Below are 288,358 nucleotides of genomic sequence, written 5' to 3'. Positions count from 1 at the left end.
TGAATATAGATAGCAACTGATCATAAACAGGAAATGAAACTATAGGTAAACAAGTAGAGTTCTCACTGTATGACCTTGCACGTAAAGCTGACAGAATCTACTTCACTTTTTTGTTCTCAAATTAATTTTTTTTCACTAGGACATACTTACATATTTGTTAAAACCTAATATTTCATTAAGGTGCATCCAAAGTTCAAAGCTTTTGAACAGCACGGTCTTTAAAGGTTGACTAGCAACAAAATTTCCATTACAGTTATTTGGTATCAAAAGATTCACTATGTCTTACTCTGCTGTGTTATAGATGCAAAATATGTGGAAATGTGATTACAAGCTCTTGAGAGCTCAAAAACAAACGGTTAATTGCGGCCATTACAAAAACGCTGTGGATTAAAATCCCTTTGCAAAACGGCTCAAATGAGACGTAGTTGAACGAGATGGCTCCCGGTTACACTTTCATGCAACCTTATTCGTCAAAAAATTTTCACAAATATACTTCAAGCATTCAATAGAACCATGCATATTGTCATTACGCGTCAATTACATAATCATTGTAATGCTGTCATTTTGAGCATCGATATTTCAAAACCTAACGTAAAAATTTGCTTAATCTTTTAACCTTAGCTCCTAGGAGTGCATATCATCCTCTGATAAACATGACGAGCCTGTTGATTATCTGTGATAGTCGAAAAATGCTGCATAAAATTATTTGCGCTGCTTGGCAGGAAGTATGGGTCACATGATCAGATTACGACTAGACGATTAGACCAATCCGAAACAGAACTGCAAAGTAGCGAGCATCTAGATTTGACACGGGCTTTTCGGTAGAACCCCCGAAGTGTTTGTCATAAACTAGTGTTACAAAACGTTTTATATTGAACTTTTTATTAGCCGTTCAATTAACGTGATAACATCACATGTCAAAACAATAATCAAATTGTTTGAATACGTCAGAGAAATAAACTAATTCCAACTTACAGCGTTTTGTGATGACGGCGATTAACTGTTCGTTTTTGAGCTTATAAGAGCTTGTAATCAGATTTCCCCATATTTTGCACCTACAACACAGCAGAGTAAGACATGGTGAATCTTTTGATACCAAATAACTGTAATGTGAACTTTGTTGCGAGTCAACCTTTAAAGTTTATTTAAAGGTGTAAACCTTTTAATGTATTCCGATATACTGTACAGTTAATCAGCATAAATTGGTTTTACCAACCACAAAAATGTCCGAAATGTTTTGCAGGAATTGCTTGGACATTTTCAAAGCCAGTTTAGCTTCTACCGCAAGCACGTTCATCTCAGACGAGCAATTAATATTATTACAGCGTGCAACATTATTATTACTAAAAAAGTAAAATAATAACTCTCAGTAGAATGATTGTACAACTTATATTAATCTGTGAATGATTTGGTCAATCGATACAAATATATACAATTATGCCTATTCATAAGGCTTATGGTCTGAGATGATTATATTTCTTTTAATGTATGTTCATTCATTTTTGGAAATTGAAATATATTTACTGACTATCTCAATAAAAACAATTTAATATGGTAACCTGCCAGGCTGTTCTAGAAGGAATTGAACTTACCACAATAATGTGGTACAGATCATTCAATACCAGAGGACGTGTGAAGCCACAAAAGTAAGTTGTTCCATGAGCAAATACTCTGTACTATAATTTATCAAGGTAAGTATATTAATACTATAAACTAGGACTAAAGAACTGAAGCTTTGTAGACAGTTGTAGATAGGTACTGACACTTAGTGTTCAGTACTAGCTTATGATTGGCTTAGCAAAATGACTAAAATCTCGTTCTTTAGACTTATTTTGTCTTAACTTGTCCAAGTTTTGGACAAACACAAATCTGGTATTCACATGTTACAGATGAGGTTGGACCAACTATTTTGTTGGAAATACATATCATAATCATTATGAATAATATTGATTGTGTATAAAGCAATAGAAGACAATTTTAACAACCAAACTCAACCTTGGTTAGGAATATATATAAATTAAAAAGCAACTAACTTACATCTATTATTAACAGTAATTCTCAAGACAGTTTGTGAATTTTCAGTAGAAGTAAATCATAGGGTTTAAAAACATACTTGGCAAATTATTAAAATTTGTCGTTTAATTATTCGATTAATAATCCATAATTAATTAAACATATGACTATATGAGTACCTAATGTGAAAATAATTGAATGCTAAAAAAAGTGCATTTCCTCTAGTATCAGTTCTGTCACAAAAAATCCCAAAGAGATACTATTTGTACATCACCTGGCTTTTTAAAAAAAAATTTTTTATCATACCTTTTTTTAAATAACTACACACTGACATATAGACAACGATTTTAATGGATATTATTTTACAAATTTGATTCGATGTGGGAAAGGAAATTGTTATCTTATCTCAAACATTCATTACCTTTATTGACACTAAAGTTATAATTATCTGATTTTAGCTTGATATTCTTTATTCTGTTTGATACTTATAGAAAACGTCTGTGCAAATAGGAAAGACAGGCATTGCCATATAACTCATTGGCTTATGGTGGTAAAAGGTTTAGAAGATGTGTTCTTTAAACTGAAACCAGATGTTTCATGTGATAATGGACTCAGCTTTGCTGTAACAATGAACTAGCCAGATGGAGAGCATCAAAAATACAGCTAACTCGTTGTTTTATTGCTTTAAACTTCCTTTTCGATTGGTTAATTCTACACAGCAAAAGTGCTTCGTGATTATGAAACGACCTTCAACAAAACCTTGAATGTTAAATGACAGCATTTTAAAATGATTTTAATTTCTTCAATTATAATAATGATATATCCTTGTTCACCAAAGATTTTGAACTTGAAAAATCAAAACAGTTTGGAAAACACAAAATAATTATGATGGAAGCTCTATGCTGTGACACAAGGTCACTTGTTTGGTAAAACACAGACATATTATATGTGATGTCAATACCGAGGATGAGCAATGTATGATTGCAATATATTTTTACACATTTTCTATCATCTAGACGTCAAACTGAAGGCTTTGATTGCCAAAAATGGCAGATAATCATAATGTGAGGTGAAAACATATTCCACAAAGTTCGAAAAAGGTTGCTTCGTAGTTATACGCCCAGCATTAACTTTTAAGTGGAGGTTATAGAATTATACTAACCAGCTTGTGAGCTAGCAAAATGTTCTTTTACACAAACGGGTCCATTAGAAAACTCGAATTCATCAAAGTCGTAGGGTTCGTAGAATTAGCTATTCTCAAATTGTTTGTTCAAAACACAAGTTTTAAACAATAAGCTTAGAAGATGTGTCAGTTTTAATGCTTGAGAATTGCTTCCATCTTATAAACACTTGCTCTGCCTTCATGCTCAAAGATAGTCAAGTTTAAAAATAAACGTTTTAATATGATTATATAATATTGCAACTATTTCTAGTCAAAATTTCCCAAAGCTCTGTCTACTTTTACAATTTAAAAAAGTTGATAAAAACCAGTACATGTTTAAAGTTACACAACAATATTACTCAACCACTAATCTGTAATGTTATCTCTGATTATTAATGCAGTAACAGTTTGTGTCATCACTGTACTTTTAAACAGGCCATGATAAGTGAGTGTTGTGTCTTGTTACCATATTAGCTGTTGTGAGTGTGTTTTATCAGAGCAGCTAATCCGCACTTGAATATGATAGATTATTCATTGTATAAAATAAACATGTACATGGTAATATTTTTATAGCAGCCTCCTTAATGGGCTTAAAATAGGCAATAAACCTATAGAGTTGCATTTCACCAGATATTATCTACTAAGAAGTTCTTGTTTTACCACCACACTTCAATTTTACACAACATCTGAATTCTCAGTAGTGATTAGCCCATTTCTCACAGCACAAACTACTGCTTCCAATTAAAAGGCGCCCAAACTTTTTCATAGCTTAGCAATGCTGGTTCTTTTGTAATTAGTATTAAATGCTTGTCTTTATTACTATTACTACTATTTTCTTCTGGCAGTTAATGTTTTCATGTTAAAATATAGAAGGTTGTGATCAGACACTCAAATATTAAGTTTGTAGTTACAGTGTTTTCATGTACTAGGTCATACTTTAAAATTATTAACAAAGACAAATCCTTACAACTAAACAGTCTGCACCCTAAAATATTTTACATGTTACTATCAAATTGTATACTTCTTTATACCCCTAATTGTCTGTTTGTTTGTTTCATCTGACATCCAATAGCAACCCAGAGCGGATGTTTAAACAGTGACAGCAATTATTTCACCAACATCTATGGGAAATGGTTAAACAATGATTATAGTTTAACCTGAATCTCCCCGTTATAAAGGCACAAACAAGCATACTTTTATCTATGACAGGAAATCATAGCATAAACTAATAATAAAATATGATTCTGTAAAAAATTCAGAACAAATTCTTAACAATTAACTTGTTACATACACTTAAATCATTTCAATTTGTCTCAAGGCAGAATTCATATTAGTGCAATCAAGCTAAGAAGTTTCATCTTTCTGAAAAGCTCTTATCACAGCTTTTCTTATCGACTTAAACCATAACTGCCACGAACAACTTTTATCGTATTTACTAGGTAAATCAGACATGCTGATTCCGATTTTGTAATCAAAATAAAGATTAGGCCACTAACTTTCAGAGTAATAAAGGATTTTTTATAGCGTTTTAATATCGGTCTCGAAAACAACACGATCGGCATAACAAGCTCCGCCCATGAATACTTGACGTAACCTAGCTTTTTAGGAACAGAAGTTACGTAAAGATGTTTAGACCGATTTAGAATAATAGAGATGGGTGTTTTAAAATCTATTAATATCTAAATCCAGCTTTAAAAATAATATCAGTTTTTTCTGAAAGATAGATAAGCTATTCAGCATTGCGTATTTAAAAAGCGCGATAACAACGCTAGCTCGTGATAAAACCGCGCTTTTTGAGCTCCTTTTTCTCGGCGTCCAGCCCATTTAAACGTCAAGTAACAAGCTGCGAGCAATTTTAAATAGTTTATATCCCTTTCATAAAAAACTGAAATTATTTTACAGGCTGGATTTAGACAATAATGGGTTTTAAGACACCCATCTCTATTATTTTAAATCGGACTAAACTTTCCTAACTTCCGTTTCTGAAAAAGCTAGGTTTCGTCACATATTTATGGGCGGAGCTTGTAATGCCGATTGTGTTGTTTTCGAAACGGATATTGAAACGCTTTAAAAAAGCCTAAATGACTTTGAAGGTTAGTGGACTAATCTTTATTTTGAGTACAAAATCGGAATCAGCGTGTCTGATTTACCTAGTAAATACAATAAAAGTTGTTCGTGACAGTTATGGTTTAATAGATGATACAGTTTTATCAGCTTATGTATTTACATTAACTGATATCACAATCTACGGTATCTTTTACAGGAACTAAAATTTCCGTTACAAACATTTGCGCACATAATTTTATTCTGTAAGCAAACTGAGCAAAGCAATGAATTTAAACAAACTACAAGACTTAAAACTATCCCAATGACTAGAAATGTTTCAATTAATAATACAAAAATCAGCTTGCATAAAAAATCAAATGACAGAAAACAAGACTTTCTATAAAAAAACAATGGCAACCCAAAATGCTGGTAGAGATAAAAGAGAGAATGAAAAACCTGTGAACAATGAAGCAAAGAGTAGCGAAATTGACAACTACAAAGAAAGGTACTTTTTAAGTCACCTAAAAGACCACACTGTGGTAACAATGATAGACCTCTGCACAGCGGGGTTCGAATATACACCATGTACATGTTTGCATTTGCTTGTGTAACTATTTGGGTACTTACTAATGTACACCCATTTCAGTATTATGTTTGATATTATCCAGATGTATTTGATTGCTATCTACCTTTTCATCCTTACTGTGAAATATGAAGAATGCGGAGCCATACTGAGCAACCGGTGGTGTTGCTTGCAGCGATTGAGGTTGTGCATGAAAGCTCTTACTTATCCCTTGTAAGACAACTCGGACGCCGAACAAACTCACAAGTGGCTGGTCGACACCGACTTTCTCAACACTTTTTATACAAACTAACCATCTGATCTCTTGAAATCTTCTGGTTTTTCGAAATGATATAATGCATAAAAAGCTATTGAAAATTCACTATTTACTATTTTTGATTATAGCCGTGTGATCAAATTTTAAACGAACAAAATGATCCATGAAATTACTATTGAACTTATTGTTTGTTAGTCGTTAGTATGACTAAATTTTCAAGTAAAAGATCAATGAGAATAACGAAAGCAAATTTAATGTTCCTTATCTGTAGAAAAAGTCAGATCAATATTGTAAATCAAGTCTTTTAGGTTAATTCATGTAGCCGTTGTCGCCAGTAAGGCTTACCAAACAACTGAAAAAATAGCACACCTGAAGCAAATGTCATCTGTGACATACAAACAATCCCTCGCATTACACAGCCTCCCGTTATTACGATGACCGACTGGATTCAAATTCGTTACTAAGCTCCGCCTACTTAATTAGTTAATGACATAGAGCGTGTATGTGATTGCACTTGCGAGCTTATGTGTCAAAAAATAATTAGCGTAACGTAAATGTCAAGGAACTCTGCCGTCATAACGTATCCATTGTTGTACGTTTATACAAAAACAAATCGCTTATAATAACCGTGGCCAGGCTATCAGCAAACCATTCACAGCTAGTATTATGAACGGTTTCCACTGTGCAATAAACTTTTCCATAGTGTAAGTAAAACAAAGGTCAAGTAGCCCTACAACTTTGTATTAAGTCATTATATCTTGTTTTGTTGCTCGCGTGTCAATGGCGTACGTGTCATTTAAACCTCGCCTTGTTACATATGAGCAATCTTTATTGTGGTAATCAATAGTCATATTTTACAATATGTTTTCCACAAGGTACCACGGCAAGTAAACTAACTAAAAAGCGGTGTACGACAAAAAAAAATAAAAACACTTTACTGAAAATTTTAAATCAAGACCTTATGGTCGATTTTAAAAAGTTTACACTGTGCAACTCCGCCTATTTTACTCGTGGGTCTAATATTAGGCACACTATTAATACAGATGCCATGAAGTTCTCATTTTTTAACCGAGTCATGAAGTTTTGATATATATATATGGAACAAGCTCAATGGCAGATTTTATTTAACTCTCGATTTTATAAGAATATCTGATCTCTTTTATCGTTATAGTCGCATCTTATCTCTAAAGGCTTATCGGGCCACAAGAGATATTTTATCGAGATAGATAGATAGGACTGCAAAGAAACTATAGTCTAACTAAAAAACTAGTGAATAGTCTAACTAATATAATAATATTAGAACTGAATGCATAAAATATGTAGAACACAAGCTTGAAGATTGATATGAGTATTGTTTAAACAAAAAGTGGACAAATAATAGCTCAGTGAAAATAGTATACAAATATATGACAAGTTTTCTAGTCATGAAAACAAAGTGTAATATGAAATGGTTAAAATAGGTAAGGCTATATGGTGAATGGTATTATTGGTCAGAGGAAAGTAGATGTAGTTTGAGTTTTGTTTTAAAAGATTGCAGAGGAAGAGTTCTTAAATGAGTGCAGAGATTATTAAATGAATTTAGCAGGTTGCTGTTGAGTTTGTTGTGGCTTATGGCACTAGGTAATTTGAATCTGTTTCTGGTTTTGTGACTATGGTTTACGGTTTGAAAGCTATAGCTGAGATATTTAGGGCAGTTATCGTGGAGTATTGAATGAGCAGCGAGGCAGGTGAAGTAATGTGATAGCTTACGTAAGGGAAGAACACCGGTAGTGCTTGTTATTAAGTTGGTAGATGGTAAGTGCTGGTTTTTATGGGGTATGTTTAGGTCTTTGCATATAAGTCGTAAAGCTTTTTTTGTAAAATAAATAGTGTGTTGGTATATTTTACAGGTGTTGTAGGGTAAAACACATGCAGGCCATATATAAGATAGGAATGGATAAAATTATAGTGATATAGTCTGGCAGTATCAAAGATCATAAGATGACGAATGTTATAAAATAAACGTAGGTTAGATGATATTTTATTTGAAATGAATGAGATGTGGTCTAGCCATGATAAAACGTCGTTGATGATGAAGCCAAGTAGTTTAGAAGTAGATTGTCTTGTTAGGGTACTGTCAAATATAGAAATTGTCAGAGGGAAATTCAATGGTGGATTTACTAAGATATTGTGAGATTTTGAAATTGTTGCTGTACCTTTTCATCACATTTGCTTGCAGTGCTGGACCATCGTTGTCATTGTTTGCTTATCGTTCATGCGGTGTTATTTTTGGTATATTTTTGTAAGGTATATTGTTATATTGCTCGGGGGAGCGATTAAGCACTCACCGTTGACTCAAGATCACAAGAGGCCTTTGTCAGCTTTGTCTCCAGTCACTATATATCCATGGGGGTCACGTGTCTCCTAGGCGTTTAAGCCGCAGCCTAATAGCCGACTAAGCCGTAGATTCTAGTAGCTATAACTTCTAGTAGTCTATTTAGCCCAGGGGTTCCCAACCTTTTTTACTATGTTCCCCCTCAGACATGTTCAGAAGTTTGAATTCCTCCACACATACTTCATGGCTAAAAACAAAGACTAATACAAATTATAATGAGACTTTATTGTACATTTGCAAACACATAACAAAATATTTTTATACAACATGTAACTATGTAATTATTGAGAATTCTGTTGCCGCTCATTCGCGCACAGTACTTCAATGTGAGGCTTTGTTTTGGACAGAGCACAGCGCTGATCATTTTGTACGATCAATTGATCACAAGTTTTAGACTGAATGGGAAGTACGTGTAATGTTGAGAAGCCTGACTCGCACAGTTATGTAGTCACAAATGGCAGCAGTTTGTGGAGTTCAATTTTCACTACCTTGGGATAACATGCGGTCATTGTTGGCTAAAAGTCAGCAATGGACGTTATTCCAAATGAAAGTTTTGCAGCCGACTCAAGTTTTAACTCTAGAAACTTTTTCTGACAGTCATCTGGTACCATGTTGACTTCACACTGAAATGGATGGTCAGATCCAAGTCTTCGCTAGGTATTTTAGGGAAATATCTTTTGGACTCTGTGTGAAGGTGTTCTAGATGTTCTGCAATCTCGTCCTGCATTTCAGGAGGAAGATCCAAGTTGCCACTGTCCAGCAAGTTGTCTAAGCTTTAAACATTGCAAAGTTTCCACAGCAGACTTTCCTCTTCTAGCTCATCAGCTTTGCTTGAAAAGCATTCAGCTGGTTGATAAATATGATCATGTCAGTATTAGGACCCTGCATCTTCAGATTTAGTTAATTAAACTGCTCAAAAATATCTACTAGATATGCAATCTGAATAATCCAGTTGTTGTCTGTGAGATGCTTATGGAAACTCTCTTTTCCCTGTTGCTCGGTAAACAATATCAGTTCATTTCGGAGGCTGTAAACTCGAGCTGTGACATTACCTCGTGATAACCAACGAACATGTGTGTGATACAAAAGTGTTTGGTGCTCAACATCCATGTCTTTGCAAAGTACCTTAAATAGCCTTGTGTGCAGTGCATTGCTCTTCATGTAGTTAATTAATTCGATTACCTCCTGTAAGACAATGGAAAGAGATGAAGGAAAGGTTCTAACTGCCAATGCATGCCGGTGCAGCATACAGTGAGTGCTCTCTACATTAAGTGAAACTTTTTTACAAGAGCTTGAAAGCCTGATTTTGTGCCTAGCATAGCTGGTGCCCCATCTGTACAACAGCTAATAACATTTTCCCATTTTAGATCTACTTCATCAAAAAAGTTGGAGACAACATTAAAAATGTCTTTAGCTTTGGTTGTGGTTTCCAGAGGTACACGAAACAGAAATTCCTTTTTTATTTCTTCGTTGTGTACATAGCGGGCATACACCATTAACTGTGAGCATGAAGCTACATCAGTTGACTCATCCAACTGAATAGCAAAGAGCCCAAATGGAGATAACATTATCTGCTGGACAACCTGATCTTTAATGTCATCGACCATGCTGCAATTTCTTCTCTGCACTGTGTTATTAGACAATGACACTGCAGCCAGCTTCTTCTCAGCCTCCTTTCCCAATATAGGTTTCGCCATCATCAGTGTACATGGCTTTAATAAATCTTCTCCAATGGTATGGGGTTTTTTCTGATTAGCGATTTCATATGCTACCTTGTACGGAGGCTTCCAGTAGTTTGGAGTTTCATTCATGAAAAGCCCCAATTGTGTCTAGCCTCATCTGCTTGAGCGGTTTTCCATGTCGCTCAAAGAAGTTTTGTTCCTTTGCTGAGGAGAGATGATGCTTCAATTTGTTAGGTCGTATTGAATCATTGCCCAATACTTTTATGCATCACATACATTTGGCTTTTCTTCACCCTTGCTAACTAGACATTGAAATAAATATTGCATGTAGCTTGCATCATATTTTTGTTTCTTGCTAGTACTCATTCTGTAATGAAAGATATTATTAGTTCAATATTTAAGCCGCATTTTAACATGAAATCTGTAGTAAGAACAATATTACACACTGTATTACATCTCAAATACACAAATGCAAATTATATAATATATACCGTAAGTTCTCGTGCTCAAGTCGCGTGGCTAAGGCCATTCTTTTAAAACCTATGTGGAGCTCAGGGCGGCTTCTCGATAAATGCGGTCTCTTCTCAGTTGCCGCACTATAACCATAGAAGCGCATTCATAATAAACTTTTATGTATGGGGTCTTGGCAACCTACTTGTTTATTTTCAAGAACATGTTTAAGGAATACTTTACACTAAAGAAGAATTTATCGCCCAAGTCGAGATGAATTATTAGTGAATTATCAATGAAGATTTTGTTTAGTTTGAATTCATGACACTCAAATTCTTGGGTGTTTTTTCGGTATTTTTTAAAAGTAAATTTAAATTCCAAACGAAATTTTTATCTATGAAGATGATGAGGTATGTTTAGCTCACCACAGTCATAGATTATTAACACCTTTTCATTCTTGACCGGCATCTTTTCATAAAGATGAAGCCCTCTAACAGTGCAATAATGATCTAGCTGAGACATGGCAAGTGAGTTCTTGATGCAAGGGTTCAGGAATTTTAATTTGAACATGGAAGTGAACGAAAATTCTTTTCACATGCACTGATGTAGCCTGTTTTCTTATTCAAAAGGACACGAGTATAGCGAAACCCGTCTCAACACTCGCTCCCGAAGGAGTCATGATGACAAAACTTCAGTCGTTAGCCGCGTGTTCTGTGAGCATATGGGGCTTGTTGGTAAGGGCGGCTAGATACCACTGACAGCTTATTTGAGAGTTATTTTTCCGTCATGAGTCATCTGTTTGTGAGCATAAGCCCACGGCTTGAGCATGAGGACTTATGGTACTGACCTGATGAAAATCAGAATGTACTGTACTGCAGCTTCCCTGTTGACTGTAGAGTAATTACTGTTATTAACATCCACTATTACTTGGTACAAGCAGCCAATAAAAATGCAGCACTACTAAACATCATACTACAGGAGTTCCCAACCATAGGGGAATTCCCCTGGTTGCCTTATCGTACTACAGTGCACCCTCGAGATACGATGTTAATCCGTTCCAAGATTGGCATCTTATGGTGAAAAAATTGTATGTCCGGGTATAGAAACCATTGTAATTATACAAAGAAAAAAAAGAAGGTAAAAATCGTCAAAATTTTTATAAAAATGCGGTACATATTGAAATTTAGTAAGAAAATGGTATGTTAACTTTAGTAACTATAGTTACATACAGTAGTTACATTATATATAGCTCCAAGCTACATCAGATCTATTGTAAGGTTCTATGGTATTCTGGTATGGTATGGTGGTTCTAGTTTCACGTTAGTTAGCTAATTTTCCTGTGTTTCGCTCTCACGACCAGCTGGCTGTTTAACCGAAACCTATCTAAGGACATTTGCCTTTGTCGCCCTTTCAATATGTTGCGATTAGGACAAACACAGGTGTCATCACAAAGGGTTAATGCACGACCACTAACCAGCTTGTCCGAATGTCTATTTTTTATAGTTGTGATAGATATCACCGGCTTTTTCACATAGCATCGTTTCAGTTACGCTGTCGCCGGCCAATTGTTTGTCTTTAATTCAATACCTGAGCAGTCTCTTCATCAGCGGTCGTGAAGATCGCTGTGTTGTGTAGAAACTATGGTTGGCCTTTAGCAAACTAAATGCCCTGAACATAAACTTTCTGTTTGATAATTGTGGATGTATTTCTGTCATTTTACTGAGCTAGCTCAATCACGCATACAAATTTCGCCTATTTTTCAATACTTGTCCATTTAATATCAATTGCTATCATTCAGTTTTTTTTTGCATTATTATTTATTTTACTTGCAAAAACTCGGTCGACGCACAGTACTTTTAATTCACATGATTCTGCACTGAAAATTGCGCACAACAAAAACACAGTACAAAAGTGTAACCAGAGCAGTTAAAAAATATAGCGCGATGCTGTTCTCATAAAACACCTTCGACGTACTGGGCAACTGATTCAGGTGCTCGTATATCAAACATGGCTCGTATGGTAGTGCTAAAACTTGCTTGAAAGCTGACTCGTATCTCAAGTTTCTCGTAAGTTGGGGCACTCGTAAGTTGAAGTATATTGTAAGGTTTTCAAGCTAGTTCTAACCGAGTACTATGTGAGAAACTTTGGAATACACTGAGAAAATATTATTGATCAGAAGGTTAGAAATATATTAGTGTAGATATTGGAAAATCTCTCTCAAGTAGAGAAGACTGATTGTGCCTAACAGGAAGTTTCAAAGAACAGACTAGTGCATTGTGGGTGTTAGTGTGTCTTGAGTGTAGTTCTGTTAGTTCTAGTCACTTTATTAAAGCTCCTCTCCTCTGGTCACAGCTTAGTAGACAGTAAGCTGTGACCAGAGCTCTATCACTGGTGGTTAGTAATACAAAAATTTGTTATATTTTCTTCAGGTAGTCAACTGATGAGCTTTTTTTCTCTGTAATTTGTTGAACCAAAGAACTGTCATGTTGTACCTTACCCTGTCTCCTTTAGTGTTAGCTGAGGAGGATTGTCAAGAGTACCTCAACTTCCAGACCAAGTTCTATACCTTCACCATCTACAGTCGTATTCAACCTATAGATTGTGACAGATTTGAATGCCTTTCACATCAGGAAGCGTATAAATTCATGAATTGCAAAATAGTGAGACAGCTGGAGGTACGTTCCAAGATTTGTTCCATTTTTTCTGACTGCAGTTAATTCTCATTTGGCGTGTAAACATAACATATTGATCAGTATTTATGGAAAACCATTAAAATAGTTCATTAACAGTTTGGACTCTAGTGAACTGGTCCCATTCACCAGAGCAGGGTACCAGCTATAGTGAGTGGAATCCCAACAGAGAATCCCACTCACTGCGAGATCTTCTGTTGGGATCCCTCAGCTTACTGTAGGATCCCAAAAGCTTTTTGACAGTTCCCACTCATAGTTATTTTTTAACATTTGAAAGTAGGTATATCACAAACATTTATTGATGGTAACGTCTGCATAAAACCTAAGATGAACCAAACATATCTATGCGTCTGTATATTTTTGTTTTACCGCTATCTCCTTCACCCCATGGTTTACAAACTGACTATATTGGTGGTTATTAATATGTGTGCAAGGTCAAGGACAATTGTAACATTGCGCGCCCAAGTCATTAGAATATAACGGCTGTAATTATTGTACAGTGATATGGTTGTAACATAAATGACACCTCCTAAATACATTAGTATGCACACGTGCTAAATAGATATCCCCCATATGAAGAGAATTTCAAAGAATGTTTAAGATAGACTTGCAACAAAATTCATTTTACAGTTATTTGGTATCAAAATATTCACCATGTCTTACTCTGCTGTGTTGTAGGTGCAAAATATGGGGAAATGTGGTTACAAGATCTTAAAAGCTCAAGATCTTTTTTAAAGAAATTTTAATCTGCAGCGGTTTTGTGATGGCGGCGATTATTTGTTCGTTTTTGAGCTTTTTAGAGCTTGTAATCACATTTCCACATATTTGGCACCTGCAACACAGCAGAGTAAGACATAGCTAATTTTCCGATACCAAATTACTGTAATGTGAATTTTGTTGCAAGTCAACCTTTAACATTAAAGCTCATAAATTACATAATTTTTTTTATGGTATATTTCAATACATTAGAGTCTTGGCTTTCAAATTAGCTATTGTTTGCCATAGTGAGACAGACATTGGTTGGTGTTTATAGGATTTCCCTAAAGCTCTACCGCGAAAGAGTTTACTGGCATAGTCTCGAAAATTGTGATGTCGCAATTCTCATATTCGTTGTTGTGTGCTCTTATTGTTTATTTATCAACTACGATAATGGCGATAATGACGCTAGTGGCAGGCCAAGGTAGGATAACTCCAGAGAACGAATGAAGATGACAAATCAGTCAGTGTCATTAGTTCTCCACGTACATATTATTTCTATGATAAGTACCTCAGACTCAAAGCACCATACTATAATTTCCCGATGATATTATGCGCTAGCTCTTTATTTTTAATGTAATGTTGAGGGTGACGACTGAGACTAATTAATTTCAAGCATTGCGTGATTTCGCGAAAATGCGGTTGACATTTAGTCTAAGGGCCACGCAGGTCATAATTTAATCGATGTGATTTCATTACCTCTATCAACAACAGTACATTTATTGAAGCATAATTAATTAACCCAGAACATGTGTTTGTATTGGTTGGGCGTTAGCACGATCGCGGGCATTGTTGATTATCTAGAATCTTAGTTTATTATTAGCGCTCTCCGGATTTAACAGCATCGATTGTCACAGAAAAACGCAGCCTCAATGGCGGCAAAAGGGATTGACGACCTAAGGCTAAATGAGAATTAGGGCGTCACATTTTGAGTACCTGAACCAAGTGTTTTTTTTTGCAGGACGTACTTTTGACACCCCGTTTTTTATAGTTCTATCATTCTTTGTGTATTGAATATAGGCTCATTCGAAAGCCAAGACTCTGATGCATTAAAATACATAATAAAAATATTATGTAATTTACGTGCTTTAAAATAGATACAAAGAATGTAACTAATAACAAGCCCTTTGTCTTTAAAAATAGAATCTTTACTACCAGAGTAGTTGTTTGTTCTGTTATCTACACACCATCTATACAATGTAGATGTTGGTGGCCAGAATGGTAATAATTAAAGAGTGAGTCATTTTGGTGACTTTCACAACTTGTTTTGTTTATATTAGGTTAAGATAACACGAGAAGGTAAACACAACTCATGATGATAGCGATATCAATGTAGCAAGAACAAAGTCAATATGGTGGTCATTTTCGAAGCTGGTTAAACCAGCCATATCAAGATTCACCTAAACTCTACTTACGAAAATTCAGCAGTCCTTACACAGGGCTAACAAAGGTTGCATGACGTCATGCCTCAATGTTATATAACGTGTGTACATCTTACTCTGGTTATTGTCACTGCTCTTATTTTAAAAATACTTTTATAATAGTTTATAGCAATAAAGTGCTCCAGGCTGACATAGACTCACATCATCTCTTGTAAGTTTAACTTTATTAATAACAATATTTAGATCTATAGTTAGTTGTAACTAGTTCAGGCCTTTGTATCATTATAAGCACTGGACATACATACTATCACTCTATTTGTATTTACTTTGTAGATCAGAAGAGGTGAGGTTTCTATAACCATCATGGTGTACTTTATAGCTAGCTGTTTAGGAGGCATGTACTGTATATCACTTTTTTAAAACTTGAGTAGATTATAGCTTTTAATCAGGTCGTATCTTCTGACAGCCAACTTTGATAGCAGTTATAGTCATAGACCTTCTGTTTCTGCTTTTAAAATAACTACAGACTAAAAAGGATATTTGATCTCCTCGCTGTATGGACTCACTTTCAATCTAACTCTTTGATGTCCTGACTGTCGAGCACATTGCAGTCATAGCGGGTCACTTGGTATAACAGTCACAGCTGGTCACATCGTATCACATTCATAGCTGCTCACAGGATATAATTTTTATAGCTGGTAACATGGTATAACTCCCCTACCTAGTCACACGGTATCATGATCACAGCTGGTCACAAGCTATCATGGTTATAGCTAGTCGAATGCTCTGGTAGTCATTGCTGGTCACATGGTATAACGGGCATATCTGGCCATATGGTATCACGGCTTAGCTGGTCACGTGGTATCAAAATCATAACGGGTCACATGGTATCATGATCATAGCTGGGTATCATCATCAATCCCTCCCCTTAGCATTCAACTAGATGTGAATATCCAACCGTGCCATAGTTACTATGGTAAAACTAACTGACTTGTTGTGAACAACTGTGACACTGTGAACAACTTTGGTGGTCCCAAGTAATTCAGTAAAGCCTGGTTACTATATACGTCGCAAAGCACCCCATCAGTACCGCAAGCTATTAGCGAAGAAATGGGAATTTACGCGCCGGGTACGGCCGGTAGTTGCCGGCGGCATCGCAATAGTTTTGCACTGCTCAAATTTCGCCAAAGACCGCAGACAAAACTTTCCCGAAATGCACTGTACGGGTACAGGTCACCATTATAGAAACGGCATTGGAGTATTTTATTTGATAACGCAATTATGTTTACGATATTATTAACGATGTGGCTTTATGTGAACAGATGCGAGCGAGCGGCGCAAGCGATTTGCTGGGTGTGTTACTGCCGGAGTCTTGCAATCGATATGGGAACCAGGCTTATGGAAGAACTTGTTAAATCTGGCAAATTGCCATCTTATTGGCATACTGCAGACTAGTGACCTTTTGTAAAACAAAATCTTTTCTAGATATGTCCACATGGTAGTCTTACAACAGCTTCTGTGATTGGATGGATTAATCTTGTAGTCAGACCTATATACCCTAGGACATTTATGTATTCACCACATCTAACCTTCGTGTTTTCGCGGAGTCATCCTCCCGCGAAAATTTAATGTGCGAAACTAAACTATCATAACGAATGAGCGAAAACGCGAAATTAAATAGCTTTGTTCATTGATAGTCGAAGAAACAAATGGCAGCAAGCGATCAAATTGCATTATCGACCTCGCCCACGCCATTCTACCTGCAGTTCACAATTACCCGCAATTATTCACAGTTCCCAAATTGAAATGTTTTTCTTATCGATGAACCAGGCCCGTATTCCCTGGGGCGGCTGGCCGGCTGAGCCATTCCAACTTTTTAGGAACTTTCTGCGGCTAAGTACAGTCAAACTCGGATAACTCGCCCTCAAATAAAATGTAACATTTCATCTCAAACACAAGGTTAACTCGAACGGATTTGTTTGGTCCATTCCCACGCAATGATAAATTGCTTCAGATAACTCGACCTCAACCCCGTTTATTCGAAAAGTTATTTGCCCAACGGCTATGGAAACTGTTTTTATCGCTGTAGAATATCACTTCATTCGAAGCCATACAGACAAACATCACCTTTCAGTAGTTCTTAGGCATCATTATTATCCTCATCAGTGGCAAAATATTCTTGTTCGCGATCTTTATAAAGGTTTGCAAAATATCAATTTTATCAAACATCCGTTTGGCCATGTTCCATCGAAAGCGTGGAAATCTCCGTATAAACTTAAAATAAAATCGGCAAAATCGATCTTTGTTAAAACGCTCAAAAGAAAAAGATGTCTTTTTTCCGAGCGTTTCAACTGCGGTCAAGTTTTGCCTATTTCAATTTAAAGACGTCTCGTCAATTACATCACCTAAAGCAAAACAAATCTCAAAAAGATAGAAAAATGTTGATATTTTCCGATAATTTTTTTTTAAAACCTAACACAAGAGGCCCGGCTGAGGCCCTACTTAAGAAAAACCTGTTGGTGGCTTACACCGCCCCCTCCACACCCCCAGGTGTTCATAACCAGTCGCCTAACATTAACCACCCCAACTTGCAACTAGTGAATACAGGCCTGCAGTGAACTGAACTTGTGGAATCTAATTGTTTGTTCCACTGCTTTTATTTTCACATCACAATATTTTCGCACTCTCCAGCGCTGCGAAGTTAAGTTGCAGTAATACTTTACTCTGTATGCTACTCACGAAACTAAATATTAACGAATTATAGGGTAACTATGTCCTAGGGTAACTAATATTTAACCCATAATCTTTGTGGGATGTTGTAGCATGGCTACCCACCCTCTCGGCAGACAGGTTCTTTCATACATAGATCTACTTTTGATCAACTTGTATTTTGCTATCGTATTCTTCAAATGATACAGAGTATTTATCTTCCCTTGTAGGTAGAACAAATACCGATTTTTTGAAACTAATGCATCTCTTCAACTTGCCCTTTAGCTGTGGACAGATGATATTCGAGAAAGATGGCTGCCGTGGTTTAAACTAAGGGATACTGCCAACTCTACTGTGTTGCTCTCCTGGCTTGGCATCTCACTCATAAGTACCTGCATTGATGGAACAGGTCACACCACCAGGTAGGTGGAGCTTAGTTTCATAGACTTATTTACATAGACATTGTTTACACATGCATTCTGTTTGATATGTGATTCAGAACTAAAAGACTAACATAATCATCCTATTATTTAGTTGAAATAATTTAACTAATGAGTACCTTCATCAACTAAACAGGTCACACCACCAGGTAGGTGGAGCTTTGTTTCATAGACTTCCTCACATAGACAATGTTTACACATTCACTCTGGTTGATATGAGATTCTGAACTAGAAGAATAACATAATCAATTTTTAATTGAGTTTAATTACTTCATACTACTAAACAAGTTCTCATATTTAATATGATACTTTAATATACTACCAAAGCAGTGAATAGGAATCTAATGTGTAAAAGAGGAACAAATATAACGGCACCATATTGCCGAGTGAGGATGAGATGGACCTATTTAACGATGAATTCCTTTATCAATGGGTTTTCTATAATGAATTACCTTTGTTAAAAGAGATCTAATATACAATTAACATTTGGTATAAATTTGTTTGAAACAAATATTAAATCCTTGTTTGTTTGTTTAGTTTCCTTAGAACATTAATCTACTTTCTGTATTCTCCCAACATACTGAAAATCAGCCTGTCTGACTCATTTACAGCTAAGGACTTGTTATTCTCATAGAGAGTGACCAATCTGGTATCTCTTTATGGCAGGTGGAATCACTAGATGTACTTTATGGGCAGTCTTCTATCCAACCAATGTAATGTAATGGCAATTTTGTACAAAATCTTTGACTTTTTGTCAAATTTTCTAAAATTGCAGATTTATGAAGTACTGTAAGCAGTAGAATGTGCTCTTTCAACAGGTATGCATTTTATTGACAGAAACTAATGCAAACTATACAAATAAGCCTTTTATTGCGACCCTGTAATAAACCAAACCGCAAGAAAACCGCAAAAAATGCAACCCTTACGACCTGTTTATTGGCATAATAAATGGCTCCTTATCGGCCGTTATCAAATGAAATCTATACACCAAGCGAAAGCTCAACACGTGATCTTTTCAATCGTACTGATAATATTCACTTTCAATCAACCAATGAAGAGTGAGAGCCTTTTTATTCCCGCCAAAAGAATAACCTTGAAGCAAGTGAAACCTGCTAGTTTGATTTGCGTCGGAGCTGCTATTTTCTTATCAAATGAAATCAACGCATCATTAAAATTGACCAATGGAATGCCGCGGTGCGGATGTAGGTAGCGATTGTAAACATTGCGAAGCCATTGATAAGCTCATTCCTTTTGTCTTTGACCGAAGACCCAAACGTACGCGTTTCTAAAACTCTCACACATTATTACAAGTTGCTATTTCGAATTACAAGATGGTGAAGACATATACACCCAGTTCATACGGCAAGAAGAAAAAGAAAAGAGTCTTTCATCTAAAAAAACTGATGATGATGTTAGTATTCTCGTCTTGCTATTTTTTATTTATTTCGATTCAATTTTTTGTCGCTATGACTAGTTTTAATTAGTTACTAGATATCTTTTCAGCGTCTATCTATTTCATTAGGCTAAACCAAAGAATTCAACAGTATCAAATATAAAATGTTGGTTATGTATCGATAATACCTAGTTGGTGTTATGCTATTCGCTACAAAACATTCGTGTTGGAGATTTCCTATTAGCGCTTCTATCAGTGGTGAAGTTAGCTATGGTGCTTCAGTATGCTGTTTATGTTGTCTACGTGGCCGAATATGAACTCAAGATAAATGTGATGGCTCAGCAAAAAAATTAATTATCCGTAACCGATAATTCCTAAGCATCATTATTTTTTTTATTTCTAGAAAATTGATGCCGCCACAACACCGCCGAGCACATCTCTTCTGTCACCAGCACCATCAACATTTTATGCTCCAGTTTGTGCTGATTCAGATTCTGCTGCTGCTTCAGATTCTGCTGCTGCTACAGATTCTGCTGCTGTTCCAGTTTCTGCTGCTACTCCAGTTGCTGCGTCCAAACGCAAGCTGGAGACCTTCAGGGAATATACTGCTGGCCACCCTATTTATGCTAGTGCCGACATTTTTTCTGGTGATGCTGCCGCAAGCAGTGTCTGTGCAGGCAGCTATAGGGTAGTTAGTTTGGAATTTCTAAATAGCGTAGTATCTTATATAGTTTGTTACACCTGTTCTAGTACGAATGTAAGGTTAGTTGAGAATGCTAATGTCTACGGTATGTCTAGTTTATTTGAAGTAGTTTGTCAAGATTGTGAGGCCACAATTATGTCGCAGCACACATCCCCGAGTGTGGTAATTGGTAGGGCTTATGATATCAATGATGTTTATTCTTGTAAGAGTAACGGGGTAGGATATGCACAGGCGTGTAGCTTTATTTCAGATCTAAATTTACCTCAGCCTACTACTTCTTGTGCATACTACACTAAGTTAGATAAGTTAACTACTGCATGCACTAAAGCTTTAGAGGAGCATTTTAGAATCATTAGGATTATTGTAAAGGAAGAGCATCTAAAGCTTGAGGAACGTAGGACTGATGTTGATGTAGATACTGTAGATATAGCTGTAAGTTATGACGGTACATGGCAGAAGCGTGGAAATAGTTCACACAATGGTGTATTTGTTGTTATAGATGTTCTTACTGGATCTGTTGTAGACCTTGAAGTGATGTCAAACTACTGCCAGGTATGTGAGAAAGGACCGAAGAAGGATGACAGTGATTACAATGAGTTCTGGAAGAAACACCAAGATGCTTGCGAGAAGAACCATGGGGGCTCGAGCGGTGCTATGGAGAGACGCAGCAAAGATCATCTGGCAGAGATCTACAACAGGGCCTTTACGATATACTGCTTTTCTTGGTGATGGTGACAGTTTAGCGTATGATGCGGTGTGTAGTCTAAACGTATACGGTGATGTCAGTGTCAAGAAGGAAGAGTGTATAAATCATGTTGCTAAACGTTTGAGGACTCACTTGAAAAATTTCAACGTTTTATATAAAAAGACGTCGACGCCTATTTCCGGTAAAGGCAAGCTTGCAGACACATTGATGCGAGATTTGCAGTCTTATTATCGCAACGCCATCACTCAGAATTCAGGCGACATTGACGGAATGAAAAAAGCAATTTCTGCCGCGCTGTATCACATCACGTATGATTACTCGCACCCGCAGCATGATTATTGCCCTCGTGATAGCTAGTGCTGGTATAAGAATCTCAGCATGTTGCCTTCGAAACCTGACTTGCCGATTGCGATGTTGAGTATGATCTTGTATACAAATGATTGTCAGACGAGAGATTGTTGGAGCGGTGTGCGAATGTGAGTACTCAGAATGCGAACGAATGCTTGAATGGGAAAATCTGGTGACCCTGCCCAAAGACCCAGTGGTATGGTAAGCGTGCAGTGACAGTGGGTTTGACGATGGCTGTGATGGTCTTCAATGGTGTTAGAACTGAAGTATTCAGGGTACAAAAGTGTTTCGGTCTGCTTGTAGGTGAGAAGTCATTACTGCATGCAGATGCCAAAGATGAGGACAGATTGAAGAGAAAGATCGTCAGTGGCAGCCAGAGGAAGTCGAAAGTACGTCGCAGAACTACAAAACAACAAAGACAGCGGCATAAAGAAGGAGTAACCTATGCGGCCGGAAGATTTGGTGTCTAATTCAGAGGTATAGCAAAATGCTAGTTAGAGTATTATACATAGTAGTATTCAATAGCAGTAAGATTAAAGTATATAAAGTGCAAACTTATTTTGGTTGGGTTGTAGGTAAGAAGAAATAGTTGCATGCGAGATGAGCAGAGATTGAAGATAAGGAGAATCAGTCAAGACCGAATAAGTCAATAGCATGGTATGGTTTACTTCCTGCTGTAGGTCATTGGCCTTTTTGTTTTGAAATATTTGAAAAAAAGGCTAATTGTCTGTAGCAGTAAGTCAACAGCACCTCGCAGAACTACTGAGCAACAGAGACAGCGGCATAAAGAGCAGAAGTTGAAGATAGTATTGGTAAGGTTGACTTTCTTTTGCAGTTGGTTAGGAACAATCTCTTGAAAGAGTTGAGATTATTTTCATCCATCTGCCAAAGTAGATCAACAGCAAGTTGCAAAACAACTGAGCAACAGAGACAGTGGCATAAAGAGCTGAAGTTGAAAAGGGAATCGGTAAGGTTTACTTTCTTTCGCAGTTGCTCAGTTTCATACTCTTGAAAAGGTTGAGTAGCGAATTGACCAACTGCTGAAGAAAGTCAACAGCAACTACAAACAAGCAGTTGAAGATAGGATTGGTAAGGTTGACTTTCTCTCGCAGTTGGTTGGGAACATTCTCTTGAAAGATTCGAGAAACTTTGCTTGCATACCTGAAATCGATACCTTTTTTGTTATTCTGTAAATCATCGGTTACAGTTTTGTCATATCGATCGGTATCAATTCTTATGCTCAAAAATTAGTTTTGTAGTCGATATCAAAATTCTGTTTCTATGACGTTTGGAAGCACATTCTGAGCTTCACTTTGACATTAAGAACAAGCATTTTGATGTAGCAGCTGATTCACAAAATCTGAATGGGTAGACCTTTCGCTGCAGCGTATCATTTCACGATCTAGCAAACATTTACCTATCTAAACCTTGGCTTAGCCATGTACTGTACAAAATCTAGTCGTTTTCTGTTAGTATCTAGTGAAATATTTAATCTGTTTTGTTTCTTGCCATCGGTTATGTTTGTATATAATAAATTCTAGTTGCTAACGCGTAGCCTGAATACGTCTTGTAGCATAAAAATGTAAAACTATTGTTTTTGTTACTTTACAAAAGTTGACTCCATTCTAGAGTAACGGCTGGAATAATGCTATCTGATGGCATGTAGCATAGCAAGGTGCTGTTGTTGCTGTTGTTGCTGTTGTTGCTGTTGTTGCTGTTGTTGCGCTTGCTTGCAAGATGAAACCTGGTGCGTTGGGTCTTCATGTAACACATATTTGTAAATATTTCATAGAAAACTCATTATGCAATCGATGAGTTGTCAAATCTTCCTTCATAATGCTAGCTTTATGCGTGCAACAGGAAGTACATATATGTACATTCTTTCTTATGTCGAGTAACAGCGGAGTGTAAGTCGAACATGCAGTGTACCGTATAAACACAGTACAACTCTTTATTCATACATAATAAACAGTGTTTGTGGTATTACCTAGTGCAGAGTGTGCAGTGTTGATACAGTAGTAGTGTTGCTAGTACATACATGTATATTACAGTGCCAGCTTATAAAAAGTGACAGGTCATGTAGTCAGTACTGGCTAAGTTGACTAATTAGCCAATGTCAAAATAAGCAAGATGACTATTTTGAGTAACACAAACTTGTCTAAATATTTACTATTCTAAGAGCCATGCAGCCAGTTTGTAATCGTTACGTGTCATGAATAAGTAATGAATAATTAAGTAATGAATATGACCACGATTATTACTATGTTTAGCTATTTAGCCGCTTAGCCTAGTAAAGAGAATTTCTGCTTGTAATCTTGGAGGATCGGAGTTCAAATTCATTGCGATGTAGATTTTTCGCTCCTACAACTGTATCGCTATAACTTGACACAAAACTCAGTGACCAACAATCAGACAAACACCGATATTAATTTAGATTCATTATTATATGCTAGATGGTTTATTACTGAAATTTATTTTGTGTGACATTTCCAACATTTTTTGCGCATGACACTCATCAGTCTCTGACTATTCTGTGATTGTATGTTTTGAATTAGCTTCAAAGCTGCTAGAAGCAAACACTTTAGTAGTTACCAAATATATTTGTTACACAGTAAGTGGTAAGTTATCATAGTTTACAAACAAGACTCAGGTTACAGCAGGAATGATACATTATTACTAGTGCTCATGTCTAAGGTATAGAAACTCCACTCAGTTATCATACACCACTTTGTACTCTCATCATTGTAACAACCATTTAGATTCGTTTGTAAGTGGGATGAGCATGTGATTGTCATTTAGATCACAATGATTACTATATCATGTAATCATCAAAATTGCGACAACAAAAACTATATCTCGAATGGTAAAGTCATCATTGCTCATTCTTGCATATTATCAAAACTATTCATGATGCCTGTGCCTATTCAATACTCATTGTCAGGATTATCCTGGTGCAGATATAGCTGAGCGCATCACAACCCATTGATTAAAATCCTATATTTTCGTGTAAGAGGATTGAGATAAAGAATTTGTGACAAAATGACTAGTATAAACATGAGTAAGTTTCTACAGGGTCAAGGCCATAGATTATATGATGGTGAAGCATATTCTCATCCAGCCCAGATTTTTGCTACACCTTATCACTTTTTGGAAGTTCAGACACTATTTCCGAGATTTGTACATAGTGAAGTTGTTAATAGCTTCTAATCTACAGGGTGTTATGTGACTGGGGGTTTAATATAAACCCTACTTCTTAATACTAGGTAGTAAAAAATGACGTACTAGCTAGCTAGTTTGGGTGGCTGCTTAGAGAAGTCAGTTTATCCTGAAGTTATTTTTTATTCAGCTCTGTTTAACTACATGTATGTCTTGGTCTCTTACCAAACACTTTAGAACTTGAATAAGATTAGGTCGAGGCAGTTTTTTCCTCTTATGGGGTGTGACTGAAACCAGCTATCTCTGGCTTCTAATACTGTTAGGGACCTCATACTTACATAGGTCAAGTCTGTGTAGTGATATTTTTGTACACATCACTTTAACAAGTCAAGGTTTGGATGCATGATCATTTCTAAACTCATTTCTTTCATACTGCAAAGGAAAGAATACCTTAGTGATGTCACGGAACACTAGTTTTAGCATTAGATACGAATGTGCTGTCACCATATTGTTTTGATAATGCACATCATAACCGAGTCTTAGTAAATTTTCTCTGTTGAAACAGCTCTTCTAATATTCTTAAGCCAAGTAAAAGTTCTAATGTAAACAAGAGGCCATAGAATTAGTACATCATGAATCCATGTTTATATATAGCTAATAACATAAAATCCTTCTGTTACTCAAATCAACAATCTTAAACATTTTCACTTTCAGTAAGAAAGTGTTAGGCATGATTTATTAGTTTGATGAAGCTGATATAGCAATATAAGGTATTTTGTTGCATACATGGCACAGAATAAGGTATATACCACCTGTGATACCATAAAATAGTGATAAGGCTACAAATAGCTGACATAGAGCTCTGGGGTTGATCAGTATTTGCATTATGTGAGCTTTTGCATTACAGTCGACCCTCCACTTTTACTTTACAGTCGACCTTCCGCTTTTACCTTTCAGTTGGCCCTATGCTTTTACAATACGGTCAACCCTCCCCTCTTTCAGATTTCTTTTTCTTCAACTTTAAATTGTTCAGGCAATATCTCGAATTTAGACTCTGGTTCACTGCAACTTTTTCTATCCGAAGGATGACTTGACCAATAGAAAACTTGTTATGTTGCTAGCATTGCATGTTCCAGAGTATAGGCGAACTTTTCAAATGTTTTGTCAGTGTTTGTGAATAAATCTGAAAGAATTTGCGTTATTATTTACTGTGCTATTACTGGGTTATAACCGTGTAGTAGTCAATTTTTAATGTCCAAACTTTTTAAATGTTTAGATATGACTTACTGCTTCTTAGTTTGAACACACCTTATGCTTATTCTGCCTCGTTTCTAATGAACATTATCTCACCACCAAGTCCACCACCCAGTTCACTACTGGCTCTGCACTTAGTCGGCTTCCTGTTGCTGACCCTTAAAGGAGATGACCTTGACTAAATAGAAATTAAGTAGGTGGCATCTACACATCATCGTCACTGATTACGAATTGTAATCACCAAATATGGAATACTAATCAATTCCTTATCTATTACTGATAAGAATATAGAGTTAAGTGTCAAGCACACAGTTCATAACGACAGCCAATCAGCAGTTAGAACAAGTAAATATCATTCCCTCTCAAAATGGCATCAGCCACAACATTTGACAAAGAAGAAGAGTGTTCTCACTGTTGGGGAAAGCTACGAAAGCTGACAGAACCTCGTGTCTTACCATGTGGTCGTATCAGCTGCACCCCGTGTTTAGAGGCAAAGTACAAGATACATAAAGGTGTTAGATGTGAAACCTGCCAGTAAGTAAAACCTTGTAATATGTAGTCAATGTAATTTTTAGATATTTACACTCACTTGAATAGCAATAGTACTGAAGTATTGTTTGAAAGTGAGCCAATAGAATATTCAACAAGGTCGCAAACCTAATAGAATATTCAATAGAATATATTACCACATAGCTTTACTTCATCCCTTTTACCATGTACCATGGTAATACCTAACAGCAAAGCTGTATGAAATAGGATGGAAACTTTTATCTACTATCTGAGGCTTTCTGTGATTGAATTTGCAAATGTCCATCATTAAGTACTGTAGGTAATAGTAAAAACATGCTCTCACCTTATTGGTCTGTTATAGGAAAAGAACTACTTTCACTCTGGTAATCTGACAATTTCTATCTATGTTCAAGAAGTAAATATGATTCAATAGAGTCCATTACAGCGCATAATAACTTCATATCTCATAACTATAGTTATGAGATGCTATAGTTAATATATATTCCGAATTTACACCAACTTACATGCTATAGCTGGCACTAGTCGGTGTGATACATCTTGAAATTTGACTGCATATATATTTAGCAAAGGTGTACAAGAAGCTTGACATTCAGAGTCTGCTGATTGCGATGTTTCATGAGTCAGAGCATCCAACAACAGTGGCCTGTGATAGACCGACATGTAATAATACAGCATACAACTTCTGTGTAGACTGTGGAGAGAAAGTTTGCAATGATGACCTTGAGGTATATTGTCATTTATTTAAAATGTCCTGATACTGTTTAATAGCTTCAAGCAATTATAATTACACATTATGTTAATATATTCAATTTTACACTAAACAATGAATCAAACTCCTGTTAGTGTGGACAGAGTTGAGGTTTGGTAACTAAACTTGAAAATTACATTTACCTGTGTTCAAATAGAAGGCGAGCGAATGGAATATTATAGGCAGTAACCACTATCATGGGTCATAACTATTTGTTATCATAAAGTTACTGTTTGAGAAACATTTTCGTAACTGCTACACATATGGGCAGTAGATCACACTTTAAGTTACGTGCTGTACCACACACTGACACTCAGTGAGTGAATAGTTTATGGTAGACCTGCAATAATTATGGTAATTGAAAATTGGGAATGTTTAGTTCTGTAGAATAGCTCTTGTACTGAATACTAACAGGTTTTTTATTTCATAATGATAATCAAATGAGTCTGTTGATAATACTTGCAGTTTATGAGGAAACTAGACACAAAGATACATTACAGTGCAATCATGTGTGATACTAACTAATTCAAAACTCTTTTTGCTTAATTAAAGGTTGACTTGTAACAAAATTCACATTACAGTTATTTAATATGAAAAGATTCACCATGGCTTACTCTGTTGCGCTGGAGGTGCAAAATATGTGGAAATGTGATTACAAGCTCTCGAAAGCCAAAAAAGGAACAGTTAATTGCAGCCACACGAGATCACTGAAGTTTGGATTCTTTTGCCAAAACGGCTCAATATGACATAGCTGTGGTAGATGGTTTTTGTTTACACTGTCATGCAACCTTATATGTCAAAATATTTTCACAAATATACTTCACGCATTCAATAAAACCATGTCTATTGTTATTACACTTATGTTTCATCCTCATTGTAATGTTGTCAGATTTAGCACTGATCTCTTGTAACGAATCATAAAAATTTGTTAACCTTTTTAACTTTAGCTCAAAGGCGTACATATCATTGTCTGATGAGCATGACGAGCCTGTTGGTCAACTGTGATAATTGAAAAGTGCTGCAAAAATTATTTTCAAAGTATTGGGTCACATGATCAGATTACGACTCGACAATTAGTTCAAGCCGAAACAAAACTGTAAAGTAGCGAGCATCTATAGTTGATACGGGGTCTTTGGTAAAACCCGAAGTGTTTGTCATATACTAGTGCTACGATAAGTTTTTATTGAGCTTGTTATTAGTCTTTCAATTCACGTGAGAACATCGCGCCACAAGACAATAACCAAACTATCATGACTACGTCAGAGAAATAAAAAGATTCCAATTTACACTGGCTTTTCGTTTTTGAGATTTTTAGAGCTTGTAATCACATTTCTACACTTTTGGGCCCTACAACTGTGGTGGAACACTAAGTTTCTATCCTTCTTGTACAGTTTCTAACTGGAGTTATGTTCCCTTTTTATCCTTTTGTAGCCACGCCCCTAAGGGAGGCTGGTCTTAGCATCTCATTTGCATAATTTGATGTACTTAAGGCAGGGCCTCGGCTCTTTATGTTCGTTCAATACATGCAGTGCATTTGGAACCATACTCTTTCTGCTACCTTGCGTGATACCAGAACCACCCCGGCATATAGCTATCTCCAAGGACCTAGTCTATGGACTGTGCTGTGGGGATAGACTCATAAAAACACTGTCGACCTCGTCGACCTCCGGTCGACCTTGTCGCTTTGTCGACCTTGTCGAGGCTTGGTTTGGCTGCACCGGAGAAAGGAACCCTCTAGCCAGGTGGCCCGGTGGCTGGTAAGCCTAGCCGAGCACAAGTATCGAATCATCCATCGAAAAGGCGTTAAGCACGGTAACGCCGATGGGTTGAGTCGACAACAGTGCATCGAGTGCCGGCAGTGTGCTGCCATTGAGAAGCGGGATCGGGGGCCAACTAGGTTACAAGTGTGTGACTCGCTAGTACCCCCAGGGACTAATTGGGAAACTACTGTACTAGTGGACCAAGTTCCAGTACAACCACCAAGAGGTACGGGAGAACCCAGTCCTAGCGCCCACCAGTTGGACAAAGACGAATGGCCTCGACTACCCAGCAGCAGACATACATCAGGGCCCAGCCTCCCGACTCCCACACCAGCCAGCCAAGTTCCAGTACGGCTGCCATGCGGTGCGGGGTCACCCAGAGTGTTGGACAACCCCCTCAGAAAGTCTCAAAACGCTCGGTTACGGGCCATCAAGGTGGCAGGTGAGCCAGGACTCGGCGTGGAGAATGACCAAGTTGCAGTACAATCAGACGCTAGAGCCACGAGTTTAGATCTCTCACCGCCAGCTGCTCCAAAGGTTCCGGAATTGTTGACAGTAGTGCAAACCTCACCAGATGAAGTACGAGCATTGCAACAGAAACCCGCTGCCGACCTAGGGATAATTTACCAGGCCGTCAGGAACCGGAAAAGAGTCGAAGAGGCAGTATTACAAGTAGGCAGCTCCGAGTTGCAGCGGTTGGCCCGGATGTTCCATCAGCTCTAGATTGACGAATCAGGTGTATTGACCCTTCATCTCATTCAGAATGGGCGAGAAAGGGTGGTGCTGGTATGCCCCCAAACTCTGCGACAGGAGATCCTGTGGAAGGCCCACGAACAAACTCACTGCGGTGTGGAAAGGACCCTGAAGCGCGTCCAGCTGGATTGGTACTGGCCGGGCATGACTGGAGATATCAGGAAGGCAGTTCTCTCCTGTGAAGTTTGCCGGCGGGCTAAGACGGGAAAGGCCCGGACCTCCGGGAATCGACAACGGTTGTACGCTGGGAGGCCATGGCAACGTCTAGCAGTCGATTTAGTGGGACCCCTAACTCAGACACCTCGAGGAAATAGCTGGGGGTTGGTACTCACTGACCATTTCACTCGGTGGTCGGATGCCTTAGCTATCCTTGAGGCTACAGCTCCAACGGTGGCCCAAGTCTTGGATGAAAGAGTATTCAGTTACTTCGGTCTGCCCGAAATTATCTACACCGACCAGGGGAGCCAATTCGAGTCCTCTTTGTTTCAAGAGCTATGTGACTTGTGGGGAGTCGACAAATCTAGGACCACTCCGTACCACCCCGAAGGAAATGGTGTGGTTGAAAGAAACAATCGAATATTGGGTGACTCCCTACGAGCACTTTTACTGGGCAGAGGACAAGAGGACTGGGATCAATTATTGCCACAGATCATGCAGACGCTGCGAGGGCTACCGCACTCCGCCACTAAGGAAACACCCAATTATTTGATGTTGGGTCGAGAGCTTCGTCTTCCTGACCAATTGCTGCATGGAAATAGGTTGGAGTCATTTACGAGCACACACGAGTATGTCCAGACTGTTCACGACCGGTTGATACAAGCTCATACTCTCCTCCGAGATAGACAGAAGGAAATTGTATCAACCGATGTGAGAGAGCCTCCGCTGTTCAATGAGGGCGACCTCGTATGGTTGCTAAGCAAGCGGCGAAGAAAAGGGGAAAATCCGAAATTAGCGGCCAAGTATGTGGGGCCCAATCGCGTACTAAGGAGTCACGAAAATCATATGTACGAAGTAGAAAGATATGGACAGCGATCCACTCAAGCCGAAGGAAGATTAAGGCTCTGTCGCCCTAGCCCGGTGCAACAAGGTCGAGCCCCAGCTGAAGTCAAACCTGCCCGACGTCCCAACATGAGAGGTTATCCCCGGAGACGAGTATCACGGGAAAACGGTAATCCAGATGCCGTTATTTCCGAATCACTTCTGCCTAGTCGATTAATAGATTTACCAATACCACAATCGCCAGGAAGATTGGAACCACCTCGGCTCCCCAGCGAAGATTTTTTGGTCTCACCAAGTGAACACAACTCTGACTCGAGGGCTGGCCTCGACACTGGCTGCGAATTGGCGACCAAAGAAGCAAGAGCTACGGGGAATGAAGGAGTCCAGGCTAGTACCACTGGGACCGGAAACACCACGCGGCCTCAACGAATAAGAAAGCCCCCTGCGTATCTAGCGGATTATGACACCAATACTGTCCAATCAGGAGAGGCCAGAAGGAGTCAAGGCCAAAGGACGGCCATTTTGGAAACCGAAGAAAGCTCTCTCACTGTTTGTTATCAGCTCGACACGCACACACACGCATATTTACACCCTCCAGCCATGGAAGTGATTAAAGAGACCATTAAGGAAGCTTCTCCAATTACCGGAGCTCTACTCTTGCTATCGGAGCTAGTGACTCCATTAGAACTACACTCGGCTCCCAATGAAACGTTGGATGGTATGGATTCCGACTCGACGAAGGAAGATTCCTCCCCGAGCTCTCGCCTACCGACCAAGTGGGTCTCAGAGGAGACGACCAGGAAAATAATGAAGTTATGTCAGGAAGACGGTGTCTACTGTCCGTTGTGCCAGCAGTCATTATCCACCCCCCGACAGCGCCGGATCCACATTGCACAACATTTTTCGAGGTTCTTCTGCAAATGTGGGAGAAATTCTACCTCGAGAGATACAATCGCCAAGCACCAATCGAGGGTGAAGGGCGTGGAGAACCGGAAAAACCACGGTGGAACGCTATCCCACATGGATCAGGAGGGTCCAATTAATCAACCCACCGGCCTTCGAGAAACCTATGCCTTATGGTCCGGTTAAGATGAAGCCACCTGTGAGGAGAGGACCGCAGGCACCCTTTCCCTTTCCCCCGAAGGAAAAGCGGATAGATCGGAAATGTAGTCCGCTCAAGAAGGGGAAACCCATACCTGCTACCAGGAAGACACTAACGACGGTCGGGAGCATCCAATGTCGACTGGGAGATGTCCGACCCCGAGCCACGGTGGACGCCCTTCGAGAAGAGGCCTCTAGCCTCAGACGAACGGCCCGTCGCCTGGAAGAGTTGGCTAACCAGATGTCGACCAAGTGAAAGATTGCGACACGAATCCCGTTAAAAACATTGACTATCCCTATCTTGTAGTATATTCTAGTTGTTTGTGTTTTCTTTTATTATTTTATTTTTTTGTTTTTTTTATTATAGCCGATTGCTGTCTATAGGGGCGGCGTGTGTGGTGAAACACCAAGTTTCTATCCTTCTTGTACAGTTTCTAACTGGAGTTATGTTCCCTTTTTATCCTTTTGTAGCCACGCCCCTAAGGGAGGCTGGTCTTAGCATCTCATTTGCATAATTTGATGTACTTAAGACAGGACCTCGGCTCTTTATGTTCGTTCAATACATGCAGTGCATTTGGAACCATACTGTTTCTGCTACCTTGTGTGATACCAGAACCACCCCGGCATATAGCTATCTCCAAAGACCTAGTCTATGGACTGTGCTGTGGGGATAGACTCATAAAAACACTGTCGACCTCGTCGACCTCCGGTCGACCTTGTCGACCTAGTATAAAACCTCTCTGGGCGCAATCCCTTGTGTGGGGCGGTTAATATTGACCGGTGGAGTAAGCCGACCTAGTCGTCTCTGCGTGTTGGTCACGGGAAACCACTACACAGCCCCTGAGAGGGGTGAATGCAGACCGGTAGAGTAAGCCGACCCAGTCGCCTCTACGTGTTGGTCGCAGGAACCAACACACAACGCAACAGAGTAAGACATGGTGAACCTTTTGATATCAAATAACTGTAATGTGAATTTTGTCGCAAGTCAACCTTTAACTAGATTTTCACTTTGTAGATGATGCACACTTTAAGTTACTCCGTGATGAGTGTTACAATAAATATTCACATGTCGTATATTAACTCGGACACTTTAAAAAAAGGAATTCTTCATTGCTTTAGCACTTTTTATTCGTTTTAAAGCTGCTCGTAGCTTGTTCTCCTGATGAGCAGCTCTGCTAAACTTCTAACAATCTCTTGGTTCGTCTGAAACTTTCTGTCAATGAGCTTTTGTAAATCAGGTTTGTTTATCAGAGACAGTAATGTAAATGCCTCTTTGTCCCTGAATGGAGTGTTGGGGTATACAGTTTAAAAGCATAAGTATTATGTCTGAAAGTTATATTCTGAGTTGGAGCACATGAAACTGCCCGAGTCCAAATTGAAACAACTCAATTGCGAAAATGATGAAAATGGATAAGCTTGCCTGGCATATTCTTACGCGGAATTTGCTAGTGTAATATCTTTCTTCAGAAAGCACGAAACATTTGATAAAAAATTTCAGCTACTAAAACTCGCTTGACTTTTTGCTATTTGTCACTCAAAAATGACGCAGACTCACAAATTACCAGCATCATGGAAGCTCACATATTGGCTAGCTGCTAGATGTAAGAAGTGGGTATAGATCAACACTGACCAGTTTGTGTGTACATCTTGGAAGTTCACTCTAAAGAATTTTCTTTAAAACTTAATTTTCTTTAAAACTAGCTATTGTCAAAAGTCATGTGTTTAAAACGTGTAAGCGTTTGCTCTGCTTCCAAGATTAAGGATTTTGAACGTAATATCAAGTTCCACAACCGAACAACTTTAATAAATATATATAGTGTCACAGCTGTTTCCATTCCATATTTTGCACATAGCAAATATTTCTGTTTAGTTTCATAGCTTGAAAGTATTGATAGAACTTATTACTTTGTGTAATAAAAATTCTGATGTAAGTTAATTTGTAATACTGTTTCTCAGAAGACTTGTTATTGCTTCTTAATTGGCAGTGTACCAATGAGAGCAGTCACATGCAGTAGTTGTCAAATTAACATACATAGTCCTTGGTACAGTAATTGACTACCACTTGTGTCTGATTGATGAGTCACTAATTCAGCGCTCTCTAATGATAGGCTGGTTCATTCATCTATTATTACTGTCATAGAGTGATGCGAGTACTTGTCAATTTTTCAGCTGCATGATAGATATTTCCGAGGAGGTCACAAGTTCATATCTATGAAAGAATTTGAACAGACAGCAGGCAAATACCGAAAAGCTTTCTGTAAAAATAACAAAAACGAGCAGCTGATAAAAGCCTGTGAGAAATGTAAAAAGTTCATCTGCAACCTGTGTGACAGAACAGAAGGAGAATGTTCAGGTGAGATGCCAGAATACAAAAGTAGCAGAGATCACTCAATACAGTAGTTTCTTGATGACATACGAACATTTCATTCAAAGTTTTTAAATTTTTGGTAATGTGCTAAACACGCTAACATTAATAGATAAAAGAGTAAATTTAATTCAAGGGAAGATTATCTTGAATGGAAAAATATATGGCAGATATTAAGTAGGTGAATAACCAATTAACAGCCTCTATTTATAAAATCAGCTGCTATTAATAGCGGTAAACAGAAGACTTGATTAGTGATTAGGTCCTTGACCTCAATGTCTCGAGTCATACTGATATATCAAATTACTTATCTCCCCCCCCCCCCCCCCCCCCCGACCAAATGAGCGGAAGCGAAGAAGTTAGAAGAGTAGAAGTTCACCGCACATGTCATGACACAAATTTAATTTTTCAGAGACATTAAGACCAGGACAACCTCAAGCAGAACCCAGAAAGTAACCTTAGAAGAATGCACTGACATGGTAATACATAAGAAGTGCTAAGCTGGATTTTTACATAGAGGAGATGGAATGTATATTACGAATGAACCAACCAACGCCATGTATGTATGGTGCTGCCAACAGAAAACCTTCAGCGCTAAGCAATGCAGTTATGTGGCAACTTACCTATACAAGAGACACGAATCTGACAAATTTTAAAGTACAACCGGAGACGTCAGTTACTGCAATTACAACAACGGCTCTTGTGAATTAAACGACAGATCAATGCTTATGTGGGACCTGGACATAGTCGAAACATGTGAATACCCGCCATGGTTCAACGAAAAAGAATAATTTTTCGACGCACATTTTGTCTCCAATAAACAAGATTTAGCTCTGACATTTTATAACTCGAGACTGAATTCACATAAAGGCTGTAACAACTCTAATGTTTCGCTTTCGGACCAAGGCCTTATAGTGAAATTTCTCACACCATTGACGAATGTCACAATTAACGATACGATAAAGGCAAGAGTATCAGCAGTGGGTCAAAACGCTGCCTTCTTCAATACAATGCTACAGTCACTTGCCTACCAGCAAACTAAGATGACTCAAAAACTATTTTGGTCAGCTTACTTCTACGCCTGCTACAATCTAGCTGAGATTTTACAGATAGTTACCATGTTAATAGGAGAACACTCGACACTCAGCGCAAGATATTTACTGGAAAACCCAAACGTTATCGCTACAGCAGGTCCGGGTTTCCTCCAAGTTTACCCTTCTACTATACTTAACTACAGTCAATACGAAATACTGCCGATGGAAGAGAATAATTGCACAGAATTTATTCCGACGATGATCAAAATAGCCGGTACAAAAAAAATTGGATATTTTAATCCAAAAGACAATGTGATACACCCAGACACCTATACAGTCAATTGCAAGACAAAAGAGGCACATTGATGATGCTGGAAGGTAACATCTCTGAATACTTTCCGAACGGGACGAATTCGCCAATTAAGGAAGCCACCGACTTGAGCATTCCGTACATCAACCTCTGCAGCCAGCCCCTACAAATACAAGAAACAATATTTAGCAGAGCACATATGTTAAGATGGTCAAACACAGACAATTACGGAGAACTGAATGAAATCCTATCTACCTTAGACAGACAGAAAAGAGTACTAAAGGCTATGGGAATCGTCACGAACCGCCATAACACCCTACATTACAACACCGTAGAGAGCAGAGAGAAACTATTTGGCCCTTCACTATTCAGCTTTCTATTTGGAGGACACGTAACCTCAGGTTATGAGCTCTGGACGTTCGCTTGCAACATCATTCTTACATTAATGGTTTTATCAACAGTCATCGGAGGAATCACAAAAGAATGCTTTGTGTACAGAGCAAGGAAGAGTGCAACGGTAAACGCTTTACATGTGGAGACGGCACTGGAACTAACCGACATGCCCGAACGAGAAGATAAATCTGAAAAATAGTTCGATGATGACCCATCCGCACCACCGGAAGACTTAGAAATCGAATTATCATTAGAAGACTTAAGCAGTGCACCACCATCATATAAACCCTACGTACCCAAATACTCACGACCAGGAGCAACTGACGAAAAACGTGAATGATGGAGGGCATGGAATGACTACTTTTCGCAGGCATACAATATACAAACTTCGCGAAGATAACCCGAACAGGTTAATGGTGTTACCAAAGCCTCAAATAAAGATTGTAGAAGAGCCACAATAGATGTGAAGATCAATGGATTTATCTGCACATCACTCGTCGACGCAGAAGCTACGATAAGCCTTATCAATACAAGACTTGCTTGCGATGTTAATGTTAATGTGCACAGGAAGACGACTTTTCATAGGCAGTGGAAGGTAGCAGAAAACTTTGCCTGCATAGCCATCCAATTCGGTTTCTTTCATAACTCAAGGCTGGAGTACATCTTGTCTCCTATCTATGAAAATACAACAATAAAGGATCAATAGGTATAAAAAAATCTCGTTCTACATAACATTCTTGACCAGCTTCCTCAGCTAAAAAGGAGAAAGTAAGACCATTAAAACACGAGTGAATATAAAAACCCACACTTCTGGTCAAGAGGGACAGCCATACCTCCTACTGGCGCTAAGCCTTCATATCTGAGAGCATTCTCTAAGGCGTCCCAATCGCCCATTGAGGAAGTGACCAGCCAGTGAACAGATCAGTCAAGCACTCCCTCGAACAGTCCGAGAAAATGACATACCACTCTGCTCTGCTTGTACCTCATCTGCAACACACGATTCATTCAGTACATTCTACATATTCACATATCTATATATTTTCTGGTAGCATTCTATAAATATTATTTAAGAGTATGTTATACATTGTTTGATGGTAACTTGAATGCACTATGGTAGTACCAAAAATATGCTATGTTAGTATCCTGGATACACAATAATAGCTAATATTAATAACAATAACAGTAACAGCTAACAACAATAGGATACACTCCGTCTTCACCTGCCAACTCCACCTGCCAATAGCGCTATCTTGGAAACCTAAAGCCCGTTTAAACTGTCAAATACGTTTAAACGCCTTCACTTCTATATCTAATTGTTTTTACACAAAATCTTCATTGACAAAATAAATATGCAATGAGCCAGGTAATGGAGCTGCTCCTACGGCAAGCAGACGAGGTCTAATAAATATGCAATGAGCCAGGCAATTGTCTGCTCCTGCAACAATAGGATGAGGTCTAATAAAAACTAGGAGCAAATAATAACCATTATGTAAAAACAGAGAAAGGTATTTTCAAGTAAACAGTGATATCTCTGCCAACCTGAACATACATGTAGTTGCGCCATCTAAAAAGAAGTGATCGGGCAAATAGCAGTTGAAGACATAGGTGAAGACATTCTTCATGCTGTTGAGATCATTGAACATCCTACCTGGCTAATCGGGTGTAGCCCCTGGGACAAACCTGCAGTGTGGTAATGATTATGCTAAATGATGTTTTGAAAATGTATTAAAATTCATTTTTATGAATTCCATGTGCAAAGTGAATTAATTTAGCAGAAATTATAATGACTAAGTAGCATTTGCTATTATGAAATTCGCAAAAATCTTTTTTCAATTTTTTTGTCATTTGCATTCATTTGTGCTTATTTATTTGAGGCTATCAAAGTAGAATTCACATTCACACTTTATTCTGCACTTTATGATATTTGTATGCAATGCACTTGTAGATGATTGGAATGGGAAATATATTCAGAACACCTCTTTGCAGATAATTCAACTGAAGATTCCATAGTATCTTTTTAATTTGCTTTCCCTAACTCTTTCGACAGTTTAAATTCAGTAATATATATCAAGCATATGGTTCAAAACATCTAACATTAGTATACACCTGCATGTTGTCTTTTTATATTGATATTCAACTTTTTCATAATGAAGCCATGCCATGTTTTGAACATTTCTTTTATTTTTAGCACCTAAGATTGTCATCTACAACAATGCTTGTGCATTACCCAGGTGTGCTCTCAATCGAAATCCGGGCTTCTTCAGAGAGACAAAGTTTCTGGTAGATAGATTTCACTGGCACAACCATACTGGTAAGTGGCGTATAAATATAGTCATCATAAATAGTATAACAGTATTTAGTAATATTGTTATATTACATTTTTTGCTATATTACAATATTTGCGTCATTGAGAGACGCATCTGTATTGCTGATCATGCTTGACTAATTCTGATTTCAGGATGCTGTGGTGGATATAATATAAATGCATACGACCATCTAAAAACTATCAACACTCAAGTTGAAGAGCAACGGAACGCAACACTTGTGAAGCTAAAATCTTTTATAAGCTGTCAGCATCAAGACAAATTCTTTCTTAGCTTACAAACATTCTTATCCTTCCGTAACATAATCCATTCACTTCAACTACGAGAGGCACTTACTAACTCTGAGTTTATTATAAAGCAGCTGGTACGTGTATCTTTCCTAAAATGAACTTTGAATAAGGTGATTTGCAGTTAGAATTTATTAGTATTTTAAATGGCAATCTAAAAAGCTATTACTCTACTAGATTTTATTTTTCATCTTGCATTTCATCTCAGGGTTTGGTGTTAGCCAAATGTATAAAAAATTTTTACTTAAACCATTAGTTAATGTTTTTATTTATATTTCTTTATTTCGCTAGAAATAAAGCTGGTACCCACTTGGCATTTAATTCCTTGTTTAAAATCTGATTTTTTTATGGATATGTCCGAATGCCACTGTAGGAAAACTCCATAAAACTGATTGGTAACCAAGGGGATAATACATATTAGACAAGTTCAAATCACGAACGGAATCTTGTGAACCTTGTTGTTTGAGTTGCTTGTCCGCGGGCAGACAACTCCAGCAAGGTTGTTCACACGACTTGAACTAATGTTAGACATTCATGCAGTAATTTTCTTGTGCGGAAATACAGTCTTTTGACCCATCAATTGATAATGTGTTTGCACATATGGAACAAGTTGTAGATGAGATGCTTGTGACAAAGCAGAGAATGCCGTCAGACATACAAATATGTCTGACTGCATGTTTGTATTTGGAGTTGCCTTTTCAATAGAATTGTAAATTCTGATATTGCATAGATATATGTTAAACTAACCATTACAAAACTCCGCCAGATTATTAATAAGAATATTATATCAAAATATTTTTATAACGTTAAAGTAAAAACCTGTATGTATAGGTTGTTTAGTAAAATAAAGGGAGGACAACTTCTGTAAAGAAACTATCCAGTTGCTAAGATAGCCTAATTGCAAAGTTTGTCATCAATTTTCTTTCCGACAATAGCAATACTGCTTGTTAATAAATAATATCACTTGCGTGATGATTATTATAATATATTTTTTAAAGCATTGAATTTGGTGATAAAAAAGTAAAAGTAGCAAGACGTATGTATAATGCATACATGTTCGAAAGTTAGAATTGTCCTAGTTATGTAATTATTATAGCAGTCAACTGATATTGCTTAATTAACGATTAATAAGAATTCGTGATGCACCATTTTTTCACAAAATGTTTTCAACTAACAGATTACCATAAAATTTGACAACAAAGAAATTTTTTTTCAATACAGCCAATTTGAAGATTTTCAGTTCGCTTAACATCTTCAATTTTTTATTGTTAGTTCTCTGTATAACAACCGGACATCTGCGATTGGAGTGGTTTGAGTCTGATACAAAAGGGACTAGCTGTAAAACACACCGCAGATTTCCATTATTTTCACCCTATCATTGACATGCAGGAATGCTTACGACACGTATAAAAACTGTGTGTTCAGGGCAAACATTTTCAGTAGACCATATATATGGAGTTGTTTTACGGTATGAAAGACCACTGTCAATAGAACTTTAGCTATGTGTGTGTCTGTTCTGGTGGACAGGTGAAAACGTTTTATGAAAAGGTATTCTAACCTGAAATACTTTAATAAGAAATCATGACCACCCCTAACTTCACGGATACTGTTAACATGACGGATTACCATAAAACTTGACATTGCAGCCTATAATCGTGAAATATCATGATCCGAACGATTTTAATAAGAAATTGTACCTCAAACATAATACAAACCATAAAGACAATAAACCTACAGATATATAAACCACTAGCTAGGAAAACCAATGAAGTCTTAATATCATTCGACAAAACAGTTTTCAAGTGAACCAGAGCTCATCTATTCACCATGTGAACATAGTTTACTCTAGTTTTCCAACAGATCAAATTTGCAAGAATGTTGAGCTAATAAATTTCATATAAGTCAGTATGTCGTATGCTTATACAACTGTGTAAGTGAACATGTATAAAGTGAAGTATATATATAAAGCAGTCCAACGAATGCTATCGAAGCAGATGGTTCTGAGGCACTTCAACTAAATAATTCAAAAAACTTTAACAAGGTAAAATAAAATGATTTGAAGTTAGCTTGTAGCCTTAATATGCATCAGAATCTTATAGAGTCAATACTGTATTCAATAGTAAAAATTGTGATTCCACATGAACACAAGGCCCTGGGTGTATTGAGCAAAAGAATTATCTCCCCTTGATTTATTTTCACTGTGAGTTGAATAAGAGGTCCCATTTATAGTTTAAGCATTAGGACCGTTTTATCTTATAGCCCGATTCTCTATCAACCTCAGATGAACATTGAGTTCCCAGAAAGTGAATCAAATGCATGTGCTAAGTAATAGAGTTGTCTCTTCTTAGACTATACTCTGGTTGCATTCAATAATAGAGTTGCCTCTCTTTATTCAATATATTGACAGCTAATGATTTCTCAGCAAAATATGAATATTCACCGAGTTTTCATTGCAGTGATTCCACTATGAACAGGTTATCTACACATGTCTTTTGTGGGTCGATCTTTCATCGATAGTTCTTCCATGAGCATTCCTCGAGTTTCATCAATCAAAATCAGTCCACATAATCTACTGAGGTCAACCCATGGCTATATTTTATTGATCATATAATATATTGACTTTTTATCAATCAACTCATGAATCTATACAGTATGAAGATAATATTTGTTGATAGGGTTGATCTTTCTAACTGGCAATCTAATTGCATTTTCATGATCTAGCGAGGTCATCTATATTTTGGTCAATCACCCACTGTATCGACCTTTTGCTTGTCAATTTATGAATGCATACCGTACAAGATAATTTTTTGTTGAAAGCATCGAGCTTTCAAATTGCAGTAATATAATTGCATTTATATAATTTAGTGATGTTATCTATTTTGTCAACATATGGATATATAACATACAAAGATAATACTTGGACAAAACTAGCTCCCTCTCGATCTATAATGATTTGAGCATTAATAATAGCCATTCATCTCATAATAAATGTTATCATTCTCGATGGCATCTCTCGAGTATCAGTAGCCTTAGAACTGGTTAATGAACAGGTGGCATGCCATCACGCCGTCACACCTTTTCCTAGCCATTCTTAAACTGCTGGAAGTCAAACAGTGACTCATTGTTAATATATCAATAGTTGATGCACTGGTTAGTGCCTCGCTCCAGTCTCTACTAGGAATATAAAACTATATTTTACCCTACAGGATGAAATTATTCGTGGAATTGAATTTCGCGAAAATGGTCTTTTCAAGCATATTCGCGGACTAAATTATTCGCGGATGAACACATTCGCAAATAAATTAATCCGTGAAAGCAGTTAGCAATAGAGTAAGACCTTCACATGCGTATACCACTTGTTTAGGTTTATATTTAGCTGAGAAATTTATGTTTGTATGAAATTTATTTTTTGCCGCATTCAGAGATTTTCATGAATGTTCATCGATGTGAAAGCCTTTAGTGAACCAACAATTTGTGGTGGTAAGTTATGAGTTTTTTCAGCGTATAGAACTGCAAGAGATTTTTTCAATGATGATGCCATGTCAAATTCCGAATAACTTGCGACAAGGTTGAAAAATTTGGCAAAGACGTGTGATGCATTAGCAATGGGCTTACATGTATTTCAAAGCCCCAGCGGCGATTTGAAAAAATTTGGAACTTGGCTATGTTTACTAACTCTGTCTAGCAGCTAGTTTTCAATTTGAGGTGCAGTCATACTTCGACATACGCGCTTAATGCGTTCCGAGACTGAGCTCGTATGTCAATTTACTCGCATGTTGGTGCAATCTATTTACATATAGAACAATTAAATATGTAATAATTGGTTTCTATACTTTAAAAATGCAAATAAAACACTCAAAACAAGATATTGTAACAGAAAAAACATGTTGGTTATTGTCCTAACTTACCACACGCTTTCAAAAAGTAACAAATAAAAAAACAAGGCAAGAGGAAATGTGATTAATTAAAATGTAAAATTAAATACATACAGTAGCAGCTAACGCTAGCATTTGCCAGAGAGGGCGATATACGTGTTATTCTTTGTTACAACAGTTGACTTTGATAAATTTGGGTTTTATCAAAGCCTTCAAAGACAAACTTAAAAGCAAACCTAAAAGCAAACTTTCATTTTTCGTAATTGAAATTTCTTCGGCGTTTATAGTTTGAGGTTTCTCGCTAGTTAGCTAGTTTTTCCTTTGTTTCACTTTCACGACTAGCCGGCCGTTTTAAGATAAACCTATCTAAAGACATTTGCCTTTGTTGCCCTTTTAACGTGCTGCGATTAGAACGAACACTGGTGTCGTCACAAAGGGTTAATGCACGACCACTAGCCAATTTGTCCGAAAGTCTATTTTTATAGATAGCACCGACCTTTTTACATAGGCCTTTTTGCTTTTATCGAAACATCGTTTCAGTTACGCTGTCTCCGACCAATTGTTTATCCAATGCCTGAGCGGTCTTTCCGTCAGCGTTCGTGAAGATCGCTGCGTCGTTTAGAAACTATGATTAGTCCTTTTGCAAACTAAATGCCCTGAATATAACCCTTCGGTTTGATAATTGTATATCTTACTCCCGGCCAATGCATCAAGACTTTCATCTATTCGCGGCAATGGATGACAGTCTTGTTCTGTGACGGAATTCGATTGGTGGAATTCAATAAAAAACCGCCAGTTTCCATCTTTAGGAAACTCTTTGTGGGCAGGCAACTCCAGCAAGGTTCACATGATTTGAACTAATGTTAGACATCCATGCAGTAATTTTCTAGTGCGGAAATACAGTCTTTTGACCCATCAATTGATAATGTGTTTGCACATATGGAACAAGTTGTAGATGCGATGCTTGTGACAAGACAGAGAATGCCGTCAGACATACAAATATGTCTGACTGCATGTTTGTATTTAGAGTTGCCTTTTCAATAGAATTGTAATTTCTGATACTGCATAGATATATGTTAAACTAACCATTACAAAACTCAGCCAGATTATTAATAAGATTATGATATCAAAATATTTTTCTAAGGTTAAAGCAAAAACCTGTATGTATAGGTTGTTTATTAAAATAAAGGGAGGAAAACTTCTGTAAAGAAACTATCCAAAAGCTGAGATAGCCTAATTGCAAAGTTTTTCATCAATTTTTTGTCCGACAATAGCAATACTGCTTGTTAATAAATAATATCACTTGCGTGATGATTATTATGATATACTTTTTTAAAGCATTGAATTTGGTGATGAAATAAAGTAAAAGTAGCAAGATGTATATATAATGCATACATGTTCGAAAGTTAGAATTGTCCTAGTTATGTAATTATTATAGCAGTCAACTGATATTGCTTAATTAACGATCAATTAGAATTTGTGATGTACCATTTTTTCACAAAATGTTTTCAACTAGCAGATTACCATAAAATTTGACAACAAAGAAATTTTTTTTTTCAATACAGCCAATTTGAAGATTTTCAGTTTGCCTAACATTTTCAATTTTATTGTTAGTTCTCTGTATAACAACAGGACATCTCCGATTGGAGTGGTTTGAGTCTGATACAATAGGGACTAGCTGCAAAACACACTGCAGATTTCCATTGTTTTCACCCTATCATTGACATGCAGGAATGCTTTCGACACGTATAAAAATAGTACAATCAGGGCAAACAGTTTTAGTAGACCGTATACATGGAGTTGTTTTACGGTATAAAAAACCACTGTCAGTAGAACTTTAGCTGTGTGTGTGTGTGTGTCTGTTCTGGTGGACAGGTAAAAACGTTTTATGAAAAGGTATTCTAACCTAAAACACTTTAATAAAACATCATGACTACCCGTAACTTCATGGATACTTTTAACATGACGGATTACCATAAAACTTGACATTGCAGCCTATAATCGTGGAATATCATGATCCGACCGATTTTAATAAGGAATTGTACCTCAAACATAATACAAACCGTATAGACAATAAACCTACAGATGTATAAACCACTAGCTAGGAAAACCAATGAAGTTTTAATATCATTCGACAAAACAGTTTTCAAGTGAACCAGAGCTCATCTATTCATCATGTGAACATACATGTAGTTTACCCTAGTTTTCCAACAGATCAAATTTGCCAGAATGTTGAGCTAATAAATTTTATATAAGTCAGTATGTCGTATGCTGATACAACTGTGTAAGTGAACATATATAAAAATAAATATATAAAATATATAAATATATATATAGCCTTAATATGCATCAGAATCTTATAGAGTCAATACTGTATTCAATAGTAAAAATTGTGATTTCACATGAACACAAGGACCTGGGTGTATTGAGCAAAAGAATTATCTCCCCTTGATTTATTTTCACTGTGAGTTGAATAAGAGGTCCCATTTATAGTTTAAGCCGTTTCTTAGTTTAGGACCGTTTCATCTTAAAACCCGATTCTCTATCGACCTCAGATGAACATTGAGTTCACAGAAAGTGAATCAAATGCATGCGCTAAGTAATAGAGTTGTCTCTTCTTAGACTATACTCTGGTTGCATTCAATAATAGAGTTGCCTCCCTTTTTCAATATATTGACAGCTAATGATTTCTCAGCAAAATATAAATATTCACCGAGTTTTCATTGCAGTGATTCCACTATGAACGGTTTATCTACACATGTCTTTTGTGAAGGTCAAAGTTGTGGTTGCAAACATAAATGCCACATTAGATCTAAATAGTAGACCGACGACCTAAACGCATAAGATTCACCGGAGGACGGCTCGGCCTATTCAACCTTGCCAGCTACTTCCAATTTAGCCTTCTATGCTTAGCCTTACGCATTACCGGGGCGACAGCATCAAAAGGACAACCAAACAACCCCATGATTTGCGGCACAGGAGAAAATGATTCTCCACAAACATTTTGAGTAGAACAAGAATACGAATGCTCAACGGACACCAGCAAACAATCAGACATGGCACCCCAGAAATTTAATGTTACTACCTACAAGAAGAATATGATCAAGCAAAAGACTATCGCCTACCGGTGCACGAAGTTCACCGCACATGTCACGACACAAATTTAATTTTTCAGAGACATTAAGACCAGGACAACCTCAAGCAGAACCCAGAAAGTAACCTTAGAAGAATGCACTGACATGGTAATACATAAGAAGTGCTAAGCTGGATTTTTACATAGAGGAGATGGAATGTATATTACGAATGAACCAACCAACGCCATGTATGTATGGTGCTGCCAACAGAAAACCTTCAGCGCTAAGCAATGCAGTTATGTGGCAACTTACCTATACAAGAGACACGGATCTGACAAATTTTAAAGTACAACCGGAGACGTCATTTACTGCAATTACAACAACGGCTCTTGTGAATTAAACGACAGATCAATGCTTATGTGGGACCTGGACATAGTTGAAACATGTGAATACCCGCCATGGTTCAACAAAAAAGAATAATTTTTCGACGCACATTTTGTCTCCAATAAACAAGATTTAGCTCTGACATTTTATAACTCGAGACTGAATTCACATAAAGGCTGTAACAACTCTAATGTTTCGCTTTCGGACCAAGGCCTCATAGTGAAATTTCTCACACCATTGACGAATGTCACAATTAACGATACGATAAAGGCAAGAGTATCAGCAGTGGGTCAAAACGCTGCCTTCTTCAATACAATGCTACAGTCAGTTGCCTACCAGCAAACTAAGATGACTCAAAAACTATTTTGGTCAGCTTACTTCTACGCCTCCTACAATCTAGCTGAGATTTTACAGATAGTTACCATGCTAATAGGAGAACACGCGACACTCAGCGCAAGATATTTACTGGGAAACCCAAATGTTATTGCTACAACAGGTCCGGGTTTCCTCCAAGTTTACCCTTGTACTATACTTAACTACAGTCAATACGAAATACTGCCAATGGAAGAGAATAACTGCACAGAATTTATTCCGATGATGATCAAAACAGCCGGTACAGAAAAAATTGGATATTTCAATCCAAAAGACAATGTGATACACCCAGACACCTATACAGTCAATTGCAAGACAAAAGAGGCACATTGATGATGCTGGAAGGTAACATCTCTGAATACTTTCCGAACGGGACGATTTCGCCAATTAAGGAAGCCACCGACTTGAGCATTCCGTACATCAACCTCTGCAGCCAGCCCCTACAAATACAAGAAACAATATTTAGCAGAGCACATATGTTAAGATGGTCAAACACAGACGATTACGGAGAACTGAATGAAATCCTATCTACCTTAGACAGACAGAAAAGAGTACTAAAGGCTATGGGAATCGTCACGAACCGCCATAACACCCTACATTACAACACCGTAGAGAGCAGAGAGAAACTATTTGGCCCTTCACTATTCAGCTTTCTATTTGGAGGACACGTAACCTCAGGTTATGAGCTCTGGACGTTCGCTTGCAACATCATTCTTACATTAATGGTTTTATCAACAGTCATCGGAGGAATCACAAAAGGATGCTTTGTGTACAGAGCAAGGAAGAGTGCAACGGTAAACGCTTTACATGTGGAGACGGCACTGGAACTAACCGACATGCCCGAACGAGAAGACGAATCTGAAAAATAGTTCGATGATGACCCATCCGCACCACCGGAAGACTTAGAAATCGAATTATCATTAGAAGACTTAAGAAGTGCACCACCATCATATAAACCCTACGTACCCAAATACTCACGACCAGGAGCAACTGACGAAAAGCGTGAATGATTGAGGGCATGGAATGACTACTTTTCGCAGGCATACAATATACAAACTTCGCGAAGATAACCCGAACAGGTTAATGGTGTTACCAAAGCCTCAAATAAAGATTGTAGAAGAGCCACAATAGATGTGAAGATCAATGGATTTATCTGCACATCACTCGTCGACGCAGAAGCTACGATAAGCCTTATCAATACAAGACTTGCTCGCGATGTTAATGTTAATGTGCACAGGAAGACCACTTTTCATAGGCAGTGGAAGGTAGCAGAAAACTTTGCCTGCATAGCCATCCGACTTGGTTTCTTTCATAACTCGAGGCTGGAGTACATCTTGTCTCATATCTATGAAAATACAACAATAAAGGATCAATAGATATAAAAAGATCTCGTTCTACATAACATTCTTGACCAGCTTCCTCAGCTAAAAAGAAGAAAGTAAGACCATTAAAACACGAGTGAATATAAAAACCCACACTTCTGGTCAAGAGGGACAGCCATACCTCCTACTGGCGCTAAACCTTCATATCTGAGAGCAATCTCTAAGGCGTCCCAATCGCCCATTGAAGAAGTGACCAGCCAGTGAACAGATCGGTCAAGCACTCTGTCGGACAGTCCGAGAAAATGACATACCTCTATGCTCTGCTTGTACCTCATCTGCAACACACGATTCATTCAGTACATTCTACATATTCACATATCTATATATTTTCTGGTAGCATTCTATAAATATTATTTAAGAGTATGTTATACATTGTTTGATGGTAACTTGAATGCACTATGGTAGTACCAAAAATATGCTATGTTAGTATCCTGGATACACAATAATAGCTAATATTAATAACAATAACAGTAACAGCTAACAACAATAGGATACACTCTGTCTTCACCTGCCAACTCCACCTGCCAATAGCGCTATCTTAGAAACCTAAAGCCCATTTAAACTGTTAAATACGCTTAAACGCCTTCACTTCTATATCTAACTGTTTTTACACAAAATATTTATTGACAAAATAAATAGCCAGGTAATGGAGCTGCTCCTACGGCAAGCAGACGAGGTCTAATAAATATGCAATGAGCCAGGCAATTGTCTGCAATGCACTTGTAGATAATTGGAATGGAGAAATATATTCAGAACACCTCTTTGCAGATAATTCAACTGAAGATTCCATAGTATCATTTTAATTTGCTTTCCCTAACTCTTTCGACAGTTTAAATTCAGTAATATATATCAAGAATATGGTTCAAAACATCTAACATTAGTATACACCTGCATGTTGTCTTTTTATATTGATATTCAACTTTTTCATAATGAAGCAATGCCATGTTTTGAACATTTCTTTTATTTTTAGCACCTAAGATTGTCATCTACAACAATGCTTGTGCATTACCCAGGTATGCTCTCAATCGAAATCCGGCCTTTTTCAGAGAGACAAAGTTTCTGGTATATAGATTTCACTGGCACAACCATACTGGTAAGCGGCGTATAAATATAGTCATCATAAATAGTATAACAGTATTTGGTAATAATGTTATATTACATTTTTTGCTATATTACAATATTTGCGTCATTGAGAGACGCATCTGTATTGCTGATCATGCTTGACTAATTCTGATTTCAGGATGCTGTGGTGGATATAATATAAATGCATACGACCATCTAAAAACTATCAACACTCAAGTTGAAGAGCAACGGAACGCAACACTTGTGAAGCTAAAATCTTCTATAAGCTATCAGCATCAAGACAAATTCTTTCTTAGCTTACAAACATTCTTATCCTTCCGTAACATAATCCATTCACTTCAACTACGAGAGGCACTTACTAACTCTGAGTTTATTATTAAGCAGCTGGTACATGTATCTTTCCAAAAATAAACTTTGAATAAGGTGATTTGCAGTTAGAATTTATTAGTATTTTGAATGGCAATCTAAAAAGCTATTAATCTACCAGAATTTATTTTTCATCTTGCATTTTATCTCAGGGTTTGGTGTTAGCCAAATGTATAAAATTTTTTTACTTAAACAATTAGGTAATGTTTTTATTTATATTTCTTTATTTTGCTAGAAATAAAGCTGGTACCCACTTGGCATTTAATTCCTTGTTTAAAATCTGATTTTTTAAACATTTTTTATGGATATGTCCGAATGCCACTGTAGCAAAACTCCATAAGACTGATTGGTAACCAAGGGGATAATACATATTAGACAAGTTCAAATCATGAAAGGAATCTTGTGAAGCTTGTTGTTTGAGTTGCTTGTCCGCGGGCAGGCAACTCTAGCAAAGTTGTTAACATGATATGAACTAATGTTAGACATTCATGCAGTAACTTTCTTGTGCGGAAATACAGTCTTTTGACCCATCAAATACCATAGAACTTTACAATAGATCAGATACTATTGAACCTTATAATATATCAGATATCATAGAACTTTACAACTGATCAAATAACATAGAACAATAGAGAAAATTCATAGCTTTCTATCAATGCTAGTCATTTTTTAATGTTTACACACAAAATTAAAATTACCTTTAGTCAGGAAAAATGGAACAACTCTAGGAACGTACCTCAAGCTGAATCATTATTTCGCAATTCATGAATTTATACTCTTGCTGATCAGAACTGCCTTCAAAACTGTCACCATCTATCGGGTGGCGATAACTGTAGATGGTGAAGGTATAGAACTTGGCATGAAAGTTTACGTATAACTGACATTCCTCCTCGGCGAGCACTAAAGAAAACAGGGAAATGTGACAGTTCCATAGTGCAACAGTGTACAGCAGCTCATCAGTTTACCACCTGAAAAAAATAGAACAGAACTCTTGTGTTACTAACTACTAGTAATAGAGGTTTTGTCACAGCAGTAAGTAATATCAACTTGAACTGTATTTTTGTGCTACGCTAGGTAACTCTATGTGTAAACATAGAGTTACCTAGTGTAGCACAAAAAATGTATTAAAGTATAAATACAGCCGTCACTGTCTTTACCAATAAGATTTCACCATCATAGTTATATTACTCTACTTCAACCTTCCAAATCTAATGGTTAGTTATCGATACAACCTTTGCTGTACTCTAATTGTATGAAGGGCGAACCTGACAATAGCTCAGTTACCAGAGAACTTTGCAATTGATCAGGTACCATAGAGCCTTACAATTGATCAAGTACCAAAAACCTTACGATACATCAGGTGCTACAGAGCCTTACAATACATCATGTACCATAAAGCTTTATAATATATAGGATACCATAGAACCTTACAATATGTCAGGTACAATAGATGATTGTTCAACTTATAAAATAAAGAAGTAACTTGTACTGGTAAATATCAGCATTACTTACAAGAGCTTAACGCTTTCATTATATCTGAACCAATAATATTTGAATTAGCACCTACAAGTTAAGTGAAAGTGCACAAACTAAACATAGTCAAAATAGAATAATATGACAAGCAAATTCAACACTCATGTTTATTTGAAAACAACTGTTTTAAAACTATTTTGTGATGTCAATTCTGGATTGTCAGGTTGGCTGGTACCTTTGCAGTAGAGAACAGTGAGCTGACTAGTTGGATTTATCAGATCTTTTGGGAAGTTGAGCTTTTTACCATGCAGTAGGTGTTACTGGTATGCAAGCGTGTGACCTCATTAAGGTTGATAACAGCTTGTCTTCGCTGTCAAAGGCATGCAGGATCATAAGGTTCCAGATGCCCTCTGCTATTTTGAATTAAAGAAAAAATAACCATGTCATAAAAACCAATCATATGTCAACTAGTTTCAAAAGTATTCTCAACTTTAACCAGATGTGAAACAATTAAACAGTTTCTTTTTCAGTGAATAATTAAGTGAGCATACTCAATGAATAATATGCAACATGTGCATTCTATGCTATCATAAGTGTAGTGTCCTTTTTTTTGTCTGAAGCCACAATTAAAAGTTGGGAAAAATATTACAATGCGTAGGATTCGAATTTGCAACCTTCAACCCACTACACCCAAATAGAATAGATACCATAGAACCTTACAATATATCAGATACCATTAAACCTTATAATATATCAGATATCATAAAACTTTACAATCGGTCAGGTACCATAAAACTTTAAAATAGAGAAAATACATAGCTTTCTATCAATGCTAGCCACTTTTTAAAATTTACACGCAAAATAAAAATTACCTTTAGTCAGGAAAAATGGAACAACTCTAGGAACGTACCTCAAGCTGAATCATTATTTCGCAATTCATGAATTTATACTCTTGCTGATTGGAACTGCCTGCAAAATTGTCACAACCTATCGGTTGGCAACAACTGCAGATGGTGCAGGTATAGAACTTGGCATGAAAGTTTAGGTATAACTGACATTCCTCCTCGGCGAGCACTAAAGAAAACAGGGAAATGTGACAGTTCTATAGTGCAACGGTGTATAGCGGCTCATCAGTTTACCACCTGAAAAAAAATATAACAGATCTCTTGTGTTACTAACTACTAGTAATAGATGTTTTGTCGCAGCAGTAAGTAATATGCACTTGAACTGTATTTTTGTGCTACGCTAGGTAACTCTATGCGTAAACATAGAGTTACCTAGCGTAGCACAAAAAATGTATTAAAGTATAAATACAGCCGTCACTGTCTTTACCAACAAGACTTTACCATCATAGTTTTATTACTCTACTTCAACCTTCTAAATCTAATGGTTAGTTATCGATACAACCTTTGCTGTACTCTAACTGTATGAAGGGTGAACCTGACAATAGCTCAGTTACCATAGAAATTCGCAAATGATCAGGTACCATAGAGCCTTACAATTGATCAAGTACCAAAAACCTTACGATACATCAGGTACTACAGAGCCTTACAATATATCAGGTACCATAAAGCTTCATAATAGATAAGATACCATAGAACCTAACAATGTATCAGGTACAATAGATGATTGTTCAACATATAGAATAAAGAAGTAACTTGTACTGGTAAATATCAGCATTACTTACAAGAGCTTAACGCTTTCATTATATCTGAACCAATAATATTTGAATTAGCACCTACAAGTTAAGTGAAAGTGCACAAACTAAACATAGTCAAAATAGAATAATATGAAAAGCAAATTCAACAGTCTTGTGTATTTGAAAACAACTGTTTTAAAACTGTCTTGTGGTGTCAATTCTGCATTTTCAGGTTGGCTGGTACCTTTGCAGTAGAGAACAGCGAGCTGACTTGTTGGATTTATCAGATCTTGCGGAAAGTTGAGCTTTTTACCAGTAGGTGTTACTGGTATGCAAGCGTCTGACCTCATTAAAGTTGATAACAGCTAGTCCTCGCTGTCAAAGGCATGCAGAAGCATAAGGTTTTGGATGTCCTCTGCTACTGTGAATTAAAGAAAAAATAACCATTTCATAAAACCCAATCATATGTCAACTAGTTTCAAAAGTATTCCCAACTTCAACCAGATGTGAAGCAATTAAACAGTTTCTTTTTCAGTGAATAATTAAGTGAGCATACTCAATGAATAATATGCAACATGTGCAATCTATGCTATCATAAGTGTAGTGTCCTTTTTTCTGTCTGAAGCCACAATTAAAAGTTGGGAAAAATATTACAATACGTAGGATTCGAATTTGCAACCTTCAACGCACTACACCCAAATAGAATAGATACCATAGAACCTTACAATATATCAGATACCATTGAACCTTATAATATATCAGATATCATAAAACTTTACAATCGGTCAGGTACCATAAAACTTTAAAATAGAGAAAATACATAGCTTTCTATCAATGCTAGTGACTTTTTAAAATTTACACGCAAAATAAAAATTACCTCTAGTCAGGAAAAATGGAACAACTCTAGGAACGTACCTCAAGCTGAATCATTATTTCGCAACTCATGAATTTATACTCTGGCTGATCGGAACTGCCTGCAAAATTGCCACAATTTATCGGTTGGCGACAACTGCAAATGGTGCAGGTATAGAACTTGGCATGAAAGTTTAGGTATAACTGACATTCCTCCTCGGCGAGCACTAAAGAAAACAGGGAAATAGGACAATTCTATAGTGCAACAGTGTATAGCAGCTCAACAGTTTACCACTTGAAAAAAATATAACAGATTTCTTGTGTTACTAACTACTAGTAATAGGTGTTTTGTCACGGCAGTAAGTAATATCAACTTGAACTGTATTTTGGTGCTACACTAGGTAACTCTATGCGCAAACATAGAGTTACCTAGCTTAGCACAAAAAATGTATTAAAGTATAAATACAGCCGTCACTGTCTTTACCAATAAGATTTTACCATCATAGTTTTATTACTCTACTTCAACCTTCTAAATATGATGGTTAGTTATCGATACACCATTTGCTGTACTCTAACTGAGTGAAGGGCGAACCTGACAATAGCTCAGTTACTATAGGACTTTGCAAATGATCAGGTACCATAGAGCCTTACAATTGATCAAGTACCAAAAACCTTACAATACATCAGGTACTACAGAGCCTTACAATATATCAGGTACCATAAAGCTTCATAATAGATAAGATACCATAGAACCTAACAATATATCAGGTACAATAGATGATTGTTCAACTTATAGAATAAAGAAGTAACTTGTACTGGTAAATATCGGCATTACATACAATAGCTTAACACTTTCACTATATCTGAACCATTAATATTTAATTTAGCACTTACAAGTTAAGTAAAGTGCACAAACTAAACATAGTCAAAATAGAATAATATGACAAGTAAATTCGACACTGATGTTTATTTAAAAACAACTGTTTAAAACTATCTTGTGATGTCAATTCTGCATTGTCAGGTTGGCTGGTACCTTTGCAGTAGAGAACAGCGAGCTGACTTGTTGGATTTATCAGATCTTTTGGGAAGTTGAGATTTACCAGTAGGTGTTACTGGTATGCAAGCGTGTGACCTCATTAAGGTTGATAACAGCTTGTCCTCGCTGTCAAAGGCATGCATAAGCATGAGGTTCCAAATGTCCTCTGCTACTCTGAATTAAAGAAAAAATAACCATGTCATTAAAACCAATCATATGTTAACTAGTTTCAAAAGAATTCTCAACTTTAACCAGATGTGAAGCAATTGAACAGTTTCTTTTTCAGTGAATAATTTAGTGAGCATACTCAATGAATAATATGCAACATGTGCGATCTATGCTATCATAAGAGTCGGGTCCTTTTGTCTGTCTGAAACCACAATTACAGGTTTAGAAAAACATTACATTGCGTATGATTCGAATTTGCAACCTTAAATCCGCTGCACCAAAACAGATTAGCTACCATAGAACCTTACAATATATCAGATACCATTGAACCTTATAATATATCAGATATCATAAAACTTTACAATTGATCAGGTACCATAGAACCTTAAAATCGAGAAAATAGTACCACAGAGCCTTACAATATATCAGATACCATAAAGCTTCATAATAGATAAGATACCATAGAACCTAACAATATATCAGGTACAATAGATGATTGTTCAACTTATAGAATAAAGAAGTAACTTGTACTGGTAAATATCAGCATTACTTACTATAGCTTAACACTTTCACTATATCTGAACCAATAATATTTGAATTAGCACCTACAAGTTAAGTAAAAGTGCACAAACTAAACATAGTCAAAATAGAATAATATGGAAAGCAAATTCAACAGTCTTGTGTATTTGAAAACAACTGTTTTAAAACTGTCTTGTGGTGTCAATTCTGCATTGTCAGGTTGGCTGGTACCTTTGCAGTAGAGAACAGTGAGCTGACTTGTTGGATTTATCAGATCTTATGGGAAGTTGAGCTTTTTACCAGTAGGTGTTACTGGTATGACAGTAAGCGGGTGTATGGTAACTGGTATGGTAAGCGTGTGACCTCATTAAGGTTGATAACAGCTTGTCCTCGCTGTCAAAGGCATGCAGAAGCATAAGGTTCCGGATGTCCTCTGCTACGCTGAATTAAAGAAAAAATAACCATGTCATAAAAACCAATCACATGTCAACTAGTTTAAAAAGTATTCTCAACTTCAACCAGATGTGAAGCAATTAAACAGTTTCTTTTTCAGTGAATAATAAAGTGAGCATACTCAATGAATAATATGCAACATGCGCATTCTATGCTATCATAAGTGTAGTGTCATTTTTTCTGTCTGAAGCCACAATTAAAAGTTGGGAAAAATATTACAATGCGTAGGATTCGAATTTGCAACCTTCAATCCACTACACCCAAATAGAATAGATACCATAGAACCTTACAATATATCAGATACCATTGAACCTGATAATATATCAGATATCATAAAACTTTACAATCGGTCAGGTACCATAAAACTTTAAAATAGAGAAAATAACTATCTTTCTATCAATGCTAGCCACTTATTAAAATTTACACGCAAAATAAAAATTACTTTTAGTCAGGAAAAATGGAACAACTCTAGGAACGTACCTCAAGCTGAATCATTATTTCGCAATTCATGAATTTATACTCTTGCTGATTGAAACTGCCTGCAAAATTGTCACAATCTATCGGGTGGCGATAACTGTAGATGGTGCAGGTATAGAACTTGGCATGAAAGTTTAGGTATAACTGACATTCCTCCTCGGCGAGCACTAAAGAAAACAGGGAAATGTGACAGTTCCATAGTGCAACAGTGTATAGCAGCTCATGGAGCATTTCTAGCATGTTTGGTTGAAATTGGAAATTTACATTTTTCAGTGTTGTCAGACGTTTGTAATATTCTCACAATAAGCTAATTAGCTCAATTGGAGCATTTCTAGCATGTTTGGTTGAAATTGGAAATTTACATTTTTCACTTTTGTCAGACGTTTGTAATATTCTCCAATAAGCTAATTAGCTCAATTGGAGCATTTCTAGCATGTTTGGTTGAAATTGGAAATTTACATTTTTCACTTTTGTCAGACGTTTGTAATATTCTCACAATAAGCTAATTAGCTCAATTGGAGCATTTCTAGCATGTTTGGTTGAAATTGGAAATTTACATTTTTCACTTTTGTCAGACAATTGCAATATTCTCACAATAAGCTAATTAGCTCAATTGGAGCATTTCTAGCATGTTTGGTTGAAATTGGAAATTTACATTTTTCAGTTTTGTCAGACGTTTGTAATATTCTCACAATAAGCTAATTAGCTCAATTGGAGCATTTCTGGCATGTTTGGTTGAAATTGGAAAATTACATTTTTCAGTTTTGTCAGACGTTTGTTATATTTTCACAATAAGCTAATTAGCTCAATTGGAGCATTTCTAGCATGTTTGGTTGAAATTGGAAAATTACATTTTTCAGTTTTGTCAGACGTTTGTAATATTCTCACAATAAGCTAATTAGCTCAATTGGAGCATTTCTAGCATGTTTGGTTGAAATTGGAAATTTACATTTTTCAGTTTTGTCAGACGTTTGTAAAATTCCTACAGTAGGCTTATTTGCGCAATTTGAGCATTTCTAGCATGTTTGGTTGAAATTGGAAATTTACATTTTTAAGTTTTGTCAGACGTTTGTAACATTTTCACAATAAGCTAATTAGCTCAATTAGAGCATTTCTAGCATGTTTGGTTGAAATTGGAAATTTATATTTATCATGTTTGTCAGACGTTTGTAATATTCTCACAATAAGCTAATTAGCTCAATTGGAGCATTTCTAGCATGTTTGGTTGAAATTGGAATTTTACATTTTTCAGTGTTGTCAGACAATTGCAATATTCTCACAATAAGCTAATTAGCTCAATTGGAGCATTTCTAGCATGTTTGGTTGAAATTGGAAAATTACATTTTTCAGTTTTGTCAGACGTTTGTAATATTCTCACAATAAGCTAATTAGCTCAATTGGAGCATTTCTAGCATGTTTGGTTGAAATTGGAAATTTACATTTTTCAGTTTTGTCAGACGTTTGTAAAATTCCTACAGTAGGCTTATTTGCGCAATTTGAGCATTTCTAGCATGTTTGGTTGAAATTGGAAATTTACATTTTTAAGTTTTGTCAGACGTTTGTAACATTTTCACAATAAGCTAATTAGCTCAATTAGAGCATTTCTAGCATGTTTGGTTGAAATTGGAAATTTATATTTATCATGTTTGTCAGACGTTTGTAATATTCTCACAATAAGCTAATTAGCTCAATTGGAGCATTTCTAGCATGTTTGGTTGAAATTGGAATTTTACATTTTTCAGTGTTGTCAGACAATTGCAATATTCTCACAATAAGCTAATTAGCTCAATTGGAGCATTTCTAGCATGTTTGGTTGAAATTGGAAAATTACATTTTTCAGTTTTGTCAGACGTTTGTAATATTCTCACAATAAGCTAATTAGCTCAATTGGAGCATTTCTAGCATGTTTGGTTGAAATTGGAATTTTACATTTTTCACTTTTGTCAGACAATTGCAATATTCTCACAATAAGCTAATTAGCTGAATTGGAGCATTTCTAGCATGTTTGGTTGAAATTGGAAATTTACATTTTCAGTGTTGTCAGACGTTTGTAATATTCTCACAATAAGCTAATTAGCTCAATTGGAGCATTTCTAGCATGTTTGGTTGAAATTGGAAATTTACATTTTTCAGTTTTGTCAGACGTTAGTAATATTCTCACAATAAGCTAATTAGCTCAATTAGAGCATTTCTAGCATGTTTGGTTGAAATTGGAAATTTACGTTTATCATGTTTGTCAGACGTTTGTAATATTTTCACAATAAGCTAATTAGCTCAATTGGAGCATTTCTAGCATGTTTGGTTGAAATTGGAAGTTTACATTTTTCAGTTTTGTCAGACGTTTGTAATATTCTCACAATAAGCTAATTAGCTCAATTGGAGCATTTCTAGCATGTTTGGTTGAAATTGGAATTTTACATTTTTCACTTTTGTCAGACAATTGCAATATTCTCACAATAAGCTAATTAGCTCAATTGGAGCATTTCTAGCATTTTTGGTTGAAATTGGAAATTTACATTTTTCAGTGTTGTCAGACGTTTGTAATATTCTCACAATAAGCTAATTAGCTCAATTGGAGCATTTCTAGCATGTTTGGTTGAAATTGGAAATTTACATTTTTCAGTTTTGTCAGACGTTTGTAATATTCTCACAATAAGCTAATTAGCTCAATTAGAGCATTTCTAGCATGTTTGGTTGAAATTGGAAATTTACATTTATCATGTTTGTCAGACGTGTGTAATATTCTCACAATAAGCTAATTAGCTCAATTGGAGCATTTCTAGCATGTTTGGTTGAAATTGGAAAATTACATTTTTCAGTTTTGTCAGACGTTTGTAATATTCTCACAATAAGCTAATTAGCTCAATTGGAGCATTTCTAGCATGTTTGGTTGAAATTGGAAATTTACATTTTTCAGTTTTGTCAGACGTTTGTAATATTCTCACAATAAGCTAATTAGCTCAATTGGAGCATTTCTGGCATGTTTGGTTGAAATTGGAAAATTACATTTTTCAGTTTTGTTAGACGTTTGTAATATTCTCACAATAAGCTAATTAGCTCAATTGGAGCATTTCTAGCATGTTTGGTTGAAATTGGAAATTTACATTTTTCAGTTTTGTCAGACGTTTGTAATATTCTCACAATAAGCTAATTAGCTCAATTGGAGCATTTCTAGCATGTTTGGTTGAAATTGGAAATTTACATTTTTCACTTTTGTCAGACGTTTGTAATATTCTCCAATAAGCTAATTAGCTCAATTGGAGCATTTCTAGCATGTTTGGTTGAAATTGGAAATTCACATTTTTCACTTTTGTCAGACGTTTGTAATATTCTCACAATAAGCTAATTAGCTCAATTGGAGCATTTCTAGCATGTTTGGTTGAAATTGGAAATTTACATTTTTCACTTTTGTCAGACAATTGCAATATTCTCACAATAAGCTAATTAGCTCAATTGGAGCATTTCTAGCATGTTTGGTTGAAATTGGAAATTTACATTTTTCACTTTTGTCAGACAATTGCAATATTCTCACAATAAACTAATTAGCTCAATTGGAGCATTTCTAGCATGTTTGGTTGAAATTGGAAATTTACATTTTTCAGTTTTGTCAGACGTTTGTAATATTCTCACAATAAGCTAATTAGCTCAATTGGAGCATTTCTAGCATGTTTGGTTGAAATTGGAAAATTACATTTTTCAGTTTTGTCAGACGTTTGTAATATTCTCACAATAAGCTATTTAGCTCAATTGGAGCATTTCTAGCATGTTTGGTTGAAATTGGAAATTTACATTTTTCAGTTTTGTCAGACAATTGCAATATTCTCACAATAAGCTAATTAGCTCAATTGGAGCATTTCTAGCATGTTTGGTTGAAATTGGAAATTTAAATTTTTCAGTTTTGTCAGACGTTTGTAAAATTCCTACAGTATGCTTATTTGCGCAGTTTGAGCATTTCTAGCATGTTTGGTTGAAATTGGATATTTACATTTTTAAGTTTTGTCAGACGTTTGTAATATTTTCACAATAAGCTAATTAGCTCAATTAGAGCATTTCTAGCATGTTTGGTTGAAATTGAAAATTTATATTTATCATGTTTGTCAGACGTTTGTAATATTCTCACAATAAGCTAATTAGCTCAATTGGAGCATTTCTAGCATGTTTGGTTGAAATTGGAAATTTACATTTTTCACTTTTGTCAGACGTTTGTAATATTCTCACAATAAGCTAATTAGCTCAATTGGAGCATTTCTAGCATGTTTGGTTGAAATTGGAATTTTACATTTTTCAGTGTTGTCAGACAATTGCAATATTCTCACAATAAGCTAATTAGCTCAATTGGAGCATTTCTAGCATGTTTGGTTGAAATTGGAAATTTAAATTTTTCAGTGTTGTCAGAAAATTGCAATATTCTCACAATAAGCTAATTAGCTCAATTGGAGCATTTCTAGCATGTTTGGTTGAAATTGGAAATGTACATTTTTCACTTTTGTCAGACGTTTGTAATATTCTCACAATAAGCTAATTAGCTCAATTGGAGCATTTCTAGCATGTTTGGTTGAAATTGGAAATTTACATTTTTCAGTTTTGTCAGACGTTTGTAATATTCTCACAATAAGCTAATTAGCTCAATTGGAGCATTTCTGGCATGTTTGGTTGAAATTGGAAAATTACATTTTTCAGTTTTGTTAGACGTTTGTAATATTCTCACAATAAGCTAATTAGCTCAATTGGAGCATTTCTAGCATGTTTGGTTGAAATTGGAAAATTACATTTTTCAGTTTTGTCAGACGTTTGTAATATTCTCACAATAAGCTAATTAGCTCAATTGGAGCATTTCTAGCATGTTTGGTTGAAATTGGAAATTTACATTTTTCACTTTTGTCAGACGTTTGTAAAATTCCTACAGTAGGCTTATTTGCGCAATTTGAGCATTTCTGGCATGTTTGGTTGAAATTGGAAAATTACATTTTTCAGTTTTGTCAGACGTTTGTAATATTCTCACAATAAGCTAATTAGCTCAATTGGAGCATTTCTAGCATGTTTGGTTGAAATTGGAAATTTACATTTTTCACTTTTGTTAGACGTTTGTAATATTCTCACAATAAGCTAATTAGCTCAATTGGAGCATTTCTAGCATGTTTGGTTGAAATTGGAAATTTACATTTTTCAGTTTTGTCAGACGTTTGTAATATTCTCACAATAAGCTAATTAGCTCAATTGGAGCATTTCTAGCATGTTTGGTTGAAATTGGAAATTTACATTTTTCACTTTTGTCAGACGTTTGTAATATTCTCCAATAAGCTAATTAGCTCAATTGGAGCATTTCTAGCATGTTTGGTTGAAATTGGAAATTCACATTTTTCACTTTTGTCAGACGTTTGTAATATTCTCACAATAAGCTAATTAGCTCAATTGGAGCATTTCTAGCATGTTTGGTTGAAATTGGAAATTTACATTTTTCACTTTTGTCAGACAATTGCAATATTCTCACAATAAGCTAATTAGCTCAATTGGAGCATTTCTAGCATGTTTGGTTGAAATTGGAAATTTACATTTTTCACTTTTGTCAGACAATTGCAATATTCTCACAATAAACTAATTAGCTCAATTGGAGCATTTCTAGCATGTTTGGTTGAAATTGGAAATTTACATTTTTCAGTTTTGTCAGACGTTTGTAATATTCTCACAATAAGCTAATTAGCTCAATTGGAGCATTTCTAGCATGTTTGGTTGAAATTGGAAAATTACATTTTTCAGTTTTGTCAGACGTTTGTAATATTCTCACAATAAGCTATTTAGCTCAATTGGAGCATTTCTAGCATGTTTGGTTGAAATTGGAAATTTACATTTTTCAGTTTTGTCAGACAATTGCAATATTCTCACAATAAGCTAATTAGCTCAATTGGAGCATTTCTAGCATGTTTGGTTGAAATTGGAAATTTAAATTTTTCAGTTTTGTCAGACGTTTGTAAAATTCCTACAGTATGCTTATTTGCGCAGTTTGAGCATTTCTAGCATGTTTGGTTGAAATTGGATATTTACATTTTTAAGTTTTGTCAGACGTTTGTAATATTTTCACAATAAGCTAATTAGCTCAATTAGAGCATTTCTAGCATGTTTGGTTGAAATTGAAAATTTATATTTATCATGTTTGTCAGACGTTTGTAATATTCTCACAATAAGCTAATTAGCTCAATTGGAGCATTTCTAGCATGTTTGGTTGAAATTGGAAATTTACATTTTTCACTTTTGTCAGATGTTTGTAATATTCTCACAATAAGCTAATTAGCTCAATTGGAGCATTTCTAGCATGTTTGGTTGAAATTGGAATTTTACATTTTTCAGTGTTGTCAGACAATTGCAATATTCTCACAATAAGCTAATTAGCTCAATTGGAGCATTTCTAGCATGTTTGGTTGAAATTGGAAATTTAAATTTTTCAGTGTTGTCAGAAAATTGCAATATTCTCACAATAAGCTAATTAGCTCAATTGGAGCATTTCTAGCATGTTTGGTTGAAATTGGAAATGTACATTTTTCACTTTTGTCAGACGTTTGTAATATTCTCACAATAAGCTAATTAGCTCAATTGGAGCATTTCTAGCATGTTTGGTTGAAATTGGAAATTTACATTTTTCAGTTTTGTCAGACGTTTGTAATATTCTCACAATAAGCTAATTAGCTCAATTGGAGCATTTCTGGCATGTTTGGTTGAAATTGGAAAATTACATTTTTCAGTTTTGTTAGACGTTTGTAATATTCTCACAATAAGCTAATTAGCTCAATTGGAGCATTTCTAGCATGTTTGGTTGAAATTGGAAAATTACATTTTTCAGTTTTGTCAGACGTTTGTAATATTCTCACAATAAGCTAATTAGCTCAATTGGAGCATTTCTAGCATGTTTGGTTGAAATTGGAAATTTACATTTTTCACTTTTGTCAGACGTTTGTAAAATTCCTACAGTAGGCTTATTTGCGCAATTTGAGCATTTCTAGCATGTTTGGTTGAAATTGGAAATTTAAATTTTTCAGTGTTGTCAGACGTTTGTAATATTCTCACAATAAGCTAATTAGCTCAATTGGAGCATTTGTAGCATGTTTGGTTGAAATTGGAAATTTACATTTTTCACTTTTGTCAGACGTTTGTAATATTCTCCAATAAGCTAATTAGCTCAATTGGAGCATTTCTAGCATGTTTGGTTGAAATTGGAAATTTACATTTTTCAGTTTTGTCAGACGTTTGTAATATTCTCACAATAAGCTAATTAGCTCAATTGGAGCATTTCTAGCATGTTTGGTTGAAATTGGAAATTTACATTTTTCACTTTTGTCAGACAATTGCAATATTCTCACAATAAGCTAATTAGCTCAATTGGAGCATTTCTAGCATGTTTGGTTGAAATTGGAAATTTACATTTTTCACTTTTGTCAGACAATTGCAATATTCTCACAATAAACTAATTAGCTCAATTGGAGCATTTCTAGCATGTTTGGTTGAAATTGGAAATTTACATTTTTCACTTTTGTCAGACGTTTGTAATATTTTCACAATAAGCTAATTAGCTCAATTAGAGCATTTCTAGCATGTTTGGTTGAAATTGAAAATTTATATTTATCATGTTTGTCAGATGTTTGTAATATTCTCACAATAAGCTAATTAGCTCAATTGGAGCATTTCTAGCATGTTTGGTTGAAATTGGAAATTTACATTTTTCACTTTTGTCAGACGTTTGTAATATTCTCACAATAAGCTAATTAGCTCAATTGGAGCATTTCTAGCATGTTTGGTTGAAATTGGAAAATTACATTTTTCAGTTTTGTCAGACGTTTGTAATATTCTCACAATAAGCTAATTAGCTCAATTGGAGCATTTCTAGCATGTTTGGTTGAAATTGGAAATTTACATTTTTCACTTTTGTCAGACGTTTGTAAAATTTCTACAGTAGGCTTATTTGCGCAATTTGAGCATTTCTAGCATGTTTGGTTGAAATTGGAAATTTAAATTTTTCAGTGTTGTCAGACGTTTGTAATATTCTCACAATAAGCTAATTAGCTCAATTGGAGCATTTCTAGCATGTTTGGTTGAAATTGGAAATTTACATTTTTCACTTTTGTCAGACGTTTGTAATATTCTCCAATAAGCTAATTAGCTCAATTGGAGCATTTCTAGCATGTTTGGTTGAAATTGGAAATTTACATTTTTCACTTTTGTCAGACGTTTGTAATATTCTCACAATAAGCTAATTAGCTCAATTGGAGCATTTCTAGCATGTTTGGTTGAAATTGGAAATTTACATTTTTCACTTTTGTCAGACAATTGCAATATTCTCACAATAAGCTAATTAGGTCAATTGGAGCATTTCTAGCATGTTTGGTTGAAATTGGAAATTTACATTTTCCACTTTTGTCAGACAATTGCAATATTCTCACAATAAACTAATTAGCTCAATTGGAGCATTTCTAGCATGTTTGGTTGAAATTGGAAATTTACATTTTTCACTTTTGTCAGACGTTTGTAATATTTTCACAATAAGCTAATTAGCTCAATTAGAGCATTTCTAGCATGTTTGGTTGAAATTGACAATTTATATTTATCATGTTTGTCAGACGTTTGTAATATTCTCACAATAAGCTAATTAGCTGAATTGGAGCATTTCTAGCATGTTTGGTTGAAATTGGAAATTTACATTTTTCAGTGTTGTCAGACGTTTGTAATATTCTCACAATAAGCTAATTAGCTCAATTGGAGCATTTCTAGCATGTTTGGTTGAAATTGGAAATTTACATTTTTCAGTTTTGTCAGACGTTAGTAATATTCTCACAATAAGCTAATTAGCTCAATTAGAGCATTTCTAGCGTGTTTGGTTGAAATTGGAAATTTACGTTTATCATGTTTGTCAGACGTTTGTAATATTTTCACAATAAGCTAATTAGCTCAATTGGAGCATTTCTAGCATGTTTGGTTGAAATTGGAAGTTTACATTTTTCAGTTTTGTCAGACGTTTGTAATATTCTCACAATAAGCTAATTAGCTCAATTGGAGCATTTCTAGCATGTTTGGTTGAAATTGGAATTTTACATTTTTCACTTTTGTCAGACAATTGCAATATTCTCACAATAAGCTAATTAGCTCAATTGGAGCATTTCTAGCATGTTTGGTTGAAATTGGAAATTTACATTTTTCACTTTTGTCAGACGTTTGTAAAATTCCTACAGTAGGCTTATTTGCGCAATTTGAGCATTTCTAGCATGTTTGGTTGAAATTGGAAATTTAAATTTTTCAGTGTTGTCAGACGTTTGTAATATTCTCACAATAAGCTAATTAGCTCAATTGGAGCATTTGTAGCATGTTTGGTTGAAATTGGAAATTTACATTTTTCACTTTTGTCAGACGTTTGTAATATTCTCCAATAAGCTAATTAGCTCAATTGGAGCATTTCTAGCATGTTTGGTTGAAATTGGAAATTTACATTTTTCAGTTTTGTCAGACGTTTGTAATATTCTCACAATAAGCTAATTAGCTCAATTGGAGCATTTCTAGCATGTTTGGTTGAAATTGGAAATTTACATTTTTCACTTTTGTCAGACAATTGCAATATTCTCACAATAAGCTAATTAGCTCAATTGGAGCATTTCTAGCATGTTTGGTTGAAATTGGAAATTTACATTTTTCACTTTTGTCAGACAATTGCAATATTCTCACAATAAACTAATTAGCTCAATTGGAGCATTTCTAGCATGTTTGGTTGAAATTGGAAATTTACATTTTTCACTTTTGTCAGACGTTTGTAATATTTTCACAATAAGCTAATTAGCTCAATTAGAGCATTTCTAGCATGTTTGGTTGAAATTGAAAATTTATATTTATCATGTTTGTCAGATGTTTGTAATATTCTCACAATAAGCTAATTAGCTCAATTGGAGCATTTCTAGCATGTTTGGTTGAAATTGGAAATTTACATTTTTCACTTTTGTCAGACGTTTGTAATATTCTCACAATAAGCTAATTAGCTCAATTGGAGCATTTCTAGCATGTTTGGTTGAAATTGGAAAATTACATTTTTCAGTTTTGTCAGACGTTTGTAATATTCTCACAATAAGCTAATTAGCTCAATTGGAGCATTTCTAGCATGTTTGGTTGAAATTGGAAATTTACATTTTTCACTTTTGTCAGACGTTTGTAAAATTTCTACAGTAGGCTTATTTGCGCAATTTGAGCATTTCTAGCATGTTTGGTTGAAATTGGAAATTTAAATTTTTCAGTGTTGTCAGACGTTTGTAATATTCTCACAATAAGCTAATTAGCTCAATTGGAGCATTTCTAGCATGTTTGGTTGAAATTGGAAATTTACATTTTTCACTTTTGTCAGACGTTTGTAATATTCTCCAATAAGCTAATTAGCTCAATTGGAGCATTTCTAGCATGTTTGGTTGAAATTGGAAATTTACATTTTTCACTTTTGTCAGACGTTTGTAATATTCTCACAATAAGCTAATTAGCTCAATTGGAGCATTTCTAGCATGTTTGGTTGAAATTGGAAATTTACATTTTTCACTTTTGTCAGACAATTGCAATATTCTCACAATAAGCTAATTAGGTCAATTGGAGCATTTCTAGCATGTTTGGTTGAAATTGGAAATTTACATTTTCCACTTTTGTCAGACAATTGCAATATTCTCACAATAAACTAATTAGCTCAATTGGAGCATTTCTAGCATGTTTGGTTGAAATTGGAAATTTACATTTTTCACTTTTGTCAGACGTTTGTAATATTTTCACAATAAGCTAATTAGCTCAATTAGAGCATTTCTAGCATGTTTGGTTGAAATTGACAATTTATATTTATCATGTTTGTCAGACGTTTGTAATATTCTCACAATAAGCTAATTAGCTGAATTGGAGCATTTCTAGCATGTTTGGTTGAAATTGGAAATTTACATTTTTCAGTGTTGTCAGACGTTTGTAATATTCTCACAATAAGCTAATTAGCTCAATTGGAGCATTTCTAGCATGTTTGGTTGAAATTGGAAATTTACATTTTTCAGTTTTGTCAGACGTTAGTAATATTCTCACAATAAGCTAATTAGCTCAATTAGAGCATTTCTAGCGTGTTTGGTTGAAATTGGAAATTTACGTTTATCATGTTTGTCAGACGTTTGTAATATTTTCACAATAAGCTAATTAGCTCAATTGGAGCATTTCTAGCATGTTTGGTTGAAATTGGAAGTTTACATTTTTCAGTTTTGTCAGACGTTTGTAATATTCTCACAATAAGCTAATTAGCTCAATTGGAGCATTTCTAGCATGTTTGGTTGAAATTGGAATTTTACATTTTTCACTTTTGTCAGACAATTGCAATATTCTCACAATAAGCTAATTAGCTCAATTGGAGCATTTCTAGCATTTTTGGTTGAAATTGGAAATTTACATTTTTCAGTGTTGTCAGACGTTTGTAATATTCTCACAATAAGCTAATTAGCTCAATTGGAGCATTTCTAGCATGTTTGGTTGAAATTGGAAATTTACATTTTTCAGTTTTGTCAGACGTTTGTAATATTCTCACAATAAGCTAATTAGCTCAATTAGAGCATTTCTAGCATGTTTGGTTGAAATTGGAAATTTACATTTATCATGTTTGTCAGACGTGTGTAATATTCTCACAATAAGCTAATTAGCTCAATTGGAGCATTTCTAGCATGTTTGGTTGAAATTGGAAAATTACATTTTTCAGTTTTGTCAGACGTTTGTAATATTCTCACAATAAGCTAATTAGCTCAATTGGAGCATTTCTAGCATGTTTGGTTGAAATTGGAAATTTACATTTTTCAGTTTTGTCAGACGTTTGTAATATTCTCACAATAAGCTAATTAGCTCAATTGGAGCATTTCTGGCATGTTTGGTTGAAATTGGAAAATTACATTTTTCAGTTTTGTTAGACGTTTGTAATATTCTCACAATAAGCTAATTAGCTCAATTGGAGCATTTCTAGCATGTTTGGTTGAAATTGGAAATTTACATTTTTCAGTTTTGTCAGACGTTTGTAATATTCTCACAATAAGCTAATTAGCTCAATTGGAGCATTTCTAGCATGTTTGGTTGAAATTGGAAATTTACATTTTTCACTTTTGTCAGACGTTTGTAATATTCTCCAATAAGCTAATTAGCTCAATTGGAGCATTTCTAGCATGTTTGGTTGAAATTGGAAATTCACATTTTTCACTTTTGTCAGACGTTTGTAATATTCTCACAATAAGCTAATTAGCTCAATTGGAGCATTTCTAGCATGTTTGGTTGAAATTGGAAATTTACATTTTTCACTTTTGTCAGACAATTGCAATATTCTCACAATAAGCTAATTAGCTCAATTGGAGCATTTCTAGCATGTTTGGTTGAAATTGGAAATTTACATTTTTCACTTTTGTCAGACAATTGCAATATTCTCACAATAAACTAATTAGCTCAATTGGAGCATTTCTAGCATGTTTGGTTGAAATTGGAAATTTACATTTTTCAGTTTTGTCAGACGTTTGTAATATTCTCACAATAAGCTAATTAGCTCAATTGGAGCATTTCTAGCATGTTTGGTTGAAATTGGAAAATTACATTTTTCAGTTTTGTCAGACGTTTGTAATATTCTCACAATAAGCTAATTAGCTCAATTGGAGCATTTCTAGCATGTTTGGTTGAAATTGGAAATTTACATTTTTCAGTTTTGTCAGACAATTGCAATATTCTCACAATAAGCTAATTAGCTCAATTGGAGCATTTCTAGCATGTTTGGTTGAAATTGGAAATTTAAATTTTTCAGTTTTGTCAGACGTTTGTAAAATTCCTACAGTATGCTTATTTGCGCAGTTTGAGCATTTCTAGCATGTTTGGTTGAAATTGGATATTTACATTTTTAAGTTTTGTCAGACGTTTGTAATATTTTCACAATAAGCTAATTAGCTCAATTAGAGCATTTCTAGCATGTTTGGTTGAAATTGAAAATTTATATTTATCATGTTTGTCAGACGTTTGTAATATTCTCACAATAAGCTAATTAGCTCAATTGGAGCATTTCTAGCATGTTTGGTTGAAATTGGAAATTTACATTTTTCACTTTTGTCAGACGTTTGTAATATTCTCACAATAAGCTAATTAGCTCAATTGGAGCATTTCTAGCATGTTTGGTTGAAATTGGAATTTTACATTTTTCAGTGTTGTCAGACAATTGCAATATTCTCACAATAAGCTAATTAGCTCAATTGGAGCATTTCTAGCATGTTTGGTTGAAATTGGAAATTTAAATTTTTCAGTGTTGTCAGAAAATTGCAATATTCTCACAATAAGCTAATTAGCTCAATTGGAGCATTTCTAGCATGTTTGGTTGAAATTGGAAATGTACATTTTTCACTTTTGTCAGACGTTTGTAATATTCTCACAATAAGCTAATTAGCTCAATTGGAGCATTTCTAGCATGTTTGGTTGAAATTGGAAATTTACATTTTTCAGTTTTGTCAGACGTTTGTAATATTCTCACAATAAGCTAATTAGCTCAATTGGAGTATTTCTGGCATGTTTGGTTGAAATTGGAAAATTACATTTTTCAGTTTTGTTAGACGTTTGTAATATTCTCACAATAAGCTAATTAGCTCAATTGGAGCATTTCTAGCATGTTTGGTTGAAATTGGAAAATTACATTTTTCAGTTTTGTCAGACGTTTGTAATATTCTCACAATAAGCTAATTAGCTCAATTGGAGCATTTCTAGCATGTTTGGTTGAAATTGGAAATTTACATTTTTCACTTTTGTCAGACGTTTGTAAAATTCCTACAGTAGGCTTATTTGCGCAATTTGAGCATTTCTAGCATGTTTGGTTGAAATTGGAAATTTAAATTTTTCAGTGTTGTCAGACGTTTGTAATATTCTCACAATAAGCTAATTAGCTCAATTGGAGCATTTCTAGCATGTTTGGTTGAAATTGGAAATTTACATTTTTCACTTTTGTCAGACGTTTGTAATATTCTCCAATAAGCTAATTAGCTCAATTGGAGCATTTCTAGCATGTTTGGTTGAAATTGGAAATTTACATTTTTCAGTTTTGTCAGACGTTTGTAATATTCTCACAATAAGCTAATTAGCTCAATTGGAGCATTTCTAGCATGTTTGGTTGAAATTGGAAATTTACATTTTTCACTTTTGTCAGACAATTGCAATATTCTCACAATAAGCTAATTAGCTCAATTGGAGCATTTCTAGCATGTTTGGTTGAAATTGGAAATTTACATTTTTCACTTTTGTCAGACAATTGCAATATTCTCACAATAAACTAATTAGCTCAATTGGAGCATTTCTAGCATGTTTGGTTGAAATTGGAAATTTACATTTTTCACTTTTGTCAGACGTTTGTAATATTTTCACAATAAGCTAATTAGCTCAATTAGAGCATTTCTAGCATGTTTGGTTGAAATTGAAAATTTATATTTATCATGTTTGTCAGATGTTTGTAATATTCTCACAATAAGCTAATTAGCTCAATTGGAGCATTTCTAGCATGTTTGGTTGAAATTGGAAATTTACATTTTTCACTTTTGTCAGACGTTTGTAATATTCTCACAATAAGCTAATTAGCTCAATTGGAGCATTTCTAGCATGTTTGGTTGAAATTGGAAAATTACATTTTTCAGTTTTGTCAGACGTTTGTAATATTCTCACAATAAGCTAATTAGCTCAATTGGAGCATTTCTAGCATGTTTGGTTGAAATTGGAAATTTACATTTTTCACTTTTGTCAGACGTTTGTAAAATTTCTACAGTAGGCTTGTTTGCGCAATTTGAGCATTTCTAGCATGTTTGGTTGAAATTGGAAATTTAAATTTTTCAGTGTTGTCAGACGTTTGTAATATTCTCACAATAAGCTAATTAGCTCAATTGGAGCATTTCTAGCATGTTTGGTTGAAATTGGAAATTTACATTTTTCACTTTTGTCAGACGTTTGTAATACTCTCCAATAAGCTAATTAGCTCAATTGGAGCATTTCTAGCATGTTTGGTTGAAATTGGAAATTTACATTTTTCACTTTTGTCAGACGTTTGTAATATTCTCACAATAAGCTAATTAGCTCAATTGGAGCATTTCTAGCATGTTTGGTTGAAATTGGAAATTTACATTTTTCACTTTTGTCAGACAATTGCAATATTCTCACAATAAGCTAATTAGCTCAATTGGAGCATTTCTAGCATGTTTGGTTGAAATTGGAAATTTACATTTTCCACTTTTGTCAGACAATTGCAATATTCTCACAATAAACTAATTAGCTCAATTGGAGCATTTCTAGCATGTTTGGTTGAAATTGGAAATTTACATTTTTCACTTTTGTCAGACGTTTGTAATATTTTCACAATAAGCTAATTAGCTCAATTAGAGCATTTCTAGCATGTTTGGTTGAAATTGACAATTTATATTTATCATGTTTGTCAGACGTTTGTAATATTCTCACAATAAGCTAATTAGCTCAATTGGAGCATTTCTAGCATGTTTGGTTGAAATTGGAAATTTACATTTTTCACTTTTGTCAGACGTTTGTAATATTCTCACAATAAGCTAATTAGCTCAATTGGAGCACTTCTAGCATGTTTGGTTGAAATTGGAATTTTACATTTTTCAGTGTTGTCAGACAATTGCAATATTCTCACAATAAGCTAATTAGCTCAATTGGAGCATTTCTAGCATGTTTGGTTGAAATTGGAAATTTACATTTTTCACTTTTGTCAGACAATTGCAATATTCTCACAATAAGCTAATTAGCTCAATTGGAGCATTTCTAGCATGTTTGGTTGAAATTGGAAATTTACATTTTTCACTTTTGTCAGACAATTGCAATATTCTCCAATAAGCTAGTTAGCTCAATTGGAGCATTTCTAGCATGTTTGGTTGAAATTGGAAATTTACATTTTTCACTTTTGTCAGACGTTTGTAATATTCTCACAATAAGCTAATTAGCTCAATTGGAGCATTTCTAGCATGTTTGGTTGAAATTGGAAATTTACATTTTTCACTTTTGTCAGACAATTGCAATATTCTCACAATAAGCTAATTAGCTCAATTGGAGCATTTCTAGCATGTTTGGTTGAAATTGGAAATTTACATTTTCCACTTTTGTCAGACAATTGCAATATTCTCACAATAAACTAATTAGCTCAATTGGAGCATTTCTAGCATGTTTGGTTGAAATTGGAAATTTACATTTTTCACTTTTGTCAGACGTTTGTAATATTTTCACAATAAGCTAATTAGCTCAATTAGAGCATTTCTAGCATGTTTGGTTGAAATTGACAATTTATATTTATCATGTTTGTCAGACGTTTGTAATATTCTCACAATAAGCTAATTAGCTCAATTGGACCATTTCTAGCATGTTTGGTTGAAATTGGAAATTTACATTTTTCACTTTTGTCAGACGTTTGTAATATTCTCACAATAAGCTAATTAGCTCAATTGGAGCACTTCTAGCATGTTTGGTTGAAATTGGAATTTTACATTTTTCAGTGTTGTCAGACAATTGCAATATTCTCACAATAAGCTAATTAGCTCAATTGGAGCATTTCTAGCATGTTTGGTTGAAATTGGAAATTTAAATTTTTCAGTGTTGTCAGACAATTGCAATATTCTCACAATAAGCTAATTAGCTCAATTGGAGCATTTCTAGCATGTTTGGTTGAAATTGGAAATGTACATTTTTCACTTTTGTCAGACGTTTGTAATATTCTCACAGTAAGCTAATTAGCTCAATTGGAGCATTTCTAGCATGTTTGGTTGAAATTGGAAATTTACATTTTTCAGTTTTGTCAGACGTTTGTAATATTCTCACAATAAGCTAATTAGCTCAATTGGAGCATTTCTAGCATGTTTGGTTGAAATTGGAAATTTACATTTTTCACTTTTGTCAGACGTTTGTAATATTCTCCAATAAGCTAATTAGCTCAATTGGAGCATTTCTAGCATGTTTGGTTGAAATTGGAAAATTACAATTTTCAGTTTTGTCAGACATTTTTAATATTCTCACAATAAGCTAATTAGCTCAATTGGAGCATTTCTAGCATGTTTGGTTGAAATTGGAAATTTACATTTTTCACTTTTGTCAGACAATTGCAATATTCTCACAATAAGCTAATTAGCTCAATTGGAGCATTTCTAGCATGTTTGGTTGAAATTGGAAATTTACATTTTTCACTTTTGTCAGACGTTTGTAATATTCTTCAATGAGCTAATTAGCTCAATTGGAGCATTTCTAGCATGTTTGGTTGAAATTGGAAATTTACATTTTTCACTTTTGTCAGACGTTTGTAATATTCTCCAATAAGCTAATTAGCTCAATTGGAGCATTTCTAGCATGTTTGGTTGAAATTGGAAAATTACAATTTTCAGTTTTGTCAGACATTTTTAATATTCTCACAATAAGCTAATTAGCTCAATTGGAGCATTTCTAGCATGTTTGGTTGAAATTGGAAATTTACATTTTTCACTTTTGTCAGACAATTGCAATATTCTCACAATAAGCTAATTAGCTCAATTGGAGCATTTCTAGCATGTTTGGTTGAAATTGGAAATTTACATTTTTCACTTTTGTCAGACGTTTGTAATATTCTTCAATGAGCTAATTAGCTCAATTGGAGCATTTCTAGCATGTTTGGTTGAAATTGGAAATTTAAATTTTTCAGTGTTGTCAGACGTTTGTAATATTCTCACAATAAGCTAATTAGCTCAATTGGAGCATTTCTAGCATGTTTGGTTGAAATTGGAAATTTACCTTTTTCACTTTTGTGAGACAATTGCAATATTCTCACAATAAGCTAATTAGCTCAATTGGAGCATTTCTAGCATGTTTGGTTGAAATTGGAATTTTACATTTTTCAGTTTTGTCAGACGTTTGTAATATTCTCACAATAAGCTAATTAGCTCAATTGGAGCATTTCTAGCATGTTTGGTTGAAATTGGAAAATTACATTTTTCAGTTTTGTCAGACATTTTTAATATTCTCACAATAAGCTAATTAGCTCAATTGGAGCATTTCTAGCATGTTTGGTTGAAATTGGAAATTTACATTTTTCACTTTTGTCAGACAATTGCAATATTCTCACAATAAGCTAATTAGCTCAATTGGAGCATTTCTAGCATGTTTGGTTGAAATTGGAAATTTACATTTTTCACTTTTGTCAGACGTTTGTAATATTCTCCAATGAGCTAATTAGCTCAATTGGAGCATTTCTAGCATGTTTGGTTGAAATTAGAAATTTAAATTTTTCAGTGTTGTCAGACGTTTGTAATATTCTCACAATAAGCTAATTAGCTCAATTGGAGCATTTCTAGCATGTTTGGTTGAAATTGGAAATTTACATTTTTCACTTTTGTCAGACGTTTGTAATATTTTCACAATAAGCTAATTAGCTCAATTGGAGCATTTCTAGCATGTTTGGTTGAAATTGGAAATTTACATTTTTCACTTTTGTCAGATGTTTGTAATATTCTCACAATAAGCTAATTAGCTCAATTGGAGCATTTCTAACATGTTTGGTTGAAATTGAAAATTTACATTTTTCAGTTTTGTCAGACGTTTGTAATATTCTCACAATAAGCTAATTAGCTCAATTGGAGCATTTCTAGTATGTTTGGTTGAAATTGGAAATTTACATTATTCACTTTTGTCAGACGTTTGTAATATTCTCACAATAAGCTAATTAGCTCAATTGGAGCATTTCTAGCATGTTTGGTTGAAATTGGAAATTTACATTTTTCACTTTTGTCAGACAATTGCAATATTCTCACAATAAGCTAATTAGCTCAATTGGAGCATTTCTAGCATGTTTGGTTGAAATTGGAAATTTAAATTTTTCAGTGTTGTCAGACAATTGCAATATTCTCACAATAAGCTAATTAGCTCAATTGGAGCATTTCTAGCATGTTTGGTTGAAATTGGAAATGTACATTTTTCACTTTTGTCAGACGTTTGTAATATTCTCACAGTAAGCTAATTAGCTCAATTGGAGCATTTCTAGCATGTTTGGTTGAAATTGGAAATTTACATTTTTCAGTTTTGTCAGACGTTTGTAATATTCTCACAATAAGCTAATTAGCTCAATTGGAGCATTTCTAGCATGTTTGGTTGAAATTGGAAATTTACATTTTTCACTTTTGTCAGACGTTTGTAATATTCTCCAATAAGCTAATTAGCTCAATTGGAGCATTTCTAGCATGTTTGGTTGAAATTGGAAAATTACAATTTTCAGTTTTGTCAGACATTTTTAATATTCTCACAATAAGCTAATTAGCTCAATTGGAGCATTTCTAGCATGTTTGGTTGAAATTGGAAATTTACATTTTTCACTTTTGTCAGACAATTGCAATATTCTCACAATAAGCTAATTAGCTCAATTGGAGCATTTCTAGCATGTTTGGTTGAAATTGGAAATTTACATTTTTCACTTTTGTCAGACGTTTGTAATATTCTTCAATGAGCTAATTAGCTCAATTGGAGCATTTCTAGCATGTTTGGTTGAAATTGGAAATTTACATTTTTCACTTTTGTCAGACGTTTGTAATATTCTCCAATAAGCTAATTAGCTCAATTGGAGCATTTCTAGCATGTTTGGTTGAAATTGGAAAATTACAATTTTCAGTTTTGTCAGACATTTTTAATATTCTCACAATAAGCTAATTAGCTCAATTGGAGCATTTCTAGCATGTTTGGTTGAAATTGGAAATTTACATTTTTCACTTTTGTCAGACAATTGCAATATTCTCACAATAAGCTAATTAGCTCAATTGGAGCATTTCTAGCATGTTTGGTTGAAATTGGAAATTTACATTTTTCACTTTTGTCAGACGTTTGTAATATTCTTCAATGAGCTAATTAGCTCAATTGGAGCATTTCTAGCATGTTTGGTTGAAATTGGAAATTTAAATTTTTCAGTGTTGTCAGACGTTTGTAATATTCTCACAATAAGCTAATTAGCTCAATTGGAGCATTTCTAGCATGTTTGGTTGAAATTGGAAATTTACCTTTTTCACTTTTGTGAGACAATTGCAATATTCTCACAATAAGCTAATTAGCTCAATTGGAGCATTTCTAGCATGTTTGGTTGAAATTGGAATTTTACATTTTTCAGTTTTGTCAGACGTTTGTAATATTCTCACAATAAGCTAATTAGCTCAATTGGAGCATTTCTAGCATGTTTGGTTGAAATTGGAAAATTACATTTTTCAGTTTTGTCAGACATTTTTAATATTCTCACAATAAGCTAATTAGCTCAATTGGAGCATTTCTAGCATGTTTGGTTGAAATTGGAAATTTACATTTTTCACTTTTGTCAGACAATTGCAATATTCTCACAATAAGCTAATTAGCTCAATTGGAGCATTTCTAGCATGTTTGGTTGAAATTGGAAATTTACATTTTTCACTTTTGTCAGACGTTTGTAATATTCTCCAATGAGCTAATTAGCTCAATTGGAGCATTTCTAGCATGTTTGGTTGAAATTAGAAATTTAAATTTTTCAGTGTTGTCAGACGTTTGTAATATTCTCACAATAAGCTAATTAGCTCAATTGGAGCATTTCTAGCATGTTTGGTTGAAATTGGAAATTTACATTTTTCACTTTTGTCAGACGTTTGTAATATTTTCACAATAAGCTAATTAGCTCAATTGGAGCATTTCTAGCATGTTTGGTTGAAATTGGAAATTTACATTTTTCACTTTTGTCAGATGTTTGTAATATTCTCACAATAAGCTAATTAGCTCAATTGGAGCATTTCTAACATGTTTGGTTGAAATTGAAAATTTACATTTTTCAGTTTTGTCAGACGTTTGTAATATTCTCACAATAAGCTAATTAGCTCAATTGGAGCATTTCTAGTATGTTTGGTTGAAATTGGAAATTTACATTATTCACTTTTGTCAGACGTTTGTAATATTCTCACAATAAGCTAATTAGCTCAATTGGAGCATTTCTAGCATGTTTGGTTGAAATTGGAAATTTACATTTTTCACTTTTGTCAGACAATTGCAATATTCTCACAATAAGCTAATTAGCTCAATTGGAGCATTTCTAGCATGTTTGGTTGAAATTGGAAATTTACATTTTTCACTTTTGTCAGACAATTGCAATATTCTCACAATAAACTAATTAGCTCAATTGGAGCATTTCTAGCATGTTTGGTTGAAATTGGAAATTTACATTTTTCAGTTTTGTCAGACGTTTGTAATATTCTCACAATAAGCTAATTAGCTCAATTGGAGCATTTCTGGCATGTTTGGTTGAAATTGAAAAATTACATTTTTCAGTTTTGTCAGACGTTTGTAATATTCTCACAATAAGCTAATTAGCTCAATTGGAGCATTTCTAGCATGTTTGGTTGAAATTGGAAAATTACATTTTTCAGTTTTGTCAGACGTTTGTAATATTCTCACAATAAGCTAATTAGCGCAATTGGAGCATTTCTAGCATGTTTGGTTGAAATTGGAAATTTACATTTTTCACTTTTGTCAGACAATTGCAATATTCTCACAATAAGCTAATTAGCTCAATTGGAGCATTTCTAGCATGTTTGGTTGAAATTGGAAATTTACATTTTTCAGTTTTGTCAGACGTTTGTAAAATTCCTACAGTAGGCTTATTTGCGCAATTTGAGCATTTCTAGCATGTTTGGTTGAAATTGGAAATTTACATTTTTAAGTTTTGTCAGACGTTTGTAATATTTTCACAATAAGTTAATTAGCTCAATTAGAGCATTTCTAGCATGTTTGGTTGAAATTGGAAATTTACATTTTTCAGTTTTGTCAGACGTTTGTAATATTCTCACAATAAGCTAATTAGCTCAATTGGAGCATTTCTAGCATGTTTGGTTGAAATTGGAAATTTAAACTTTTCAGTGTTGTCAGAAAATTGCAATATTCTCACAATAAGCTAATTAGCTCAATTGGAGCATTTCTAGCATGTTTGGTTGAAATTGGAAATGTACATTTTTCAGTGTTGTCAGACGTTTGTAATATTCTCACAATAAGCTAATTAGCTCAATTGGAGCATTTCTAGCATGTTTGGTTGAAATTGGAAATTTACATTTTTCAGTTTTGTCAGACGTTTGTAATATTCTCACAATAAGCTAATTAGCTCAATTGGAGCATTTCTGGCATGTTTGGTTGAAATTGGAAAATTACATTTTTCAGTTTTGTTAGACGTTTGTAATATTCTCACAATAAGCTAATTAGCTCAATTGGAGCATTTCTAGCATGTTTGGTTGAAATTGGAAAATTACATTTTTCAGTTTTGTCAGACGTTTGTAATATTCTCACAATAAGCTAATTAGCTCAATTGGAGCATTTCTAGCATGTTTGGTTGAAATTGGAAATTTACATTTTTCACTTTTGTCAGACGTTTGTAAAATTCCTACAGTAGGCTTATTTGCGCAATTTGAGCGTTTCTAGCATGTTTGGTTGAAATTGGAAATTTAAATTTTTCAGTGTTGTCAGACGTTTGTAATATTCTCACAATAAGCTAATTAGCTCAATTGGAGCATTTCTAGCATGTTTGGTTGAAATTGGAAATTTACATTTTTCACTTTTGTCAGACGTTTGTAATATTCTCCAATAAGCTAATTAGCTCAATTGGAGCATTTCTAGCATGTTTGGTTGAAATTGGAAATTTACATTTTTCAGTTTTGTCAGACGTTTGTAATATTCTCACAATAAGCTAATTAGCTCAATTGGAGCATTTCTAGCATGTTTGGTTGAAATTGGAAATTTACATTTTTCACTTTTGTCAGACAATTGCAATATTCTCACAATAAGCTAATTAGCTCAATTGGAGCATTTCTAGCATGTTTGGTTGAAATTGGAAATTTACATTTTTCACTTTTGTCAGACAATTGCAATATTCTCACAATAAACTAATTAGCTCAATTGGAGCATTTCTAGCATGTTTGGTTGAAATTGGAAATTTACATTTTTCACTTTTGTCAGACGTTTGTAATATTTTCACAATAAGCTAATTAGCTCAATTAGAGCATTTCTAGCATGTTTGGTTGAAATTGAAAATTTATATTTATCATGTTTGTCAGATGTTTGTAATATTCTCACAATAAGCTAATTAGCTCAATTGGAGCATTTCTAGCATGTTTGGTTGAAATTGGAAATTTACATTTTTCACTTTTGTCAGACGTTTGTAATATTCTCACAATAAGCTAATTAGCTCAATTGGAGCATTTCTAGCATGTTTGGTTGAAATTGGAAAATTACATTTTTCAGTTTTGTCAGACGTTTGTAATATTCTCACAATAAGCTAATTAGCTCAATTGGAGCATTTCTAGCATGTTTGGTTGAAATTGGAAATTTACATTTTTCACTTTTGTCAGACGTTTGTAAAATTTCTACAGTAGGCTTATTTGCGCAATTTGAGCATTTCTAGCATGTTTGGTTGAAATTGGAAATTTAAATTTTTCAGTGTTGTCAGACGTTTGTAATATTCTCACAATAAGCTAATTAGCTCAATTGGAGCATTTCTAGCATGTTTGGTTGAAATTGGAAATTTACATTTTTCACTTTTGTCAGACGTTTGTAATATTCTCCAATAAGCTAATTAGCTCAATTGGAGCATTTCTAGCATGTTTGGTTGAAATTGGAAATTTACATTTTTCACTTTTGTCAGACGTTTGTAATATTCTCACAATAAGCTAATTAGCTCAATTGGAGCATTTCTAGCATGTTTGGTTGAAATTGGAAATTTACATTTTTCACTTTTGTCAGACAATTGCAATATTCTCACAATAAGCTAATTAGCTCAATTGGAGCATTTCTAGCATGTTTGGTTGAAATTGGAAATTTACATTTTCCACTTTTGTCAGACAATTGCAATATTCTCACAATAAACTAATTAGCTCAATTGGAGCATTTCTAGCATGTTTGGTTGAAATTGGAAATTTACATTTTTCACTTTTGTCAGACGTTTGTAATATTTTCACAATAAGCTAATTAGCTCAATTAGAGCATTTCTAGCATGTTTGGTTGAAATTGACAATTTATATTTATCATGTTTGTCAGACGTTTGTAATATTCTCACAATAAGCTAATTAGCTCAATTGGAGCATTTCTAGCATGTTTGGTTGAAATTGGAAATTTACATTTTTCACTTTTGTCAGACGTTTGTAATATTCTCACAATAAGCTAATTAGCTCAATTGGAGCACTTCTAGCATGTTTGGTTGAAATTGGAATTTTACATTTTTCAGTGTTGTCAGACAATTGCAATATTCTCACAATAAGCTAATTAGCTCAATTGGAGCATTTCTAGCATGTTTGGTTGAAATTGGAAATTTACATTTTTCACTTTTGTCAGACAATTGCAATATTCTCACAATAAGCTAATTAGCTCAATTGGAGCATTTCTAGCATGTTTGGTTGAAATTGGAAATTTACATTTTTCACTTTTGTCAGACAATTGCAATATTCTCACAATAAACTAATTAGCTCAATTGGAGCATTTCTAGCATGTTTGGTTGAAATTGGAAATTTACATTTTTCACTTTTGTCAGACGTTTGTAATATTTTCACAATAAGCTAATTAGCTCAATTAGAGCATTTCTAGCATGTTTGGTTGAAATTGGAAATTTACATTTTTCACTTTTGTCAGACGTTTGTAATATTCTCCAATAAGCTAATTAGCTCAATTGGAGCATTTCTAGCATGTTTGGTTGAAATTGGAAATTTACATTTTTCACTTTTGTCAGACGTTTGTAATATTCTCACAATAAGCTAATTAGCTCAATTGGAGCATTTCTAGCATGTTTGGTTGAAATTGGAAATTTACATTTTTCACTTTTGTCAGACAATTGCAATATTCTCACAATAAGCTAATTAGCTCAATTGGAGCATTTCTAGCATGTTTGGTTGAAATTGGAAATTTACATTTTCCACTTTTGTCAGACAATTGCAATATTCTCACAATAAACTAATTAGCTCAATTGGAGCATTTCTAGCATGTTTGGTTGAAATTGGAAATTTACATTTTTCACTTTTGTCAGACGTTTGTAATATTTTCACAATAAGCTAATTAGCTCAATTAGAGCATTTCTAGCATGTTTGGTTGAAATTGACAATTTATATTTATCATGTTTGTCAGACGTTTGTAATATTCTCACAATAAGCTAATTAGCTCAATTGGAGCATTTCTAGCATGTTTGGTTGAAATTGGAAATTTACATTTTTCACTTTTGTCAGACGTTTGTAATATTCTCACAATAAGCTAATTAGCTCAATTGGAGCACTTCTAGCATGTTTGGTTGAAATTGGAATTTTACATTTTTCAGTGTTGTCAGACAATTGCAATATTCTCACAATAAGCTAATTAGCTCAATTGGAGCATTTCTAGCATGTTTGGTTGAAATTGGAAATTTAAATTTTTCAGTGTTGTCAGACAATTGCAATATTCTCACAATAAGCTAATTAGCTCAATTGGAGCATTTCTAGCATGTTTGGTTGAAATTGGAAATGTACATTTTTCACTTTTGTCAGACGTTTGTAATATTCTCACAGTAAGCTAATTAGCTCAATTGGAGCATTTCTAGCATGTTTGGTTGAAATTGGAAATTTACATTTTTCAGTTTTGTCAGACGTTTGTAATATTCTCACAATAAGCTAATTAGCTCAATTGGAGCATTTCTAGCATGTTTGGTTGAAATTGGAAAATTACATTTTTCAGTTTTGTCAGACATTTTTAATATTTTCACAATAAGCTAATTAGCTCAATTGGAGCATTTCTAGCATGTTTGGTTGAAATTGGAAATTTACATTTTTCACTTTTGTCAGACGTTTGTAATATTCTCCAATAAGCTAATTAGCTCAATTGGAGCATTTCTAGCATGTTTGGTTGAAATTGGAAAATTACAATTTTCAGTTTTGTCAGACATTTTTAATATTCTCACAATAAGCTAATTAGCTCAATTGGAGCATTTCTAGCATGTTTGGTTGAAATTGGAAATTTACATTTTTCACTTTTGTCAGACAATTGCAATATTCTCACAATAAGCTAATTAGCTCAATTGGAGCATTTCTAGCATGTTTGGTTGAAATTGGAAATTTACATTTTTCACTTTTGTCAGACGTTTGTAATATTCTTCAATGAGCTAATTAGCTCAATTGGAGCATTTCTAGCATGTTTGGTTGAAATTGGAAATTTAAATTTTTCAGTGTTGTCAGACGTTTGTAATATTCTCACAATAAGCTAATTAGCTCAATTGGAGCATTTCTAGCATGTTTGGTTGAAATTGGAAATTTACCTTTTTCACTTTTGTGAGACAATTGCAATATTCTCACAATAAGCTAATTAGCTCAATTGGAGCATTTCTAGCATGTTTGGTTGAAATTGGAATTTTACATTTTTCAGTTTTGTCAGACGTTTGTAATATTCTCACAATAAGCTAATTAGCTCAATTGGAGCATTTCTAGCATGTTTGGTTGAAATTGGAAAATTACATTTTTCAGTTTTGTCAGACATTTTTAATATTCTCACAATAAGCTAATTAGCTCAATTGGAGCATTTCTAGCATGTTTGGTTGAAATTGGAAATTTACATTTTTCACTTTTGTCAGACAATTGCAATATTCTCACAATAAGCTAATTCGCTCAATTGGAGCATTTCTAGCATGTTTGGTTGAAATTGGAAATTTACATTTTTCACTTTTGTCAGACGTTTGTAATATTCTCCAATGAGCTAATTAGCTCAATTGGAGCATTTCTAGCATGTTTGGTTGAAATTGTAAATTTAAATTTTTCAGTGTTGTCAGACGTTTGTAATATTCTCACAATAAGCTAATTAGCTCAATTGGAGCATTTCTAGCATGTTTGGTTGAAATTGGAAATTTACATTTTTCACTTTTGTCAGACGTTTGTAATATTTTCACAATAAGCTAATTAGCTCAATTGGAGCATTTCTAGCATGTTTGGTTGAAATTGGAAATTTACATTTTTCACTTTTGTCAGACGTTTGTAATATTCTCACAATAAGCTAATTAGCTCAATTGGAGCATTTCTAACATGTTTGGTTGAAATTGAAAATTTACATTTTTCAGTTTTGTCAGACGTTTGTAATATTCTCACAATAAGCTAATTAGCTCAATTGGAGCATTTCTAGTATGTTTGGTTGAAATTGGAAATTTACATTATTCACTTTTGTCAGACGTTTGTAATATTCTCACAATAAGCTAATTAGCTCAATTGGAGCATTTCTAGCATGTTTGGTTGAAATTGGAAATTTACATTTTTCACTTTTGTCAGACAATTGCAATATTCTCACAATAAGCTAATTAGCTCAATTGGAGCATTTCTAGCATGTTTGGTTGAAATTGGAAATTTACATTTTTCACTTTTGTCAGACAATTGCAATATTCTCACAATAAACTAATTAGCTCAATTGGAGCATTTCTAGCATGTTTGGTTGAAATTGGAAATTTACATTTTTCAGTTTTGTCAGACGTTTGTAATATTCTCACAATAAGCTAATTAGCTCAATTGGAGCATTTCTGGCATGTTTGGTTGAAATTGAAAAATTACATTTTTCAGTTTTGTCAGACGTTTGTAATATTCTCACAATAAGCTAATTAGCTCAATTGGAGCATTTCTAGCATGTTTGGTTGAAATTGGAAAATTACATTTTTCAGTTTTGTCAGACGTTTGTAATATTCTCACAATAAGCTAATTAGCGCAATTGGAGCATTTCTAGCATGTTTGGTTGAAATTGGAAATTTACATTTTTCACTTTTGTCAGACAATTGCAATATTCTCACAATAAGCTAATTAGCTCAATTGGAGCATTTCTAGCATGTTTGGTTGAAATTGGAAATTTACATTTTTCAGTTTTGTCAGACGTTTGTAATATTCTCACAATAAGCTAATTAGCTCAATTGGAGCATTTCTAGCATGTTTGGTTGAAATTGGAAATTTACATTTTTCAGTTTTGTCAGACGTTTGTAAAATTCCTACAGTAGGCTTATTTGCGCAATTTGAGCATTTCTAGCATGTTTGGTTGAAATTGGAAATTTACATTTTTAAGTTTTGTCAGACGTTTGTAATATTTTCACAATAAGCTAATTAGCTCAATTAGAGCATTTCTAGCATGTTTGGTTGAAATTGGAATTTTACATTTTTCAGTTTTGTCAGACGTTTGTAATATTCTCACAATAAGCTAATTAGCTCAATTGGAGCATTTCTAGCATGTTTGGTTGAAATTGGAAATTTAAACTTTTCAGTGTTGTCAGAAAATTGCAATATTCTCACAATAAGCTAATTAGCTCAATTGGAGCATTTCTAGCATGTTTGGTTGAAATTGGAAATGTACATTTTTCAGTGTTGTCAGACGTTTGTAATATTCTCACAATAAGCTAATTAGCTCAATTGGAGCATTTCTAGCATGTTTGGCTGAAATTGGAAATTTACATTTTTCAGTTTTGTCAGACGTTTGTAATATTCTCACAATAAGCTAATTAGCTCAATTGGAGCATTTCTGGCATGTTTGGTTGAAATTGGAAAACTACATTTTTCAGTTTTGTTAGACGTTTGTAATATTCTCACAATAAGCTATTTAGCTCAATTGGAGCATTTCTAGCATGTTTGGTTGAAATTGGAAAATTACATTTTTCAGTTTTGTCAGACGTTTGTAATATTCTCACAATAAGCTAATTAGCTCAATTGGAGCATTTCTAGCATGTTTGGTTGAAATTGGAAATTTACATATTTCACTTTTGTCAGACGTTTGTAAAATTCCTACAGTAGGCTTATTTGCGCAATTTGAGCATTTCTAGCATGTTTGGTTGAAATTGGAAATTTAAATTTTTCAGTGTTGTCAGACGTTTGTAATATTCTCACAATAAGCTAATTAGCTCAATTGGAGCATTTCTAGCATGTTTGGTTGAAATTGGAAATTTACATTTTTCACTTTTGTCAGACGTTTGTAATATTCTCCAATAAGCTAATTAGCTCAATTGGAGCATTTCTAGCATGTTTGGTTGAAATTGGAAATTTACATTTTTCACTTTTGTCAGACGTTTGTAATATTCTCACAATAAGCTAATTAGCTCAATTGGAGCATTTCTAGCATGTTTGGTTGAAATTAGAAATTTACATTTTTCACTTTTGTCAGACAATTGCAATATTCTCACAATAAGCTAATTAGCTCAATTGGAGCATTTCTAGCATGTTTGGTTGAAATTGGAAATTTACATTTTTCACTTTTGTCAGACAATTGCAATATTCTCACAATAAACTAATTAGCTCAATTGGAGCATTTCTAGCATGTTTGGTTGAAATTGGAAATTTACATTTTTCACTTTTGTCAGACGTTTGTAATATTTTCACAATAAGCTAATTAGCTCAATTAGAGCATTTCTAGCATGTTTGGTTGAAATTGAAAATTTATATTTATCATGTTTGTCAGACGTTTGTAATATTCTCACAATAAGCTAATTAGCTCAATTGGAGCATTTCTAGCATGTTTGGTTGAAATTGGAAATTTACATTTTTCACTTTTGTCAGACGTTTGTAATATTCTCACAATAAGCTAATTAGCTCAATTGGAGCATTTCTAGCATGTTTGGTTGAAATTGGAAAATTACATTTTTCAGTTTTGTCAGACGTTTGTAATATTCTCACAATAAGCTAATTAGCTCAATTGGAGCATTTCTAGCATGTTTGGTTGAAATTGGAAATTTACATTTTTCACTTTTGTCAGACGTTTGTAAAATTCCTACAGTAGGCTTATTTGCGCAATTTGAGCATTTCTAGCATGTTTGGTTGAAATTGGAAATTTAAATTTTTCAGTGTTGTCAGACGTTTGTAATATTCTCACAATAAGCTAATTAGCTCAATTGGAGCATTTCTAGCATGTTTGGTTGAAATTGGAAATTTACATTTTTCACTTTTGTCAGACGTTTGTAATATTCTCCAATAAGCTAATTAGCTCAATTGGAGCATTTCTAGCATGTTTGGTTGAAATTGGAAATTTACATTTTTCACTTTTGTCAGACGTTTGTAATATTCTCACAATAAGCTAATTAGCTCAATTGGAGCATTTCTAGCATGTTTGGTTGAAATTGGAAATTTACATTTTTCACTTTTGTCAGACAATTGCAATATTCTCACAATAAGCTAATTAGCTCAATTGGAGCATTTCTAGCATGTTTGGTTGAAATTGGAAATTTACATTTTTCACTTTTGTCAGACAATTGCAATATTCTCACAATAAACTAATTAGCTCAATTGGAGCATTTCTAGCATGTTTGGTTGAAATTGGAAATTTACATTTTTCACTTTTGTCAGACGTTTGTAATATTTTCACAATAAGCTAATTAGCTCAATTAGAGCATTTCTAGCATGTTTGGTTGAAATTGAAAATTTATATTTATCATGTTTGTCAGACGTTTGTAATATTCTCACAATAAGCTAATTAGCTCAATTGGAGCATTTCTAGCATGTTTGGTTGAAATTGGAAATTTACATTTTTCACTTTTGTCAGACGTTTGTAATATTCTCACAATAAGCTAATTAGCTCAATTGGAGCACTTCTAGCATGTTTGGTTGAAATTGGAATTTTACATTTTTCAGTGTTGTCAGACAATTGCAATATTCTCACAATAAGCTAATTAGCTCAATTGGAGCATTTCTAGCATGTTTGGTTGAAATTGGAAATTTAAATTTTTCAGTGTTGTCAGACAATTGCAATATTCTCACAATAAGCTAATTAGCTCAATTGGAGCATTTCTAGCATGTTTGGTTGAAATTGGAAATGTACATTTTTCACTTTTGTCAGACGTTTGTAATATTCTCACAATAAGCTAATTAGCTCAATTGGAGCATTTCTAGCATGTTTGGTTGAAATTGGAAATTTACATTTTTCACTTTTGTCAGACAATTGCAATATTCTCACAATAAGCTAATTAGCTCAATTGGAGCATTTCTAGCATGTTTGGTTAAAATTGGAAATTTACATTTTTCAGCTTTGTCAGACGTTTGTTATATTCTCCAATAAGCTAATTAGCTCAATTGGAGCATTTCTAGCATGTTTGGTTGAAATTGGAAATTTACATTTTTCACTTTTGTCAGACGTTTGTAATATTCTCACAATAAGCTAATTAGCTCAATTGGAGCATTTCTAGCATGTTTGGTTGAAATTGGAAAATTACATTTTTCACTTTTGTCAGACAATTGCAATATTCTCACAATAAGCTAATTAGCTCAATTGGAGCATTTCTAGCATGTTTGGTTGAAATTGGAAATTTACATTTTCCACTTTTGTCAGACAATTGCAATATTCTCACAATAAACTAATTAGCACAATTGGAGCATTTCTAGCATGTTTGGTTGAAATTGGAAATTTACATTTTTCACTTTTGTCAGACGTTTGTAATATTTTCACAATAAGCTAATTAGCTTAATTAGAGCATTTCTAGCATGTTTGGTTGAAATTGAAAATTTATATTTATCATGTTTGTCAGACGTTTGTAATATTCTCACAATAAGCTAATTAGCTCAATTGGAGCATTTCTAGCATGTTTGGTTGAAATTGGAAATTTACATTTTTCACTTTTGTCAGACGTTTGTAATATTCTCACAATAAGCTAATTAGCTCAATTGGAGCACTTCTAGCATGTTTGGTTGAAATTGGAATTTTACATTTTTCAGTGTTGTCAGACAATTGCAATATTCTCACAATAAGCTAATTAGCTCAATTGGAGCATTTCTAGCATGTTTGGTTGAAATTGGAAATTTAAATTTTTCAGTGTTGTCAGACAATTGCAATATTCTCACAATAAGCTAATTAGCTCAATTGGAGCATTTCTAGCATGTTTGGTTGAAATTGGAAATGTACATTTTTCACTTTTGTCAGACGTTTGTAATATTCTCACAATAAGCTAATTAGCTCAATTGGAGCATTTCTAGCATGTTTGGTTGAAATTGGAAATTTACATTTTTCACTTTTGTCAGACAATTGCAATATTCTCACAATAAGCTAATTAGCTCAATTGGAGCATTTCTAGCATGTTTGGTTGAAATTGGAAATTTAAATTTTTCAGTTTTGTCAGACGTTTGTAATATTCTCACAATAAGCTAATTAGCTCAATTGGAGCATTTCTAGCATGTTTGGTTGAAATTGGAAAATTACACTTTTCAGTTTTGTCAGACATTTTTAATATTCTCACAATAAGCTAATTAGCTCAATTGGAGCATTTCTAGCATGTTTGGTTGAAATTGGAAATTTACACTTTTCACTTTTGTCAGACGTTTGTAATATTCTCCAATAAGCTAATTAGCTCAATTGGAGCATTTCTAGCATGTTTGGTTGAAATTGGAAAATTACATTTTTCAGTTTTGTCAGACATTTTTAATATTCTCACAATAAGCTAATTAGCTCAATTGGAGCATTTCTAGCATGTTTAGTTGAAATTGGAAATTTAAATTTTTCAGTGTTGTCAGACGTTTGTAATATTCTCACAATAAGCTAATTAGCTCAATTGGAGCATTTCTAGCATGTTTGGTTGAAATTGGAAATTTACCTTTTTCACTTTTGTGAGACAATTGCAATATTCTCACAATAAGCTAATTAGCTCAATTGCAGCATTTCTAGCATGTTTGGTTGAAATTGGAAATTTACATTTTTCAGTTTTGTCAGACGTTTGTAATATTCTCACAATAAGCTAATTAGCTCAATTGGAGCATTTCTAGCATGTTTGGTTGAAATTGGAAAATTACATTTTTCAGTTTTGTCAGACATTTTTAATATTCTCACAATAAGCTAATTAGCTCAATTGGAGCATTTCTAGCATGTTTGGTTGAAATTGGAAATTTACATTTTTCACTTTTGTCAGACAATTGCAATATTCTCACAATAAGCTAATTAGCTCAATTGGAGCATTTCTAGCATGTTTGGTTGAAATTGGAAATTTACATTTTTCACTTTTGTCAGACGTTTGTAATATTCTCCAATGAGCTAATTAGCTCAATTGGAGCATTTCTAGCATGTTTGGTTGAAATTGGAAATTTAAATTTTTCAGTGTTGTCAGACGTTTGTAATATTCTCACAATAAGCTAATTAGCTCAATTGGAGCATTTCTAGCATGTTTGGTTGAAATTGGAAATTTACATTTTTCACTTTTGTCAGACGTTTGTAATATTTTCACAATAAGCTAATTAGCTCAATTGGAGCATTTCTAGCATGTTTGGTTGAAATTGGAAATTTACATTTTTCACTTTTGTCAGACGTTTGTAATATTCTCACAATAAGCTAATTAGCTCAATTGGAGCATTTCTAACATGTTTGGTTGAAATTGAAAATTTACATTTTTCAGTTTTGTCAGACGTTTGTAATATTCTCACAATAAGCTAATTAGCTCAATTGGAGCATTTCTAGTATGTTTGGTTGAAATTGGAAATTTACATTTTTCACTTTTGTCAGACGTTTGTAATATTCTCACAATAAGCTAATTAGCTCAATTGGAGCATTTCTAGCATGTTTGGTTGAAATTGGAAATTTACATTTTTCACTTTTGTCAGACACTTGCAATATTCTCACAATAAGCTAATTAGCTCAATTGGAGCATTTCTAGCATGTTTGGTTGAAATTGGAAATTTACATTTTTCACTTTTGTCAGACAATTGCAATATTCTCACAATAAACTAATTAGCTCAATTGGAGCATTTCTAGCATGTTTGGTTGAAATTGGAAATTTACATTTTTCAGTTTTGTCAGACGTTTGTAATATTCTCACAATAAGCTAATTAGCTCAATTGGAGCATTTCTGGCATGTTTGGTTGAAATTGAAAAATTACATTTTTCAGTTTTGTCAGACGTTTGTAATATTCTCACAATAAGCTAATTAGCTCAATTGGAGCATTTCTAGCATGTTTGGTTGAAATTGGAAAATTACATTTTTCAGTTTTGTCAGACGTTTGTAATATTCTCACAATAAGCTAATTAGCGCAATTGGAGCATTTCTAGCATGTTTGGTTGAAATTGGAAATTTACATTTTTCACTTTTGTCAGACAATTGCAATATTCTCACAATAAGCTAATTAGCTCAATTGGAGCATTTCTAACATGTTTGGTTGAAGTTGCAAATTTACATTTTTCAGTTTTGTCAGATGTTTGTAATATTCTCACAATAAGCTAATTAGCTCAATTGGAGCATTTCTAGCATGTTTGGTTGAAATTGGAAATTTACATTTTTCAGTTTTGTCAGACGTTTGTAAAATTCCTACAGTAGGCTTATTTGCGCAATTTGAGCATTTCTAGCATGTTTGGTTGAAATTGGAAATTTACATTTTTAAGTTTTGTCAGACGTTTGTAATATTTTCACAATAAGTTAATTAGCTCAATTAGAGCATTTCTAGCATGTTTGGTTGAAATTGGAAATTTACATTTTTCAGTTTTGTCAGACGTTTGTAATATTCTCACAATAAGCTAATTAGCTCAATTGGAGCATTTCTAGCATGTTTGGTTGAAATTGGAAATTTAAATTTTTCAGTGTTGTCAGAAAATTGCAATATTCTCACAATAAGCTAATTAGCTCAATTGGAGCATTTCTAGCATGTTTGGTTGAAATTGGAAATGTACATTTTTCACTTTTGTCAGACGTTTGTAATATTCTCACAATAAGCTAATTAGCTCAATTGGAGCATTTCTAGCATGTTTGGTTGAAATTGGAAATTTACATTTTTCAGTTTTGTCAGACGTTTGTAATATTCTCACAATAAGCTAATTAGCTCAATTGGAGCATTTCTGGCATGTTTGGTTGAAATTGGAAAATTACATTTTTCAGTTTTGTTAGACGTTTGTAATATTCTCACAATAAGCTAATTAGCTCAATTGGGGCATTTCTAGCATGTTTGGTTGAAATTGGAAAATTACATTTTTCAGTTTTGTCAGACGTTTGTAATATTCTCACAATAAGCTAATTAGCTCAATTGGAGCATTTCTAGCATGTTTGGTTGAAATTGGAAATTTACATTTTTCACTTTTGTCAGACGTTTGTAAAATTCCTACAGTAGGCTTATTTGCGCAATTTGAGCATTTCTAGCATGTTTGGTTGAAATTGGAAATTTACATTTTTAAGTTTTGTCAGACGTTTGTAATATTTTCACAATAAGCTAATTAGCTCAATTAGAGCATTTCTAGCATGTTTGGTTGAAATTGGAATTTTACATTTTTCAGTTTTGTCAGACGTTTGTAATATTCTCACAATAAGCTAATTAGCTCAATTGGAGCATTTCTAGCATGTTTGGTTGAAATTGGAAATTTAAACTTTTCAGTGTTGTCAGAAAATTGCAATATTCTCACAATAAGCTAATTAGCTCAATTGGAGCATTTCTAGCATGTTTGGTTGAAATTGGAAATGTACATTTTTCAGTGTTGTCAGACGTTTGTAATATTCTCACAATAAGCTAATTAGCTCAATTGGAGCATTTCTAGCATGTTTGGCTGAAATTGGAAATTTACATTTTTCAGTTTTGTCAGACGTTTGTAATATTCTCACAATAAGCTAATTAGCTCAATTGGAGCATTTCTGGCATGTTTGGTTGAAATTGGAAAACTACATTTTTCAGTTTTGTTAGACGTTTGTAATATTCTCACAATAAGCTATTTAGCTCAATTGGAGCATTTCTAGCATGTTTGGTTGAAATTGGAAAATTACATTTTTCAGTTTTGTCAGACGTTTGTAATATTCTCACAATAAGCTAATTAGCTCAATTGGAGCATTTCTAGCATGTTTGGTTGAAATTGGAAATTTACATATTTCACTTTTGTCAGACGTTTGTAAAATTCCTACAGTAGGCTTATTTGCGCAATTTGAGCATTTCTAGCATGTTTGGTTGAAATTGGAAATTTAAATTTTTCAGTGTTGTCAGACGTTTGTAATATTCTCACAATAAGCTAATTAGCTCAATTGGAGCATTTCTAGCATGTTTGGTTGAAATTGGAAATTTACATTTTTCACTTTTGTCAGACGTTTGTAATATTCTCCAATAAGCTAATTAGCTCAATTGGAGCATTTCTAGCATGTTTGGTTGAAATTGGAAATTTACATTTTTCACTTTTGTCAGACGTTTGTAATATTCTCACAATAAGCTAATTAGCTCAATTGGAGCATTTCTAGCATGTTTGGTTGAAATTAGAAATTTACATTTTTCACTTTTGTCAGACAATTGCAATATTCTCACAATAAGCTAATTAGCTCAATTGGAGCATTTCTAGCATGTTTGGTTGAAATTGGAAATTTACATTTTTCACTTTTGTCAGACAATTGCAATATTCTCACAATAAACTAATTAGCTCAATTGGAGCATTTCTAGCATGTTTGGTTGAAATTGGAAATTTACATTTTTCACTTTTGTCAGACGTTTGTAATATTTTCACAATAAGCTAATTAGCTCAATTAGAGCATTTCTAGCATGTTTGGTTGAAATTGAAAATTTATATTTATCATGTTTGTCAGACGTTTGTAATATTCTCACAATAAGCTAATTAGCTCAATTGGAGCATTTCTAGCATGTTTGGTTGAAATTGGAAATTTACATTTTTCACTTTTGTCAGACGTTTGTAATATTCTCACAATAAGCTAATTAGCTCAATTGGAGCATTTCTAGCATGTTTGGTTGAAATTGGAAAATTACATTTTTCAGTTTTGTCAGACGTTTGTAATATTCTCACAATAAGCTAATTAGCTCAATTGGAGCATTTCTAGCATGTTTGGTTGAAATTGGAAATTTACATTTTTCACTTTTGTCAGACGTTTGTAAAATTCCTACAGTAGGCTTATTTGCGCAATTTGAGCATTTCTAGCATGTTTGGTTGAAATTGGAAATTTAAATTTTTCAGTGTTGTCAGACGTTTGTAATATTCTCACAATAAGCTAATTAGCTCAATTGGAGCATTTCTAGCATGTTTGGTTGAAATTGGAAATTTACATTTTTCACTTTTGTCAGACGTTTGTAATATTCTCCAATAAGCTAATTAGCTCAATTGGAGCATTTCTAGCATGTTTGGTTGAAATTGGAAATTTACATTTTTCACTTTTGTCAGACGTTTGTAATATTCTCACAATAAGCTAATTAGCTCAATTGGAGCATTTCTAGCATGTTTGGTTGAAATTGGAAATTTACATTTTTCACTTTTGTCAGACAATTGCAATATTCTCACAATAAGCTAATTAGCTCAATTGGAGCATTTCTAGCATGTTTGGTTGAAATTAGAAATTTACATTTTTCACTTTTGTCAGACAATTGCAATATTCTCACAATAAACTAATTAGCTCAATTGGAGCATTTCTAGCATGTTTGGTTGAAATTGGAAATTTACATTTTTCACTTTTGTCAGACGTTTGTAATATTTTCACAATAAGCTAATTAGCTCAATTAGAGCATTTCTAGCATGTTTGGTTGAAATTGAAAATTTATATTTATCATGTTTGTCAGACGTTTGTAATATTCTCACAATAAGCTAATTAGCTCAATTGGAGCATTTCTAGCATGTTTGGTTGAAATTGGAAATTTACATTTTTCACTTTTGTCAGACGTTTGTAATATTCTCACAATAAGCTAATTAGCTCAATTCGAGCACTTCTAGCATGTTTGGTTGAAATTGGAATTTTACATTTTTCAGTGTTGTCAGACAATTGCAATATTCTCACAATAAGCTAATTAGCTCAATTGGAGCATTTCTAGCATGTTTGGTTGAAATTGGAAATTTAAATTTTTCAGTGTTGTCAGACAATTGCAATATTCTCACAATAAGCTAATTAGCTCAATTGGAGCATTTCTAGCATGTTTGGTTGAAATTGGAAATGTACATTTTTCACTTTTGTCAGACGTTTGTAATATTCTCACAATAAGCTAATTAGCTCAATTGGAGCATTTCTAGCATGTTTGGTTGAAATTGGAAATTTACATTTTTCACTTTTGTCAGACAATTGCAATATTCTCACAATAAGCTAATTAGCTCAATTGGAGCATTTCTAGCATGTTTGGTTAAAATTGGAAATTTACATTTTTCAGCTTTGTCAGACGTTTGTTATATTCTCCAATAAGCTAATTAGCTCAATTGGAGCATTTCTAGCATGTTTGGTTGAAATTGGAAATTTACATTTTTCACTTTTGTCAGACGTTTGTAATATTCTCACAATAAGCTAATTAGCTCAATTGGAGCATTTCTAGCATGTTTGGTTGAAATTGGAAAATTACATTTTTCACTTTTGTCAGACAATTGCAATATTCTCACAATAAGCTAATTAGCTCAATTGGAGCATTTCTAGCATGTTTGGTTGAAATTGGAAATTTACATTTTCCACTTTTGTCAGACAATTGCAATATTCTCACAATAAACTAATTAGCACAATTGGAGCATTTCTAGCATGTTTGGTTGAAATTGGAAATTTACATTTTTCACTTTTGTCAGACGTTTGTAATATTTTCACAATAAGCTAATTAGCTTAATTAGAGCATTTCTAGCATGTTTGGTTGAAATTGAAAATTTATATTTATCATGTTTGTCAGACGTTTGTAATATTCTCACAATAAGCTAATTAGCTCAATTGGAGCATTTCTAGCATGTTTGGTTGAAATTGGAAATTTACATTTTTCACTTTTGTCAGACGTTTGTAATATTCTCACAATAAGCTAATTAGCTCAATTGGAGCACTTCTAGCATGTTTGGTTGAAATTGGAATTTTACATTTTTCAGTGTTGTCAGACAATTGCAATATTCTCACAATAAGCTAATTAGCTCAATTGGAGCATTTCTAGCATGTTTGGTTGAAATTGGAAATTTAAATTTTTCAGTGTTGTCAGACAATTGCAATATTCTCACAATAAGCTAATTAGCTCAATTGGAGCATTTCTAGCATGTTTGGTTGAAATTGGAAATGTACATTTTTCACTTTTGTCAGACGTTTGTAATATTCTCACAATAAGCTAATTAGCTCAATTGGAGCATTTCTAGCATGTTTGGTTGAAATTGGAAATTTACATTTTTCACTTTTGTCAGACAATTGCAATATTCTCACAATAAGCTAATTAGCTCAATTGGAGCATTTCTAGCATGTTTGGTTGAAATTGGAAATTTAAATTTTTCAGTTTTGTCAGACGTTTGTAATATTCTCACAATAAGCTAATTAGCTCAATTGGAGCATTTCTAGCATGTTTGGTTGAAATTGGAAAATTACACTTTTCAGTTTTGTCAGACATTTTTAATATTCTCACAATAAGCTAATTAGCTCAATTGGAGCATTTCTAGCATGTTTGGTTGAAATTGGAAATTTACACTTTTCACTTTTGTCAGACGTTTGTAATATTCTCCAATAAGCTAATTAGCTCAATTGGAGCATTTCTAGCATGTTTGGTTGAAATTGGAAAATTACATTTTTCAGTTTTGTCAGACATTTTTAATATTCTCACAATAAGCTAATTAGCTCAATTGGAGCATTTCTAGCATGTTTGGTTGAAATTGGAAATTTACATTTTTCACTTTTGTCAGACAATTGCAATATTCTCACAATAAGCTAATTAGCTCAATTGGAGCATTTCTAGCATGTTTGGTTGAAATTGGAAATTTACATTTTTCACTTTTGTCAGACGTTTGTAATATTCTTCAAAGAGCTAATTAGCTCAATTGGAGCATTTCTAGCATGTTTAGTTGAAATTGGAAATTTAAATTTTTCAGTGTTGTCAGACGTTTGTAATATTCTCACAATAAGCTAATTAGCTCAATTGGAGCATTTCTAGCATGTTTGGTTGAAATTGGAAATTTACCTTTTTCACTTTTGTGAGACAATTGCAATATTCTCACAATAAGCTAATTAGCTCAATTGCAGCATTTCTAGCATGTTTGGTTGAAATTGGAAATTTACATTTTTCAGTTTTGTCAGACGTTTGTAATATTCTCACAATAAGCTAATTAGCTCAATTGGAGCATTTCTAGCATGTTTGGTTGAAATTGGAAAATTACATTTTTCAGTTTTGTCAGACATTTTTAATATTCTCACAATAAGCTAATTAGCTCAATTGGAGCATTTCTAGCATGTTTGGTTGAAATTGGAAATTTACATTTTTCACTTTTGTCAGACAATTGCAATATTCTCACAATAAGCTAATTAGCTCAATTGGAGCATTTCTAGCATGTTTGGTTGAAATTGGAAATTTACATTTTTCACTTTTGTCAGACGTTTGTAATATTCTCCAATGAGCTAATTAGCTCAATTGGAGCATTTCTAGCATTTTTGGTTGAAATTGGAAATTTAAATTTTTCAGTGTTGTCAGACGTTTGTAATATTCTCACAATAAGCTAATTAGCTCAATTGGAGCATTTCTAGCATGTTTGGTTGAAATTGGAACTTTACATTTTTCACTTTTGTCAGACGTTTGTAATATTTTCACAATAAGCTAATTAGCTCAATTGGAGCATTTCTAGCATGTTTGGTTGAAATTGGAAATTTACATTTTTCACTTTTGTCAGACGTTTGTAATATTCTCACAATAGGCTAATTAGCTCAATTGGAGCATTTCTAACATGTTTGGTTGAAATTGAAAATTTACATTTTTCAGTTTTGTCAGACGTTTGTAATATTCTCACAATAAGCTAATTAGCTCAATTGGAGCATTTCTAGTATGTTTGGTTGAAATTGGAAATTTACATTTTTCACTTTTGTCAGACGTTTGTAATATTCTCACAATAAGCTAATTAGCTCAATTGGAGCATTTCTAGCATGTTTGGTTGAAATTGGAAATTTACATTTTTCACTTTTGTCAGACACTTGCAATATTCTCACAATAAGCTAATTAGCTCAATTGGAGCATTTCTAGCATGTTTGGTTGAAATTGGAAATTTACATTTTTCACTTTTGTCAGACAATTGCAATATTCTCACAATAAACTAATTAGCTCAATTGGAGCATTTCTAGCATGTTTGGTTGAAATTGGAAATTTACATTTTTCAGTTTTGTCAGACGTTTGTAATATTCTCACAATAAGCTAATTAGCTCAATTGGAGCATTTCTGGCATGTTTGGTTGAAATTGAAAAATTACATTTTTCAGTTTTGTCAGACGTTTGTAATATTCTCCAATGAGCTAATTAGCTCAATTGGAGCATTTCTAGCATTTTTGGTTGAAATTGGAAATTTAAATTTTTCAGTGTTGTCAGACGTTTGTAATATTCTCACAATAAGCTAATTAGCTCAATTGGAGCATTTCTAGCATGTTTGGTTGAAATTGGAAATTTACATTTTTCACTTTTGTCAGACGTTTGTAATATTTTCACAATAAGCTAATTAGCTCAATTGGAGCATTTCTAGCATGTTTGGTTGAAATTGGAAATTTACATTTTTCACTTTTGTCAGACGTTTGTAATATTCTCACAATAGGCTAATTAGCTCAATTGGAGCATTTCTAACATGTTTGGTTGAAATTGAAAATTTACATTTTTCAGTTTTGTCAGACGTTTGTAATATTCTCACAATAAGCTAATTAGCTCAATTGGAGCATTTCTAGTATGTTTGGTTGAAATTGGAAATTTACATTTTTCACTTTTGTCAGACGTTTGTAATATTCTCACAATAAGCTAATTAGCTCAATTGGAGCATTTCTAGCATGTTTGGTTGAAATTGGAAATTTACATTTTTCACTTTTGTCAGACACTTGCAATATTCTCACAATAAGCTAATTAGCTCAATTGGAGCATTTCTAGCATGTTTGGTTGAAATTGGAAATTTACATTTTTCACTTTTGTCAGACAATTGCAATATTCTCACAATAAACTAATTAGCTCAATTGGAGCATTTCTAGCATGTTTGGTTGAAATTGGAAATTTACATTTTTCAGTTTTGTCAGACGTTTGTAATATTCTCACAATAAGCTAATTAGCTCAATTGGAGCATTTCTGGCATGTTTGGTTGAAATTGAAAAATTACATTTTTCAGTTTTGTCAGACGTTTGTAATATTCTCACAATAAGCTAATTAGCTCAATTGGAGCATTTCTAGCATGTTTGGTTGAAATTGGAAAATTACATTTTTCAGTTTTGTCAGACGTTTGTAATATTCTCACAATAAGCTAATTAGCGCAATTGGAGCATTTCTAGCATGTTTGGTTGAAATTGGAAATTTACATTTTTCACTTTTGTCAGACAATTGCAATATTCTCACAATAAGCTAATTAGCTCAATTGGAGCATTTCTAACATGTTTGGTTGAAGTTGCAAATTTACATTTTTCAGTTTTGTCAGACGTTTGTAATATTCTCACAATAAGCTAATTAGCTCAATTGGAGCATTTCTAGCATGTTTGGTTGAAATTGGAAATTTACATTTTTCAGTTTTGTCAGACGTTTGTAAAATTCCTACAGTAGGCTTATTTGCGCAATTTGAGCATTTCTAGCATGTTTGGTTGAAATTGGAAATTTACATTTTTAAGTTTTGTCAGACGTTTGTAATATTTTCACAATAAGTTAATTAGCTCAATTAGAGCATTTCTAGCATGTTTGGTTGAAATTGGAAATTTACATTTTTCAGTTTTGTCAGACGTTTGTAATATTCTCACAATAAGCTAATTAGCTCAATTGGAGCATTTCTAGCATGTTTGGTTGAAATTGGAAATTTAAATTTTTCAGTGTTGTCAGAAAATTGCAATATTCTCACAATAAGCTAATTAGCTCAATTGGAGCATTTCTAGCATGTTTGGTTGAAATTGGAAATGTACATTTTTCACTTTTGTCAGACGTTTGTAATATTCTCACAATAAGCTAATTAGCTCAATTGGAGCATTTCTAGCATGTTTGGTTGAAATTGGAAATTTACATTTTTCAGTTTTGTCAGACGTTTGTAATATTCTCACAATAAGCTAATTAGCTCAATTGGAGCATTTCTGGCATGTTTGGTTGAAATTGGAAAACTACATTTTTCAGTTTTGTTAGACGTTTGTAATATTCTCACAATAAGCTAATTAGCTCAATTGGGGCATTTCTAGCATGTTTGGTTGAAATTGGAAATTTACATTTTTCAGTTTTGTCAGACGTTTGTAATATTCTCACAATAAGCTAATTAGCTCAATTGGAGCATTTCTAGCATGTTTGGTTGAAATTGGAAATTTACATTTTTCACTTTTGTCAGACGTTTGTAAAATTCCTACAGTAGGCTTATTTGCGCAATTTGAGCATTTCTAGCATGTTTGGTTGAAATTGGAAATTTAAATTTTTCAGTGTTGTCAGACGTTTGTAATATTCTCACAATAAGCTAATTAGCTCAATTGGAGCATTTCTAGCATGTTTGGTTGAAATTGGAAATTTACATTTTTCACTTTTGTCAGACGTTTGTAATATTCTCCAATAAGCTAATTAGCTCAATTGGAGCATTTCTAGCATGTTTGGTTGAAATTGGAAATTTACATTTTTCACTTTTGTCAGACGTTTGTAATATTCTCACAATAAGCTAATTAGCTCAATTGGAGCATTTCTAGCATGTTTGGTTGAAATTGGAAATTTACATTTTTCACTTTTGTCAGACAATTGCAATATTCTCACAATAAGCTAATTAGCTCAATTGGAGCATTTCTAGCATGTTTGGTTGAAATTGGAAATTTACATTTTTCACTTTTGTCAGACAATTGCAATATTCTCACAATAAACTAATTAGCTCAATTGGAGCATTTCTAGCATGTTTGGTTGAAATTGGAAATTTACATTTTTCACTTTTGTCAGACGTTTGTAATATTTTCACAATAAGCTAATTAGCTCAATTAGAGCATTTCTCGCATGTTTGGTTGAAATTGAAAATTTATATTTATCATGTTTGTCAGACGTTTGTAATATTCTCACAATAAGCTAATTAGCTCAATTGGAGCATTTCTAGCATGTTTGGTTGAAATTGGAAATTTACATTTTTCACTTTTGTCAGACGTTTGTAATATTCTCACAATAAGCTAATTAGCTCAATTGGAGCATTTCTAGCATGTTTGGTTGAAATTGGAAAATTACATTTTTCAGTTTTGTCAGACGTTTGTAATATTCTCACAATAAGCTAATTAGCTCAATTGGAGCATTTCTAGCATGTTTGGTTGAAATTGGAAATTTACATTTTTCACTTTTGTCAGACGTTTGTAAAATTCCTACAGTAGGCTTATTTGCGCAGTTTGAGCATTTCTAGCATGTTTGGTTGAAATTGGAAATTTACATTTTTCACTTTTGTCAGACAATTGCAATATTCTCACAATAAACTAATTAGCTCAATTGGAGCATTTCTAGCATGTTTGGTTGAAATTGGAAATTTACATTTTTCACTTTTGTCAGACGTTTGTAATATTTTCACAATAAGCTAATTAGCTCAATTAGAGCATTTCTAGCATGTTTGGTTGAAATTAAAAATTTATATTTATCATGTTTGTCAGACGTTTGTAATATTCTCACAATAAGCTAATTAGCTCAATTGGAGCATTTCTAGCATGTTTGGTTGAAATTGGAAATTTACATTTTTCACTTTTGTCAGACGTTTGTAATATTCTCACAATAAGCTAATTAGCTCAATTGGAGCACTTCTAGCATGTTTGGTTGAAATTGGAATTTTACATTTTTCAGTGTTGTCAGACAATTGCAATATTCTCACAATAAGCTAATTAGCTCAATTGGAGCATTTCTAGCATGTTTGGTTGAAATTGGAAATTTAAATTTTTCAGTGTTGTCAGACGTTTGTAATACTCTCACAATAAGCTAATTAGCTCATTTGGAGCATTTCTAGCATGTTTGGTTGAAATTGGAATTTTACATTTTTCACTTTTGTCAGACAATTGCAATATTCTCACAATAAGCTAATTAGCTCAATTGGAGCATTTCTAGCATGTTTGGTTGAAATTGGAAATTTACATTTTTCACTTTTGTCAGACGTTTGTAATATTCTCACAATAAGCTAATTAGCTCAATTGGAGCATTTCTAGCATGTTTGGTTGAAATTGGAAATTTACATTTTTCACTTTTGTCAGACAATTGCAATATTCTCACAATAAGCTAATTAGCTCAATTGGAGCATTTCTAGCATGTTTGGTTGAAATTGGAAATTTACATTTTTCAGTTTTGTCAGACGTTTGTAATATTCTCACAATAAGCTAATTAGCTCAATTGGAGCATTTCTAGCATGTTTGGTTGAAATTGGAAAATTACATTTTTCAGTTTTGTCAGACATTTTTAATATTCTCACAATAAGCTAATTAGCTCAATTGGAGCATTTCTAGCATGTTTGGTTGAAATTGGAAATTTACATTTTTCACTTTTGTCAGACGTTTGTAATATTCTCCAATAAGCTAATTAGCTCAATTGGAGCATTTCTAGCATGTTTGGTTGAAATTGGAAAATTACATTTTTCAGTTTTGTCAGACATTTTTAATATTCTCACAATAAGCTAATTAGCTCAATTGGAGCATTTCTAGCATGTTTGGTTGAAATTGGAAATTTACATTTTTCACTTTTGTCAGACAATTGCAATATTCTCACAATAAGCTAATTAGCTCAATTGGAGCATTTCTAGCATGTTTGGTTGAAATTGGAAATTTACATTTTTCACTTTTGTCAGACGTTTGTAATATTCTTCAATGAGCTAATTAGCTCAATTGGAGCATTTCTAGCATGTTTGGTTGAAATTGGAAATTTAAATTTTTCAGTGTTGTCAGACGTTTGTAATATTCTCACAATAAGCTAATTAGCTCAATTGGAGCATTTCTAGCATGTTTGGTTGAAATTGGAAATTTACCTTTTTCACTTTTGTGAGACAATTGCAATATTCTCACAATAAGCTAATTAGCTCAATTGGAGCATTTCTAGCATGTTTGGTTGAAATTGGAAATTTACATTTTTCAGTTTTGTCAGACGTTTGTAATATTCTCACAATAAGCTAATTAGCTCAATTGGAGCATTTCTAGCATGTTTGGTTGAAATTAATAATTTACATTTTTCACTTTTGTCAGACGTTTGTAATATTTTCACAATAAGCTAATTAGCTCAATTGGAGCATTTCTAGCATGTTTGGTTGAACTTGGAAATTTACATTTTTCACTTTTGTCAGACGTTTGTAATATTCTCACAATAAGCTAATTAGCTCAATTGGAGCATTTCTAGCATGTTTGGTTGAAATTGGAAATTTACATTTTTCACTTTTGTCAGAAAATTGCAATATTCTCACAATAAGCTAATTAGCTCAATTGGAGCATTTCTAGCATGTTTGGTTGAAATTGGAAATTTACATTTTTCACTTTTGTCAGACAATTGCAATATTCTCACAATAAACTAATTAGCTCAATTGGAGCATTTCTAGCATGTTTGGTTGAAATTGGAAATTTACATTTTTCAGTTTTGTCAGACGTTTGTAATATTCTCACAATAAGCTAATTAGCTAAATTGGAGCATTTCTGGCATGTTTGGTTGAAATTGAAAAATTACATTTTTCAGTTTTGTCAGACGTTTGTAATATTCTCACAATAAGCTAATTAGCTCAATTGGAGCATTTCTAGCATGTTTGGTTGAAATTGGAAAATTACATTTTTCAGTTTTGTCAGACGTTTGTAATATTCTCACAATAAGCTAATTAGCGCAATTGGAGCATTTCTAGCATGTTTGGTTGAAATTGGAAATTTACATTTTTCACTTTTGTCAGACAATTGCAATATTCTCACAATAAGCTAATTAGCTCAATTGGAGCATTTCTAGCATGTTTGGTTGAAATTGCAAATTTACATTTTTCAGTTTTGTCAGACGTTTGTAATATTCTCACAATAAGCTAATTAGCTCAATTGGAGCATTTCTAGCATGTTTGGTTGAAATTGGAAATTTACATTTTTCAGTTTTGTCAGACGTTTGTAAAATTCCTACAGTAGGCTTATTTGCGCAATTTGAGCATTTCTAGCATGTTTGGTTGAAATTGGAAATTTACATTTTTAAGTTTTGTCAGACGTTTGTAATATTTTCACAATAAGTTAATTAGCTCAATTAGAGCATTTCTAGCATGTTTGGTTGAAATTGGAAATTTATATTTATCATGTTTGTCAGACGTTTGTAATATTCTCACAATAAGCTAATTAGCTCAATTGGAGCATTTCTAGCATGTTTGGTTGAAATTGGAATTTTACATTTTTCACTTTTGTCAGACGTTTGTAATATTCTCACAATAAGCTAATTAGCTCAATTGGAGCATTTCTAGCATGTTTGGTTGAAATTGGAATTTTACATTTTTCACTTTTGTCAGACAATTGCAATATTCTCACAATAAGCTAATTAGCTCAATTGGAGCATTTCTAGCATGTTTGGTTGAAATTGGAAATTTAAAATTTTCAGTGTTGTCAGACAATTGCAATATTCTCACAACAAGCTAATTAGCTCAATTGGAGCATTTCTAGCATGTTTGGTTGAAATTGGAAATTTACATTTTTCAGTGTTCTCAAACGTTTGTAATACTCTCACAATAAGCTAATTAGCTCAATTGGAGCATTTCTAGCATGTTTGGTTGAAATTGGAATTTTACATTTTTCACTTTTGTCAGACAATTGCAATATTCTCACAATAAGCTAATTAGCTCAATTGGAGCATTTCTAGCATGTTTGGTTGAAATTGGAAGTTTGAATTTTTCAGTGTTGTCAGACAGTTGTAATATTCTCACAATAAGCTAATTAGCTCAATTGGAGCATTTCTAGCATGTTTGGTTGAAATTGGAAATTTACATTTTTCACTTTTGTCAGACAATTGCAATATTCTCACAATGAGCTAATTAGCTCAATTGGAGCATTTCTAGCATGTTTGGTTGAAATTGGAAATTTACATTTTTCACTTTTGTCAGACAATTGCAATATTCTCACAATAAACTAATTAGCTCAATTGGAGCATTTCTAGCATGTTTGGTTGAAATTGGAAATTTACATTTTTCAGTTTTGTCAGACGTTTGTAATATTCTCACAATAAGCTAATTAGCTAAATTGGAGCATTTCTGGCATGTTTGGTTGAAATTGAAAAATTACATTTTTCAGTTTTGTCAGACGTTTGTAATATTCTCACAATAAGCTAATTAGCTCAATTGGAGCATTTCTAGCATGTTTGGTTGAAATTGGAAAATTACATTTTTCAGTTTTGTCAGACGTTTGTAATATTCTCACAATAAGCTAATTAGCGCAATTGGAGCATTTCTAGCATGTTTGGTTGAAATTGGAAATTTACATTTTTCACTTTTGTCAGACAATTGCAATATTCTCACAATAAGCTAATTAGCTCAATTGGAGCATTTCTAGCATGTTTGGTTGAAATTGCAAATTTACATTTTTCAGTTTTGTCAGACGTTTGTAATATTCTCACAATAAGCTAATTAGCTCAATTGGAGCATTTCTAGCATGTTTGGTTGAAATTGGAAATTTACATTTTTCAGTTTTGTCAGACGTTTGTAAAATTCCTACAGTAGGCTTATTTGCGCAATTTGAGCATTTCTAGCATGTTTGGTTGAAATTGGAAATTTACATTTTTAAGTTTTGTCAGACGTTTGTAATATTTTCACAATAAGTTAATTAGCTCAATTAGAGCATTTCTAGCATGTTTGGTTGAAATTGGAAATTTATATTTATCATGTTTGTCAGACGTTTGTAATATTCTCACAATAAGCTAATTAGCTCAATTGGAGCATTTCTAGCATGTTTGGTTGAAATTGGAATTTTACATTTTTCACTTTTGTCAGACGTTTGTAATATTCTCACAATAAGCTAATTAGCTCAATTGGAGCATTTCTAGCATGTTTGGTTGAAATTGGAATTTTACATTTTTCACTTTTGTCAGACAATTGCAATATTCTCACAATAAGCTAATTAGCTCAATTGGAGCATTTCTAGCATGTTTGGTTGAAATTGCAAATTTACATTTTTCAGTTTTGTCAGACAATTACAATATTCTCACAATAAGCTAATTAGCTCAATTGGAGCATTTCTAGCATGTTTGGTTGAAAATGGAAATTTACATTTTTCACTTTTGTCAGACAATTGCAATATTCTCACAATAAGCTAATTAGCTCAATTGGAGCATTTCTAGCATGTTTGGTTGAATTTGGAAATTTACATTTTTCACTTTTGTCAGACAATTGCAATATTCTCACAATAAACTAATTAGCTCAATTGGAGCATTTCTAGCATGTTTGGTTGAAATTGGAAATTTACATTTTTCACTTTTGTCAGACAATTGCAATATTCTCACAATAAGCTAATTAGCTCAGTTGGAGCATTTCTAGCATGTTTGGTTGAAATTGGAAATTTACATTTTTCAGTTTTGTCAGACGTTTGTAATATTCTCACAATAAGCTAATTAGCTCAATTGGAGCATTTCTAGCATGTTTGGTTGAAATTGGAAATTTACATTTTTCAGTTTTGTCAGACGTTTGTAAAATTCCTACAGTAGGCTTATTTGCGCAATTTGAGCATTTCTAGCATGTTTGGTTGAAATTGGAAATTTACATTTTTCACTTTTGTCAGACAATTGCAACATTCTCACAATAAGCTAACTAGCTCAATTGGAGCATTTCTAGCATGTTTGGTTGAAATTGGAAATTTACATTTTTCAGTTTTGTCAGACGTTTGTAATATTCTCACAATAAGCTAATTAGCTCAATTGGAGCATTTCTAGCATGTTTGGTTGAAATTGGAAAATTACATTTTTCAGTTTTGTCAGACGTTTTTAATATTCTCACAATAAGCTAATTAGCTCAATTGGAGCATTTCTAGCATGTTTGGTTGAAATTGGAAATTTACATTTTTCAGCTTTGTCAGACGTTTGTAATATTCTCACAATAAGCTAATTAGCTCAATTGGAGCATTTCTAGCATGTTTGGTTGAAATTGGAACTTTAAATTTTTCAGTGTTGTCAGACGTTTGTAATATTCTCACAATAAGCTAATTAGCTCAATTGGAGCATTTCTAGCATGTTTGGTTGAAATTGGAAATTTACATTTTTCACTTTTGTCAGACGTTTGTAATATTCTCCAATAAGCTAATTAGCTCAATTGGAGCATTTCTAGCATGTTTGGTTGAAATTGGAAATTTACATTTTTCACTTTTGTCAGACGTTTGTAATATTCTCCAATAAGCTAATTAGCTCAATTGGAGCATTTCTAGCATGTTTGGTTGAAATTGGAAATTTAAATTTTTCACTTTTGTCAAACGTTTGTAATATTCTCCAATAAGCTAATTAGCTCAATTGGAGCATTTCTAGCATGTTTGGTTGAAATTGGAAATTTAAATTTTTCACTTTTGTCAAACGTTTGTAATATTCACACAATAAGCTAATTAGCTCAATTGGAGCATTTCTAGCATGTTTGGTTGAAATTGGAAATTTACATTTTTCACTTTTGTCAGACGTTTGTAATGTTCTCCAATAAGCTAATTAGCTCAATTGGAGCATTTCTAGCATGTTTGGTTGAAATTGGAAATTTACATTTTTCACTTTTGTCAGACAATTGCAATATTCTCACAATAAAATAATTAGCTCAATTGGAGCATTTCTAGCATGTTTGGTTGAAATTGGAAATTTACATTTTTCAGTTTGGTCAGACGTTTGTAATATTCTCACAATAAGCTAATTAGCTCAATTGGAGCATTTCTAGCATGTTTGGTTGAAATTGGAAATTTACATTTTTCACTTTTGTCAGACGTTTGTAATATTCTCCAATAAGCTAATTAGCTCAATTGGAGCATTTCTAGCATGTTTGGTTGAAATTGGAAAATTACATTTTTCAGTTTTGTCAGACATTTTTAATATTCTCACAATAAGCTAATTAGCTCAATTGGAGCATTTCTAGCATGTTTGGTTGAAATTGGAAATTTACATTTTTCACTTTTGTCAGACAATTGCAATATTCTCACAGTAAGCTAATTAGCTCAATTGGAGCATTTCTAGCATGTTTGGTTGAAATTGGAAATTTACATTTTTCACTTTTGTCAGACGTTTGTAATATTCTCCAATGAGCTAATTAGCTCAATTGGAGCATTTCTAGCATGTTTGGTTGAAATTGGAAATTTAAATTTTTCAGTGTTGTCAGACGTTTTTAATATTCTCACAATAAGCTAATTAGCTCAATTGGAGCATTTCTAGCATGTTTGGTTGAAATTGGAAATTTACATTTTTCACTTTTGTCAGACGTTTGTAATATTCTCCAATAAGCTAATTAGCTCAATTGGAGCATTTCTAGCATGTTTGGTTGAAATTGGAAATTTACATTTTTCACTTTTGTCAGACGTTTGTAATATTCTCACAATAAGCTAATTAGCTCAATTGGAGCATTTCTAGCATGTTTGGTTGAAATTGAAAATTTACATTTTTCAGTTTTGTCAGACGTTTGTAATATTCTCACAATAAGCTAATTAGCTCAATTGGAGCATTTCTAGTATGTTTGGTTGAAATTGGAAATTTACATTTTTCACTTTTGTCAGACGTTTGTAATATTCTCACAATAAGCTAATTAGCTCAATTGGAGCATTTCTAGCATGTTTGGTTGAAATTGGAAATTTACATTTTTCACTTTTGTCAGACAATTGCAATATTCTCACAATAAGCTAATTAGCTCAATTGGAGCATTTCTAGCATGTTTGGTTGAAATTGGAAATTTACATTTTTCACTTTTGTCAGACAATTGCAATATTCTCACAATAAACTAATTAGCTCAATTGGAGCATTTCTAGCATGTTTGGTTGAAATTGGAAATTTACATTTTTCACTTTTGTCAGACGTTTGTAATATTCTCACAATAAGCTAATTAGCTCAATTGGAGCATTTCTGGCATGTTTGGTTGAAATTGAAAAATTACATTTTTCAGTTTTGTCAGACGTTTGTAATATTCTCACAATAAACTAATTAGCTCAATTGGAGAATTTCTAGCATGTTTGGTTGAAATTGGAAAATTACATTTTTCAGTTTTGTCAGACGTTTGTAATATTCTCACAATAAGCTAATTAGCGCAATTGGAGCATTACTAGCATGTTTGGTTGAAATTGGAAATTTACATTTTTCACTTTTGTCAGACAATTGCAATATTCTCACAATAAGCTAATTAGCTCAATTGGAGCATTTCTAGCATGTTTGGTTGAAATTGCAAATTTACATTTTTCAGTTTTGTCAGACGTTTGTAATATTCTCACAATAAGCTAATTAGCTCAATTGGAGCATTTCTAGCATGTTTATTGAAATTGGAAATTTACATTTTTCAGTTTTGTCAGACGTTTGTAATATTTTCACAATAAGCTAATTAGCTCAATTAGAGCATTTCTAGCATGTTTGGTTGAAATTGGAAATTTACATTTTTCAGTTTTGTCAGACGTTTGTAATACTCTCACAATAAGCTAATTAGCTCAATTGGAGCATTTCTAGCATGTTTGGTTGAAATTGCAAATTTACATTTTTCAGTTTTGTCAGACGTTTGTAATATTCTCACAATAAGCTAATTAGCTCAATTGGAGCATTTCTAGCATGTTTGGTTGAAATTGGAATTTTACATTTTTCACTTTTGTCAGACAATTGCAATATTCTCACAATAAGCTAATTAGCTCAATTGGAGCATTTCTAGCATGTTTGGTTGAAATTGGAAATTTACATTTTTCAGTTTTGTCAGACGTTTGTAATACTCTCACAATAAGCTAATTAGCTCAATTGGAGCATTACTAGCATGTTTGGTTGAAATTGGAAATTTATATTTATCATGTTTGTCAGACGTTTGTAATATTCTCCAATAAGCTAATTAGCTCAATTGGAGCATTTCTAGCATGTTTGGTTGAAATTGGAAATTTACATTTTTCACTTTTGTCAGACGTTTGTAATATTCTCACAATAAGCTAATTAGCTCAATTGGAGCATTTCTAGCATGTTTGGTTGAAATTGAAAATTTACATTTTTCAGTTTTGTCAGACGTTTGTAATATTCTCACAATAAGCTAATTAGCTCAATTGGAGCATTTCTAGTATGTTTGGTTGAAATTGGAAATTTACATTTTTCACTTTTGTCAGACGTTTGTAATATTCTCACAATAAGCTAATTAGCTCAATTGGAGCATTTCTAGCATGTTTGGTTGAAATTGGAACTTTAAATTTTTCAGTGTTGTCAGACGTTTGTAATATTCTCACAATAAGCTAATTAGCTCAATTGGAGCATTTCTAGCATGTTTGGTTGAAATTGGAAATTTACATTTTTCACTTTTGTCAGACGTTTGTAATATTCTCCAATAAGCTAATTAGCTCAATTGGAGCATTTCTAGCATGTTTGGTTGAAATTGGAAATTTACATTTTTCACTTTTGTCAGACGTTTGTAATATTCTCCAATAAGCTAATTAGCTCAATTGGAGCATTTCTAGCATGTTTGGTTGAAATTGGAAATTTAAATTTTTCACTTTTGTCAAACGTTTGTAATATTCTCCAATAAGCTAATTAGCTCAATTGGAGCATTTCTAGCATGTTTGGTTGAAATTGGAAATTTAAATTTTTCACTTTTGTCAAACGTTTGTAATATTCACACAATAAGCTAATTAGCTCAATTGGAGCATTTCTAGCATGTTTGGTTGAAATTGGAAATTTACATTTTTCACTTTTGTCAGACGTTTGTAATATTCTCCAATAAGCTAATTAGCTCAATTGGAGCATTTCTAGCATGTTTGGTTGAAATTGGAAATTTACATTTTTCACTTTTGTCAGACAATTGCAATATTCTCACAATAAAATAATTAGCTCAATTGGAGCATTTCTAGCATGTTTGGTTGAAATTGGAAATTTACATTTTTCAGTTTGGTCAGACGTTTGTAATATTCTCACAATAAGCTAATTAGCTCAATTGGAGCATTTCTAGCATGTTTGGTTGAAATTGGAAATTTACATTTTTCACTTTTGTCAGACGTTTGTAATATTCTCCAATAAGCTAATTAGCTCAATTGGAGCATTTCTAGCATGTTTGGTTGAAATTGGAAAATTACATTTTTCAGTTTTGTCAGACATTTTTAATATTCTCACAATAAGCTAATTAGCTCAATTGGAGCATTTCTAGCATGTTTGGTTGAAATTGGAAATTTACATTTTTCACTTTTGTCAGACAATTGCAATATTCTCACAGTAAGCTAATTAGCTCAATTGGAGCATTTCTAGCATGTTTGGTTGAAATTGGAAATTTACATTTTTCACTTTTGTCAGACGTTTGTAATATTCTCCAATGAGCTAATTAGCTCAATTGGAGCATTTCTAGCATGTTTGGTTGAAATTGGAAATTTAAATTTTTCAGTGTTGTCAGACGTTTTTAATATTCTCACAATAAGCTAATTAGCTCAATTGGAGCATTTCTAGCATGTTTGGTTAAAATTGGAAATTTACATTTTTCACTTTTGTCAGACGTTTGTAATATTCTCCAATAAGCTAATTAGCTCAATTGGAGCATTTCTAGCATGTTTGGTTGAAATTGGAAATTTACATTTTTCACTTTTGTCAGACGTTTGTAATATTCTCACAATAAGCTAATTAGCTCAATTGGAGCATTTCTAGCATGTTTGGTTGAAATTGAAAATTTACATTTTTCAGTTTTGTCAGACGTTTGTAATATTCTCACAATAAGCTAATTAGCTCAATTGGAGCATTTCTAGTATGTTTGGTTGAAATTGGAAATTTACATTTTTCACTTTTGTCAGACGTTTGTAATATTCTCACAATAAGCTAATTAGCTCAATTGGAGCATTTCTAGCATGTTTGGTTGAAATTGGAAATTTACATTTTTCACTTTTGTCAGACAATTGCAATATTCTCACAATAAGCTAATTAGCTCAATTGGAGCATTTCTAGCATGTTTGGTTGAAATTGGAAATTTACATTTTTCACTTTTGTCAGACAATTGCAATATTCTCACAATAAACTAATTAGCTCAATTGGAGCATTTCTAGCATGTTTGGTTGAAATTGGAAATTTACATTTTTCACTTTTGTCAGACGTTTGTAATATTCTCACAATAAGCTAATTAGCTCAATTGGAGCATTTCTGGCATGTTTGGTTGAAATTGAAAAATTACATTTTTCAGTTTTGTCAGACGTTTGTAATATTCTCACAATAAACTAATTAGCTCAATTGGAGAATTTCTAGCATGTTTGGTTGAAATTGGAAAATTACATTTTTCAGTTTTGTCAGACGTTTGTAATATTCTCACAATAAGCTAATTAGCGCAATTGGAGCATTACTAGCATGTTTGGTTGAAATTGGAAATTTACATTTTTCACTTTTGTCAGACAATTGCAATATTCTCACAATAAGCTAATTAGCTCAATTGGAGCATTTCTAGCATGTTTGGTTGAAATTGCAAATTTACATTTTTCAGTTTTGTCAGACGTTTGTAATATTCTCACAATAAGCTAATTAGCTCAATTGGAGCATTTCTAGCATGTTTATTGAAATTGGAAATTTACATTTTTCAGTTTTGTCAGACGTTTGTAATATTTTCACAATAAGTTAATTAGCTCAATTAGAGCATTTCTAGCATGTTTGGTTGAAATTGGAAATTTACATTTTTCAGTTTTGTCAGACGTTTGTAATACTCTCACAATAAGCTAATTAGCTCAATTGGAGCATTTCTAGCATGTTTGGTTGAAATTGCAAATTTACATTTTTCAGTTTTGTCAGACGTTTGTAATATTCTCACAATAAGCTAATTAGCTCAATTGGAGCATTTCTAGCATGTTTGGTTGAAATTGGAATTTTACATTTTTCACTTTTGTCAGACAATTGCAATATTCTCACAATAAGCTAATTAGCTCAATTGGAGCATTTCTAGCATGTTTGGTTGAAATTGGAAATTTACATTTTTCAGTTTTGTCAGACGTTTGTAATATTCTCACAATAAGCTAATTAGCTCAATTGGAGCATTTCTAGCATGTTTGGTTGAAATTGAAAATTTACATTTTTCAGTTTTGTCAGACGTTTGTAATATTTTCACAATAAGTTAATTAGCTCAATTAGAGCATTTCTAGCATGTTTGGTTGAAATTGGAAATTTACATTTTTCAGTTTTGTCAGACGTTTGTAATACTCTCACAATAAGCTAATTAGCTCAATTGGAGCATTTCTAGCATGTTTGGTTGAAATTGCAAATTTACATTTTTCAGTTTTGTCAGACGTTTGTAATATTCTCACAATAAGCTAATTAGCTCAATTGGAGCATTTCTAGCATGTTTGGTTGAAATTGGAATTTTACATTTTTCACTTTTGTCAGACAATTGCAATATTCTCACAATAAGCTAATTAGCTCAATTGGAGCATTTCTAGCATGTTTGGTTGAAATTGGAAATTTACATTTTTCAGTTTTGTCAGACGTTTGTAATACTCTCACAATAAGCTAATTAGCTCAATTGGAGCATTACTAGCATGTTTGGTTGAAATTGGAAATTTATATTTATCATGTTTGTCAGACGTTTGTAATATTCTCACAATAAGCTAATTAGCTCAATTGGAGCATTTCTAGCATGTTTGGTTGAAATTGGAATTTTACATTTTTCACTTTTGTCAGACGTTTGTAATATTCTCACAATAAGCTAATTAGCTCAATTGGAGCATTTCTAGCATGTTTGGTTGAAATTGGAATTTTACATTTTTCACTTTTGTCAGACAATTGCAATATTCTCACAATAAGCTAATTAGCTCAATTGGAGCATTTCTAGCATGTTTGGTTGAAATTGGAAATTTACATTTTTCAGTTTTGTCAGACGTTTGTAATACTCTCACAATAAGCTAATTAGCTCAATTGGAGCATTTCTAGCATGTTTGGTTGAAATTGGAATTTTACATTTTTCACTTTTGTCAGACAATTGCAATATTCTCACAATAAGCTAATTAGCTCAATTGGAGCATTTCTAGCATGTTTGGTTGAAATTGGAAATTTACATTTTTCACTTTTGTCAGACGTTTGTAATATTCTCCAATAAGCTAATTAGCTCAATTGGAGCATTTCTAGCATGTTTGGTTGAAATTGGAAATTTACATTTTTCACTTTTGTCAGACGTTTGTAATATTCTCACAATAAGCTAATTAGCTCAATTGGAGCATTTCTAGCATGTTTGGTTGAAATTGGAAAATTACATTTTTCACTTTTGTCAGACAATTGCAATATTCTCACAATAAGCTAATTAGCTCAATTGGAGCATTTCTAGCATGTTTGGTTGAAATTGGAAATTTACATTTTTCACTTTTGTCAGACAATTGCAATATTCTCACAATAAACTAATTAGCTCAATTGGAGCATTTCTAGCATGTTTGGTTGAAATTGGAAATTTACATTTTTCAGTTTTGTCAGACGTTTGTAATATTCTCACAATAAGCTAATTAGCTCAATTGGAGCATTTCTGGCATGTTTGGTTGAAATTGAAAAATTACATTTTTCAGTTTTGTCAGACGTTTGTAATATTCTCACAATAAACTAATTAGCTCAATTGGAGAATTTCTAGCATGTTTGGTTGAAATTGGAAAATTACATTTTTCAGTTTTGTCAGACGTTTGTAATATTCTCACAATAAGCTAATTAGCGCAATTGGAGCATTACTAGCATGTTTGGTTGAAATTGGAAATTTACATTTTTCACTTTTGTCAGACAATTGCAATATTCTCACAATAAGCTAATTAGCTCAATTGGAGCATTTCTAGCATGTTTGGTTGAAATTGCAAATTTACATTTTTCAGTTTTGTCAGACGTTTGTAATATTCTCACAATAAGCTAATTAGCTCAATTGGAGCATTTCTAGCATGTTTATTGAAATTGGAAATTTACATTTTTCAGTTTTGTCAGACGTTTGTAATATTTTCACAATAAGTTAATTAGCTCAATTAGAGCATTTCTAGCATGTTTGGTTGAAATTGGAAATTTACATTTTTCAGTTTTGTCAGACGTTTGTAATACTCTCACAATAAGCTAATTAGCTCAATTGGAGCATTTCTAGCATGTTTGGTTGAAATTGCAAATTTACATTTTTCAGTTTTGTCAGACGTTTGTAATATTCTCACAATAAGCTAATTAGCTCAATTGGAGCATTACTAGCATGTTTGGTTGAAATTGGAAATTTATATTTATCATGTTTGTCAGACGTTTGTAATATTCTCCAATAAGCTAATTAGCTCAATTGGAGCATTTCTAGCATGTTTGGTTGAAATTGGAAATTTACATTTTTCAGTTTTGTCAGACGTTTGTAATATTCTCACAATAAGCTAATTAGCTCAATTGGAGCATTTCTAGCATGTTTGGTTGAAATTGAAAATTTACATTTTTCAGTTTTGTCAGACGTTTGTAATATTCTCACAATAAGCTAATTAGCTCAATTGGAGCATTTCTAGTATGTTTGGTTGAAATTGGAAATTTACATTTTTCACTTTTGTCAGACGTTTGTAATATTCTCACAATAAGCTAATTAGCTCAATTGGAGCATTTCTAGCATGTTTGGTTGAAATTGGAAATTTACATTTTTCACTTTTGTCAGACAATTGCAATATTCTCACAATAAGCTAATTAGCTCAATTGGAGCATTTCTAGCATGTTTGGTTGAAATTGGAAATTTACATTTTTCACTTTTGTCAGACAATTGCAATATTCTCACAATAAACTAATTAGCTCAATTGGAGCATTTCTAGCATGTTTGGTTGAAATTGGAAATTTACATTTTTCAGTTTTGTCAGACGTTTGTAATATTCTCACAATAAGCTAATTAGCTCAATTGGAGCATTTCTGGCATGTTTGGTTGAAATTGAAAAATTACATTTTTCAGTTTTGTCAGACGTTTGTAATATTCTCACAATAAGCTAATTAGCTCAATTGGAGAATTTCTAGCATGTTTGGTTGAAATTGGAAAATTACATTTTTCAGTTTTGTCAGACGTTTGTAATATTCTCACAATAAGCTAATTAGCGCAATTGGAGCATTACTAGCATGTTTGGTTGAAATTGGAAATTTACATTTTTCACTTTTGTCAGACAATTGCAATATTCTCACAATAAGCTAATTAGCTCAATTGGAGCATTTCTAGCATGTTTGGTTGAAATTGCAAATTTACATTTTTCAGTTTTGTCAGACGTTTGTAATATTTTCACAATAAGTTAATTAGCTCAATTAGAGCATTTCTAGCATGTTTGGTTGAAATTGGAAATTTACATTTTTCAGTTTTGTCAGACGTTTGTAATGCTCTCACAATAAGCTAATTAGCTCAATTGGAGCATTTCTAGCATGTTTGGTTGAAATTGCAAATTTACATTTTTCAGTTTTTTCAGACGTTTGTAATATTCTCACAATAAGCTAATTAGCTCAATTGGAGCATTTCTAGCATGTTTGGTTGAAATTGGAATTTTACATTTTTCACTTTTGTCAGACAATTGCAATATTCTCACAATAAGCTAATTAGCTCAATTGGAGCATTTCTAGCATGTTTGGTTGAAATTGGAAATTTACATTTTTCAGTTTTGTCAGACGTTTGTAATACTCTCACAATAAGCTAATTAGCTCAATTGGAGCATTACTAGCATGTTTGGTTGAAATTGGAAATTTATATTTATCATGTTTGTCAGACGTTTGTAATATTCTCACAATAAGCTAATTAGCTCAATTGGAGCATTTCTAGCATGTTTGGTTGAAATTGGAATTTTACATTTTTCACTTTTGTCAGACGTTTGTAATATTCTCACAATAAGCTAATTAGCTCAATTGGAGCATTTCTAGCATGTTTGGTTGAAATTGGAATTTTACATTTTTCACTTTTGTCAGACAATTGCAATATTCTCCAATAAGCTAATTAGCTCAATTGGAGCATTTCTAGCATGTTTGGTTGAAATTGGAAATTTACATTTTTCAGTTTTGTCAGACGTTTGTAATACTCTCACAATAAGCTAATTAGTTCAATTGGAGCATTTCTAGCATGTTTGGTTGAAATTGGAAATTTACATTTTTCACTTTTGTCAGACGTTTGTAATATTCTCACAATAAGCTAATTAGCTCAATTGGAGCATTTCTAGCATGTTTGGTTGAAATTGGAATTTTACATTTTTCACTTTTGTCAGACAATTGCAATATTCTCACAATAAGCTAATTAGCTCAATTGGAGCATTTCTAGCATGTTTGGTTGAAATTGCAAATTTACATTTTTCAGTTTTGTCAGACGTTTGTAATATTCTCACAATAAGCTAATTAGCTCAATTGGAGCATTTCTAGCATGTTTATTGAAATTGGAAATTTACATTTTTCAGTTTTGTCAGACGTTTGTAATATTTTCACAATAAGTTAATTAGCTCAATTAGAGCATTTCTAGCATGTTTGGTTGAAATTGGAAATTTACATTTTTCAGTTTTGTCAGACGTTTGTAATACTCTCACAATAAGCTAATTAGCTCAATTGGAGCATTTCTAGCATGTTTGGTTGAAATTGCAAATTTACATTTTTCAGTTTTGTCAGACGTTTGTAATATTCTCACAATAAGCTAATTAGCTCAATTGGAGCATTACTAGCATGTTTGGTTGAAATTGGAAATTTATATTTATCATGTTTGTCAGACGTTTGTAATATTCTCCAATAAGCTAATTAGCTCAATTGGAGCATTTCTAGCATGTTTGGTTGAAATTGGAAATTTACATTTTTCAGTTTTGTCAGACGTTTGTAATATTCTCACAATAAGCTAATTAGCTCAATTGGAGCATTTCTAGCATGTTTGGTTGAAATTGAAAATTTACATTTTTCAGTTTTGTCAGACGTTTGTAATATTCTCACAATAAGCTAATTAGCTCAATTGGAGCATTTCTAGTATGTTTGGTTGAAATTGGAAATTTACATTTTTCACTTTTGTCAGACGTTTGTAATATTCTCACAATAAGCTAATTAGCTCAATTGGAGCATTTCTAGCATGTTTGGTTGAAATTGGAAATTTACATTTTTCACTTTTGTCAGACAATTGCAATATTCTCACAATAAGCTAATTAGCTCAATTGGAGCATTTCTAGCATGTTTGGTTGAAATTGGAAATTTACATTTTTCACTTTTGTCAGACAATTGCAATATTCTCACAATAAACTAATTAGCTCAATTGGAGCATTTCTAGCATGTTTGGTTGAAATTGGAAATTTACATTTTTCTGTTTTGTCAGACGTTTGTAATATTCTCACAATAAGCTAATTAGCTCAATTGGAGCATTTCTGGCATGTTTGGTTGAAATTGAAAAATTACATTTTTCAGTTTTGTCAGACGTTTGTAATATTCTCACAATAAGCTAATTAGCTCAATTGGAGAATTTCTAGCATGTTTGGTTGAAATTGGAAAATTACATTTTTCAGTTTTGTCAGACGTTTGTAATATTCTCACAATAAGCTAATTAGCGCAATTGGAGCATTACTAGCATGTTTGGTTGAAATTGGAAATTTACATTTTTCACTTTTGTCAGACAATTGCAATATTCTCACAATAAGCTAATTAGCTCAATTGGAGCATTTCTAGCATGTTTGGTTGAAATTGCAAATTTACATTTTTCAGTTTTGTCAGACGTTTGTAATATTCTCACAATAAGCTAATTAGCTCAATTGGAGCATTTCTAGCATGTTTATTGAAATTGGAAATTTACATTTTTCAGTTTTGTCAGACGTTTGTAATATTTTCACAATAAGTTAATTAGCTCAATTAGAGCATTTCTAGCATGTTTGGTTGAAATTGGAAATTTACATTTTTCAGTTTTGTCAGACGTTTGTAATGCTCTCACAATAAGCTAATTAGCTCAATTGGAGCATTTCTAGCATGTTTGGTTGAAATTGGAAATTTACATTATTCAGTTTTGTCAGACGTTTGTAATATTCTCACAATAAGCTAATTAGCTCAATTGGAGCATTTCTAGCATGTTTGGTTGAAATTGGAATTTTACATTTTTCACTTTTGTCAGACAATTGCAATATTCTCACAATAAGCTAATTAGCTCAATTGGAGCATTTCTAGCATGTTTGGTTGAAATTGGAAATTTACATTTTTCAGTTTTGTCAGACGTTTGTAATACTCTCACAATAAGCTAATTAGCTCAATTGGAGCATTACTAGCATGTTTGGTTGAAATTGGAAATTTATATTTATCATGTTTGTCAGACGTTTGTAATATTCTCACAATAAGCTAATTAGCTCAATTGGAGCATTTCTAGCATGTTTGGTTGAAATTGGAATTTTACATTTTTCACTTTTGTCAGACGTTTGTAATATTCTCACAATAAGCTAATTAGCTCAATTGGAGCATTTCTAGCATGTTTGGTTGAAATTGGAATTTTACATTTTTCACTTTTGTCAGACAATTGCAATATTCTCCAATAAGCTAATTAGCTCAATTGGAGCATTTCTAGCATGTTTGGTTGAAATTGGAAATTTACATTTTTCATTTTTGTCAGACGTTTGTAATACTCTCACAATAAGCTAATTAGTTCAATTGGAGCATTTCTAGCATGTTTGGTTGAAATTGGAAATTTACATTTTTCACTTTTGTCAGACGTTTGTAATATTCTCACAATAAGCTAATTAGCTCAATTGGAGCATTTCTAGCATGTTTGGTTGAAATTGGAATTTTACATTTTTCACTTTTGTCAGACAATTGCAATATTCTCACAATAAGCTAATTAGCTCAATTGGAGCATTTCTAGCATGTTTGGTTGAAATTGGAAATTTACATTTTTCAGTTTTGTCAGACGTTTGTAATACTCTCACAATAAGCTAATTAGCTCAATTGGAGCATTTCTAGCATGTTTGGTTGAAATTGCAAATTTACAATTTTCAGTTTTGTCAGACGTTTGTAATATTCTCACAATAAGCTAATTAGCTCAATTGGAGCATTTCTAGCATGTTTGGTTGAAATTGGAATTTTACATTTTTCACTTTTGTCAGACAATTGCAATATTCTCACAATAAGCTAATTAGCTCAATTGGAGCATTTCTAGCATGTTTGGTTGAAATTGGAAATTTACATTTTTCAGTTTTGTCAGACGTTTGTAATATTTTCACAATAAGTTAATTAGCTCAATTGGAGCATTACTAGCATGTTTGGTTGAAATTGGAAATTTATATTTATCATGTTTGTCAGACGTTTGTAATATTCTCACAATAAGCTAATTAGCTCAATTGGAGCATTTCTAGCATGTTTGGTTGAAATTGGAATTTTACATTTTTCACTTTTGCCAGACAATTGCAATATTCTCACAATAAGCTAATTAGCTCAATTGGAGCATTTCTAGCATGTTTGGTTGAAATTGGAAATTTACATTTTTCAGTTTTGTCAGACGTTTGTAATACTCTCACAATAAGCTAATTAGCTCATTTGGAGCATTTGTAGCATGTTTGGTTGAAATTGGAATTTTACATTTTTCACTTTTGTCAGACAATTGCAATATTCTCACAATAAGCTAATTAGCTCAATTGGAGCATTTCTAGCATGTTTGGTTGAAATTGGAAATTTACATTTTTCACTTTTGTCAGACGTTTGTAATATTCTCCAATAAGCTAATTAGCTCAATTGGAGCATTTCTAGCATGTTTGGTTGAAATTGGAAATTTACATTTTTCACTTTTGTCAGACGTTTGTAATATTCTCACAATAAGCTAATTAGCTCAATTGGAGCATTTCTAGCATGTTTGGTTGAAATTGAAAATTTACATTTTTCAGTTTTGTCAGACGTTTGTAATATTCTCACAATAAGCTAATTAGCTCAATTGGAGCATTTCTAGTATGTTTGGTTGAAATTGGAAATTTACATTTTTCACTTTTGTCAGACGTTTGTAATATTCTCACAATAAGCTAATTAGCTCAATTGGAGCATTTCTAGCATGTTTGGTTGAAATTGGAAATTTACATTTTTCACTTTTGTCAGACAATTGCAATATTCTCACAATAAGCTAATTAGCTCAATTGGAGCATTTCTAGCATGTTTGGTTGAAATTGGAAATTTACATTTTTCACTTTTGTCAGACAATTGCAATATTCTCACAATAAACTAATTAGCTCAATTGGAGCATTTCTAGCATGTTTGGTTGAAATTGGAAATTTACATTTTTCAGTTTTGTCAGACGTTTGTAATATTCTCACAATAAGCTAATTAGCTCAATCGGAGCATTTCTGGCATGTTTGGTTGAAATTGAAAAATTACATTTTTCAGTTTTGTCAGACGTTTGTAATATTCTCACAATAAACTAATTAGCTCAATTGGAGAATTTCTAGCATGTTTGGTTGAAATTGGAAAATTACATTTTTCAGTTTTGTCAGACGTTTGTAATATTCTCACAATAAGCTAATTAGCGCAATTGGAGCATTACTAGCATGTTTGGTTGAAATTGGAAATTTACATTTTTCACTTTTGTCAGACAATTGCAATATTCTCACAATAAGCTAATTAGCTCAATTGGAGCATTTCTAGCATGTTTGGTTGAAATTGCAAATTTACATTTTTCAGTTTTGTCAGACGTTTGTAATATTCTCACAATAAGCTAATTAGCTCAATTGGAGCATTTCTAGCATGTTTATTGAAATTGGAAATTTACATTTTTCAGTTTTGTCAGACGTTTGTAATATTTTCACAATAAGTTAATTAGCTCAATTAGAGCATTTCTAGCATGTTTGGTTGAAATTGGAAATTTACATTTTTCAGTTTTGTCAGACGTTTGTAATACTCTCACAATAAGCTAATTAGCTCAATTGGAGCATTTCTAGCATGTTTGGTTGAAATTGCAAATTTACATTTTTCAGTTTTGTCAGACGTTTGTAATATTCTCACAATAAACTAATTAGCTCAATTGGAGCATTTCTAGCATGTTTGGTTGAAATTGGAAATTTACATTTTTCACTTTTGTCAGACAATTGCAATATTCTCACAATAAGCTAATTAGCTCAATTGGAGCATTTCTAGCATGTTTGGTTGAAATTGGAAATTTACATTTTTCAGTTTTGTCAGACGTTTGTAATACTCTCACAATAAGCTAATTAGCTCAATTGGAGCATTACTAGCATGTTTGGTTGAAATTGGAAATTTATATTTATCATGTTTGTCAGACGTTTGTAATATTCTCCAATAAGCTAATTAGCTCAATTGGAGCATTTCTAGCATGTTTGGTTGAAATTGGAAATTTACATTTTTCACTTTTGTCAGACGTTTGTAATATTCTCACAATAAGCTAATTAGCTCAATTGGAGCATTTCTAGCATGTTTGGTTGAAATTGAAAATTTACATTTTTCAGTTTTGTCAGACGTTTGTAATATTCTCACAATAAGCTAATTAGCTCAATTGGAGCATTTCTAGTATGTTTGGTTGAAATTGGAAATTTACATTTTTCACTTTTGTCAGACGTTTGTAATATTCTCACAATAAGCTAATTAGCTCAATTGGAGCATTTCTAGCATGTTTGGTTGAAATTGGAAATTTACATTTTTCACTTTTGTCAGACAATTGCAATATTCTCACAATAAGCTAATTAGCTCAATTGGAGCATTTCTAGCATGTTTGGTTGAAATTGGAAATTTACATTTTTCACTTTTGTCAGACAATTGCAATATTCTCACAATAAACTAATTAGCTCAATTGGAGCATTTCTAGCATGTTTGGTTGAAATTGGAAATTTACATTTTTCAGTTTTGTCAGACGTTTGTAATATTCTCACAATAAGCTAATTAGCTCAATTGGAGCATTTCTGGCATGTTTGGTTGAAATTGAAAAATTACATTTTTCAGTTTTGTCAGACGTTTGTAATATTCTCACAATAAGCTAATTAGCTCAATTGGAAAATTTCTAGCATGTTTGGTTGAAATTGGAAAATTACATTTTTCAGTTTTGTCAGACGTTTGTAATATTCTCACAATAAGCTAATTAGCGCAATTGGAGCATTACTAGCATGTTTGGTTGAAATTGGAAATTTACATTTTTCACTTTTGTCAGACAATTGCAATATTCTCACAATAAGCTAATTAGCTCAATTGGAGCATTTCTAGCATGTTTGGTTGAAATTGCAAATTTACATTTTTCAGTTTTGTCAGACGTTTGTAATATTCTCACAATAAGCTAATTAGCTCAATTGGAGCATTTCTAGCATGTTTATTGAAATTGGAAATTTACATTTTTCAGTTTTGTCAGACGTTTGTAATATTTTCACAATAAGTTAATTAGCTCAATTAGAGCATTTCTAGCATGTTTGGTTGAAATTGGAAATTTACATTTTTCAGTTTTGTCAGACGTTTGTAATACTCTCACAATAAGCTAATTAGCTCAATTGGAGCATTTCTAGCATGTTTGGTTGAAATTGCAAATTTACATTTTTCACTTTTGTCAGACGTTTGTAATATTCTCACAATAAGCTAATTAGCTCAATTGGAGCATTTCTAGCATGTTTGGTTGAAATTGGAATTTTACATTTTTCACTTTTGTCAGACAATTGCAATATTCTCACAATAAGCTAATTAGCTCAATTGGAGCATTTCTAGCATGTTTGGTTGAAATTGGAAATTTACATTTTTCAGTTTTGTCAGACGTTTGTAATACTCTCACAATAAGCTAATTAGCTCAATTGGAGCATTACTAGCATGTTTGGTTGAAATTGGAAATTTATATTTATCATGTTTGTCAGACGTTTGTAATATTCTCACAATAAGCTAATTAGCTCAATTGGAGCATTTCTAGCATGTTTGGTTGAAATTGGAAATTTACATTTTTCACTTTTGTCAGACGTTTGTAATATTCTCCAATAAGCTAATTAGCTCAATTGGAGCATTTCTAGCATGTTTGGTTGAAATTGGAAATTTACATTTTTCACTTTTGTCAGACGTTTGTAATATTCTCACAATAAGCTAATTAGCTCAATTGGAGCATTTCTAGCATGTTTGGTTGAAATTGAAAATTTACATTTTTCAGTTTTGTCAGACGTTTGTAATATTCTCACAATAAGCTAATTAGCTCAATTGGAGCATTTCTAGTATGTTTGGTTGAAATTGGAAATTTACATTTTTCACTTTTGTCAGACGTTTGTAATATTCTCACAATAAGCTAATTAGCTCAATTGGAGCATTTCTAGCATGTTTGGTTGAAATTGGAAATTTACATTTTTCACTTTTGTCAGACAATTGCAATATTCTCACAATAAGCTAATTAGCTCAATTGGAGCATTTCTAGCATGTTTGGTTGAAATTGGAAATTTACATTTTTCACTTTTGTCAGACAATTGCAATATTCTCCAATAAGCTAATTAGCTCAATTGGAGCATTTCTAGCATGTTTGGTTGAAATTGGAATTTTACATTTTTCACTTTTGTCAGACAATTGCAATATTCTCACAATAAGCTAATTAGCTCAATTGGAGCATTTCTAGCATGTTTGGTTGAAATTGGAAATTTACATTTTTCAGTTTTGTCAGACGTTTGTAATACTCTCACAATAAGCTAATTAGCTCATTTGGAGCATTTCTAGCATGTTTGGTTGAAATTGGAATTTTACATTTTTCACTTTTGTCAGACAATTGCAATATTCTCACAATAAGCTAATTAGCTCAATTGGAGCATTTCTAGCATGTTTGGTTGAAATTGGAAATTTACATTTTTCACTTTTGTCAGACGTTTGTAATATTCTCCAATAAGCTAATTAGCTCAATTGGAGCATTTCTAGCATGTTTGGTTGAAATTGAAAATTTACATTTTTCAGTTTTGTCAGACGTTTGTAATATTCTCACAATAAGCTAATTAGCTCAATTGGAGCATTTCTAGTATGTTTGGTTGAAATTGGAAATTTACATTTTTCACTTTTGTCAGACGTTTGTAATATTCTCACAATAAGCTAATTAGCTCAATTGGAGCATTTCTAGCATGTTTGGTTGAAATTGGAAATTTACATTTTTCAGTTTTGTCAGACGTTTGTAATATTTTCACAATAAGTTAATTAGCTCAATTAGAGCATTTCTAGCATGTTTGGTTGAAATTGGAAATTTACATTTTTCAGTTTTGTCAGACGTTTGTAATACTCTCACAATAAGCTAATTAGCTCAATTGGAGCATTTCTAGCATGTTTGGTTGAAATTGCAAATTTACATTTTTCAGTTTTGTCAGACGTTTGTAATATTCTCACAATAAACTAATTAGCTCAATTGGAGCATTTCTAGCATGTTTGGTTGAAATTGGAATTTTACATTTTTCACTTTTGTCAGACAATTGCAATATTCTCACAATAAGCTAATTAGCTCAATTGGAGCATTTCTAGCATGTTTGGTTGAAATTGGAAATTTACATTTTTCAGTTTTGTCAGACGTTTGTAATACTCTCACAATAAGCTAATTAGCTCAATTGGAGCATTACTAGCATGTTTGGTTGAAATTGGAAATTTATATTTATCATGTTTGTCAGACGTTTGTAATATTCTCCAATAAGCTAATTAGCTCAATTGGAGCATTTCTAGCATGTTTGGTTGAAATTGGAAATTTACATTTTTCACTTTTGTCAGACGTTTGTAATATTCTCACAATAAGCTAATTAGCTCAATTGGAGCATTTCTAGCATGTTTGGTTGAAATTGCAAATTTACATTTTTCAGTTTTGTCAGACGTTTGTAATATTCTCACAATAAGCTAATTAGCTCAATTGGAGCATTTCTAGCATGTTTATTGAAATTGGAAATTTACATTTTTCAGTTTTGTCAGACGTTTGTAATATTTTCACAATAAGTTAATTAGCTCAATTAGAGCATTTCTAGCATGTTTGGTTGAAATTGGAAATTTACATTTTTCAGTTTTGTCAGACGTTTGTAATACTCTCACAATAAGCTAATTAGCTCAATTGGAGCATTTCTAGCATGTTTGGTTGAAATTGCAAATTTACATTTTTCAGTTTTGTCAGACGTTTGTAATATTCTCACAATAAGCTAATTAGCTCAATTGGAGCATTACTAGCATGTTTGGTTGAAATTGGAAATTTATATTTATCATGTTTGTCAGACGTTTGTAATATTCTCCAATAAGCTAATTAGCTCAATTGGAGCATTTCTAGCATGTTTGGTTGAAATTGGAAATTTACATTTTTCAGTTTTGTCAGACGTTTGTAATATTCTCACAATAAGCTAATTAGCTCAATTGGAGCATTTCTAGCATGTTTGGTTGAAATTGAAAATTTACATTTTTCAGTTTTGTCAGACGTTTGTAATATTCTCACAATAAGCTAATTAGCTCAATTGGAGCATTTCTAGTATGTTTGGTTGAAATTGGAAATTTACATTTTTCACTTTTGTCAGACGTTTGTAATATTCTCACAATAAGCTAATTAGCTCAATTGGAGCATTTCTAGCATGTTTGGTTGAAATTGGAAATTTACATTTTTCACTTTTGTCAGACAATTGCAATATTCTCACAATAAGCTAATTAGCTCAATTGGAGCATTTCTAGCATGTTTGGTTGAAATTGGAAATTTACATTTTTCACTTTTGTCAGACAATTGCAATATTCTCACAATAAACTAATTAGCTCAATTGGAGCATTTCTAGCATGTTTGGTTGAAATTGGAAATTTACATTTTTCAGTTTTGTCAGACGTTTGTAATATTCTCACAATAAGCTAATTAGCTCAATTGGAGCATTTCTGGCATGTTTGGTTGAAATTGAAAAATTACATTTTTCAGTTTTGTCAGACGTTTGTAATATTCTCACAATAAGCTAATTAGCTCAATTGGAGAATTTCTAGCATGTTTGGTTGAAATTGGAAAATTACATTTTTCAGTTTTGTCAGACGTTTGTAATATTCTCACAATAAGCTAATTAGCGCAATTGGAGCATTACTAGCATGTTTGGTTGAAATTGGAAATTTACATTTTTCACTTTTGTCAGACAATTGCAATATTCTCACAATAAGCTAATTAGCTCAATTGGAGCATTTCTAGCATGTTTGGTTGAAATTGCAAATTTACATTTTTCAGTTTTGTCAGACGTTTGTAATATTCTCACAATAAGCTAATTAGCTCAATTGGAGCATTTCTAGCATGTTTATTGAAATTGGAAATTTACATTTTTCAGTTTTGTCAGACGTTTGTAATATTTTCACAATAAGTTAATTAGCTCAATTAGAGCATTTCTAGCATGTTTGGTTGAAATTGGAAATTTACATTTTTCAGTTTTGTCAGACGTTTGTAATGCTCTCACAATAAGCTAATTAGCTCAATTGGAGCATTTCTAGCATGTTTGGTTGAAATTGGAAATTTACATTTTTCAGTTTTGTCAGACGTTTGTAATATTCTCACAATAAGCTAATTAGCTCAATTGGAGCATTTCTAGCATGTTTGGTTGAAATTGGAATTTTACATTTTTCACTTTTGTCAGACAATTGCAATATTCTCACAATAAGCTAATTAGCTCAATTGGAGCATTTCTAGCATGTTTGGTTGAAATTGGAAATTTACATTTTTCAGTTTTGTCAGACGTTTGTAATACTCTCACAATAAGCTAATTAGCTCAATTGGAGCATTACTAGCATGTTTGGTTGAACTTGGAAATTTATATTTATCATGTTTGTCAGACGTTTGTAATATTCTCACAATAAGCTAATTAGCTCAATTGGAGCATTTCTAGCATGTTTGGTTGAAATTGGAATTTTACATTTTTCACTTTTGTCAGACGTTTGTAATATTCTCACAATAAGCTAATTAGCTCAATTGGAGCATTTCTAGCATGTTTGGTTGAAATTGGAATTTTACATTTTTCACTTTTGTCAGACAATTGCAATATTCTCCAATAAGCTAATTAGCTCAATTGGAGCATTTCTAGCATGTTTGGTTGAAATTGGAAATTTACATTTTTCATTTTTGTCAGACGTTTGTAATACTCTCACAATAAGCTAATTAGTTCAATTGGAGCATTTCTAGCATGTTTGGTTGAAATTGGAATTTTACATTTTTCACTTTTGTCAGACAATTGCAATATTCTCACAATAAGCTAATTAGCTCAATTGGAGCATTTCTAGCATGTTTGGTTGAAATTGGAATTTTACATTTTTCACTTTTGTCAGACGTTTGTAATATTCTCCAATAAGCTAATTAGCTCAATTGGAGCATTTCTAGCATGTTTGGTTGAAATTGGAAATTTACATTTTTCACTTTTGTCAGACGTTTGTAATATTCTCACAATAAGCTAATTAGCTCAATTGGAGCATTTCTAGCATGTTTGGTTGAAATTGAAAATTTACATTTTTCAGTTTTGTCAGACGTTTGTAATATTCTCACAATAAGCTAATTAGCTCAATTGGAGCATTTCTAGTATGTTTGGTTGAAATTGGAAATTTACATTTTTCACTTTTGTCAGACGTTTGTAATATTCTCACAATAAGCTAATTAGCTCAATTGGAGCATTTCTAGCATGTTTGGTTGAAATTGGAAATTTACATTTTTCACTTTTGTCAGACAATTGCAATATTCTCACAATAAGCTAATTAGCTCAATTGGAGCATTTCTAGCATGTTTGGTTGAAATTGGAAATTTACATTTTTCACTTTTGTCAGACAATTGCAATATTCTCACAATAAACTAATTAGCTCAATTGGAGCATTTCTAGCATGTTTGGTTGAAATTGGAAATTTACATTTTTCAGTTTTGTCAGACGTTTGTAATATTCTCACAATAAGCTAATTAGCTCAATTGGAGCATTTCTGGCATGTTTGGTTGAAATTGAAAAATTACATTTTTCAGTTTTGTCAGACGTTTGTAATATTCTCACAATAAACTAATTAGCTCAATTGGAGAATTTCTAGCATGTTTGGTTGAAATTGGAAAATTACATTTTTCAGTTTTGTCAGACGTTTGTAATATTCTCACAATAAGCTAATTAGCGCAATTGGAGCATTACTAGCATGTTTGGTTGAAATTGGAAATTTACATTTTTCACTTTTGTCAGACAATTGCAATATTCTCACAATAAGCTAATTAGCTCAATTGGAGCATTTCTAGCATGTTTGGTTGAAATTGGAAATTTACATTTTTCAGTTTTGTCAGACGTTTGTAATATTCTCACAATAAGCTAATTAGCTCAATTGGAGCATTTCTAGCATGTTTATTGAAATTGGAAATTTACATTTTTCAGTTTTGTCAGACGTTTGTAATATTTTCACAATAAGTTAATTAGCTCAATTAGAGCATTTCTAGCATGTTTGGTTGAAATTGGAAATTTACATTTTTCAGTTTTGTCAGACGTTTGTAATACTCTCACAATAAGCTAATTAGCTCAATTGGAGCATTTCTAGCATGTTTGGTTGAAATTGCAAATTTACATTTTTCAGTTTTGTCAGACGTTTGTAATATTCTCACAATAAACTAATTAGCTCAATTGGAGCATTTCTAGCATGTTTGGTTGAAATTGGAATTTTACATTTTTCACTTTTGTCAGACAATTGCAATATTCTCACAATAAGCTAATTAGCTCAATTGGAGCATTTCTAGCATGTTTGGTTGAAATTGGAAATTTACATTTTTCAGTTTTGTCAGACGTTTGTAATACTCTCACAATAAGCTAATTAGCTCAATTGGAGCATTACTAGCATGTTTGGTTGAAATTGGAAATTTATATTTATCATGTTTGTCAGACGTTTGTAATATTCTCCAATAAGCTAATTAGCTCAATTGGAGCATTTCTAGCATGTTTGGTTGAAATTGGAAATTTACATTTTTCACTTTTGTCAGACGTTTGTAATATTCTCACAATAAGCTAATTAGCTCAATTGGAGCATTTCTAGCATGTTTGGTTGAAATTGCAAATTTACATTTTTCAGTTTTGTCAGACGTTTGTAATATTCTCACAATAAGCTAATTAGCTCAATTGGAGCATTTCTAGCATGTTTATTGAAATTGGAAATTTACATTTTTCAGTTTTGTCAGACGTTTGTAATATTTTCACAATAAGTTAATTAGCTCAATTAGAGCATTTCTAGCATGTTTGGTTGAAATTGGAAATTTACATTTTTCAGTTTTGTCAGACGTTTGTAATACTCTCACAATAAGCTAATTAGCTCAATTGGAGCATTTCTAGCATGTTTGGTTGAAATTGCAAATTTACATTTTTCAGTTTTGTCAGACGTTTGTAATATTCTCACAATAAGCTAATTAGCTCAATTGGAGCATTACTAGCATGTTTGGTTGAAATTGGAAATTTATATTTATCATGTTTGTCAGACGTTTGTAATATTCTCCAATAAGCTAATTAGCTCAATTGGAGCATTTCTAGCATGTTTGGTTGAAATTGGAAATTTACATTTTTCAGTTTTGTCAGACGTTTGTAATATTCTCACAATAAGCTAATTAGCTCAATTGGAGCATTTCTAGCATGTTTGGTTGAAATTGAAAATTTACATTTTTCAGTTTTGTCAGACGTTTGTAATATTCTCACAATAAGCTAATTAGCTCAATTGGAGCATTTCTAGTATGTTTGGTTGAAATTGGAAATTTACATTTTTCACTTTTGTCAGACGTTTGTAATATTCTCACAATAAGCTAATTAGCTCAATTGGAGCATTTCTAGCATGTTTGGTTGAAATTGGAAATTTACATTTTTCACTTTTGTCAGACAATTGCAATATTCTCACAATAAGCTAATTAGCTCAATTGGAGCATTTCTAGCATGTTTGGTTGAAATTGGAAATTTACATTTTTCACTTTTGTCAGACAATTGCAATATTCTCACAATAAACTAATTAGCTCAATTGGAGCATTTCTAGCATGTTTGGTTGAAATTGGAAATTTACATTTTTCAGTTTTGTCAGACGTTTGTAATATTCTCACAATAAGCTAATTAGCTCAATTGGAGCATTTCTGGCATGTTTGGTTGAAATTGAAAAATTACATTTTTCAGTTTTGTCAGACGTTTGTAATATTCTCACAATAAGCTAATTAGCTCAATTGGAGAATTTCTAGCATGTTTGGTTGAAATTGGAAAATTACATTTTTCAGTTTTGTCAGACGTTTGTAATATTCTCACAATAAGCTAATTAGCGCAATTGGAGCATTACTAGCATGTTTGGTTGAAATTGGAAATTTACATTTTTCACTTTTGTCAGACAATTGCAATATTCTCACAATAAGCTAATTAGCTCAATTGGAGCATTTCTAGCATGTTTGGTTGAAATTGCAAATTTACATTTTTCAGTTTTGTCAGACGTTTGTAATATTCTCACAATAAGCTAATTAGCTCAATTGGAGCATTTCTAGCATGTTTATTGAAATTGGAAATTTACATTTTTCAGTTTTGTCAGACGTTTGTAATATTTTCACAATAAGTTAATTAGCTCAATTAGAGCATTTCTAGCATGTTTGGTTGAAATTGGAAATTTACATTTTTCAGTTTTGTCAGACGTTTGTAATGCTCTCACAATAAGCTAATTAGCTCAATTGGAGCATTTCTAGCATGTTTGGTTGAAATTGGAAATTTACATTTTTCAGTTTTGTCAGACGTTTGTAATATTCTCACAATAAGCTAATTAGCTCAATTGGAGCATTTCTAGCATGTTTGGTTGAAATTGGAATTTTACATTTTTCACTTTTGTCAGACAATTGCAATATTCTCACAATAAGCTAATTAGCTCAATTGGAGCATTTCTAGCATGTTTGGTTGAAATTGGAAATTTACATTTTTCAGTTTTGTCAGACGTTTGTAATACTCTCACAATAAGCTAATTAGCTCAATTGGAGCATTACTAGCATGTTTGGTTGAACTTGGAAATTTATATTTATCATGTTTGTCAGACGTTTGTAATATTCTCACAATAAGCTAATTAGCTCAATTGGAGCATTTCTAGCATGTTTGGTTGAAATTGGAATTTTACATTTTTCACTTTTGTCAGACGTTTGTAATATTCTCACAATAAGCTAATTAGCTCAATTGGAGCATTTCTAGCATGTTTGGTTGAAATTGGAATTTTACATTTTTCACTTTTGTCAGACAATTGCAATATTCTCCAATAAGCTAATTAGCTCAATTGGAGCATTTCTAGCATGTTTGGTTGAAATTGGAAATTTACATTTTTCATTTTTGTCAGACGTTTGTAATACTCTCACAATAAGCTAATTAGTTCAATTGGAGCATTTCTAGCATGTTTGGTTGAAATTGGAAATTTACATTTTTCACTTTTGTCAGACGTTTGTAATATTCTCACAATAAGCTAATTAGCTCAATTGGAGCATTTCTAGCATGTTTGGTTGAAATTGGAATTTTACATTTTTCACTTTTGTCAGACAATTGCAATATTCTCACAATAAGCTAATTAGCTCAATTGGAGCATTTCTAGCATGTTTGGTTGAAATTGGAAATTTACATTTTTCAGTTTTGTCAGACGTTTGTAATACTCTCACAATAAGCTAATTAGCTCAATTGGAGCATTTCTAGCATGTTTGGTTGAAATTGCAAATTTACAATTTTCAGTTTTGTCAGACGTTTGTAATATTCTCACAATAAGCTAATTAGCTCAATTGGAGCATTTCTAGCATGTTTGGTTGAAATTGGAATTTTACATTTTTCACTTTTGTCAGACAATTGCAATATTCTCACAATAAGCTAATTAGCTCAATTGGAGCATTTCTAGCATGTTTGGTTGAAATTGGAAATTTACATTTTTCAGTTTTGTCAGACGTTTGTAATATTTTCACAATAAGTTAATTAGCTCAATTGGAGCATTACTAGCATGTTTGGTTGAAATTGGAAATTTATATTTATCATGTTTGTCAGACGTTTGTAATATTCTCACAATAAGCTAATTAGCTCAATTGGAGCATTTCTAGCATGTTTGGTTGAAATTGGAATTTTACATTTTTCACTTTTGTCAGACGTTTGTAATATTCTCACAATAAGCTAATTAGCTCAATTGGAGCATTTCTAGCATGTTTGGTTGAAATTGGAATTTTACATTTTTCACTTTTGTCAGACAATTGCAATATTCTCACAATAAGCTAATTAGCTCAATTGGAGCATTTCTAGCATGTTTGGTTGAAATTGGAAATTTACATTTTTCAGTTTTGTCAGACGTTTGTAATACTCTCACAATAAGCTAATTAGCTCATTTGGAGCATTTCTAGCATGTTTGGTTGAAATTGGAATTTTACATTTTTCACTTTTGTCAGACAATTGCAATATTCTCACAATAAGCTAATTAGCTCAATTGGAGCATTTCTAGCATGTTTGGTTGAAATTGGAAATTTACATTTTTCACTTTTGTCAGACGTTTGTAATATTCTCCAATAAGCTAATTAGCTCAATTGGAGCATTTCTAGCATGTTTGGTTGAAATTGGAAATTTACATTTTTCACTTTTGTCAGACGTTTGTAATATTCTCACAATAAGCTAATTAGCTCAATTGGAGCATTTCTAGCATGTTTGGTTGAAATTGAAAATTTACATTTTTCAGTTTTGTCAGACGTTTGTAATATTCTCACAATAAGCTAATTAGCTCAATTGGAGCATTTCTAGTATGTTTGGTTGAAATTGGAAATTTACATTTTTCACTTTTGTCAGACGTTTGTAATATTCTCACAATAAGCTAATTAGCTCAATTGGAGCATTTCTAGCATGTTTGGTTGAAATTGGAAATTTACATTTTTCACTTTTGTCAGACAATTGCAATATTCTCACAATAAGCTAATTAGCTCAATTGGAGCATTTCTAGCATGTTTGGTTGAAATTGGAAATTTACATTTTTCACTTTTGTCAGACAATTGCAATATTCTCACAATAAACTAATTAGCTCAATTGGAGCATTTCTAGCATGTTTGGTTGAAATTGGAAATTTACATTTTTCAGTTTTGTCAGACGTTTGTAATATTCTCACAATAAGCTAATTAGCTCAATTGGAGCATTTCTGGCATGTTTGGTTGAAATTGAAAAATTACATTTTTCAGTTTTGTCAGACGTTTGTAATATTCTCACAATAAACTAATTAGCTCAATTGGAGAATTTCTAGCATGTTTGGTTGAAATTGGAAAATTACATTTTTCAGTTTTGTCAGACGTTTGTAATATTCTCACAATAAGCTAATTAGCGCAATTGGAGCATTACTAGCATGTTTGGTTGAAATTGGAAATTTACATTTTTCACTTTTGTCAGACAATTGCAATATTCTCACAATAAGCTAATTAGCTCAATTGGAGCATTTCTAGCATGTTTGGTTGAAATTGCAAATTTACATTTTTCAGTTTTGTCAGACGTTTGTAATATTCTCACAATAAGCTAATTAGCTCAATTGGAGCATTTCTAGCATGTTTATTGAAATTGGAAATTTACATTTTTCAGTTTTGTCAGACGTTTGTAATATTTTCACAATAAGTTAATTAGCTCAATTAGAGCATTTCTAGCATGTTTGGTTGAAATTGGAAATTTACATTTTTCAGTTTTGTCAGACGTTTGTAATACTCTCACAATAAGCTAATTAGCTCAATTGGAGCATTTCTAGCATGTTTGGTTGAAATTGCAAATTTACATTTTTCAGTTTTGTCAGACGTTTGTAATATTCTCACAATAAACTAATTAGCTCAATTGGAGCATTTCTAGCATGTTTGGTTGAAATTGGAATTTTACATTTTTCACTTTTGTCAGACAATTGCAATATTCTCACAATAAGCTAATTAGCTCAATTGGAGCATTTCTAGCATGTTTGGTTGAAATTGGAAATTTACATTTTTCAGTTTTGTCAGACGTTTGTAATACTCTCACAATAAGCTAATTAGCTCAATTGGAGCATTACTAGCATGTTTGGTTGAAATTGGAAATTTATATTTATCATGTTTGTCAGACGTTTGTAATATTCTCCAATAAGCTAATTAGCTCAATTGGAGCATTTCTAGCATGTTTGGTTGAAATTGGAAATTTACATTTTTCACTTTTGTCAGACGTTTGTAATATTCTCACAATAAGCTAATTAGCTCAATTGGAGCATTTCTAGCATGTTTGGTTGAAATTGAAAATTTACATTTTTCAGTTTTGTCAGACGTTTGTAATATTCTCACAATAAGCTAATTAGCTCAATTGGAGCATTTCTAGTATGTTTGGTTGAAATTGGAAATTTACATTTTTCACTTTTGTCAGACGTTTGTAATATTCTCACAATAAGCTAATTAGCTCAATTGGAGCATTTCTAGCATGTTTGGTTGAAATTGGAAATTTACATTTTTCACTTTTGTCAGACAATTGCAATATTCTCACAATAAGCTAATTAGCTCAATTGGAGCATTTCTAGCATGTTTGGTTGAAATTGGAAATTTACATTTTTCACTTTTGTCAGACAATTGCAATATTCTCACAATAAACTAATTAGCTCAATTGGAGCATTTCTAGCATGTTTGGTTGAAATTGGAAATTTACATTTTTCAGTTTTGTCAGACGTTTGTAATATTCTCACAATAAGCTAATTAGCTCAATTGGAGCATTTCTGGCATGTTTGGTTGAAATTGAAAAATTACATTTTTCAGTTTTGTCAGACGTTTGTAATATTCTCACAATAAGCTAATTAGCTCAATTGGAAAATTTCTAGCATGTTTGGTTGAAATTGGAAAATTACATTTTTCAGTTTTGTCAGACGTTTGTAATATTCTCACAATAAGCTAATTAGCGCAATTGGAGCATTACTAGCATGTTTGGTTGAAATTGGAAATTTACATTTTTCACTTTTGTCAGACAATTGCAATATTCTCACAATAAGCTAATTAGCTCAATTGGAGCATTTCTAGCATGTTTGGTTGAAATTGCAAATTTACATTTTTCAGTTTTGTCAGACGTTTGTAATATTCTCACAATAAGCTAATTAGCTCAATTGGAGCATTTCTAGCATGTTTATTGAAATTGGAAATTTACATTTTTCAGTTTTGTCAGACGTTTGTAATATTTTCACAATAAGTTAATTAGCTCAATTAGAGCATTTCTAGCATGTTTGGTTGAAATTGGAAATTTACATTTTTCAGTTTTGTCAGACGTTTGTAATACTCTCACAATAAGCTAATTAGCTCAATTGGAGCATTTCTAGCATGTTTGGTTGAAATTGCAAATTTACATTTTTCAGTTTTGTCAGACGTTTGTAATATTCTCACAATAAGCTAATTAGCTCAATTGGAGCATTTCTAGCATGTTTGGTTGAAATTGGAATTTTACATTTTTCACTTTTGTCAGACAATTGCAATATTCTCACAATAAGCTAATTAGCTCAATTGGAGCATTTCTAGCATGTTTGGTTGAAATTGGAAATTTACATTTTTCAGTTTTGTCAGACGTTTGTAATACTCTCACAATAAGCTAATTAGCTCAATTGGAGCATTACTAGCATGTTTGGTTGAAATTGGAAATTTATATTTATCATGTTTGTCAGACGTTTGTAATATTCTCACAATAAGCTAATTAGCTCAATTGGAGCATTTCTAGCATGTTTGGTTGAAATTGGAATTTTACATTTTTCACTTTTGTCAGACGTTTGTAATATTCTCACAATAAGCTAATTAGCTCAATTGGAGCATTTCTAGCATGTTTGGTTGAAATTGGAATTTTACATTTTTCACTTTTGTCAGACAATTGCAATATTCTCCAATAAGCTAATTAGCTCAATTGGAGCATTTCTAGCATGTTTGGTTGAAATTGGAATTTTACATTTTTCACTTTTGTCAGACAATTGCAATATTCTCACAATAAGCTAATTAGCTCAATTGGAGCATTTCTAGCATGTTTGGTTGAAATTGGAAATTTACATTTTTCAGTTTTGTCAGACGTTTGTAATACTCTCACAATAAGCTAATTAGCTCATTTGGAGCATTTCTAGCATGTTTGGTTGAAATTGGAATTTTACATTTTTCACTTTTGTCAGACAATTGCAATATTCTCACAATAAGCTAATTAGCTCAATTGGAGCATTTCTAGCATGTTTGGTTGAAATTGGAAATTTACATTTTTCACTTTTGTCAGACGTTTGTAATATTCTCCAATAAGCTAATTAGCTCAATTGGAGCATTTCTAGCATGTTTGGTTGAAATTGGAAATTTACATTTTTCACTTTTGTCAGACGTTTGTAATATTCTCACAATAAGCTAATTAGCTCAATTGGAGCATTTCTAGCATGTTTGGTTGAAATTGAAAATTTACATTTTTCAGTTTTGTCAGACGTTTGTAATATTCTCACAATAAGCTAATTAGCTCAATTGGAGCATTTCTAGTATGTTTGGTTGAAATTGGAAATTTACATTTTTCACTTTTGTCAGACGTTTGTAATATTCTCACAATAAGCTAATTAGCTCAATTGGAGCATTTCTAGCATGTTTGGTTGAAATTGGAAATTTACATTTTTCACTTTTGTCAGACAATTGCAATATTCTCACAATAAGCTAATTAGCTCAATTGGAGCATTTCTAGCATGTTTGGTTGAAATTGGAAATTTACATTTTTCACTTTTGTCAGACAATTGCAATATTCTCACAATAAACTAATTAGCTCAATTGGAGCATTTCTAGCATGTTTGGTTGAAATTGGAAATTTACATTTTTCAGTTTTGTCAGACGTTTGTAATATTCTCACAATAAGCTAATTAGCTCAATTGGAGCATTTCTGGCATGTTTGGTTGAAATTGAAAAATTACATTTTTCAGTTTTGTCAGACGTTTGTAATATTCTCACAATAAACTAATTAGCTCAATTGGAGAATTTCTAGCATGTTTGGTTGAAATTGGAAAATTACATTTTTCAGTTTTGTCAGACGTTTGTAATATTCTCACAATAAGCTAATTAGCGCAATTGGAGCATTACTAGCATGTTTGGTTGAAATTGGAAATTTACATTTTTCACTTTTGTCAGACAATTGCAATATTCTCACAATAAGCTAATTAGCTCAATTGGAGCATTTCTAGCATGTTTGGTTGAAATTGCAAATTTACATTTTTCAGTTTTGTCAGACGTTTGTAATATTCTCACAATAAGCTAATTAGCTCAATTGGAGCATTTCTAGCATGTTTATTGAAATTGGAAATTTACATTTTTCAGTTTTGTCAGACGTTTGTAATATTTTCACAATAAGTTAATTAGCTCAATTAGAGCATTTCTAGCATGTTTGGTTGAAATTGGAAATTTACATTTTTCAGTTTTGTCAGACGTTTGTAATACTCTCACAATAAGCTAATTAGCTCAATTGGAGCATTTCTAGCATGTTTGGTTGAAATTGCAAATTTACATTTTTCAGTTTTGTCAGACGTTTGTAATATTCTCACAATAAACTAATTAGCTCAATTGGAGCATTTCTAGCATGTTTGGTTGAAATTGGAATTTTACATTTTTCACTTTTGTCAGACAATTGCAATATTCTCACAATAAGCTAATTAGCTCAATTGGAGCATTTCTAGCATGTTTGGTTGAAATTGGAAATTTACATTTTTCAGTTTTGTCAGACGTTTGTAATACTCTCACAATAAGCTAATTAGCTCAATTGGAGCATTACTAGCATGTTTGGTTGAAATTGGAAATTTATATTTATCATGTTTGTCAGACGTTTGTAATATTCTCCAATAAGCTAATTAGCTCAATTGGAGCATTTCTAGCATGTTTGGTTGAAATTGGAAATTTACATTTTTCACTTTTGTCAGACGTTTGTAATATTCTCACAATAAGCTAATTAGCTCAATTGGAGCATTTCTAGCATGTTTGGTTGAAATTGAAAATTTACATTTTTCAGTTTTGTCAGACGTTTGTAATATTCTCACAATAAGCTAATTAGCTCAATTGGAGCATTTCTAGTATGTTTGGTTGAAATTGGAAATTTACATTTTTCACTTTTGTCAGACGTTTGTAATATTCTCACAATAAGCTAATTAGCTCAATTGGAGCATTTCTAGCATGTTTGGTTGAAATTGGAAATTTACATTTTTCACTTTTGTCAGACAATTGCAATATTCTCACAATAAGCTAATTAGCTCAATTGGAGCATTTCTAGCATGTTTGGTTGAAATTGGAAATTTACATTTTTCACTTTTGTCAGACAATTGCAATATTCTCACAATAAACTAATTAGCTCAATTGGAGCATTTCTAGCATGTTTGGTTGAAATTGGAAATTTACAATTTTCAGTTTTGTCAGACGTTTGTAATATTCTCACAATAAGCTAATTAGCTCAATTGGAGCATTTCTGGCATGTTTGGTTGAAATTGAAAAATTACATTTTTCAGTTTTGTCAGACGTTTGTAATATTCTCACAATAAGCTAATTAGCTCAATTGGAAAATTTCTAGCATGTTTGGTTGAAATTGGAAAATTACATTTTTCAGTTTTGTCAGACGTTTGTAATATTCTCACAATAAGCTAATTAGCGCAATTGGAGCATTACTAGCATGTTTGGTTGAAATTGGAAATTTACATTTTTCACTTTTGTCAGACAATTGCAATATTCTCACAATAAGCTAATTAGCTCAATTGGAGCATTTCTAGCATGTTTGGTTGAAATTGCAAATTTACATTTTTCAGTTTTGTCAGACGTTTGTAATATTCTCACAATAAGCTAATTAGCTCAATTGGAGCATTTCTAGCATGTTTATTGAAATTGGAAATTTACATTTTTCAGTTTTGTCAGACGTTTGTAATATTTTCACAATAAGTTAATTAGCTCAATTAGAGCATTTCTAGCATGTTTGGTTGAAATTGGAAATTTACATTTTTCAGTTTTGTCAGACGTTTGTAATACTCTCACAATAAGCTAATTAGCTCAATTGGAGCATTTCTAGCATGTTTGGTTGAAATTGCAAATTTACATTTTTCAGTTTTGTCAGACGTTTGTAATATTCTCACAATAAGCTAATTAGCTCAATTGGAGCATTTCTAGCATGTTTGGTTGAAATTGGAATTTTACATTTTTCACTTTTGTCAGACAATTGCAATATTCTCACAATAAGCTAATTAGCTCAATTGGAGCATTTCTAGCATGTTTGGTTGAAATTGGAAATTTACATTTTTCAGTTTTGTCAGACGTTTGTAATACTCTCACAATAAGCTAATTAGCTCAATTGGAGCATTACTAGCATGTTTGGTTGAAATTGGAAATTTATATTTATCATGTTTGTCAGACGTTTGTAATATTCTCACAATAAGCTAATTAGCTCAATTGGAGCATTTCTAGCATGTTTGGTTGAAATTGGAATTTTACATTTTTCACTTTTGTCAGACGTTTGTAATATTCTCACAATAAGCTAATTAGCTCAATTGGAGCATTTCTAGCATGTTTGGTTGAAATTGGAATTTTACATTTTTCACTTTTGTCAGACAATTGCAATATTCTCCAATAAGCTAATTAGCTCAATTGGAGCATTTCTAGCATGTTTGGTTGAAATTGGAAATTTACATTTTTCAGTTTTGTCAGACGTTTGTAATACTCTCACAATAAGCTAATTAGTTCAATTGGAGCATTTCTAGCATGTTTGGTTGAAATTGGAAATTTACATTTTTCACTTTTGTCAGACGTTTGTAATATTCTCACAATAAGCTAATTAGCTCAATTGGAGCATTTCTAGCATGTTTGGTTGAAATTGGAATTTTACAATTTTCACTTTTGTCAGACAATTGCAATATTCTCACAATAAGCTAATTAGCTCAATTGGAGCATTTCTAGCATGTTTGGTTTAAATTGGAAATTTACATTTTTCAGTTTTGTCAGACGTTTGTAATACTCTCACAATAAGCTAATTAGCTCAATTGGAGCATTTCTAGCATGTTTGGTTGAAATTGGAAATTTACATTTTTCACTTTTGTCAGACGTTTGTAATATTCTCACAATAAACTAATTAGTTCAATTGGAGCATTTCTAGCATGTTTGGTTGAAATTGGAAATTTACATTTTTCACTTTTGTCAGACAATTGCAATATTCTCACAATAAGCTAATTAGCTCAATTGGAGCATTTCTAGCATGTTTGGTTGAAATTGGAAATTTACATTTTTCACTTTTGTCAGACAATTGCAATATTCTCACAATAAGCTAATTAGCGCAATTGGAGCATTACTAGCATGTTTGGTTGAAATTGGAAATTTACATTTTTCACTTTTGTCAGACAATTGCAATATTCTCACAATAAGCTAATTAGCTCAATTGGAGCATTTCTAGCATGTTTGGTTGAAATTGCAAATTTACATTTTTCAGTTTTGTCAGACGTTTGTAATATTCTCACAATAAGCTAATTAGCTCAATTGGAGCATTTCTAGCATGTTTATTGAAATTGGAAATTTACATTTTTCAGTTTTGTCAGACGTTTGTAATATTTTCACAATAAGTTAATTAGCTCAATTAGAGCATTTCTAGCATGTTTGGTTGAAATTGGAAATTTACATTTTTCAGTTTTGTCAGACGTTTGTAATACTCTCACAATAAGCTAATTAGCTCAATTGGAGCATTTCTAGCATGTTTGGTTGAAATTGCAAATTTACATTTTTCAGTTTTGTCAGACGTTTGTAATATTCTCACAATAAGCTAATTAGCTCAATTGGAGCATTTCTAGCATGTTTGGTTGAAATTGGAATTTTACATTTTTCACTTTTGTCAGACAATTGCAATATTCTCACAATAAGCTAATTAGCTCAATTGGAGCATTTCTAGCATGTTTGGTTGAAATTGGAAATTTACATTTTTCAGTTTTGTCAGACGTTTGTAATACTCTCACAATAAGCTAATTAGCTCAATTGGAGCATTACTAGCATGTTTGGTTGAAATTGGAAATTTATATTTATCATGTTTGTCAGACGTTTGTAATATTCTCACAATAAGCTAATTAGCTCAATTGGAGCATTTCTAGCATGTTTGGTTGAAATTGGAATTTTACATTTTTCACTTTTGTCAGACGTTTGTAATATTCTCACAATAAGCTAATTAGCTCAATTGGAGCATTTCTAGCATGTTTGGTTGAAATTGGAATTTTACATTTTTCACTTTTGTCAGACAATTGCAATATTCTCCAATAAGCTAATTAGCTCAATTGGAGCATTTCTAGCATGTTTGGTTGAAATTGGAAATTTACATTTTTCAGTTTTGTCAGACGTTTGTAATACTCTCACAATAAGCTAATTAGTTCAATTGGAGCATTTCTAGCATGTTTGGTTGAAATTGGAAATTTACATTTTTCACTTTTGTCAGACGTTTGTAATATTCTCACAATAAGCTAATTAGCTCAATTGGAGCATTTCTAGCATGTTTGGTTGAAATTGGAATTTTACATTTTTCACTTTTGTCAGACAATTGCAATATTCTCACAATAAGCTAATTAGCTCAATTGGAGCATTTCTAGCATGTTTGGTTGAAATTGGAAATTTACATTTTTCAGTTTTGTCAGACGTTTGTAATACTCTCACAATAAGCTAATTAGCTCAATTGGAGCATTTCTAGCATGTTTGGTTGAAATTGCAAATTTACAATTTTCAGTTTTGTCAGACGTTTGTAATATTCTCACAATAAGCTAATTAGCTCAATTGGAGCATTTCTAGCATGTTTGGTTGAAATTGGAATTTTACATTTTTCACTTTTGTCAGACAATTGCAATATTCTCACAATAAGCTAATTAGCTCAATTGGAGCATTTCTAGCATGTTTGGTTGAAATTGGAAATTTACATTTTTCAGTTTTGTCAGACGTTTGTAATATTTTCACAATAAGTTAATTAGCTCAATTGGAGCATTACTAGCATGTTTGGTTGAAATTGGAAATTTATATTTATCATGTTTGTCAGACGTTTGTAATATTCTCACAATAAGCTAATTAGCTCAATTGGAGCATTTCTAGCATGTTTGGTTGAAATTGGAATTTTACATTTTTCACTTTTGTCAGACGTTTGTAATATTCTCACAATAAGCTAATTAGCTCAATTGGAGCATTTCTAGCATGTTTGGTTGAAATTGGAATTTTACATTTTTCACTTTTGTCAGACAATTGCAATATTCTCACAATAAGCTAATTAGCTCAATTGGAGCATTTCTAGCATGTTTGGTTGAAATTGGAAATTTACATTTTTCAGTTTTGTCAGACGTTTGTAAAATTCCTACGGTAGGCTTATTTGCGCAATTAGAGCATTTCTAGCATGTTTGGTTGAAATTGGAAATTTACATTTTTCACTTTTGTCAGACGTTTGTAATATTCTCACAATAAGCTAATTAGCTCAATTGGAGCATTTCTAGCATGTTTGGTTGAAATTGGAAATTTACATTTTTCACTTTTGTCAGACGTTTGTAAAATTCCTACAGTAGGCTTATTTGCGCAATTTGAGCATTTCTAGCATGTTTGGTTGAAATTGGAAATTTACATTTTTCACTTTTGTCAGACAATTGCAATATTCTCACAATGAGCTAATTAGCTCAATTGGAGCATTTCTAGCATGTTTGGTTGAAATTGGAAAATTACATTTTTCAGTTTTGTCAGACGTTTTTAATATTCTCACAATAAGCTAATTAGCTCAATTGGAGCATTTCTAGCATGTTTGGTTGAAATTGGAAATTTACATTTTTCACTTTTGTCAGACGTTTGTAATATTCTCCAATAAGCTAATTAGCTCAATTGGAGCATTTCTAGCATGTTTGGTTGAAATTGGAAATTTACATTTTTCACTTTTGTCAGACGTTTGTAATATTCTCAAAATAAGCTAATTAGTTCAATTGGAGCATTTCTAGCATGTTTGGTTGAAATTGGAAATTTACATTTTTCACTTTTGTCAGACAATTGCAATATTCTCACAATAAGCTAATTAGCTCAATTGGAGCATTTCTAGCATGTTTGGTTGAATTTGGAAATTTACATTTTTCACTTTTGTCAGACAATTGCAATATTCTCACAATAAACTACTTAGCTCAATTGGAGCATTTCTAGCATGTTTGGTTGAAATTGGAAATTTACATTTTTCACTTTTGTCAGACAATTGCAATATTCTCACAATAAGCTAATTAGCTCAATTGGAGCATTTCTAGCATGTTTGGTTGAAATTGGAAATTTACATTTTTCAGTTTTGTCAGACGTTTGTAATATTCTCACAATAAGCTAATTAGCTCAATTGGAGCATTTCTAGCATGTTTGGTTGAAATTGGAAATTTACATTTTTCAGTTTTGTCAGACGTTTGTAAAATTCATACAGTAGGCTTATTTGCGCAATTTGAGCATTTCTAGCATGTTTGATTGAAATTGGAAATTTACATTTTTCACTTTTGTCAGACAAATGCAACATTCTCACAATAAGCTAATTAGCTCAATTGGAGCATTTCTAGCATGTTTGGTTGAAATTGGAAATTTAAATTTTTTAGTTTTGTCAGACGTTTGTAATATTCTCACAATAAGCTAATTAGCTCAATTGGAGCATTTCTAGCATGTTTGGTTGAAATTGGAAAATTACATTTTTCAGTTTTGTCAGACGTTTTTAATATTCTCACAATAAGCTAATTAGCTCAATTGGAGCATTTCTAGCATGTTTGGTTGAAATTGGAAATTTACATTTTTCACTTTTGTCAGACAATTGCAACATTCTCACAATAAGCTAATTAGCTCAATTGGAGCATTTCTAGCATGTTTGGTTGAAATTGGAAATTTACATTTTTCACTTTTGTCAGACGTTTGTAATATTCACACAATAAGCTAATTAGCTCAATTGGAGCATTTCTAGCATGTTTGGTTGAAATTGGAAATTTACATTTTTCAGTTTTGTCAGACGTTTGTAAAATTCCTACAGTAGGCTTATTTGCGCAATTTGAGCATTTCTAGCATGTTTGGTTGAAATTGGAAATTTACATTTTTCACTTTTGTCAGACAATTGCAATATTCTCACAATAAACTAATTAGCTCAATTGGAGCATTTCTAGCATGTTTGGTTGAAATTGGAAAATTACATTTTTCAGTTTTGTCAGACGTTTGTAATATTCTCACAATAAGCTAATTAGCGCAATTGGAGCATTACTAGCATGTTTGGTTGAAATTGGAAATTTACATTTTTCACTTTTGTCAGACAATTGCAATATTCTCACAATAAGCTAATTAGCTCAATTGGAGCATTTCTAGCATGTTTGGTTGAAATTGCAAATTTACATTTTTCAGTTTTGTCAGACGTTTGTAATATTCTCACAATAAGCTAATTAGCTCAATTGGAGCATTTCTAGCATGTTTATTGAAATTGGAAATTTACATTTTTCAGTTTTGTCAGACGTTTGTAAAATTCCTACAGTAGGCTTATTTGCGCAATTTGAGCATTTCTAGCGTGTTTGGTTGAAATTGGAAATTTACATTTTTCACTTTTGTCAGACAATTGCAATATTCTCACAATAAACTAATTAGCTCAATTGGAGCATTTCTAGCATGTTTGGTTGAAATTGGAAATTTAAATTTTTCAGTTTTGTCAGACGTTTGTAATATTCTCACAATAAGCTAATTAGCTCAATTGGAGCATTTCTAGCATGTTTGGTTGAAATTGGAATTTTACATTTTTCACTTTTGTCAGACAATTGCAATATTCTCACAATAAGCTAATTAGCTCAATTGGAGCATTTCTAGCATGTTTGGTTGAAATTGGAAATTTACATTTTTCAGTTTTGTCAGACGTTTGTAATACTCTCACAATAAGCTAATTAGCTCAATTGGAGCATTTCTAGCATGTTTGGTTGAAATTGCAAATTTACAATTTTCAGTTTTGTCAGACGTTTGTAATATTCTCACAATAAGCTAATTAGCTCAATTGGAGCATTTCTAGCATGTTTGGTTGAAATTGGAATTTTACATTTTTCACTTTTGTCAGACAATTGCAATATTCTCACAATAAGCTAATTAGCTCAATTGGAGCATTTCTAGCATGTTTGGTTGAAATTGGAAATTTACATTTTTCAGTTTTGTCAGACGTTTGTAATATTTTCACAATAAGTTAATTAGCTCAATTGGAGCATTACTAGCATGTTTGGTTGAAATTGGAAATTTATATTTATCATGTTTGTCAGACGTTTGTAATATTCTCACAATAAGCTAATTAGCTCAATTGGAGCATTTCTAGCATGTTTGGTTGAAATTGGAATTTTACATTTTTCACTTTTGTCAGAGGTTTGTAATATTCTCACAATAAGCTAATTAGCTCAATTGGAGCATTTCTAGCATGTTTGGTTGAAATTGGAATTTTACATTTTTCACTTTTGTCAGACAATTGCAATATTCTCACAATAAGCTAATTAGCTCAATTGGAGCATTTCTAGCATGTTTGGTTGAAATTGGAAATTTACATTTTTCAGTTTTGTCAGACGTTTGTAATACTCTCACAATAAGCTAATTAGCTCAATTGGAGCATTTCTAGCATGTTTGGTTGAAATTGGAATTTTACATTTTTCACTTTTGTCAGACAATTGCAATATTCTCACAATAAGCTAATTAGCTCAATTGGAGCATTTCTAGCATGTTTGGTTGAAATTGGAAATTTGAATTTTTCAGTGTTGTCAGACAGTTGTAATATTCTCACAATAAGCTAATTAGCTCAATTGGAGCATTTCTAGCATGTTTGGTTGAAATTGGAAATTTACATTTTTCACTTTTGTCAGACAATTGCAATATTCTCACAATGAGCTAATTAGCTCAATTGGAGCCTTTCTAGCATGTTTGGTTGAAATTGGAAAATTACATTTTTCAGTTTTGTCAGACGTTTTTAATATTCTCACAATAAGCTAATTAGCTCAATTGGAGCATTTCTAGCATGTTTGGTTGAAATTGGAAATTTACATTTTTCACTTTTGTCAGACGTTTGTAATATTCTCCAATAAGCTAATTAGCTCAATTGGAGCATTTCTAGCATGTTTGGTTGAAATTGGAAATTTACATTTTTCACTTTTGTCAGACGTTTGTAATATTCTCACAATAAGCTAATTAGTTCAATTGGAGCATTTCTAGCATGTTTGGTTGAAATTGGAAATTTACATTTTTCACTTTTGTCAGACAATTGCAATATTCTCACAATAAGCTAATTAGCTCAATTGGAGCATTTCTAGCATGTTTGGTTGAATTTGGAAATTTACATTTTTCACTTTTGTCAGACAATTGCAATATTCTCACAATAAACTAATTAGCTCAATTGGAGCATTTCTAGCATGTTTGGTTGAAATTGGAAATTTACATTTTTCACTTTTGTCAGACAATTGCAATATTCTCACAATAAGCTAATTAGCTCAATTGGAGCATTTCTAGCATGTTTGGTTGAAATTGTAAATTTACATTTTTCAGTTTTGTCAGACGTTTGTAATATTCTCACAATAAGCTAATTAGCTCAATTGGAGCATTTCTAGCATGTTTGGTTGAAATTGGAAATTTACATTTTTCAGTTTTGTCAGACGTTTGTAAAATTCCTACAGTAGGCTTATTTGCGCAATTTGAGCATTTCTAGCATGTTTGATTGAAATTGGAAATTTACATTTTTCACTTTTGTCAGACAAATGCAACATTCTCACAATAAGCTAATTAGCTCAATTGGAGCATTTCTAGCATGTTTGGTTGAAATTGGAAATTTAAATTTTTCAGTTTTGTCAGACGTTTGTAATATTCTCACAATAAGCTAATTAGCTCAATTGGAGCATTTCTAGCATGTTTGGTTGAAATTGGAAATTTACATTTTTCACTTTTGTCAGACAATTGCAATATTCTCACAATAAGCTAATTAGCTCAATTGGAGCATTTCTAGCATGTTTGGTTGAAATTGGAAATTTACATTTTTCAGTTTTGTCAGACGTTTGTAATATTCTCACAATAAGCTAATTAGCTCAATTGGAGCATTTCTAGCATGTTTATTGAAATTGGAAATTTACATTTTTCAGTTTTGTCAGACGTTTGTAAAATTCCTACAGTAGGCTTATTTGCGCAATTTGAGCATTTCTAGCATGTTTGGTTGAAATTGGAAATTTACATTTTTCACTTTTGTCAGACAATTGCAATATTCTCACAATAAACTAATTAGCTCAATTGGAGCATTTCTAGCATGTTTGGTTGAAATTGGAAATTTAAATTTTTCAGTTTTGTCAGACGTTTGTAATATTCTCACAATAAGCTAATTAGCTCAATTGGAGCATTTCTAGCATGTTTGGTTGAAATTGGAAATTTACATTTTTCAGTTTTGTCAGACGTTTGTAATATTCTCACAATAAGCTAATTAGCTCAATTGGAGCATTTCTGGCATGTTTGGTTGAAATTGAAAATTTACATTTTTCAGTTTTGTCAGACGTTTGTAATATTCTCACAATAAGCTAATTAGCTCAATTGGAGAATTTCTAGCATGTTTGGTTGAAATTGGAAAATTACATTTTTCAGTTTTGTCAGACGTTTGTAATATTCTCACAATAAGCTAATTAGCGCAATTGGAGCATTACTAGCATGTTTGGTTGAAATTGGAAATTTACATTTTTCACTTTTGTCAGACAATTGCAATATTCTCACAATAAGCTAATTAGCTCAATTGGAGCATTTCTAGCATGTTTGGTTGAAATTGCAAATTTACATTTTTCAGTTTTGTCAGACGTTTGTAATATTCTCACAATAAGCTAATTAGCTCAATTGGAGCATTTCTAGCATGTTTATTGAAATTGGAAATTTACATTTTTCAGTTTTGTCAGACGTTTGTAAAATTCCTACAGTAGGCTTATTTGCGCAATTTGAGCATTTCTAGCATGTTTGGTTGAAATTGGAAATTTACATTTTTAAGTTTTGTCAGACGTTTGTAATATTTTCACAATAAGTTAATTAGCTCAATTAGAGCATTTCTAGGATGTTTGGTTGAAATTGGCAATTTATATTTATCATGTTTGTCAGACGTTTGTAATATTCTCACAATAAGCTAATTAGCTCAATTGGAGCATTTCTAGCATGTTTGGTTGAAATTGGAATTTTACATTTTTCACTTTTGTCAGACGTTTGTAATATTCTCACAATAAGCTAATTAGCTCAATTGGAGCATTTCTAGCATGTTTGGTTGAAATTGGAATTTTACATTTTTCACTTTTGTCAGACAATTGCAATATTCCCACAATAAGCTAATTAGCTCAATTGGAGCATTTCTAGCATGTTTGGTTGAAATTGGAAATTTACATTTTTCAGTTTTGTCAGACGTTTGTAATACTCTCACAATAAGCTAATTAGCTCAATTGGAGCATTTCTAGCATGTTTGGTTGAAATTGGAAATTTACATTTTTCAGTTTTGTCAGACGTTTGTAAAATTCCTACAGTAGGCTTATTTGCGCAATTTGAGCATTTCTAGCATGTTTGGTTGAAATTGGAAATTTACATTTTTCACTTTTGTCAGACAATTGCAATATTCTCACAATAAACTAATTAGCTCAATTGGAGCATTTCTAGCATGTTTGGTTGAAATTGGAAAATTACATTTTTCAGTTTTGTCAGACGTTTGTAATATTCTCACAATAAGCTAATTAGCGCAATTGGAGCATTACTAGCATGTTTGGTTGAAATTGGAAATTTACATTTTTCACTTTTGTCAGACAATTGCAATATTCTCACAATAAGCTCATTAGCTCAATTGGAGCATTTCTAGCATGTTTGGTTGAAATTGCAAATTTACATTTTTCAGTTTTGTCAGACGTTTGTAATATTCTCACAATAAGCTAATTAGCTCAATTGGAGCATTTCTAGCATGTTTATTGAAATTGGAAATTTACATTTTTCAGTTTTGTCAGACGTTTGTAAAATTCCTACAGTAGGCTTATTTGCGCAATTTGAGCATTTCTAGCATGTTTGGTTGAAATTGGAAATTTACATTTTTCACTTTTGTCAGACAATTGCAATATTCTCACAATAAACTAATTAGCTCAATTGGAGCATTTCTAGCATGTTTGGTTGAAATTGGAAATTTAAATTTTTCAGTTTTGTCAGACGTTTGTAATATTCTCACAATAAGCTAATTAGCTCAATTGGAGCATTTCTAGCATGTTTGGTTGAAATTGGAAATTTACACTTTTCACTTTTGTCAGACGTTTGTAATATTCTCCAATAAGCTAATTAGCTCAATTGGAGCATTTCTAGCATGTTTGGTTGAAATTGGAAATTTACATTTTTCACTTTTGTCAGACGTTTGTAATATTCACACAATAAGCTAATTAGCTCAATTGGAGCATTTCTAGCATGTTTGGTTGAAATTGGAAATTTACATTTTTCACTTTTGTCAGACAATTGCAATATTCTCACAATAAACTAATTAGCTCAATTGGAGCATTTCTAGCATGTTTGGTTGAAATTGGAAATTTACATTTTTCAGTTTTGTCAGACGTTTGTAATATTCTCACAATAAGCTAATTAGCTCAATTGGAGCATTTCTGGCATGTTTGGTTGAAATTGAAAATTTACATTTTTCAGTTTTGTCAGACGTTTGTAATATTCTCACAATAAGCTAATTAGCTCAATTGGAGAATTTCTAGCATGTTTGGTTGAAATTGGAAAATTACAATTTTCAGTTTTGTCAGACGTTTGTAATATTCTCACAATAAGCTAATTAGCGCAATTGGAGCATTACTAGCATGTTTGGTTGAAATTGGAAATTTACATTTTTCACTTTTGTCAGACAATTGCAATATTCTCACAATAAGCTAATTAGCTCAATTGGAGCATTTCTAGCATGTTTGGTTGAAATTGCAAATTTACATTTTTCAGTTTTGTCAGACGTTTGTAATATTCTCACAATAAGCTAATTAGCTCAATTGGAGCATTTCTAGCATGTTTATTGAAATTGGAAATTTACATTTTTCAGTTTTGTCAGACGTTTGTAAAATTCCTACAGTAGGCTTATTTGCGCAATTTGAGCATTTCTAGCATGTTTGGTTGAAATTGGAAATTTACATTTTTAAGTTTTGTCAGACGTTTGTAATATTTTCACAATAAGTTAATTAGCTCAATTAGAGCATTTCTAGCATGTTTGGTTGAAATTGGCAATTTATATTTATCATGTTTGTCAGACGTTTGTAATATTCTCACAATAAGCTAATTAGCTCAATTGGAGCATTTCTAGCATGTTTGGTTGAAATTGGAAATTTACATTTTTCAGTTTTGTCAGACGTTTGTAATATTCTCACAATAAGCTAATTAGCTCAATTGGAGCATTTCTAGCATGTTTGGTTGAAATTGGAATTTTACATTTTTCACTTTTGTCAGACGTTTGTAATATTCTCACAATAAGCTAATTAGCTCAATTGGAGCATTTCTAGCATGTTTGGTTGAAATTGGAATTTTACATTTTTCACTTTTGTCAGACAATTGCAATATTCTCACAATAAGCTAATTAGCTCAATTGGAGCATTTCTAGCATGTTTGGTTGAAATTGGAAATTTACATTTTTCAGTTTTGTCAGACGTTTGTAATACTCTCACAATAAGCTAATTAGCTCAATTGGAGCATTTCTAGCATGTTTGGTTGAAATTGGAAATTTACATTTTTCAGTTTTGTCAGACGTTTGTAAAATTCCTACAGTAGGCTTATTTGCGCAATTTGAGCATTTCTAGCATGTTTGGTTGAAATTGGAAATTTACATTTTTCACTTTTGTCAGACAATTGCAATATTCTCACAATAAACTAATTAGCTCAATTGGAGCATTTCTAGCATGTTTGGTTGAAATTGGAAAATTACATTTTTCAGTTTTGTCAGACGTTTGTAATATTCTCACAATAAGCTAATTAGCGCAATTGGAGCATTACTAGCATGTTTGGTTGAAATTGGAAATTTACATTTTTCACTTTTGTCAGACAATTGCAATATTCTCACAATAAGCTAATTAGCTCAATTGGAGCATTTCTAGCATGTTTGGTTGAAATTGCAAATTTACATTTTTCAGTTTTGTCAGACGTTTGTAATATTCTCACAATAAGCTAATTAGCTCAATTGGAGCATTTCTAGCATGTTTATTGAAATTGGAAATTTACATTTTTCAGTTTTGTCAGACGTTTGTAAAATTTCTACAGTAGGCTTATTTGCGCAATTTGAGCATTTCTAGCATGTTTGGTTGAAATTGGAAATTTACATTTTTCACTTTTGTCAGACAATTGCAATATTCTCACAATAAACTAATTAGCTCAATTGGAGCATTTCTAGCATGTTTGGTTGAAATTGGAAATTTAAATTTTTCAGTTTTGTCAGACGTTTGTAATATTCTCACAATAAGCTAATTAGCTCAATTGGAGCATTTCTAGCATGTTTGGTTGAAATTGGAAATTTACACTTTTCACTTTTGTCAGACGTTTGTAATATTCTCCAATAAGCTAATTAGCTCAATTGGAGCATTTCTAGCATGTTTGGTTGAAATTGGAAATTTACATTTTTCACTTTTGTCAGACGTTTGTAATATTCACACAATAAGCTAATTAGCTCAATTGGAGCATTTCTAGCATGTTTGGTTGAAATTGGAAATTTACATTTTTCACTTTTGTCAGACAATTGCAATATTCTCACAATAAACTAATTAGCTCAATTGGAGCATTTCTAGCATGTTTGGTTGAAATTGGAAATTTACATTTTTCAGTTTTGTCAGACGTTTGTAATATTCTCACAATAAGCTAATTAGCTCAATTGGAGCATTTCTGGCATGTTTGGTTGAAATTGAAAATTTACATTTTTCAGTTTTGTCAGACGTTTGTAATATTCTCACAATAAGCTAATTAGCTCAATTGGAGAATTTCTAGCATGTTTGGTTGAAATTGGAAAATTACATTTTTCAGTTTTGTCAGACGTTTGTAATATTCTCACAATAAGCTAATTAGCGCAATTGGAGCATTACTAGCATGTTTGGTTGAAATTGGAAATTTACATTTTTCACTTTTGTCAGACAATTGCAATATTCTCACAATAAGCTAATTAGCTCAATTGGAGCATTTCTAGCATGTTTGGTTGAAATTGCAAATTTACATTTTTCAGTTTTGTCAGACGTTTGTAATATTCTCACAATAAGCTAATTAGCTCAATTGGAGCATTTCTAGCATGTTTATTGAAATTGGAAATTTACATTTTTCAGTTTTGTCAGACGTTTGTAAAATTCCTACAGTAGGCTTATTTGCGCAATTTGAGCATTTCTAGCATGTTTGGTTGAAATTGGAAATTTACATTTTTAAGTTTTGTCAGACGTTTGTAATATTTTCACAATAAGTTAATTAGCTCAATTAGAGCATTTCTAGCATGTTTGGTTGAAATTGGCAATTTATATTTATCATGTTTGTCAGACGTTTGTAATATTCTCACAATAAGCTAATTAGCTCAATTGGAGCATTTCTAGCATGTTTGGTTGAAATTGGAATTTTACATTTTTCACTTTTGTCAGACGTTTGTAATATTCTCACAATAAGCTAATTAGCTCAATTGGAGCATTTCTAGCATGTTTGGTTGAAATTGGAATTTTACATTTTTCACTTTTGTCAGACAATTGCAATATTCTCACAATAAGCTAATTAGCTCAATTGGAGCATTTCTAGCATGTTTGGTTGAAATTGGAAATTTACATTTTTCAGTTTTGTCAGACGTTTGTAATACTCTCACAATAAGCTAATTAGCTCAATTGGAGCATTTCTAGCATGTTTGGTTGAAATTGGAATTTTACATTTTTCACTTTTGTCAGACAATTGCAATATTCTCACAATAAGCTAATTAGCTCAATTGGAGCATTTCTAGCATGTTTGGTTGAAATTGGAAATTTACATTTTTCAGTTTTGTCAGACGTTTGTAATACTCTCACAATAAGCTAATTAGCTCAATTGGAGCATTTCTAGCATGTTTGGTTGAAATTGGAAATTTGAATTTTTCAGTGTTGTCAGACAGTTGTAATATTCTCACAATAAGCTAATTAGCTCAATTGGAGCATTTCTAGCATGTTTGGTTGAAATTGGAAATTTACATTTTTCACTTTTGTCAGACAATTGCAATATTCTCACAATGAGCTAATTAGCTCAATTGGAGCATTTCTAGCATGTTTGGTTGAAATTGGAAAATTACATTTTTCAGTTTTGTCAGACGTTTTTAATATTCTCACAATAAGCTAATTAGCTCAATTGGAGCATTTCTAGCATGTTTGGTTGAAATTGGAAATTTACATTTTTCACTTTTGTCAGACGTTTGTAATATTCTCCAATAAGCTAATTAGCTCAATTGGAGCATTTTAGCATGTTTGGTTGAAATTGGAAATTTACATTTTTCACTTTTGTCAGACGTTTGTAATATTCTCACAATAAGCTAATTAGTTCAATTGGAGCATTTCTAGCATGTTTGGTTGAAATTGGAAATTTACATTTTTCACTTTTGTCAGACAATTGCAATATTCTCACAATGAGCTAATTAGCTCAATTGGAGCATTTCTAGCATGTTTGGTTGAAATTGGAAAATTACATTTTTCAGTTTTGTCAGACGTTTTTAATATTCTCACAATAAGCTAATTAGCTCAATTGGAGCATTTCTAGCATGTTTGGTTGAAATTGGAAATTTACATTTTTCACTTTTGTCAGACGTTTGTAATATTCTCCAATAAGCTAATTAGCTCAATTGGAGCATTTCTAGCATGTTTGGTTGAAATTGGAAATTTACATTTTTCACTTTTGTCAGACGTTTGTAATATTCTCACAATAAGCTAATTAGTTCAATTGGAGCATTTCTAGCATGTTTGGTTGAAATTGGAAATTTACATTTTTCATTTTTGTCAGACAATTGCAATATTCTCACAATAAGCTAATTAGCTCAATTGGAGCATTTCTAGCATGTTTGGTTGAATTTGGAAATTTACATTTTTCACTTTTGTCAGACAATTGCAATATTCTCACAATAAACTAATTAGCTCAATTGGAGCATTTCTAGCATGTTTGGTTGAAATTGGAAATTTACATTTTTCACTTTTGTCAGACAATTGCAATATTCTCACAATAAGCTAGTTAGCTCAATTGGAGCATTTCTAGCATGTTTGGTTGAAATTGGAAATTTACATTTTTCAGTTTTGTCAGACGTTTGTAATATTCTCACAATAAGCTAATTAGCTCAATTGGAGCATTTCTAGCATGTTTGGTTGAAATTGGAAATTTACATTTTTCAGTTTTGTCAGACGTTTGTAAAATTCCTACAGTAGGCCTATTTGCGCAATTTGAGCATTTCTAGCATGTTTGGTTGAAATTGGAAATTTACATTTTTCACTTTTGTCAGACAATTGCAACATTCTCACAATAAGCTAATTAGCTCAATTGGAGCATTTCTAGCATGTTTGGTTGAAATTGGAAATTTACATTTTTCAGTTTTGTCAGACGTTTGTAATATTCTCACAATAAGCTAATTAGCTCAATTGGAGCATTTCTAGCATGTTTGGTTGAAATTGGAAAATTACATTTTTCAGTTTTGTCAGACGTTTTTAATATTCTCACAATAAGCTAATTAGCTCAGTTGGAGCATTTCTAGCATGTTTGGTTGAAATTGGAAATTTACATTTTTCACTTTTGTCAGACAATTGCAACATTCTCACAATAAGCTAATTAGCTCAATTGGAGCATTTCTAGCATGTTTGGTTGAAATTGGAAATTTACATTTTTCAGCTTTGTCAGACGTTTGTAATATTCTCACAATAAGCTAATTAGCTCAATTGGAGCATTTCTAGCATGTTTGGTTGAAATTGGAACTTTAAATTTTTCACTTTTGTCAGACGTTTGTAATATTCACACAATAAGCTAATTAGCTCAATTGGAGCATTTCTAGCATGTTTGGTTGAAATTGGAAATTTACATTTTTCACTTTTGTCAGACGTTTGTAATATTCTCCAATAAGCTAATTAGCTCAATTGGAGCATTTCTAGCATGTTTGGTTGAAATTGGAAATTTACATTTCTCAATTTTGTCAGACAATTGCAATATTCTCACAATGAGCTAATTAGCTCAATTGGAGCATTTCTAGCATGTTTGGTTGAAATTGGAAATTTACATTTTTCAGTTTTGTCAGACGTTTGTAAAATTCCTACAGTAGGCTTATTTGCGCAATTTGAGCATTTCTAGCATGCTTGGTTGAAATTGGAAATTTACATTTTTAAGTTTTGTCAGACGTTTGTAATATTTTCACAATAAGTTAATTAGCTCAATTAGAGCATTTCTAGCATGTTTGGTTGAAATTGGAAATTTATATTTATCATGTTTGTCAGACGTTTGTAATATTCTCACAATAAGCTAATTAGCTCAATTGGAGCATTTCTAGCATGTTTGGTTGAAATTGGAATTTTACATTTTTCACTTTTGTCAGACGTTTGTAATACTCTCACAATAAGCTAATTAGCTCAATTGGAGCATTTCTAGCATGTTTGGTTGAAATTGGAATTTTACATTTTTCACTTTTGTCAGACAATTGCAATATTCTCACAATAAGCTAATTAGCTCAATTGGAGCATTTCTAGCATGTTTGGTTGAAATTGGAAATTTAAAATTTTCAGTGTTGTCAGACAATTGCAATATTCTCACAACAAGCTAATTAGCTCAATTGGAGCATTTCTAGCATGTTTGGTTGAAATTGGAAATTTACATTTTTCAGTGTTGTCAGACGTTTGTAATACTCTCACAATAAGCTAATTAGCTCAATTGGAGCATTTCTAGCATGTTTGGTTGAAATTGGAATTTTACATTTTTCACTTTTGTCAGACAATTGCAATATTCTCACAATAAGCTAATTAGCTCAATTGGAGCATTTCTAGCATGTTTGGTTGAAATTGGAAATTTGAATTTTTCAGTGTTGTCAGACAGTTGTAATATTCTCACAATAAGCTAATTAGCTCAATTGGAGCATTTCTAGCATGTTTGGTTGAAATTGGAAATTTACATTTTTCACTTTTGTCAGACAATTGCAATATTCTCACAATGAGCTAATTAGCTCAATTGGAGCATTTCTAGCATGTTTGGTTGAAATTGGAAATTTACATTTTTCAGTTTTGTCAGACGTTTTTAATATTCTCACAATAAGCTAATTAGCTCAATTGGAGCATTTCTAGCATGTTTGGTTGAAATTGGAAATTTACATTTTTCACTTTTGTCAGACGTTTGTAATATTCTCCAATAAGCTAATTAGCTCAATTGGAGCATTTCTAGCATGTTTGGTTGAAATTGGAAATTTACATTTTTCACTTTTGTCAGACGTTTGTAATATTCTCACAATAAGCTAATTAGCTCAATTAGAGCATTTCTAGCATGTTTGGTTGAAATTGGAAATTTACATTTTTCACTTTTGTCAGACAATTGCAATATTCTCACAATAAGCTAATTAGCTCAATTGGAGCATTTCTAGCATGTTTGGTTGAATTTGGAAATTTACATTTTTCACTTTTGTCAGACAATTGCAATATTCTCACAATAAACTAATTAGCTCATTTGGAGCATTTCTAGCATGTTTGGTTGAAATTGGAAATTTACATTTTTCACTTTTGTCAGACAATTGCAATATTCTCACAATAAGCTAATTAGCTCAATTGAAGCATTTCTAGCATGTTTGGTTGAAATTGGAACTTTACATTTTTCAGTTTTGTCAGACGTTTGTAATATTCTCACAATAAGCTAATTAGCTCAATTGGAGCATTTCTAGCATGTTTGGTTGAAATTGGAAATTTACATTTTTCAGTTTTGTCAGACGTTTGTAAAATTCCTACAGTAGGCTTATTTGCGCAATTTGAGCATTTCTAGCATGTTTGGTTGAAATTGGAAAATTACATTTTTCAGTTTTGTCAGACGTTTGTAATATTCTCACAACAAGCTAATTAGCGCAATTGGAGCATTACTAGCATGTTTGGTTGAAATTGGAAATTTACATTTTTCACTTTTGTCAGACAATTGCAATATTCTCACAATAAGCTAATTAGCTCAAATGGAGCATTTCTAGCATGTTTGGTTGAAATTGCAAATTTACATTTTTCAGTTTTGTCAGACGTTTGTAATATTCTCACAATAAGCTAATTAGTTCAATTGGAGCATTTCTAGCATGTTTGGTTGAAATTGGAAATTTACATTTTTCACTTTTGTCAGACAATTGCAATATTCTCACAATGAGCTAATTAGCTCAATTGGAGCATTTCTAGCATGTTTGGTTGAAATTGGAAATTTACATTTTTCAGTTTTGTCAGACGTTTTTAATATTCTCACAATAAGCTAATTAGCTCAATTGGAGCATTTCTAGCATGTTTGGTTGAAATTGGAAATTTACATTTTTCACTTTTGTCAGACGTTTGTAATATTCTCCAATAAGCTAATTAGCTCAATTGGAGCATTTTAGCATGTTTGGTTGAAATTGGAAATTTACATTTTTCACTTTTGTCAGACGATTGTAATATTCTCACAATAAGCTAATTAGTTCAATTGGAGCATTTCTAGCATGTTTGGTTGAAATTGGAAATTTACATTTTTCACTTTTGTCAGACAATTGCAATATTCTCACAATGAGCTAATTAGCTCAATTGGAGCATTTCTAGCATGTTTGGTTGAAATTGGAAAATTACATTTTTCAGTTTTGTCAGACGTTTTTAATATTCTCACAATAAGCTAATTAGCTCAATTGGAGCATTTCTAGCATGTTTGGTTGAAATTGGAAATTTACATTTTTCACTTTTGTCAGACGTTTGTAATATTCTCCAATAAGCTAATTAGCTCAATTGGAGCATTTCTAGCATGTTTGGTTGAAATTGGAAATTTACATTTTTCACTTTTGTCAGACGTTTGTAATATTCTCACAATAAGCTAATTAGTTCAATTGGAGCATTTCTAGCATGTTTGGTTGAAATTGGAAATTTCCATTTTTCATTTTTGTCAGACAATTGCAATATTCTCACAATAAGCTAATTAGCTCAATTGGAGCATTTCTAGCATGTTTGGTTGAATTTGGAAATTTACATTTTTCACTTTTGTCAGACAATTGCAATATTCTCACAATAAGCTAATTAGCTCAATTGGAGCATTTCTAGCATGTTTGGTTGAAATTGGAAATTTACATTTTTCACTTTTGTCAGACAATTGCAATATTCTCACAATAAGCTAATTAGCTCAATTGGAGCATTTCTAGCATGTTTGGTTGAAATGGGAAATTTACATTTTTCAGTTTTGTCAGACGTTTGTAATATTCTCACAATAAGCTAATTAGCTCAATTGGAGCATTTCTAGCATGTTTGGTTGAAATTGGAAATTTACATTTTTCAGTTTTGTCAGACGTTTGTAAAATTCCTACAGTAGGCCTATTTGCGCAATTTGAGCATTTCTAGCATGTTTGGTTGAAATTGGAAATTTACATTTTTCACTTTTGTCAGACAATTGCAACATTCTCACAATAAGCTAATTAGCTCAATTGGAGCATTTCTAGCATGTTTGGTTGAAATTGGAAATTTACATTTTTCAGTTTTGTCAGACGTTTGTAATATTCTCACAATAAGCTAATTAGCTCAATTGGAGCATTTCTAGCATGTTTGGTTGAAATTGGAAAATTACATTTTTCAGTTTTGTCAGACGTTTTTAATATTCTCACAATAAGCTAATTAGCTCAGTTGGAGCATTTCTAGCATGTTTGGTTGAGATTGGAAATTTACATTTTTCACTTTTGTCAGACAATTGCAACATTCTCACAATAAGCTAATTAGCTCAATTGGAGCATTTCTAGCATGTTTGGTTGAAATTGGAAATTTACATTTTTCAGCTTTGTCAGACGTTTGTAATATTCTCACAATAAGCTAATTAGCTCAATTGGAGCATTTCTAGCATGTTTGGTTGAAATTGGAACTTTAAATTTTTCACTTTTGTCAGACGTTTGTAATATTCACACAATAAGCTAATTAGCTCAATTGGAGCATTTCTAGCATGTTTGGTTGAAATTGGAAATTTACATTTTTCACTTTTGTCAGACGTTTGTAATATTCTCCAATAAGCTAATTAGCTCAATTGGAGCATTTCTAGCATGTTTGGTTGAAATTGGAAATTTACATTTCTCAATTTTGTCAGACAATTGCAATATTCTCACAATGAGCTAATTAGCTCAATTGGAGCATTTCTAGCATGTTTGGTTGAAATTGGAAATTTACATTTTTCAGTTTTGTCAGACGTTTGTAAAATTCCTACAGTAGGCTTATTTGCGCAATTTGAGCATTTCTAGCATGCTTGGTTGAAATTGGAAATTTACATTTTTAAGTTTTGTCAGACGTTTGTAATATTTTCACAATAAGTTAATTAGCTCAATTAGAGCATTTCTAGCATGTTTGGTTGAAATTGGAATATTATATTTATCATGTTTGTCAGACGTTTGTAATATTCTCACAATAAGCTAATTAGCTCAATTGGAGCATTTCTAGCATGTTTGGTTGAAATTGGAATTTTACATTTTTCACTTTTGTCAGACGTTTGTAATACTCTCACAATAAGCTAATTAGCTCAATTGGAGCATTTCTAGCATGTTTGGTTGAAATTGGAATTTTACATTTTTCACTTTTGTCAGACAATTGCAATATTCTCACAATAAGCTAATTAGCTCAATTGGAGCATTTCTAGCATGTTTGGTTGAAATTGGAAATTTAAAATTTTCAGTGTTGTCAGACAATTGCAATATTCTCACAACAAGCTAATTAGCTCAATTGGAGCATTTCTAGCATGTTTGGTTGAAATTGGAAATTTACATTTTTCAGTGTTGTCAGACGTTTGTAATACTCTCACAATAAGCTAATTAGCTCAATTGGAGCATTTCTAGCATGTTTGGTTGAAATTGGAATTTTACATTTTTCACTTTTGTCAGACAATTGCAATATTCTCACAATAAGCTAATTAGCTCAATTGGAGCATTTCTAGCATGTTTGGTTGAAATTGGAAATTTGAATTTTTCAGTGTTGTCAGACAGTTGTAATATTCTCACAATAAGCTAATTAGCTCAATTGGAGCATTTCTAGCATGTTTGGTTGAAATTGGAAATTTACATTTTTCACTTTTGTCAGACAATTGCAATATTCTCACAATGAGCTAATTAGCTCAATTGGAGCATTTCTAGCATGTTTGGTTGAAATTGGAAATTTACATTTTTCAGTTTTGTCAGACGTTTTTAATATTCTCACAATAAGCTAATTAGCTCAATTGGAGCATTTCTAGCATGTTTGGTTGAAATTGGAAATTTACATTTTTCACTTTTGTCAGACGTTTGTAATATTCTCCAATAAGCTAATTAGCTCAATTGGAGCATTTCTAGCATGTTTGGTTGAAATTGGAAATTTACATTTTTCACTTTTGTCAGACGTTTGTAATATTCTCACAATAAGCTAATTAGCTCAATTAGAGCATTTCTTGCATGTTTGGTTGAAATTGGAAATTTACATTTTTCACTTTTGTCAGACAATTGCAATATTCTCACAATAAGCTAATTAGCTCAATTGGAGCATTTCTAGCATGTTTGGTTGAATTTGGAAATTTACATTTTTCACTTTTGTCAGACAATTGCAATATTCTCACAATAAACTAATTAGCTCATTTGGAGCATTTCTAGCATGTTTGGTTGAAATTGGAAATTTACATTTTTCACTTTTGTCAGACAATTGCAATATTCTCACAATAAGCTAATTAGCTCAATTGAAGCATTTCTAGCATGTTTGGTTGAAATTGGAACTTTACATTTTTCAGTTTTGTCAGACGTTTGTAATATTCTCACAATAAGCTAATTAGCTCAATTGGAGCATTTCTAGCATGTTTGGTTGAAATTGGAAATTTACATTTTTCAGTTTTGTCAGACGTTTGTAAAATTCCTACAGTAGGCTTATTTGCGCAATTTGAGCATTTCTAGCATGTTTGGTTGAAATTGGAAAATTACATTTTTCAGTTTTGTCAGACGTTTGTAATATTCTCACAACAAGCTAATTAGCGCAATTGGAGCATTACTAGCATGTTTGGTTGAAATTGGAAATTTACATTTTTCACTTTTGTCAGACAATTGCAATATTCTCACAATAAGCTAATTAGCTCAAATGGAGCATTTCTAGCATGTTTGGTTGAAATTGCAAATTTACATTTTTCAGTTTTGTCAGACGTTTGTAATATTCTCACAATAAGCTAATTAGCTCAATTGGAGCATTTCTAGCATGTTTATTGAAATTGGAAATTTACATTTTTCAGTTTTGTCAGACGTTTGTAAAATTCCTACAGTAGGCTTATTTGCGCAATTTGAGCATTTCTAGCATGTTTGGTTGAAATTGGAAATTTACATTTTTAAGTTTTGTCAGACGTTTGTAATATTTTCACAATAAGTTAATTAGCTCAATTAGAGCATTTCTAGCATGTTTGGTTGAAATTGGAAATTTATATTTATCATGTTTGTCAGACGTTTGTAATATTCTCACAATAAGCTAATTAGCTCAATTGGAGCATTTCTAGCATGTTTGGTTGAAATTGGAAATTTACATTTTTCACTTTTGTCAGACGTTTGTAATATTCTCACAATAAGCTAATTAGCTCAATTGGAGCATTTCTAGCATGTTTGGTTGAAATTGGAATTTTATATTTTTCACTTTTGTCAGACAATTGCAATATTCTCACAATAAGCTAATTAGCTCAATTGGAGCATTTCTAGCATGTTTGGTTGAAATTGGAAATTTACATTTTTCAGTTTTGTCAGACGTTTGCAATACTCTCACAATAAGCTAATTAGCTCAATTGGAGCATTTCTAGCATGTTTGGTTGAAATTGGAATTTTACATTTTTCACTTTTGTCAGACAATTGCAATATTCTCACAATAAGCTAATTAGCTCAATTGGAGCATTTCTAGCATGTTTGGTTGAAATTGGAAATTTACATTTTTCAGTTTTGTCAGACGTTTGTAATACTCTCACAATAAGCTAATTAGCTCAATTGGAGCATTTCTAGCATGTTTGGTTGAAATTGGAAATTTGAATTTTTCAGTGTTGTCAGACAGTTGTAATATTCTCACAATAAGCTAATTAGCTCAATTGGAGCATTTCTAGCATGTTTGGTTGAAATTGGAAATTTACATTTTTCACTTTTGTCAGACAATTGCAATATTCTCACAATGAGCTAATTAGCTCAATTGGAGCATTTCTAGCATGTTTGGTTGAAATTGGAAAATTACATTTTTCAGTTTTGTCAGACGTTTTTAATATTCTCACAATAAGCTAATTAGCTCAATTGGAGCATTTCTAGCATGTTTGGTTGAAATTGGAAATTTACATTTTTCAGTTTTGTCAGACGTTTGTAAAATTCCTACAGTAGGCTTATTTGCGCAATTTGAGCATTTCTAGCATGCTTGGTTGAAATTGGAAATTTACATTTTTAAGTTTTGTCAGACGTTTGTAATATTTTCACAATAAGTTAATTAGCTCAATTAGAGCATTTCTAGCATGTTTGGTTGAAATTGGAAATTTATATTTATCATGTTTGTCAGACGTTTGTAATATTCTCACAATAAGCTAATTAGCTCAATTGGAGCATTTCTAGCATGTTTGGTTGAAATTGGAATTTTACATTTTTCACTTTTGTCAGACGTTTGTAATACTCTCACAATAAGCTAATTAGCTCAATTGGAGCATTTCTAGCATGTTTGGTTGAAATTGGAATTTTACATTTTTCACTTTTGTCAGACAATTGCAATATTCTCACAATAAGCTAATTAGCTCAATTGGAGCATTTCTAGCATGTTTGGTTGAAATTGGAAATTTAAAATTTTCAGTGTTGTCAGACAATTGCAATATTCTCACAACAAGCTAATTAGCTCAATTGGAGCATTTCTAGCATGTTTGGTTGAAATTGGAAATTTACATTTTTCAGTGTTGTCAGACGTTTGTAATACTCTCACAATAAGCTAATTAGCTCAATTGGAGCATTTCTAGCATGTTTGGTTGAAATTGGAATTTTACATTTTTCACTTTTGTCAGACAATTGCAATATTCTCACAATAAGCTAATTAGCTCAATTGGAGCATTTCTAGCATGTTTGGTTGAAATTGGAAATTTGAATTTTTCAGTGTTGTCAGACAGTTGTAATATTCTCACAATAAGCTAATTAGCTCAATTGGAGCATTTCTAGCATGTTTGGTTGAAATTGGAAATTTACATTTTTCACTTTTGTCAGACAATTGCAATATTCTCACAATGAGCTAATTAGCTCAATTGGAGCATTTCTAGCATGTTTGGTTGAAATTGGAAATTTACATTTTTCAGTTTTGTCAGACGTTTTTAATATTCTCACAATAAGCTAATTAGCTCAATTGGAGCATTTCTAGCATGTTTGGTTGAAATTGGAAATTTACATTTTTCACTTTTGTCAGACGTTTGTAATATTCTCCAATAAGCTAATTAGCTCAATTGGAGCATTTCTAGCATGTTTGGTTGAAATTGGAAATTTACATTTTTCACTTTTGTCAGACGTTTGTAATATTCTCACAATAAGCTAATTAGCTCAATTAGAGCATTTCTAGCATGTTTGGTTGAAATTGGAAATTTACATTTTTCACTTTTGTCAGACAATTGCAATATTCTCACAATAAGCTAATTAGCTCAATTGGAGCATTTCTAGCATGTTTGGTTGAATTTGGAAATTTACATTTTTCACTTTTGTCAGACAATTGCAATATTCTCACAATAAACTAATTAGCTCATTTGGAGCATTTCTAGCATGTTTGGTTGAAATTGGAAATTTACATTTTTCACTTTTGTCAGACAATTGCAATATTCTCACAATAAGCTAATTAGCTCAATTGAAGCATTTCTAGCATGTTTGGTTGAAATTGGAACTTTACATTTTTCAGTTTTGTCAGACGTTTGTAATATTCTCACAATAAGCTAATTAGCTCAATTGGAGCATTTCTAGCATGTTTGGTTGAAATTGGAAATTTACATTTTTCAGTTTTGTCAGACGTTTGTAAAATTCCTACAGTAGGCTTATTTGCGCAATTTGAGCATTTCTAGCATGTTTGGTTGAAATTGGAAAATTACATTTTTCAGTTTTGTCAGACGTTTGTAATATTCTCACAACAAGCTAATTAGCGCAATTGGAGCATTACTAGCATGTTTGGTTGAAATTGGAAATTTACATTTTTCACTTTTGTCAGACAATTGCAATATTCTCACAATAAGCTAATTAGCTCAAATGGAGCATTTCTAGCATGTTTGGTTGAAATTGCAAATTTACATTTTTCAGTTTTGTCAGACGTTTGTAATATTCTCACAATAAGCTAATTAGCTCAATTGGAGCATTTCTAGCATGTTTATTGAAATTGGAAATTTACATTTTTCAGTTTTGTCAGACGTTTGTAAAATTCCTACAGTAGGCTTATTTGCGCAATTTGAGCATTTCTAGCATGTTTGGTTGAAATTGGAAATTTACATTTTTAAGTTTTGTCAGACGTTTGTAATATTTTCACAATAAGTTAATTAGCTCAATTAGAGCATTTCTAGCATGTTTGGTTGAAATTGGAAATTTATATTTATCATGTTTGTCAGACGTTTGTAATATTCTCACAATAAGCTAATTAGCTCAATTGGAGCATTTCTAGCATGTTTGGTTGAAATTGGAAATTTACATTTTTCACTTTTGTCAGACGTTTGTAATATTCTCACAATAAGCTAATTAGCTCAATTGGAGCATTTCTAGCATGTTTGGTTGAAATTGGAATTTTACATTTTTCACTTTTGTCAGACAATTGCAATATTCTCACAATAAGCTAATTAGCTCAATTGGAGCATTTCTAGCATGTTTGGTTGAAATTGGAAATTTACATTTTTCAGTTTTGTCAGACGTTTGCAATACTCTCACAATAAGCTAATTAGCTCAATTGGAGCATTTCTAGCATGTTTGGTTGAAATTGGAATTTTACATTTTTCACTTTTGTCAGACAATTGCAATATTCTCACAATAAGCTAATTAGCTCAATTGGAGCATTTCTAGCATGTTTGGTTGAAATTGGAAATTTACATTTTTCAGTTTTGTCAGACGTTTGTAATACTCTCACAATAAGCTAATTAGCTCAATTGGAGCATTTCTAGCATGTTTGGTTGAAATTGGAAATTTGAATTTTTCAGTGTTGTCAGACAGTTGTAATATTCTCACAATAAGCTAATTAGCTCAATTGGAGCATTTCTAGCATGTTTGGTTGAAATTGGAAATTTACATTTTTCACTTTTGTCAGACAATTGCAATATTCTCACAATGAGCTAATTAGCTCAATTGGAGCATTTCTAGCATGTTTGGTTGAAATTGGAAAATTACATTTTTCAGTTTTGTCAGACGTTTTTAATATTCTCACAATAAGCTAATTAGCTCAATTGGAGCATTTCTAGCATGTTTGGTTGAAATTGGAAATTTACATTTTTCACTTTTGTCAGACGTTTGTAATATTCTCCAATAAGCTAATTAGCTCAATTGGAGCATTTTAGCATGTTTGGTTGAAATTGGAAATTTACATTTTTCACTTTTGTCAGACGTTTGGTAATATTCTCACAATAAGCTAATTAGTTCAATTGGAGCATTTCTAGCATGTTTGGTTGAAATTGGAAATTTACATTTTTCACTTTTGTCAGACAATTGCAATATTCTCACAATGAGCTAATTAGCTCAATTGGAGCATTTCTAGCATGTTTGGTTGAAATTGGAAAATTACATTTTTCAGTTTTGTCAGACGTTTTTAATATTCTCACAATAAGCTAATTAGCTCAATTGGAGCATTTCTAGCATGTTTGGTTGAAATTGGAAATTTACATTTTTCACTTTTGTCAGACGTTTGTAATATTCTCACAATAAACTAATTAGTTCAATTGGAGCATTTCTAGCATGTTTGGTTGAAATTGGAAATTTACATTTTTCACTTTTGTCAGACAATTGCAATATTCTCACAATAAGCTAATTAGCTCAATTGGAGCATTTCTAGCATGTTTGGTTGAAATTGGAAATTTACATATTTCAGTTTTGTCAGACGTTTGTAATATTCTCACAATAAGCTAATTAGCTCAATTGGAGCATTTCTAGCATGTTTGGTTGAAATTGGAAATTTACATTTTTCAGTTTTGTCAGACGTTTGTAAAATTCCTACAGTAGGCCTATTTGCGCAATTTGAGCATTTCTAGCATGTTTGGTTGAAATTGGAAATTTACATTTTTCAGTTTTGTCAGACGTTTGTAAAATTCCTACAGTAGGCTTATTTGCGCAATTTGAGCATTTCTAGCATGTTTGGTTGAAATTGGAAAATTACATTTTTCAGTTTTGTCAGACGTTTGTAATATTCTCACAATAAGCTAATTAGCGCAATTGGAGCATTACTAGCATGTTTGGTTGAAATTGGAAATTTACATTTTTCACTTTTGTCAGACAATTGCAATATTCTCACAATAAGCTAATTAGCTCAATTGGAGCATTTCTAGCATGTTTCGTTGAAATTGCAAATTTACATTTTTCAGTTTTGTCAGACGTTTGTAATATTCTCACAATAAGCTAATTAGCTCAATTGGAGCATTTCTAGCATGTTTATTGAAATTGGAAATTTACATTTTTCAGTTTTGTCAGACGTTTGTAAAATTCCTACAGTAGGCTTATTTGCGCAATTTGAGCATTTCTAGCATGTTTGGTTGAAATTGGAAATTTACATTTTTAAGTTTTGTCAGACGTTTGTAATATTTTCACAATAAGTTAATTAGCTCAATTAGAGCATTTCTAGCATGTTTGGTTGAAATTGGAAATTTATATTTATCATGTTTGTCAGACGTTTGTAATATTCTCACAATAAGCTAATTAGCTCAATTGGAGCATTTCTAGCATGTTTGGTTGAAATTGGAAATTTACATTTTTCACTTTTGTCAGACGTTTGTAATATTCTCACAATAAGCTAATTAGCTCAATTGGAGCATTTCTAGCATGTTTGGTTGAAATTGGAATTTTACATTTTTCACTTTTGTCAGACAATTGCAATATTCTCACAATAAGCTAATTAGCTCAATTGGAGCATTTCTAGCATGTTTGGTTGAAATTGGAAATTTACATTTTTCAGTTTTGTCAGACGTTTGTAATACTCTCACAATAAGCTAATTAGCTCAATTGGAGCATTTCTAGCATGTTTGGTTGAAATTGGAATTTTACATTTTTCACTTTTGTCAGACAATTGCAATATTCTCACAATAAGCTAATTAGCTCAATTGGAGCATTTCTAGCATGTTTGGTTGAAATTGGAAATTTACATTTTTCAGTTTTGTCAGACGTTTGTAATACTCTCACAATAAGCTAATTAGCTCAATTGGAGCATTTCTAGCATGTTTGGTTGAAATTGGAAATTTGAATTTTTCAGTGTTGTCAGACAGTTGTAATATTCTCACAATAAGCTAATTAGCTCAATTGGAGCATTTCTAGCATGTTTGGTTGAAATTGGAAATTTACATTTTTCACTTTTGTCAGACAATTGCAATATTCTCACAATGAGCTAATTAGCTCAATTGGAGCATTTCTAGCATGTTTGGTTGAAATTGGAAAATTACATTTTTCAGTTTTGTCAGACGTTTTTAATATTCTCACAATAAGCTAATTAGCTCAATTGGAGCATTTCTAGCATGTTTGGTTGAAATTGGAAATTTACATTTTTCACTTTTGTCAGACGTTTGTAATATTCTCCAATAAGCTAATTAGCTCAATTGGAGCATTTTAGCATGTTTGGTTGAAATTGGAAATTTACATTTTTCACTTTTGTCAGACGTTTGTAATATTCTCACAATAAGCTAATTAGTTCAATTGGAGCATTTCTAGCATGTTTGGTTGAAATTGGAAATTTACATTTTTCACTTTTGTCAGACAATTGCAATATTCTCACAATGAGCTAATTAGCTCAATTGGAGCATTTCTAGCATGTTTGGTTGAAATTGGAAAATTACATTTTTCAGTTTTGTCAGACGTTTTTAATATTCTCACAATAAGCTAATTAGCTCAATTGGAGCATTTCTAGCATGTTTGGTTGAAATTGGAAATTTACATTTTTCACTTTTGTCAGACGTTTGTAATATTCTCACAATAAACTAATTAGTTCAATTGGAGCATTTCTAGCATGTTTGGTTGAAATTGGAAATTTACATTTTTCACTTTTGTCAGACAATTGCAATATTCTCACAATAAGCTAATTAGCTCAATTGGAGCATTTCTAGCATGTTTGGTTGAAATTGGAAATTTACATTTTTCAGTTTTGTCAGACGTTTGTAATATTCTCACAATAAGCTAATTAGCTCAATTGGAGCATTTCTAGCATGTTTGGTTGAAATTGGAAATTTACATTTTTCAGTTTTGTCAGACGTTTGTAAAATTCCTACAGTAGGCCTATTTGCGCAATTTGAGCATTTCTAGCATGTTTGGTTGAAATTGGAAATTTACATTTTTCACTTTTGTCAGACAATTGCAACATTCTCACAATAAGCTAATTAGCTCAATTGGAGCATTTCTAGCATGTTTGGTTGAAATTGGAAATTTACATTTTTCAGTTTTGTCAGACGTTTGTAATATTCTCACAATAAGCTAATTAGCTCAATTGGAGCATTTCTAGCATGTTTGGTTGAAATTGGAAAATTACATTTTTCAGTTTTGTCAGACGTTTGTAATATTCTCACAATAAGCTAATTAGCTCAATTGGAGCATTTCTAGCATGTTTGGTTGAAATTGGAAATTTACATTTTTCACTTTTGTCAGACAATTGCAACATTCTCACAATAAGCTAATTAGCTCAATTGGAGCATTTCTAGCATGTTTGGTTGAAATTGGAAATTTACATTTTTCAGCTTTGTCAGACGTTTGTAATATTCTCACAATAAGCTAATTAGCTCAATTGGAGCATTTCTAGCATGTTTGGTTGAAATTGGAAATTTACATTTTTCACTTTTGTCAGACGTTTGTAATATTCTCCAATAAGCTAATTAGCTCAATTGGAGCATTTCTAGCATGTTTGGTTGAAATTGGAAATTTACATTTTTCAATTTTGTCAGACAATTGCAATATTCTCACAATGAGCTAATTAGCTCAATTGGAGCATTTCTAGCATGTTTGGTTGAAATTGGAAATTTACATTTTTCACTTTTGTCAGACGTTTGTAAAATTCCTACAGTAGGCTTATTTGCGCAATTTGAGCATTTCTAGCATGCTTGGTTGAAATTGGAAATTTACATTTTTAAGTTTTGTCAGACGTTTGTAATATTTTCACAATAAGTTAATTAGCTCAATTAGAGCATTTCTAGCATGTTTGGTTGAAATTGGAAATTTATATTTATCATGTTTGTCAGACGTTTGTAATATTCTCACAATAAGCTAATTAGCTCAATTGGAGCATTTCTAGCATGTTTGGTTGAAATTGGAATTTTACATTTTTCACTTTTGTCAGACGTTTGTAATACTCTCACAATAAGCTAATTAGCTCAATTGGAGCATTTCTAGCATGTTTGGTTGAAATTGGAATTTTACATTTTTCACTTTTGTCAGACAATTGCAATATTCTCACAATAAGCTAATTAGCTCAATTGGAGCATTTCTAGCATGTTTGGTTGAAATTGGAAATTTAAAATTTTCAGTGTTGTCAGACAATTGCAATATTCTCACAACAAGCTAATTAGCTCAATTGGAGCATTTCTAGCATGTTTGGTTGAAATTGGAAATTTACATTTTTCAGTGTTGTCAGACGTTTGTAATACTCTCACAATAAGCTAATTAGCTCAATTGGAGCATTTCTAGCATGTTTGGTTGAAATTGGAATTTTACATTTTTCACTTTTGTCAGACAATTGCAATATTCTCCATTAAGCTAATTAGCTCAATTGGAGCATTTCTAGCATGTTTGGTTGAAATTGGAAATTTGAATTTTTCAGTGTTGTCAGACAGTTGTAATATTCTCACAATAAGCTAATTAGCTCAATTGGAGCATTTCTAGCATGTTTGGTTGAAATTGGAAATTTACATTTTTCACTTTTGTCAGACAATTGCAATATTCTCACAATGAGCTAATTAGCTCAATTGGAGCATTTCTAGCATGTTTGGTTGAAATTGGAAATTTACATTTTTCAGTTTTGTCAGACGTTTTTAATATTCTCACAATAAGCTAATTAGCTCAATTGGAGCATTTCTAGCATGTTTGGTTGAAATTGGAAATTTACATTTTTCACTTTTGTCAGACGTTTGTAATATTCTCCAATAAGCTAATTAGCTCAATTGGAGCATTTCTAGCATGTTTGGTTGAAATTGGAAATTTACATTTTTCACTTTTGTCAGACGTTTGTAATATTCTCACAATAAGCTAATTAGCTCAATTGGAGCATTTCTAGCATGTTTGGTTGAAATTGGAAATTTACATTTTTCACTTTTGTCAGACAATTGCAATATTCTCACAATAAGCTAATTAGCTCAATTGGAGCATTTCTAGCATGTTTGGTTGAATTTGGAAATTTACATTTTTCACTTTTGTCAGACAATTGCAATATTCTCACAATAAACTAATTAGCTCATTTGGAGCATTTCTAGCATGTTTGGTTGAAATTGGAAATTTACATTTTTCACTTTTGTCAGACAATTGCAATATTCTCACAATAAGCTAATTAGCTCAATTGAAGCATTTCTAGCATGTTTGGTTGAAATTGGAACTTTACATTTTTCAGTTTTGTCAGACGTTTGTAATATTCTCACAATAAGCTAATTAGCTCAATTGGAGCATTTCTAGCATGTTTGGTTGAAATTGGAAATTTACATTTTTCAGTTTTGTCAGACGTTTGTAAAATTCCTACAGTAGGCTTATTTGCGCAATTTGAGCATTTCTAGCATGTTTGGTTGAAATTGGAAATTTACATTTTTCACTTTTGTCAGACAATTGCAATATTCTCACAATAAGCTAATTAGCTCAATTGGAGCATTTCTAGCATGTTTGGTTGAAATTGCAAATTTACATTTTTCAGTTTTGTCAGACGTTTGTAATATTCTCACAATAAGCTAATTAGCTCAATTGGAGCATTTCTAGCATGTTTATTGAAATTGGAAATTTACATTTTTCAGTTTTGTCAGACGTTTGTAAAATTCCTACAGTAGGCTTATTTGCGCAATTTGAGCATTTCTAGCATGTTTGGTTGAAATTGGAAATTTACATTTTTAAGTTTTGTCAGACGTTTGTAATATTTTCACAATAAGTTAATTAGCTCAATTAGAGCATTTCTAGCATGTTTGGTTGAAATTGGAAATTTATATTTTTCAGTTTTGTCAGACGTTTGTAAAATTCCTACAGTAGGCTTATTTGCGCAATTTGAGCATTTCTAGCATGTTTGGTTGAAATTGGAAAATTACATTTTTCAGTTTTGTCAGACGTTTGTAATATTCTCACAATAAGCTAATTAGCGCAATTGGAGCATTACTAGCATGTTTGGTTGAAATTGGAAATTTACATTTTTCACTTTTGTCAGACAATTGCAATATTCTCACAATAAGCTAATTAGCTCAATTGGAGCATTTCTAGCATGTTTGGTTGAAATTGCAAATTTACATTTTTCAGTTTTGTCAGACGTTTGTAATATTCTCACAATAAGCTAATTAGCTCAATTGGAGCATTTCTAGCATGTTTATTGAAATTGGAAATTTACATTTTTCAGTTTTGTCAGACGTTTGTAAAATTCCTACAGTAGGCTTATTTGCGCAATTTGAGCATTTCTAGCATGTTTGGTTGAAATTGGAAATTTACATTTTTAAGTTTTGTCAGACGTTTGTAATATTTTCACAATAAGTTAATTAGCTCAATTAGAGCATTTCTAGCATGTTTGGTTGAAATTGGAAATTTATATTTATCATGTTTGTCAGACGTTTGTAATATTCTCACAATAAGCTAATTAGCTCAATTGGAGCATTTCTAGCATGTTTGGTTGAAATTGGAATTTTACATTTTTCACTTTTGTCAGACGTTTGTAATATTCTCACAATAAGCTAATTAGCTCAATTGGAGCATTTCTAGCATGTTTGGTTGAAATTGGAATTTTACATTTTTCACTTTTGTCAGACAATTGCAATATTCTCACAATAAGCTAATTAGCTCAATTGGAGCATTTCTAGCATGTTTGGTTGAAATTGGAAATTTACATTTTTCAGTTTTGTCAGACGTTTGTAATACTCTCACAATAAGCTAATTAGCTCAATTGGAGCATTTCTAGCATGTTTGGTTGAAATTGGAATTTTACATTTTTCACTTTTGTCAGACAATTGCAATATTCTCACAATAAGCTAATTAGCTCAATTGGAGCATTTCTAGCATGTTTGGTTGAAATTGGAAATTTACATTTTTCAGTTTTGTCAGACGTTTGTAATACTCTCACAATAAGCTAATTAGCTCAATTGGAGCATTTCTAGCATGTTTGGTTGAAATTGGAAATTTGAATTTTTCAGTGTTGTCAGACAGTTGTAATATTCTCACAATAAGCTAATTAGCTCAATTGGAGCATTTCTAGCATGTTTGGTTGAAATTGGAAATTTACATTTTTCACTTTTGTCAGACAATTGCAATATTCTCACAATGAGCTAATTAGCTCAATTGGAGCATTTCTAGCATGTTTGGTTGAAATTGGAAAATTACATTTTTCAGTTTTGTCAGACGTTTTTAATATTCTCACAATAAGCTAATTAGCTCAATTGGAGCATTTCTAGCATGTTTGGTTGAAATTGGAAATTTACATTTTTCACTTTTGTCAGACGTTTGTAATATTCTCCAATAAGCTAATTAGCTCAATTGGAGCATTTTAGCATGTTTGGTTGAAATTGGAAATTTACATTTTTCACTTTTGTCAGACGTTTGTAATATTCTCACAATAAGCTAATTAGTTCAATTGGAGCATTTCTAGCATGTTTGGTTGAAATTGGAAATTTACATTTTTCACTTTTGTCAGACAATTGCAATATTCTCACAATGAGCTAATTAGCTCAATTGGAGCATTTCTAGCATGTTTGGTTGAAATTGGAAAATTACATTTTTCAGTTTTGTCAGACGTTTTTAATATTCTCACAATAAGCTAATTAGCTCAATTGGAGCATTTCTAGCATGTTTGGTTGAAATTGGAAATTTACATTTTTCACTTTTGTCAGACGTTTGTAATATTCTCACAATAAACTAATTAGTTCAATTGGAGCATTTCTAGCATGTTTGGTTGAAATTGGAAATTTACATTTTTCACTTTTGTCAGACAATTGCAATATTCTCACAATAAGCTAATTAGCTCAATTGGAGCATTTCTAGCATGTTTGGTTGAAATTGGAAATTTACATTTTTCAGTTTTGTCAGACGTTTGTAATATTCTCACAATAAGCTAATTAGCTCAATTGGAGCATTTCTAGCATGTTTGGTTGAAATTGGAAATTTACATTTTTCAGTTTTGTCAGACGTTTGTAAAATTCCTACAGTAGGCTTATTTGCGCAATTTGAGCATTTCTAGCATGCTTGGTTGAAATTGGAAATTTACATTTTTAAGTTTTGTCAGACGTTTGTAATATTTTCACAATAAGTTAATTAGCTCAATTAGAGCATTTCTAGCATGTTTGGTTGAAATTGGAAATTTATATTTATCATGTTTGTCAGACGTTTGTAATATTCTCACAATAAGCTAATTAGCTCAATTGGAGCATTTCTAGCATGTTTGGTTGAAATTGGAATTTTACATTTTTCACTTTTGTCAGACGTTTGTAATACTCTCACAATAAGCTAATTAGCTCAATTGGAGCATTTCTAGCATGTTTGGTTGAAATTGGAATTTTACATTTTTCACTTTTGTCAGACAATTGCAATATTCTCACAATAAGCTAATTAGCTCAATTGGAGCATTTCTAGCATGTTTGGTTGAAATTGGAAATTTAAAATTTTCAGTGTTGTCAGACAATTGCAATATTCTCACAACAAGCTAATTAGCTCAATTGGAGCATTTCTAGCATGTTTGGTTGAAATTGGAAATTTACATTTTTCAGTGTTGTCAGACGTTTGTAATACTCTCACAATAAGCTAATTAGCTCAATTGGAGCATTTCTAGCATGTTTGGTTGAAATTGGAATTTTACATTTTTCACTTTTGTCAGACAATTGCAATATTCTCACAATAAGCTAATTAGCTCAATTGGAGCATTTCTAGCATGTTTGGTTGAAATTGGAAATTTACATTTTTCACTTTTGTCAGACAATTGCAATATTCTCACAATGAGCTAATTAGCTCAATTGGAGCATTTCTAGCATGTTTGGTTGAAATTGGAAATTTACATTTTTCAGTTTTGTCAGACGTTTTTAATATTCTCACAATAAGCTAATTAGCTCAATTGGAGCATTTCTAGCATGTTTGGTTGAAATTGGAAATTTACATTTTTCACTTTTGTCAGACGTTTGTAATATTCTCCAATAAGCTAATTAGCTCAATTGGAGCATTTCTAGCATGTTTGGTTGAAATTGGAAATTTACATTTTTCACTTTTGTCAGACGTTTGTAATATTCTCACAATAAGCTAATTAGCTCAATTGGAGCATTTCTAGCATGTTTGGTTGAAATTGGAAATTTACATTTTTCACTTTTGTCAGACAATTGCAATATTCTCACAATAAGCTAATTAGCTCAATTGGAGCATTTCTAGCATGTTTGGTTAAATTTGGAAATTTACATTTTTCACTTTTGTCAGACAATTGCAATATTCTCACAATAAACTAATTAGCTCATTTGGAGCATTTCTAGCATGTTTGGTTGAAATTGGAAATTTACATTTTTCACTTTTGTCAGACAATTGCAATATTCTCACAATAAGCTAATTAGCTCAATTGAAGCATTTCTAGCATGTTTGGTTGAAATTGGAACTTTACATTTTTCAGTTTTGTCAGACGTTTGTAATATTCTCACAATAAGCTAATTAGCTCAATTGGAGCATTTCTAGCATGTTTGGTTGAAATTGGAAATTTACATTTTTCAGTTTTGTCAGACGTTTGTAAAATTCCTACAGTAGGCTTATTTGCGCAATTTGAGCATTTCTAGCATGTTTGGTTGAAATTGGAAATTTACATTTTTCACTTTTGTCAGACAATTGCAATATTCTCACAATAAGCTAATTAGCTCAATTGGAGCATTTCTAGCATGTTTGGTTGAAATTGCAAATTTACATTTTTCAGTTTTGTCAGACGTTTGTAATATTCTCACAATAAGCTAATTAGCTCAATTGGAGCATTTCTAGCATGTTTATTGAAATTGGAAATTTACATTTTTCAGTTTTGTCAGACGTTTGTAAAATTCCTACAGTAGGCTTATTTGCGCAATTTGAGCATTTCTAGCATGTTTGGTTGAAATTGGAAATTTACATTTTTAAGTTTTGTCAGACGTTTGTAATATTTTCACAATAAGTTAATTAGCTCAATTAGAGCATTTCTAGCATGTTTGGTTGAAATTGGAAATTTATATTTATCATGTTTGTCAGACGTTTGTAATATTCTCACAATAAGCTAATTAGCTCAATTGGAGCATTTCTAGCATGTTTGGTTGAAATTGGAATTTTACATATTTCACTTTTGTCAGACGTTTGTAATATTCTCACAATAAGCTAATTAGCTCAATTGGAGCATTTCTAGCATGTTTGGTTGAAATTGGAATTTTACATTTTTCACTTTTGTCAGACAATTGCAATATTCTCACAATAAGCTAATTAGCTCAATTGGAGCATTTCTAGCATGTTTGGTTGAAATTGGAAATTTACATTTTTCAGTTTTGTCAGACGTTTGTAATACTCTCACAATAAGCTAATTAGCTCAATTGGAGCATTTCTAGCATGTTTGGTTGAAATTGGAATTTTACATTTTTCACTTTTGTCAGACAATTGCAATATTCTCACAATAAGCTAATTAGCTCAATTGGAGCATTTCTAGCATGTTTGGTTGAAATTGGAAATTTACATTTTTCAGTTTTGTCAGACGTTTGTAATACTCTCACAATAAGCTAATTAGCTCAATTGGAGCATTTCTAGCATGTTTGGTTGAAATTGGAAATTTGAATTTTTCAGTGTTGTCAGACAGTCGTAATATTCTCACAATAAGCTAATTAGCTCAATTGGAGCATTTCTAGCATGTTTGGTTGAAATTGGAAATTTACATTTTTCACTTTTGTCAGACAATTGCAATATTCTCACAATGAGCTAATTAGCTCAATTGGAGCATTTCTAGCATGTTTGGTTGAATTGGGAAAATTACATTTTTCAGTTTTGTCAGACGTTTTTAATATTCTCACAATAAGCTAATTAGCTCAATTGGAGCATTTCTAGCATGTTTGGTTGAAATTGGAAATTTACATTTTTCACTTTTGTCAGACGTTTGTAATATTCTCCAATAAGCTAATTAGCTCAATTGGAGCATTTTAGCATGTTTGGTTGAAATTGGAAATTTACATTTTTCACTTTTGTCAGACGTTTGTAATATTCTCACAATAAGCTAATTAGTTCAATTGGAGCATTTCTAGCATGTTTGGTTGAAATTGGAAATTTACATTTTTCACTTTTGTCAGACAATTGCAATATTCTCACAATGAGCTAATTAGCTCAATTGGAGCATTTCTAGCATGTTTGGTTGAAATTGGAAAATTACATTTTTCAGTTTTGTCAGACGTTTTTAATATTCTCACAATAAGCTAATTAGCTCAATTGGAGCATTTCTAGCATGTTTGGTTGAAATTGGAAATTTACATTTTTCAGCTTTGTCAGACGTTTGTAATATTCTCACAATAAACTAATTAGTTCAATTGGAGCATTTCTAGCATGTTTGGTTGAAATTGGAAATTTACATTTTTCACTTTTGTCAGACAATTGCAATATTCTCACAATAAGCTAATTAGCTCAATTGGAGCATTTCTAGCATGTTTGGTTGAAATTGGAAATTTACATTTTTCAGTTTTGTCAGACGTTTGTAATATTCTCACAATAAGCTAATTAGCTCAATTGGAGCATTTCTAGCATGTTTGGTTGAAATTGGAAATTTACATTTTTCAGTTTTGTCAGACGTTTGTAAAATTCCTACAGTAGGCCTATTTGCGCAATTTGAGCATTTCTAGCATGTTTGGTTGAAATTGGAAATTTACATTTTTCACTTTTGTCAGACAATTGCAACATTCTCACAATAAGCTAATTAGCTCAATTGGAGCATTTCTAGCATGTTTGGTTGAAATTGGAAATTTACATTTTTCAGTTTTGTCAGACGTTTGTAATATTCTCACAATAAGCTAATTAGCTCAATTGGAGCATTTCTAGCATGTTTGGTTGAAATTGGAAAATTACATTTTTCAGTTTTGTCAGACGTTTGTAATATTCTCACAATAAGCTAATTAGCTCAATTGGAGCATTTCTAGCATGTTTGGTTGAAATTGGAAATTTACATTTTTCACTTTTGTCAGACAATTGCAACATTCTCACAATAAGCTAATTAGCTCAATTGGAGCATTTCTAGCATGTTTGGTTGAAATTGGAAATTTACATTTTTCAGCTTTGTCAGACGTTTGTAATATTCTCACAATAAGCTAATTAGCTCAATTGGAGCATTTCTAGCATGTTTGGTTGAAATTGGAACTTTAAATTTTTCAGTGTTGCCAGACGTTTGTAATATTCTCACAATAAGCTAATTAGCTCAATTGGAGCATTTCTAGCATGTTTGGTTGAAATTGGAAATTTACATTTTTCACTTTTGTCAGACGTTTGTAATATTCTCCAATAAGCTAATTAGCTCAATTGGAGCATTTCTAGCATGTTTGGTTGAAATTGGAAATTTACATTTTTCACTTTTGTCAGACGTTTGTAATATTCACACAATAAGCTAATTAGCTCAATTGGAGCATTTCTAGCATGTTTGGTTGAAATTGGAAATTTACATTTTTCACTTTTGTCAGACGTTTGTAATATTCTCCAATAAGCTAATTAGCTCAATTGGAGCATTTCTAGCATGTTTGGTTGAAATTGGAAATTTACATTTTTCACTTTTGTCAGACAATTGCAATATTCTCACAATAAACTAATTAGCTCAATTGGAGCATTTCTAGCATGTTTGGTTGAAATTGGAAATTTACACTTTTCACTTTTGTCAGACGTTTGTAATATTCTCCAATAAGCTAATTAGCTCAATTGGAGCATTTCTAGCATGTTTGGTTGAAATTGGAAATTTACATTTTTCACTTTTGTCAGACGTTTGTAATATTCACACAATAAGCTAATTAGCTCAATTGGAGCATTTCTAGCATGTTTGGTTGAAATTGGAAATTTACATTTTTCACTTTTGTCAGACGTTTGTAATATTCTCCAATAAGCTAATTAGCTCAATTGGAGCATTTCTAGCATGTTTGGTTGAAATTGGAAATTTACATTTTTCACTTTTGTCAGACAATTGCAATATTCTCGCAATGAGCTAATTAGCTCAATTGGAGCATTTCTAGCATGTTTGGTTGAAATTGGAAATTTACATTTTTCAGTTTTGTCAGACGTTTGTAAAATTCCTACAGTAGGCTTATTTGCGCAATTTGAGCATTTCTAGCATGTTTGGTTGAAATTGGAAATTTACATTTTTCAGCTTTGTCAGACGTTTGTAATATTCTCACAATAAACTAATTAGTTCAATTGGAGCATTTCTAGCATGTTTGGTTGAAATTGGAAATTTACATTTTTCACTTTTGTCAGACAATTGCAATATTCTCACAATAAGCTAATTAGCTCAATTGGAGCATTTCTAGCATGTTTGGTTGAAATTGGAAATTTACATTTTTCAGTTTTGTCAGACGTTTGTAATATTCTCACAATAAGCTAATTAGCTCAATTGGAGCATTTCTAGCATGTTTGGTTGAAATTGGAAATTTACATTTTTCAGTTTTGTCAGACGTTTGTAAAATTCCTACAGTAGGCCTATTTGCGCAATTTGAGCATTTCTAGCATGTTTGGTTGAAATTGGAAATTTACATTTTTCACTTTTGTCAGACAATTGCAACATTCTCACAATAAGCTAATTAGCTCAATTGGAGCATTTCTAGCATGTTTGGTTGAAATTGGAAATTTACATTTTTCAGTTTTGTCAGACGTTTGTAATATTCTCACAATAAGCTAATTAGCTCAATTGGAGCATTTCTAGCATGTTTGGTTGAAATTGGAAATTTAAAATTTTCAGTGTTGTCAGACAATTGCAATATTCTCACAACAAGCTAATTAGCTCAATTGGAGCATTTCTAGCATGTTTGGTTGAAATTGGAAATTTACATTTTTCAGTGTTGTCAGACGTTTGTAATACTCTCACAATAAGCTAATTAGCTCAATTGGAGCATTTCTAGCATGTTTGGTTGAAATTGGAATTTTACATTTTTCACTTTTGTCAGACAATTGCAATATTCTCACAATAAGCTAATTAGCTCAATTGGAGCATTTCTAGCATGTTTGGTTGAAATTGGAAATTTGAATTTTTCAGTGTTGTCAGACAGTTGTAATATTCTCACAATAAGCTAATTAGCTCAATTGGAGCATTTCTAGCATGTTTGGTTGAAATTGGAAATTTACATTTTTCACTTTTGTCAGACAATTGCAATATTCTCACAATGAGCTAATTAGCTCAATTGGAGCATTTCTAGCATGTTTGGTTGAAATTGGAAATTTACATTTTTCAGTTTTGTCAGACGTTTGTAATATTCTCACAATAAGCTAATTAGCTCAATTGGAGCATTTCTAGCATGTTTGGTTGAAATTGGAAATTTACATTTTTCAGTTTTGTCAGACGTTTGTAAAATTCCTACAGTAGGCCTATTTGCGCAATTTGAGCATTTCTAGCATGTTTGGTTGAAATTGGAAATTTACATTTTTCACTTTTGTCAGACAATTGCAACATTCTCACAATAAGCTAATTAGCTCAATTGGAGCATTTCTAGCATGTTTGGTTGAAATTGGAAATTTACATTTTTCAGTTTTGTCAGACGTTTGTAATATTCTCACAATAAGCTAATTAGCTCAATTGGAGCATTTCTAGCATGTTTGGTTGAAATTGGAAAATTACATTTTTCAGTTTTGTCAGACGTTTGTAATATTCTCACAATAAGCTAATTAGCTCAATTGGAGCATTTCTAGCATGTTTGGTTGAAATTGGAAATTTACATTTTTCACTTTTGTCAGACAATTGCAACATTCTCACAATAAGCTAATTAGCTCAATTGGAGCATTTCTAGCATGTTTGGTTGAAATTGGAAATTTACATTTTTCAGCTTTGTCAGACGTTTGTAATATTCTCACAATAAGCTAATTAGCTCAATTGGAGCATTTCTAGCATGTTTGGTTGAAATTGGAACTTTAAATTTTTCAGTGTTGCCAGACGTTTGTAATATTCTCACAATAAGCTAATTAGCTCAATTGGAGCATTTCTAGCATGTTTGGTTGAAATTGGAAATTTACATTTTTCACTTTTGTCAGACGTTTGTAATATTCTCCAATAAGCTAATTAGCTCAATTGGAGCATTTCTAGCATGTTTGGTTGAAATTGGAAATTTACATTTTTCACTTTTGTCAGACGTTTGTAATATTCACACAATAAGCTAATTAGCTCAATTGGAGCATTTCTAGCATGTTTGGTTGAAATTGGAAATTTACATTTTTCACTTTTGTCAGACAATTGCAATATTCTCACAATAAACTAATTAGCTCAATTGGAGCATTTCTAGCATGTTTGGTTGAAATTGGAAATTTACACTTTTCACTTTTGTCAGACGTTTGTAATATTCTCCAATAAGCTAATTAGCTCAATTGGAGCATTTCTAGCATGTTTGGTTGAAATTGGAAATTTACATTTTTCACTTTTGTCAGACGTTTGTAATATTCACACAATAAGCTAATTAGCTCAATTGGAGCATTTCTAGCATGTTTGGTTGAAATTGGAAATTTACATTTTTCACTTTTGTCAGACGTTTGTAATATTCTCCAATAAGCTAATTAGCTCAATTGGAGCATTTCTAGCATGTTTGGTTGAAATTGGAAATTTACATTTTTCACTTTTGTCAGACAATTGCAATATTCTCACAATGAGCTAATTAGCTCAATTGGAGCATTTCTAGCATGTTTGGTTGAAATTGGAAATTTACATTTTTCAGTTTTGTCAGACGTTTGTAAAATTCCTACAATAGGCTTATTTGCGCAATTTGAGCATTTCTAGCATGCTTGGTTGAAATTGGAAATTTACATTTTTAAGTTTTGTCAGACGTTTGTAATATTTTCACAATAAGTTAATTAGCTCAATTAGAGCATTTCTAGCATGTTTGGTTGAAATTGGAAATTTATATTTATCATGTTTGTCAGACGTTTGTAATATTCTCACAATAAGCTAATTAGCTCAATTGGAGCATTTCTAGCATGTTTGGTTGAAATTGGAATTTTACATTTTTCACTTTTGTCAGACAATTGCAATATTCTCACAATAAGCTAATTAGCTCAATTGGAGCATTTCTAGCATGTTTGGTTGAAATTGGAAATTTAAAATTTTCAGTGTTGTCAGACAATTGCAATATTCTCACAACAAGCTAATTAGCTCAATTGGAGCATTTCTAGCATGTTTGGTTGAAATTGGAAATTTACATTTTTCAGTGTTGTCAAACGTTTGTAATACTCTCACAATAAGCTAATTAGCTCAATTGGAGCATTTCTAGCATGTTTGGTTGAAATTGGAATGTTACATTTTTCACTTTTGTCAGACAATTGCAATATTCTCACAATAAGCTAATTAGCTCAATTGGAGCATTTCTAGCATGTTTGGTTGAAATTGGAAATTTGAATTTTTCAGTGTTGTCAGACAGTTGTAATATTCTCACAATAAGCTAATTAGCTCAATTGGAGCATTTCTAGCATGTTTGGTTGAAATTGGAAATTTACATTTTTCACTTTTGTCAGACAATTGCAATATTCTCACAATGAGCTAATTAGCTCAATTGGAGCATTTCTAGCATGTTTGGTTGAAATTGGAAATTTACATTTTTCAGTTTTGTCAGACGTTTGTAATATTCTCACAATAAGCTAATTAGCTCAATTGGAGCATTTCTAGCATGTTTGGTTGAAATTGGAAATTTACATTTTTCAGTTTTGTCAGACGTTTGTAAAATTCCTACAGTAGGCCTATTTGCGCAATTTGAGCATTTCTAGCATGTTTGGTTGAAATTGGAAATTTACATTTTTCACTTTTGTCAGACAATTGCAACATTCTCACAATAAGCTAATTAGCTCAATTGGAGCATTTCTAGCATGTTTGGTTGAAATTGGAAATTTACATTTTTCAGTTTTGTCAGACGTTTGTAATATTCTCACAATAAGCTAATTAGCTCAATTGGAGCATTTCTAGCATGTTTGGTTGAAATTTGAAAATTACATTTTTCAGTTTTGTCAGACGTTTGTAATATTCTCACAATAAGCTAATTAGCTCAATTGGAGCATTTCTAGCATGTTTGGTTGAAATTGGAAATTTACATTTTTCACTTTTGTCAGACAATTGCAACATTCTCACAATAAGCTAATTAGCTCAATTGGAGCATTTCTAGCATGTTTGGTTGAAATTGGAAATTTACATTTTTCAGCTTTGTCAGACGTTTGTAATATTCTCACAATAAGCTAATTAGCTCAATTGGAGCATTTCTAGCATGTTTGGTTGAAATTGGAACTTTAAATTTTTCAGTGTTGCCAGACGTTTGTAATATTCTCACAATAAGCTAATTAGCTCAATTGGAGCATTTCTAGCATGTTTGGTTGAAATTGGAAATTTACATTTTTCACTTTTGTCAGACGTTTGTAATATTCTCCAATAAGCTAATTAGCTCAATTGGAGCATTTCTAGCATGTTTGGTTGAAATTGGAAATTTACATTTTTCACTTTTGTCAGACGTTTGTAATATTCACACAATAAGCTAATTAGCTCAATTGGAGCATTTCTAGCATGTTTGGTTGAAATTGGAAATTTACATTTTTCACTTTTGTCAGACGTTTGTAATATTCTCCAATAAGCTAATTAGCTCAATTGGAGCATTTCTAGCATGTTTGGTTGAAATTGGAAATTTACATTTTTCACTTTTGTCAGACAATTGCAATATTCTCACAATAAACTAATTAGCTCAATTGGAGCATTTCTAGCATGTTTGGTTGAAATTGGAAATTTACACTTTTCACTTTTGTCAGACGTTTGTAATATTCTCCAATAAGCTAATTAGCTCAATTGGAGCATTTCTAGCATGTTTGGTTGAAATTGGAAATTTACATTTTTCACTTTTGTCAGACGTTTGTAATATTCACACAATAAGCTAATTAGCTCAATTGGAGCATTTCTAGCATGTTTGGTTGAAATTGGAAATTTACATTTTTCACTTTTGTCAGACGTTTGTAATATTCTCCAATAAGCTAATTAGCTCAATTGGAGCATTTCTAGCATGTTTGGTTGAAATTGGAAATTTACATTTTTCACTTTTGTCAGACAATTGCAATATTCTCACAATGAGCTAATTAGCTCAATTGGAGCATTTCTAGCATGTTTGGTTGAAATTGGAAATTTACATTTTTCAGTTTTGTCAGACGTTTGTAAAATTCCTACAGTAGGCTTATTTGCGCAATTTGAGCATTTCTAGCATGCTTGGTTGAAATTGGAAATTTACATTTTTAAGTTTTGTCAGACGTTTGTAATATTTTCACAATAAGTTAATTAGCTCAATTAGAGCATTTCTAGCATGTTTGGTTGAAATTGGAAATTTATATTTATCATGTTTGTCAGACGTTTGTAATATTCTCACAATAAGCTAATTAGCTCAATTGGAGCATTTCTAGCATGTTTGGTTGAAATTGGAATTTTACATTTTTCACTTTTGTCAGACGTTTGTAATACTCTCACAATAAGCTAATTAGCTCAATTGGAGCATTTCTAGCATGTTTGGTTGAAATTGGAATTTTACATTTTTCACTTTTGTCAGACAATTGCAATATTCTCACAATAAGCTAATTAGCTCAATTGGAGCATTTCTAGCATGTTTGGTTGAAATTGGAAATTTAAAATTTTCAGTGTTGTCAGACAATTGCAATATTCTCACAACAAGCTAATTAGCTCAATTGGAGCATTTCTAGCATGTTTGGTTGAAATTGGAAATTTACATTTTTCAGTGTTGTCAGACGTTTGTAATACTCTCACAATAAGCTAATTAGCTCAATTGGAGCATTTCTAGCATGTTTGGTTGAAATTGGAATTTTACATTTTTCACTTTTGTCAGACAATTGCAATATTCTCACAATAAGCTAATTAGCTCAATTGGAGCATTTCTAGCATGTTTGGTTGAAATTGGAAATTTGAATTTTTCAGTGTTGTCAGACAGTTGTAATATTCTCACAATAAGCTAATTAGCTCAATTGGAGCATTTCTAGCATGTTTGGTTGAAATTGGAAATTTACATTTTTCACTTTTGTCAGACAATTGCAATATTCTCACAATGAGCTAATTAGCTCAATTGGAGCATTTCTAGCATGTTTGGTTGAAATTGGAAATTTACATTTTTCAGTTTTGTCAGACGTTTTTAATATTCTCACAATAAGCTAATTAGCTCAATTGGAGCATTTCTAGCATGTTTGGTTGAAATTGGAAATTTACATTTTTCACTTTTGTCAGACGTTTGTAATATTCTCCAATAAGCTAATTAGCTCAATTGGAGCATTTCTAGCATGTTTGGTTGAAATTGGAAATTTACATTTTTCACTTTTGTCAGACGTTTGTAATATTCTCACAATAAGCTAATTAGCTCAATTGGAGCATTTCTAGCATGTTTGGTTGAAATTGGAAATTTACATTTTTCACTTTTGTCAGACAATTGCAATATTCTCACAATAAGCTAATTAGCTCAATTGGAGCATTTCTAGCATGTTTGGTTGAATTTGGAAATTTACATTTTTCACTTTTGTCAGACAATTGCAATATTCTCACAATAAACTAATTAGCTCATTTGGAGCATTTCTAGCATGTTTGGTTGAAATTGGAAATTTATATTTTTCACTTTTGTCAGACAATTGCAATATTCTCACAATAAGCTAATTAGCTCAATTGAAGCATTTCTAGCATGTTTGGTTGAAATTGGAACTTTACATTTTTCAGTTTTGTCAGACGTTTGTAATATTCTCACAATAAGCTAATTAGCTCAATTGGAGCATTTCTAGCATGTTTGGTTGAAATTGGAAATTTACATTTTTCAGTTTTGTCAGACGTTTGTAAAATTCCTACAGTAGGCTTATTTGCGCAATTTGAGCATTTCTAGCATGTTTGGTTGAAATTGGAAATTTACATTTTTCACTTTTGTCAGACAATTGCAACATTCTCACAATAAGCTAATTAGCTCAATTGAAGCATTTCTAGCATGTTTGGTTGAAATTGGAACTTTACATTTTTCAGTTTTGTCAGACGTTTGTAATATTCTCACAATAAGCTAATTAGCTCAATTGGAGCATTTCTAGCATGTTTGGTTGAAATTGGAAATTTACATTTTTCAGTTTTGTCAGACGTTTGTAAAATTCCTACAGTAGGCTTATTTGCGCAATTTGAGCATTTCTAGCATGTTTGGTTGAAATTGGAAATTTACATTTTTCACTTTTGTCAGACAATTGCAATATTCTCACAATAAGCTAATTAGCTCAATTGGAGCATTTCTAGCATGTTTGGTTGAAATTGCAAATTTACATTTTTCAGTTTTGTCAGACGTTTGTAATATTCTCACAATAAGCTAATTAGCTCAATTGGAGCATTTCTAGCATGTTTATTGAAATTGGAAATTTACATTTTTCAGTTTTGTCAGACGTTTGTAAAATTCCTACAGTAGGCTTATTTGCGCAATTTGAGCATTTCTAGCATGTTTGGTTGAAATTGGAAATTTACATTTTTAAGTTTTGTCAGACGTTTGTAATATTTTCACAATAAGTTAATTAGCTCAATTAGAGCATTTCTAGCATGTTTGGTTGAAATTGGAAATTTATATTTATCATGTTTGTCAGACGTTTGTAATATTCTCACAATAAGCTAATTAGCTCAATTGGAGCATTTCTAGCATGTTTGGTTGAAATTGGAATTTTACATTTTTCACTTTTGTCAGACGTTTGTAATATTCTCACAATAAGCTAATTAGCTCAATTGGAGCATTTCTAGCATGTTTGGTTGAAATTGGAATTTTACATTTTTCACTTTTGTCAGACAATTGCAATATTCTCACAATAAGCTAATTAGCTCAATTGGAGCATTTCTAGCATGTTTGGTTGAAATTGGAAATTTACATTTTTCAGTTTTGTCAGACGTTTGTAATACTCTCACAATAAGCTAATTAGCTCAATTGGAGCATTTCTAGCATGTTTGGTTGAAATTGGAATTTTACATTTTTCACTTTTGTCAGACAATTGCAATATTCTCACAATAAGCTAATTAGCTCAATTGGAGCATTTCTAGCATGTTTGGTTGAAATTGGAAATTTACATTTTTCAGTATTGTCAGACGTTTGTAATACTCTCACAATAAGCTAATTAGCTCAATTGGAGCATTTCTAGCATGTTTGGTTGAAATTGGAAATTTGAATTTTTCAGTGTTGTCAGACAGTCGTAATATTCTCACAATAAGCTAATTAGCTCAATTGGAGCATTTCTAGCATGTTTGGTTGAAATTGGAAATTTACATTTTTCACTTTTGTCAGACAATTGCAATATTCTCACAATGAGCTAATTAGCTCAATTGGAGCATTTCTAGCATGTTTGGTTGAATTGGGAAAATTACATTTTTCAGTTTTGTCAGACGTTTTTAATATTCTCACAATAAGCTAATTAGCTCAATTGGAGCATTTCTAGCATGTTTGGTTGAAATTGGAAATTTACATTTTTCACTTTTGTCAGACGTTTGTAATATTCTCCAATAAGCTAATTAGCTCAATTGGAGCATTTTAGCATGTTTGGTTGAAATTGGAAATTTACATTTTTCACTTTTGTCAGACGTTTGTAATATTCTCACAATAAGCTAATTAGTTCAATTGGAGCATTTCTAGCATGTTTGGTTGAAATTGGAAATTTACATTTTTCACTTTTGTCAGACAATTGCAATATTCTCACAATGAGCTAATTAGCTCAATTGGAGCATTTCTAGCATGTTTGGTTGAAATTGGAAAATTACATTTTTCAGTTTTGTCAGACGTTTTTAATATTCTCACAATAAGCTAATTAGCTCAATTGGAGCATTTCTAGCATGTTTGGTTGAAATTGGAAATTTACATTTTTCAGCTTTGTCAGACGTTTGTAATATTCTCACAATAAACTAATTAGTTCAATTGGAGCATTTCTAGCATGTTTGGTTGAAATTGGAAATTTACATTTTTCACTTTTGTCAGACAATTGCAATATTCTCACAATAAGCTAATTAGCTCAATTGGAGCATTTCTAGCATGTTTGGTTGAAATTGGAAATTTACATTTTTCACTTTTGTCAGACGTTTGTAATATTCTCACAATAAGCTAATTAGCTCAATTGGAGCATTTCTAGCATGTTTGGTTGAAATTGGAAATTTACATTTTTCAGTTTTGTCAGACGTTTGTAAAATTCCTACAGTAGGCCTATTTGCGCAATTTGAGCATTTCTAGCATGTTTGGTTGAAATTGGAAAATTACATTTTTCAGTTTTGTCAGACGTTTGTAATATTCTCACAATAAGCTAATTAGCTCAATTGGAGCATTTCTAGCATGTTTGGTTGAAATTGAAAATTTACATTTTTCACTTTTGTCAGACAATTGCAACATTTTCACAATAAGCTAATTAGCTCAATTGGAGCATTTCTAGCATGTTTGGTTGAAATTGGAAATTTACATTTTTCAGCTTTGTCAGACGTTTGTAATATTCTCACAATAAGCTAATTAGCTCAATTGGAGCATTTCTAGCATGTTTGGTTGAAATTGGAACTTTAAATTTTTCAGTGTTGCCAGACGTTTGTAATATTCTCACAATAAGCTAATTAGCTCAATTGGAGCATTTCTAGCATGTTTGGTTGAAATTGGAAATTTACATTTTTCACTTTTGTCAGACGTTTGTAATATTCTCCAATAAGCTAATTAGCTCAATTGGAGCATTTCTAGCATGTTTGGTTGAAATTGGAAATTTACATTTTTCACTTTTGTCAGACGTTTGTAATATTCACACAATAAGCTAATTAGCTCAATTGGAGCATTTCTAGCATGTTTGGTTGAAATTGGAAATTTACATTTTTCACTTTTGTCAGACGTTTGTAATATTCTCCAATAAGCTAATTAGCTCAATTGGAGCATTTCTAGCATGTTTGGTTGAAATTGGAAATTTACATTTTTCACTTTTGTCAGACAATTGCAATATTCTCACAATAAACTAATTAGCTCAATTGGAGCATTTCTAGCATGTTTGGTTGAAATTGGAAATTTACACTTTTCACTTTTGTCAGACGTTTGTAATATTCTCCAATAAGCTAATTAGCTCAATTGGAGCATTTCTAGCATGTTTGGTTGAAATTGGAAATTTACATTTTTCACTTTTGTCAGACGTTTGTAATATTCACACAATAAGCTAATTAGCTCAATTGGAGCATTTCTAGCATGTTTGGTTGAAATTGGAAATTTACATTTTTCACTTTTGTCAGACGTTTGTAATATTCTCCAATAAGCTAATTAGCTCAATTGGAGCATTTCTAGCATGTTTGGTTGAAATTGGAAATTTACATTTTTCTTTTTTGTCAGACAATTGCAATATTCTCACAATGAGCTAATTAGCTCAATTGGAGCATTTCTAGCATGTTTGGTTGAAATTGGAAATTTACATTTTTCAGTTTTGTCAGACGGTTGTAAAAATCCTACAGTAGGCTTATTTGCGCAATTTGAGCATTTCTAGCATGCTTGGTTGAAACTGGAAATTTACATTTTTAAGTTTTGTCAGACGTTTGTAATATTTTCACAATAAGTTAATTAGCTCAATTAGAGCATTTCTAGCATGTTTGGTTGAAATTGGAAATTTATATTTATCATGTTTGTCAGACGTTTGTAATATTCTCACAATAAGCTAATTAGCTCAATTGGAGCATTTCTAGCATGTTTGGTTGAAATTGGAATTTTACATTTTTCACTTTTGTCAGACGTTTGTAATACTCTCACAATAAGCTAATTAGCTCAATTGGAGCATTTCTAGCATGTTTGGTTGAAATTGGAATTTTACATTTTTCACTTTTGTCAGACAATTGCAATATTCTCACAATAAGCTAATTAGCTCAATTGGAGCATTTCTAGCATGTTTGGTTGAAATTGGAAATTTACATTTTTCAGCTTTGTCAGACGTTTGTAATATTCTCACAATAAACTAATTAGTTCAATTGGAGCATTTCTAGCATGTTTGGTTGAAATTGGAAATTTACATTTTTCACTTTTGTCAGACAATTGCAATATTCTCACAATAAGCTAATTAGCTCAATTGGAGCATTTCTAGCATGTTTGGTTGAAATTGGAAATTTACATTTTTCACTTTTGTCAGACGTTTGTAATATTCTCACAATAAGCTAATTAGCTCAATTGGAGCATTTCTAGCATGTTTGGTTGAAATTGGAAATTTACATTTTTCAGTTTTGTCAGACGTTTGTAAAATTCCTACAGTAGGCCTATTTGCGCAATTTGAGCATTTCTAGCATGTTTGGTTGAAATTGGAAAATTACATTTTTCAGTTTTGTCAGACGTTTGTAATATTCTCACAATAAGCTAATTAGCTCAATTGGAGCATTTCTAGCATGTTTGGTTGAAATTGAAAATTCACATTTTTCACTTTTGTCAGACAATTGCAACATTCTCACAATAAGCTAATTAGCTCAATTGGAGCATTTCTAGCATGTTTGGTTGAAATTGGAAATTTACATTTTTCAGCTTTGTCAGACGTTTGTAATATTCTCACAATAAGCTAATTAGCTCAATTGGAGCATTTCTAGCATGTTTGGTTGAAATTGGAACTTTAAATTTTTCAGTGTTGCCAGACGTTTGTAATATTCTCACAATAAGCTAATTAGCTCAATTGGAGCATTTCTAGCATGTTTGGTTGAAATTGGAAATTTACATTTTTCACTTTTGTCAGACGTTTGTAATATTCTCCAATAAGCTAATTAGCTCAATTGGAGCATTTCTAGCATGTTTGGTTGAAATTGGAAATTTACATTTTTCACTTTTGTCAGACGTTTGTAATATTCACACAATAAGCTAATTAGCTCAATTGGAGCATTTCTAGCATGTTTGGTTGAAATTGGAAATTTACATTTTTCACTTTTGTCAGACGTTTGTAATATTCTCCAATAAGCTAATTAGCTCAATTGGAGCATTTCTAGCATGTTTGGTTGAAATTGGAAATTTACATTTTTCACTTTTGTCAGACAATTGCAATATTCTCACAATAAACTAATTAGCTCAATTGGAGCATTTCTAGCATGTTTGGTTGAAATTGGAAATTTACACTTTTCACTTTTGTCAGACGTTTGTAATATTCTCCAATAAGCTAATTAGCTCAATTGGAGCATTTCTAGCATGTTTGGTTGAAATTGGAAATTTACATTTTTCACTTTTGTCAGACGTTTGTAATATTCACACAATAAGCTAATTAGCTCAATTGGAGCATTTCTAGCATGTTTGGTTGAAATTGGAAATTTACATTTTTCACTTTTGTCAGACGTTTGTAATATTCTCCAATAAGCTAATTAGCTCAATTGGAGCATTTCTAGCATGTTTGGTTGAAATTGGAAATTTACATTTTTCACTTTTGTCAGACAATTGCAATATTCTCACAATGAGCTAATTAGCTCAATTGGAGCATTTCTAGCATGTTTGGTTGAAATTGGAAATTTACATTTTTCAGTTTTGTCAGACGGTTGTAAAAATCCTACAGTAGGCTTATTTGCGCAATTTGAGCATTTCTAGCATGCTTGGTTGAAACTGGAAATTTACATTTTTAAGTTTTGTCAGACGTTTGTAATATTTTCACAATAAGTTAATTAGCTCAATTAGAGCATTTCTAGCATGTTTGGTTGAAATTGGAAATTTATATTTATCATGTTTGTCAGACGTTTGTAATATTCTCACAATAAGCTAATTAGCTCAATTGGAGCATTTCTAGCATGTTTGGTTGAAATTGGAATTTTACATTTTTCACTTTTGTCAGACGTTTGTAATACTCTCACAATAAGCTAATTAGCTCAATTGGAGCATTTCTAGCATGTTTGGTTGAAATTGGAATTTTACATTTTTCACTTTTGTCAGACAATTGCAATATTCTCACAATAAGCTAATTAGCTCAATTGGAGCATTTCTAGCATGTTTGGTTGAAATTGGAAATTTAAAATTTTCAGTGTTGTCAGACAATTGCAATATTCTCACAACAAGCTAATTAGCTCAATTGAAGCATTTCTAGCATGTTTGGTTGAAATTGGAAATTTACATTTTTCAGTGTTGTCAGACGTTTGTAATACTCTCACAATAAGCTAATTAGCTCAATTGGAGCATTTCTAGCATGTTTGGTTGAAATTGGAATTTTACATTTTTCACTTTTGTCAGACAATTGCAATATTCTCACAATAAGCTAATTAGCTCAATTGGAGCATTTCTAGCATGTTTGGTTGAAATTGGAAATTTGAATTTTTCAGTGTTGTCAGACAGTTGTAATATTCTCACAATAAGCTAATTAGCTCAATTGGAGCATTTCTAGCATGTTTGGTTGAAATTGGAAATTTACATTTTTCACTTTTGTCAGACAATTGCAATATTCTCACAATGAGCTAATTAGCTCAATTGGAGCATTTCTAGCATGTTTGGTTGAAATTGGAAATTTACATTTTTCAGTTTTGTCAGACGTTTGTAATATTCTCACAATAAGCTAATTAGCTCAATTGGAGCATTTCTAGCATGTTTGGTTGAAATTGGAAATTTACATTTTTCAGTTTTGTCAGACGTTTGTAAAATTCCTACAGTAGGCCTATTTGCGCAATTTGAGCATTTCTAGCATGTTTGGTTGAAATTGGAAATTTACATTTTTCACTTTTGTCAGACAATTGCAACATTCTCACAATAAGCTAATTAGCTCAATTGGAGCATTTCTAGCATGTTTGGTTGAAATTGGAAATTTACATTTTTCAGTTTTGTCAGACGTTTGTAATATTCTCACAATAAGCTAATTAGCTCAATTGGAGCATTTCTAGCATGTTTGGTTGAAATTGGAAAATTACATTTTTCAGTTTTGTCAGACGTTTGTAATATTCTCACAATAAGCTAATTAGCTCAATTGGAGCATTTCTAGCATGTTTGGTTGAAATTGGAAATTTACATTTTTCACTTTTGTCAGACAATTGCAACATTCTCACAATAAGCTAATTAGCTCAATTGGAGCATTTCTAGCATGTTTGGTTGAAATTGGAAATTTACATTTTTCAGCTTTGTCAGACGTTTGTAATATTCTCACAATAAGCTAATTAGCTCAATTGGAGCATTTCTAGCATGTTTGGTTGAAATTGGAACTTTAAATTTTTCAGTGTTGCCAGACGTTTGTAATATTCTCACAATAAGCTAATTAGCTCAATTGGAGCATTTCTAGCATGTTTGGTTGAAATTGGAAATTTACATTTTTCACTTTTGTCAGACGTTTGTAATATTCTCCAATAAGCTAATTAGCTCAATTGGAGCATTTCTAGCATGTTTGGTTGAAATTGGAAATTTACATTTTTCACTTTTGTCAGACAATTGCAACATTCTCACAATAAGCTAATTAGCTCAATTGGAGCATTTCTAGCATGTTTGGTTGAAATTGGAAATTTACATTTTTCAGTTTTGTCAGACGTTTGTAATATTCTCACAATAAGCTAATTAGCTCAATTGGAGCATTTCTAGCATGTTTGGTTGAAATTGGAAAATTACATTTTTCAGTTTTGTCAGACGTTTGTAATATTCTCACAATAAGCTAATTAGCTCAATTGGAGCATTTCTAGCATGTTTGGTTGAAATTGGAAATTTACATTTTTCACTTTTGTCAGACAATTGCAACATTCTCACAATAAGCTAATTAGCTCAATTGGAGCATTTCTAGCATGTTTGGTTGAAATTGGAAATTTACATTTTTCAGCTTTGTCAGACGTTTGTAATATTCTCACAATAAGCTAATTAGCTCAATTGGAGCATTTCTAGCATGTTTGGTTGAAATTGGAACTTTAAATTTTTCAGTGTTGCCAGACGTTTGTAATATTCTCACAATAAGCTAATTAGCTCAATTGGAGCATTTCTAGCATGTTTGGTTGAAATTGGAAATTTACATTTTTCACTTTTGTCAGACGTTTGTAATATTCTCCAATAAGCTAATTAGCTCAATTGGAGCATTTCTAGCATGTTTGGTTGAAATTGGAAATTTACATTTTTCACTTTTGTCAGACGTTTGTAATATTCACACAATAAGCTAATTAGCTCAATTGGAGCATTTCTAGCATGTTTGGTTGAAATTGGAAATTTACATTTTTCACTTTTGTCAGACGTTTGTAATATTCTCCAATAAGCTAATTAGCTCAATTGGAGCATTTCTAGCATGTTTGGTTGAAATTGGAAATTTACATTTTTCACTTTTGTCAGACAATTGCAATATTCTCACAATAAACTAATTAGCTCAATTGGAGCATTTCTAGCATGTTTGGTTGAAATTGGAAATTTACACTTTTCACTTTTGTCAGACGTTTGTAATATTCTCCAATAAGCTAATTAGCTCAATTGGAGCATTTCTAGCATGTTTGGTTGAAATTGGAAATTTACATTTTTCACTTTTGTCAGACGTTTGTAATATTCACACAATAAGCTAATTAGCTCAATTGGAGCATTTCTAGCATGTTTGGTTGAAATTGGAAATTTACATTTTTCACTTTTGTCAGACGTTTGTAATATTCTCCAATAAGCTAATTAGCTCAATTGGAGCATTTCTAGCATGTTTGGTTGAAATTGGAAATTTACATTTTTCACTTTTGTCAGACAATTGCAATATTCTCACAATGAGCTAATTAGCTCAATTGGAGCATTTCTAGCATGTTTGGTTGAAATTGGAAATTTACATTTTTCAGTTTTGTCAGACGTTTGTAAAATTCCTACAGTAGGCTTATTTGCGCAATTTGAGCATTTCTAGCATGCTTGGTTGAAACTGGAAATTTACATTTTTAAGTTTTGTCAGACGTTTGTAATATTTTCACAATAAGTTAATTAGCTCAATTAGAGCATTTCTAGCATGTTTGGTTGAAATTGGAAATTTATATTTATCATGTTTGTCAGACGTTTGTAATATTCTCACAATAAGCTAATTAGCTCAATTGGAGCATTTCTAGCATGTTTGGTTGAAATTGGAATTTTACATTTTTCACTTTTGTCAGACGTTTGTAATACTCTCACAATAAGCTAATTAGCTCAATTGGAGCATTTCTAGCATGTTTGGTTGAAATTGGAATTTTACATTTTTCACTTTTGTCAGACAATTGCAATATTCTCACAATAAGCTAATTAGCTCAATTGGAGCATTTCTAGCATGTTTGGTTGAAATTGGAAATTTAAAATTTTCAGTGTTGTCAGACAATTGCAATATTCTCACAACAAGCTAATTAGCTCAATTGAAGCATTTCTAGCATGTTTGGTTGAAATTGGAAATTTACATTTTTCAGTGTTGTCAGACGTTTGTAATACTCTCACAATAAGCTAATTAGCTCAATTGGAGCATTTCTAGCATGTTTGGTTGAAATTGGAATTTTACATTTTTCACTTTTGTCAGACAATTGCAATATTCTCACAATAAGCTAATTAGCTCAATTGGAGCATTTCTAGCATGTTTGGTTGAAATTGGAAATTTGAATTTTTCAGTGTTGTCAGACAGTTGTAATATTCTCACAATAAGCTAATTAGCTCAATTGGAGCATTTCTAGCATGTTTGGTTGAAATTGGAAATTTACATTTTTCACTTTTGTCAGACAATTGCAATATTCTCACAATGAGCTAATTAGCTCAATTGGAGCATTTCTAGCATGTTTGGTTGAAATTGGAAATTTACATTTTTCAGTTTTGTCAGACGTTTGTAATATTCTCACAATAAGCTAATTAGCTCAATTGGAGCATTTCTAGCATGTTTGGTTGAAATTGGAAATTTACATTTTTCAGTTTTGTCAGACGTTTGTAAAATTCCTACAGTAGGCCTATTTGCGCAATTTGAGCATTTCTAGCATGTTTGGTTGAAATTGGAAATTTACATTTTTCACTTTTGTCAGACAATTGCAACATTCTCACAATAAGCTAATTAGCTCAATTGGAGCATTTCTAGCATGTTTGGTTGAAATTGGAAATTTACATTTTTCAGTTTTGTCAGACGTTTGTAATATTCTCACAATAAGCTAATTAGCTCAATTGGAGCATTTCTAGCATGTTTGGTTGAAATTGGAAAATTACATTTTTCAGTTTTGTCAGACGTTTGTAATATTCTCACAATAAGCTAATTAGCTCAATTGGAGCATTTCTAGCATGTTTGGTTGAAATTGGAAATTTACATTTTTCACTTTTGTCAGACAATTGCAACATTCTCACAATAAGCTAATTAGCTCAATTGGAGCATTTCTAGCATGTTTGGTTGAAATTGGAAATTTACATTTTTCAGCTTTGTCAGACGTTTGTAATATTCTCACAATAAGCTAATTAGCTCAATTGGAGCATTTCTAGCATGTTTGGTTGAAATTGGAACTTTAAATTTTTCAGTGTTGCCAGACGTTTGTAATATTCTCACAATAAGCTAATTAGCTCAATTGGAGCATTTCTAGCATGTTTGGTTGAAATTGGAAATTTACATTTTTCACTTTTGTCAGACGTTTGTAATATTCTCCAATAAGCTAATTAGCTCAATTGGAGCATTTCTAGCATGTTTGGTTGAAATTGGAAATTTACATTTTTCACTTTTGTCAGACGTTTGTAATATTCACACAATAAGCTAATTAGCTCAATTGGAGCATTTCTAGCATGTTTGGTTGAAATTGGAAATTTACATTTTTCACTTTTGTCAGACGTTTGTAATATTCTCCAATAAGCTAATTAGCTCAATTGGAGCATTTCTAGCATGTTTGGTTGAAATTGGAAATTTACATTTTTCACTTTTGTCAGACAATTGCAATATTCTCACAATAAACTAATTAGCTCAATTGGAGCATTTCTAGCATGTTTGGTTGAAATTGGAAATTTACACTTTTCACTTTTGTCAGACGTTTGTAATATTCTCCAATAAGCTAATTAGCTCAATTGGAGCATTTCTAGCATGTTTGGTTGAAATTGGAAATTTACATTTTTCACTTTTGTCAGACGTTTGTAATATTCACACAATAAGCTAATTAGCTCAATTGGAGCATTTCTAGCATGTTTGGTTGAAATTGGAAATTTACATTTTTCACTTTTGTCAGACGTTTGTAATATTCTCCAATAAGCTAATTAGCTCAATTGGAGCATTTCTAGCATGTTTGGTTGAAATTGGAAATTTACATTTTTCACTTTTGTCAGACAATTGCAATATTCTCACAATGAGCTAATTAGCTCAATTGGAGCATTTCTAGCATGTTTGGTTGAAATTGGAAATTTACATTTTTCAGTTTTGTCAGACGTTTGTAAAATTCCTACAATAGGCTTATTTGCGCAATTTGAGCATTTCTAGCATGCTTGGTTGAAATTGGAAATTTACATTTTTAAGTTTTGTCAGACGTTTGTAATATTTTCACAATAAGTTAATTAGCTCAATTAGAGCATTTCTAGCATGTTTGGTTGAAATTGGAAATTTATATTTATCATGTTTGTCAGACGTTTGTAATATTCTCACAATAAGCTAATTAGCTCAATTGGAGCATTTCTAGCATGTTTGGTTGAAATTGGAATTTTACATTTTTCACTTTTGTCAGACGTTTGTAATACTCTCACAATAAGCTAATTAGCTCAATTGGAGCATTTCTAGCATGTTTGGTTGAAATTGGAATTTTACATTTTTCACTTTTGTCAGACAATTGCAATATTCTCACAATAAGCTAATTAGCTCAATTGGAGCATTTCTAGCATGTTTGGTTGAAATTGGAAATTTAAAATTTTCAGTGTTGTCAGACAATTGCAATATTCTCACAACAAGCTAATTAGCTCAATTGGAGCATTTCTAGCATGTTTGGTTGAAATTGGAAATTTACATTTTTCAGTGTTGTCAGACGTTTGTAATACTCTCACAATAAGCTAATTAGCTCAATTGGAGCATTTCTAGCATGTTTGGTTGAAATTGGAATTTTACATTTTTCACTTTTGTCAGACAATTGCAATATTCTCACAATAAGCTAATTAGCTCAATTGGAGCATTTCTAGCATGTTTGGTTGAAATTGGAAATTTGAACTTTTCAGTGTTGTCAGACAGTTGTAATATTCTCACAATAAGCTAATTAGCTCAATTGGAGCATTTCTAGCATGTTTGGTTGAAATTGGAAATTTACATTTTTCACTTTTGTCAGACGTTTGTAATATTCTCCAATAAGCTAATTAGCTCAATTGGAGCATTTCTAGCATGTTTGGTTGAAATTGGAAATTTACATTTTTCACTTTTGTCAGACAATTGCAATATTCTCACAATAAACTAATTAGCTCAATTGGAGCATTTCTAGCATGTTTGGTTGAAATTGGAAATTTACACTTTTCACTTTTGTCAGACGTTTGTAATATTCTCCAATAAGCTAATTAGCTCAATTGGAGCATTTCTAGCATGTTTGGTTGAAATTGGAAATTTACATTTTTCACTTTTGTCAGACGTTTGTAATATTCACACAATAAGCTAATTAGCTCAATTGGAGCATTTCTAGCATGTTTGGTTGAAATTGGAAATTTACATTTTTCACTTTTGTCAGACGTTTGTAATATTCTCCAATAAGCTAATTAGCTCAATTGGAGCATTTCTAGCATGTTTGGTTGAAATTGGAAATTTACATTTTTCACTTTTGTCAGACAATTGCAATATTCTCACAATGAGCTAATTAGCTCAATTGGAGCATTTCTAGCATGTTTGGTTGAAATTGGAAATTTACATTTTTCAGTTTTGTCAGACGTTTGTAAAATTCCTACAGTAGGCTTATTTGCGCAATTTGAGCATTTCTAGCATGCTTGGTTGAAATTGGAAATTTACATTTTTAAGTTTTGTCAGACGTTTGTAATATTTTCACAAAAAGTTAATTAGCTCAATTAGAGCATTTCTAGCATGTTTGGTTGAAATTGGAAATTTATATTTATCATGTTTGTCAGACGTTTGTAATATTCTCACAATAAGCTGATTAGCTCAATTGGAGCATTTCTAGCATGTTTGGTTGAAATTGGAATTTTACATTTTTCACTTTTGTCAGACGTTTGTAATACTCTCACAATAAGCTAATTAGCTCAATTGGAGCATTTCTAGCATGTTTGGTTGAAATTGGAATTTTACATTTTTCACTTTTGTCAGACAATTGCAATATTCTCACAATAAGCTAATTAGCTCAATTGGAGCATTTCTAGCATGTTTGGTTGAAATTGGAAATTTAAAATTTTCAGTGTTGTCAGACAATTGCAATATTCTCACAACAAGCTAATTAGCTCAATTGGAGCATTTCTAGCATGTTTGGTTGAAATTGGAAATTTACATTTTTCAGTGTTGTCAGACGTTTGTAATACTCTCACAATAAGCTAATTAGCTCAATTGGAGCATTTCTAGCATGTTTGGTTGAAATTGGAATTTTACATTTTTCACTTTTGTCAGACAATTGCAATATTCTCACAATAAGCTAATTAGCTCAATTGGAGCATTTCTAGCATGTTTGGTTGAAATTGGAAATTTGAATTTTTCAGTGTTGTCAGACAGTTGTAATATTCTCACAATAAGCTAATTAGCTCAATTGGAGCATTTCTAGCATGTTTGGTTGAAATTGGAAATTTACATTTTTCACTTTTGTCAGACAATTGCAATATTCTCACAATGAGCTAATTAGCTCAATTGGAGCATTTCTAGCATGTTTGGTTGAAATTGGAAATTTACATTTTTCAGTTTTGTCAGACGTTTGTAATATTCTCACAATAAGCTAATTAGCTCAATTGGAGCATTTCTAGCATGTTTGGTTGAAATTGGAAATTTACATTTTTCAGTTTTGTCAGACGTTTGTAAAATTCCTACAGTAGGCCTATTTGCGCAATTTGAGCATTTCTAGCATGTTTGGTTGAAATTGGAAATTTACATTTTTCACTTTTGTCAGACAATTGCAACATTCTCACAATAAGCTAATTAGCTCAATTGGAGCATTTCTAGCATGTTTGGTTGAAATTGGAAATTTACATTTTTCAGTTTTGTCAGACGTTTGTAATATTCTCACAATAAGCTAATTAGCTCAATTGGAGCATTTCTAGCATGTTTGGTTGAAATTGGAAAATTACATTTTTCAGTTTTGTCAGACGTTTGTAATATTCTCACAATAAGCTAATTAGCTCAATTGGAGCATTTCTAGCATGTTTGGTTGAAATTGGAAATTTACATTTTTCACTTTTGTCAGACAATTGCAACATTCTCACAATAAGCTAATTAGCTCAATTGGAGCATTTCTAGCATGTTTGGTTGAAATTGGAAATTTACATTTTTCAGCTTTGTCAGACGTTTGTAATATTCTCACAATAAGCTAATTAGCTCAATTGGAGCATTTCTAGCATGTTTGGTTGAAATTGGAACTTTAAATTTTTCAGTGTTGCCAGACGTTTGTAATATTCTCACAATAAGCTAATTAGCTCAATTGGAGCATTTCTAGCATGTTTGGTTGAAATTGGAAATTTACATTTTTCACTTTTGTCAGACGTTTGTAATATTCTCCAATAAGCTAATTAGCTCAATTGGAGCATTTCTAGCATGTTTGGTTGAAATTGGAAATTTACATTTTTCACTTTTGTCAGACGTTTGTAATATTCACACAATAAGCTAATTAGCTCAATTGGAGCATTTCTAGCATGTTTGGTTGAAATTGGAAATTTACATTTTTCACTTTTGTCAGACGTTTGTAATATTCTCCAATAAGCTAATTAGCTCAATTGGAGCATTTCTAGCATGTTTGGTTGAAATTGGAAATTTACATTTTTCACTTTTGTCAGACAATTGCAATATTCTCACAATAAACTAATTAGCTCAATTGGAGCATTTCTAGCATGTTTGGTTGAAATTGGAAATTTACACTTTTCACTTTTGTCAGACGTTTGTAATATTCTCCAATAAGCTAATTAGCTCAATTGGAGCATTTCTAGCATGTTTGGTTGAAATTGGAAATTTACATTTTTCACTTTTGTCAGACGTTTGTAATATTCACACAATAAGCTAATTAGCTCAATTGGAGCATTTCTAGCATGTTTGGTTGAAATTGGAAATTTACATTTTTCACTTTTGTCAGACGTTTGTAATATTCTCCAATAAGCTAATTAGCTCAATTGGAGCATTTCTAGCATGTTTGGTTGAAATTGGAAATTTACATTTTTCACTTTTGTCAGACAATTGCAATATTCTCACAATGAGCTAATTAGCTCAATTGGAGCATTTCTAGCATGTTTGGTTGAAATTGGAAATTTACATTTTTCAGTTTTGTCAGACGTTTGTAAAATTCCTACAATAGGCTTATTTGCGCAATTTGAGCATTTCTAGCATGCTTGGTTGAAATTGGAAATTTACATTTTTAAGTTTTGTCAGACGTTTGTAATATTTTCACAATAAGTTAATTAGCTCAATTAGAGCATTTCTAGCATGTTTGGTTGAAATTGGAAATTTATATTTATCATGTTTGTCAGACGTTTGTAATATTCTCACAATAAGCTAATTAGCTCAATTGGAGCATTTCTAGCATGTTTGGTTGAAATTGGAATTTTACATTTTTCACTTTTGTCAGACGTTTGTAATACTCTCACAATAAGCTAATTAGCTCAATTGGAGCATTTCTAGCATGTTTGGTTGAAATTGGAATTTTACATTTTTCACTTTTGTCAGACAATTGCAATATTCTCACAATAAGCTAATTAGCTCAATTGGAGCATTTCTAGCATGTTTGGTTGAAATTGGAAATTTAAAATTTTCAGTGTTGTCAGACAATTGCAATATTCTCACAACAAGCTAATTAGCTCAATTGGAGCATTTCTAGCATGTTTGGTTGAAATTGGAAATTTACATTTTTCAGTGTTGTCAGACGTTTGTAATACTCTCACAATAAGCTAATTAGCTCAATTGGAGCATTTCTAGCATGTTTGGTTGAAATTGGAATTTTACATTTTTCACTTTTGTCAGACAATTGCAATATTCTCACAATAAGCTAATTAGCTCAATTGGAGCATTTCTAGCATGTTTGGTTGAAATTGGAAATTTGAATTTTTCAGTGTTGTCAGACAGTTGTAATATTCTCACAATAAGCTAATTAGCTCAATTGGAGCATTTCTAGCATGTTTGGTTGAAATTGGAAATTTACATTTTTCACTTTTGTCAGACAATTGCAATATTCTCACAATGAGCTAATTAGCTCAATTGGAGCATTTCTAGCATGTTTGGTTGAAATTGGAAATTTACATTTTTCAGTTTTGTCAGACGTTTTTAATATTCTCACAATAAGCTAATTAGCTCAATTGGAGCATTTCTAGCATGTTTGGTTGAAATTGGAAATTTACATTTTTCACTTTTGTCAGACGTTTGTAATATTCTCCAATAAGCTAATTAGCTCAATTGGAGCATTTCTAGCATGTTTGGTTGAAATTGGAAATTTACATTTTTCACTTTTGTCAGACGTTTGTAATATTCTCACAATAAGCTAATTAGCTCAATTGGAGCATTTCTAGCATGTTTGGTTGAAATTGGAAATTTACATTTTTCACTTTTGTCAGACAATTGCAATATTCTCACAATAAGCTAATTAGCTCAATTGGAGCATTTCTAGCATGTTTGGTTGAATTTGGAAATTTACATTTTTCACTTTTGTCAGACAATTGCAATATTCTCACAATAAACTAATTAGCTCATTTGGAGCATTTCTAGCATGTTTGGTTGAAATTGGAAATTTACATTTTTCACTTTTGTCAGACAATTGCAATATTCTCTCAATAAGCTAATTAGCTCAATTGAAGCATTTCTAGCATGTTTGGTTGAAATTGGAACTTTACATTTTTCAGTTTTGTCAGACGTTTGTAATATTCTCACAATAAGCTAATTAGCTCAATTGGAGCATTTCTAGCATGTTTGGTTGAAATTGGAAATTTACATTTTTCAGTTTTGTCAGACGTTTGTAAAATTCCTACAGTAGGCTTATTTGCGCAATTTGAGCATTTCTAGCATGTTTGGTTGAAATTGGAAATTTACATTTTTCACTTTTGTCAGACAATTGCAACATTCTCACAATAAGCTAATTAGCTCAATTGGAGCATTTCTAGCATGTTTGGTTGAAATTGGAAATTTACATTTTTCAGTTTTGTCAGACGTTTGTAATATTCTCACAATAAGCTAATTAGCTCAATTGGAGCATTTCTAGCATGTTTGGTTGAAATTGGAAAATTACATTTTTCAGTTTTGTCAGACGTTTTTAATATTCTCACAATAAGCTAATTAGCTCAATTGGAGCATTTCTAGCATGTTTGGTTGAAATTGGAAATTTACATTTTTCACTTTTGTCAGACAATTGCAACATTCTCACAATAAGCTAATTAGCTCAATTGGAGCATTTCTAGCATGTTTGGTTGAAATTCGAAATTTATATTTTTCAGCTTTGTCAGACGTTTGTAATATTCTCACAATAAGCTAATTAGCTCATTTGGAGCATTTCTAGCATGTTTGGTTGAAATTGGAACTTTAAATTTTTCAGTGTTGTCAGACGTTTGTAATATTCTCACAATAAGCTAATTAGCTCAATTGGAGCATTTCTAGCATGTTTGGTTGAAATTGGAAATTTACATTTTTCACTTTTGTCAGACGTTTGTAATATTCTCCAATAAGCTAATTAGCTCAATTGGAGCATTTCTAGCATGTTTGGTTGAAATTGGAAATTTACATTTTTCACTTTTGTCAGACGTTTGTAATATTCACACAATAAGCTAATTAGCTCAATTGGAGCATTTCTAGCATGTTTGGTTGAAATTGGAAATTTACATTTTTCACTTTTGTCAGACGTTTGTAATATTCTCCAATAAGCTAATTAGCTCAATTGGAGCATTTCTAGCATGTTTGGTTGAAATTGGAAATTTACATTTTTCACTTTTGTCAGACAATTGCAATATTCTCACAATAAACTAATTAGCTCAATTGGAGCATTTCTAGCATGTTTGGTTGAAATTGGAAATTTACATTTTTCAGTTTTGTCAGACGTTTGTAATATTCTCACAATAAGCTAATTAGCTCAATTGGAGCATTTCTAGCATGTTTGGTTGAAATTGGAAATTTACATTTTTCACTTTTGTAAGACGTTTGTAATATTCTCCAATAAGCTAATTAGCTCAATTGGAGCATTTCTAGCATGTTTGGTTGAAATTGGAAATTTAAATTTTTCACTTTTGTCAGACGTTTGTAATATTCACACAATAAGCTAATTAGCTCCATTGGAGCATTTCTAGCATGTTTGGTTGAAATTGGAAATTTACATTTTTCACTTTTGTCAGACGTTTGTAATATTCTCCAATAAGCTAATTAGCTCAATTGGAGCATTTCTAGCATGTTTGGTTGAAATTGGAAATTTACATTTTTCACTTTTGTCAGACAATTGCAATATTCTCACAATAAACTAATTAGCTCAATTGGAGCATTTCTAGCATGTTTGGTTGAAATTGGAAATTTACATTTTTCAGTTTTGTCAGACGTTTGTAATATTCTCACAATAAGCTAATTAGTTCAATTGGAGCATTTCTGGCATGTTTGGTTGAAATTGGAAAATTACATTTTTCAGTTTTGTCAGACGTTTGTAATATTCTCACAATAAGCTAATTAGCTCAATTGGAGCATTTCTAGCATGTTTGGTTGAAATTGGAAATTTAAATTTTTCACTTTTGTCAGACAATTGCAATATTCTCACAATAAGCTAATTAGCTCAATTGGAGCATTTCTAGCATGTTTGGTTGAAATTGAAAATTTACATTTTTCAGTTTTGTCAGACGTTTGTAATATTCTCACAATAAGCTAATTAGCTCAATTGGAGCATTTCTAGCATGTTTGGTTGAAATTGGAATTTTACATTTTTCACTTTTGTCAGACGTTTGTAATACTCTCACAATAAGCTAATTAGCTCAATTGGAGCATTTCTAGCATGTTTGGTTGAAATTGGAATTTTACATTTTTCACTTTTGTCAGACAATTGCAATATTCTCACAATAAGCTAATTAGCTCAATTGGAGCATTTCTAGCATGTTTGGTTGAAATTGGAAATTTAAAATTTTCAGTGTTGTCAGACAATTGCAATATTCTCACAATAAGCTAATTAGCTCAATTGGAGCATTTCTAGCATGTTTGGTTGAAATTGGAAATTCACATTTTTCAGTGTTGTCAGACGTTTGTAATACTCTCACAATAAGCCAATTAGCTCAATTGGAGCATTTCTAGCATGTTTGGTTGAAACTGGAATTTTACATTTTTCACTTTTGTCAGACAATTGCAATATTCTCACAATAAGCTAATTAGCTCAATTGGAGCATTTCTAGCATGTTTGGTTGAAATTGGAAATTTGAATTTTTCAGTGTTGTCAGACAGTTGTAATATTCTCACAATAAGCTAATTAGCTCAATTGGAGCATTTCTAGCATGTTTGGTTGAAATTGGAAATTTACATTTTTCACTTTTGTCAGACAATTGCAATATTCTCACAATAAGCTAATTAGCTCAATTGGAGCATTTCTAGCATGTTTGGTTGAAATTGGAAATTTACATTTTTCACTTTTGTCAGACGTTTGTAATATTCTCCAATAAGCTAATTAGCTCAATTGGAGCATTTTAGCATGTTTGGTTGAAATTGGAAATTTACATTTTTCACTTTTGTCAGACGTTTGTAATATTCTCACAATAAGCTAATTAGTTCAATTGGAGCATTTCTAGCATGTTTGGTTGAAATTGGAAATTTACATTTTTCACTTTTGTCAGACAATTGCAATATTCTCACAATGAGCTAATTAGCTCAATTGGAGCATTTCTAGCATGTTTGGTTGAAATTGGAAAATTACATTTTTCAGTTTTGTCAGACGTTTTTAATATTCTCACAATAAGCTAATTAGCTCAATTGGAGCATTTCTAGCATGTTTGGTTGAAATTGGAAATTTACATTTTTCACTTTTGTCAGACGTTTGTAATATTCTCCAATAAGCTAATTAGCTCAATTGGAGCATTTCTAGCATGTTTGGTTGAAATTGGAAATTTACATTTTTCACTTTTGTCAGACGTTTGTAATATTCTCACAATAAGCTAATTAGTTCAATTGGAGCATTTCTAGCATGTTTGGTTGAAATTGGAAATTTACATTTTTCAGTTTTGTCAGACGTTTGTAATATTCTCACAATAAGCTAATTAGCTCAATTGGAGCATTTCTAGCATGTTTGGTTGAAATTGGAAATTTACATTTTTCACTTTTGTCAGACGTTTGTAATATTCACACAATAAGCTAATTAGCTCAATTGGAGCATTTCTAGCATGTTTGGTTGAAATTGGAAATTTACATTTTTCACTTTTGTAAGACGTTTGTAATATTCTCCAATAAGCTAGTTAGCTCAATTGGAGCATTTCTAGCATGTTTGGTTGAAATTGGAAATTTACATTTTTCACTTTTGTCAGACGTTTGTAATATTCACACAATAAGCTAATTAGCTCAATTGGAGCATTTCTAGCATGTTTGGTTGAAATTGGAAATTTACATTTTTCACTTTTGTCAGACGTTTGTAATATTCTCCAATAAGCTAATTAGCTCAATTGGAGCATTTCTAGCATGTTTGGTTGAAATTGGAAATTTACATTTTTCACTTTTGTCAGACAATTGCAATATTCTCACAATAAACTAATTAGCTCAATTGGAGCATTTCTAGCATGTTTGGTTGAAATTGGAAATTTACATTTTTCAGTTTTGTCAGACGTTTGTAATATTCTCACAATAAGCTAATTAGCTCAATTGGAGCATTTCTGGCATGTTTGGTTGAAATTGGAAAATTACATTTTTCAGTTTTGTCAGACGTTTGTAATACTCTCACAATAAGCTAATTAGCTCAATTGGAGCATTTCTAGCATGTTTGGTTGAAATTGGAAAATTACATTTTTCAGTTTTGTCAGACGTTTGTAATATTCTCACAATAAGCTAATTAGCTCAATTGGAGCATTTCTAGCATGTTTGGTTGAAATTGGAAATTTAAATTTTTCACTTTTGTCAGACAATTGCAATATTCTCACAATAAGCTAATTAGCTCAATTGGAGCATTTCTAGCATGTTTGGTTGAAATTGGAAATTTACATTTTTCAGTTTTGTCAGACGTTTGTAATATTCTCACAATAAGCTAATTAGCTCAATTGGAGCATTTCTAGCATGTTTGGTTGAAATTGGAATTTTACATTTTTCACTTTTGTCAGACGTTTGTAATATTCTCACAATAAGCTAATTAGCTCAATTGGAGCATTTCTAGCATGTTTGGTTGAAATTGGAATTTTACATTTTTCACTTTTGTCAGACAATTGCAATATTCTCACAATAAGCTAATTAGCTCAATTGGAGCATTTCTAGCATGATTGGTTGAAATTGGAAATTTAAAATTTTCAGTGTTGTCAGACAATTGCAATATTCTCACAATAAGCTAATTAGCTCAATTGGAGCATTTCTAGCATGTTTGGTTGAAATTGGAAATTTGAATTTTTCACTTTTGTCAGACGTTTGTAATATTCTCACAATAAGCTAATTAGCTCAATTGGAGCATTTCTAGCATGTTTGGTTGAAATTGGAATTTTACATTTTTCACTTTTGTCAGACAATTGCAATATTCTCACAATAAGCTAATTAGCTCAATTGGAGCATTTCTAGCATGTTTGGTTGAAATTGGAAATTAAAAATTTTCAGTGTTGTCAGACAATTGCAATATTCTCACAATAAGCTAATTAGCTCAATTGGAGCATTTCTAGCATGTTTGGTTGAAATTGGAAATTCACATTTTTCAGTGTTGTCAGACGTTTGTAATACTCTCACAATAAGCCAATTAGCTCAATTGGAGCATTTCTAGCATGTTTGGTTGAAACTGGAAATTTACATTTTTCACTTTTGTCAGACAATTGCAATATTCTCACAATAAGCTAATTAGCTCAATTGGAGCATTTCTAGCATGTTTGGTTGAAATTGGAAATTTGAATTTTTCAGTGTTGTCAGACAGTTGTAATATTCTCACAATAAGCTAATTAGCTCAATTGGAGCATTTCTAGCATGTTTGGTTGAAATTGGAAATTTACATTTTTCACTTTTGTCAGACGTTTGTAATATTCTCCAATAAGCTAATTAGCTCAATTGGAGCATTTTAGCATGTTTGGTTGAAATTGGAAATTTACATTTTTCACTTTTGTCAGACGTTTGTAATATTCTCACAATAAGCTAATTAGTTCAATTGGAGCATTTCTAGCATGTTTGGTTGAAATTGGAAATTTACATTTTTCACTTTTGTCAGACAATTGCAATATTCTCACAATGAGCTAATTAGCTCAATTGGAGCATTTCTAGCATGTTTGGTTGAAATTGGAAAATTACATTTTTCAGTTTTGTCAGGCGTTTTTAATATTCTCACAATAAGCTAATTAGCTCAATTGGAGCATTTCTAGCATGTTTGGTTGAAATTGGAAATTTACATTTTTCACTTTTGTCAGACGTTTGTAATATTCTCCAATAAGCTAATTAGCTCAATTGGAGCATTTCTAGCATGTTTGGTTGAAAATGGAAATTTACATTTTTCACTTTTGTCAGACGTTTGTAATATTCTCACAATAAGCTAATTAGTTCAATTGGAGCATTTCTAGCATGTTTGGTTGAAATTGGAAATTTACATTTTTCAGTTTTGTCAGACGTTTGTAATATTCTCACAATAAGCTAATTAGCTCAATTGGAGCATTTCTAGCATGTTTGGTTGAAATTGGAAATTTACATTTTTCACTTTTGTAAGACGTTTGTAATATTCTCACAATAAGCTAATTAGCTCAATTGGAGCATTTCTAGCATGTTTGGTTGAAATTGGAAATTTACATTTTTCACTTTTGTCAGACGTTTGTAATATTCTCCAATAAGCTAATTAGCTCAATTGGAGCATTTCTAGCATGTTTGGTTGAAATTGGAAATTTACATTTTTCACTTTTGTCAGACAATTGCAATATTCTCACAATAAACTAATTAGCTCAATTGGAGCATTTCTAGCATGTTTGGTTGAAATTGGAAATTTACATTTTTCAGTTTTGTCAGACGTTTGTAATATTCTCACAATAAGCTAATTAGCTCAATTGGAGCATTTCTGGCATGTTTGGTTGAAATTGGAAAATTACATTTTTCAGTTTTGTCAGACGTTTGTAATATTCTCACAATAAGCTAATTAGCTCAATTGGAGCATTTCTAGCATGTTTGGTTGAAATTGGAAAATTACATTTTTCAGTTTTGTCAGACGTTTGTAATATTCTCACAATAAGCTAATTAGCTCAATTGGAGCATTTCTAGCATGTTTGGTTGAAATTGGAATTTTACATTTTTCACTTTTGTCAGACGTTTGTAATATTCTCACAAAAAGCTAATTAGCTCAATTGGAGCATTTCTAGCATGTTTGGTTGAAATTGGAATTTTACATTTTTCACTTTTGTCAGACAATTGCAATATTCTCACAATAAGCTAATTAGCTCAATTGGAGCATTTCTAGCATGTTTGGTTGAAATTGGAAATTTAAAATTTTCAGTGTTGTCAGACAATTGCAATATTCTCACAATAAGCTAATTAGCTCAATTGGAGCATTTCTAGCATGTTTGGTTAAAATTGGAAATTCACATTTTTCAGTGTTGTCAGACGTTTGTAATACTCTCACAATAAGCCAATTAGCTCAATTGGAGCATTTCTAGCATGTTTGGTTGAAACTGGAATTTTACATTTTTCACTTTTGTCAGACAATTGCAATATTCTCACAATAAGCTAATTAGTTCAATTGGAGCATTTCTAGCATGTTTGGTTGAAATTGGAAATTTGAATTTTTCAGTGTTGTCAGACAGTTGTAATATTCTCACAATAAGCTAATTAGCTCAATTGGAGCATTTCTAGCATGTTTGGTTGAAATTGGAAATTTACATTTTTCACTTTTGTCAGACAATTGCAATATTCTCACAATAAGCTAATTAGCTCAATTGGAGCATTTCTAGCATGTTTGGTTGAAATTGGAAATTTACATTTTTCACTTTTGTCAGACGTTTGTAATATTCTCCAAAAAGCTAATTAGCTCAATTGGAGCATTTTAGCATGTTTGGTTGAAATTGGAAATTTACATTTTTCACTTTTGTCAGACGTTTGTAATATTCTCACAATAAGCTAATTAGTTCAATTGGAGCATTTCTAGCATGTTTGGTTGAAATTGGAAATTTACATTTTTCACTTTTGTCAGACAATTGCAATATTCTCACAATAAACTAATTAGCTCATTTGGAGCATTTCTAGCATGTTTGGTTGAAATTGGAAATTTACATTTTTCACTTTTGTCAGACAATTGCAATATTCTCACAATAAGCTAATTAGCTCAATTGAAGCATTTCTAGCATGTTTGGTTGAAATTGGAACTTTACATTTTTCAGTTTTGTCAGACGTTTGTAATATTCTCACAATAAGCTAATTAGCTCAATTGAAGCATTTCTAGCATGTTTTGTTGAAATTGGAAATTTACATTTTTCAGTTTTGTCAGACGTTTGTAAAATTCCTACAGTAGGCTTATTTGCGCAATTTGAGCATTTCTAGCATGTTTGGTTGAAATTGGAAATTTACATTTTTCACTTTTGTCAGACAATTGCAACATTCTCACAATAAGCTAATTAGCTCAATTGGAGCATTTCTAGCATGTTTGGTTGAAATTGGAAATTTACATTTTTCAGTTTTGTCAGACGTTTGTAATATTCTCACAATAAGCTAATTAGCTCAATTGGAGCATTTCTAGCATGTTTGGTTGAAATTGGAAAATTACATTTTTCAGTTTGGTCAGACGTTTTTAATATTCTCACAATAAGCTAATTAGCTCAATTGGAGCATTTCTAGCATGTTTGGTTGAAATTGGAAATTTACATTTTTCACTTTTGTCAGACAATTGCAACATTCTCACAATAAGCTAATTAGCTCAATTGGAGCATTTCTAGCATGTTTGGTTGAAATTGGAAATTTATATTTTTCAGCTTTGTCAGACGTTTGTAATATTCTCACAATAAGCTAATTAGCTCAATTGGAGCATTTCTAGCATGTTTGGTTGAAATTGGAACCTTAAATTTTTCAGTGTTGTCAGACGTTTGTAATATTCTCACAATAAGCTAATTAGCTCAATTGGAGCATTTCTAGCATGTTTGGTTGAAATTGGAAATTTACATTTTTCACTTTTGTCAGACGTTTGTAATATTCTCCAATAAGCTAATTAGCTCAATTGGAGCATTTCTAGCATGTTTGGTTGAAATTGGAAATTTACATTTTTCACTTTTGTCAGACGTTTGTAATATTCACACAATAAGCTAATTAGCTCAATTGGAGCATTTTTAGCATGTTTGGTTGAAATTGGAAATTTACATTTTTCACTTTTGTCAGATGTTTGTAATATTCTCCAATAAGCTAATTAGCTCAATTGGAGCATTTCTAGCATGTTTGGTTGAAATTGGAAATTTACATTTTTCACTTTTGTCAGACAATTGCAATATTCTCACAATAAACTAATTAGCTCAATTGGAGCATTTCTAGCATGTTTGGTTGAAATTGGAAATTTACATTTTTCAGTTTTGTCAGACGTTTGTAATATTCTCACAATAAGCTAATTAGCTCAATTGGAGCATTTCTAGCATGTTTGGTTGAAATTGGAAATTTACATTTTTCACTTTTGTAAGACGTTTGTAATATTCTCCAATAAGCTAATTAGCTCAATTGGAGCATTTCTAGCATGTTTGGTTGAAATTGGAAATTTAAATTTTTCACTTTTGTCAGACGTTTGTAATATTCACACAATAAGCTAATTAGCTCAATTGGAGCATTTCTAGCATGTTTGGTTGAAATTGGAAATTTACATTTTTCACTTTTGTCAGACGTTTGTAATATTCTCCAATAAGCTAATTAGCTCAATTGGAGCATTTCTAGCATGTTTGGTTGAAATTGGAAATTTACATTTTTCACTTTTGTCAGACAATTGCAATATTCTCACAATAAACTAATTAGCTCAATTGGAGCATTTCTAGCATGTTTGGTTGAAATTGGAAATTTACATTTTTCAGTTTTGTCAGACGTTTGTAATATTCTCACAATAAGCTAATTAGCTCAATTGGAGCATTTCTGGCATGTTTGGTTGAAATTGGAAAATTACATTTTTCAGTTTTGTCAGACGTTTGTAATATTCTCACAATAAGCTAATTAGCTCAATTGGAGCATTTCTAGCATGTTTGGTTGAAATTGGAAAATTACATTTTTCAGTTTTGTCAGACGTTTGTAATATTCTCACAATAAGCTAATTAGCTCAATTGGAGCATTTCTAGCATGTTTGGTTGAAATTGGAAATTTAAATTTTTCACTTTTGTCAGACAATTGCAATATTCTCACAATAAGCTAATTAGCTCAATTGGAGCATTTCTAGCATGTTTGGTTGAAATTGAAAATTTACATTTTCAGTTTTGTCAGACGTTTGTAATATTCTCACAATAAGCTAATTAGCTCAATTGGAGCATTTCTAGCATGTTTGGTTGAAATTGGAATTTTACATTTTTCACTTTTGTCAGACGTTTGTAATATTCTCACAATAAGCTAATTAGCTCAATTGGAGCATTTCTAGCATGTTTGGTTGAAGTTGGAATTTTACATTTTTCACTTTTGTCAGACAATTGCAATATTCTCACAATAAGCTAATTAGCTCAATTGGAGCATTTCTAGCATGTTTGGTTGAAATTGGAAATTTAAAATTTTCAGTGTTGTCAGACAATTGCAATATTCTCACAATAAGCTAATTAGCTCAATTGGAGCATTTCTAGCATGTTTGGTTGAAATTGGAAATTCACATTTTTCAGTGTTGTCAGACGTTTGTAATACTCTCACAATAAGCTAATTAGCTCAATTGGAGCATTTCTAGCATGTTTGGTTGAAACTGGAATTTTACATTTTTCACTTTTGTCAGACAATTGCAATATTCTCACAATAAGCTAATTAGCTCAATTGGAGCATTTCTAGCATGTTTGGTTGAAATTGGAAATTTGAATTTTTCAGTGTTGTCAGACAGTTGTAATATTCTCACAATAAGCTAATTAGCTCAATTGGAGCATTTCTAGCATGTTTGGTTGAAATTGGAAATTTACATTTTTCACTTTTGTCAGACAATTGCAATATTCTCACAATAAGCTAATTAGCTCAATTGGAGCATTTCTAGCATGTTTGGTTGAAATTGGAAATTTACATTTTTCACTTTTGTCAGACGTTTGTAATATTCTCCAATAAGCTAATTAGCTCAATTGGAGCATTTTAGCATGTTTGGTTGAAATTGGAAATTTACATTTTTCACTTTTGTCAGACGTTTGTAATATTCTCACAATAAGCTAATTAGTTCAATTGGAGCATTTCTAGCATGTTTGGTTGAAATTGGAAATTTACATTTTTCACTTTTGTCAGACAATTGCAATATTCTCACAATGAGCTAATTAGCTCAATTGGAGCATTTCTAGCATGTTTGGTTGAAATTGGAAAATTACATTTTTCAGTTTTGTCAGACGTTTTTAATATTCTCACAATAAGCTAATTAGCTCAATTGGAGCATTTCTAGCATGTTTGGTTGAAATTGGAAATTTACATTTTTCACTTTTGTCAGACGTTTGTAATATTCTCCAATAAGCTAATTAGCTCAATTGGAGCATTTCTAGCATGTTTGGTTGAAATTGGAAATTTACATTTTTCACTTTTGTCAGACGTTTGTAATATTCTCACAATAAGCTAATTAGTTCAATTGGAGCATTTCTAGCATGTTTGGTTGAAATTGGAAATTCACATTTTTCAGTGTTGTCAGACGTTTGTAATACTCTCACAATAAGCCAATTAGCTCAATTGGAGCATTTCTAGCATGTTTGGTTGAAACTGGAATTTTACATTTTTCACTTTTGTCAGACAATTGCAATATTCTCACAATAAGCTAATTAGCTCAATTGGAGCATTTCTAGCATGTTTGGTTGAAATTGGAAATTTGAATTTTTCACTTTTGTCAGACGTTTGTAATATTCTCACAATAAGTTAATTAGCTCAATTGGAGCATTTCTAGCATGTTTGGTTGAAATTGGAATTTTACATTTTTCACTTTTGTCAGACAATTGCAATATTCTCACAATAAGCTAATTAGCTCAATTGGAGCATTTCTGGCATGTTTGGTTGAAATTGGAAATTAAAAATTTTCAGTGTTGTCAGACAATTGCAATATTCTCACATTAAGCTAATTAGCTCAATTGGAGCATTTCTAGCATGTTTGGTTGAAATTGGAAATTCACATTTTTCAGTGTTGTCAGACGTTTGTAATACTCTCACAATAAGCCAATTAGCTCAATTGGAGCATTTCTAGCATGTTTGGTTGAAACTGGAATTTTACATTTTTCACTTTTGTCAGACAATTGCAATATTCTCACAATAAGCTAATTAGCTCAATTGGAGCATTTCTAGCATGTTTGGTTGAAATTGGAAATTTGAATTTTTCAGTGTTGTCAGACAGTTGTAATATTCTCACAATAAGCTAATTAGCTCAATTGGAGCATTTCTAGCATGTTTGGTTGAAATTGGAAATTTACATTTTTCACTTTTGTCAGACGTTTGTAATATTCTCCAATAAGCTAATTAGCTCAATTGGAGCATTTTAGCATGTTTGGTTGAAATTGGAAATTTACATTTTTCACTTTTGTCAGACGTTTGTAATATTCTCACAATAAGCTAATTAGTTCAATTGGAGCATTTCTAGCATGTTTGGTTGAAATTGGAAATTTACATTTTTCACTTTTGTCAGACAATTGCAATATTCTCACAATGAGCTAATTAGCTCAATTGGAGCATTTCTAGCATGTTTGGTTGAAATTGGAAAATTACATTTTTCAGTTTTGTCAGACGTTTTTAATATTCTCACAATAAGCTAATTAGCTCAATTGGAGCATTTCTAGCATGTTTGGTTGAAATTGGAAATTTACATTTTTCACTTTTGTCAGACGTTTGTAATATTCTCCAATAAGCTAATTAGCTCAATTGGAGCATTTCTAGCATGTTTGGTTGAAAATGGAAATTTACATTTTTCACTTTTGTCAGACGTTTGTAATATTCTCACAATAAGCTAATTAGTTCAATTGGAGCATTTCTAGCATGTTTGGTTGAAATTGGAAATTTACATTTTTCAGTTTTGTCAGACGTTTGTAATATTCTCACAATAAGCTAATTAGCTCAATTGGAGCATTTCTAGCATGTTTGGTTGAAATTGGAAATTTACATTTTTCACTTTTGTAAGACGTTTGTAATATTCTCACAATAAGCTAATTAGCTCAATTGGAGCATTTCTAGCATGTTTGGTTGAAATTGGAAATTTACATTTTTCACTTTTGTCAGACGTTTGTAATATTCACACAATAAGCTAATTAGCTCAATTGGAGCATTTCTAGCATGTTTGGTTGAAATTGGAAATTTACATTTTTCACTTTTGTCAGACGTTTGTAATATTCTCCAATAAGCTAATTAGCTCAATTGGAGCATTTCTAGCATGTTTGGTTGAAATTGGAAATTTACATTTTTCACTTTTGTCAGACAATTGCAATATTCTCACAATAAACTAATTAGCTCAATTGGAGCATTTCTAGCATGTTTGGTTGAAATTGGAAATTTACATTTTTCAGTTTTGTCAGACGTTTGTAATATTCTCACAATAAGCTAATTAGCTCAATTGGAGCATTTCTGGCATGTTTGGTTGAAATTGGAAAATTACATTTTTCAGTTTTGTCAGACGTTTGTAATATTCTCACAATAAGCTAATTAGCTCAATTGGAGCATTTCTAGCATGTTTGGTTGAAATTGGAAATTCACATTTTTCAGTGTTGTCAGACGTTTGTAATACTCTCACAATAAGCCAATTAGCTCAATTGGAGCATTTCTAGCATGTTTGGTTGAAACTGGAATTTTACATTTTTCACTTTTGTCAGACAATTGCAATATTCTCACAATAAGCTAATTAGCTCAATTGGAGCATTTCTAGCATGTTTGGTTGAAATTGGAAATTTGAATTTTTCAGTGTTGTCAGACAGTTGTAATATTCTCACAATAAGCTAATTAGCTCAATTGGAGCATTTCTAGCATGTTTGGTTGAAATTGGAAATTTACATTTTTCACTTTTGTCAGACGTTTGTAATATTCTCCAATAAGCTAATTAGCTCAATTGGAGCATTTTAGCATGTTTGGTTGAAATTGGAAATTTACATTTTTCACTTTTGTCAGACGTTTGTAATATTCTCACAATAAGCTAATTAGTTCAATTGGAGCATTTCTAGCATGTTTGGTTGAAATTGGAAATTTACATTTTTCACTTTTGTCAGACAATTGCAATATTCTCACAATGAGCTAATTAGCTCAATTGGAGCATTTCTAGCATGTTTGGTTGAAATTGGAAAATTACATTTTTCAGTTTTGTCAGACGTTTTTAATATTCTCACAATAAGCTAATTAGCTCAATTGGAGCATTTCTAGCATGTTTGGTTGAAATTGGAAATTTACATTTTTCACTTTTGTCAGACGTTTGTAATATTCTCCAATAAGCTAATTAGCTCAATTGGAGCATTTCTAGCATGTTTGGTTGAAAATGGAAATTTACATTTTTCACTTTTGTCAGACGTTTGTAATATTCTCACAATAAGCTAATTAGTTCAATTGGAGCATTTCTAGCATGTTTGGTTGAAATTGGAAATTTACATTTTTCAGTTTTGTCAGACGTTTGTAATATTCTCACAATAAGCTAATTAGCTCAATTGGAGCATTTCTAGCATGTTTGGTTGAAATTGGAAATTTACATTTTTCACTTTTGTAAGACGTTTGTAATATTCTCACAATAAGCTAATTAGCTCAATTGGAGCATTTCTAGCATGTTTGGTTGAAATTGGAAATTTACATTTTTCACTTTTGTCAGACGTTTGTAATATTCACACAATAAGCTAATTAGCTCAATTGGAGCATTTCTAGCATGTTTGGTTGAAATTGGAAATTTACATTTTTCACTTTTGTCAGACGTTTGTAATATTCTCCAATAAGCTAATTAGCTCAATTGGAGCATTTCTAGCATGTTTGGTTGAAATTGGAAATTTACATTTTTCACTTTTGTCAGACAATTGCAATATTCTCACAATAAACTAATTAGCTCAATTGGAGCATTTCTAGCATGTTTGGTTGAAATTGGAAATTTACATTTTTCAGTTTTGTCAGACGTTTGTAATATTCTCACAATAAGCTAATTAGCTCAATTGGAGCATTTCTGGCATGTTTGGTTGAAATTGGAAAATTACATTTTTCAGTTTTGTCAGACGTTTGTAATATTCTCACAATAAGCTAATTAGCTCAATTGGAGCATTTCTGGCATGTTTGGTTGAAATTGGAAAATTACATTTTTCAGTTTTGTCAGACGTTTGTAATATTCTCACAATAAGCTAATTAGCTCAATTGGAGCATTTCTAGCATGTTTGGTTGAAATTGGAAATTCACATTTTTCAGTTTTGTCAGACGTTTGTAATATTCTCACAATAAGCTAATTAGCTCAATTGGAGCATTTCTGGCATGTTTGGTTGAAATTGGAAAATTACATTTTTCAGTGTTGTCAGACAATTGCAATATTCTCACAATAAGCTAATTAGCTCAATTGGAGCATTTCTAGCATGTTTGGTTGAAATTGGAAATTCACATTTTTCAGTGTTGTCAGACGTTTGTAATACTCTCACAATAAGCCAATTAGCTCAATTGGAGCATTTCTAGCATGTTTGGTTGAAACTGGAATTTTACATTTTTCACTTTTGTCAGACAATTGCAATATTCTCACAATAAGCTAATTAGCTCAATTGGAGCATTTCTAGCATGTTTGGTTGAAATTGGAAATTTGAATTTTTCACTTTTGTCAGACGTTTGTAATATTCTCACAATAAGTTAATTAGCTCAATTGGAGCATTTCTAGCATGTTTGGTTGAAATTGGAATTTTACATTTTTCACTTTTGTCAGACAATTGCAATATTCTCACAATAAGCTAATTAGCTCAATTGGAGCATTTCTAGCATGTTTGGTTGAAATTGGAAATTAAAAATTTTCAGTGTTGTCAGACAATTGCAATATTCTCACAATAAGCTAATTAGCTCAATTGGAGCATTTCTAGCATGTTTGGTTGAAATTGGAAATTCACATTTTTCAGTGTTGTCAGACGTTTGTAATACTCTCACAATAAGCCAATTAGCTCAATTGGAGCATTTCTAGCATGTTTGGTTGAAACTGGAATTTTACATTTTTCACTTTTGTCAGACAATTGCAATATTCTCACAATAAGCTAATTAGCTCAATTGGAGCATTTCTAGCATGTTTGGTTGAAATTGGAAATTTGAATTTTTCAGTGTTGTCAGACAGTTGTAATATTCTCACAATAAGCTAATTAGCTCAATTGGAGCATTTCTAGCATGTTTGGTTGAAATTGGAAATTTACATTTTTCACTTTTGTCAGACGTTTGTAATATTCTCCAATAAGCTAATTAGCTCAATTGGAGCATTTTAGCATGTTTGGTTGAAATTGGAAATTTACATTTTTCACTTTTGTCAGACGTTTGTAATATTCTCACAATAAGCTAATTAGTTCAATTGGAGCATTTCTAGCATGTTTGGTTGAAATTGGAAATTTACATTTTTCACTTTTGTCAGACAATTGCAATATTCTCACAATGAGCTAATTAGCTCAATTGGAGCATTTCTAGCATGTTTGGTTGAAATTGGAAAATTACATTTTTCAGTTTTGTCAGACGTTTTTAATATTCTCACAATAAGCTAATTAGCTCAATTGGAGCATTTCTAGCATGTTTGGTTGAAATTGGAAATTTACATTTTTCACTTTTGTCAGACGTTTGTAATATTCTCCAATAAGCTAATTAGCTCAATTGGAGCATTTCTAGCATGTTTGGTTGAAAATGGAAATTTACATTTTTCACTTTTGTCAGACGTTTGTAATATTCTCACAATAAGCTAATTAGTTCAATTGGAGCATTTCTAGCATGTTTGGTTGAAATTGGAAATTTACATTTTTCAGTTTTGTCAGACGTTTGTAATATTCTCACAATAAGCTAATTAGCTCAATTGGAGCATTTCTAGCATGTTTGGTTGAAATTGGAAATTTACATTTTTCACTTTTGTAAGACGTTTGTAATATTCTCACAATAAGCTAATTAGCTCAATTGGAGCATTTCTAGCATGTTTGGTTGAAATTGGAAATTTACATTTTTCACTTTTGTCAGACGTTTGTAATATTCACACAATAAGCTAATTAGCTCAATTGGAGCATTTCTAGCATGTTTGGTTGAAATTGGAAATTTACATTTTTCACTTTTGTCAGACGTTTGTAATATTCTCCAATAAGCTAATTAGCTCAATTGGAGCATTTCTAGCATGTTTGGTTGAAATTGGAAATTTACATTTTTCACTTTTGTCAGACAATTGCAATATTCTCACAATAAACTAATTAGCTCAATTGGAGCATTTCTAGCATGTTTGGTTGAAATTGGAAATTTACATTTTTCAGTTTTGTCAGACGTTTGTAATATTCTCACAATAAGCTAATTAGCTCAATTGGAGCATTTCTGGCATGTTTGGTTGAAATTGGAAAATTACATTTTTCAGTTTTGTCAGACGTTTGTAATATTCTCACAATAAGCTAATTAGCTCAATTGGAGCATTTCTAGCATGTTTGGTTGAAATTGGAAAATTACATTTTTCAGTTTTGTCAGACGTTTGTAATATTCTCACAATAAGCTAATTAGCTCAATTGGAGCATTTCTAGCATGTTTGGTTGAAATTGGAAATTTAAATTTTTCACTTTTGTCAGACAATTGCAATATTCTCACAATAAGCTAATTAGCTCAATTGGAGCATTTCTAGCATGTTTGGTTGAAATTGAAAATTTACATTTTTCAGTTTTGTCAGACGTTTGTAATATTCTCACAATAAGCTAATTAGCTCAATTGGAGCATTTCTAGCATGTTTGGTTGAAATTGGAATTTTACATTTTTCACTTTTGTCAGACGTTTGTAATATTCTCACAAAAAGCTAATTAGCTCAATTGGAGCATTTCTAGCATGTTTGGTTGAAATTGGAATTTTACATTTTTCACTTTTGTCAGACAATTGCAATATTCTCACAATAAGCTAATTAGCTCAATTGGAGCATTTCTAGCATGTTTGGTTGAAATTGGAAATTTAAAATTTTCAGTGTTGTCAGACAATTGCAATATTCTCACAATAAGCTAATTAGCTCAATTGGAGCATTTCTAGCATGTTTGGTTGAAATTGGAAATTCACATTTTTCAGTGTTGTCAGACGTTTGTAATACTCTCACAATAAGCCAATTAGCTCAATTGGAGCATTTCTAGCATGTTTGGTTGAAACTGGAATTTTACATTTTTCACTTTTGTCAGACAATTGCAATATTCTCACAATAAGCTAATTAGTTCAATTGGAGCATTTCTAGCATGTTTGGTTGAAATTGGAAATTTGAATTTTTCAGTGTTGTCAGACAGTTGTAATATTCTCACAATAAGCTAATTAGCTCAATTGGAGCATTTCTAGCATGTTTGGTTGAAATTGGAAATTTACATTTTTCACTTTTGTCAGACAATTGCAATATTCTCACAATAAGCTAATTAGCTCAATTGGAGCATTTCTAGCATGTTTGGTTGAAATTGGAAATTTACATTTTTCACTTTTGTCAGACGTTTGTAATATTCTCCAAAAAGCTAATTAGCTCAATTGGAGCATTTTAGCATGTTTGGTTGAAATTGGAAATTTACATTTTTCACTTTTGTCAGACGTTTGTAATATTCTCACAATAAGCTAATTAGTTCAATTGGAGCATTTCTAGCATGTTTGGTTGAAATTGGAAATTTACATTTTTCACTTTTGTCAGACAATTGCAATATTCTCACAATAAACTAATTAGCTCATTTGGAGCATTTCTAGCATGTTTGGTTGAAATTGGAAATTTACATTTTTCACTTTTGTCAGACAATTGCAATATTCTCACAATAAGCTAATTAGCTCAATTGAAGCATTTCTAGCATGTTTGGTTGAAATTGGAACTTTACATTTTTCAGTTTTGTCAGACGTTTGTAATATTCTCACAATAAGCTAATTAGCTCAATTGGAGCATTTCTAGCATGTTTGGTTGAAATTGGAAATTTACATTTTTCAGTTTTGTCAGACGTTTGTAAAATTCCTACAGTAGGCTTATTTGCGCAATTTGAGCATTTCTAGCATGTTTGGTTGAAATTGGAAAATTACATTTTTCAGTTTTGTCAGACGTTTTTAATATTCTCACAATAAGCTAATTAGCTCAATTGGAGCATTTCTAGCATGTTTGGTTGAAATTGGAAATTTACATTTTTCACTTTTGTCAGACAATTGCAACATTCTCACAATAAGCTAATTAGCTCAATTGGAGCATTTCTAGCATGTTTGGTTGAAATTGGAAATTTATATTTTTCAGCTTTGTCAGACGTTTGTAATATTCTCACAATAAGCTAATTAGCTCAATTGGAGCATTTCTAGCATGTTTGGTTGAAATTGGAACTTTAAATTTTTCAGTGTTGTCAGACGTTTGTAATATTCTCACAATAAGCTAATTAGCTCAATTGGAGCATTTCTAGCATGTTTGGTTGAAATTGGAAATTTACATTTTTCACTTTTGTCAGACGTTTGTAATATTCTCCAATAAGCTAATTAGCTCAATTGGAGCATTTCTAGCATGTTTGGTTGAAATTGGAAATTTACATTTTTCACTTTTGTCAGACGTTTGTAATATTCTCCAATAAGCTAATTAGCTCAATTGGAGCATTTCTAGCATGTTTGGTTGAAATTGGAAATTTACATTTTTCACTTTTGTCAGACAATTGCAATATTCTCACAATAAACTAATTAGCTCAATTGGAGCATTTCTAGCATGTTTGGTTGAAATTGGAAATTTACATTTTTCAGTTTTGTCAGACGTTTGTAATATTCTCACAATAAGCTAATTAGCTCAATTGGAGCATTTCTAGCATGTTTGGTTGAAATTGGAACTTTAAATTTTTCAGTGTTGTCAGACGTTTGTAATATTCTCACAATAAGCTAATTAGCTCAATTGGAGCATTTCTAGCATGTTTGGTTGAAATTGGAAATTTACATTTTTCACTTTTGTCAGACGTTTGTAATATTCTCCAATAAGCTAATTAGCTCAATTGGAGCATTTCTAGCATGTTTGGTTGAAATTGGAAATTTACATTTTTCACTTTTGTCAGACGTTTGTAATATTCACACAATAAGCTAATTAGCTCAATTGGAGCATTTCTAGCATGTTTGGTTGAAATTGGAAATTTACATTTTTCACTTTTGTCAGACGTTTGTAATATTCTCCAATAAGCTAATTAGCTCAATTGGAGCATTTCTAGCATGTTTGGTTGAAATTGGAAATTTACATTTTTCACTTTTGTCAGACAATTGCAATATTCTCACAATAAACTAATTAGCTCAATTGGAGCATTTCTAGCATGTTTGGTTGAAATTGGAAATTTACATTTTTCAGTTTTGTCAGACGTTTGTAATATTCTCACAATAAGCTAATTAGCTCAATTGGAGCATTTCTAGCATGTTTGGTTGAAATTGGAAATTTACATTTTTCACTTTTGTCAGACGTTTGTAATATTCTCCAATAAGCTAATTAGCTCAATTGGAGCATTTCTAGCATGTTTGGTTGAAATTGGAAATTTACATTTTTCACTTTTGTCAGACAATTGCAATATTCTCACAATAAACTAATTAGCTCAATTGGAGCATTTCTAGCATGTTTGGTTGAAATTGGAAATTTATATTTTTCAGCTTTGTCAGACGTTTGTAATATTCTCACAATAAGCTAATTAGCTCAATTGGAGCATTTCTAGCATGTTTGGTTGAAATTGGAACTTTAAATTTTTCAGTGTTGTCAGACGTTTGTAATATTCTCACAATAAGCTAATTAGCTCAATTGGAGCATTTCTAGCATGTTTGGTTGAAATTGGAAATTTACATTTTTCACTTTTGTCAGACGTTTGTAATATTCTCCAATAAGCTAATTAGCTCAATTGGAGCATTTCTAGCATGTTTGGTTGAAATTGGAAATTTACATTTTTCACTTTTGTCAGACGTTTGTAATATTCACACAATAAGCTAATTAGCTCAATTGGAGCATTTCTAGCATGTTTGGTTGAAATTGGAAATTTACATTTTTCACTTTTGTCAGACGTTTGTAATATTCTCCAATAAGCTAATTAGCTCAATTGGAGCATTTCTAGCATGTTTGGTTGAAATTGGAAAATTACATTTTTCAGTTTTGTCAGACGTTTGTAATATTCTCACAATAAGCTAATTAGCTCAATTGGAGCATTTCTAGCATGTTTGGTTGAAATTGGAAATTTAAATTTTTCACTTTTGTCAGACAATTGCAATATTCTCACAATAAGCTAATTAGCTCAATTGGAGCATTTCTAGCATGTTTGGTTGAAATTGAAAATTTACATTTTCAGTTTTGTCAGACGTTTGTAATATTCTCACAATAAGCTAATTAGCTCAATTGGAGCATTTCTAGCATGTTTGGTTGAAATTGGAATTTTACATTTTTCACTTTTGTCAGACGTTTGTAATATTCTCACAATAAGCTAATTAGCTCAATTGGAGCATTTCTAGCATGTTTGGTTGAAATTGGAATTTTACATTTTTCACTTTTGTCAGACAATTGCAATATTCTCACAATAAGCTAATTAGCTCAATTGGAGCATTTCTAGCATGTTTGGTTGAAATTGGAAATTTAAAATTTTCAGTGTTGTCAGACAATTGCAATATTCTCACAATAAGCTAATTAGCTCAATTGGAGCATTTCTAGCATGTTTGGTTGAAATTGGAAATTCACATTTTTCAGTGTTGTCAGACGTTTGTAATACTCTCACAATAAGCCAATTAGCTCAATTGGAGCATTTCTAGCATGTTTGGTTGAAACTGGAATTTTACATTTTTCACTTTTGTCAGACAATTGCAATATTCTCACAATAAGCTAATTAGCTCAATTGGAGCATTTCTAGCATGTTTGGTTGAAATTGGAAATTTGAATTTTTCAGTGTTGTCAGACAGTTGTAATATTCTCACAATAAGCTAATTAGCTCAATTGGAGCATTTCTAGCATGTTTGGTTGAAATTGGAAATTTACATTTTTCACTTTTGTCAGACAATTGCAATATTCTCACAATAAGCTAATTAGCTCAATTGGAGCATTTCTAGCATGTTTGGTTGAAATTGGAAATTTACATTTTTCACTTTTGTCAGACGTTTGTAATATTCTCACAATAAGCTAATTAGCTCAATTGGAGCATTTCTAGCATGTTTGGTTGAAATTGGAAAATTACATTTTTCAGTTTTGTCAGACGTTTGTAATATTCTCACAATAAGCTAATTAGTTCAATTGGAGCATTTCTAGCATGTTTGGTTGAAATTGGAAATTTACATTTTTCACTTTTGTCAGACAATTGCAATATTCTCACAATGAGCTAATTAGCTCAATTGGAGCATTTCTAGCATGTTTGGTTGAAATTGGAAAATTACATTTTTCAGTTTTGTCAGACGTTTTTAATATTCTCACAATAAGCTAATTAGCTCAATTGGAGCATTTCTAGCATGTTTGGTTGAAATTGGAAATTTACATTTTTCACTTTTGTCAGACGTTTGTAATATTCTCCAATAAGCTAATTAGCTCAATTGGAGCATTTCTAGCATGTTTGGTTGAAATTGGAAATTTACATTTTTCACTTTTGTCAGACGTTTGTAATATTCTCACAATAAGCTAATTAGTTCAATTGGAGCATTTCTAGCATGTTTGGTTGAAATTGGAAATTTACATTTTTCAGTTTTGTCAGACGTTTGTAATATTCTCACAATAAGCTAATTAGCTCAATTGGAGCATTTCTAGCATGTTTGGTTGAAATTGGAAATTTACATTTTTCACTTTTGTAAGACGTTTGTAATATTCTCCAATAAGCTAATTAGCTCAATTGGAGCATTTCTAGCATGTTTGGTTGAAATTGGAAATTTACATTTTTCACTTTTGTCAGACGTTTGTAATATTCACACAATAAGCTAATTAGCTCAATTGGAGCATTTCTAGCATGTTTGGTTGAAATTGGAAATTTACATTTTTCACTTTTGTCAGACGTTTGTAATATTCTCCAATAAGCTAATTAGCTCAATTGGAGCATTTCTAGCATGTTTGGTTGAAATTGGAAATTTACATTTTTCACTTTTGTCAGACAATTGCAATATTCTCACAATAAACTAATTAGCTCAATTGGAGCATTTCTAGCATGTTTGGTTGAAATTGGAAATTTACATTTTTCAGTTTTGTCAGACGTTTGTAATATTCTCACAATAAGCTAATTAGCTCAATTGGAGCATTTCTGGCATGTTTGGTTGAAATTGGAAAATTACATTTTTCACTTTTGTCAGACGTTTGTAATATTCTCACAATAAGCTAATTAGCTCAATTGGAGCATTTCTAGCATGTTTGGTTGAAATTGGAAAATTACATTTTTCAGTTTTGTCAGACGTTTGTAATATTCTCACAATAAGCTAATTAGCTCAATTGGAGCATTTCTAGCATGTTTGGTTGAAATTGGAAATTTAAATTTTTCACTTTTGTCAGACAATTGCAATATTCTCACAATAAGCTAATTAGCTCAATTGGAGCATTTCTAGCATGTTTGGTTGAAATTGAAAATTTACATTTTTCAGTTTTGTCAGACGTTTGTAATATTCTCACAATAAGCTAATTAGCTCAATTGGAGCATTTCTAGCATGTTTGGTTGAAATTGGAATTTTACATTTTTCACTTTTGTCAGACGTTTGTAATATTCTCACAATAAGCTAATTAGCTCAATTGGAGCATTTCTAGCATGTTTGGTTGAAATTGGAATTTTACATTTTTCACTTTTGTCAGACAATTGCAATATTCTCACAATAAGCTAATTAGCTCAATTGGAGCATTTCTAGCATGATTGGTTGAAATTGGAAATTTAAAATTTTCAGTGTTGTCAGACAATTGCAATATTCTCACAATAAGCTAATTAGCTCAATTGGAGCATTTCTAGCATGTTTGGTTGAAATTGGAAATTCACATTTTTCAGTGTTGTCAGACGTTTGTAATACTCTCACAATAAGCCAATTAGCTCAATTGGAGCATTTCTAGCATGATTGGTTGAAACTGGAATTTTACATTTTTCACTTTTGTCAGACAATTGCAATATTCTCACAATAAGCTAATTAGCTCAATTGGAGCATTTCTAGCATGTTTGGTTGAAATTGGAAATTTGAATTTTTCACTTTTGTCAGACGTTTTTAATATTCTCACAATAAGCTAATTAGCTCAATTGGAGCATTTCTAGCATGTTTGGTTGAAATTGGAATTTTACATTTTTCACTTTTGTCAGACAATTGCAATATTCTCACAATAAGCTAATTAGCTCAATTGGAGCATTTCTAGCATGTTTGGTTGAAATTGGAATTTTACATTTTTCACTTTTGTCAGACAATTGCAATATTCTCACAATAAGCTAATTAGCTCAATTGGAGCATTTCTAGCATGTTTGGTTGAAATTGGAAATTTGAATTTTTCAGTGTTGTCAGACAGTTGTAATATTCTCACAATAAGCTAATTAGCTCAATTGGAGCATTTCTAGCATGTTTGGTTGAAATTGGAATTTTACATTTTTCACTTTTGTCAGACAATTGCAATATTCTCACAATAAGCTAATTAGCTCAATTGGAGCATTTCTAGCATGTTTGGTTGAAATTGGAAATTTAAAATTTTCAGTGTTGTCAGACAATTGCAATATTCTCACAATAAGCTAATTAGCTCAATTGGAGCATTTCTAGCATGTTTGGTTGAAATTGGAAATTCACATTTTTCAGTGTTGTCAGACGTTTGTAATACTCTCACAATAAGCCAATTAGCTCAATTGGAGCATTTCTAGCATGTTTGGTTGAAACTGGAATTTTACATTTTTCACTTTTGTCAGACAATTGCAATATTCTCACAATAAGCTAATTAGTTCAATTGGAGCATTTCTAGCATGTTTGGTTGAAATTGGAAATTTGAATTTTTCAGTGTTGTCAGACAGTTGTAATATTCTCACAATAAGCTAATTAGCTCAATTGGAGCATTTCTAGCATGTTTGGTTGAAATTGGAAATTTACATTTTTCACTTTTGTCAGACAATTGCAATATTCTCACAATAAGCTAATTAGCTCAATTGGAGCATTTCTAGCATGTTTGGTTGAAATTGGAAAATTACATTTTTCAGTTTTGTCAGACGTTTTTAATATTCTCACAATAAGCTAATTAGCTCAATTGGAGCATTTCTAGCATGTTTGGTTGAAATTGGAAATTTACATTTTTCACTTTTGTCAGACGTTTGTAATATTCTCCAAAAAGCTAATTAGCTCAATTGGAGCATTTTAGCATGTTTGGTTGAAATTGGAAATTTACATTTTTCACTTTTGTCAGACGTTTGTAATATTCTCACAATAAGCTAATTAGTTCAATTGGAGCATTTCTAGCATGTTTGGTTGAAATTGGAAATTTACATTTTTCACTTTTGTCAGGCAATTGAAATATTCTCACAATGAGCTAATTAGCTCAATTGGAGCATTTCTAGCATGTTTGGTTGAAATTGGAAAATTACATTTTTCAGTTTTGTCAGACGTTTTTAATATTCTCACAATAAGCTAATTAGCTCAATTGGAGCAATTCTAGCATGTTTGGTTGAAATTGGAATTTTACATTTTTCACTTTTGTCAGACGTTTGTAATATTCTCCAATAAGCTAATTAGCTCAATTGGAGCATTTCTAGCATGTTTGGTTGAAATTGGAAATTTACATTTTTCACTTTTGTCAGACGTTTGTAATATTCTCACAATAAGCTAATTAGTTCAATTGGAGCATTTCTAGCATGTTTGGTTGAAATTGGAAATTTACATTTTTCACTTTTGTCAGACAATTGCAATATTCTCACAATAAGCTAATTAGCTCAATTGGAGCATTTCTAGCATGTTTGGTTGAATTTGGAAATTTACATTTTTCACTTTTGTCAGACAATTGCAATATTCTCACAATAAACTAATTAGCTCAATTGGAGCATTTCTAGCATGTTTGGTTGAAATTGGAAATTTACATTTTTCCGTTTTGTCAGACGTTTGTAATATTCTCACAATAAGCTAATTAGCTCAATTGGAGCATTTCTAGCATGTTTGGTTGAAATTGGAAATTTACATTTTTCAGTTTTGTCAGACGTTTGTAAAATTCCTACAGTAGGCCTATTTGCGCAATTTGAGCATTTCTAGCATGTTTGGTTGAAATTGGAAATTTACATTTTTCACTTTTGTCAGACAATTGCAACATTCTCACAATAAGCTAATTAGCTCAATTGGAGCATTTCTAGCATGTTTGGTTGAAATTGGAAATTTACATTTTTCAGTTTTGTCAGACGTTTGTAATATTCTCACAATAAGCTAATTAGCTCAATTGGAGCATTTCTAGCATGTTTGGTTGAAATTGGAAAATTACATTTTTCAGTTTTGTCAGACGTTTTTAATATTATCACAATAAGCTAATTAGCTCAATTGGAGCATTTCTAGCATGTTTGGTTGAAATTGGAAATTTACATTTTTCACTTTTGTCAGACAATTGCAACATTCTCACAATAAGCTAATTAGCTCAATTGGAGCATTTCTAGCATGTTTGGTTGAAATTGGAAATTTACATTTTTCAGCTTTGTCAGACGTTTGTAATATTCTCACAATAAGCTAATTAGCTCAATTGGAGCATTTCTAGCATGTTTGGTTGAAATTGGAACTTTAAATTTTTCAGTGTTGTCAAACGTTTGTAATATTCTCACAATAAGCTAATTAGCTCAATTGGAGCATTTCTAGCATGTTTGGTTGAAATTGGAAATTTACATTTTTCACTTTTGTCAGACGTTTGTAATATTCTCCAATAAGCTAATTAGCTCAATTGGAGCATTTCTAGCATGTTTGGTTGAAATTGGAAATTTACATTTTTCACTTTTGTCAGACGTTTGTAATATTCACACAATAAGCTAATTAGCTCAATTGGAGCATTTCTAGCATGTTTGGTTGAAATTGGAAATTTACATTTTTCACTTTTGTAAGACGTTTGTAATATTCTCCAATAAGCTAATTAGCTCAATTGGAGCATTTCTAGCATGTTTGGTTGAAATTGGAAATTTACATTTTTCACTTTTGTCAGACAATTGTAATATTCTCACAATAAACTAATTAGCTCAATTGGAGCATTTCTAGCATGTTTGGTTGAAATTGGAAATTTACACTTTTCACTTTTGTCAGACGTTTGTAATATTCTCCAATAAGCTAATTAGCTCAATTGGAGCATTTCTAGCATGTTTGGTTGAAATTGGAAATTTACATTTTTCACTTTTGTCAGACGTTTGTAATATTCACACAATAAGCTAATTAGCTCAATTGGAGCATTTCTAGCATGTTTGGTTGAAATTGGAAATTTACATTTTTCACTTTTGTCCGACGTTTGTAATATTCTCCAATAAGCTAATTAGCTCAATTGGAGCATTTCTAGCATGTTTGGTTGAAATTGGAAATTTATATTTTTCACTTTTGTCAGACAATTGCAATATTCTCACAATGAGCTAATTAGCTCAATTGGAGCATTTCTAGCATGTTTGGTTGAAATTGGAAATTTACATTTTTCAGTTTTGTCAGACGTTTGTAAAATTCCTACAGTAGGCTTATTTGCGCAATTTGAGCATTTCTAGCATGTTTGGTTGAAATTGGAATTTTACATTTTTCACTTTTGTCAGACAATTGCAATATTCTCACAATAAGCTAATTAGCTCAATTGGAGCATTTCTAGCATGTTTGGTTGAAATTGGAAATTTAAAATTTTCAGTGTTGTCAGACAATTGCAATATTCTCACAACAAGCTAATTAGCTCAATTGGAGCATTTCTAGCATGTTTGGTTGAAATTGGAAATTTACATTTTTCAGTGTTGTCAGACGTTTGTAATACTCTCACAATAAGCTAATTATCTCAATTGGAGCATTTCTAGCATGTTTGGTTGAAATTGGAATTTTACATTTTTCACTTTTGTCAGACAATTGCAATATTCTCACAATAAGCTAATTAGCTCAATTGGAGCATTTCTAGCATGTTTGGTTGAAATTGGAAATTTGAATTTTTCAGTGTTGTCAGACAGTTGTAATATTCTCACAATAAGCTAATTAGCTCAATTGGAGCATTTCTAGCATGTTTGGTTGAAATTGGAAATTTACATTTTTCACATTTGTCAGGCAATTGCAATATTCTCACAATGAGCTAATTAGCTCAATTGGAGCATTTCTAGCATGTTTGGTTGAAATTGGAAAATTACATTTTTCAGTTTTGTCAGACGTTTGTAATATTCTCACAATAAGCTAATTAGCTCAATTGGAGCAATTCTAGCATGTTTGGTTGAAATTGGAAATTTACATTTTTCACTTTTGTCAGACGTTTGTAATATTCTCCAATAAGCTAATTAGCTCAATTGGAGCATTTCTAGCATGTTTGGTTGAAATTGGAAATTTACATTTTTCACTTTTGTCAGACGTTTGTAATATTCTCACAATAAGCTAATTAGTTCAATTGGAGCATTTCTAGCATGTTTGGTTGAAATTGGAAATTTACATTTTTCACTTTTGTCAGACAATTGCAATATTCTGACAATAAGCTAATTAGCTCAATTGGAGCATTTCTAGCATGTTTGGTTGAATTTGGAAATTTACATTTTTCACTTTTGTCAGACAATTGCAATATTCTCACAATAAACTAATTAGCTCAATTGGAGCATTTCTAGCATGTTTGGTTGAAATTGGAAATTTACATTTTTCAGTTTTGTCAGACGTTTGTAATATTCTCACAATAAGCTAATTAGCTCAATTGGAGCATTTCTAGCATGTTTGGTTGAAATTGGAAATTTACATTTTTCAGTTTTGTCAGACGTTTGTAAAATTCCTACAGTAGGCCTATTTGCGCAATTTGAGCATTTCTAGCATGTTTGGTTGAAATTGGAAATTTACATTTTTCACTTTTGTCAGACAATTGCAACATTCTCACAATAAGCTAATTAGCTCAATTGGAGCATTTCTAGCATGTTTGGTTGAAATTGGAAATTTACATTTTTCAGTTTTGTCAGACGTTTGTAATATTCTCACAATAAGCTAATTAGCTCAATTGGAGCATTTCTAGCATGTTTGGTTGAAATTGGAAAATTACATTTTTCAGTTTTGTCAGACGTTTTTAATATTATCACAATAAGCTAATTAGCTCAATTGGAGCATTTCTAGCATGTTTGGTTGAAATTGGAAATTTACATTTTTCACTTTTGTCAGACAATTGCAACATTCTCACAATAAGCTAATTAGCTCAATTGGAGCATTTCTAGCATGTTTGGTTGAAATTGGAAATTTACATTTTTCAGCTTTGTCAGACGTTTGTAATATTCTCACAATAAGCTAATTAGCTCAATTGGAGCATTTCTAGCATGTTTGGTTGAAATTGGAAATTTACATTTTTCACTTTTGTCAGACGTTTGTAATATTCTCCAATAAGCTAATTAGCTCAATTGGAGCATTTCTAGCATGTTTGGTTGAAATTGGAAATTTACATTTTTCACTTTTGTCAGACGTTTGTAATATTCACACAATAAGCTAATTAGCTCAATTGGAGCATTTCTAGCATGTTTGGTTGAAATTGGAAATTTACATTTTTCACTTTTGTCAGACGTTTGTAATATTCTCCAATAAGCTAATTAGCTCAATTGGAGCATTTCTAGCATGTTTGGTTGAAATTGGAAATTTACATTTTTCACTTTTGTCAGACAATTGTAATATTCTCACAATAAACTAATTAGCTCAATTGGAGCATTTCTAGCATGTTTGGTTGAAATTGGAAATTTACACTTTTCACTTTTGTCAGACGTTTGTAATATTCTCCAATAAGCTAATTAGCTCAATTGGAGCATTTCTAGCATGTTTGGTTGAAATTGGAAATTTACATTTTTCACTTTTGTCAGACGTTTGTAATATTCACACAATAAGCTAATTAGCTCAATTGGAGCATTTCTAGCATGTTTGGTTGAAATCGGAAATTTACATTTTTCACTTTTGTCAGACGTTTGTAATATTCTCCAATAAGCTAATTAGCTCAATTGGAGCATTTCTAGCATGTTTGGTTGAAATTGGAAATTTACATTTTTCACTTTTGTCAGACAATTGCAATATTCTCACAATGAGCTAATTAGCTCAATTGGAGCATTTCTAGCATGTTTGGTTGAAATTGGAAATTTACATTTTTCAGTTTTGTCAGACGTTTGTAAAATTCCTACAGTAGGCTTATTTGCGCAATTTGAGCATTTCTAGCATGTTTGGTTGAAATTGGAAATTTACATTTTTAAGTTTTGTCAGACGTTTGTAATATTTTCACAATAAGTTAATTAGCTCAATTAGAGCATTTCTAGCATGTTTGGTTGAAATTGGAATTTTACATTTTTCAGTTTTGTCAGACAATTGCAATATTCTCACAATAAGCTAATTAGCTCAATTGGAGCATTTCTAGCATGTTTGGTTGAAATTGGAAATTTACATTTTTCAGTTTTGTCAGACGTTTGTAATATTCTCCAATAAGCTAATTAGCTCAATTGGAGCATTTCTAGCATGTTTGGTTGAAATTGGAAATTTACATTTTTCACTTTTGTCAGACGTTTGTAATATTCTCACAATAAGCTAATTAGCTCAATTGGAGCATTTCTAGCATGTTTGGTTAAAATTGGAAATTTACATTTTTCACTTTTGTCAGACAATTGCAATATTCTCACAATAAGCTAATTAGCTCAATTGGAGCATTTCTAGCATGTTTGGTTGAATTGGGAAATTTACATTTTTCACTTTTGTCAGACAATTGCAATATTCTCACAATAAGCTAATTAGCTCAATTGGAGCATTTCTAGCATGTTTGGTTGAAATTGGAAATTTACATTTTTCAGTTTTGTCAGACGTTTGTAAAATTCCTACAGTAGGCCTATTTGCGCAATTTGAGCATTTCTAGCATGTTTGGTTGAAATTGGAAATTTACATTTTTCACTTTTGTCAGACAATTGCAACATTCTCACAATAAGCTAATTAGCTCAATTGGAGCATTTCTAGCATGTTTGGTTGAAATTGGAAATTTACATTTTTCAGTTTTGTCAGACGTTTGTAATATTCTCACAATAAGCTAATTAGCTCAATTGGAGCATTTCTAGCATGTTTGGTTGAAATTGGAAAATTACATTTTTCAGTTTTGTCAGACGTTTTTAATATTATCACAATAAGCTAATTAGCTCAATTGGAGCATTTCTAGCATGTTTGGTTGAAATTGGAAATTTACATTTTTCACTTTTGTCAGACAATTGCAACATTCTCACAATAAGCTAATTAGCTCAATTGGAGCATTTCTAGCATGTTTGGTTGAAATTGGAAATTTACATTTTTCAGCTTTGTCAGACGTTTGTAATATTCTCACAATAAGCTAATTAGCTCAATTGGAGCATTTCTAGCATGTTTGGTTGAAATTGGAACTTTAAATTTTTCAGTGTTGTCAAACGTTTGTAATATTCTCACAATAAGCTAATTAGCTCAATTGGAGCATTTCTAGCATGTTTGGTTGAAATTGGAAATTTACATTTTTCACTTTTGTCAGACGTTTGTAATATTCTCCAATAAGCTAATTAGCTCAATTGGAGCATTTCTAGCATGTTTGGTTGAAATTGGAAATTTACATTTTTCACTTTTGTCAGACGTTTGTAATATTCACACAATAAGCTAATTAGCTCAATTGGAGCATTTCTAGCATGTTTGGTTGAAATTGGAAATTTACATTTTTCACTTTTGTAAGACGTTTGTAATATTCTCCAATAAGCTAATTAGCTCAATTGGAGCATTTCTAGCATGTTTGGTTGAAATTGGAAATTTACATTTTTCACTTTTGTCAGACAATTGTAATATTCTCACAATAAACTAATTAGCTCAATTGGAGCATTTCTAGCATGTTTGGTTGAAATTGGAAATTTACACTTTTCACTTTTGTCAGACGTTTGTAATATTCTCCAATAAGCTAATTAGCTCAATTGGAGCATTTCTAGCATGTTTGGTTGAAATTGGAAATTTACATTTTTCACTTTTGTCAGACGTTTGTAATATTCACACAATAAGCTAATTAGCTCAATTGGAGCATTTCTAGCATGTTTGGTTGAAATTGCAAATTTACATTTTTCACTTTTGTCAGACGTTTGTAATATTCTCCAATAAGCTAATTAGCTCAATTGGAGCATTTCTAGCATGTTTGGTTGAAATTGGAAATTTATATTTTTCACTTTTGTCAGACAATTGCAATATTCTCACAATGAGCTAATTAGCTCAATTGGAGCATTTCTAGCATGTTTGGTTGAAATTGGAAATTTACATTTTTCAGTTTTGTCAGACGTTTGTAAAATTCCTACAGTAGGCTTATTTGCGCAATTTGAGCATTTCTAGCATGTTTGGTTGAAATTGGAATTTTACATTTTTCACTTTTGTCAGACAATTGCAATATTCTCACAATAAGCTAATTAGCTCAATTGGAGCATTTCTAGCATGTTTGGTTGAAATTGGAAATTTAAAATTTTCAGTGTTGTCAGACAATTGCAATATTCTCACAACAAGCTAATTAGCTCAATTGGAGCATTTCTAGCATGTTTGGTTGAAATTGGAAATTTACATTTTTCAGTGTTGTCAGACGTTTGTAATACTCTCACAATAAGCTAATTAGCTCAATTGGAGCATTTCTAGCATGTTTGGTTGAAATTGGAATTTTACATTTTTCACTTTTGTCAGACAGTTGCAATATTCTCACAATAAGCTAATTAGCTCAATTGGAGCATTTCTAGCATGTTTGGTTGAATTTGGAAATTTGAATTTTTCAGTGTTGTCAGACAGTTGTAATATTCTCACAATAAGCTAATTAGCTCAATTGGAGCATTTCTAGCATGTTTGGTTGAAATTGGAAATTTACATTTTTCACATTTGTCAGGCAATTGCAATATTCTCACAATGAGCTAATTAGCTCAATTGGAGCATTTCTAGCATGTTTGGTTGAAATTGGAAAATTACATTTTTCAGTTTTGTCAGACGTTTTTAATATTCTCACAATAAGCTAATTAGCTCAATTGGAGCAATTCTAGCATGTTTGGTTGAAATTGGAAATTTACATTTTTCACTTTTGTCAGACGTTTGTAATATTCTCCAATGAGCTAATTAGCTCAATTGGAGCATTTCTAGCATGTTTGGTTGAAATTGGAAATTTACATTTTTCACTTTTGTCAGACGTTTGTAATATTCTCACAATAAGCTAATTAGTTCAATTGGAGCATTTCTAGCATGTTTGGTTGAAATTGGAAATTTACATTTTTCACTTTTGTCAGACAATTGCAATATTCTGACAATAAGCTAATTAGCTCAATTGGAGCATTTCTAGCATGTTTGGTTGAATTTGGAAATTTACATTTTTCACTTTTGACAGACAATTGCAATATTCTCACAATAAACTAATTAGCTCAATTGGAGCATTTCTAGCATGTTTGGTTGAAATTGGAAATTTACATTTTTCAGTTTTGTCAGACGTTTGTAATATTCTCACAATAAGCTAATTAGCTCAATTGGAGCATTTCTAGCATGTTTGGTTGAAATTGGAAATTTACATTTTTCAGTGTTGTCAGACGTTTGTAAAATTCCTACAGTAGGCCTATTTGCGCAATTTGAGCATTTCTAGCATGTTTGGTTGAAATTGGAAATTTACATTTTTCACTTTTGTCAGACAATTGCAACATTCTCACAATAAGCTAATTAGCTCAATTGGAGCATTTCTAGCATGTTTGGTTGAAATTGGAAATTTACATTTTTCAGTTTTGTCAGACGTTTGTAATATTCTCACAATAAGCTAATTAGCTCAATTGGAGCATTTCTAGCATGTTTGGTTGAAATTGGAAAATTACATTTTTCAGTTTTGTCAGACGTTTTTAATATTATCACAATAAGCTAATTAGCTCAATTGGAGCATTTCTAGCATGTTTGGTTGAAATTGGAAATTTACATTTTTCACTTTTGTCAGACGTTTGTAATATTCTCACAATAAGCTAATTAGCTCAATTGGAGCATTTCTAGCATGTTTGGTTGAAATTGGAAATTTACATTTTTCAGCTTTGTCAGACGTTTGTAATATTCTCACAATGAGCTAATTAGCTCAATTGGAGCATTTCTAGCATGTTTGGTTGAAATTGGAAATTTACATTTTTCACTTTTGTCAGACGTTTGTAATATTCTCCAATAAGCTAATTAGCTCAATTGGAGCATTTCTAGCATGTTTGGTTGAAATTGGAAATTTACATTTTTCACTTTTGTCAGACGTTTGTAATATTCACACAATAAGCTAATTAGCTCAATTGGAGCATTTCTAGCATGTTTGGTTGAAATTGGAAATTTACATTTTTCACTTTTGTCAGACGTTTGTAATATTCTCCAATAAGCTAATTAGCTCAATTGGAGCATTTCTAGCATGTTTGGTTGAAATTGGAAATTTACATTTTTCACTTTTGTCAGACAATTGTAATATTCTCACAATAAACTAATTAGCTCAATTGGAGCATTTCTAGCATGTTTGGTTGAAATTGGAAATTTACACTTTTCACTTTTGTCAGACGTTTGTAATATTCTCCAATAAGCTAATTAGCTCAATTGGAGCATTTCTAGCATGTTTGGTTGAAATTGGAAATTTACATTTTTCACTTTTGTCAGACGTTTGTAATATTCACACAATAAGCTAATTAGCTCAATTGGAGCATTTCTAGCATGTTTGGTTGAAATTGGAAATTTACATTTTTCACTTTTGTCAGACGTTTGTAATATTCTCCAATAAGCTAATTAGCTCAATTGGAGCATTTCTAGCATGTTTGGTTGAAATTGGAAATTTACATTTTTCACTTTTGTCAGACAATTGCAATATTCTCACAATGAGCTAATTAGCTCAATTGGAGCATTTCTAGCATGTTTGGTTGAAATTGGAAATTTACATTTTTCAGTTTTGTCAGACGTTTGTAAAATTCCTACAGTAGGCTTATTTGCGCAATTTGAGCATTTCTAGCATGTTTGGTTGAAATTGGAAATTTACATTTTTAAGTTTTGTCAGACGTTTGTAATATTTTCACAATAAGTTAATTAGCTCAATTAGAGCATTTCTAGCATGTTTGGTTGAAATTGGAATTTTACATTTTTCAGTTTTGTCAGACAATTGCAATATTCTCACAATAAGCTAATTAGCTCAATTGGAGCATTTCTAGCATGTTTGGTTGAAATTGGAAATTTACATTTTTCAGTTTTGTCAGACGTTTGTAATATTCTCCAATAAGCTAATTAGCTCAATTGGAGCATTTCTAGCATGTTTGGTTGAAATTGGAAATTTACATTTTTCACTTTTGTCAGACGTTTGTAATATTCTCACAATAAGCTAATTAGCTCAATTGGAGCATTTCTAGCATGTTTGGTTGAAATTGGAAATTTACATTTTTCACTTTTGTCAGACAATTGCAATATTCTCACAATAAGCTAATTAGCTCAATTGGAGCATTTCTAGCATGTTTGGTTGAATTGGGAAATTTACATTTTTCACTTTTGTCAGACAATTGCAATATTCTCACAATAAACTAATTAGCTCAATTGGAGCATTTCTAGCATGTTTGGTTGAAATTGGAAATTTAAATTTTTCACTTTTGTCAGACAATTGCAATATTCTCACAATAAGCTAATTAGCTCAATTGGAGCATTTCTAGCATGTTTGGTTGAAATTGGAAATTTACATTTTTCAGTTTTGTCAGACGTTTGTAATATTCTCACAATAAGCTAATTAGCTCAATTGGAGCATTTCTAGCATGTTTGGTTGAAATTGGAAATTTACATTTTTCAGTTTTGTCAGACGTTTGTAAAATTCCTACAGTAGGCTTATTTGCGCAATTTGAGCATTTCTAGCATGTTTGGTTGAAATTGGAAATTTACATTTTTCACTTTTGTCAGACAATTGCAACATTCTCACAATAAGCTAATTAGCTCAATTGGAGCATTTCTAGCATGTTTGGTTGAAATTGGAAATTTACATTTTTCAGTTTTGTCAGACGTTTGTAATATTCTCACAATAAGCTAATTAGCTCAATTGGAGCATTTCTAGCATGTTTGGTTGAAATTGGAAAATTACATTTTTCAGTTTTGTCAGACGTTTTTAATATTCTCACAATAAGCTAATTAGCTCAATTGGAGCATTTCTAGCATGTTTGGTTGAAATTGGAAATTTACATTTTTCACTTTTGTCAGACAATTGCAACATTCTCACAATAAGCTAATTAGCTCAATTGGAGCATTTCTAGCATGTTTGGTTGAAATTGGAAATTTACATTTTTCAGCTTTGTCAGACGTTTGTAATATTCTCACAATAAGCTAATTAGCTCAATTGGAGCATTTCTAGCATGTTTGGTTGAAATTGGAACTTTAAATTTTTCAGTGTTGTCAGACGTTTGTAATATTCTCACAATAAGCTAATTAGCTCAATTGGAGCATTTCTAGCATGTTTGGTTGAAATTGGAAATTTACATTTTTCAGTTTTGTCAGACGTTTGTAATATTCTCCAATAAGCTAATTAGCTCAATTGGAGCATTTCTAGCATGTTTGGTTGAAATTGGAAATTTACATTTTTCACTTTTGTCAGACGTTTGTAATATTCACACAATAAGCTAATTAGCTCAATTGGAGCATTTCTAGCATGTTTGGTTGAAATTGGAAATTTACATTTTTCACGTTTGTCAGACGTTTGTAATATTCTCCAATAAGCTAATTAGCTCAATTGGAGCATTTCTAGCATGTTTGGTTGAAATTGGAAATTTACATTTTTCACTTTTGTCAGACAATTGCAATATTCTCACAATAAACTAATTAGCTCAATTGGAGCATTTCTAGCATGTTTGGTTGAAATTGGAAATTTAAATTTTTCACTTTTGTCAGACGTTTGTAATATTCTCACAATAAGCTAATTAGCTCAATTGGAGCATTTCTAGCATGTTTGGTTGAAATTGGAAATTTACATTTTTCACTTTTGTAAGACGTTTGTAATATTCTCCAATAAGCTAATTAGCTCAATTGGAGCATTTCTAGCATGTTTGGTTGAAATTGGAAATTTACATTTTTCACTTTTGTCAGACGTTTGTAATATTCACACAATAAGCTAATTAGCTCAATTGGAGCATTTCTAGCATGTTTGGTTGAAATTGGAAATTTACATTTTTCACTTTTGTCAGACGTTTGTAATATTCTCCAATAAGCTAATTAGCTCAATTGGAGCATTTCTAGCATGTTTGGTTGAAATTGGAAATTTACATTTTTCACTTTTGTCAGACAATTGCAATATTCTCACAATAAACTAATTAGCTCAATTGGAGCATTTCTAGCATGTTTGGTTGAAATTGGAAATTTAGATTTTTCAGTTTTGTCAGACGTTTGTAATATTCTCACAATAAGCTAATTAGCTCAATTGGAGCATTTCTGGCATGTTTGGTTGAAATTGGAAAATTACATTTTTCAGTTTTGTCAGACGTTTGTAATATTCTCACAATAAGCTAATTAGCTCAATTGGAGCATTTCTAGCATGTTTGGTTGAAATTGGAAAATTACATTTTTCAGTTTTGTCAGACGTTTGTAATATTCTCACAATAAGCTAATTAGCTCAATTGGAGCATTTCTAGCATGTTTGGTTGAAATTGGAAATTTAAATTTTTCACTTTTGTCAGACAATTGCAATATTCTCACAATAAGCTAATTAGCTCAATTGGAGCATTTCTAGCATGTTTGGTTGAAATTGGAAATTTACATTTTTCAGTTTTGTCAGACGTTTGTAATATTCTCTCAATAAGCTAATTAGCTCAATTGGAGCATTTCTAGCATGTTTGGTTGAAATTGGAAAATTACATTTTTCAGTTTTGTCAGACGTTTGTAATATTCTCACAATAAGCTAATTAGCTCAATTGGAGCATTTCTAGCATGTTTGGTTGAAACTGGAATTTTACATTTTTCACTTTTGTCAGACAATTGCAATATTCTCACAATAAGCTAATTAGCTCAATTGGAGCATTTCTAGCATGTTTGGTTGAAATTGGAAATTTGAATTTTTCAGTGTTGTCAGACAGTTGTAATATTCTCACAATAAGCTAATTAGCTCAATTGGAGCATTTCTAGCATGTTTGGTTGAAATTGGAAATTTACATTTTTCACTTTTGTCAGACAATTGCAATATTCTCACAATAAGCTAATTAGCTCAATTGGAGCATTTCTAGCATGTTTGGTTGAAATTGGAAATTTACATTTTTCAGCTTTGTCAGACGTTTGTAATATTCTCACAATAAGCTAATTAGCTCAATTGGAGCATTTCTAGCATGTTTGGTTGAAATTGGAACTTTAAATTTTTCAGTGTTGTCAGACGTTTGTAATATTCTCACAATAAGCTAATTAGCTCAATTGGAGCATTTCTAGCATGTTTGGTTGAAACTGGAATTTTACATTTTTCACTTTTGTCAGACAATTGCAATATTCTCACAATAAGCTACTTAGCTCAATTGGAGCATTTCTAGCATGTTTGGTTGAAATTGGAAATTTGAATTTTTCAGTGTTGTCAGACAGTTGTAATATTCTCACAATAAGCTAATTAGCTCAATTGGAGCATTTCTAGCATGTTTGGTTGAAATTGGAATTTTACATTTTTCACTTTTGTCAGACGTTTGTAATATTCTCACAATAAGCTAATTAGCTCAATTGGAGTATTTCTAGCATGTTTGGTTGAAATTGGAAATTTACATTTTTCAGCTTTGTCAGACGTTTGTAATATTCTCACAATAAGCTAATTAGCTCAATTGGAGCATTTCTAGCATGTTTGGTTGAAATTGGAACTTTAAATTTTTCAGTGTTGTCAGACGTTTGTAATATTCTCACAATAAGCTAATTAGCTCAATTGGAGCATTTCTAGCATGTTTGGTTGAAATTGGAAATTTACATTTTTCACTTTTGTCAGACGTTTGTAATATTCTCCAATAAGCTAATTAGCTCAATTGGAGCATTTCTAGCATGTTTGGTTGAAATTGGAAATTTACATTTTTCACTTTTGTCAGACGTTTGTAATATTCACACAATAAGCTAATTAGCTCAATTGGAGCATTTCTAGCATGTTTGGTTGAAATTGGAAATTTACATTTTTCACTTTTGTCAGACGTTTGTAATATTCTCCAATAAGCTAATTAGCTCAATTGGAGCATTTCTAGCATGTTTGGTTGAAATTGGAAATTTACATTTTTCACTTTTGTCAGACAATTGCAATATTCTCACAATAAACTAATTAGCTCAATTGGAGCATTTCTAGCATGTTTGGTTGAAATTGGAAATTTACATTTTTCAGTTTGGTCAGACGTTTGTAATATTCTCACAATAAGCTAATTAGCTCAATTGGAGCATTTCTAGCATGTTTGGTTGAAATTGGAAATTTACATTTTTCACTTTTGTCAGACGTTTGTAATATTCTCCAATAAGCTAATTAGCTCAATTGGAGCATTTCTAGCATGTTTGGTTGAAATTGGAAAATTACATTTTTCAGTTTTGTCAGACATTTTTAATATTCTCACAATAAGCTAATTAGCTCAATTGGAGCATTTCTAGCATGTTTGGTTGAAATTGGAAATTTACATTTTTCACTTTTGTCAGACAATTGCAATATTCTCACAATAAGCTAATTAGCTCAATTGGAGCATTTCTAGCATGTTTGGTTGAAATTGGAAATTTACATTTTTCACTTTTGTCAGACGTTTGTAATATTCTCCAATGAGCTAATTAGCTCAATTGGAGCATTTCTAGCATGTTTGGTTGAAATTGGAAATTTAAATTTTTCAGTGTTGTCAGACGTTTGTAATATTCTCACAATAAGCTAATTAGCTCAATTGGAGCATTTCTAGCATGTTTGGTTGAAATTGGAAATATACACTTTTCACTTTTGTCAGACGTTTGTAATATTCTCCAATAAGCTAATTAGCTCAATTGGAGCATTTCTAGCATGTTTGGTTGAAATTGGAAATTTACATTTTTAAGTTTTGTCAGACGTTTGTAATATTTTCACAATAAGTTAATTAGCTCAATTAGAGCATTTCTAGCATGTTTGGTTGAAATTGGAATTTTACATTTTTCACTTTTGTCAGACAATTGCAATATTCTCACAATAAGCTAATTAGCTCAATTGGAGCATTTCTAGCATGTTTGGTTGAAATTGGAAATTTACATTTTTCAGTTTTGTCAGACGTTTGTAATATTCTCCAATAAGCTAATTAGCTCAATTGGAGCATTTCTAGCATGTTTGGTTGAAATTGGAAATTTACATTTTTCACTTTTGTCAGACGTTTGTAATATTCTCACAATAAGCTAATTAGCTCAATTGGAGCATTTCTAGCATGTTTGGTTGAAATTGGAAATTTACATTTTTCACTTTTGTCAGACAATTGCAATATTCTCACAATAAGCTAATTAGCTCAATTGGAGCATTTCTAGCATGTTTGGTTGAATTGGGAAATTTACATTTTTCACTTTTGTCAGACAATTGCAATATTCTCACAATAAACTAATTAGCTCAATTGGAGCATTTCTAGCATGTTTGGTTGAAATTGGAAATTTACATTTTTCACTTTTGTCAGACAATTGCAATATTCTCACAATAAGCTAATTAGCTCAATTGGAGCATTTCTAGCATGTTTGGTTGAAATTGGAAATTTACATTTTTCAGTTTTGTCAGACGTTTGTAATATTCTCACAATAAGCTAATTAGCTCAATTGGAGCATTTCTAGCATGTTTGGTTGAAATTGGAAATTTACATTTTTCAGTTTTGTCAGACGTTTGTAAAATTCCTACAGTAGGCTTATTTGCGCAATTTGAGCATTTCTAGCATGTTTGGTTGAAATTGGAAATTTACATTTTTCACTTTTGTCAGACAATTGCAACATTCTCACAATAAGCTAATTAGCTCAATTGGAGCATTTCTAGCATGTTTGGTTGAAATTGGAAATTTACATTTTTCAGTTTTGTCAGACGTTTGTAATATTCTCACAATAAGCTAATTAGCTCAATTGGAGCATTTCTAGCATGTTTGGTTGAAATTGGAAAATTACATTTTTCAGTTTTGTCAGACGTTTTTAATATTCTCACAATAAGCTAATTAGCTCATTTGGAGCATTTCTAGCATGTTTGGTTGAAATTGAAAATTTACATTTTTCACTTTTGTCAGACAATTGCAACATTCTCACAATAAGCTAATTAGCTCAATTGGAGCATTTCTAGCATGTTTGGTTGAAATTGGAAATTTACATTTTTCAGCTTTGTCAGACGTTTGTAATATTCTCACAATAAGCTAATTAGCTCAATTGGAGCATTTCTAGCATGTTTGGTTGAAATTGGAAATTTACATTTTTCACTTTTGTCAGACGTTTGTAATATTCTCCAATAAGCTAATTAGCTCAATTGGAGCATTTCTAGCATGTTTGGTTGAAATTGGAAAATTACATTTTTCAGTTTTGTCAGACGTTTTTAATATTATCACAATAAGCTAATTAGCTCAATTGGAGCATTTCTAGCATGTTTGGTTGAAATTGGAAATTTACATTTTTCACTTTTGTCAGACAATTGCAACATTCTCACAATAAGCTAATTAGCTCAATTGGAGCATTTCTAGCATGTTTGGTTGAAATTGGAAATTTGAATTTTTCAGTGTTGTCAGACAGTTGTAATATTCTCACAATAAGCTAATTAGCTCAATTGGAGCATTTCTAGCATGTTTGGTTGAAATTGGAATTTTACATTTTTCACTTTTGTCAGACGTTTGTAATATTCTCACAATAAGCTAATTAGCTCAATTGGAGTATTTCTAGCATGTTTGGTTGAAATTGGAAATTTACATTTTTCAGCTTTGTCAGACGTTTGTAATATTCTCACAATAAGCTAATTAGCTCAATTGGAGCATTTCTAGCATGTTTGGTTGAAATTGGAACTTTAAATTTTTCAGTGTTGTCAGACGTTTGTAATATTCTCACAATAAGCTAATTAGCTCAATTGGAGCATTTCTAGCATGTTTGGTTGAAATTGGAAATTTACATTTTTCACTTTTGTCAGACGTTTGTAATATTCTCCAATAAGCTAATTAGCTCAATTGGAGCATTTCTAGCATGTTTGGTTGAAATTGGAAATTTACATTTTTCACTTTTGTCAGACGTTTGTAATATTCACACAATAAGCTAATTAGCTCAATTGGAGCATTTCTAGCATGTTTGGTTGAAATTGGAAATTTACATTTTTCACTTTTGTCAGACGTTTGTAATATTCTCCAATAAGCTAATTAGCTCAATTGGAGCATTTCTAGCATGTTTGGTTGAAATTGGAAATTTACATTTTTCACTTTTGTCAGACAATTGCAATATTCTCACAATAAACTAATTAGCTCAATTGGAGCATTTCTAGCATGTTTGGTTGAAATTGGAAATTTACATTTTTCAGTTTGGTCAGACGTTTGTAATATTCTCACAATAAGCTAATTAGCTCAATTGGAGCATTTCTAGCATGTTTGGTTGAAATTGGAAATTTACATTTTTCACTTTTGTCAGACGTTTGTAATATTCTCCAATAAGCTAATTAGCTCAATTGGAGCATTTCTAGCATGTTTGGTTGAAATTGGAAAATTACATTTTTCAGTTTTGTCAGACATTTTTAATATTCTCACAATAAGCTAATTAGCTCAATTGGAGCATTTCTAGCATGTTTGGTTGAAATTGGAAATTTACATTTTTCACTTTTGTCAGACAATTGCAATATTCTCACAATAAGCTAATTAGCTCAATTGGAGCATTTCTAGCATGTTTGGTTGAAATTGGAAATTTACATTTTTCACTTTTGTCAGACGTTTGTAATATTCTCCAATGAGCTAATTAGCTCAATTGGAGCATTTCTAGCATGTTTGGTTGAAATTGGAAATTTAAATTTTTCAGTGTTGTCAGACGTTTGTAATATTCTCACAATAAGCTAATTAGCTCAATTGGAGCATTTCTAGCATGTTTGGTTGAAATTGGAAATTTACACTTTTCACTTTTGTCAGACGTTTGTAATATTCTCCAATAAGCTAATTAGCTCAATTGGAGCATTTCTAGCATGTTTGGTTGAAATTGGAAATTTACATTTTTCACTTTTGTCAGACGTTTGTAATATTCTCCAATAAGCTAATTAGCTCAATTGGAGCATTTCTAGCATGTTTGGTTGAAATTGGAAATTTACATTTTTCACTTTTGTCAGACAATTGCAATATTCTCACAATGAGCTAATTAGCTCAATTGGAGCATTTCTAGCATGTTTGGTTGAAATTGGAAATTTAGATTTTTCAGTTTTGTCAGACGTTTGTAAAATTCCTACAGTAGGCTTATTTGCGCAATTTGAGCATTTCTAGCATGTTTGGTTGAAATTGGAAATTTACATTTTTAAGTTTTGTCAGACGTTTGTAATATTTTCACAATAAGTTAATTAGCTCAATTAGAGCATTTCTAGCATGTTTGGTTGAAATTGGAATTTTACATTTTTCACTTTTGTCAGACAATTGCAATATTCTCACAATAAGCTAATTAGCTCAATTGGAGCATTTCTAGCATGTTTGGTTGAAATTGGAAATTTACATTTTTCAGTTTTGTCAGACGTTTGTAATATTCTCCAATAAGCTAATTAGCTCAATTGGAGCATTTCTAGCATGTTTGGTTGAAATTGGAAATTTACATTTTTCACTTTTGTCAGACGTTTGTAATATTCTCACAATAAGCTAATTAGCTCAATTGGAGCATTTCTAGCATGTTTGGTTGAAATTGGAAATTTACATTTTTCACTTTTGTCAGACAATTGCAATATTCTCACAATAAGCTAATTAGCTCAATTGGAGCATTTCTAGCATGTTTGGTTGAATTGGGAAATTTACATTTTTCACTTTTGTCAGACAATTGCAATATTCTCACAATAAACTAATTAGCTCAATTGGAGCATTTCTAGCATGTTTGGTTGAAATTGGAAATTTACATTTTTCACTTTTGTCAGACAATTGCAATATTCTCACAATAAGCTAATTAGCTCAATTGGAGCATTTCTAGCATGTTTGGTTGAAATTGGAAATTTACATTTTTCAGTTTTGTCAGACGTTTGTAATATTCTCACAATAAGCTAATTAGCTCAATTGGAGCATTTCTAGCATGTTTGGTTGAAATTGGAAATTTACATTTTTCAGTTTTGTCAGACGTTTGTAAAATTCCTACAGTAGGCTTATTTGCGCAATTTGAGCATTTCTAGCATGTTTGGTTGAAATTGGAAATTTACATTTTTCACTTTTGTCAGACAATTGCAACATTCTCACAATAAGCTAATTAGCTCAATTGGAGCATTTCTAGCATGTTTGGTTGAAATTGGAAATTTACATTTTTCAGTTTTGTCAGACGTTTGTAATATTCTCACAATAAGCTAATTAGCTCAATTGGAGCATTTCTAGCATGTTTGGTTGAAATTGGAAAATTACATTTTTCAGTTTTGTCAGACGTTTTTAATATTCTCACAATAAGCTAATTAGCTCAATTGGAGCATTTCTAGCATGTTTGGTTGAAATTGGAAATTTACATTTTTCACTTTTGTCAGACAATTGCAACATTCTCACAATAAGCTAATTAGCTCAATTGGAGCATTTCTAGCATGTTTGGTTGAAATTGGAAATTTACATTTTTCAGCTTTGTCAGACGTTTGTAATATTCTCACAATAAGCTAATTAGCTCAATTGGAGCATTTCTAGCATGTTTGGTTGAAATTGGAAATTTACATTTTTCACTTTTGTCAGACGTTTGTAATATTCTCCAATAAGCTAATTAGCTCAATTGGAGCATTTCTAGCATGTTTGGTTGAAATTGGAAAATTACATTTTTCAGTTTTGTCAGACGTTTTTAATATTATCACAATAAGCTAATTAGCTCAATTGGAGCATTTCTAGCATGTTTGGTTGAAATTGGAAATTTACATTTTTCACTTTTGTCAGACAATTGCAACATTCTCACAATAAGCTAATTAGCTCAATTGGAGCATTTCTAGCATGTTTGGTTGAAATTGGAAATTTACATTTTTCAGCTTTGTCAGACGTTTGTAATATTCTCACAATAAGCTAATTAGCTCAATTGGAGCATTTCTAGCATGTTTGGTTGAAATTGGAAATTTACATTTTTCACTTTTGTCAGACGTTTGTAATATTCTCCAATAAGTTAATTAGCTCAATTGGAGCATTTCTAGCATGTTTGGTTGAAATTGGAAATTTACATTTTTCAGTTTTGTCAGACGTTTGTAATATTCTCACAATAAGCTAATTAGCTCAATTGGAGCATTTCTAGCATGTTTGGTTGAAATTGGAAAATTACATTTTTCAGTTTTGTCAGACGTTTTTAATATTATCACAATAAGCTAATTAGCTCAATTGGAGCATTTCTAGCATGTTTGGTTGAAATTGGAAATTTACATTTTTCACTTTTGTCAGACAATTGCAACATTCTCACAATAAGCTAATTAGCTCAATTGGAGCATTTCTAGCATGTTTGGTTGAAATTGGAAATTTACATTTTTCAGCTTTGTCAGACGTTTGTAATATTCTCACAATAAGCTAATTAGCTCAATTGGAGCATTTCTAGCATGTTTGGTTGAAATTGGAAATTTACATTTTTCACTTTTGTCAGACGTTTGTAATATTCTCCAATAAGCTAATTAGCTCAATTGGAGCATTTCTAGCATGTTTGGTTGAAATTGGAAATTTACATTTTTCACTTTTGTCAGACGTTTGTAATATTCACACAATAAGCTAATTAGCTCAATTGGAGCATTTCTAGCATGTTTGGTTGAAATTGGAAATTTACATTTTTCACTTTTGTCAGACGTTTGTAATATTCTCCAATAAGCTAATTAGCTCAATTGGAGCATTTCTAGCATGTTTGGTTGAAATTGGAAAATTACATTTTTCAGTTTTGTCAGACGTTTTTAATATTATCACAATAAGCTAATTAGCTCAATTGGAGCATTTCTAGCATGTTTGGTTGAAATTGGAAATTTACATTTTTCACTTTTGTCAGACAATTGCAACATTCTCACAATAAGCTAATTAGCTCAATTGGAGCATTTCTAGCATGTTTGGTTGAAATTGGAAATTTACATTTTTCAGCTTTGTCAGACGTTTGTAATATTCTCACAATAAGCTAATTAGCTCAATTGGAGCATTTCTAGCATGTTTGGTTGAAATTGGAAATTTACATTTTTCACTTTTGTCAGACGTTTGTAATATTCTCCAATAAGCTAATTAGCTCAATTGGAGCATTTCTAGCATGTTTGGTTGAAATTGGAAATTTACATTTTTCACTTTTGTCAGACGTTTGTAATATTCACACAATAAGCTAATTAGCTCAATTGGAGCATTTCTAGCATGTTTGGTTGAAATTGGAAATTTACATTTTTCACTTTTGTCAGACGTTTGTAATATTCTCCAATAAGCTAATTAGCTCAATTGGAGCATTTCTAGCATGTTTGGTTGAAATTGGAAAATTACATTTTTCAGTTTTGTCAGACGTTTGTAATATTCTCACAATAAGCTAATTAGCTCAATTGGAGCATTTCTAGCATGTTTGGTTGAAATTGGAAAATTACATTTTTCAGTTTTGTCAGACGTTTGTAATATTCTCACAATAAGCTAATTAGCTCAATTGGAGCATTTCTAGCATGTTTGGTTGAAATTGGAAATTTAAATTTTTCACTTTTGTCAGACAATTGCAATATTCTCACAATAAGCTAATTAGCTCAATTGGAGCATTTCTAGCATGTTTGGTTGAAATTGGAAATTTACATTTTTCAGTTTTGTCAGACGTTTGTAATATTCTCACAATAAGCTAATTAGCTCAATTGGAGCATTTCTAGCATGTTTGGTTGAAATTGGAAAATTACATTTTTCAGTTTTGTCAGACGTTTGTAATATTCTCACAATAAGCTAATTAGCTCAATTGGAGCATTTCTAGCATGTTTGGTTGAAACTGGAATTTTACATTTTTCACTTTTGTCAGACAATTGCAATATTCTCACAATAAGCTAATTAGCTCAATTGGAGCATTTCTAGCATGTTTGGTTAAAATTGGAAATTTGAATTTTTCAGTGTTGTCAGACAGTTGTAATATTCTCACAATAAGCTAATTAGCTCAATTGGAGCATTTCTAGCATGTTTGGTTGAAATTGGAAATTTACATTTTTCACTTTTGTCAGACAATTGCAATATTCTCACAATAAGCTAATTAGCTCAATTGGAGCATTTCTAGCATGTTTGGTTGAAATTGGAAATTTACATTTTTCAGCTTTGTCAGACGTTTGTAATATTCTCACAATAAGCTAATTAGCTCAATTGGAGCATTTCTAGCATGTTTGGTTGAAATTGGAACTTTAAATTTTTCAGTGTTGTCAGACGTTTGTAATATTCTCACAATAAGCTAATTAGCTCAATTGGAGCATTTCTAGCATGTTTGGTTGAAACTGGAATTTTACATTTTTCACTTTTGTCAGACAATTGCAATATTCTCACAATAAGCTAATTAGCTCAATTGGAGCATTTCTAGCATGTTTGGTTGAAATTGGAAATTTGAATTTTTCAGTGTTGTCAGACAGTTGTAATATTCTCACAATAAGCTAATTAGCTCAATTGGAGCATTTCTAGCATGTTTGGTTGAAATTGGAAATTTACATTTTTCACTTTTGTCAGACAATTGCAATATTCTCACAATAAGCTAATTAGCTCAATTGGAGCATTTCTAGCATGTTTGGTTGAAATTGGAAATTTACATTTTTCAGCTTTGTCAGACGTTTGTAATATTCTCACAATAAGCTAATTAGCTCAATTGGAGCATTTCTAGCATGTTTGGTTGAAATTGGAACTTTAAATTTTTCAGTGTTGTCAGACGTTTGTAATATTCTCACAATAAGCTAATTAGCTCAATTGGAGCATTTCTAGCATGTTTGGTTGAAATTGGAAATTTACATTTTTCACTTTTGTCAGACGTTTGTAATATTCTCCAATAAGCTAATTAGCTCAATTGGAGCATTTCTAGCATGTTTGGTTGAAATTGGAAATTTACATTTTTCACTTTTGTCAGACGTTTGTAATATTCACACAATAAGCTAATTAGCTCAATTGGAGCATTTCTAGCATGTTTGGTTGAAATTGGAAATTTACATTTTTCACTTTTGTCAGACGTTTGTAATATTCTCCAATAAGCTAATTAGCTCAATTGGAGCATTTCTAGCATGTTTGGTTGAAATTGGAAATTTACATTTTTCACTTTTGTCAGACAATTGCAATATTCTCACAATAAACTAATTAGCTCAATTGGAGCATTTCTAGCATGTTTGGTTGAAATTGGAAAATTACATTTTTCAGTTTTGTCAGACATTTTTAATATTCTCACAATAAGCTAATTAGCTCAATTGGAGCATTTCTAGCATGTTTGGTTGAAATTGGAAATTTACATTTTTCACTTTTGTCAGACAATTGCAATATTCTCACAATAAGCTAACTAGCTCAATTGGAGCATTTCTAGCATGTTTGGTTGAAATTGGAAAATTACATTTTTCAGTTTTGTCAGACATTTTTAATATTCTCACAATAAGCTAATTAGCTCAATTGGAGCATTTCTAGTATGTTTGGTTGAAATTGGAAATTTACATTTTTCACTTTTGTCAGACGTTTGTAATATTCTCACAATAAGCTAATTAGCTCAATTGGAGCATTTCTAGCATGTTTGGTTGAAATTGGAAATTTACATTTTTCACGTTTGTCAGACGTTTGTAATATTCTCCAATAAGCTAATTAGCTCAATTGGAGCATTTCTAGCATGTTTGGTTGAAATTGGAAATTTACATTTTTCACTTTTGTCAGACAATTGCAATATTCTCACAATAAACTAATTAGCTCAATTGGAGCATTTCTAGCATGTTTGGTTGAAATTGGAAATTTACATTTTTCACTTTTGTCAGACGTTTGTAATATTCTCACAATAAGCTAATTAGCTCAATTGGAGCATTTCTAGCATGTTTGGTTGAAATTGGAAATTTACATTTTTCACTTTTGTAAGACGTTTGTAATAGTCTCCAATAAGCTAATTAGCTCAATTGGAGCATTTCTAGCATGTTTGGTTGAAATTGGAAATTTACATTTTTCACTTTTGTCAGACGTTTGTAATATTCACACAATAAGCTAATTAGCTCAATTGGAGCATTTCTAGCATGTTTGGTTGAAATTGGAAATTTACATTTTTCACTTTTGTCAGACGTTTGTAATATTCTCCAATAAGCTAATTAGCTCAATTGGAGCATTTCTAGCATGTTTGGTTGAAATTGGAAATTTACATTTTTCACTTTTGTCAGACAATTGCAATATTCTCACAATAAACTAATTAGCTCAATTGGAGCATTTCTAGCATGTTTGGTTGAAATTGGAAATTTACATTTTTCAGTTTTGTCAGACGTTTGTAATATTCTCACAATAAGCTAATTAGCTCAATTGGAGCATTTCTGGCATGTTTGGTTGAAATTGGAAAATTACATTTTTCAGTTTTGTCAGACGTTTGTAATATTCTCACAATAAGCTAATTAGCTCAATTGGAGCATTTCTAGCATGTTTGGTTGAAATTGGAAAATTACATTTTTCAGTTTTGTCAGACGTTTGTAATATTCTCACAATAAGCTAATTAGCTCAATTGGAGCATTTCTAGCATGTTTGGTTGAAATTGGAATTTTACATTTTTCACTTTTGTCAGACGTTTGTAATATTCTCACAATAAGCTAATTAGCTCAATTGGAGCATTTCTAGCATGTTTGGTTGAAATTGGAATTTTACATTTTTCACTTTTGTCAGACAATTGCAATATTCTCACAATAAGCTAATTAGCTCAATTGGAGCATTTCTAGCATGTTTGGTTGAAATTGGAAATTTAAAATTTTCAGTGTTGTCAGACAATTGCAATATTCTCACAATAAGCTAATTAGCTCAATTGGAGCATTTCTAGCATGTTTGGTTGAAATTGGAAATTCACATTTTTCAGTGTTGTCAGACGTTTGTAATACTCTCACAATAAGCCAATTAGCTCAATTGGAGCATTTCTAGCATGTTTGGTTGAAACTGGAATTTTACATTTTTCACTTTTGTCAGACAATTGCAATATTCTCACAATAAGCTAATTAGCTCAATTGGAGCATTTCTAGCATGTTTGGTTGAAATTGGAAATTTACATTTTTCACTTTTGTCAGACAATTGCAATATTCTCACAATAAGCTAATTAGCTCAATTGGAGCATTTCTAGCATGTTTGGTTGAAATTGGAAATTTACATTTTTCAGCTTTGTCAGACGTTTGTAATATTCTCACAATAAGCTAATTAGCTCAATTGGAGCATTTCTAGCATGTTTGGTTGAAATTGGAACTTTAAATTTTTCACTTTTGTCAGACAATTGCAATATTCTCACAATAAACTAATTAGCTCAATTGGAGCATTTCTAGCATGTTTGGTTGAAATTGGAAATTTACATTTTTCAGTTTTGTCAGACGTTTGTAATATTCTCACAATAAGCTAATTAGCTCAATTGGAGCATTTCTGGCATGTTTGGTTGAAATTGGAAAATTACATTTTTCAGTTTTGTCAGACGTTTGTAATATTCTCACAATAAGCTAATTAGCTCAATTGGAGCATTTCTAGCATGTTTGGTTGAAATTGGAAAATTACATTTTTCAGTTTTGTCAGACGTTTGTAATATTCTCACAATAAGCTAATTAGCTCAATTGGAGCATTTCTAGCATGTTTGGTTGAAATTGGAATTTTACATTTTTCACTTTTGTCAGACGTTTGTAATATTCTCACAATAAGCTAATTAGCTCAATTGGAGCATTTCTAGCATGTTTGGTTGAAATTGGAATTTTACATTTTTCACTTTTGTCAGACAATTGCAATATTCTCACAATAAGCTAATTAGCTCAATTGGAGCATTTCTAGCATGTTTGGTTGAAATTGGAAATTTAAAATTTTCAGTGTTGTCAGACAATTGCAATATTCTCACAATAAGCTAATTAGCTCAATTGGAGCATTTCTAGCATGTTTGGTTGAAATTGGAAATTCACATTTTTCAGTGTTGTCAGACGTTTGTAATACTCTCACAATAAGCCAATTAGCTCAATTGGAGCATTTCTAGCATGTTTGGTTGAAACTGGAATTTTACATTTTTCACTTTTGTCAGACAATTGCAATATTCTCACAATAAGCTAATTAGCTCAATTGGAGCATTTCTAGCATGTTTGGTTGAAATTGGAAATTTACATTTTTCACTTTTGTCAGACAATTGCAATATTCTCACAATAAGCTAATTAGCTCAATTGGAGCATTTCTAGCATGTTTGGTTGAAACTGGAATTTTACATTTTTCACTTTTGTCAGACAATTGCAATATTCTCACAATAAGCTAATTAGCTCAATTGGAGCATTTCTAGCATGTTTGGTTGAAATTGGAAATTTACATTTTTCAGCTTTGTCAGACGTTTGTAATATTCTCACAATAAGCTAATTAGCTCAATTGGAGCATTTCTAGCATGTTTGGTTGAAATTGGAACTTTAAATTTTTCAGTGTTGTCAGACGTTTGTAATATTCTCACAATAAGCTAATTAGCTCAATTGGAGCATTTCTAGCATGTTTGGTTGAAACTGGAATTTTACATTTTTCACTTTTGTCAGACAATTGCAATATTCTCACAATAAACTAATTAGCTCAATTGGAGCATTTCTAGCATGTTTGGTTGAAATTGGAAATTTACATTTTTCAGTTTTGTCAGACGTTTGTAATATTCTCACAATAAGCTAATTAGCTCAATTGGAGCATTTCTGGCATGTTTGGTTGAAATTGGAAAATTACATTTTTCAGTTTTGTCAGACGTTTGTAATATTCTCACAATAAGCTAATTAGCTCAATTGGAGCATTTCTAGCATGTTTGGTTGAAATTGGAAAATTACATTTTTCAGTTTTGTCAGACGTTTGTAATATTCTCACAATAAGCTAATTAGCTCAATTGGAGCATTTCTAGCATGTTTGGTTGAAATTGGAATTTTACATTTTTCACTTTTGTCAGACGTTTGTAATATTCTCACAATAAGCTAATTAGCTCAATTGGAGCATTTCTAGCATGTTTGGTTGAAATTGGAATTTTACATTTTTCACTTTTGTCAGACAATTGCAATATTCTCACAATAAGCTAATTAGCTCAATTGGAGCATTTCTAGCATGTTTGGTTGAAATTGGAAATTTAAAATTTTCAGTGTTGTCAGACAATTGCAATATTCTCACAATAAGCTAATTAGCTCAATTGGAGCATTTCTAGCATGTTTGGTTGAAATTGGAAATTCACATTTTTCAGTGTTGTCAGACGTTTGTAATACTCTCACAATAAGCCAATTAGCTCAATTGGAGCATTTCTAGCATGTTTGGTTGAAACTGGAATTTTACATTTTTCACTTTTGTCAGACAATTGCAATATTCTCACAATAAGCTAATTAGCTCAATTGGAGCATTTCTAGCATGTTTGGTTGAAATTGGAAATTTACATTTTTCACTTTTGTCAGACAATTGCAATATTCTCACAATAAGCTAATTAGCTCAATTGGAGCATTTCTAGCATGTTTGGTTGAAATTGGAACTTTAAATTTTTCACTTTTGTCAGACAATTGCAATATTCTCACAATAAACTAATTAGCTCAATTGGAGCATTTCTAGCATGTTTGGTTGAAATTGGAAATTTACATTTTTCAGTTTTGTCAGACGTTTGTAATATTCTCACAATAAGCTAATTAGCTCAATTGGAGCATTTCTGGCATGTTTGGTTGAAATTGGAAAATTACATTTTTCAGTTTTGTCAGACGTTTGTAATATTCTCACAATAAGCTAATTAGCTCAATTGGAGCATTTCTAGCATGTTTGGTTGAAATTGGAAAATTACATTTTTCAGTTTTGTCAGACGTTTGTAATATTCTCACAATAAGCTAATTAGCTCAATTGGAGCATTTCTAGCATGTTTGGTTGAAATTGGAATTTTACATTTTTCACTTTTGTCAGACGTTTGTAATATTCTCACAATAAGCTAATTAGCTCAATTGGAGCATTTCTAGCATGTTTGGTTGAAATTGGAATTTTACATTTTTCACTTTTGTCAGACAATTGCAATATTCTCACAATAAGCTAATTAGCTCAATTGGAGCATTTCTAGCATGTTTGGTTGAAATTGGAAATTTAAAATTTTCAGTGTTGTCAGACAATTGCAATATTCTCACAATAAGCTAATTAGCTCAATTGGAGCATTTCTAGCATGTTTGGTTGAAATTGGAAATTCACATTTTTCAGTGTTGTCAGACGTTTGTAATACTCTCACAATAAGCCAATTAGCTCAATTGGAGCATTTCTAGCATGTTTGGTTGAAACTGGAATTTTACATTTTTCACTTTTGTCAGACAATTGCAATATTCTCACAATAAGCTAATTAGCTCAATTGGAGCATTTCTAGCATGTTTGGTTGAAATTGGAAATTTACATTTTTCACTTTTGTCAGACAATTGCAATATTCTCACAATAAGCTAATTAGCTCAATTGGAGCATTTCTAGCATGTTTGGTTGAAATTGGAACTTTAAATTTTTCACTTTTGTCAGACAATTGCAATATTCTCACAATAAACTAATTAGCTCAATTGGAGCATTTCTAGCATGTTTGGTTGAAATTGGAAATTTACATTTTTCAGTTTTGTCAGACGTTTGTAATATTCTCACAATAAGCTAATTAGCTCAATTGGAGCATTTCTGGCATGTTTGGTTGAAATTGGAAAATTACATTTTTCAGTTTTGTCAGACGTTTGTAATATTCTCACAATAAGCTAATTAGCTCAATTGGAGCATTTCTAGCATGTTTGGTTGAAATTGGAAAATTACATTTTTCAGTTTTGTCAGACGTTTGTAATATTCTCACAATAAGCTAATTAGCTCAATTGGAGCATTTCTAGCATGTTTGGTTGAAATTGGAATTTTACATTTTTCACTTTTGTCAGACGTTTGTAATATTCTCACAATAAGCTAATTAGCTCAATTGGAGCATTTCTAGCATGTTTGGTTGAAATTGGAATTTTACATTTTTCACTTTTGTCAGACAATTGCAATATTCTCACAATAAGCTAATTAGCTCAATTGGAGCATTTCTAGCATGTTTGGTTGAAATTGGAAATTTAAAATTTTCAGTGTTGTCAGACAATTGCAATATTCTCACAATAAGCTAATTAGCTCAATTGGAGCATTTCTAGCATGTTTGGTTGAAATTGGAAATTCACATTTTTCAGTGTTGTCAGACGTTTGTAATACTCTCACAATAAGCCAATTAGCTCAATTGGAGCATTTCTAGCATGTTTGGTTGAAACTGGAATTTTACATTTTTCACTTTTGTCAGACAATTGCAATATTCTTACAATAAGCTAATTAGCTCAATTGGAGCATTTCTAGCATGTTTGGTTGAAATTGGAAATTTACATTTTTCACTTTTGTCAGACAATTGCAATATTCTCACAATAAGCTAATTAGCTCAATTGGAGCATTTCTAGCATGTTTGGTTGAAATTGGAAATTTACATTTTTCAGCTTTGTCAGACGTTTGTAATATTCTCACAATAAGCTAATTAGCTCAATTGGAGCATTTCTAGCATGTTTGGTTGAAATTGGAACTTTAAATTTTTCAGTGTTGTCAGACGTTTGTAATATTCTCACAATAAGCTAATTAGCTCAATTGGAGCATTTCTAGCATGTTTGGTTGAAACTGGAATTTTACATTTTTCACTTTTGTCAGACAATTGCAATATTCTCACAATAAGCTAATTAGCTCAATTGGAGCATTTCTAGCATGTTTGGTTGAAATTGGAAATTTACATTTTTCAGCTTTGTCAGACGTTTGTAATATTCTCACAATAAGCTAATTAGCTCAATTGGAGCATTTCTAGCATGTTTGGTTGAAATTGGAACTTTAAATTTTTCAGTGTTGTTAGACGTTTGTAATATTCTCACAATAAGCTAATTAGCTCAATTGGAGCATTTCTAGCATGTTTGGTTGAAACTGGAATTTTACATTTTTCACTTTTGTCAGACAATTGCAATATTCTCACAATAAACTAATTAGCTCAATTGGAGCATTTCTAGCATGTTTGGTTGAAATTGGAAATTTACATTTTTCAGTTTTGTCAGACGTTTGTAATATTCTCACAATAAGCTAATTAGCTCAATTGGAGCATTTCTAGCATGTTTGGTTGAAATTGGAAAATTACATTTTTCAGTTTTGTCAGACGTTTGTAATATTCTCACAATAAGCTAATTAGCTCAATTGGAGCATTTCTAGCATGTTTGGTTGAAATTGGAATTTTACATTTTTCACTTTTGTCAGACGTTTGTAATATTCTCACAATAAGCTAATTAGCTCAATTGGAGCATTTCTAGCATGTTTGGTTGAAATTGGAATTTTACATTTTTCACTTTTGTCAGACAATTGCAATATTCTCACAATAAGCTAATTAGCTCAATTGGAGCATTTCTAGCATGTTTGGTTGAAATTGGAAATTTAAAATTTTCAGTGTTGTCAGACAATTGCAATATTCTCACAATAAGCTAATTAGCTCAATTGGAGCATTTCTAGCATGTTTGGTTGAAATTGGAAATTCACATTTTTCAGTGTTGTCAGACGTTTGTAATACTCTCACAATAAGCCAATTAGCTCAATTGGAGCATTTCTAGCATGTTTGGTTGAAACTGGAATTTTACATTTTTCACTTTTGTCAGACAATTGCAATATTCTCACAATAAGCTAATTAGCTCAATTGGAGCAATTCTAGCATGTTTGGTTGAAATTGGAAATTTACATTTTTCACTTTTGTCAGACAATTGCAATATTCTCACAATAAGCTAATTAGCTCAATTGGAGCATTTCTAGCATGTTTGGTTGAAATTGGAAATTTACATTTTTCAGCTTTGTCAGACGTTTGTAATATTCTCACAATAAGCTAATTAGCTCAATTGGAGCATTTCTAGCATGTTTGGTTGAAATTGGAACTTTAAATTTTTCAGTGTTGTCAGACGTTTGTAATATTCTCACAATAAGCTAATTAGCTCAATTGGAGCATTTCTAGCATGTTTGGTTGAAACTGGAATTTTACATTTTTCACTTTTGTCAGACAATTGCAATATTCTCACAATAAGCTAATTAGCTCAATTGGAGCATTTCTAGCATGTTTGGTTGAAATTGGAAATTTGAATTTTTCAGTGTTGTCAGACAGTTGTAATATTCTCACAATAAGCTAATTAGCTCAATTGGAGCATTTCTAGCATGTTTGGTTGAAATTGGAAATTTACATTTTTCACTTTTGTCAGACAATTGCAATATTCTCACAATAAGCTAATTAGCTCAATTGGAGCATTTCTAGCATGTTTGGTTGAAATTGGAAATTTACATTTTTCAGCTTTGTCAGACGTTTGTAATATTCTCACAATAAGCTAATTAGCTCAATTGGAGCATTTCTAGCATGTTTGGTTGAAATTGGAACTTTAAATTTTTCAGTGTTGTCAGACGTTTGTAATATTCTCACAATAAGCTAATTAGCTCAATTGGAGCATTTCTAGCATGTTTGGTTGAAATTGGAAATTTACATTTTTCACTTTTGTCAGACGTTTGTAATATTCTCCAATAAGCTAATTAGCTCAATTGAGCATTTCTAGCATGTTTGGTTGAAATTGGAAATTTACATTTTTCACTTTTGTCAGACGTTTGTAATATTCACACAATAAGCTAATTAGCTCAATTGGAGCATTTCTAGCATGTTTGGTTGAAATTGGAAATTTACATTTTTCACTTTTGTCAGACGTTTGTAATATTCTCCAATAAGCTAATTAGCTCAATTGGAGCATTTCTAGCATGTTTGGTTGAAATTGGAAATTTACATTTTTCACTTTTGTCAGACAATTGCAATATTCTCACAATAAACTAATTAGCTCAATTGGAGCATTTCTAGCATGTTTGGTTGAAATTGGAAATTTACATTTTTCAGTTTGGTCAGACGTTTGTAATATTCTCACAATAAGCTAATTAGCTCAATTGGAGCATTTCTAGCATGTTTGGTTGAAATTGGAAATTTACATTTTTCACTTTTGTCAGACGTTTGTAATATTCTCCAATAAGCTAATTAGCTCAATTGGAGCATTTCTAGCATGTTTGGTTGAAATTGGAAAATTACATTTTTCAGTTTTGTCAGACATTTTTAATATTCTCACAATAAGCTAATTAGCTCAATTGGAGCATTTCTAGCATGTTTGGTTGAAATTGGAAATTTACATTTTTCACTTTTGTCAGACATTTGCAATATTCTCACAATAAGCTAATTAGCTCAATTGGAGCATTTCTAGCATGTTTGGTTGAAATTGGAAATTTACATTTTTCACTTTTGTCAGACGTTTGTAATATTCTCCAATGAGCTAATTAGCTCAATTGGAGCATTTCTAGCATGTTTGGTTGAAATTGGAAATTTAAATTTTTCAGTGTTGTCAGACGTTTGTAATATTCTCACAATAAGCTAATTAGCTCAATTGGAGCATTTCTAGCATGTTTGGTTGAAATTGGAAATTTACATTTTTCACTTTTGTCAGACAATTGCAATATTCTCACAATAAGCTAATTAGCTCAATTGGAGCATTTCTAGCATGTTTGGTGAAATTGGAAATTTAGATTTTTCACTTTTGTCAGACGTTTGTAATATTCTCACAATAAGCTAATTAGCTCAATTGGAGCATTTCTAGCATGTTTGGTTGAAATTGGAAATTTACATTTTTCACTTTTGTCAGACAATTGCAATATTCTCACAATAAGCTAATTAGCTCAATTGGAGCATTTCTAGCATGTTTGGTTGAATTTGGAAATTTACATTTTTCACTTTTGTCAGACAATTGCAATATTCTCACAATAAACTAATTAGCTCAATTGGAGCATTTCTAGCATGTTTGGTTGAAATTGGAAATTTACATTTTTCACTTTTGTCAGACGTTTTTAATATTCTCACAATAAGCTAATTAGCTCAATTGGAGCATTTCTAGCATGTTTGGTTGAAATTGGAAATTTACATTTTTCAGTTTTGTCAGACGTTTGTAAAATTCCTACAGTAGGTTTATTTGCGCAATTTGAGCATTTCTAGCATGTTTGGTTGAAATTGGAAATTTACATTTTTCACTTTTGTCAGACAATTGCAACATTCTCACAATAAGCTAATTAGCTCAATAGGAGCATTTCTAGCATGTTTGGTTGAAATTGGAAATTTACATTTTTCAGTTTTGTCAGACGTTTGTAATATTCTCACAATAAGCTAATTAGCTCAATTGGAGCATTTCTAGCATGTTTGGTTGAAATTGGAAAATTACATTTTTCAGTTTTGTCAGACGTTTTTAATATTCTCACAATAAGCTAATTAGCTCAATTGGAGCATTTCTAGCATGTTTGGTTGAAATTGGAAATTTACATTTTTCACTTTTGTCAGACAATTGCAACATTCTCACAATAAGCTAATTAGCTCAATTGGAGCATTTCTAGCATGTTTGGTTGAAATTGGAAATTTACATTTTTCATTTTTGTCAGACGTTTGCAATATTCTCACAATAAGCTAATTAGCTCAATTGGAGCATTTCTAGCATGTTTGGTTGAAATTGGAAATTTACATTTTTCACTTTTGTCAGACGTTTGTAATATTCTCACAATAAGCTAATTAGCTCAATTGGAGCATTTCTAGCATGTTTGGTTGAAATTGAAAATTTACATTTTTCACTTTTGTCAGACGTTTGTAATATTCACACAATAAGCTAATTAGCTCAATTGGAGCATTTCTAGCATGTTTGGTTGAAATTGGAAATTTACATTTTTCACTTTTGTCAGACGTTTGTAATATTCTCCAATAAGCTAATTAGCTCAATTGAGCATTTCTAGCATGTTTGGTTGAAATTGGAAATTTACATTTTTCACTTTTGTCAGACGTTTGTAATATTCACACAATAAGCTAATTAGCTCAATTGGAGCATTTCTAGCATGTTTGGTTGAAATTGGAAATTTACATTTTTCACTTTTGTCAGACGTTTGTAATATTCTCCAATAAGCTAATTAGCTCAATTGGAGCATTTCTAGCATGTTTGGTTGAAATTGGAAATTTACATTTTTCACTTTTGTCAGACAATTGCAATATTCTCACAATAAACTAATTAGCTCAATTGGAGCATTTCTAGCATGTTTGGTTGAAATTGGAAATTTACATTTTTCAGTTTGGTCAGACGTTTGTAATATTCTCACAATAAGCTAATTAGCTCAATTGGAGCATTTCTAGCATGTTTGGTTGAAATTGGAAATTTACATTTTTCACTTTTGTCAGACGTTTGTAATATTCTCCAATAAGCTAATTAGCTCAATTGGAGCATTTCTAGCATGTTTGGTTGAAATTGGAAAATTACATTTTTCAGTATAGTCAGACATTTTTAATATTCTCACAATAAGCTAATTAGCTCAATTGGAGCATTTCTAGCATGTTTGGTTGAAATTGGAAATTTACATTTTTCACTTTTGTCAGACATTTGCAATATTCTCACAATAAGCTAATTAGCTCAATTGGAGCATTTCTAGCATGTTTGGTTGAAATTGGAAATTTACATTTTTCACTTTTGTCAGACGTTTGTAATATTCTCCAATGAGCTAATTAGCTCAATTGGAGCATTTCTAGCATGTTTGGTTGAAATTGGAAATTTAAATTTTTCAGTGTTGTCAGACGTTTGTAATATTCTCACAATAAGCTAATTAGCTCAATTGGAGCATTTCTAGCATGTTTGGTTGAAATTGGAAATTTACATTTTTCACTTTTGTCAGACAATTGCAATATTCTCACAATAAGCTAATTAGCTCAATTGGAGCATTTCTAGCATGTTTGGTGAAATTGGAAATTTAGATTTTTCACTTTTGTCAGACGTTTGTAATATTCTCACAATAAGCTAATTAGCTCAATTGGAGCATTTCTAGCATGTTTGGTTGAAATTGGAAATTTACATTTTTCACTTTTGTCAGACAATTGCAATATTCTCACAATAAGCTAATTAGCTCAATTGGAGCATTTCTAGCATGTTTGGTTGAATTTGGAAATTTACATTTTTCACTTTTGTCAGACAATTGCAATATTCTCACAATAAACTAATTAGCTCAATTGGAGCATTTCTAGCATGTTTGGTTGAAATTGGAAATTTACATTTTTCACTTTTGTCAGACGTTTTTAATATTCTCACAATAAGCTAATTAGCTCAATTGGAGCATTTCTAGCATGTTTGGTTGAAATTGGAAATTTACATTTTTCAGTTTTGTCAGACGTTTGTAAAATTCCTACAGTAGGCTTATTTGCGCAATTTGAGCATTTCTAGCATGTTTGGTTGAAATTGGAAATTTACATTTTTCACTTTTGTCAGACAATTGCAACATTCTCACAATAAGCTAATTAGCTCAATAGGAGCATTTCTAGCATGTTTGGTTGAAATTGGAAATTTACATTTTTCAGTTTTGTCAGACGTTTGTAATATTCTCACAATAAGCTAATTAGCTCAATTGGAGCATTTCTAGCATGTTTGGTTGAAATTGGAAAATTACATTTTTCAGTTTTGTCAGACGTTTTTAATATTCTCACAATAAGCTAATTAGCTCAATTGGAGCATTTCTAGCATGTTTGGTTGAAATTGGAAATTTACATTTTTCACTTTTGTCAGACAATTGCAACATTCTCACAATAAGCTAATTAGCTCAATTGGAGCATTTCTAGCATGTTTGGTTGAAATTGGAAATTTACATTTTTCATTTTTGTCAGACGTTTGCAATATTCTCACAATAAGCTAATTAGCTCAATTGGAGCATTTCTAGCATGTTTGGTTGAAATTGGAAATTTACATTTTTCACTTTTGTCAGACGTTTGTAATATTCTCACAATAAGCTAATTAGCTCAATTGGAGCATTTCTAGCATGTTTGGTTGAAATTGAAAATTTACATTTTTCAGTTTTGTCAGACGTTTGTAATATTCTCACAATAAGCTAATTAGCTCAATTGGAGCATTTCTAGTATGTTTGGTTGAAATTGGAAATTTACATTTTTCACTTTTGTCAGACGTTTGTAATATTCTCACAATAAGCTAATTAGCTCAATTGGAGCATTTCTAGCATGTTTGGTTGAAATTGGAAATTTACATTTTTCACTTTTGTCAGACAATTGCAATATTCTCACAATAAGCTAATTAGCTCAATTGGAGCATTTCTAGCATGTTTGGTTGAAATTGGAAATTTACATTTTTCACTTTTGTCAGACAATTGCAATATTCTCACAATAAACTAATTAGCTCAATTGGAGCATTTCTAGCATGTTTGGTTGAAATTGGAAATTTACATTTTTCAGTTTTGTCAGACGTTTGTAATATTCTCACAATAAGCTAATTAGCTCAATTGGAGCATTTCTGGCATGTTTGGTTGAAATTGAAAAGTTACATTTTTCAGTTTTGTCAGACGTTTGTAATATTCTCACAATAAGCTAATTAGCTCAATTGGAGCATTTCTAGCATGTTTGGTTGAAATTGGAAATTTACATTTTTCACTTTTGTCAGACGTTTGTAATATTCTCCAATAAGCTAATTAGCTCAATTGGAGCATTTCTAGCATGTTTGGTTGAAATTGGAAATTTACATTTTTCAGTTTTGTCAGACGTTTGTAAAATTCCTACAGTATGCTTATTTGCGCAATTTGAGCATTTCTAGCATGTTTGGTTGAAATTGGAAATTTACATTTTTCACTTTTGTCAGACAATTGCAACATTCTCACAATAAGCTAATTAGCTCAATTGGAGCATTTCTAGCATGTTTGGTTGAAATTGGAAATTTACATTTTTCAGTTTTGTCAGACGTTTGTAATATTCTCACAATAAGCTAATTAGCTCAATTGGAGCATTTCTAGCATGTTTGGTTGAAATTGGAAATTTACATTTTTCAGTTTTGTCAGACGTTTTTAATATTCTCACAATAAGCTAATTAGCTCAATTGGAGCATTTCTAGCATGTTTGGTTGAAATTGGAAATTTACATTTTTCACTTTTGTCAGACGTTTGTAATATTCTCACAATAAGCTAATTAGCTCAATTGGAGCATTTCTAGCATGTTTGGTTGAAATTGAAAATTTACATTTTTCAGTTTTGTCAGACGTTTGTAATATTCTCACAATAAGCTAATTAGCTCAATTGGAGCATTTCTAGTATGTTTGGTTGAAATTGGAAATTTACATTTTTCACTTTTGTCAGACGTTTGTAATATTCTCACAATAAGCTAATTAGCTCAATTGGAGCATTTCTAGCATGTTTGGTTGAAATTGGAAATTTACATTTTTCACTTTTGTCAGACAATTGCAATATTCTCACAATAAGCTAATTAGCTCAATTGGAGCATTTCTAGCATGTTTGGTTGAAATTGGAAATTTACATTTTTCACTTTTGTCAGACAATTGCAATATTCTCACAATAAACTAATTAGCTCAATTGGAGCATTTCTAGCATGTTTGGTTGAAATTGGAAATTTACATTTTTCAGTTTTGTCAGACGTTTGTAATATTCTCACAATAAGCTAATTAGCTCAATTGGAGCATTTCTGGCATGATTGGTTGAAATTGAAAAATTACATTTTTCAGTTTTGTCAGACGTTTGTAATATTCTCACAATAAGCTAATTAGCGCAATTGGAGCATTACTACCATGTTTGGTTGAAATTGGAAATTTACATTTTTCACTTTTGTCAGACAATTGCAATATTCTCACAATAAGCTAATTAGCTCAATTGGAGCATTTCTAGCATGTTTGGTTGAAATTGCAAATTTACATTTTTCAGTTTTGTCAGACGTTTGTAATATTCTCACAATAAGCTAATTAGCTCAATTGGAGCATTTCTAGCATGTTTATTGAAATTGGAAATTTACATTTTTCAGTTTTGTCAGACGTTTGTAAAATTCCTACAGTAGGCTTATATGCGCAATTTGAGCATTTCTAGTATGTTTGGTTGAAATTGGAAATTTACATTTTTAAGTTTTGTCAGACGTTTGTAATATTTTCACAATAAGCTAATTAGCTCAATTGGAGCATTTCTAGCATGTTTGGTTGAAATTGGAATTTTACATTTTTCACTTTTGTCAGACAATTGCAATATTCTCACAATAAGCTAATTAGCTCAATTGGAGCATTTCTAGCATGTTTGGTTGAAATTGGAAATTTGAATTTTTCAGTGTTGTCAGACAATTGTAATATTCTCACAATAAGCTAATTAGCTCAATTGGAGCATTTCTAGCATGTTTGGTTGAAATTGGAAATTTACATTTTTCACTTTTGTCAGACAATTGCAATATTCTCACAATAAGCTAATTAGCTCAATTGGAGCATTTCTAGCATGTTTGGTTGAAATTGGAAAATTACATTTTTCAGTTTTGTCAGACGTTTTTAATATTCTCACAATAAGCTAATTAGCTCAATTGGAGCATTTCTAGCATGTTTGGTTGAAATTGGAAATTTACATTTTTCACTTTTGTCAGACGTTTGTAATATTCTCCAATAAGCTAATTAGCTCAATTGGAGCATTTCTAGCATGTTTGGTTGAAATTGGAAATTTAGATTTTTCACTTTTGTCAGACGTTTGTAATATTCTCACAATAAGCTAATTAGCTCAATTGGAGCATTTCTAGCATGTTTGGTTGAAATTGGAAATTTGAATTTTTCAGTGTTGTCAGACAGTTGTAATATTCTCACAATAAGCTAATTAGCTCAATTGGAGCATTTCTAGCATGTTTGGTTGAAATTGGAAATTTACATTTTTCACTTTTGTCAGACGTTTGTAATATTCTCCAATAAGCTAATTAGCTCAATTGGAGCATTTCTAGCATGTTTGGTGAAATTGGAAATTTAGATTTTTCACTTTTGTCAGACGTTTGTAATATTCTCACAATAAGCTAATTAGCTCAATTGGAGCATTTCTAGCATGTTTATTGAAATTGGAAATTTACATTTTTCAGTTTTGTCAGACGTTTGTAAAATTCCTACAGTAGGCTTATTTGCGCAATTTGAGCATTTCTAGTATGTTTGGTTGAAATTGGAAATTTACATTTTTAAGTTTTGTCAGACGTTTGTAATATTTTCACAATAAGTTAATTAGCTCAATTAGAGCATTTCTAGCATGTTTGGTTGAAATTGGAAATTTATATTTATCATGTTTGTCAGACGTTTGTAATATTCTCACAATAAGCTAATTAGCTCAATTGGAGCATTTCTAGCATGTTTGGTTGAAATTGGAATTTTACATTTTTCACTTTTGTCAGACGTTTGTAATATTCTCACAATAAGCTAATTAGCTCAATTGGAGCATTTCTAGCATGTTTGGTTGAAATTGGAAATTTGAATTTTTCAGTGTTGTCAGACAGTTGTAATATTCTCACAATAAGCTAATTAGCTCAATTGGAGCATTTCTAGCATGTTTGGTTGAAATTGGAAATTTACATTTTTCACTTTTGTCAGACGTTTGTAACATTCTCCAATAAGCTAATTAGCTCAATTGGAGCATTTCTAGCATGTTTGGTTGAAATTGGAAAATTACATTTTTCAGTTTTGTCAGACATTTTTAATATTCTCACAATAAGCTAATTAGCTCAATTGGAGCATTTCTAGCATGTTTGGTTGAAATTGGAAATTTACATTTTTCACTTTTGTCAGACAATTGCAATATTCTCACAATAAGCTAATTAGCTCAATTGGAGCATTTCTAGCATGTTTGGTTGAAATTGGAAATTTACATTTTTCACTTTTGTCAGACGTTTGTAATATTCTCCAATGAGCTAATTAGCTCAATTGGAGCATTTCTAGCATGTTTGGTTGAAATTGGAAATTTAAATTTTTCAGTGTTGTCAGACGTTTGTAATATTCTCACAATAAGCTAATTAGCTCAATTGGAGCATTTCTAGCATGTTTGGTTGAAATTGGAAATTTACATTTTTCACTTTTGTCAGACAATTGCAATATTCTCACAATAAGCTAATTAGCTCAATTGGAGCATTTCTAGCATGTTTGGTTGAAATTGGAAAATTACATTTTTCAGTTTTGTCAGACGTTTTTAATATTCTCACAATAAGCTAATTAGCTCAATTGGAGCATTTCTAGCATGTTTGGTTGAAATTGGAAATTTGAATTTTTCAGTGTTGTCAGACAGTTGTAATATTCTCACAATAAGCTAATTAGCTCAATTGGAGCATTTCTAGCATGTTTGGTTGAAATTGGAAATTTACATTTTTCACTTTTGTCAGACGTTTGTAACATTCTCCAATAAGCTAATTAGCTCAATTGGAGCATTTCTAGCATGTTTGGTTGAAATTGGAAAATTACATTTTTCAGTTTTGTCAGACATTTTTAATATTCTCACAATAAGCTAATTAGCTCAATTGGAGCATTTCTAGCATGTTTGGTTGAAATTGGAAATTTACATTTTTCACTTTTGTCAGACAATTGCAATATTCTCACAATAAGCTAATTAGCTCAATTGGAGCATTTCTAGCATGTTTGGTTGAAATTGGAAATTTACATTTTTCACTTTTGTCAGACGTTTGTAATATTCTCCAATGAGCTAATTAGCTCAATTGGAGCATTTCTAGCATGTTTGGTTGAAATTGGAAATTTAAATTTTTCAGTGTTGTCAGACGTTTGTAATATTCTCACAATAAGCTAATTAGCTCAATTGGAGCATTTCTAGCATGTTTGGTTGAAATTGGAAATTTACATTTTTCACTTTTGTCAGACAATTGCAATATTCTCACAATAAGCTAATTAGCTCAATTGGAGCATTTCTAGCATGTTTGGTTGAAATTGGAAAATTACATTTTTCAGTTTTGTCAGACGTTTTTAATATTCTCACAATAAGCTAATTAGCTCAATTGGAGCATTTCTAGCATGTTTGGTTGAAATTGGAAATTTACATTTTTCACTTTTGTCAGACGTTTGTAATATTCTCCAATAAGCTAATTAGCTCAATTGGAGCATTTCTAGCATGTTTGGTGAAATTGGAAATTTAGATTTTTCACTTTTGTCAGACGTTTGTAATATTCTCACAATAAGCTAATTAGCTCAATTGGAGCATTTCTAGCATGTTTGGTTGAAAATGGAAATTTACATTTTTCACTTTTGTCAGACAATTGCAATATTCTCACAATAAACTAATTAGCTCAATTGGAGCATTTCTAGCATGTTTGGTTGAAATTGGAAATTTACATTTTTCACTTTTGTCAGACAATTGCAATATTCTCACAATAAGCTAATTAGCTCAATTGGAGCATTTCTAGCATGTTTGGTTGAAATTGGAAATTTACATTTTTCACTTTTGTCAGACAATTGCAACATTCTCACAATAAGCTAATTAGCTCAATTGGAGCATTTCTAGCATGTTTGGTTGAAAGTGGAAATTTACATTTTTCAGTTTTGTCAGACGTTTGTAATATTCTCACAATAAGCTAATAAGCTCAATTGGAGCATTTCTAGCATGTTTGGTTGAAATTGGAAATTTACATTTTTCACTTTTGTCAGACAATTGCAACATTCTCACAATAAGCTAATTAGCTCAATTGGAGCATTTCTAGCATGTTTGGTTGAAATTGGAAAATTACATTTTTCAGTTTTGTCAGACGTTTTTAATATTCTCACAATAAGCTAATTAGCTCAATTGGAGCATTTCTAGCATGTTTGGTTGAAATTGGAAATTTACATTTTTCACTTTTGTCAGACAATTGCAACATTCTCACAATAAGCTAATTAGCTCAATTGGAGCATTTCTAGCATGTTTGGTTGAAATTGGAAATTTACATTTTTCATTTTTGTCAGACGTTTGCAATATTCTCACAATAAGCTAATTAGCTCAATTGGAGCATTTCTAGCATGTTTGGTTGAAATTGGAAATTTACATTTTTCACTTTTGTCAGACGTTTGTAATATTCTCACAATAAGCTAATTAGCTCAATTGGAGCATTTCTAGCATGTTTGGTTGAAATTGAAAATTTACATTTTTCAGTTTTGTCAGACGTTTGTAATATTCTCACAATAAGCTAATTAGCTCAATTGGAGCATTTCTAGTATGTTTGGTTGAAATTGGAAATTTACATTTTTCACTTTTGTCAGACGTTTGTAATATTCTCACAATAAGCTAATTAGCTCAATTGGAGCATTTCTAGCATGTTTGGTTGAAATTGGAAATTTACATTTTTCACTTTTGTCAGACATTTGCAATATTCTCACAATAAGCTAATTAGCTCAATTGGAGCATTTCTAGCATGTTTGGTTGAAATTGGAAATTTACATTTTTCACTTTTGTCAGACAATTGCAATATTCTCACAATAAACTAATTAGCTCAATTGGAGCATTTCTAGCATGTTTGGTTGAAATTGGAAATTTACATTTTTCAGTTTTGTCAGACGTTTGTAATATTCTCACAATAAGCTAATTAGCTCAATTGGAGCATTTCTGGCATGTTTGGTTGAAATTGAAAAATTACATTTTTCAGTTTTGTCAGACGTTTGTAATATTCTCACAATAAGCTAATTAGCTCAATTGGAGCATTTCTAGCATGATTGGTTGAAATTGGAAAATTACATTTTTCAGTTTTGTCAGACGTTTGTAATATTCTCACAATAAGCTAATTAGCGCAATTGGAGCATTACTAGCATGTTTGGTTGAAATTGGAAATTTACATTTTTCACTTTTGTCAGACAATTGCAATATTCTCACAATAAGCTAATTAGCTCAATTGGAGCATTTCTAGCATGTTTGGTTGAAATTGCAAATTTACATTTTTCAGTTTTGTCAGACGTTTGTAATATTCTCACAATAAGCTAATTAGCTCAATTGGAGCATTTCTAGCATGTTTATTGAAATTGGAAATTTACATTTTTCAGTTTTGTCAGACGTTTGTAAAATTCCTACAGTAGGCTTATTTGCGCAATTTGAGCATTTCTAGTATGTTTGGTTGAAATTGGAAATTTACATTTTTAAGTTTTGTCAGACGTTTGTAATATTTTCACAATAAGTTAATTAGCTCAATTAGAGCATTTCTAGCATGTTTGGTTGAAATTGGAAATTTATATTTATCATGTTTGTCAGACGTTTGTAATATTCTCACAATAAGCTAATTAGCTCAATTGGAGCATTTCTAGCATGTTTGGTTGAAATTGGAATTTTACATTTTTCACTTTTGTCAGACGTTTGTAATATTCTCACAATAAGCTAATTAGCTCAATTGGAGCATTTCTAGCATGTTTGGTTGAAATTGGAATTTTACATTTTTCACTTTTGTCAGACAATTGCAATATTCTCACAATAAGCTAATTAGCTCAATTGGAGCATTTCTAGCATGTTTGGTTGAAATTGGAAATTTACATTTTTCAGTGTTGTCAGACGTTTGTAATACTCTCACAATAAGCTAATTAGCTCAATTGGAGCATTTCTAGCATGTTTGGTTGAAATTGGAATTTTACATTTTTCACTTTTGTCAGACAATTGCAATATTCTCACAATAAGCTAATTAGCTCAATTGGAGCATTTCTAGCATGTTTGGTTGAAATTGGAAATTTGAATTTTTCAGTGTTGTCAGACAATTGTAATATTCTCACAATAAGCTAATTAGCTCAATTGGAGCATTTCTAGCATGTTTGGTTGAAATTGGAAATTTACATTTTTCACTTTTGTCAGACAATTGCAATATTCTCACAATAAGCTAATTAGCTCAATTGGAGCATTTCTAGCATGTTTGGTTGAAATTGGAAAATTACATTTTTCAGTTTTGTCAGACGTTTTTAATATTCTCACAATAAGCTAATTAGCTCAATTGGAGCATTTCTAGCATGTTTGGTTGAAATTGGAAATTTACATTTTTCACTTTTGTCAGACGTTTGTAATATTCTCCAATAAGCTAATTAGCTCAATTGGAGCATTTCTAGCATGTTTGGTTGAAATTGGAAATTTAGATTTTTCACTTTTGTCAGACGTTTGTAATATTCTCACAATAAGCTAATTAGCTCAATTGGAGCATTTCTAGCATGTTTGGTTGAAATTGGAAATTTACATTTTTCACTTTTGTCAGACATTTGCAATATTCTCACAATAAGCTAATTAGCTCAATTGGAGCATTTCTAGCATGTTTGGTTGAATTTGGAAATTGACATTTTTCACTTTTGTCAGACAATTGCAATATTCTCACAATAAACTAATTAGCTCAATTGGAGCATTTCTAGCATGTTTGGTTGAAATTGGAAATTTACATTTTTCACTTTTGTCAGACAATTGCAATATTCTCACAATAAGCTAATTAGCTCAATTGGAGCATTTCTAGCATGTTTGGTTGAAATTGGAAATTTACATTTTTCACTTTTGTCAGACGTTTGTAATATTCTCACAATAAGCTAATTAGCTCAATTGGAGCATTTCTAGCATGTTTGGTTGAAATTGGAAATTTACAGTTTTCAGTTTTGTCAGACGTTTGTAAAATTCCTACAGTAGGCTTATTTGCGCAATTTGAGCATATCTAGCATGTTTGGTTGAAATTGGAAATTTACATTTTTCACTTTTGTCAGACAATTGCAACATTCTCACAATAAGCTAATTAGCTCAATTGGAGCATTTCTAGCATGTTTGGTTGAAATTGGAAATTTACATTTTTCAGTTTTGTCAGACGTTTGTAATATTCTCACAATAAGCTAATTAGCTCAATTGGAGCATTTCTAGCATGTTTGGTTGAAATTGGAAAATTACATTTTTCAGTTTTGTCAGACGTTTTTAATATTCTCACAATAAGCTAATTAGCTCAATTGGAGCATTTCTAGCATGTTTGGTTGAAATTGGAAATTTACATTTTTCACTTTTGTCAGACAATTGCAACATTCTCACAATAAGCTAATTAGCTCAATTGGAGCATTTCTAGCATGTTTGGTTGAAATTGGAAATTTACATTTTTCAGCTTTGTCAGACGTTTGTAATATTCTCACAATAAGCTAATTAGCTCAATTGGAGCATTTCTAGCATGTTTGGTTGAAATTGGAACTTTAAATTTTTCAGTGTTGTCAGACGTTTGTAATATTCTCACAATAAGCTAATTAGCTCAATTGGAGCATTTCTAGCATGTTTGGTTGAAATTGGAAATTTACATTTTGAACTTTTGTCAGACGTTTGTAATATTCTCCAATAAGCTAATTAGCTCAATTGGAGCATTTCTAGCATGTTTGGTTGAAATTGGAAATTTACATTTTTCATTTTTGTCAGACGTTTGTAATATTCACACAATAAGCTAATTAGCTCAATTGGAGCATTTCTAGCATGTTTGGTTGAAATTGGAAATTTACATTTTTCACTTTTGTCAGACGTTTGTAATATTCTCCAATAAGCTAATTAGCTCAATTGGAGCATTTCTAGCATGTTTGGTTGAAATTGCAAATTTACATTTTTCAGTTTTGTCAGACGTTTGTAATATTCTCACAATAAGCTAATTAGCTCAATTGGAGCATTTCTAGCATGTTTATTGAAATTGGAAATTTACATTTTTCAGTTTTGTCAGACGTTTGTGAAATTCCTACAGTAGGCTTATTTGCGCAATTTGAGCATTTCTAGTATGTTTGGTTGAAATTGGAAATTTACATTTTTAAGTTTTGTCAGACGTTTGTAATATTTTCACAATAAGTTAATTAGCTCAATTAGAGCATTTCTAGCATGTTTGGTTGAAATTGGAAATTTATATTTATCATGTTTGTCAGACGTTTGTAATATTCTCACAATAGGCTAATTAGCTCAATTGGAGCATTTCTAGCATGTTTGGTTGAAATTGGAATTTTACATTTTTCACTTTTGTCAGACGTTTGTAATATTCTCACAATAAGCTAATTAGCTCAATTGGAGCATTTCTAGCATGTTTGGTTGAAATTGGAATTTTACATTTTTCACTTTTGTCAGACAATTGCAATATTCTCACAATAAGCTAATTAGCTCAATTGGAGCATTTCTAGCATGTTTGGTTGAAATTGGAAATTTACATTTTTCAGTGTTGTCAGACGTTTGTAATACTCTCACAATAAGCTAATTAGCTCAATTGGAGCATTTCTAGCATGTTTGGTTGAAATTGGAATTTTACATTTTTCACTTTTGTCAGACAATTGCAATATTCTCACAATAAGCTAATTAGCTCAATTGGAGCATTTCTAGCATGTTTGGTTGAATTTGGAAATTTGAATTTTTCAGTGTTGTCAGACAATTGTAATATTCTCACAATAAGCTAATTAGCTCAATTGGAGCATTTCTAGCATGTTTGGTTGAAATTGGAAATTTACATTTTTCACTTTTGTCAGACAATTGCAATATTCTCACAATAAGCTAATTAGCTCAATTGGAGCATTTCTAGCATGTTTGGTTGAAATTGGAAAATTACATTTTTCAGTTTTGTCAGACGTTTTTAATATTCTCACAATAAGCTAATTAGCTCAATTGGAGCATTTCTAGCATGTTTGGTTGAAATTGGAAATTTACATTTTTCACTTTTGTCAGACAATTGCAACATTCTCACAATAAGCTAATTAGCTCAATTGGAGCATTTCTAGCATGTTTGGTTGAAATTGGAAAATTACATTTTTCAGTTTTGTCAGACGTTTTTAATATTCTCACAATAAGCTAATTAGCTCAATTGGAGCATTTCTAGCATGTTTGGTTGAAATTGGAAATTTACATTTTTCACTTTTGTCAGACAATTGCAACATTCTCACAATAAGCTAATTAGCTCAATTGGAGCATTTCTAGCATGTTTGGTGGAAATTGGAAATTTACATTTTTCATTTTTGTCAGACGTTTGCAATATTCTCACAATAAGCTAATTAGCTCAATTGGAGCATTTCTAGCATGTTTGGTTGAAATTGGAAATTTACATTTTTCACTTTTGTCAGACGTTTGTAATATTCTCACAATAAGCTAATTAGCTCAATTGGAGCATTTCTAGCATGTTTGGTTGAAATTGAAAATTTACATTTTTCAGTTTTGTCAGACGTTTGTAATATTCTCACAATAAGCTAATTAGCTCAATTGGAGCATTTCTAGTATGTTTGGTTGAAATTGGAAATTTACATTTTTCACTTTTGTCAGACGTTTGTAATATTCTCACAATAAGCTAATTAGCTCAATTGGAGCATTTCTAGCATGTTTGGTTGAAATTGGAAATTTACATTTTTCACTTTTGTCAGACATTTGCAATATTCTCACAATAAGCTAATTAGCTCAATTGGAGCATTTCTAGCATGTTTGGTTGAAATTGGAAATTTACATTTTTCACTTTTGTCAGACAATTGCAATATTCTCACAATAAACTAATTAGCTCAATTGGAGCATTTCTAGCATGTTTGGTTGAAATTGGAAATTTACATTTTTCAGTTTTGTCAGACGTTTGTAATATTCTCACAATAAGCTAATTAGCTCAATTGGAGCATTTCTGGCATGTTTGGTTGAAATTGAAAAATTACATTTTTCAGTTTTGTCAGACGTTTGTAATATTCTCACAATAAGCTAATTAGCTCAATTGGAGCATTTCTAGCATGATTGGTTGAAATTGGAAAATTACATTTTTCAGTTTTGTCAGACGTTTGTAATATTCTCACAATAAGCTAATTAGCGCAATTGGAGCATTACTAGCATGTTTGGTTGAAATTGGAAATTTACATTTTTCACTTTTGTCAGACAATTGCAATATTCTCACAATAAGCTAATTAGCTCAATTGGAGCATTTCTAGCATGTTTGGTTGAAATTGCAAATTTACATTTTTCAGTTTTGTCAGACGTTTGTAATATTCTCACAATAAGCTAATTAGCTCAATTGGAGCATTTCTAGCATGTTTATTGAAATTGGAAATTTACATTTTTCAGTTTTGTCAGACGTTTGTAAAATTCCTACAGTAGGCTTATTTGCGCAATTTGAGCATTTCTAGTATGTTTGGTTGAAATTGGAAATTTACATTTTTAAGTTTTGTCAGACGTTTGTAATATTTTCACAATAAGTTAATTAGCTCAATTAGAGCATTTCTAGCATGTTTGGTTGAAATTGGAAATTTATATTTATCATGTTTGTCAGACGTTTGTAATATTCTCACAATAAGCTAATTAGCTCAATTGGAGCATTTCTAGCATGTTTGGTTGAAATTGGAATTTTACATTTTTCACTTTTGTCAGACGTTTGTAATATTCTCACAATAAGCTAATTAGCTCAATTGGAGCATTTCTAGCATGTTTGGTTGAAATTGGAATTTTACATTTTTCACTTTTGTCAGACAATTGCAATATTCTCACAATAAGCTAATTAGCTCAATTGGAGCATTTCTAGCATGTTTGGTTGAAATTGGAAATTTACATTTTTCAGTGTTGTCAGACGTTTGTAATACTCTCACAATAAGCTAATTAGCTCAATTGGAGCATTTCTAGCATGTTTGGTTGAAATTGGAATTTTACATTTTTCACTTTTGTCAGACAATTGCAATATTCTCACAATAAGCTAATTAGCTCAATTGGAGCATTTCTAGCATGTTTGGTTGAAATTGGAAATTTGAATTTTTCAGTGTTGTCAGACAATTGTAATATTCTCACAATAAGCTAATTAGCTCAATTGGAGCATTTCTAGCATGTTTGGTTGAAATTGGAAATTTACATTTTTCACTTTTGTCAGACAATTGCAATATTCTCACAATAAGCTAATTAGCTCAATTGGAGCATTTCTAGCATGTTTGGTTGAAATTGGAAAATTACATTTTTCAGTTTTGTCAGACGTTTTTAATATTCTCACAATAAGCTAATTAGCTCAATTGGAGCATTTCTAGCATGTTTGGTTGAAATTGGAAATTTACATTTTTCACTTTTGTCAGACGTTTGTAATATTCTCCAATAAGCTAATTAGCTCAATTGGAGCATTTCTAGCATGTTTGGTTGAAATTGGAAATTTAGATTTTTCACTTTTGTCAGACGTTTGTAATATTCTCACAATAAGCTAATTAGCTCAATTGGAGCATTTCTAGCATGTTTGGTTGAAATTGGAAATTTACATTTTTCACTTTTGTCAGACATTTGCAATATTCTCACAATAAGCTAATTAGCTCAATTGGAGCATTTCTAGCATGTTTGGTTGAATTTGGAAATTTACATTTTTCACTTTTGTCAGACAATTGCAATATTCTCACAATAAACTAATTAGCTCAATTGGAGCATTTCTAGCATGTTTATTGAAATTGGAAATTTACATTTTTCAGTTTTGTCAGACGTTTGTAAAATTCCTACAGTAGGCTTATTTGCGCAATTTGAGCATTTCTAGCATGTTTGGTTGAAATTGGAAATTTACATTTTTCAGCTTTGTCAGACGTTTGTAATATTCTCACAATAAGCTAATTAGCTCAATTGGAGCATTTCTAGCATGTTTATTGAAATTGGAAATTTACAGTTTTCAGTTTTGTCAGACGTTTGTAAAATTCCTACAGTAGGCTTATTTGCGCAATTTGAGCATATCTAGCATGTTTGGTTGAAATTGGAAATTTACATTTTTCACTTTTGTCAGACAATTGCAACATTCTCACAATAAGCTAATTAGCTCAATTGGAGCATTTCTAGCATGTTTGGTTGAAATTGGAAATTTACATTTTTCAGTTTTGTCAGACGTTTGTAATATTCTCACAATAAGCTAATTAGCTCAATTGGAGCATTTCTAGCATGTTTGGTTGAAATTGGAAAATTACATTTTTCAGTTTTGTCAGACGTTTTTAATACTCTCACAATAAGCTAATTAGCTCAATTGGAGCATTTCTAGCATGTTTGGTTGAAATTGGAAATTTACATTTTTCACTTTTGTCAGACAATTGCAACATTCTCACAATAAGCTAATTAGCTCAATTGGAGCATTTCTAGCATGTTTGGTTGAAATTGGAAATTTACATTTTTCAGCTTTGTCAGACGTTTGTAATATTCTCACAATAAGCTAATTAGCTCAATTGGAGCATTTCTAGCATGTTTGGTTGAAATTGGAACTTTAAATTTTTCAGTGTTGTCAGACGTTTGTAATATTCTCACAATAAGCTAATTAGCTCAATTGGAGCATTTCTAGCATGTTTGGTTGAAATTGGAAATTTACATTTTGAACTTTTGTCAGACGTTTGTAATATTCTCCAATAAGCTAATTAGCTCAATTGGAGCATTTCTAGCATGTTTGGTTGAAATTGGAAATTTACATTTTTCACTTTTGTCAGACGTTTGTAATATTCACACAATAAGCTAATTAGCTCAATTGGAGCATTTCTAGCATGTTTGGTTGAAATTGGAAATTTACATTTTTCACTTTTGTCAGACGTTTGTAATATTCTCCAATAAGCTAATTAGCTCAATTGGAGCATTTCTAGCATGTTTGGTTGAAATTGCAAATTTACATTTTTCAGTTTTGTCAGACGTTTGTAATATTCTCACAATAAGCTAATTAGCTCAATTGGAGCATTTCTAGCATGTTTATTGAAATTGGAAATTTACATTTTTCAGTTTTGTCAGACGTTTGTAAAATTCCTACAGTAGGCTTATTTGCGCAATTTGAGCATTTCTAGTATGTTTGGTTGAAATTGGAAATTTACATTTTTAAGTTTTGTCAGACGTTTGTAATATTTTCACAATAAGTTAATTAGCTCAATTAGAGCATTTCTAGCATGTTTGGTTGAAATTGGAAATTTATATTTATCATGTTTGTCAGACGTTTGTAATATTCTCACAATAGGCTAATTAGCTCAATTGGAGCATTTCTAGCATGTTTGGTTGAAATTGGAATTTTACATTTTTCACTTTTGTCAGACGTTTGTAATATTCTCACAATAAGCTAATTAGCTCAATTGGAGCATTTCTAGCATGTTTGGTTGAAATTGGAATTTTACATTTTTCACTTTTGTCAGACAATTGCAATATTCTCACAATAAGCTAATTAGCTCAATTGGAGCATTTCTAGCATGTTTGGTTGAAATTGGAAATTTACATTTTTCAGTGTTGTCAGACGTTTGTAATACTCTCACAATAAGCTAATTAGCTCAATTGGAGCATTTCTAGCATGTTTGGTTGAAATTGGAATTTTACATTTTTCACTTTTGTCAGACAATTGCAATATTCTCACAATAAGCTAATTAGCTCAATTGGAGCATTTCTAGCATGTTTGGTTGAATTTGGAAATTTGAATTTTTCAGTGTTGTCAGACAATTGTAATATTCTCACAATAAGCTAATTAGCTCAATTGGAGCATTTCTAGCATGTTTGGTTGAAATTGGAAATTTACATTTTTCACTTTTGTCAGACAATTGCAATATTCTCACAATAAGCTAATTAGCTCAATTGGAGCATTTCTAGCATGTTTGGTTGAAATTGGAAAATTACATTTTTCAGTTTTGTCAGACGTTTTTAATATTCTCACAATAAGCTAATTAGCTCAATTGGAGCATTTCTAGCATGTTTGGTTGAAATTGGAAATTTACATTTTTCACTTTTGTCAGACGTTTGTAATATTCTCCAATAAGCTAATTAGCTCAATTGGAGCATTTCTAGCATGTTTGGTTGAAATTGGAAATTTACATTTTTCACTTTTGTCAGACGTTTGTAATATTCTCACAATAAGCTAATTAGCTCAATTGGAGCATTTCTAGCATGTTTGGTTGAAATTGGAAATTTACATTTTTCACTTTTGTCAGACAATTGCAATATTCTCACAATAAGCTAATTAGCTCAATTGGAGCATTTCTAGCATGTTTGGTTGAATTTGGAAATTTACATTTTTCACTTTTGTCAGACAATTGCAATATTCTCACAATAAACTAATTAGCTCAATTGGAGCATTTCTAGCATGTTTGGTTGAAATTGGAAATTTACATTTTTCACTTTTGTCAGACAATTGCAATATTCTCACAATAAGCTAATTAGCTCAATTGGAGCATTTCTAGCATGTTTGGTTGAAATTGGAAATTTATATTTTTCACTTTTGTCAGACGTTTGTAATATTCTCACAATAAGCTAATTAGCTCAATTGGAGCATTTCTAGCATGTTTGGTTGAAATTGGAAATTTACATTTTTCAGTTTTGTCAGACGTTTGTAAAATTCCTACAGTAGGCTTATTTGCGCAATTTGAGCATTTCTAGCATGTTTGGTTGAAATTGGAAATTTACATTTTTCACTTTTGTCAGACAATTGCAACATTCTCACAATAAGCTAATTAGCTCAATTGGAGCATTTCTAGCATGTTTGGTTGAAATTGGAAAATTACATTTTTCAGTTTTGTCAGACGTTTTTAATATTCTCACAATAAGCTAATTAGCTCAATTGGAGCATTTCTAGCATGTTTGGTTGAAATTGGAAATTTACATTTTTCACTTTTGTCAGACAATTGCAACATTCTCACAATAAGCTAATTAGCTCAATTGGAGCATTTCTAGCATGTTTGGTTGAAATTGGAAATTTACATTTTTCAGCTTTGTCAGACGTTTGTAATATTCTCACAATAAGCTAATTAGCTCAATTGGAGCATTTCTAGCATGTTTGGTTGAAATTGGAACTTTAAATTTTTCAGTGTTGTCAGACGTTTGTAATATTCTCACAATAAGCTAATTAGCTCAATTGGAACATTTCTAGCATGTTTGGTTGAAATTGGAAATTTACATTTTTCACTTTTGTCAGACGTTTGTAATATTCACACAATAAGCTAATTAGCTCAATTGGAGCATTTCTAGCATGTTTGGTTGAAATTGGAAATTTACATTTTTCAGTTTTGTCAGACGTTTGTAAAATTCCTACAGTAGGCTTATTTGCGCAATTTGAGCATTTCTAGCATGTTTGGTTGAAATTGGAAATTTACATTTTTCAGTTTTGTCAGACGTTTGTAATATTCTCACAATAAGCTAATTAGCTCAATTGGAGCATTTCTAGCATGTTTGGTTGAAATTGGTAAATTACATTTTTCAGTTTTGTCAGACGTTTTTAATATTCTCACAATAAGCTAATTAGCTCAATTGGAGCATTTCTAGCATGTTTGGTTGAAATTGGAAATTTACATTTTTCACTTTTGTCAGACAATTGCAACATTCTCACAGTAAGCTAATTAGCTCAATTGGAGCATTTCTAGCATGTTTGGTTGAAATTGGAAATTTACATTTTTCAGCTTTGTCAGACGTTTGTAATATTCTCACAATAAGCTAATTAGCTCAATTGGAGCATTTCTAGCATGTTTGGTTGAAATTGGAAATTTAAATTTTTCAATGTTGTCAGACGTTTGTAATATTCTCACAATAAGCTAATTAGCTCAATTGGAGCATTTCTAGCATGTTTGGTTGAAATTGGAAATTTACATTTTTCACTTTTGTCAGACGTTTGTAATATTCTCCAATAAGCTAATTAGCTCAATTGGAGCATTTCTAGCATGTTTGTTGAAATTGGAAATTTACATTTTTCACTTTTGTCAGACGTTTGTAATATTCTCACAATAAGCTAATTAGCTCAATTGGAGCATTTCTAGCATGTTTGGTTGAAATTGGAAATTTACATTTTTCACTTTTGTCAGACAATTGCAATATTCTCACAATAAGCTAATTAGCTCAACTGGAGCATTTCTAGCATGTTTGGTTGAAATTGGAAATTTACATTTTTCACTTTTGTCAGACAATTGCAATATTCTCACAATAAACTAATTAGCTCAATTGGAGCATTTCTAGCATGTTTGGTTGAAATTGGAAATTTACATTTTTCAGTTTTGTCAGACGTTTGTAATATTCTCACAATAAGCTAATTAGCTCAATTGGAGAACTTCTAGCATGTTTGGTTGAAATTGGAAATTTACATTTTTCAGTTTTGTCAGACGTTTGTAAAATTCCTACAGTAGGCTTATTTGCGCAATTTGAGCATTTCTAGCATGTTTGGTTGAAATTGGAAATTTACATTTTTCACTTTTGTCAGACAATTGCAACATTCTCACAATAAGCTAATTAGCTCAATTGGAGCATTTCTAGCATGTTTGGTTGAAATTGGAAATTTACATTTTTCACTTTTGTCAGACGTTTGTAATATTCTCACAATAAGCTAATTAGCTCAATTGGAGCATTTCTAGCATGTTTGGTTGAAATTGGAAATTTACATTTTTCACTTTTGTCAGACGTTTGTAATATTCTCACAATAAGCTAATTAGCTCAATTGGAGCATTTCTAGCATGTTTGGTTGAAATTGGAAATTTACATTTTTCACTTTTGTCAGACAATTGCAATATTCTCACAATAAGCTAATTAGCTCAATTGGAGCATTTCTAGCATGTTTGGTTGAATTTGGAAATTTACATTTTTCACTTTTGTCAGACAATTGCAATATTCTCACAATAAACTAATTAGCTCAATTGGAGCATTTCTAGCATGTTTGGTTGAAATTGGAAATTTACATTTTTCACTTTTGTCAGACAATTGCAATATTCTCACAATAAGCTAATTAGCTCAATTGGAGCATTTCTAGCATGTTTGGTTGCAATTGGAAATTTACATTTTTCACTTTTGTCAGACGTTTGTAATATTCTCACAATAAGCTAATTAGCTCAATTGGAGCATTTCTAGCATGTTTGGTTGAAATTGGAAATTTACATTTTTCAGTTTTGTCAGACGTTTGTAAAATTCCTACAGTAGGCTTATTTGCGCAATTTGAGCATTTCTAGCATGTTTGGTTGAAATTGGAAATTTACATTTTTCACTTTTGTCAGACAATTGCAACATTCTCACAATAAGCTAATTAGCTCAATTGGAGCATTTCTAGCATGTTTGGTTGAAATTGGAAATTTACATTTTTCAGTTTTGTCAGACGTTTGTAATATTCTCACAATAAGCTAATTAGCTCAATTGGAGCGTTTCTAGCATGTTTGGTTGAAATTGGAAAATTACATTTTTCAGTTTTGTCAGACGTTTTTAATATTCTCACAATAAGCTAATTAGCTCAATTGGAGCATTTCTAGCATGTTTGGTTGAAATTGGAAATTTACATTTTTCACTTTTGTCAGACAATTGCAACATTCTCACAATAAGCTAATTAGCTCAATTGGAGCATTTCTAGCATGTTTGGTTGAAATTGGAAATTTACATTTTTCAGCTTTGTCAGACGTTTGTAATATTCTCACAATAAGCTAATTAGCTCAATTGGAGCATTTCTAGCATGTTTGGTTGAAATTGGAACTTTAAATTTTTCAGTGTTGTCAGACGTTTGTAATATTCTCACAATAAGCTAATTAGCTCAATTGGAGCATTTCTAGCATGTTTGGTTGAAATTGGAAATTTACATTTTTCACTTTTGTCAGACGTTTGTAATATTCACACAATAAGCTAATTAGCTCAATTGGAGCATTTCTAGCATGTTTGGTTGAAATTGGAAATTTACATTTTTCAGTTTTGTCAGACGTTTGTAAAATTCCTACAGTAGGCTTATTTGCGCAATTTGAGCATTTCTAGCATGTTTGGTTGAAATTGGAAATTTACATTTTTCAGTTTTGTCAGACGTTTGTAATATTCTCACAATAAGCTAATTAGCTCAATTGGAGCATTTCTAGCATGTTTGGTTGAAATTGGTAAATTACATTTTTCAGTTTTGTCAGACGTTTTTAATATTCTCACAATAAGCTAATTAGCTCAATTGGAGCATTTCTAGCATGTTTGGTTGAAATTGGAAATTTACATTTTTCAGCTTTGTCAGACGTTTGTAATATTCTCACAATAAGCTAATTAGCTCAATTGGAGCATTTCTAGCATGTTTGGTTGAAATTGGAAATTTAAATTTTTCAATGTTGTCAGACGTTTGTAATATTCTCACAATAAGCTAATTAGCTCAATTGGAGCATTTCTAGCATGTTTGGTTGAAATTGGAAATTTACATTTTTCACTTTTGTCAGACGTTTGTAATATTCTCCAATAAGCTAATTAGCTCGATTGGAGCATTTCTAGCATGTTTGTTGAAATTGGAAATTTACATTTTTCACTTTTGTCAGACGTTTGTAATATTCACACAATAAGCTAATTAGCTCGGAGCATTTCTAGCATGTTTGGTTGAAATTGGAAATTTACATTTTTCACTTTTGTCAGACAATTGCAATATTCTCACAATAAGCTAATTAGCTCAACTGGAGCATTTCTAGCATGTTTGGTTGAAATTGGAAATTTACATTTTTCACTTTTGTCAGACAATTGCAATATTCTCACAATAAACTAATTAGCTCAATTGGAGCATTTCTAGCATGTTTGGTTGAAATTGGAAATTTACATTTTTCAGTTTTGTCAGACGTTTGTAATATTCTCACAATAAGCTAATTAGCTCAATTGGAGCATTGCTGGCATGTTTGGTTGAAATTGGAAAATTACATTTTTCAGTTTTGTCAGACGTTTGTAATATTCTCACAATAAGCTAATTAGCTCAATTGGAGCATTTCTAGCATGTTTGGCTGAAATTGGAAAGATACATTTTTCACTTTTGTCAGACAATTGCAATATTCTCACAATAAGCTAATTAGCTCAATTGGAGCATTTCTAGCATGTTTGGTTGAAATTGGAAATTTACATTTTTCACTTTTGTCAGACGTTTGTAATATTCTCACAATAAGCTAATTAGCTCAATTGGAGAATTTCTAGCATGTTTGGTTGAAATTGGAAATTTACATTTTTCAGTTTTGTCAGACGTTTGTAAAATTCCTACAGTAGGCTTATTTGCGCAATTTGAGCATTTCTAGCATGTTTGGTTGAAATTGGAAATTTACATTTTTCACTTTTGTCAGACAATTGCAACATTCTCACAATAAGCTAATTAGCTCAATTGGAGCATTTCTAGCATGTTTGGTTGAAATTGGAAATTTACATTTTTCAGTTTTGTCAGACGTTTGTAATATTCTCACAATAAGCTAATTAGCTCAATTGGAGCATTTCTAGCATGTTTGGTTGAAATTGGAAAATTACATTTTTCAGTTTTGTCAGACGTTTTTAATATTCTCACAATAAGCTAATTAGCTCAATTGGAGCATTTCTAGCATGTTTGGTTGAAATTGGAAATTTACATTTTTCACTTTTGTCAGACAATTGCAACATTCTCACAATAAGCTAATTAGCTCAATTGGAGCATTTCTAGCATGTTTGGTTGAAATTGGAAATTTACATTTTTCAGCTTTGTCAGACGTTTGTAATACTCTCACAATAAGCTAATTAGCTCAATTGGAGCATTTCTAGCATGTTTGGTTGAAATTGGAAATTTACATTTTGCACTTTTGTCAGACGTTTGTAATATTCTCCAATAAGCTAATTAGCTCAATTGGAGCATTTCTAGCATGTTTGGTTGAAATTGGAAATTTACATTTTTCACTTTTGTCAGACGTTTGTAATATTCACACAATAAGCTAATTAGCTCAATTGGAGCATTTCTAGCATGTTTGGTTGAAATTGGAAATTTACATTTTTCTATTTTGTCAGACGTTTGTAATATTCTCCAATAAGCTAATTAGCTCAATTGGAGCATTTCTAGCATGTTTGGTTGAAATTGGAAATTTACATTTTTCACTTTTGTCAGACAATTGCAATATTCTCACAATAAACTAATTAGCTCAATTGGAGCATTTCTAGCATGTTTGGTTGAAATTGGAAATTTACACTTTTCACTTTTGTCAGACGTTTGTAATATTCTCCAATAAGCTAATTAGCTCAATTGGAGCATTTCTAGCATGTTTGGTTGAAATTGGAAATTTACATTTTTCACTTTTGTCAGACGTTTGTAATATTCACACAATAAGCTAATTAGCTCAATTGGAGCATTTCTAGCATGTTTGGTTGAAATTGGAAATTTACATTTTTCACTTTTGTCAGACGTTTGTAATATTCTCCAATAAGCTAATTAGCTCAATTGGAGCATTTCTAGCATGTTTGGTTGAAATTGGAAATTTCCATTTTTCACTTTTGTCAGACAATTGCAATATTCTCACAATGAGCTAATTAGCTCAATTGGAGCATTTCTAGCATGTTTGGTTGAAATTGGAAATTTACATTTTTCAGTTTTGTCAGACGTTTGTAAAATTCCTACAGTAGGCTTATTTGCGCAATTTGAGCATTTCTAGCATGTTTGGTTGAAATTGGAAATTTACATTTTTAAGTTTTGTCAGACGTTTGTAATATTTTCACAATAAGTTAATTAGCTCAATTAGAGCATTTCTAGCATGTTTGGTTGAAATTGGAAATTTATATTTATCATGTTTGTCAGGCGTTTGTAATATTCTCACAATAAGCTAATTAGCTCAATTGGAGCATTTCTAGCATGTTTGGTTGAAATTGGAATTTTACATTTTTCACTTTTGTCAGACGTTTGTAATATTCTCACAATAAGCTAATTAGCTCAATTGGAGCATTTCTAGCATGTTTGGTTGAAATTGGAATTTTACATTTTTCACTTTTGTCAGACAATTGCAATACTCTCACAATAAGCTAATTAGCTCAATTGGAGCATTTCTAGCATGTTTGGTTGAAATTGGAAATTTAAAATTTTCAGTGTTGTCAGACAATTGCAATATTCTCACAACAAGCTAATTAGCTCAATTGGAGCATTTCTAGCATGTTTGGTTGAAATTGGAAATTTACATTTTTCAGTGTTGTCAGACGTTTGTAATACTCTCACAAAAAGCTAATTAGCTCAATTGGAGCATTTCTAGCATGTTTGGTTGAAATTGGAATTTTACATTTTTCACTTTTGTCAGACAATTGCAATATTCTCACAATAAGCTAATTAGCTCAATTGGAGCATTTCTAGCATGTTTGGTTGAAATTGGAAATTTACATTTTTCAGCTTTGTCAGACGTTTGTAATATTCTCACAATAAGCTAATTAGCTCAATTGGAGCATTTCTAGCATGTTTGGTTGAAATTGGAACTTTAAATTTTTCAGTGTTGTCAGACGTTTGTAATATTCTCACAATAAGCTAATTAGCTCAATTGGAGCATTTCTAGCATGTTTGGTTGAAATTGGAAATTTACATTTTTCACTTTTGTCAGACGTTTGTAATATTCTCCAATAAGCTAATTAGCTCAATTGGAGCATTTCTAGCATGTTTGGTTGAAATTGGAAATTTACATTTTACACTTTTGTCAGACGTTTGTAATATTCACACAATAAGCTAATTAGCTCAATTGGAGCATTTCTAGCATGTTTGGTTGAAATTGGAAATTTACATTTTTCACTTTTGTCAGACGTTTGTAATATTCTCCAATAAGCTAATTAGCTCAATTGGAGCATTTCTAGCATGTTTGGTTGAAATTGGAAATTTACATTTTTCACTTTTGTCAGACAATTGCAATATTCTCACAATAAACTAATTAGCTCAATTGGAGCATTTCTAGCATGTTTGGTTGAAATTGGAATTTTACATTTTTCACTTTTGTCAGACAATTGCAATATTCTCACAATAAACTAATTAGCTCAATTGGAGCATTTCTAGCATGTTTGGTTGAATTTGGAAATTTAAAATTTTCAGTGTTGTCAGACAATTGCAATATTCTCACAATAAGCTAATTAGCTCAATTGGAGCATTTCTAGCATGTTTGGTTGAAATTGGAAGTTTACATTTTTCAGTGTTGTCAGACGTTTGTAATATTCTCACAATAAGCTAATTAGCTCATTTGGAGCATTTCTAGCATGTTTGGTTGAAATTGGAATTTTACATTTTTCACTTTTGTCAGACAATTGCAATATTCTCACAATAAGCTAATTAGCTCAATTGGAGCATTTCTAGCATGTTTGGTTGAAATTGGAAATTTACATTTTTCAGTTTTGTCAGACGTTTGTAATATTCTCACAATAAGCTAATTAGCTCAATTGGAGCATTGCTGGCATGTTTGGTTGAAATTGGAAAATTACATTTTTCAGTGTTGTCAGACGTTTGTAATATTCTCACAATAAGCTAATTAGCTCATTTGGAGCATTTCTAGCATGTTTGGTTGAAATTGGAAATTTACATTTTTCACTTTTGTCAGACGTTTGTAATATTCTCCAATAAGCTAATTAGCTCAATTGGAGCATTTCTAGCATGTTTGGTTGAAATTGGAAATTTACATTTTACACTTTTGTCAGACGTTTGTAATATTCACACAATAAGCTAATTAGCTCAATTGGAGCATTTCTAGCATGTTTGGTTGAAATTGGAAATTTACATTTTTCACTTTTGTCAGACGTTTGTAATATTCTCCAATAAGCTAATTAGCTCAATTGGAGCATTTCTAGCATGTTTGGTTGAAATTGGAAATTTACATTTTTCACTTTTGTCAGACAATGGCAATATTCTCACAATAAACTAATTAGCTCAATTGGAGCATTTCTAGCATGTTTGGTTGAAATTGAAATTTTACATTTTTCACTTTTGTCAGACAATTGCAATATTCTCACAATAAGCTAATTAGCTCAATTGGAGCATTTCTAGCATGTTTGGTTGAAATTGGAAATTTACATTTTTCAGTGTTGTCAGACGTTTGTAATATTCTCACAATAAGCTAATTAGCTCATTTGGAGCATTTCTAGCATGTTTGGTTGAAATTGGAATTTTACATTTTTCACTTTTGTCAGACAATTGCAATATTCTCACAATAAGCTAATTAGCTCAATTGGAGCATTTCTAGCATGTTTGGTTGAAATTGGAAATTTGAATTTTTCAGTGTTGTCAGACAGTTGTAATAATCTCACAATAAGCTAATTAGCTCAATTGGAGCATTTCTAGCATGTTTGGTTGAAATTGGAAATTTACATTTTTCACTTTTGTCAGACAATTGCAATATTCTCACAATGAGCTAATTAGCTCAATTGGAGCATTTCTAGCATGTTTGGTTGAAGTTGGAAAATTACATTTTTTAGTTTTGTCAGACGTTTTTAATATTCTCACAATAAGCTAATTAGCTCAATTGGAGCATTTCTAGCATGTTTGGTTGAAATTGGAAATTTACATTTTTCACTTTTGTCAGACGTTTGTAATATTCTCCAATAAGCTAATTAGCTCAATTGGAGCATTTCTAGCATGTTTGGTTGAAATTGGAAATTTACATTTTTCAGTTTTGTCAGACGTTTGTAATATTCTCACAATAAGCTAATTAGCTCAATTGGAGCGTTTCTAGCATGTTTGGTTGAAATTGGAAAATTACATTTTTCAGTTTTGTCAGACGTTTTTAATATTCTCACAATAAGCTAATTAGCTCAATTGGAGCATTTCTAGCATGTTTGGTTGAAATTGGAAATTTACATTTTTCACTTTTGTCAGACAATTGCAACATTCTCACAATAAGCTAATTAGCTCAATTGGAGCATTTCTAGCATGTTTGGTTGAAATTGGAAATTTACATTTTTCAGCTTTGTCAGACGTTTGTAATATTCTCACAATAAGCTAATTAGCTCAATTGGAGCATTTCTAGCATGTTTGGTTGAAATTGGAACTTTAAATTTTTCAGTG

This window comes from Watersipora subatra, chromosome 6 (genome assembly GCF_963576615.1).
Source record: "Watersipora subatra chromosome 6, tzWatSuba1.1, whole genome shotgun sequence".
Classification (NCBI taxonomy): domain Eukaryota; kingdom Metazoa; phylum Bryozoa; class Gymnolaemata; order Cheilostomatida; family Watersiporidae; genus Watersipora; species Watersipora subatra.
Note: the sequence above shows the minus strand (reverse complement) of the source record.